The 272,744-nt window shown below is 42.2% G+C and overlaps 1 protein-coding gene and 1 long non-coding RNA gene across 2 annotated transcripts; both read left to right on the forward strand.

The window, feature by feature from the left end:
• Positions 1-22,967: 22,967 nt before the first annotated feature.
• Positions 22,968-29,808, forward strand: LOC146758284 (uncharacterized). The gene is made up of 3 exons (XR_014934960.1): positions 22,968-23,728; positions 28,350-28,434; positions 29,739-29,808. It is a non-coding gene; the product is annotated as an uncharacterized LOC146758284 (long non-coding RNA).
• Positions 29,809-29,938: 130 nt separating this feature from the next.
• Positions 29,939-200,816, forward strand: LOC146758285 (receptor-type tyrosine-protein phosphatase T-like). The gene is made up of 7 exons (XM_085517424.1): positions 29,939-29,959; positions 98,735-98,860; positions 156,051-156,322; positions 160,458-160,539; positions 163,457-163,572; positions 165,725-165,899; positions 200,007-200,816. Exons 2-7 carry the CDS (start codon positions 98,839-98,841, stop codon positions 200,360-200,362), a joined length of 1,023 nt encoding a protein of 340 aa, XP_085373550.1. The 5' UTR covers positions 29,939-29,959; positions 98,735-98,838; the 3' UTR covers positions 200,363-200,816.
• The last annotated feature ends 71,928 nt before the right edge of the window (positions 200,817-272,744 follow it).

The raw sequence follows: 272,744 nt of genomic DNA on the forward strand, positions 1-272,744 counted from the left end.
GCGATGTCAGCTGGAGCAGAATTTTGGGTATGGCTTCCCGTGCTCTGAAGACAGATTCGGTGGGCTGTTGCTGTTCTCTCTTTTCTGAAGCATCACCAGTTTTAGGTTCTGCGTTACTGTTTTGGCAATGATGCCAAGGAGATGGCACAAACACTTTGCCAGCCTACTTGGTGCTTTCCAAGCTGGCCAGATCTACAGCATGGGCATTGCTGGCACACCTTCTGGTTCAAAGTTTTTCTGCTATGGCAGCACTGGGATGCCAGTAGAGAAAGGCCAAGGCAACTCTTTCTCTCGCTGTGCCAGTCCCTGGAAACCACCTTGCCACCTCCTCCCAGCCTGCACACAAACCAATTGATTTGCTCCACTCTCTAAGCCTCCTGGCAGCCCACTGTGAGCTGACACAAAGGAAGACCCACAGATCAAAAGAAACCAGCACAGAGACAAGGGGAAAGCATTACAGGAAAGCAAAGTGCTGCAGTGAAGTTCTCTTAGCATCTTTTTCCATCTCTGTTTTTGTTACTGGGCGATTTCCTTTTCATTCCCAGTGTGATAGAAACTTTATCATCCCAGTAACATTAATTTGCTAGATCCACCCCTCTCTGAAAGACTCCTGACAAGAGGACTGCATGGCAAACTCCTGTGCTCTCTGCCTCCCCATCGAGTTTCTCAAATATTCTGATGTTGTCTCAGAAGTGCCTTTCTTCTGCTGTTTTTGTTTCTCAGCATGAATTTTATGGTCCCCAGAGGTAGATTCAGAGCTTAAAGGTAAGTGAAATGCAGTGTCACTGGGTGTGCTTCAGGCTCTTCCGCATGAAACGCAGAAACAACAATCTCTTCACCTCCTTCCAAGCATAACTAAAGCCCTATTTTCAGTAGGACAAACTCATGCAAAAATTCCATAAGGTTCTTAATAGAGCCAGCTGAGTTTGCTGCTCACCCTTTCAATCCGTGGGCATTTGACAATTGTGAGATGATGTTATTTTAGCGAGTATCTGACAAAGCATCTGGTAAATTTTGCCCCCCTATTTTTCAGGAAACCAAATTTCAAGGTAAGGTGATCTTAGAGGTTGCCTATTGCAGCCGTGCTTGACATTTTGGCTGCAGGCAAGACATGCAAGTGCACGGCTGTGCTGTGCCAAAAAGGTATTTCTCTTTTGTTCTTGGTGTGAAGTCTCATCTAACTCAAGTACAGGTGAAGAGGTTACCCAGTGTTAACAACAGTGGGCTTTCTCCGTGCTTGCTTGCAGGTATAGGTTCTACTAACAAACCATGGGAGACTCACATGTGGTAAGAAAAGCAACCTCCAATGAGCTTGCATAGTTTCTCTGTTCCTTACTATCCCGTTTTTTTCATGCACTTTTCATTACAGCTCCTTTTTTTGTACTTCACTGATCCCTCATCCTTTTTAGAAAGACTTTTTTTTTTTAAATAACTTTTAAAAATACAGCTTTCTTATAAGATGGGCTCCTCAGGCAGCACGCCTCCCTCGAGACAACAAAGTAGGCATCTCACACAGAGCCCTGAGAGGCTGTGGATGTCCTGCCCATCAGTTCACTGTTTGCTTTCCCATCACCCTGCTGAGGATTCTGCTACTTCAGTGATGCTACAGCAGCAAATAGACTTCGTCTGTTTTAGGCCTTCGCAAGGCAAGGGGTGACAGCTCCCAGCTGTCTGCACAGGGCTGCAGGAGGAGGCTCTTCATATGAGCAAGTGCTGCCCATGGATCAGCTGGTGCAGAAACATTGCTTCCACAGGTCCATGAGCTCTCTGTGCTGGCCAGTGTCTGTGTGGGCTGAGGAAAGGGGCCCAGGGGAGAGAGGCTGTAAGGTGGTTCAGTACCAGAATAGGAAGGGACGTCAGGGAGCATCATTTTGGCTGCACCTGGGGGCTCCTGTGTGGGCTGGTATAGGGCTGATACCACTTCACCACATGAAGGGGCTAGGCTGAGAGCCCCCACAGCAGATGTCTCTCCTTACATACACATTACAAGTTGCTGTAGATCCAGGAATGAGTTCCTAGTGCAATGTGTATGGTCTGGGAAGGAAGGTATCTGAGAGGTGGAAATGTAATCCTCCAGCAAGAGTGGAGGTAAAACATCAGTGTACCAAAGGGGTTTTGTACATCCCCATATATGCTGAAGCAATATTTAATTTGTGCTCTCACGAATGCACAGAGCTCATCAAAGCTGTAAATGCAATAAGCATTTGTAAAATGACTCACAAGAAAGGAGGAAAACTGGGGACCTGGGAACTGCTCTGGAGACTCGGCATATCATCTCGATAAACTGCCGTTACCATCAGTGCATCAGAGAGCCTAGAGCAGGGTCCTGTTGGCAGTGTTTCTCTATTGGCTATGGGATATCTAAGAGCTACAGCTAACTGATTCCTTGCTGTACCTCAGTGTATCTAGCATCTCCAGCATTAGCAGTATGTCTGCTAAAAGGCGTCTTGGAACAATCTGAAATACAATAAGTGCTGTTGTACAGAAAGCTGTTTTTGTGTCTGCAGTCCAGGCAAAATGGGTAAACACCTATACTGTCACAATGGGGTCATGTTGTTCCCTCAATAAAAAATAGGGTTTTCGCAGCATAGGTTGCTAAAATTTGCTAGTCACAGCATATTTGAAAAAGAGCCTCCAATTTCCCTGTTAGCTAGTGCTCTTTCTCTGCCATAAACAGTAATGCTCGATCAAACATCTTGATGCTGTTATAATGAGCTGTACCTAATACCTTAACGAAAACATCTGTGTAGGCTAAAAGGGAGAACAGACTTTCTGGCTCTCAGCAGATTTAGAGCTCTGTATCTGATGCAGTCCAGCCAGATAGTCTCTGTTCATATCTTTCCCTGTTGGCTTTCTTCTTTTCCTACATCTGCTCAGGTAGCACTGGGTGTCCACGACCAGTCACAAGTCACCAACCTATACAGATGTTCTGCTTAGGGCTGTGCCACCTGTGGAGAGGAAATCCAGCAGTGATGGGAGTTAGTGGTTTCTTTGCAAGCCCACCCCATGTGCCACGTTGTCCTGTTTTCCCCTTGAGTAGACCTTTGATTTCTCTTTTTTGCAGGCTGCTTTCAATATTCTGTTTCTCCAGATACTGGTGCCCTTCTCTTGCATTCTCTGTGTACCCCCATGCATGTAGTACCTCATGTAGTAGCACGTAATACCTCATTCATAAAATTTCCCAGGCACGCTTCTAGACCCAGATAGCAAGGGCATTTGTTAACTGAGACAGGATTTCAACCTGTGTGATGCAGTATCTGTGGAGTTGACAGAGCCTGCGGAAAGCTGACAAGAGATGATTTCATTCAACTGTGAAGCCTTGAACCATGAAGATCGCAGCGCTGCTCATCCTTTCAGAGCACTGTCATCATTTGATAGATTAATCAGGGTTACTTAGCAGGGATGCTTACCTGGCAAGGCAATTCCTTAGCTTTTGTACCCCTTGAGTAAAAAACTCAAGAGCAATGAGCAGCTGCATCTGGCTCCAGCAGCACTATTAAACTCCAATACCAATGGGGTATTCAGTGAAGGGTATGAGGGCTCCATGTCTTACAGTTGATTTTTTTCTCCCTTGAAGATACCTCTGTATTTTGTCTTCGGTGAGGTGAAAATTTCACTGTAACCCGCATTGTTGCATCTGATAATATTTACAGAGCTTTCTGCCTTAGTAGCCTTGAAGAAATTCCTGTCTCTGGTTTATATTTGCTATGAGCAGACCAGTGCACGTTACCATTGTTGTTTAAAGGATATTTGTGCTTCAAGACCTTTTGTGTAGCATCTCTTTCCAGCTTTGGAGTCAGACTTTCTGCTCCTCCCCTGCAGGTCTTCATGCTTCCTAAAGCGTGCCCGTGGGCACAAGATGAAGCACACACGTACCAGTGTCCTGAGGCTCAAATGCTTTCTGTCCTCAGGAAAGATCCTGAAAAGCCTTTTCCTAAGTGAAGCTCTGGCCCTTGTTTGGGTTGGCTATGAGCTGGCAGAGACAAGATCCTTAATGCTACCTGCATGCATGCTTAGATTGGATTTTATGGCTTGTGAGCCTTCCTGCAGCCCTCTGTGTGGCAGCCTGACATTTAGGCTTCTTTCTTCTTCCATCTTAAAGAGGGGTCAAAAGCAAGTTAGCTTTCTGCCTTCTTTCTTATCTGATCTGGTCTTTGTACCATGATCTGAGCTTTTGTCACCTGCGTGGACAGCTTATATTAACACTGATTTTAGTTTCCAGTCTTTGATCTGCTCTCTTCTAGCTATTAATCGTCTTATCTCGTTCATCAGTAAGACTGCTTTTCCCCTGAGGGGAGATATTCTCTTCCTCTGCCCCGTTTTCCTTTATATTACTGCTACAGCATGTTTGCAGTGCCTGAACTTGGCTCTGCATTGTATTTTCTCTAACTTCTTGCTTACAGATGCAGATTATCAAATAACATTCCATCTGCAAATGGACTCTTAAATTAAGCTTCATAGTATCTGAATATCACCACGCTGCAATCACATCAAGACTGAAGGGAGAAACACGTTTTGCAGAATGGCAGTGTTGTATTTCAGATTGGAGTCAGCCTCTTGTGAAAGCAGCCAACACTTTTGCTCCAACTGGAGCATACTGATGCTTCTCTTCTGTGACTCACTTGAGGCTGCAAATCTAGCTCAGTAACATCTTATTCTTGGTAACAGTGATCTTCAGAATCCCTCCAGTTTTGGAAGGCTTGTATCACATTTTTTTTTCCCCAAGGACTGAGCCATAGGTGGGCTATGGCTTCTAGGCTGCAGACCTTGTGTATGTTTTTATAAACCTAAAGGAAAGAACTAATATCTTTCCTAAACAACTTAGTACAAGCTGTGCTACGTTACTTGAATACCCTTTCCAATTAACATCTTCTGTGTACAATTCTTGAACGGCCACTAATTTGTGTTTGCTCCATTTTAGTGTAGCACTGTTTAAGACATCAGTTTATTCATTTAATTATTTTAGCCACAGCAGTGGCACTCCCAAATATACTTTTGTTCCACTGTCCAGGTAGCTTGTCAATGTGCATATTGTTAATGCTTTTGTTTTCTTCTTTGCTTTCCCTTCTTTTTTTTCCCTCCTGCAGTTCTGCTGCAGTCAGCCCTAGAAATATCTTGAAGCATAGATTTCTTCTCTGTGCTAATTCTTTAAATGCCAAAAAGTCTTCCTGCTTCCATATGGAGGCTTTTAAGCTTTTTCTTATGCAGAAAACAAACATTTTCTGACAGCTGCAGAGGAATTCAGCCTGCTCTGGCATTTCAATACAGACACCTTTTTGCTTGCTAGATAACCACTTTGGGATGAGAGGTAGTCTTAAAAGTAGAATTTTATCGAGTATTTCCTTCCTTTCTCATAACAAAATTCAAAGCCTTTGGTCTACAAATACATATGACTTGTACCTGCCTCACTGCTTCTGAGTGTTAGCAGCAGGGTGCAATGAAGCCCTGTTTTCCTGAGTTACAGAAGGTCTTCTCCACCTGCACAGAGGCTTTTTCACCTCCCGCTAGTGCTGTGCAGTGGGAATCAGGGCTCATTTGGAGCAAGTGTAGGTGACCTCTGGGTGCTCACAATGCAATGAAAATACAGTAACCCCAAATACAGAGCTTGCTGTACCTAACACATTTACTTTGCAGATCCCTTTGTTCAGATTCCTGTTGCACAGAGTGATATGCTTTATCCTGCATAAAGATGGGTCACGCTGCTCCTGGGAGTGCAGGCTGTACAACTTTCCACTCTCTTCTGAGAGCATCGTGCCTGACAAGTCTCTCTTCGATCTCGCTAGACCCTCAGTAGCTTCCAGATATCCAGACAAGAATAAATGCCAGGATGTTCTTTCATTCTTCATTGTCAGAAAGGATTGCAAGATCATTTTTTCTACAGACTGACTGAACTTGCTCTATCTATCCAAGCCTTTTCCATCTTCATATTAAATTACTTCCTCATATTTCTACATCGGGCTATGATGAGTACAGCATATGGGAAAGTTAATAATGAAAAAGCAAAGAAGTTAAAAGTAAATCTGGAGTTTTAAATTTATTCACGTTAAAAAGCCAAGTGCTACTTTAAAAATTATTTCCTATGTTTTCACAGTGTTATTTCAAAAAATATCTCCACTAAGAAAGCTAAAAATCAAATGTGAGTTGAAACTTTTTTAGTTTCATATGATGTTAATGAAGAATCTGGGCAAAACAACAAACTCTGAACCCAGATTGCAAAGTCTGTACAACCAAAGGAAACAAGGGGGGGTACCTACTGGGGGTGATGGCTGACAGGCAAACCGAGAAGAACGTGAACCCCAAGTACTTCAGCCAATAGGAAAAGGGGGAAGGGCTCACTACTGTTGGGGTATAATGATAAAATAGAGGCTGTGTCCCTCGGTACTTTGAGACATTCCACAGGGGAATGCCCCAGTGAATTCAAAATGAGAGAGCTGAAGATTCGCCTCTGTCTCTTTTTGGGATGATTGAATAAGCCTGCTGGAGCAGAAATTTTCCAAACAACTGGTTCAATGGTTCACCCACAGGTCTTAGGAGAATGGGAGGAAACTGGGGAGAGGCTTATGCATTTCTTTCTGCCTTTCTCTTGCCTGTGACACAGAGGTAGTACTGCAGCATGCAGAAAGGCTGCTCTGCTGAAGAGTGCTGAGCACACTGCCAGCTGCAAAAAATGTCATAGTGTGAGATTTAAACAAGAAAAAACAAATTAGTTCTCCTCACCCTATCTTGGAATTTTGAGGTGTCTGTGGGACTATTTTCTAAGGGCTGGAGGGCTGGAGGTTTGTGTTCTCTTCTCTCCTTTTGCTTTTTAAAAGATAGCTAAATTTCCTGTGGGATTATGTGGCTTAAAAAGCCGTAAGAGAGGGAAGTCTGAATCCTCGGGAGCAGTCATTGCCCTGCACAATGCAGAATGTGCAGGCAGGTGGGTAGGAAGGCTGTTAGTGTACAAAGATTTGTCTTCGTGCATTTTCATCCTGTGAGGACTGTTCAAAAGCTGCTCTTGTTTAAGGCAATTGCAGAGATTATCATTGATGAAGAGTGATTTAACAGTTCCTAGGTGCCATACATTCACTGTGCTGGCAATCCGGGCTCTCCAACAGCCTCCCCAAGGGCGGGCCTACAGCTGGTAAGGACATGCTTAGAGGCGGCATTTTTTCTGACTACTAACTTGAAAAAGTGGGCCAACTACTCCTTGGTGTGAGCAAAGGAGGGACATCAGAGAGTGAGGGTGGCTGCAAGACCCCTCCCAGTGCCACGCTGGCCCCTCTGCCCCAACAGCTGTGTGAGGCCTCACCTGTGGCCTTTACCCACCCCTGCCTAGGCCCTGTTTCAGCCCTTCTGAGGTCTGCACCAAAGGATAGCTGCTACAGATCATGCAGGTATGTGTATGTATGCTGTTTTGGTGGGTACCTAGCTCTGTTTAACACAAGTTTGGTTGGCAAAAGATGTCTGGGTGCCTCCTCTCTCCTGCTCCACCATGCAAGACTTGCGCTATGCAGGACACATGGCTGGAACTTGCCTGCTTGATGTGCTAAAGCTATCCAAGTCTCTGTTGTGTCAGCTTTATAAGTCAAGAGGAGCTCCACCTGAGGCTTTCTTTTCCTTTCTCTGGCCAAGATATCTCAGCCCTGGAGCTGCCAGCTGGGGTGTGGGTGGTAGCCGGTGTGCAGGACTCCACCAGAGCTCGCTGCTTGCTTTTCCCAATGTTAGCAGGGAGAGCTGAAGAGTTTGAAAGGAAAGAGGATAACTTCCTCAGTTGGAAACTAGGGGTGTTGATAACTCTGGGAGTCCTTTCTAGCCTTGTATTTTCCATCCCCTTCCCCTGTGGGAAACCTGAAGGAGCAGAAGTAATCTACTTCCCGCTGCTTAGCTGTATTTATTTTCCACTGCCTGCCTCTCTGCCTGCAGCACCACTAATGTTCCCAAAGCACCTGAAGTCATTTATTTTCTACCTCTGCCTATGGCAGTGGTATTGCACCCTAGAAGGTTTTTCTTGAAACCTTCTGGGCTTTGTTGGGTGCGCTCTAGGCATGTGAGAAAATAAATGGGCATAGAAGCAGTATGTGTTAAATCCACAGCGGGTGTCTAGACTGCCAAGGCTTGTATATGTTTTCACTTCTAATAAGTGTACATAGATATATTACTAAGTATCTAGTAGACAAACATACTCTAGATGCTGGAAACTTGCTGCTCCTATGGTCCTCACAGGAGCAGTTTGAACAGCATCACCTTCCCTTTATAAACACTGTAACATTTCTCTAAGAACTTAGATTACTTTTGATGCTCTCCATTTAATTAGGAAAATCTCTGCTTGTTTTACAAGCTTTTCTGGGTCATCCAAAGCCCTGTGTGAGAAAAGATGCTTGGATGTTGCTGGGGTTGTGCGGGTCTCCCTGCTCTGAACTGAGCTATGCATGCATAGACCAAGGTTCAGCATTTTGGTTAAGAGGAAAGGAGCCAGTCAGCTGCTTTTTCAAAGAATGATGAGGTTTAGAGTGATTAAATGTCTACAAGCTTCTAAGGTAACAAGGCTTCAATTCTTCTGTGATTATAAATGGCTGAGAGTCAAAATGGGACTATTTATTTCCATGAGTGACTGCGTAGGAAGTGCCTAGTTCATGCTGTGAATAACTTGTGTTTTTCCTCTTCTTCATTCCCTCGGCTTCTGATGGTCTCTTGCAGACGAACTTAGACACATTTCTATTAGCTGTCCCCAGCTGGTGTCACTGGCATCTCCTAGATCTACACCAGCAGTTTTTTGGCCTCAGTCATTAAAAAATACATGAGTAAAAATACAAGTCACTGGCTCCAAGGTGGACATAGTGAGCTAGGCTGCTTTCCCCAGTATCTAGCCAGTCTGCATCTAATGGTGAGCCTGCAACCAATAAAGTCCTGAGGAAGGCACATAAGATGTAAAGCCTTTCCCCTCTTATTTCCCTTGGACTGTTTTTCCCATCTTTCCTCATGTGTTTTGCTAGCAGAAGCACCTGTTGTTTGTCAGACAGCTACTTAAGACTTAGGCTGGAACAGGCACATGATACAGTCAAAACTTTTGTAATTTGAACTCCTATGTAACTTTCCTACTTACCACAGGGGAGATAAATCCTCTTACCCACCTGTCAGGTAGGCCCAACAGAGCAGCTGGAAAGAAGAAAACAAGCTGTGCATGACCATCCAATCCCTGCTGACCATTGCGGGTGTTGCTGGGAGCATGCTTTGCTTTCTCCTGTGTAGAAGATATTACCTGGAGCTTTACCTCTGGGGTCTTCCTAGGCACTGTGGTGCTGAAAAGTCCATTCTGCTCAGCAAAGTCATCAGAGGTGAAAAAAGCAGTTTGAGCAATTGATAGAGCTTAAAGTTACAGATGAAAAGGGAACTTCTCATCAAAGGCTTCAACTTTTTCTATAATGTTGCTGCCCCCAGGCTTGCTCTGCTGATGACTCTCTGTTGGCCTGTGCTCCTTGGGGTCATAGGAAAACTGCTTTGTCTGTTGAAGATGGGGGTGGAGGAGGAGAAAATAATAAGTTGGTCTTTCTTTTTTCTTATTTTTTTCCTCTCTGGAATTGAAAAACATGCAGTTTTAGAAGACATTATGTCAGTCTGTTCCTGCTACGGAGCAAGATTAGTGTTTTATACAAATGGAGATGTTAGGAGAAAAATGTAATGCAAAACAATGTCTTGTTCCCATGCAAGCTAGAGTGGCTGCATAATAAATACAAGGCATCCAGTCTGTGTTTAACATACTTTTTTGAAGCCATGAAAAAACCTTCAGTAAAAGTCTCCTAAAAAGCTATGAAATGAAAAAGTAGCAGCTGATTCTTACAAATGTTTCTTCCTGGAGGTTTATGTTTATCTTCAGTATTTTTGTTTAGGATTGTTTGACCCTCACACAGCCCTGTGCAGAGGGCATATATAAAATCAGAACAGCTCCATTTTGAAACACGTGGGGTGGCTTCTGAGCTCACTGGCTCTGCTGTAACTAACACTGCAGCACCTCTCTATCTCTCTCTTAAAACTGAGACATCAAAAATGTTTTCTCCAGCCTCCTCCTCCTGGCCACACTTCACCAACATGTACCTTGCAGAAGATGAGGGATAGCAATCCATGAACTTTACGGCTTCAGTGCTGGGGTTGTTCCTGGGCCAGCTGCTCCTCTGGGTCCTGCTGATGGTCAAGGTATGCATCTCTGGAAAAAGCTGGCTTCTGAAGCAAGAGGTATAGCATTGAGACCTATTTGAGATCAGTTCAAGTGCACTGATGAGCTGCAAAGCAATAAGGCATCTAGTAGGAACACGTAAGGTGGTATTTCAGCACTTGCCAAGGAAGGGCATTTATCTGCTATTAAGTCAGCACCCATCAGGATAACAACTAATTGAAACCAAAGGGACCGCTCACAGCGTAATATACCAGGCAACGTGAATAATGATAATACTATTTGGCCCTCAGTTAGTCATCTACAGTTTCCTTCTAGAGCTAGAGAGCTCTGGCTGTATCTCCTGCTGCTGCACGTGGGCTCTGTGTGGATTAATTTGTGCCTCTGAAGAGGGGTGACTGCTGCTCATGTCTGCAGGTGTTTGGCCCAATCTTACCCCTTCCATTTAAGAACTGAAAAATCAGTTATTTTTTTCTTCCTCCTTTACCACAAACTATCTGGGGTCTCTCAAGTGTCTCAAATAAATCTTTCTGATTTCTCTTTGTGCCTGCTAAATTATGGCATCTTTACTGCAGGATAACAAGCCTGGCTGCCTCCCAGCTGGTTTCTTTGCTGGTTGCCCAGCTGTTAGCCTGACCAGAAAGGTGACATGGATGTCTGTCACAACGCAGGGTTTGCCTTTTCTTTCACATTACTTATGTTGCTGTAAGTATACTTGATGAGGTTCAAACACATGAAGTCTGTGGGAATGAAAATTCCTTGTTATTGCCCATTAACATCTATGCAGGGAGACTGGTACTCAACAGTACCAGTGGATGGGGATTTTTTTTCTTACTGCTGGGCTTGTTTCTTTTTGTAATATATCTTCCTGGAAACTGATTTTGGTTCTCCCGTTGCTGTCTGTGAACTTTAACAAGTAGACAGACTACTGAGATGGCTGCTGCTGCTGAACAATATTGGATGAGCAGACAGGGTTAGTGCTAAGTTTTGGAACACACTCAGCATGTGCCCCTTGAAGTCTGGATTCTTTCCTGGGACTTGAGGTCCTTCTGTGGACTGCTGCTGTGGCATTGCCTCTGCTCATTAGATTTGATACTTCTGTAAGTATAGAAAGGTGGCTTACTGTTAATAAGCTTCTCTGTTAATCTCAAGCGTGTCCCCTTACTCTGTAAAAGCTCCTTGCAAACATAGACTCCGAATCTCATCTTGGCTGTGCTTCTTCATTTCTGTTTGTGCCATGCATTGCAGTAACGTATCATTTTCTGAATCCTGCCAGGAAGAATGTCTGCTATTCTTCATAGTCTTCTTTATAAGATGGCTTCTGTAGTGTTAGTCCTTGCCTGCTCTGGGAAACAAATACTTTGCTGACAGTGTTTTTCACTGATACATCTTGCTGTACTATTTTTGAAAGCTGGTCTCGTCTTTGCACTTGGGCAATTCTCCCTTTAGAAAATGTGACAATGAAACCCATGTGGCACCTTTTGTTTTCGCCATAGCTGCTGATGAGTCATTGGTAGGAGACGCTCTCAATGAATTTTAAGTTTGCGCAGCACCAAATGAAAGTACTTATTTGGACACTTCCAGTCGATGTTGTGCTCAAGCACAATAGCAGCAATTAACTTGAATGTGATTATTGTGAGGTCTGGTTTTGATCCCACCAAAGATGTCCTCAAACACATCCTGCACTGTGAGCTACCAGATCTGAGGGTGGGAGGGCAAAGCACAAGGATGTGTATTTTGGCCACTTCTGAAAACAGAAGCATCTGGATGTAGATTCTGTCTAAAGGTCTCACCCTGCAAAAATGTCAGCCATCATAGTACCAGATTAGATCTTCACTTAGCTCCAGTATGTTTATCAAACTGCAAGGTTTTGCTTCCCCCATTCCCCTGCTTCTGCAGTCTAAAGCTGCTGAGGAGTTTCATAAGAATATGTAGCTGTAGTTCCTGTAAATGGGTGAGAAAAATGAACTGCCAACAGTCGTATACTTTATCAATTAGCAGACTGGAGCTGGAAAAAAGAATTATGCCCACCTGTCCTCAACAGTTTCCTGTTTACTGGATTTATTAAGCCCATTCATCTTGACTGAAACATACATCTGGATATGCAGGACTGCTGCTTAATATGTGTGAAGCGGGGGATTTAAAAATCAATCATATTGAGGAGCAACTATTTTCAGTCCTTCACTCTTTCACATTTCTGCCTTTTCACTGTGTTCTCCAAGCTGTGAAAGCTTTTAATTTCAGTGTGTTTGACTGACACCCCAGAGGATGTGACTCATGAGTTAAGGGATGGACAGGAAGTGTTCAGTGGTTTCTCAGTAGGGATACATCTGTCCTGAGGCAATTCTCCTTTTTAAGTGGCAGGGGGCTTTAGTGGGAAGAAAGAAGGTTTTGACCAGGAATTATAAAGGGTATCTAGTAGAGGGTTCTAAGAAAAATGCTCACATAAATTCTTCTAATTCTGTGCTAACAGGGACTTGTCAGTGAGCATCCAAAGGTAAAGTTTGGCCAAGTTTGATCAGCACAGAGAGCAGAAAAGGATGTGGCAGCCCAGAGTGCCTTCTTTCCCCAAGTTTCTCTGGTTGGAAGAGCCACTTCTCTGGTCTTGACAAGAGGTCTAGAAAGAAAAAGACAGATTCTGCCTACACTAGAAATAAAGCTATGCAATATGCCTACGTTCTGACACAGAGCTCCATGGGCAGTTTTCTGTGGGCAATTTCTTATTCTTTCCTTGCTTCCTTATGCTGTTCTCTTTGTCATGGTGTCAAGATGTCCTGTGGATTTTATGACTTGAATTAGCTCATGCTAAGTAATTTACCTGAATGTTAACTATATAATAACACAGGGGAGGTTCAGGTTGGATATCAGGAAAAGGCTTCAGCCATGGGGAGGCTGGGCACTGGAACAGGCTCCCCAGGTCAGTGGTCATGGCTCCAGACTGCCAGAGTCTTAAAAAGGTCTATTGGTCAGTTTAATCCTACAGCCTAAGCTGACTAGAACAAGATATGTTGCAACTATAATGAGTCTATTTATTTCAGTGTATTCTTATTTATTTATCTTTCTGTTCCATGGGTTCAAACTCAGCTATAGCCCTAATCTATTTTATATGTGGTTTTCCCTGGCTTCAAAGTTTTGGTTCAGACCCCTAGGAAAGTGCAGAGAGTTTCTCCAGACAGAAATCCCTTCAGCTTTCTGATGTGTCATGGAAAGACTTTTTTTGGGTGCTCATATGTGGAGCCAGTGAAGCGTTTTGAAGCGTCCCTCACCTGCAGACCACTCTTCTGACTGCTTTGTGAGGGAGACGCTGGGTAAGGGATCTGTGAAAAGTAAAGCAGCTTGAAGCTTTTCTTGTGATCTTGCCAAGCGGGATAAATGGCTTCCCCATTTAAACAGGTCAGCCTCTAGGAGGTTTCTTTTCCAATTGGCTGCTGTGTTAGGGCACTCTGGGAAGACATTCTGTGATGTCTCGGAAAAGTTCAGAAAATGCATATAATGTTTCTCAGTGTTAAATTCTTTCATTACCATTGAAGGAACTTCTGGGATTTTGCTTTTTTATTAAAGAAGTCTACAGGTGTGTAGGAATCAAACTTCATAAGCTTATGAACTTGAAGCAAATGAACGCATTTCCTCCAGTTTCCTATGGCTCTAATCTCAATAGGCTTTGATAATATAAGAACAGGGAAAGGACAGCTTGTGGTAATGGACAGTTTAATCTCACCTGCCTGCTGTGAAATACACTGGTCGATCTAGAGAACTGCAAAGTATAAATTGCCTTTTTAATACTGATAAACAATAAAGGGGTAAACAAAAACTTAAGGAAATATTACATCCTAATTGTAGTTATCTGCTGGGATCAACAAATCTGGTTCATCCCACAGCTTCTGCTGTTTATTGAGTCTCTCAGCCCCACAGTAATTATTTCCTTAGCCCTTAGTTTGTTTGTGCTGTAACAATGGCTTGAGGATGAGAAATTCTGTCCATGTTTATTATGCAACCAAAGCAGCTGACCAGCTAAGTATCTGTCTGATTTTTTTTTATCAAGGAGTTTGTAAGCAAACTTATAATCTAAATGATGCCCTGATGTAATGTAAAGAAAGGGAGGTGATGGATAATCCTCTACCCCTCTCCATCCCATTCCTTACAAGTCAATAAGCTGCATTCCGTGCTACTTCAGGCTGTTTGCATGGAAAAGAGGTAAAGAGGGAATAGACTGAAATTATGTAACTTGTTTAATCGTAGAATTATAGGGCTGGCAGCAATGCTTCAAGTCTCCCTCACACCCAGCCTTTACTTGTGCCCTCGGAAGAAGCAGGATCCTTTCAGAAACTCCGAGCTGAGTCTCGCCTCTCTATCACAAGGCAGAGATGGATCTTACCAGATTTTCAGGCTGATCTGATGAAAGAGAGATGGAAAAATGCTACATCCTGTCAGTTTACAATCAGGCAGCCTCCAGGTGCCACAGCTTGGGAGTACAAACACCATGAAGAGCATCTGTTTGAGAAGATCTAACGCAGGGAAAGAGAATGAAATTGAGACTGGGCAGAATATCAGAGCAATGTTTCACAGCAGTGAGGACTACTGAGTATGACTGGGAAAACAGCAGAAATGATCTTAAGAGTGGGGTGATAACTATGAACCAACCCATGCACACTGCCCTGTAAAGGAGGAGGAGCTTGTTATCTGCCTGGTGGGGAAACTGTACATCAATTGGTTGTTTGCAGTCTAATGAAGGATCCAAGTGTGCTGCCCAAAGGTGGACATTTTCACTGATTTATGCCAGAGGAAGACTCCTGGTAGCACTTCAGCTCAGTCTGATTTCAGTGTGTTGCACTCATGTCTTATTCTAGTGAATTAGGCCAGAGTAGAGTCCTTTGTTAACATAGGGTGGTCAATTGTATTTTGCCTGTAAAGCTTTATTTTTTATGCCTTTTTCTCCTTTTGCTTCAGGATCCCAAGTCCCGAAGCATTTAGAAGAGCAGGCTCAGTTAGAAGCACTGTAAGGGCGGTGGAGATGTGTGGCTGCTTACAACTGTCATGGACAGATGTCATGGGAGCTCAGCATTTTGAACAAGAGACAGGCAGAGCTGTGCTGTCATGTCTAAGGAATATGATCCCCGTAAGAGGAATGATATCTGCTATCCTGTAGGGCATCATGTTGATGGGTGATGTTAGCCTCTGAACTGCTTTTCATGACACTTGAGTGGGTCACTGGTAGCTCCCCAAAGAATTAACTGCTGTGGTGAGGTGGGAAAAGATGTCTGACCTTGGATAGCTGGCCTTTGTGCCTCAAGCACAGCAGCTGGTGTCCTCCCTCTGCAATTGTTTTGTGGGAGTCTGGGAGGGCAGGCAGGCAGGCATGGAGACATCCCTTTCACAGAGCAGAAAGGGGCTTGTCTGGCTGTGCTTGTATGCTTGAAACGTGGAATGAACTTAAATATCCCCTTTAACTTTCTTAGAAGAAATCCCATTTGCATGTTACACCATTATTAGCAGAGGCAATGGGACAAACACTGGTATCCTGTTAATTATGGGCATGCTAATGATATATACTTCTGCAGTCAAATAGCTCTGTAATTCTATTTCCTGTCTTAATTTTGTGCTTTGCTGTTTGAAATGTTAATGAAGCCAGAATTCTCAAAGGTCATCCTCTGAATATATCGGCTTTTTTATTTTTTATTTTTTTATTTTTAATTTTGTTTCAGAACAATTTAAATGAGGTTTTGTTCTTAATGTTGCTAACAATGTTAACTTTTCTGTTTAATTAATGAAGGTGTAGGAATATGCCTTGGCCCTGGTCAGCGAGCTAAATGAGAACAGCTCTGTGTTCTTCTCTAAACCATTCCCTGCCATTTTCTGCCCTGATATGTGTCCTGTTGCCCTGTTTCCCCCAGCAGCCCCTGCCTCTTTCTCTTCAAAGATGACATGGAAGAATAGTTAAAGGAAAAAAGAAAAAGAAAAAACAAGAACAAAAAAAAAAACAACAGAAAAGTGCAAATTTAGCAGAACTGAGCATTGCATTTTCCACGAGGCCATTTATCATCCTCAGAAAGTTTAGGTTCTTCACAAATAATAAAGCAAAGAACTGGTAATTGCAGTTTTCGGCTAATTGGCAGAACTGTGTCATGCAAAAAGGAGAATTTCTACACTGCCTTTGCTGACGATACTTGAAGGTTGTTTTAAACTTTCTACTAAATTAAGTGATCGTCCCTTGTCCGGGTTCAATGTTAATCCAACAGGTGGGGTTTTCATTTGTTTTTAATACTCTTAGATGACGGGGAAGTGGCAAGTGTAAGAGGTTGTTTCCACCAACTCGATTTGTGTGATAAAGCTCTCCAGGTCTGTTGTATGCACCTTCATATTGTAAGCTAGGTTCTGCTTTCTTTTTCACTGGAAAGCAAATGGAAGCTCTGGGTTATTTGGTGCTTTTGTACATGACCATACAGCTTTTTGGTGCCTTAAATACCTCTCATGCAGCCAAAGCTTCTCAGTGGTTAGAAAATGCAGGAGCCGTTTGTCTGGCTTTTTTCAGTCTGAACTGCTGACAGTTTCCAGCTTTAGGAAGCTCTCACCTGGCTCCCAGTGTTTAAGTCTCTGATACAGTGGGGCTGAAAAGGAACTGGCCAGGGGGAGGATATGCAGGTATTTGTTTCTAATGAATTAATCGAAACTGGATCAGAAGAGAGTGGTGGAATTTTTAGCTAGCTAATCTATCAGCTGTACTTGCTTGTACCTACAAATCTGTGCATGAGAGGCAAGCCAAGAGCTTCTGCAGTAAACTTGCTATTTTTCACATATTTAGATAGCGTGATCATCCTGCATGTGGAGGGCAAATGTGTGAGTGGAATTTTACCTGCTTCTAATATAATCAACAGAGAGTTTGCTTACTTCTCTCATACAACGTGAAGGTGACTTTGGTCTACCTCTTACATTTCTCACTTTACAACTGAGATTGTCAGTGTCTTTTAGCTTCACTGCCTAGGGCTGGATAGTTCCTCAAATATTATTTTACAGCAAGTGTTTCCACCTACAGCGCTGAATTTGCATGTTAGAGCACTTCAAGGGCAGCTTCCCAGCCTACAGACCCTGCTGTTCAGGTAGATAGAGGACAGTTAATCAAGTGTCTGAATGGAGTTCAGCAAGCTTTGCACAGGTATTCCTGGTGTGTCTCAGTGTCAAAATGGGGCAGTATTTACCCTGTGGTGAACAACCCTGGATGCAGATATAACAGCTGCTTGGGGAGGAGTCTGTGGCATTTGTAGCTCAAGAACACCCACTAGCTTAAAACCAGGGTTGTGGCCACATAAACTTCTAATCTAACACAAATGGAGAGACTATAAGCCTCTTAAACCAGCTTTTCCTGGTTTGTGGACATCACTTGTCCATCAGCCATGGTAGTAGAACTGCCCCAAAACTGGGGAGGAGAACCATGCTACTGGTTAATGTCTCCTGCAACACTGCTGTTCTGGGGGGTGAGGCAGTTCGATTATCTGAATGCTTACTACACTGATATTGCCAACTTTTCTTTTTTTCCTCCACTATTATAGATCTAATCATAAAGTCCAGCTTGTACCCAAAGCACTAGCACATCCATCAAGACGCATTATGTTCTCTAGGGCTTTTTATTTTTATTTATTTTTTTTAAATAAAGACTGTATATTTGGCATTATATAAGAAATCAGTTTTGAGAGAAGATTGATGTTTTCAGCAGATTTTGGTATTTTATGATATTTACAAAGCCCAGAGAAGTGCAGAGGGAGAAAAATATGACTAACTTTTCTTGAGTACTCCAAATAGTTAAATTGAAGTGAAGCTCTTTGTTGTTCCCCAGCAAAACAAAAACAAAAGTCTCTTTTGTTTTGTGTGGTAATTATGGATTTTCATGAGCACTCCCTGGTAATCAGGTTTAATGACACCAAACCCAAATCACATTATAGTCATTTTCCAAGGCTGTGTTGGAGACATGCCACATTAACCCAAAAGAACAAAGCTTTAGACGACAAGAAGAGTAAAAAGACAAAGGGAAGCAGCAAAGAAGTAAGATTTTTCTTACCTGTGACTGTACCCTTTGCACAATGTGATGCTGCACTAGAGGAATAAGCACTGATAAAAATATTGGGGAAATAATGTTGTCCTTGGATATCTTGGGAATCTAAGGGATAAACTTGTGTAAGGATTTACTCTTAATTTTATCTTCTTTACTATCATGTCTATTTGATTAAGCTAATAAAAAAACCGTGCTGCAGGTTGCATTATGTTATTTTAATATGCTCTTTTTCTTCTTGCTTGCTAAGCCTGACTTAGCTCAGTTGTCGAGTGCCAAGGGTTATGGGTTAGACTGTTCTGTGAGCTCATGAGCTGCAGAAAAAGGTTGGGGCTTGGTGGGTTGGAGGAACTTTCTATAGGAAACTAATGGGGGAATCTCATGTCTGCTGTGATGAGTAATGCTTTAGCAGATGCGCATGAAATGATGGAAATAGATCAACTGTACCACCACATTGAGCACTGAAAATAATTTTGGAAAGCCTGTCTATCCAGGCTATCCAAATAAAAACTTGATAGGAATTTCATTGCTGAGCTGAGGAGGGGATGTGGTCAAGAAGTAGGTAACTTAAAATTCATACAGGGAGCATGCTTTAACATAAATGCATGTTTTGAGTTCTGGTAAGATATGAAGTGTGCACACTGGCACACTTGTATCCATTTTTCTATTATGTCATATGCACTTATTAGTGAAAACCTCCATGTAATTTTTAATATGTGCTGAGTGAGTAAGATAACTCTCAGTGTGAATTTTCCTGCACTATAACTTTTGCTTTCTGGCTTCCACAAAGCACCGTAAGGACTTCATCTGTAATTAGTGAGTTGTTCGCATTGCTGTAAAGTGGTAACCTGCTGTAGCTATTGTCTTCTTGGCTGTACACAACTTTCAAAAATATGGTCTAGGATGTCATTATTCTTTTCTTTGTGGTTCAGAAAAGGAATCCATTTTCTTTGATAAAAGACCCATTGATCTTTGTGATCTATAAATCATTCTTTCAAAAGAAGCCCTTTGAAATATCAATTCAAGGTATTCTCACAGAATATAACTTTATAGCTTTTTCTAGTGATGGAAGATAATCCTTGCGCCTATCAAAAAGGAAAATCCATACTATTTTTCATTGAATTTTGTGACTTTAGTTGAAGCTTTCTGAAGGCCCAACATTACCATCTCTAGCCTTGTATACCATATGAAGTCAAAGCCTTTGTGTCAAAACAGCATTTCCTTACCTCCAGCAGAGCTTGAGATAATTGAATTAAAAACAGGACTGTACAAAACAGCACTCCTTGCAGCACTGCAAAGGCTTAGCACCTTTCATAAGGAACACTTGTGCTGTGTGTGATTTCTTCCTATTTCTATTTTTATTTTATTTTATTTTATTTTATTTTATTTTATTTTATTTTATTTTATTTTATTTTATTTTATTTTATTTTATTTTATTTTATTTTATTTTATTTTATTGTCTTTTAAGGAACTGGTTTTCCATTACTGTAAACTGCTTTTAGGAGCCCTGATAAACTCTCTCCATAGGATGCGTTTCTTAGATGCCAGCTTGAAAGTGTCTTACATCCAGTGGAAATACCTGATCTTGCATAAACCTGTCCTGGACAAATCTGCCTCTACCAAGGCTACAGGCCAGGGTCTGCTAAGACTGTCGTATTTGGTGAAACAACTGGAGGGGAGGTGGTGAGTGAGTGGTGTCATCATGCTCTCACACCAGCTGTCAGTCCTGTAGCTATCAAGTTTTTTGGCATAAGGGTGCATTCATGTTTCTCCTTATGCAATAAAGGACTGAGACTTTTCTTTGTATAATCTGAAAACCATGGCCACATCTTCAAGGAAAGCACAATGTACGATAACAATGCTGGCTCTATTGCTAGTGGAGGCTAGAGAGCGGGCCTGGGGTGGCTGCCTTTCAGTGCTATAAGTAATGAGCAGTCCTTAAGTGAACAGTTTAGAATTCCTCAGAGACGTTCAGAAACCTGCTGCACAAACCAAGGAATAAACGCAATGCAGCTCTTTTACATAAATAATCCTTTCTGCTTCTAATCTTCTGATTTATTCCCGTGGTGGCATATTGTTTGTGGTGTTTATCTCAAGGGATTGCTATTGATCTCTATTGAAGTGCTGAGGAAATGCATTTATCTGCATGAACCTGTGTCACTGTAGAGGCGCTCTGTGTCTGAGTGTACAGTTCTCCTCTTCGTGGTGATCACGCCTTATCTTTATTTCTCTTTTCCCTCCTCAGTTTATCTTTTGGGTGGCTGGCGCAGAGCAGTGGAATGCTTGGTGTGGTTTGTGAAACTGATTTAGGAAGTCAGCAGTGCTTCTAGTCCAGATCTTACCTCTTCAGTCTGTGACCTGACTGTGGATATAATGTGATTTGGTTTGGTTTTATTTTAATAACTTTCTCACAGAGACATCTATACTTCAAGCATGTTCAGTGAAATTGGGGCACTCAGTAGAGGAGGGGAGAAGATGGTAGTGAGGAAATACTACCCAAACTGCATCCTTATTGAAGCTAAATAGGGTATTCCCAAAGGTTAAGAAAAGGACCAAGATCTGAAAGTAGCTGGAGTGCCATGCAGAAGGGGGAGGATTTTGTAGCAAATGTGTCCCTCTGTCTGTATTCTCCTCTGAGAATGTGAGGTCTGAAGGATTCTTCAAAGAGCAGAGCCTTCATCACAGGGTTGTCTCGTCTAAAACTGCAGAATAGAGTGAGAAACCTCTTAGGTCTGGTCCTCAAATGAGAAGATTAAAGAGAAAACCACACTTCTATTTTTGTTCATTTGTCCTTCAACATTAGAAACAAGGCAAATGTTAGATTTCTGTTAATTTTTTTTTTTTTTTCCTGTTATTTTTTTTTTTAACCTGGCTTGTATTATAGGAAATGTCAAGGTAACTGACCAAAGCTTTGGTATCATTCCTATGGGTTTTCCTGCCCCTTGAAAGAGGCAACTGAGCAGTTTTTGTGAGACCTAACATCCTGAAGGTCCAGATCCAGAGCAATCAGATATGTCTTTGCCCCATTGCACAGGCTGTCACAGCAGCTGGCTTCAGGGCCTTAGGCAAAAAAATCTCCTTGGTCTTCAGCAGGATGCTGTGGAAGGAGTCTGAACTCAGATGAGTTCCTTAAAATCACCTGTAGAGTTCTCCTTCACATTTCTGTAAGGAGTTCAGATGCCATTTCACTGTCTTCCTTGGGATAAGTCAGCTTTGCTGTGGAAATCAGTGAGGCAGGCCATATCCTTGCTAGTTGTTCTGCAGAACCAACCTGCTTGTTCCTGTTGGCTGGGTGAATGGGATTTTGGAAAGATGCTTTATGTCTTTGAAGTATTTTTCTGGTTAAATATTGTTAATCGTCAGAACTATTCAGTTCTTAAGGTAATTTGTGGGTTTCTTTTTTTCTTTCTTTTTTTATTTTTTATTTTCTTTAAATCCATTAAAGGCATGAAGTGGAAAAAATTCTTTGGTTCAAGATTATTCAATGTAATTAGAACAGTGTCACTCATCTTAGTAAAATCCTCTATAAAAGTGTTTGTTTTTTTTTCCCGCTCTCGTTAAAACTTAAATCCATGATACATAGGAAAAGATACAAGTTATTGTTCATTTACTCTGTACCTCGCCATATAATATATTCCTAGAAATAGGAGGCTCTTGGTTTTAGTTTTATAAGTTGAATGCAGCTACTGCTACTATAGGTTGCTGCATGTATGGGAGGCCTGGAAGTGCTTTCTGCTGGTATCGGATTAACTACCTCTGTAATGTATGAAATCCTCATGTAAAGGATGGCTGTGCAAGAAGTGTGGCTGGGATGTGAAATATGGATTCACTGGACACCATTAGGTAAGGCAAGCTGCAACGTTATTATCTGCTTGTAGATTGTCTTTAATACCGGAATACATGTTGAGCATCCTTCTGGCCATCAACCAGATGCTGATTGTGACTTGCTGATTTCTCGATTCAAGCTTCAGCCATGACATTCCAGGCTATGAGGAATAAGTTACTCTTACTACCAGTGCTCGGGATGATAAAGAAACTGTTATTGTTTTTCTTCTTCTCTGCTTTTGTCTTTAATTTGATTGCATAAAACCTTATTTTTCATTTTCTATTTTGTTCCTGTAGATCTCATGGTTCAGTGGAAAAGAAATCATGGGATGCTGCTTCCTTCTGCAAGCTCATCACTTTAAATTTTGATCATTCGAGTTAGTATTATTTCAAGGACTGTTCATTAATTAGGATTTGGATTGCCAAATGTGACATTGTGCCTTGTGTAATCATGTATCAACATATCAATGACTGTGCTGTTCAGCAAACTCTAATAGCCATTTTGGGCAGATAAAAATTGCAATAGAAATTAAAAGCAGATTTAAGTAGTTTTATGCTTATGCTTTATGCTTATGGCTGCATATATCTAAATTTTCCAAGGGTTTCATTTGATTATTCTGGACTCATCTATTATTATTGAAAGATTTTTTCCCCCCTTTTCTATGCTTCTCATGACTTTTTTTTTTTTTTTTTTTTAAGTATCACAATTTGTTCCTCTCTGTGTGTGATGAAGAGACCTCCTCCTAGTTTTCTTCACAAAAGTTTGGCTTGCTCTCCACTTGAATCCTAGGAATGAATTTCATTTGTACCCTGAAGATCCATAATCATTCTTTGTCTACATAGCTCACACCCTGTCAGAGGCTGCTGTTTCTTACAAATTGCTGAATACCTGCAGTGTTTTGCCTTCTTTCTGTTTGTAATGATTGTGTAACAGTTTCCACCATTCCCTAAGTGCTATTACTGTAGTCTGTTCTCAGTTTGCTGTGCTCAGTCTTGCACTTCAACAAGCCTTTGATATTTCCAGTTGTCCCATGTGAAGTCTCCAACAGGCCTGATTTTACCTACCAAATACCCATTTTCCTTGGCTTTGTGAGTTACCACTCATCTGACAGTCTCTTAGATGGAACTCTATCCCTGTTCCTTAGTGAGGTTGGTGCACCTGGCTGGATTGCCAAAGAAGTTTAAAATTAAACTATTATTTGGAGACATTTCTCCCCCTGTGCCATAAACTGAGGTTTCCCGTGAGCCCATGAGAGGTTATTAACAACAGGCAGTCATGGAAAAGTCTGTTTCGCAGGACACAAATAAGTTCTATGAAATATAGTCCAGTACATTATTATTACTGTGGAGCAAAGGAATCAGGTTTTATTTGTATGATCTGGAAGCTTTGGTTTTTGGCTGGATAGAATGACTGGAAGATACTGGGAGAAGCTAAATACCAGTAATAAACACTCTTCTTTAGTGCTTTGAGCTTGTATTATATTTTTCTGTATGTTTGTCTGTTTGATATGATTGTCATAACTCAAATCCATTTGTTCTTAGGTGTTTAGGAACTGCTGTGAGCAGCTACAAGTATCATCCATTTATTTGCTCTCCTACAGGAAGATGTGTAAGAATACGAAGTTGCCCGAAAGAGACCTTTCCTGAAGTACTGATTTTGGTTCTCACTCTACAATGTGACAAAGCCACCTTCCTAAGACCTTCATCTACAGGTAATATAACATCAGCTGAGTCCATGGTGCTGCTGTTAGATGCAGCCAAATTGAAAATGTATCATAACTAACAATGCACATTGTACATCAGCATACTGAATACATGCATATGACACAGTCTGTAGCTTGGGATCTCTGGATTCCACAGGTTGGAGTATTGGGCACCATCACAGGTTGTTTACTCACCTGTATGTAATGTATGCTCACTATTTAGCAAATATGATAAATCTGGTATCAAGTTCAATGATATGGTTGGTTGAGGGAATCAGGCTCAAAGAAGAAGAAATGGTATCAAAACCAGCTGTATTCTGAAGTGCTTTTGGGGTCCTACAGTTGATAGTTTCTGAAGTGCCCAAGCAGCAGGTTGTTTTTGTTTACTTTAAAGCTTGTTGCCTTCTGATTATTTTCTTTCTCTGGTCACTTTTTCTTAAAGGGAAATAATCTGAGTACCAGGTTTACCCACTGTATTTGTTTGTGCTTAGCTTCTTTGCCTTGTTCATGTCTTTGCTTGAGGGGAATGTTGTCTTTGGACTGACTAGGTACTTAGATATTTCTCCTATGTTAGACAAAATATTGTATCCTTTACAGGGTGGGGAGTGCTACCATTTAAGACGATGGAATCAGTCTGTTCCAAAACTGTTTTATGTGCATTAGGATCAAGTTAAAGAAGTTTTTTTTTCTGTTGCTATGACCAAACTGTTTCGGTAGCTTTGGACCATTTGCATCCTCATCTTTGTATATTGTCATTCTGAAGTCAGTGTTTTCTACTGCAACACTGGAGCTCTTACAGATTTTGTATTGAGAAACTCTTCCTCAGTCTGGGAACGTATTTCTTGTACAGTCCAAATTATATTCACAAATAACTTGCCTTTGTGCGAGCCCCTACCACCTCCGTGCCTCAGCATGCACCGTACTTTTACAGGATGAATACATTAAAATGCTTAGGCATTCACGGCTGACATTTGTTCTGTTTAATTGAAATAATTTCATCACCTTCTAAACTAAGCTTTTATGACACATCAAAACTTTGGAACATTCTCTTTTCAATTATTTATAAGCCTTACAATATATTTCTAAATTTCTAGTTTAGTTGTCTCAAATCATGTTTTTATGTTTTCTCATAACAGCCTGCTCTTCATCTTAAGAATGCTGTCTAACCACTAGCTTTCTAGAAAATGTGTCTCCTATGAGCTGTAGGATGAATACACAACACAATCCACTCCATTAAAATGCACACACCATATCAATGCTAAGCTTTTGATGCAGGAGTGCTTTCAAGAAACCCGTGTTTCTTTGTGCTATAACATGTCCATTGCTGAAAGTGGTCTAGTACCTAGAGCTGCCTAAATGAAGATTGTGTTGTAGCTCGACTATATTACAATGACAGTAAATGAAGGACATATTTTGTATTCACTTACCGTGTTTTTTTTTCCAATTTACTGAAATCATGGAAGTATTTATGGTTAGGTTACCTTAACTGAATGGTATATAAGCCCACTATATGGTGGTACATCTATTCTAAGAGTCTGTAATTGAATAAAGTAGGAAAACAGGGTAAGAGTTTATTGACAGAAGAGTGGTTCTGTGTTCACAGACTTCTGCACCATCTTGTCTTATTAACTGAAATGTTGTTTCCCTAGCATATAGCTGTTCTATGGTTGTCTTAATCATTTTGCTCTGTAGCCTCTAACAGCACCCTCAATGTGCTATTAGCAGCAGGGTCGTTCTGTAAATGAATAAGACAAAATATCTGTTTTTTTTCCTTTTTCCGGTGAAATTTCTCTGCCTACACAAGTTCTGTGTCCCTGGGAGCTGCAAGGAGTCAATCTTTGGTTCAGGTTGGGAGGAGTTTTATTTCTTTTTTTTTCTTCCTCCTTTTTAAATGTAGTTCAGCCAGCCACTTGGAAGGTGAAGATAAGATAGCACTGAGGTTGTCTGCAGACTCAAGTCACGAGGACTTGTAGGCTTCTCTCTCTGCTCACAATATAGTGTTGCAGTGGGCACTTCTTGGGATCCATGATGAAGGTGTATATTTGATTCTAGTTTCAGTGCTTTTCTCTTGGTTTCTGAAGCTGTGTTCTTGCTAAGCAGGAAGGTGTTTTTGTAGTGTTAGAATTAGCAATCAGTGTTGGAACTAATACCTTTGCTGTGAGCTGGGCAAGAGCGCTTCAGAAATAGCGCGTGGTTGTCATTAAATGCAGTGAAATGCGGCAGTGTCTTCTAAAAAAATTAACTTCCAGGATTTCCTGTGGAGCTGACTATTTTCTTGATCTTCATGTAAGTGCTCAGAATTAGTGCTCATAAAAAGATTTTAGTACTAATCCTCCTGTAGGTTCCTTTGAAATACAGTGTTAACTTTTTTTTTCTTTACTCCCGTAAAAGTTCTTAATGTGCCTCCTACGCTTCTTTCAGTGAACACACAGCCTCTGATTTATTAATGCACAACGTGTCCCAGAAATCAGTTTAACTGATTCCCATCCATCATTCAGTACCATTTCTTCTATTATGTTGCAGAGCGGGTGTCTTTGAAGCCCTATTTTGTATACACTGGGTGATAGTTCCGTCTAACTTTTCTGAAAAAGAGATAGAACTCACCAGTTTTATTATTTATGATTGAAGGGTGCATTAGTAAGAGCAGAGCCAGAAACCTACTTTCCATAAAAATGTTGAATACTGTTTTTCAGAAGCTGCCTTTCATTTACGCTTCTTAAGTTTTAGGAAATAAATTTAATGATCAAGAAAGGACTGACAGCACCAGTTCAAACAATGTTTAAGGCCAGGTCTGTGTACAAAAGCAAGGTCTGCAATCATACATTGTGCATTACGAATTAATCTAAACCGGAAATGTTATTTCTTGAAGGCCTGGAGCAAAGACGATATTTATTCCAGGCAAGTACCTTCTGTTCTGCCATGTTGTGTCTGTCCATTGCTCTTAGCTGCCTGTCATCTCTGCTGAATGCAAAATACATTGATTGTCACTTCTGCCCTCTGACATTATTGAAGCCTAAATAGAAGGATGTAGAGCTAGTATTTGTTATGCTACATCAGCCATAACATACTTCCTGTACCAAAACAGTCTCGTAGTCTCTGATGTTCAAAAGTAAGCAATGTCAGGGAAACAAAGACAAGCCCATCACTTGGGGACTTGTTTTATTAGCCTCCTCTAGCTAAATACTCCCTGACCTACATCTGGAGCTTGTCTGCAATTAGGAAATAACTATGTCTGCTGTGTTGAGCAAATCAGGAGAGAAGCTCTCAAAACAAGTGAGCAGTGGGTTATACCTAAGCTGGGGATATTTAAGGCAGAATCCTGAAGTTCACATTCAAGCACGGAAAGTGAGTGACGTGGTAACTTTCTGGTGCGCAATCCTACACCCTGGTCAGAAAGGTGACTGAAAGCAGCCCTCTGTGGGTTTGCTGATGGAAAAGCTGAGTTACCAGACTTTGATCCATAATCAGCACCATTATTCAATGAGACGGTTGGGATGGCCCATGTTAGAGTCAGGCAGTCTCTAATCTTTAAGTAGGAAGTTTGCAAAGCCTTGGATCAGTTACATTCTGAGTAGGAATAAGCTCTGTTTTTTTGTGGGGATTGAATATCAGTAAGACTCCAGCAGCAGGGCTCCCCTTTGCTCCCACAGTGAGGTGGTGTCCACAGCTCTGTACCTTTTCCCACATTTCATGGTGTCAATGTGGAGTTTTTAACAATCAGCAGCACTTAAGTTAGCTAAGAGGCAGGCAGTGTGTTGGCACTGCCAAGAATGTCAGCAAGCAGTTTGTGGCCACCCCACATAATTGACACATCAGTGCGTTATTCAGAGTTTGCTCCGTACAAACTGTTAAACAATGAGTTAGGATTGCCAGCAAGGATAGTCAGTTTGGGAGTATGAAAATGTGTGCATCAGCATCTCTAAAATAAGAGAAGAAGAAGCAGCTTTGAGTCTGGGAAAGATTTACAGGTAGGCAGCACCCACTTGCTTTAATTAAGACTGAAAGAGAAGAGCTGAAGGTGACCTGTAGGGGTATAAATGAAGCTGGTGTGTGTAGTAGCAGAATAGGGATTAAAAGACCTGAGGAAGGGAACTGACTATCAGTGTTTGCTAGTGAGGAAGAGGAACCTGCAGCTTTTGGATGAGTACAGAGCTCTTCACTATTCAGTAAGAACCCAAACAGATTGAATGCAGTTTCCTCCTTTCTGACTAAACAAAGACTGATGGAATATTACAATAAACTTCAGCCTTTTACTGCTTTAGTCAGTATAAAATTATAGAGAACAGGTCAGCCCTGTGAGTGCAGAGGAAATAGGTCAGGGGTAAAGCGTATGAACAATAGCATCTCCATTTTCATAAGATATATTATTCCTGTTTTGAGGCAGATTCTGGTCTTTGTGAAGTGCCAGAGGGCATCTGTTGTGAACTCTGGAACAGGTAGATGAATGGTGGCTGAATTTAACTAATATAAGGAAGCCTTCATTAACTAATGAACTGAATAAGTACAAAGAGAAACTGAGCTTGAATAACTCAGCTTCTCCTCTGAAAAGAACAATGGCATGGAAATCAAATAACATACTCCTTACGTGGGAATAAATTTCTGGCCAATCAGTCCTTGATTTGTTTTCCAGGTTGTACCCGTGCTGGCAAGCTTCATTTCTCATGATTTGCTGGTAGTTGCTGGCTCTGGGATTCGTGGGTGGTTTATGCCAGAAGGTGAGTCCCAGTCTTGGCATTTGAGCTCTGTGTTCCACATGCAATGTAGCTGTCAGCATTTGGGCTCATGACCTTATTCTGACTGACATATCCTGTCCTATGCCCTGGAAAACCCATATGTGCACAATCCACTGTCAAACAGAGTTCATAGAGAGGACACGTTATTCATATAAACCTTGTTTTGAAATCTTTGGTCTTTGCCCTTTACCTGTTTATCTGTAAGTTTATTTACAAGACTGCTCTGTGTCCATTTGTGTCTAGATGATAAGTGACAAAATCAGATCTCACTTAAGGCTTACACTTGTTTACTTCTAGAGGATGGTGTGATATAGGTGCTAGGAGAGGTGAATCTATTGCAAAACAAAACAAAAATATTTCATTCAAAATTGAGCTTAGATACTTTCTTCTTGTAGTTCAGACTCTTTTACAAGGAATACAAATATGCAATCAGGTAATAGTGCAATCAGTGTCCTAATCAAAGTCAGGGGTCACTTGCTAGATGATCTCTTCGTTTGACACAAGTAGTAGGTGGCCAGATAGATAGTAGAGGACAGACAATTGCTATAGATAAAGAAACAATACAACCAAAATCAATTCAAACTTTTTTACTCTTATGACAGCAATATGAGTCATGCTGAAAAAACCTTCACAGCACACCTTTGTTTTTTTTTTTTTCCCCTGGTAAATGTTTCAAAGGCTGAATATGAAATTTGGGTACAATTATTATTCCATTAAAAATAAAGATGTACTGCATCTGATTTCACTGTGTATCCAAACAGTTTTTAACTTTTTTTTTTTTTTTTTTTTTTTTCCAGAACAAAATTGCACTAAGTAAATTTGTGCTAGAAACTTGCACTTAACACAGGAAAGAAACATTATTTTCTGGGCTGAGTGTACAGATGCTGCTGCTTTGGTACACGTGAAGTTCTTTTGTGTTTTATAGTCAAGTGTGTGATTTTTTTTTTTCCACGTGGATGTACTTTTCTTTTGAAATGCCATAAAAATGTATTTTCTTCGCTTCCAAACAAAGATCAACAAGTATGTGATGCACTGACATGTCAGCAGTTACACAGGATAATTTTTCCATGAAAAGGATGCTAATTAAACTTGAATCAAAATGAATTTGAACTAGAACTTGCCTTCTGGTGGGTGAAGCATGTAACAAAAGTAATAGCCTATGAAAAAATGGGACACGTGTATGAAGGTTTTTCTTTTGTGGTGTGGCACTCAGGAAAATACTCTTCATGTTGTGGAATTTCACGGTGCAGTGGTTGGTAAGTTTCTCTCTATTTCATTCCCCATAGATACTCTTGAAGCAGAACTGCTGAGTCACAGCCTGCACCAGTGACGGAGCTCCTGGTGGGAAGGCAGGGCCAGCCCAGGGGAGCTTAAGTGCATGTAATGTGTCTGAGTGATTGGAAGGGCTGGAGCCAAGATCTACCCTTTCCAACACCTCATTTGAGGGTTGGTGGTGAAGGTGAGGATATCTTGTTGGAAATTCCTGTATACCTGAGGCCTTCTCAAAGTAAGTAGCTACTTTTCTTTATTTCTGTGTCTGCTGTGTTTGAGCAAATCCTCACTTGTTGCAGCCTGTGATCTTGCTCCTCTGCTGTTGTAGTTGTGCTTTCAGTTGTGTTACAGCCCTAAATTGTGCTCTTAGTCTGTGGTAGCTCTATGGGCTTTTTCCAGACCTTATTTAAAAACAAATGGAAAATGGGCAAAGTGGGTGTGAGAGTCAGACGAAAAAGTTTGGGTTTCACAGTGTCAACAACATGTATTGCCTCCTTTGGATTCCTTGACAGGTGACAAAAGATCAGAATTTCTATATTCTTCGCTGCACTATTTGTTACAAGGCTATACTACAAAAGGAGAACTGTGGTTTCTTTTTCCTATTTCCATTTCTTTTCTTCCTGTTCATTAAACTTCTCTTTGTAGAACATAGTTTATCAACTGGATGTATATGAAAGGATGCAGCCTTTTCAGCCAGAAATTTGACTCAAGCACTGCTGTTGAGAGGAGAATGCCAGTTGTGCTTGACAACTTAGTACTCTGTTGAGTGTGGAGTAGCTTTTGATTAGTTTTAGTTTTAATGTAGGCATTCTGCAGGTGAGAGGAGGTTCATGTAGAATCAAGGTAAATGTTTTTGAAAGGCTGTTTCATTTGCTCAAGCAGCAATAATAAACTTGCAATTGTTGCATATATATTTCTAGGCAAGTCAGTAATTTGCTTCCAAAGTGATTTGGTTATGTTTGGCCACTTGTAATGAAAAGCCTTATTCTGATTAATCTACAGCACATGTCAATTAATCTCTTGTGTAAGACTGAACTATAGTGCCTAATGTGGTTCTTCAAAGTGATAACCCTCTTATGCTTTGCTAAAAAAGTACTTGTCTTTGCAGTTCTGAAATAGATTAAATTAAATTTCACATTGTTGCTGTGAAGAGAGGAGGTAGGAAGAGCCCAGTCTCATAGAATCATAACTGGAAAGCAGTTTTGCTCTTCATGAACACTCTTGTAACCTCACTGTACTAACGTATGGGCAGAACCTAAAGGAAATGACATAAAATCCAATTTAACTTCAGACTCTTTCATTTTATAAGCAAGAAGAATTTGTGAATCTGCATAGATGCAATTGAACAAAATATGTAATGCAAGCCCTTTTTCATTGACTTAATTTAACCAATTTCAGCCACGTGTCAAATCACATGAGGGGGATGCTCTAGAAACTAGTAAAGTCACAAACCTCTTAACTAATCTTGCTGATGCTAATTTAAATTCTTGTAATAAATTTCTATTATAAAAATATCAGAGGGAAATAGGAAATGCTGGTACATAATGCTCAGGAGATATGAAAACTAGTCTGATTGGCTGGGAAACTTGTGCCTTTCAAAATTCCACACTTACGAGCAGTCCTATGAATGTTTTGGTCAGTTGCTGGCATTTAATGAAACCTGCAGAATTCATGGCATCTGTAAGAGTCCCACATTGCATTAGTTGATGATGGGGCTTGGGCCAACAGGCTCAGTGTCTCTGGATGATGGATCTCAGGTTGAAAATCACTGTGCTCGCTCACCCTTCTGATCATCCTGGACGTCAGATTCATGGGAAATCAAAGTTGCTTTGTTATGCTCATTTCTGAATGGAAACGCTTTGCACGCCTCTCATGTCTACATCTGGGCTTTGGGTCAGATGCTTTGCACACTCAAGATTTCATTCAGTAGCTGTGGCAGAGTGCATCATGTTAGGTTTTCATTCGTCAGTCCTGGGTGCTTGAAACTGTAAGGAAGAGCCATTCTCACAATATGAGTGAGAAACCTGAAGTTGTGGGGTCCTCAGCGCATCAGCTGCAGCTGACTAGCTAGTTAAAGATAATCTGGTCTTTCTAATTTAAAAATGTAGTGTAAGATGATAAGTTAAAGGGAACACTGTTACGGTTGTACATGACGCTAGAATAGATTTGTCCTCAGTGCTGTTACAAAACAAGTCTCCACAAACAAATTTTAGTGTCTCATTAAAGACTGCTTTATTGAGAGCATAGTGAACAATGGATATTTAAGGTTATTTTTTGAGAGCAGAAATTATTTACGTTTAAAGAAAACTTTGACTTTATTTCTTGACCATCTTAAGCTATAAATCTTAAGCTGTGTTTTACTTGCTCTGTTATTACCAGAAATGCAGTGTAGTAAAACATGAAGTACTCAAAAAAAACCCCGCAAACATTATTGAAGTCTTATATGGGCACTTAATGTTGAAACATCTTTACTACCAGTTTATAGACACTTAAAATATCATTGTCCTATAAGGTCAATTGCTCTTGCAACTTCACTAGTGGCAGTTACACTGCCTACCCTGTATTGCATTAAACCTTTGTGTACTTATTTAGAGTCATGTGCTTCTTCCACTTTCAATGCTCTTACATATGTTATAGGAATCAGAACTTTTAAAGCAGGCTTTTAAAAATCGGATGTAACTTTTAAATCATATGTGCCTTCCTTTTGTTTATTTCTAGAGCTGTTAGAGACACAAATGAAAATTCTTTTGTAATATAATTGATGTCTGACTATAACATGAATCTTGTCATATTCAACTTTTACCTCTGTTCTTGTACTTGTATCATTCTGCTCTTTTAGCAGAATTGAAGAGGATAGTGTCTGGTCTTGATAGCTTGGGTACAAAAAGGGATCTATGGCGAGTCCTAAATGAAATCATTTATCTGCTTTAAAACTATACTTCAAGGACTGTTATGCCTTCAGCAGAGATTTGCAGGGGAGGGGAAGAGATCAGAAGGAAAAACTGAAGCGATGGGTCATCATGACATACTTGCGTACAAGCATCAATAAATACACTTCTTAGGGGCAGTTGCTGGTACGTCTTCCTCCCAAATATGAGTACAGAGGTATGGTGTCTGCCAGCACCCACTGGGCAGCTCAACACACAGCTACATGCCACACACACTCAGGAGAATGCACAAAAGGTAATTTGTGTAGGCATAAATATATGTACCGAGAATATAATTCCTTAGGAGCAGGCAAGCTGATTGTTTGATTCAAATTGTTTCTTAATTGAAACACAAAACAGCTCCTCTTTAATCTTCAGAGTACTTGAAATCATGTCTAGCTGGGAATATATGAACAACAGTATATGTACTCCATCTTTGAGGAATGATGTCTCTACTTTTTTCCAGTAACAGATGCCATTTGGATTAACAAATAGGGATTCTCCTCACAGCAGCAGTATCTGATGGGGTTATCAAATTCTCTGAAACTAAAGAGAATGTGACAGTGACATCAATCAGATGTTATTGCTGCACATACAAATTCATTTGCTAGCCCAAGTGGTAGTTCATTTTTGTGCAGCTGGGAAATTCCTTTCAAGATTTGGTAATAGCTCAGCAGTGTGTATGAGTGGATTTGTATACATAAATGACATATATGGGTGCTGTGGCAGCAGTACAAAGCCATACAAATCTGGAGCTGTTTGTTCCTGATTTGAGGCTTTCCATCATCAGAGCTTTGTCTTTTTGGCCTGTGTTAAACATGGGGCGCATAACATCAAGTTGAAACTTGCCGTGGTAGATTCACAGATGTTTCACCTATGTATTTGTTAAATTAAATGTAGGTCTGTAGTGACAAATTTCAGTCTTGATTAAACCTACGTCGGATTATAGTCTGGTGCTGCAGTTTTCACGTTCATTTTGTAGTGGAGTAGGTATCAGGCTTAAAACCTTAACCATAATATTTAGAGGATGTTCAACACTAGACTTCTGTTATAACATTGCCTTTATGGTTTTAAATGGTAATTGCCCTAGTGGCTATTTTATGCACTCAAGTATAAGTGCTCTATATGTGTATAATACCTGGATTTAACAGTTGTCTTTGTTCAGAGCCATATCAGGCATAGCAACAGCTCCTGTGGGTCAAAAGCTTTTGCCTTTTGAATACCCTCCGTGCCTCTCTGAGTTGACCTTCTCTTAGGAAATAGGTTCACAATAGGGCTGAAACGTCCTGCATGCATTTCTCATTTCGTAGTGGAGCATTGCAACTGCTATGTCCTCTTGGGCTTTGAGCTTTGAAGAGCTCCTCTTCCTTATGGCTGCTTTTAGACAAGAAAAAATATGCCAGCAGACTCTATATCTGTGCGTTAGCACTCCATGTACTGCATTCCCTTTCTGGGCTGTTGCATTAATTTCACAGTGTTTTCCAATATCTAGTAGCTCTGAATCAAAAGAATCTTGGTCTTTTCTGTTTCTAGCAGTTCTGGATTTAGAACAGTCTAGAAATTAAACGATGTCCTAATCTTTCCTTAGTGGCAAATGAGGGAAGAGTACTTGTCTGTGTGGGCATGGCCAAATTGTGGCACTGGGACTTACAGTCCTGATGTTAATCCATGGAGAGAACATCCTCCTATCCACACTGTTATTGGGCCATGAGAAATTAGTTTATTATGAACAGGATTTAGGAAAAAAAATTAATGAAGTGTCATTAAAAAAAATATATATATATATATACACATATATATTTTTTCTTAAAGCACCCTGTAAAGTAAAAGCATGAATTCAGTTTGTTTGTGGAGTCAGAGGCATCTCGATATGTATTCGCACTTGTTAATGAAGGGGGACAGCTGCCTGGAGATGCAGAAATTGTAGTTGAAAGGAACTCTGAGAAACACTTATAAGTGTATGTCTATGTATTTTTATAGTCTTTTGTACAGATTTGTATCTATTCACTGTAAGAGAAACGCTATCCTTTTACAGTCTCCATTGAGTGGTATTGGCTTTGAAAGGTATATTCCACCCCTGCTTTGTTCACATATGCACATTATTTCTATTTTAAGGTTTGCTGTGAGTAAAAGCAATCACTGGGTAGGATTCATCTCCTTACAACTATGTCTCTTTAGAGTCAGTGGAGATCACATCAGGACAGTCAGTAGATTCTCGAGTGCAATTCCTGCTATCTTAAAGCAACACTTAAATAGGTCAGATTAATTGTGCCTGAGAGGTTTATTTCTTTCCACTGATTATGGAGGGAGAGTAGATGTTTGTATCACAGTCATCAGCTCTGAAGCTCAGTGATGTGCATCCCACCTGTGGTGTCAGCACAGAGTGGTTCCTGCAGTGAGGTGCTTCCCATCTACTGGCCTCCCGCTCTGCATTTCTGTGGTTCTGCTTTCCTGCACACCAGTATGATTTTTGCCTTGACATTAGAGTTCATAGATGTGAAAATGTAGTCTCCAGATGTTTTAATTCTGCCTGTCAGCACAAGAACCACATTCTAAAACACTTCATTTGACATAATGCATAGGAGAGAAGTGGAGGTGCTGTAGGAGACTTTGTCAAATGGGTCCTTTGCTGTTACAACTAGGGCAAGTTAGCCCTGTTTTGAGCATGGTTGGATTATGCAACCTCCAAAAGCCTCTTCCAGTCTGGTTAATTCTATGACTCTTCATCCAGAGTTTTTCAAATTCATGGTTATTAGTGGCAGGTTTTAAGTTGGGCAATCTGTCTTTTAACAGGTCATAACACAGCAGCCAGTCTTGGGCCTGTACCTTGCTATCTGACCTACTCCTGGGGCTGGATGAGGAGAGCTGCCTGGATTTTCTCCATGAAGTTAGGCGGGATCTTCTGTAGGTACTCAGCAGAGCATTGCTTGGCAAACTTTTTTTCCCCTTTCCTTCCTCTACAAAGAATAAGTATATAGAATAAAGTGAAAGAAGATATTTTTCTGTTCTGCTAAGGCAATTTTGTAAGACTTGGCGTGAGTATCCTGGGAGTCTAAGCTAAAGATGGTGAACATATGGGAAAGCCCAGGAGGAAGCACAGAGTTTTAGTTTTCAAACCTTACTCTTGGATTGCTACAGTAATGTAATGAAAGGACATTAAATGAGCTGAAGTTATTAAACCCTAAAGGTTACAGAGTCCTATTGGGGGCCACATTCAAAATGTAATTAAGCCAAGTCCAGATATTTTAATTTCTAGCTGGAGATTTACACAACATAAGTAGATTCTTCTTCCAATTCTAAACTTTATTGAAAATAAGCTTGTTAACTTGTTTATTTCTCTCTAGCAGTAACTGAATAGACATTGTTTAGAGCCACTTGGCTCTAGTAAAACAGTAGGTACCAGTATCAAAGAGTCATGGTTCAAATCAGATCATGTATCTGGGAAAACAGATGCTTGCACTCTGCTATTAAAGTCTCACTCCCCCAAAACCATGTAGTCTGCAAATGGTTATCCATTCTGATCCTCCAAGGCTCTCCCTGCCTGTTGTTCCAGATGGTCCATTGCTGGTATAATGCTCTCCATTACAGTGTGTGAGAGAACAATGGTCCTAGAACTGTTAATTCTGCTTATTAGGAATATAGGATTACACTTATAAGAGGTTGTTTCCATCTAAAACATTCCGATTTCATTGTAAAATGAACTTGAGTGAGTTTAACTCTTCAAGAACACTATCTTTAAAAAACAAAACACAAGAACAACAACAACAAAAAGTTCACCAAACATGAACACCACCGAGAAAAATCCTTAAAACAAGCCAAAATCCAAAACCAAGGACATATCTTTATGGATTTGACTTGGCTTCCTATTGCTGGATTGGCTCAGCTTTTAGTAGTCCCTTCTCTCCTTCTGTCTGACTAGCTGCTCTTCTCTGAAGGAGTCGGATTGGCTCTGCTATCTATTTTCCTCAGGGAGAAAGCTGGCATGTGGTTCAGGTGCCTTGTGTTGCAGTTTGCAGGTCTGTGCTGGAAAGCTGACTCTTGAGATGACCTGGGTGAAAAAGAAGACGTCACTCCCTCTGCCCCACATCAGTTTATTTCTTGGACTAATTCTGTGACCTGTTTCGGCATTGTGACTCCAAACAAGTTTATTCATGAAACACATCTTGAGTGTGTCCTGTGACTGCCTTGGAGCTGGGAAGATGATTTGAGGGGGCAAGAAGCCAGCAGTCTGCCTTGGTGAGTTGTGCGCACACTAACTAGGGTTTGAGTGATCTGGAATAATCAGGCACTGGCAAGGTATACCTGGGTGCTGTGAAAAGGTGTGGATTAGAATTCTTAAGGTGAGGGGAGACTCAGTCCTAAAACTCGCTCCTTGGTTGTTTGTCTTGACTGTTGGAGGCAACGGGCTGGCACTGAAAAAATGCTTAAGTTTTAAATTCAGAACAAAAACCTGCAGCAAGCCAAATCACCTTATTTAGAACTTACTAATTGCTTATAACTTTGCTACATCAGTGAAGACATTAGTTAGAAGCAATTGTGGGGCAAGGAGGAAGATAAGAACATGTTTTTAAGACTGTCTTAATATTCAGTCGTACTAAACAAGGTTGCTATGCTTGAGACAACAAGAGTAGAGGAGAACTGCTGAGAATTGCTCTCCTGCTGGAAGGTGTTTGTGTTTGGAAGTACAAGCACTCTGCCCAAGAGACAGCGGGCTGCAGGCTGGCGTAAAAGCTGCTTCAAGGACAGAATCCAGTGAGAATGGTTTGTATGCAGGTGGAGGAGAACATGAACCTTGGGCACCACTCTCCCTTTTTTGTTTTGTTTCTCTACTCTGATAGGGTTGTGTAGGGCTGGGCTTCTTAGAGGAGTAACTGTATTAAAGACAGCAATTCCTGAAAAGGTCAATTTAGGATACCTTCGTCTTGATCGGTAAACAGACAAAAAAATAGATGTGTGAGTTTTGCACTTGAATCTCGATGAGCAGGAGGCATGTGGTAATGTGTGAGAAGAGCCTCAATGTGCAGAGCAGCCCAGAGAGACCAGTTCAGCAGCAGATCGGGATGTGGGAGTCAGACAACGCTCCCACATTAATTAATGAGGTGAGGAAATAGAATCACATGTTTTCCAAGTTTGTTCTCCAGAGAAGATTTATCTGGAAAAGCTTCTGTGTTGATTTAATGGAGATGTGCACACTATGAGGTGTTTGTATGAACAGTTCTGAGCTATTTGGATGCATGTCCCAAAAGCAGAGTAGGGCAAGCGGTGAGAAACTTCTCCCCTGCTTTTTTATTTGCTTACCTTATTTCTCACTGAACGAAGGTGCATTGGGTCTGAGGGCAGTGTCTGAGCCAGTTATTCCTCTGTCCTTCCGGGGTACAGTGCCAGTCCCTGCCTGTTCCCTGCCGGGTGTTTCCTGAGGGAAAACTGAATGAGGAGTGGGGAGTGAAGAACCTGTTTCCCCCAGGAGAGCAGCTCAGGGATTTGTATTGAAACAGGCCAATGATTGAGCTTAGTCCTTAACCAAAGTGTTAATGCTGGCAGCTTGCCTGCACAGTATAAAAAAAGAAGTAAAAAAAAAGGTAGGGGGAAGGATGAGGGTGAAGATGTGGATGGAAAAGAAAACACAGCAGCCTGTACAACCCATGCAAAAGAGACAAAATGAATGTGCTACAAGGAAGGCAAGCTTCCTGGGTGAGGTCAGAATGGAGAGGGGAGCAGGTCACAGGCACAAGCTTGAGAAGATTAGCTTTGAAAAGCACTCCAATGGCTTTTTTCTGTGCTAGGGAGCAGCAGCTGTTGGTTGTGCCTCTGCTGAGATTGAATTTTGATCTACTTCAAGCTGCAGTAAAAAAGATGCAATATCCTCTGCAAAATGCCTGCTGAGCACAGAGCTGGGTTTGTAGGGATTGCATGGGTAGATCAATCTATTGGCTTATTAGCTAAAATGATCAGGAATTGCATCACAATGGACTATCGATGTCCCATAGCAGCTGATGGCTCTGAATTCTCATCTCTTCTCTTTGAATATCTATTTTATGTATGTATGTATATGTATATACATACATACATGTATATAAATATAAATTTAAGTTTCTTCATAAATTTTTAGGATACAGTGCACTCGTACCTTGTAACAATTGTATCTTCTGAGATAATTGTGCCCTTAATTTTTTCTGCTGGTTGTTTCTTCTAGGCTTGCCATCTGTGGGACTGGCAGTCCTCAGTGGCTTCAAACATCCCAGTGAAATCTGATCTGATCTTTCCTTTTTCTTTGTCTAAACAAGCATGGTCTAAACTAGTTGGTTCAGGGTGCGTGGCACACAGAGCATGCTTGACTGAGAGTTTCCAGGAAGGGTGAGGATCCTTATGAGGAAAATCCATTCTCTTCAGTGAAAGCTGCCTTCAGAGCCTGGGAGCCCTGGGACAACTGCAGCCGTGCCTTGCAGTAATCTGGTAAGCAAGAGAAAGATGAGGCTGATTGGAAAATAAACCGAAATGATACAATATTTGCAATGGATAGCTTTCCTCCTGTCTCTGCATATATTGAAAGTTTGTGCTATTTGATGATGCCTCTCCTTTCCCTACCAAATGTTTTACTGTTTTGCTGCTTGCTCTGAAGCTCTAGCAGAGACCTGCTGTGGTACGTAACTTCTAATCTGAGGGTCAGCAGGTTGGGCTCATTCAACAGCAAACTCTGTGGTCACTAAAGTGTCACTGATGCCATGTCCCGAGATACATCCCAGTAAGGTTTTCCAGAAGTGAAAAGATGACAGTTCTGACAAAGGCCGATGAAGTGGGAATTATCAAAGCAATGTAAAAGGGGAGTGTGTTCAATGAAGAAAAGAGAAGTTTCCTTTTGGGATTGGGGGAAAGGACTGAAATGAAATGAAGCTTTCTTGTAAATATTATAGAGAAACTCTTTGCTGGCTTGGCTGAAAGACAAAGTTAGCATGAAGTAAACCGGACAATGAATTGTACAGACAGTTGGATAGGCAGGCCTTGGATTTCTTCATAAAGACCATTTCCTGTGTGTTGTTAATCCTGTTGATTTAAAAACAAAACAACAACAAAAGGTTTCCTTAATTGTCCAGAAGTTTGCTGGACCCAAACCTTGATGGTTATTACGTATTTTCCACAGATTGCACAAATCTAAGTTTAGTTTGGATGTCATTCTAGCTGACTCTTTTTCAGCCATGCAGTGGAATTTGAATGTGGGTTATTATAGTGGGTCCCTTTTTCCTTTACTGACAATTTTCCCAGCGGTGTAATCAGTCTGTGATAAGTTTTGATTCTGCGTTAACTCTTGTGAGATTGTTTTTATGGATTCATAAGGAATCAGACCTTTGGAACCTGCGTTAGCAGAACAGAAAAACTTTTCCTCTTGTCCTCTGGATGCAGAAACGTCGTGTCACCTAGAAAAAGTGACACAGTAATCACAAGCTGAATGTGAATTTGCAGAAGAGGGCTGTTGTATGGTCCTTAGCTTAGAACTGCATGATGCTTCTTCAGAAGGGAGACCCTGAGGAGGCGTTCAAAATGGAGTACTTGATATGCTTCATGTAAAAACCAATGCCTTAGTGGAAATCATGTGTTGCATTTTAATATTTCTGGTTTTGCTAAGGGAGAGGAGAAAAAAATAATCCAGGTTGCTATTTCTAAATGAGTTCTAGCAGTGACCCATACAGTCCACCTTCTTCTTTTACACAGGCACACAAGGGATCTCTCACAGTAAAGAGTGCTAAGTTTGCATGCTTAAATTTAAAATCCTGCTTAAATAGAGTTTAACTAAGACCTTAACTCTCTTGACATTAGACCTAATAATTATTAGGCAAAGCAAGTACTGTCTTTTATTAAACTAATGGGTAGAGTTGGAAGGAAAAAAAAGACAAGCTCCTGGGTGTAAAAGAATTTGTCTTTTTTTTTTTTTTTTTTTCCCTCAACATCTCTTAGCGAGAGGTGGGGAGAATGAAGTATTTTCTCTTTCCATTCAGTGCTTTTCTTGCCCATGTCCTTGATTGACCATAACTCTGTTATATACTACATTATGAACTATTGCTGTTCTGTGGTTGTGTGATTAAAAATGAGAGAGGTCCTATTGGGGGAAGCTGCAGTCTGACTGGGACTAGACTCCATGGTGAGGTGCAGTAAGCAAAGGAGCAGCATCCGGAAGAGACAGTGAAAAAAGCATGTTTACAAAGGCCAGTTCTCCATGTGGTTTTGGTTTTGAAGACCAAGTACGTAATGCAGTAAGCTTCAGAAGCTATCAGCAGCTTCTCCTAGCTGACAATTCAGGTACTGGGGATAAAAGAAGTGATTTTGAAGGAACTGATGAAACTTGTGAGGTTACATGTTAACATCCAGTAGATGTGAGCTCCCAATTGCCAAGCTGGCCTCTGTGTTCTTTCATTTTTTGAGGCCTGTGGCAGATGTAGGAAAACATGAGGAATTCTGACCTGTGAATTAGGTTGGGATCTTTAATTAGGCAGGGAACACTTAGGAAAAAAATTGGCCTGAATGGGGATTTTTGAGCAATGAGCTGATTTGAGAGGTTCAGGTTTGATATCCTGCCAACTAAAGTTTTGCATTAATACTCAGGCCTCTCTTGCTGCGTGAAGTAGGATGGAATCTGTTTGGGTTTGCCCAGTTTAGCAACATTTTAACTGGTACAAAGCACATATAAACTGTCTGCAGGCTGCTCAGTGTCCCTGACTCATGCTGGATACAAGCAGCAGTTAAAGTTACAGCATCCCATTCTCCAGCTATGCCTGGTCTAACAGGGCAATATCTGCTTGAGACTAAGAATGGTGTGGGTCTTCCTGGCCAGTTGGAAGAAAGCTTTAGCACGCAAGCCTGGATGTGGAAACAGTCTCGTCTGCAAGAGTCTCATTTCCATTGTTCTTAGACCTCATTTTCTATAATGATGTGGAAACACTGCTAATGAATTTCAATTCATGTTCATCAGATCTCTTGGATTTGATCAAATATAGGCAGGTCTAGTATAAGACTCAGTTAAAGGGGATTTAGTTTCTCAATAGCAGGAGTTATGTTCTCTCTATTGCCCTGTATTATCCAGCATCAGAACTAAGCTTGGTAGAGCCTGTTGCAAAGGTGGAATGTGCTTAGCTTAAAAACTAGGTCAGGGTCTGAGTAGGCAGTGATTAATATCAGGGTTCAGACCATGTGTAACCCATTTCTGTGAAATATTTATATTCTCAAGAAGGATTTTATCATGGGAGGATTTCCCAGCAGTGTGGAGAGTGTTTATGCAGAATGGCTTCATGAGAAAGGACATGAAGAGATTCCTCTAGTTAAATTGTAAAAGAATGAATGTGATTAAAGACAAAGACGGTTTATCCTAGGGACGGTCACGGGCTAAGCAGCTGTGGGGAAATCAGTATGTGAAAAGACAGGGTATGTAGCTAAAGATGAAATATGTATCTAGAAGCAAGGACGGCCTAAGGGAAAAGCAAGATGTGTAGCAAGGTGTAGACAAAGCTGCAAAGAAAAAGTATCTATAAGACTAACCACAAAGGTCAGATGAAGTAATGTCTAATTCACCAATCCTGAGCTTAACTTTTGCAATATGCATGAACTTATTACTGATTGTATAAATGAGATGCTGTAACACCTAATAAACGAGGCTTGTTGACCATGATAGCATGAGACTTGTCTCCCGCGGTTACTTCCAACAAATGGTGACCCTCGACGTGATAAGGAAAAAAGGGTGCCACGGGTGAAGAACTGCGTTGGGTTCGGGTCCGGATTTCACAGCCCGACGGACGACGAAAGAGCTAAAATTGGAGCTCCGCGTCTCGAGTGACCACACAGGTGGGCTCGACCGACACGTGCTGCCGAAGCCTGGAGGGCTGCAACGGTACCGACGTGAGTAAAAATGGACAGGCAAGCAGCATATAATTTATTTTCCGCTTTTCTTAAGCGGAGACAGTTTAAGGGGGTAGACTTGGAAAAGGAACTCCCTAAGTTATTAGTGTATGGGTATGCTAAAGGGTTATTTCAGAATCCGCATTTAGTGCATGATCTTGCTGAATGGTGTAAATTTGGAGATGCAATTTTTCAGGGAATATTAGATGGGGAGAAAACAGCTAAAAAATGCGGGAAGTGGTGGCGTGTTGTTTATAATGATTTGTTGCAATATCAGGCAGAAAAGGAAGCGGTAGAGAAAGCTAGTGCTGCGCAGGGGAGGAATAAGAATTATAATGAATGGTCAGATTGCCCGGGGCCCCCTGCAGTGTCCACCGTAAAGTTGCCGCCGGCCGCCGAGCCTGCATTGCCAGTGGCTGCGGAGCCGAGTGCCCCGTCTCCGTCTCCCTGCACGTCTGTATCAGACGAGCCGCCTGCATCGACCATGGCGCTACAGCCGGCCCCCTCGACCCCCCTTTGCAATGAGCCGCTCCCTGGGGCACAGAGTGACCTGGCGGAGGCCGTCGCGCGGGAGCGGGGGGGGGCTTGGGCTGCGCTGGCGCGGGCTTGTTTAGAGACGGGAGACGGTGAGGGGTTGGAAGCGGTGCGACACATGGTGCTGTCGGTGGGGTATTCGCCTAATGCTGCAGGCGGGACACAGGCTGCTATCAGTGCTTTAGATTGGAAGTTGTTGTTACAATTGCGGTCTACGGTCAGTCAGTTTGGAGTAAAAAGTGAGCCAGCGAGACAGATACTGGATTATATCTGGAGTACTCAGGTTTTGTTGCCATCTGATTGTCAGGCTATAGCTAGGTTGATTTTTTCGCAGCACGAACAACTGCTATTTAATGCTTATTGGGAAGAGATGTGCCAACAGAGAGTTGTGATAGTTAGGCAGCCCAGAGATCCCTTGTATAATGTCACCGTTGAAGAACTTTTAGGGGTGGGTCCTTTCATCCGGACGGAGGCCCAGGCTTTATTAGGACCAGCTAAATGTAGAGAGTCAATGTATCTGGCCAGGCAGGCTGTGGATAAGATCAAGGCACCAGGTGGGTTGTCGTCTTATATGGGAATCCGGCAGGGAAGAAATGAGGATTTTGGAGCGTTTCTAGATAAGGTAGCTGGAGCCATAGAGAAGGCTGGAGTACCAGAGTGCATGAGGGAAATAATGCTAAAAAATTGTGCACTTCAGAATTGTAATGCTACAGCTCGTGGCATTCTAAGTACTTTGAGGAGTAACTGGACAATAGAGGAGGCGTTAGACAGACTATCGAGCGTGCCCACGGGGGCTCAGGCTTTCATAGTTGAGGCTATTAAAGAGCTAGGGGCAGGATTAAAGGCACAGGCTGAGGCTTCTCAGAATCAAGTGTCAGGAGCCCTTGCACCCCTCCAAGCTGCAGTCGCTACAAGCCCACGCTCGCAGATCAGCTCCCTCATGAAATGTTTCCGTTGTGAAAAAACTGGCCACATCCGTCACGAGTGCCAAGCCACTGGGATTTGGCGCAGCAAGTGTCAATCCAACACCCACAACGCTGCTGTATGCTATAGGAAGTCGGGAAACGTGAGAAGCAGCGCACGAAAGAACAGCGGCCGCGCTCCGATACAAGCTGCCGTTCCCAGCCAGCGGCCGCCTGCCCCTCCGCACACGTCGCTCGTCGCGTTGTCGGTCTCTACAGCACCCCCGCCCTCTGCTTCGCCCACGTCGTTCTCTGCACCGCGCCATGCCGCCCCTCCTTCGTCCTGCGCGGCTGTGTCTCTGCAGCCCGTGTGTAACGTGGTTAAAGACACGGATGGACTGAAACCAGGGGATTGTTGTGACCCAGGTCCAGTAGATCCAGAAAGAGAATCGGACGCATTTCTTCCTGATGATACTTTGAAGGAAGCAGGAATGACAAATTTCCCTACAGCGTACTGTGATGTCGTAGAGCAATGCAGAGAAGAAACAATATTAAGGGGTGATGCTGACACGTTGCAAACCTTTCCTAATCAGGTCCCCCATTTGGAATCCCTGCCTTATGAGGCAGTGAAGGAGCTAAGGGAGTCAGTGAGAACATACAGAGTTCAGTCAGCCTTTACATACAATCTTTTGGTTACAAACAGTGACACTTACGCTATGACCCCTCACGATTGGAAAACTGTGTTAGGAATGATCCTCTCTCCTATGCAATACACCGTGTTTGTGACTGAATATCAGCTACATAATTTGACTGATAGCTCTTTGCCTCAGACTCGGACAAATCCATGTGGCACAGCACCTCTTCAACTGTGTCAGACAAATGTCACTCACATTCCTGAATTTGGCCGTGTAAAATATGCACATGTAACAATAGATATTCATTCTTCTTACATATTTGCTACAGCACATACAGGTGAACTCAGTCATGACACCCGTAAACACTGGTTATCTGCTTATGCTGCTATGGGAATCCCACATACTACAAAAACAGATAATGGGCCTGCGTATACCTCTAAGGCCACTCAAACTTTCCTCCAAGAAGGGTGTGTTAGACATACTACAGCCATTGCTCATTCTCCCACTGAACAAGCTATCACTGATCACATTTATCAAACACTGAAATCCATTCTTATTATTAAACAAAAAAGGGGGAATATGGGAGGCACACTACAAGAAATATTATGTAAGGTTTTGCTTGTGCTTGTGATGAAGCTTTTGAATCATGTTCATAGAGATACAGCTTATGTGGATCGTCATTTTGAGGCTTCCCCGGTGCTAAAGGAACAGCCTATGGTTAATGTTTGGAATATGGCCACAGGACTTTGGGATTGTCCTCTACCACTGACAACTTGGGGTCGTGAATATGCTCATATTTCCACAGGGACTGGCCCTATGTGGGTTCCAGCATGATATCTTCGGTCTCATCTGAAGGCAGAAAATAGCATCCAGCCTTTATAGTAATTGTAATTGTGTGTTTCTTACTTAGTGGTATTGCTTTGTAACTTGCTGTGTTATAGATAATATTACTAATAGTTTGACGTAGTGTGTGATTTTCTGTTCTACCAATGCAGTCTCAAGATTTGGAGTTTAAGGCATTAGCTAGGATGTTGTGTGCTTCTTCTATTTTAATAATAGATCAGATGTGTATTAAACAGGATTTGATGTAATCAATGCTAGAATCTACAGGAATAGCTCTTTTAATGTTTTAGTACTGTTTGGTTATGATATTATTAGCCTATTAATTAGCTTTTCTTAATTTGCAAAGACAAAACCTGGAAAGGAAACCCAGACAAAGAGATGACCCTGTATCATAGAACGGATACCTCTTTTACATCCAATTAATTGGGATCTGAAAATATAACCATGCATCATTTTAGACAAAAGTGCACGCTAATAGAACTAAATTTGATAGTTTATTCTGTTTTCCAAGCAGGTGTTCCACTTGGGCTCTATATCACGCACTGGCCATGCGGATATGGTGTACAACTGGAAGAAATCCTTCAGACCCTGAATGCAGGAGAGAATCTGTGATGGGTGAGAGAGGAAATGTGCACCTTGAAGCAGGGGACGCCCTGCTGGCACTACCTGTCACATCCACCACCAACATGGCTTGCTGTTTCTCAAGGGTCAATAAGTATTAATGCCCCTAGTGATACTCTAGTACATTTGTCCTCTAAAATTGGTTCTATTTGACATGCTACTTCATAAATTGCACGTTCATTAATCAATTATTAGCCCAGATAACTCAGTTGGTAGAGCATGGTTATGAACATCTTAAAAGCATTTATTGCACAAATTTTAGTGGTCATTAAAATCAATATATCAGAGTATACAAAAATTGAAGACTTTTCCTGATCAGTTACAGATTAACACAATGGGACCCTCACGGATTTATTTTCAGGTTGCAGAAACTTAGGTTGCAGTACAAACATGTTTGTTCTTTTTAGTAGGTTTAACAGTAATGTTGTTATGTTGTATTTGACTTGTCTCTTTTTTCACTTTTAGAGTATTGTCAATCGAGGTCTTGATTGAGTTATAATAGTTATGTCATTAATATAAGTAGTGTTGTTATTCTATAGGCAGTATCTTGGAATTGTTGTAATACAAGAAGAATTTTATGGAGCAGCAGTCATGGATCGAGATGAGAAGTTCACAGAGCAGCAGCTATGGAGCAGGATAAAACTACATGAGAACTAATTGAACAATTGAACTGAACTGCTTGTTAAATATGATTAATCGGTCGTTGAACTGAGCCTTTTCATTTTAAAAGAAAACGGGGGAAATGTGGAGAGTGTTTATGCAGAATGGCTTCATGAGAAAGGACATGAAGAGATTCCTCTAGTTAAATTGTAAAAGAATGAATGTGATTAAAGACAAAGACGGTTTATCCTAGGGACGGTCACGGGCTAAGCAGCTGTGGGGAAATCAGTATGTGAAAAGACAGGGTATGTAGCTAAAGATGAAATATGTATCTAGAAGCAAGGACGGCCTAAGGGAAAAGCAAGATGTGTAGCAAGGTGTAGACAAAGCTGCAAAGAAAAAGTATCTATAAGACTAACCACAAAGGTCAGATGAAGTAATGTCTAATTCACCAATCCTGAGCTTAACTTTTGCAATATGCATGAACTTATTACTGATTGTATAAATGAGATGCTGTAACACCTAATAAACGAGGCTTGTTGACCATGATAGCATGAGACTTGTCTCCCGCGGTTACTTCCAACACAGCAGGTTAGGCATATACCAATGTAGCCTTCATTTTTCATGCTGTGATTTAACTGGGTCTATTCAAGAAATGAGTAATTGCTACATCATTGTGATTTTTTGCTTTATCTTAGAACTGCAAGTTTACCTGTTGCCTACAGGGTTCTAATATGAACCTGGTGAACCACGAACGAAATGCTGTTTTGGAATGTAGCTGAAATTAAATCTTGATGTGGATCCTTTGCATGATTTCTAGAATAATGTTCTGCAGGGTATCCCATAACACTGCTGTGATTCTAACACTTGCCTGTAAGAATGTTTCCAACAGCATCCCTAACAGCGACTGGGAATCACTGTATGTTTTCATCTGAGATGTGTACTGACAAAACTTTTAGAAGAGTGTTTTGAGAATGTGATCATTTTCTATCACTTCTATTTTCTTGGAGTGTTTGCTGCTAACTGTGATCATAAACATAATAATAAGAAAGCAAGAGGATGAAAACTGAGACACAGGCAAGATCCACGTACTCTACCTGGTGCTAGTATTGCCTCGCTATGAGAATCATTGTTCTCATCAGCCACAGAAAATGTAGTTTAGTTTTGTCTTCTCAAGCTTATCTACTTTACGCAAGCAGCTCTAAGACACCAGGCTCTGTCATGCCTGGTATGCCTGGTAGATAAGTCTACTTCATGCAGTCATTTAAATTACAGTGCTTATCCCTTTCATAGCATAACGAGTCGTTTTTTCATCTTTGAAGTGCTTTCAGACTGTTTGCTCTTAGTTCACCTAACACCTGAGAGACAGTGACTGAGAAACGGAGGTTAAGGGGCTTGCTTCAGGCACAGAAACAGTTGGTGTCTGGGCTAAATTCAGGTTTCTGTACACTTGATTCCCATTCCAGAATTAGGAGCCTCCATTTAAAAGCCAACTAAAGCTTATATCTCCTTTTTGTTTCTTTACTTTTTTAAAGGGTAAAAACTATTTTGTTGCTCCACTGCAGCAACGCTAATGCAAGTTTTAATGTGGTAGCTGTAAGAAGGTATTTGTTACAGGTGACAGCTTAGAGTTTCTCATAATGACAGCTCCACACAAATAATAATCCAGTAGTTCTGTGTTAGGGTTGTCCGATGGCAACAAAATTCTGAGAATCAAAGGTATGGATGTAATTAGGAATCTTGCTAATGATTCTGTGCGTTTTTGTTTTTTCCTTCTCAATGAAATGAGATTCACACAGATTAATTACTACCTGCTATAAATAAACCCTGAGAATGGCAATCTGCATCGCAGTGGCAGAGGGTAGCTGTCATTTAATATATCACAGCTTTCCACGCACCTGTTCACCCGGTACTGTTCCTATGGCAACTACACTGTCACGGTTTGAACTAAAAATCCACCTGCGTCCGTGACAGGGGCCGTGGGCCCCGGAGGGGCCCTAGGCCGAAAGGAAAAAGTTAATTAGGAAAAGAAAACAGCGGCAACGATCTAAGGAGGCACACTTATTTACTAAATACTATATCGAAATACAGGATAACACAATATAATACAATATAATTGAAAATTGAGCTAACGAATCAAGCGAAATAGGAGAGAGAATGAGTCCCGTAACCGAGAGGCCTACTGTGAATCTAGGCGAACGGCTGAAGGCTCCCACACACTGCCCTGAACGCCAGAACTCGAAAGACGTCAGTCTGTTCTGCGACTGAGTTAATATAGAGTCCAGGTCCCGTGACCCATCGTGTTGTTCCCTGGGAGATGTAGTCTTCTGTAAGTTGCAGATTCAGTAAAATTATTCATGCTTTATATGATGTTATGATGTGGAATACTGATAGCAAAAATTACAAAATTATTAAACCATGACATTCCACCCCTTATTCTACATCATTACATTATGTTTATACATACATACACACTCATATGTATAATTGTGAATAATCAGCAACCTTATTTTTCTCAACAATTTATATTTCTTCCATACAAATCCCTAAGTTGAGAACAAAACTCTATAACCTAACCTACTATTTATTAATTTTGAGAAAATGGCAAAACTGCCAGAAAAAGGAAAACATGTCAGCGGTAGAGGGGAAAGGCAGCGCTAGTAGGGCGTCCCCCACATCAAGGTGCACTCATCCTTTCCCAGCCACCACAGCAGATTTCCTTTTGACTTATACTTCTTTCCATGTGTGCTCTACACATGCATGGCCAGTGCAGGATATAGAGTCCAGATGGAAAACTTGCTTACAGAATGCCTAATTAAGGTATATAGAGAAAAAGTGTTTCCTTAACATTAATCCACTCTATCTTAAGTCCTATACCTAATTGAACTATTCTGTACCTAATTGAAATATTTTCTGAGACTCTACCTATATATCTACAGGAAAATCATTGGCTGCACTCCCCCAACATCAAATTCCCTTGTGGTACACATTGGACATTCCCATTTTTGTCCATCACCCACCACGTGCACCCAGGTCCCTGGGCAAAGACAGTACCCCGGAGAGGTTTGCCCTTTCCAGATGCTGGAAGGACCCAAACCGTCTTTCCCAACACGCTCTTTATGTGTACTACAGGAACCTTATCTCCCTCCACGGTACGTAGGGAGCTGGATTGGTTAGGACCATTGCGATTACTAGATCCTCGAGTGTTGACCAACCAGGTGGCTTCTGCTAAATGGTTCTCCCATTTTTATACGTTCCGCCACCCATTGCTTTCAACATAGTTTTCAACAACCCATTGAATCGTTCAATCTTACCAGAAGCTGGTGCATGATAGGGAATATGGTAAATCCACTCAATGCCATGATTTTTGGCCCAAGTGGTTACAAGGGAATTTTTAAAATGGGTCCCATTATCTGATTCAATTCTTTCTGGAGTGCCATGCCGCCATAGGATTTGCTTTTCCAACCCTAATATGGTGTTTCGGGCGGTAGCATGGGGTACTGCGTATGTTTCGAGCCACCCAGTGGTTGCCTCCACCATGGTGAGTACATACCGCTTACCATTGCGAGATCGTGGCAAGGTGATATAATCAACCTGCCATGCCTCTCCATATTTATACTTTTGCCATCGCCCTTCCCCCCAAAGAGGTTTCATCCTGTTGGCTTGTTTAATTATGGCGCATGTTTCACAATCATGAATAACCTGAGCAATAGCGTCCATAGTTAAGTCCACCCCTCGGTCTCTGGCCCACTTATATGTTGCATCCCTTCCTTGATGACCTGAAGTCTCATGGGCCCACCGAGCTAGGAATAATTCACCCTTGTTCTGCCAGTCCAAGTCTATTTGAGCCACCTCAATTTTGGCAGCTCGATCAACCTGATGGTTATTTTTATGTTCTTCAGTAGCCTTACTTTTAGGCACATGAGCATCTACATGGCGCACCTTTACAACAATGTTCCTTATTCGGGCAGCAATGTCTTTCCACAGTTCAGCAGCCCAAACAGGTTTACCCTTTCGTTGCCAATTATCATCTTCCCACTGTTGCAACCACCCCCATAAGGCATTTGCCACCATCCATGAATCAGTATAAAGATGAAGCATTGGCCACCTCTCCCGTTCAGCCACATCTAAAGCCAGCTGAACAGCCTTTACCTCTGCAAATTGACTTGATTCTCCTTTACCTTCAGTGGCCTCTGCAACTTGTCGTGTGGGGCTCCATACAGCAGCTTTCCATCTGCGATGCTTCCCTACAATACGACATGATCCGTCTGTGAATAGGGCAAATTTCTGTTCGTTTTCTGGTAGCTCATTGTATGGTGGTGCCTCTTTAGCACGTGATACCTCTTCTGTAGGTGGTGTTTCAATTTTTTTACTCTCAGGCCAGTCCATGATCACTTCTAGAATTCCAGGACGGCTGAGTTTTCCCATTCGAGCTCGTTGAGTAATTAATGAAATCCACTTACTCCAAGTGGCATCAGTAGCATGATGGGTGGAGGGAACCTGTCCTTTAAACATCCAGTTTATTACTGGCAAGCGAGGTGCTAGAAGAAGCTGAACCTCTGTCCCAACTACTTCAGAAGCAGCCCGAACCCCCTCATACACGGCTAAGATCTCCTTCTCAGTCGGAGTGTAGCGCTCCTCAGACCCTTTATATGCTCGACTCCAAAATCCTAGGGGTCGGCCTCGGGTCTCTCCTGAGGCTCTTTGCCACAAACTCCAGGTGGGACCTTTCTCTCCAGCAGCAGTGTAGAGGATGTTCTTCACATCCTGTCCCGTCCGTACTGGCCCCAAGGCCACGGCACGGGCTATTTCTTGTTTTATCTGCTCAAAAGCCTGCTGCTGCTCAGGACCCCATGAGAAATTATTCTTCTTCCGTGTTACCTGATAGAGAGGGCTCACTATGTGGCTGTAGTTTGGGACATGCATTCTCCAAAAGCCCACTACTCCCAGAAAAGATTGGGTCTCTGTTTTATTTGTGGGCGGAGACATAGCAGTGATTTTGTCAATCACATCTGCTGGGATGTGACGACGTCCATCTTGCCATTTTATGCCTAAGAACTGGATTTCCTGGGCAGGCCCCTTCACCTTGCTGCGCTTAATGGCAAAACCAGCTTTCAAAAGAATTTGGATTATCTGTTTCCCTTTCTTGGAAACCTCTGCTGCTGTATGGCCCCACACCACAATGTCATCAATATACTGCAAGTGCTCAGGAGCATTACCCTGTTCCAAAACAGCTTGGATCAATCCATGGCAAATTGTTGGGCTGTGCTTCCACCCCTGGGGTAAACGGTTCCAGGTATACTGAATACCTCTCCAGGTAAAAGCAAACTGTGGCCTACATTTTGCAGCCAATGGGATGGAAAAGAAGGCATTAGCAATATCAATGGTGGCATACCACCTAGCTTCTTTTGACTCCAATTCATACTGGAGTTCTAGCATGTCTGGTACAGCAGCACTTAATGGAGGTGTGACTTCATTCAGGCCACGGTAATCTACCGTCAGCCTCCATTCCCCACTGGTTTTACGCACTGGCCATATGGGGCTGTTAAAAGGCGAGTGCGTTTTGCTAATCACTCCCTGATTTTCTAATTGGCGAATTAGCTTTTGAATGGGGAGCAATGAGTCCCTATTGGTGCGGTACTGCCGTCTGTGAACCACTTTGGTGGCAATTGGTACCTCTTGGTCTTTTACCTGGAGCAACCCCACAGCAGAAGGATCATCTGACAGACCAGGTAAAGTTGACAGCTGCTTAACACCATTTGTGTTTACAGCAGCTATCCCAAAGGCCCATCGATACCCCTTGGGATCCTTGAAATATCCCATCCTAAGGTAATCGATTCCCAGTATACATGGAGCCTCTGGACCAGTCACAATAGGGTGTTTTTGCCAGTTTTTACCAGTGAGGCTTATTTCGGCCTCCAACATAGTCAATTCTTGAGAACCCCCAGTCACTCCATGGATATATATTGGTTGTGTCCCTTGGTGACTTGAGGGCATTAGGGTGCATTGTGCACCAGTGTCCACCAAGGCTTTATATTTCTGTGGTTGAGATGTGCCAGGCCACTTAATCCACACAGTCCAGTATACTCTGTTGTCCCTTTCCCCCCCCTGGCTGGGGGCAGGGCCCCTCTATTGTTTACCTCGTTGACTTGCAGCAACTGGAACTCTCCCCTTCTTGGAAGAGTTCACCTTGGTAGTTGTTTCACCTTGTAATTCTTTCACTCGTGCCTGAAGTGCAGAAGTGGATGAATTACACCACTTCTTCATGTCCTCCCCATGACTACAGAGGAAAAGCAACAAGGCAAGACGTGTAGTCTCATTGTTGATTCGAGGTGACTTATCATCGTCATTTGCTTGAATACGAGGACGTCTCTTTTTAATGGTTGAGATTTTCGATGATACAGGTCGAGAGGAACTCATGTTGTTTAGCTTCCTCAATAGGCGATTGTGGAAATCCTGGTTTCCATCATCTTGTACCACCGTGGATTCATCTACATCAGGCACATTAGCCAATTTGTCAATAATATCATTTTGTGTTCCCTCCACTTCGTTTAACCTTTCCACAATTTTGACAATGGCTGAAGTATACAGATTAACTTCTGTGGCGCTTATAAATAATTCAAGTTCCTGAAGTCTGCCAATTAGTTCATTCACAAAGGGTTTCCTGTCCCCTTTGCCATATACTAATGCAAGTGCACTGGCATGCTTTTCTGGAGCTGCTTTTGTAAAGTCACGCCACATTTGTCGTGGAACGCGGACTGCTTCAGGATCATGTAATTGGTCTGGATCATTACGATTGAACTCGCGGCTGTATAGCATTTCCACCAGAGCATTTTCTCTCAAAAATTGGATACCTTTCTCAATATCAGTCCATTTCTTTCTCTCAGGCTCCAAGTCCCGTTTAAAGGGGAATCTATCTCTTACCGCTATCAACATCCGCTTCCAGAGGGTGTAGGACCGATTTTGGCATGTGCCAATACCTCTGTCCACACGTGGGTCCCTGGAAATGCTACCCAGTTGGCGAGCTTCACTGCCATCGAGCCATGCACTGTTGGCACCATTGTCCCAGCAGCGAAGTAACCAAGTGACCATATTTTCTTTTGGCTGACGTGTGTAATCCTTTCTTAGATCTCGAATTTCACTCAGTTTAAAAGATCGATCAATAATGGTCGTAATACTTTGCTCACCTTTTGCTCTATCAAGAGTCCCAGGTGTTGATGGTGGCAACTGTGTTGATGAGGCTGCCCCATCTACAAGTTTGGACTTGAGAAATTCTCGTAAAGAAAAAGTAGCTTTTGGCTCCTCTTCTGACTCTGACCCTGACCCTGATGCTTGTGTTATTTCCTCCAGGTAACCCTCCTTCTTTTTCCTCTCTCCTAACTTTCTCTGCTCCTCTAACTTCTTCTGCTCCTCTATCATCTTCTGCTCCTCTATCATCTTCTGCTCCTCTATCATCTTCTTATGCCCCTCTAACATCCTCTGCTCCTCCAACTTCTTCTGGTCTTCTGACTCCCCCTGCTCTCCTGAGTCTCCTGAGTCCTGCTCTCCTAACTCCCTCCGCTCTTCTAACTCCTTCTGCATTTTCTCTAACTGAGTTGAAACTTGTTTTGTCTTTCGCCCTCTTACAGGGGCAACCAACATTGTATCTGGTGTCCCAGATGGTTGGTCCAATTGGACTACCTGTGCCCCCGGTGGCTGGTCAGATTGGACTACATGTGCCCCTGGTAGTTGGTTAAATACATTCAACTCACCCTGGAGGGCACATAGCTGGTCTCGGAGAGCGTTCCGCTCAAACTGGACAGCACCAAGCTCAGTCTGGAGGCTGTTGTAGTTGGACTGGAGAGTGTTGTACCCGAACCGGAGGACGTTATGCTCGGCCTGGAGGGCAGTGTGCTCAGTCTGGAGAGTGTTGAGCTTGGTCTGAAGAGCGTTATGCTCGGACTGGAGGGCATTATGCTCGGACTGAAGAGTGTTGTGCTCGGTCCGGAGGGCATTGTGCTCAGTCTGAAGAGCGTTATGCTTGGACCGGAGGGCATTATGCACAGACTGAAGAGTGTTGTGCTCGGACTGGAGGGTGTCGCAGTTGGATTGGAAGGCATCATGCTTGGCCTGGAGGGTGCCGCACTCAGACTGGACGGCGTCATACTTGGACTGGAGAGTGTTGTGCTCGGTCTGGAGGGCATTGTGCTCGGTCCGGAGGGCATCGCGCTCAGTCTGGAGAGTGTTGTACTCGGACCGGAGGGCGCTGTGCTCGGACTGGAGAGTGTCGTGCTCGGACCGGAGGGCGCTGTGCTCGGACTGGAGAGTGTCGTGCTCGGACCGGAGGGCGTTGTGCTCGGACTGGAGAGTGTCGTGCTCGGACCGGAGGGCATCGCGCTCAGTCTGGAGAGTGTCATGCTCGGACCGGAGGGCGCTGTGCTCGGACTGGAGAGTGTCGTGCTCGGACTGGAGGGCGCCGTGCTCGGACTGGAGAGTGTCGTGCTCGGACCGGAGGGCGCTGTGCTCGGACTGGAGAGTGTTGAGTTGGGATTGCAGGGAGCTTTTCTCATCCCAAAGTTTTTCTGCGTCAGCTCTAAGATTCTCTTTCTCGTACCAGATTGAGTCTCGTTGGTACAGGAGATTTTTTCTCTCAGCTTCAAAAACTTTTTCTCTCTCTACCTTCTCATCCCAAAGTTTTTCTGCGTCAGCTCTAAGACTCTCTTTCTCGTACCAGATTGAGTCTCGTTGGTACAGGAGATCTTTTCTCTCAGCTTCAAAAGCTTTTTCTCTCTCTACCTTCTCAGTCCAAAGTTTTTCTGCCTCAGCTCTAAGACTCTCCTTCTCGGCCCTGAGACTCTCTCTCTCAGCTTCAAAAACTTCCCTCTCAGGAATGGTATTGACTAAGGCCCGATAAGCATTAGCTAGGCCCAAAATCATTTGTGCCTCCTGAGATCTGCCTGAGCCACAACATTCCTGCCTCAAATATGCAATCAAACTCTCAGGATTCTTCAAGTGTTCAGGAGTGAAGCTCCATAACACTGAAGATGTCTGTCCTTTGAGAATCTCTTCAAAGCCTCTCCACACTCCCTGCCACTCAGTATTCTCTGGTTCTAGAGAAGACTTCCTCCGGATGTTATAAATCCAGATACTGAGTGAGATTATTACAATAATCAACAGTAAGATCAGGGAGATTGAGAGTGTGGCCCACTGATCATTCAAAAACTGCATAAAGGATTCATAGAAAGAAAGAGGAGCACGCTTAAAAATCACCATTTCTGTATAATTAGTTGCATTAGTTGCTCCTTCTGGAGCTGTATACAGATACGAAGTGAGCATTGCTAACCATGCTTTCAATCCATTATACAATTGTATAGCTCCATAAGAAAAAGTGGCTAGCTTAAACATGACCCAATATGTTCGGAGCGTCTCAAAAAAGGAACCAATGGCACACAGTCCCTGGTAAAACAAATTTAGTAGAGAAAACATTTTTTTTTCCTCCAATAGAGAGAAAAAAAAGTAAAAGAAAACAAAGCTCAGCAGTATTTATAAAATATACCGGAGTATTGGCAGTCCGCCTGGACTTTCAAGGTCAAGCTCGCAGGTGCAGAATCGCAAACACGAGATAGCTCCTTAACAGGGAAAAAACTCGTAGCTCTGTTAAAAGCTAAAAGAGCAACAGAAGAAAACACAGAAAAACAGCAACTCAATTTGCCCGCATTCTCCACCAAAATCTGTCACGGTTTGAACTAAAAATCCACCTGCGTCCGTGACAGGGGGCCGTGGGCCCCGGAGGGGCCCTAGGCCGAAAGGAAAAAGTTAATTAGGAAAAGAAAACAGCGGCAACGATCTAAGGAGGCACACTTATTTACTAAATACTATATCGAAATACAGGATAACACAATATAATACAATATAATTGAAAATTGAGCTAACGAATCAAGCAAAATAGGAGAGAGAATGAGTCCCGTAACCGAGAGGCCTACTGTGAATCTAGGCGAACGGCTGAAGGCTCCCACACACTGCCCTGAACGCCAGAACTCGAAAGACGTCAGTATGTTCTGCGACAGAGTTAATATAGAGTCCAAGTCCCGTGACCTATCGTGTTGTTCCCTGGGAGATGTAGTCTTCTTCTGTAAGTTGCAGATTCAGTAAAATTATTCATGCTTAATATGATGTTATGATGTGGAATACTGATAGCAAAAATTACAAAATTATTAAACCATGACAGCACTGTAGACAGCTGGACTGTGGACTGCACTAGAGTAAGTCCTCAATTCTCTTTAAAAATCAGTGGAGAGGAGCTGGTGGTTCTCAAGGGTGATTCCTCTCACCCAGACACATAGATGAGGGTGAGATGACGTGCAGAATACAAGTACTGTTGTCTCTTTACTGTCTTTGCAGCCAGCAGAGGTGGCGTAGATCTCTGCGTTACCAACACATTAAGAATTAAGTGGATCCTGGCTGACATGCTTTCTGTTCCTCCCTGGAGTTGGTGGGATTTCAAAGCATTCCGTTTGAAGTGAGGGCTGTACAACACTCACCAAACCCATCCCGAGCTGCCAGCGAGATGTGAAAGCCGTTCCGCATTTGTCCTAAACTTCAGTGGGCGGCGAATTGCATTGCTTCCACTTGTCAGGTGGAAAAGCCTCACTTCTGGGGGCTCTGACAGGAAGGAAGAAATATATGCATTCTTTTGATCTCTGTATAGAAATGCAGCGTGGAGATTTGGAACGAGCTGCTGTCCGGTGACATCCCCAGCTCAGTGTATCAGTTTAAATGCTGACTCCATCCAGATATCCGGATGTTTTTAAAGATCTTTGTTGTATTCATTTTTGAAGCTTTTCTAGGGCAAGATAGTTGGTTCTTCTTGCATTTTGCATGCAAAGCATCCAGTTTAAAATACAAATCAGTTTGAAAACAATCCTCTTTTTGCTTTTTTTTTTATATTAAAGAACTTCTAAAGCTTGGATTTAGCTTTTTAGGCTCATTAATATTCACAAACACTGCTTAGTTAAGCTTGCTTTAATTTCTCTGTGTGCTTTCTTAATAGGGATTATAGTGATGTTTGCATTTGCATGTGAGACTTTTACTATTGTGTAAATTATGGTCCTTATTATGGGAAAAAGAAAACTAAATCTACTTTGCTCCCTTCAGTTCTTTAACTCTTAATACCCCATGGGTGTGTTTCTTTTGTGCTTTCCTTATTTATCAGGTGGGTTTTTCAGTTCCCTTTGGGGTTCTAAGCCATCTTTCAGAGGATGAGGAGACTTCTGGTCTCCAGGGAGGCCTGTGACAGGGACCGAAGGATGTCTACCTCTAGAAATTACTGCTTGCTGTCAACCCTGCAAGAGCAAGAGAGCATGTATGGACACTGGGCTGCCTTGTGCTCAGCTCTGCCTTGCTGGAGATCCATGTGGATAGGAGTCAGTGAGTGCCCTGTCAGCAGGGCACGTGGTTGTTGAATTAGAAGCATTAATGTTGGAAAGACCACTAAGGTCATCTAGTCTACCCCCAAACTGTTCACTTAGCACTGGTTCCTGTCATATACCTGCAGGCCATAGGTGTTTGGTCCAGAAGCTGTCAGTGCACCAATGCAGTGCTAGTGCTGAGCAAACACTGCCTCTCAGCTGGGCTTCTCACCTTGGACTTGGTGCATGTGGCTCTTGGCAAGCAAGGAAGGTGGAAGAGAGAATAAGTGATCATCTCTGGGTAGGACCCAGACCACTGTCTGAGGATGCACAGGATGAGCAGCAGCAGCAGTTCAGTGCTTGGGATAACCCTAGGAAAGCTGCAGAACTCTTCTGAGGTGTACCAGCACTCTTTAAGCACTACTGTTGCTTATCTGAGTCTCTATAGCTAGAGCATGAAGAGAGTATTCTCTTTCCTTTCCTCCTTGAAAACCCCAAACTAACAAATCAGACACAGGGAACTTGTACACCTAGGAACGTTTCAAACAAAAAGAGCTTCATTTCCACTGGCTGTTGTGAATGGATGCACTTTGCATCTTCGCTTGGCATCTCTGACAACGTGTACTCTGTAATTTCATGCATCCCTGTAATTTATCACTCACGGTGTGGCTTGTGTAGCAAGAGATGCAACCATCTATAAATCAAATAAAATACCTTGCATAAGTAGTCCTTATATCTTTCTCATGTTATGTTTTCAGGAAAAAAGATGGCTTTTGGTTGGGTTTGCTGGGAATGGGGTTGTTCAGGTTTTTGGAGGGGGAAGCTGTTCTCTGGCAGTCACGTGTGACTTCTTTTTGCATTAGGAGTTGGCAGAAGTAACACATTAATTCACTAAGCAGTTCATAGCAGCAGGTTCAGCTTCCTTCTGCTGAGGGAGAGTTCTAGTGCAACTCCTTGGGATGTTTTCTTTCCTGCATCAGCTGGAATGGGCTGCATGCTCCAAGCTGCAGAGCATTGATAAGCCTTTCAACTTCAATAAATAAACCCTGTCTGATGGATTTGGGTTTTTACATCCTCCTCATCAATATCTCTTGTTCCATCAGTCACAGGATGCAGCTTGTGTTTGTTCTGACTTATTCCAGCTTAAGAAATCTTGGGAAATGGTGGGGAAGAAGGGGGGGGTAATGGTTTCTGTATATTTAGCATCATGGAGATCTTCATCTGAAGCATTATTAGACTGTGCTGTCCTACCTCTGAAGGCAGCCTTTGCTGATTAACTCAGCAAATAATTAAGCACACGCACCCCTTAAAACTTCAGTTGTATGAGAGTTCTGCACGTTTTGGGGCATTTTTCTGCCCTTATGGAAGAGTAGCACGAGTTTTTCTTCTGCCTGTTCAGATGCTTTATGAAGCCAATTTGTAATACATATTACTCTGGGGACACTTGTAAATTCGGGTAATGTCTGTCTGTATGAACAGAAATTGTAAGTTTAGGAAGTGCAGCTTAACAGTATTATCAGCTGATCTCTGCTAAACTCCCTTCCCTACCTCTGTTCCATAAAATAATAGATATCTGACAGAGGTTCTGATGCTGATTCATTCTGTTGTTTTTTTCCTTCTGGTTTGCTGTTTAAATAGGCTCCAGCATACAGTGCGTAAACAGCTGTGCTGGAAAAGGCAGATCACTCGATCCTGTCCAGTTAGCGTGTGCCTTGCTGCCTCAGATCAGAGTGCTTTAGACAACTAAGATGAATATCAATGTTGTTTGAAAGATTTGGAATCAAAAGTAGAGAATTTGCCATAGGTTACCCAAGGTGTCCCTGCCTATAGCAGGGGATTGGAGCTACATGATCTGAAAGGTCCTTTCCTACACAAACCATTCTGTCATTTGATGCTCCAAGGCAAAGTAAACCTGCCAGAAGGTACCAACATTCTGAGGCTTAGTGCTGAGGTTCTGAGGAAACGAGGCTTTCAGAATTGCCATGCCATACAACAGCAGAGAAATGAAAGTGATGGAAGAAGCAGAATTGCCACATCTTTGCCTCCTTGTCTCCCACCATGATTCTACAAATGCTGTCTGTAGACCACAGCTAAGCACAGATCAGTCCTGAAGCAATGGCTGTTTATTCTGGTTAGTGTTTCTCTAGGACCAGCACTCTGTTTTCACTGTCCTTGTGACAGTGGGATTTCAAGGGGAGAAAAAGAAAGTGTGGTCACAGTGTTAAGGGATTAATTACCTGACGTTTAATTACTATGAATTTCTGTAAGCGTGTAAATTGTGTTATGGCTTCCAGGTGTTAACTGTACCCACAGCATCTGAGCATGTGAATGACCATGAGGCACGTGAGATCTGCTGGTGCTTCTGTGGAACTAAACATAGCATCAGGGTCTGAGAATTCCTCTTGTATAGCTGACACGTTCATTTGTTATCGTGAAAGAAAAGAAGGGATGTAAGAAAGTGACTAACGATCTTATAAGAGCCATAAAAACATTCAGTTGCACAGATGTATAAGCTCTAAAGCTCAGTGCTGGTAAAGATGAGATTATTGTTTCTGAAAGCATGCTGAAATAATGCACTGTTTGCTTCTGAGGCTGTGCTAAGTCCCTTTGTGCCGTCTTGTTTTAAGAGATGAGAACTACTAAGCAACAGAATATTTTAGCTTTGTACTGGCAAGATTTTTCTGATTATGTAGGAAGGTAATCGCAAAATGGCTTTTTTGTTTTTGAAAGCAACAGCAGTAAAACATGTATCCAAAACAAAATCGTACATGGTTTGTTTTTTTTTCCTACATAGAATATAATTTTAAAGCACTCATTCAATGTGGAATAGTTGTCTTGAACAAGTCCTTTTTTTATGTAATATGCTCAGATCTGTGCTACTCTGTGGAAGGATCATTGGTCCCAAACATATTGCTCTGAGCACACTGCAGCTCTGTTTTGTGGGTTGGCCTGGTGAAGAGAACAACTGCCCAGGTTAGATATGTAACCTTTAGGGATGGGAGAACTGGACATGAGACTTCATTTGGGGTGGTGATGGAAGCAGGAGCTGTGAGATTGAAACAATGTGGTTTTATTTCGTCTTATAGTTAGGTGAAGTTCTTACAGCTCTGGACTTGTGTATGGAAGATTGAACAGATTAAGTGCTTTATTGAAATCCTCTTTGCATTCCCAATCATGCCATGGCAGTCACTTCTGCTAGAAACAGAAGAATAGTTCAAACTCAATCTAGGGCTTGTCATACCATAGGAAATGTTTGTTAAGAACAGTAGTGTTACGTTATCTAAAATGAGGCAATTTTAACATCATGTGTCTCTGTAGACTTGACTTCTCAAGCCATTTCCACAAAATTCTTCCTCACAAAACACAGAAGCTGGATAAAATGGGTCTTCAGTTCTCTGAGAAGCAAACTCCCTTTTGTGGCCCACTGAACCACATTAACATCCTAAGGGAGATCTTGTAAAACGCGTGATGCAACATGCTGTGTAAAACCTCTGAGGCCAATGGGTGTCAATCTAGCCTTTGCATATGATAATTGTGCTATTTTTGGTTTAGGGGAGGAAACCATTGCATATTTTCAGCTTTAATAGATCTGCTGGATTCCCTTCTCTTTTCCTTCCTTTCTCTGTACTCTTTGCCAACACTTGATTTTCCAGCTGGAAACCTTGACCATCCTCTAGAGATGGAGCATCATTTCTGTCAGATCACAATGTTTCTTCAAAGATCTTTTCTTGCTTTGCCTGTGATTGTTGCTACTCCAGTGGTACAGAGGAATTAATAGAAGAGTAACAATATTGGATGAATCAACAAGCATGCTCTTGTTGGTTTGTTTTCTTCTAGAAATAAATCCTGGCATGTGAACATATAAACAATATTAGTGTAGGTTTTGTCTATATTAATCTCAGCAATGGGTACACTTAATAGTCTGGTTGTTTTCATCAGCAACCTTATTAGAACTGTTTTATTAAGACTGCTTTTCAGCTTTTTGGGGGTCTCCCTTTCATGTGTTCCTCTAAATCAAGGAATGTAGTCATTTTCTGAAGGATTATTGATCTGTATCTTCTTGCTTCTCTTTGCTCTTCTGCTTGTTTATTAAATCTCATGGAGCTTCCTGCTTGAATGTTAAAGCTCTTCATCTAACCATCAGGTTTCAGTAAATACTTTCTCATATGAGTTTTCCTAAGCTCAGCCACTGCTCTGATTTTTATTGAAGCAGTCTATCCCAGGATGTTTGGCTTCCCGTTTTCCGCAACAGCAAATTTATTACCTTCCTCCTATTTGCAGTGTTGAAACCATGGGGCATTATGTGATGATTAAGGACCGAATCACCCAAGGATGCCGCTCAGCTTCAGCAGTTTCTTCTCGTCCTTTTAAGACACAAAGTTCAGAAGGCTGTAAAGTGAACCATGTACTGTAACCATCCCTATAACTTGTTGGTTCCCAGGAATGAGCTGTAGGAGAGGCCATCTGCTCCCACACCTCCTGACAGGCACTTCTGCTCCTTCTTTACTTATTTTCTCTCTCTTACAGCTTAGAAATGGACTGTGACTGTTATCAAACCGAACAGATTTTAGCTTGCGCGTGTCTTTAAGAGATTCATCTCAAACACAGAGATGCGGAGGATGCAGCTCTCCCCCATCGTGTTCTGCTACAGCGTTTAATCACCCTTACTGTTAAAAAATGTGTCCTTCTAATCTGAAATTTTCTGGAACAGCAGCTGTGCATCTGACAGAGCAGTGCTTCATGATCTTCCCCTAAAGTGATCTAATAGTGTTTAACATCTGTGGACCACTTGGGGTTGCCAAGGTTTTACACACCCGCTGTGAGAGTGTTTGCACACAAAGGATGCCCCGTTTCTCTGCTGCTCTCGTGCACATCATTCTGGCAACTTCTTAAAAACGAGCCAACATCGCGGTATCTGCACAGCTATGCAGCAGATTTACTGTGCTTTAGAGTACCAGTGTTGATACATGTTGGCAATACTACTCATTCTTCATCCTTGTATCCATTCTGACTCCATCCTCTGCACTGTAGCAGTGGGAAGTATGTAGGATTAGCTGGTGGCACCGTTTGGGCAGATGCTGAGGACTGTCAGTAGTAGAGAAGTGGAATCCACACACATTGTGTGTTCTGGCTGGTGCTTCAGCTCACAACTTTGGTGGGTTCTGTGTGCGTTTGTTTGGCTTTGTTTTCTTAAACAAAGATCTCTTGTTACTCTGAAACAGATTTGCTTCGTGGTTGTTTGTGCTGCTTTCTATTGCTTTTCATAGACGAGAGTTCTGTTGGTACTCTGAGCTTGTTATCCACGGAGAGCTGTGTGTGTTTGGAGGCAGAAGAGAGTCTGTGCCTGAAGGTTGTGTTGTGTCCCTATGGCTTTTTGCTGTGCTCCAAATGGACCCCAGGGCAAGGCTGCATGGGACAGCACTGCTCCTCCTGGGACAGCTATGGGGAAGGGGCATGAGGGATGTGGGTAACACTGACCTGGGGGACAAATCTGGGGCTGGAGGTGCCGGCTGTGTCTGTTTGGGAATGTGGGGTGCAAGGGGAGGGTGCTGTGCTCAGCGTGAGAACAAAAATAGTCTTGTTGGCCAAGCTGGGCTGATGTTCTCTATGGGCTGTGTGGGCCTGGCTGCTTGAAGTCTTGCTAATTACCTTTGTGTGGCTTTTGGGATAATGCTGCTTCTAGAAGCATGGCCTGTAGTCCTTTATACTAAAATTTCTCCCTTGGTTCTTGCATTCTGTGCAATCAAGAGCTGTGTGTGAGCGCACTTGATCACAAGCATCTCACTGCTCCTAACCTTTGGTTGCTTGGTTTCCACAGCAGCATCTGAAAGCTTCTCTTGTCTTTCATCTGAAAGTTCGGCTTTGTATGAAAACCTGGAGGTTTATATTCATGCTGCCCCTGGAGCAGTGGGCTACACACACAGATCTCTGGGGGAGAGGATGTTTCAGGGACTATAATGGACTTGGGGGACACTGTGAGGGGAGTGGATGCTTGAATTAATTTCATGTTGTTTCAGGATACTTACCAGCCCATGTTCTGCAATGCTGCAGTGCTTCAGTGGTTGTGGGAGGGATGAGATTAGAGGAGCAGAAATTCAGATTATCCTTTCCTCTTAATGCTGTTATTAATTCTGGTCTGTATCGGAGTGGTCACTGTAATTATCTCTATACGCTGAGATTGATTTCTCCTTGTGCTCCATGGAGTAGAAGCTGGGCTTTCATGTAAATACATTGCAAACGTCAGACAAACTCAATATTGGTTATGAGCTGAGAGGACCTTTCCTCAGGCGTTGGTGTAAGACTTTGTACTTTGTTTTTACTCAATCTATCTGCCTCTGGCCTTCAAGTGAAATATGCTTGTCCTTCCTGCTCTCCATCTCCTGTAATCGTTCTTCAAGTGGAATCAGTTTTTTCAGATTTAGAAGCACTGCTTTGTTGGATACCAGTCCAGAACGTATTTAACTTGAAATTATATTATATTAAAGTTTAGTGAAGCTGAATCTCTCTGTTTATTTCTCTGCCAGTCAAATCAATATCCTTCATCTATTTGCTGATGGGGAGGCAGCAAAAAAGGAATCGTTGTGTAGGTGGTAGCGACTTGATTGGCACATGGTAGAAACAAACAGGTGAGAGATGTTTTCTTCTTTTGTTTCCCCACTTTGGAACTTTCAAGGAAAGGAAACAAGTTTCCCAGTAGGGTTTGAAGTGGTTCTTGCAATGATGCAGTTCTATCCCATGGGATAGATGTGGGGCACGTGCTTGCCCAGCTGGTGCTACAGGAGGCTCTTCTGTAGTGCAAACACTCAGGAGGGCAGGATTCTGCCCTCCCCAAGTCATCCCAATCAGATACCATTCATTCCTTCAGTGGCATGTGGATGTATGTGGAAAAAGTAGTGAGTTAGCTTGGAAAGGGAAGCGTGAGTGCAATGGACTGCTTCAATCTATTCCTCCTCATAAGAAATGCTAAGAAAGCCACTTGAATTTTTAAAAATGGAGTTGTAGAATTTCATTATTGCTCTTTTTGAGTCAATTAAAGCTGAAATACCACAGGCTGTGGAGCAGGGAAGGAGCCAGGGTGGAACTGTAACGTGTGGTGACTGCAGTCACAGCACCCAGTGGAAATATTAGCAGAGGTTAAGATCTCAGAGTTGTGCTCGTGGTGCCCTAATTCTGCTTCCACAGAGGTCAGTGGTGAAAGGCTCTCTGGTGTAATTTAGAGCCAATGTAAGCTAATGAAGAACATTTTGACAAGTCCACGCTGCAGACGTTGGCCCCTGTAAGGCTGCAGTCAGCTCTGTAAGGCTGCCGTCTCTGAAGAGCTTGCACTCAACCAGCACGACAGTGGCTTGATCTTTTTTTGCATCTTAATTTAGCGTTTTAATTAGAGTTTGTAACGATGAGTGTGAGCTGGTGTGCTGGATGTGGCCTTGCTTTGCTTTCCCAGGTAAGAGCTGATTCTCGGTGGATGAGAGATCTGCATGCTGAGAAGGTTAATGCAGGGTTCGGCCCTTCATAGCTATGGCTGCAATGTAGATAGGAGCATTAATGGAGCAGGTTTATGCTCTATATGGGTTTTTTGGTTGTTTTCTATATGTTTCTGCCATTGGGTGAATCATGCAAGTCCTCTTCATTAAATTTAGTTATTACTTTTGTCTGTGAGTGTTTGGTGTTCAAATAACTGGGGGGAGGGGGAAGGTTACTTAAATATTTAGGCGCATAAAGCTGTCTTTAATATGCAGTCTACAGAACAAGAAAGCAAGCTTACAAAAGTATTTTACATTTACAATGGATTTATCTGTGTAATGTAATGGTGTTTATCTACTTCATGCAAACTCAGCTCTAACTGCATTCTATTGGAGAAGTCAGGCATTTAGCGGCAGCCGTATGGAAGCTGAACAGCAGCTCTGCACTGGGCTACTGCTTCCTAAGTCCATGTTTGTCTTAGCTGAAGTTGGTTTTGCTTCTGATCCACGTAAGTGCGGAGCCAGCAAACTTTGAAGTGAAAATCAATCCGTTAATGAGCTCAGTTCCTGGTCAGAAACAATTATTTGTTTCTATTTTGGAACAGACTAAAGCTTGCAACTGCCTTCCTGTATGTTTGAAGCGAAGTTGCTGAGGTGGATTATTTTGTACTTTGTGAACTTGCACCAAATGTGTTTAATGAAGTTATACCTGGCAGACACATCTGACAGTGGTTTTATGAAGTTGGTGTTCATATACTATTGAAAAAAATAGTATGGAAATGCCAGACGTGTTTTCCAGGCAGATTCAGACATGGCTATTGATTCATAGATGCAGATACCTTCAAGTTCTGAGATGAGCTTCTGGCATGGATAGAGCTGTGTTAGAGACAGAGCAGAGGAGTTTTGCCCTTTCATTGGCAAATACACAGCCGGTAACAGCTCAGGCTCACTTGTGGTCCAGAAATCAATTATCAGGCTTTTACTCAGCTCTTTTGTAACTTCCTTTTCCTTAATAAATGATGCAGCTGCCCTGATGCCAGGGTTCTCAATAAGGGTGAGCATCCCTCTGCAGCAGTGGCTGCTTTCCCCGTGCCCCCTTTTGTGGTAAAGCAATGCAAGTAAATCTTGGTGTGTGCAATGCCAAACATGTACCCTCTAGAAATATTTCCTTATTCATATAGACGTCCATTAGCTGCTGGTGGTACTTCAGGGCTACTATCAAGCTCAGGACTACAGTGAAAACTCCAGGGCTGCTGGTCCTGATGCTTTCACTAGTCAGAACAAAGCTGGTAAAGTTTCAATCTGGGCTCAGAACTGTTGTTTAATCAATTTCTTATGAAGTTTGAAGCTTGCACTGAGACTGTATGCTTGCATGCTTATGAAAGACTAAATTAATTATGCTTGGCTTTCTTAGGCTTTTCTTTCTTGTATGTCTGCACTCTGGGTCCCACCAATGGCTTTTTGGTATTCTGGCCATTGGAAACCGAGTTTAAGTTCGGTTACTGTGAAGAAGTTGTTTGTCAATGTAATTGCTGTTAGCAGCTGGAGAAGAGACTGAAGTATGGATTATAGCTGCAGAGAAAAATACAAAGCTGAGCTGTTCTACATTGCAAAATAACCAGCCAAACCTTCAAACCAGGGCTGCAAAACGGTGGCAGCTGCTGCACTGGCACTGTGCTGCAGAGTGGAGCCTGCATAGATGTTCCCATCACATCAGCTGAGGATGCAGCTCCACATTCAGCTCTTTGCTCCTGTGAACAGAAATGTTAAAGGCTGTGGGGTACCAGCTGCGTGGTGTTGGGGGCTGTAGGCACTAAGGGAGGGGATACCCATTAGATGCCTTGTTTTAAAAGAGAAAAACTTTAATTTAGTATGGTCATGGGAGGATCCTGGCTGGCAGCACTGCAGCCAAATCCTGTTCTGAAATGTGTTGGTACAGACATAGAGTCGCTGCTTAAAGAAATCTTGCCTTTAACCTTTGGGATTTGCAGACCTTGCAAAGAAGGTAGGCTGCTCTTGTTAGCTTCTTCTGGCTAACCTGTTTTACACTCAAGTCTTTGCTGTGCAGTGGAAGGATGCTGTGTGCCCATGGTATTGTTATAGCCTTGTAGTGTGTCTGCGCTCTAGTGCAGAGCTGCTCAAGTTCTTTGAGATCTGAACAGATCTTGAGCATAAAAGCGGTTTGTAAAGACCCATTCATAATACTGAGATGGAAGATGGCTTATCTTGAAACAACAGGGAACAGCAGCTGCCAGAGTCTCCATAGAGCACTCAATGGAAGGATTCAGCGATGTGTATTTTGTTGCTGTTTGCTTCTTTAAGAAGGCTTGAGCATCGTTCCTGCACACTCCATGACATTCCCCACCAGAACTGATACTAATTCTTCAGCAGATGAATTAAGCTCACTCTCAACTCAAATTCTCTCACCTGAAAGCAGAACTGTGCAGTTAAGATCTGGGAAAGACCTTGTATGTGCAGATAATTTACATCTACTTAAATGTGTGTTTAGGAACTGATGCCATATATCAGTGTCTAAAATCTCTGCTTTGTAGAGCATCTGGGCCTGGCCGTCTTATTTGTGAGCAAGTCAAATTGAATTAAACACATCTTTGTGCTCATGCAACCCTGGGCCATCAGCATCTGGGAAGGAACTGCTCCATTCTGCACATCCTAATGCAAACAGCCCCTCCTGCCCCATCAGCCAAAGGTAGGCTGGGGAGAAGCCATGACTAGGAGTGCTGCAGCTCCAGGCCATCCCCAGGGGGTGCACTGGGTTGTGCCCTCCTGTGTGTATTTGCTTCTCTGCTGTTTCAGGGCATGAGCAGAGAAACTAAGCAATTCCCAGGGGATCTGTCTGGTTTTCCTTTTAGCAGACAAAATGCTTAATTTTTTTTTTTCTCCTGAAACCCTGGGGCATTGCAGACTGTAATTTACAGAAATTAGTATCTTCAACCAGAATTGGTTTAAGTCCATGAATTTTGCAGAGCTCAAGGAAGCCATAATGCCTAAACAAACCAGTGCTGAGCTGAAAGGGGTTGAGGTTGGGATCAGTGGTGAGGTTTTCTGCAGTGTTGTTTGGGTTGGTCTCTTTCAAAAGGAACAATTTGATAGTGCGTGGTGCGTTTGTGTTCAAAGTGCCCTGCACACATCCCAAGTTAACCCTGCCAAAATCCTTTGCAGTGCTGTGGAATGAGGTCTTCTGAGGCTCTGAATGAGGGACCTGTAGTGCAGTGTCAGGCTGGAAGTTGTAAGGAACAGCTGTACTGGAGATGGAGTATTTGAAAACTCATGACTGTGTGCTGAAGCCACATCCAGCCCAAACAGACTGATTAATTTCCTTAATTTTTTTGACGTAATACTGCTGATATGGATGAATTTTGGATCCAGCCCCAGAAAATATCTGATGCATCTTACTGAGTTGTCATTGGTTTTGTTTTTCAGATTTATGTTTTTAGGGATGTGTCAGAGATGTACATCTGTCTACACAGCAGTTTCTAAATGCTGTGTCTTTTTGGAAATGACCTCAGGTAACATTAGGATTAAGAAACAGCTCAGCTTTGCCTCGCTGGTTTTGAAAGCTGCCTGTGTTTTCTTGCAGTTTTAAAAGCCCCGACAAACCTATCAATCCTCTTTATAAAGGAAAGAAAGATTGAAAATACAAATAAATTTTGTATGCCAGCTCTGGCGAAGTCGTAACAAGAAATGAATGTAGCTATAGGAAATGTCACTGTTTCTGATTTCTCTGATGTAGCCGTGGCTTGTAGATATAAATGTGTGCCCTTTGCTTGTTTATCACCTTTTATTCTGTAATCAGAAACAATGCCAAGCGTGTAACACAGCTGCTCTTTGCTGCTCAAGTGGCACGGGCTTTGGGAGAGGCACTGCTGCAGCACTCTGTTCCTTTGTGCCTGAAGGAGGAGCGATGGCAAATTATTGCAGATAGAGTGTTTTGCAAGTACAAGGAATCCCGTCTAATCCATAATTTAACCTTTGCAAGAAGATTGCTTCTGTGAGGATGCTACCTGGGCCCATCTCTGAGTTCTTCCCCTAAATGAAGTGGATGTTGCAGGAGCTTTAGTTGTAGCTTCAGTTTTTGAGGAGAATCTCCACTGATCTCTCATGGCTGCAAAGTTTTGGCCACTCCCTCTGCACTGTGTGCTCAACCAAAGCCACCTCCTGATTCTTACATTGATTTTGGGCAGCGGCTTCATTGAGGAAGTGAACTTCATCCTAAAGTAAGGGCCTGCTATGCATATAGGATATTGTTCAGCTTCTGTGTGCATAACATCCCTGGAAGGTGCACACAGCACAGCAATGGGAGATGAACCCTATGCTGAGTTCTGTGTGCCATCTGGGGGTCTGGTGGCCATGGCAGCCTTTCCCACTGTGTGGTCCCAATGCAGCAACCTGAGCACCAGCAAGGTCACAAGCTGAGCATGGAGGTGTTTGGCAGCAGCTGGCACAGACTGCTCCTCTGATCCTCATTGCTGTTCGTTTGCTGTTGCCTAAAACTGGGAAATGAACCAGGGGTTTTTGTACCTGTGCATCAGTGAGCTCTTTCAGCCTACAGAACAGTGACAGTATTGTGGCACGTTGAACCTCTTGTTTAACACTGACTCTGTAAACAAACTGAAGATTTCCAGTTGTGTGTATCAGATTGTTACACCCGTGTTGCTGTGGCCTGTTCTGCTACTCGTCACCTTTGCATCCTGTTCCCACTCTCAGGAAAGCAGCCTTCTCCTTGCATTGTCTTATGACCCAGCAGAAGTGTTTTCTGCTGTGTCTGGCTTCCTCTGGCACTGTAGCATCCCCACCTGCCTCCCCAGCCCCTCGTGCTGAACATGAGCTTAGTTCTCTTCTCCAAATTAGCTTTTGTCCTTATCTTTGCCATGCATTCCATTGATTAATCCAGAATGAAAATACAAATCACTGATGTTGGGCTTTTTTGTGTGTGCAACTCACTTAAAATGCATAAAAATCCATCAGAGGCAATGCAACATCTGTGCAGTTCTTTGTTAATGGCTATTTGCTGCTCTTGCAGTGCAGGAACAAATGGACATCCAAGGAGTTTGGAAGGTAGCACATTGTGCATTTAGAACTGATTGAAAAAGAGAAGTGCACATTTTACTTGTGCCGTTCTGTCTGGAGGCGTTTTTGGGGAAGTAACTTGGCTTGGCGAAAGATCAGACGCTTCCTTGAAAATCCATGGTTAAATTATGTAGGATGGAGTTGGGGAAGAGATACAAAGCCACTGCCCCAGGGCATCAGCCTGCGCTCTGCTGTGGGTCAGGAGTTGTGGAAGGGTCCTTGATGCATCTCCTTCCCCGCAGCACCAGGGCTGAGCACGGGGCAAGTTGCTCCGTTGCTTTCATCCGATGTGTTACTCTTGCTTTCGTTTACCTAAGTACACCAATTAATTGGTCATAAAGTTGTTCAGGCTTTTCATTAATAGGGAACGTGAGTGATTTACAGCCCCTGGGAATAATCCATCAGATGAGCCGTGGAGCTCAGGCTGGCTGTTTTCAGAGAGAGGCTACGCGGCGATGCTGCTTGCATAGCAAGGAGTCGTGCTGCAGCCATTGGTATTCAAGGAGTGCTGCCCAAAGGGAATTTTTTAAAGATAATTATGACGTTTTCTCCTTTCCTTCCCCTCTTCCTACTGCACTTTGCCGACACGATGTGATGGAGACATAGCGGCGTGGGCTCCCTCCCCTCAGTGTGCGTAGGGTTACTGTTCCCGCAGCACAGGGAGGCAGCCGCTGTGGAAGGGAAGAGCCTTCCTGGATCACAGCACTCATAAATATCAGATGGAACCAGCAGGAAGGAATTTAGGTTGGGAGTAAAATGACACAAAGCCCCGTGTTGGTTTTACGCAGGTGTGGGGAAGCCTGAACAATTATTCTTTCTGCGCTGACAGTTGAATATTTCTTCCCTTTGCCTTACTGTGGTATTTCAGTTTCCTTGGCAACCAGGGTGGGTTTTTTTTTTTTTTGCAGGCTGGCAAACCCTCCCAAGAGCAAATACAGGGAAGCAGGTGTTGGCCGTGGCTTTGCACATTGCTTGGGCTCCTCCAGCTGTGGTTCTATAGGATGCTCCTTGGGCCATGCCATGAGCTGAGTTCTGCGCGGCATCGCCGCGTGCCACCAATAGTGTTACCTGAAGGACTTAGGCTGCAGACTGTGCTGAAGTTATCAGCATTCCATTTTTCAGAGGGTGAGTTAAGTGTGCAGAAGGGCTGAGGAAATCACACCTTGGTTTTCTCGCAGAACGTGGTGCTGTAGTGATATTTTAGGAAGGTATTATTTCTTACCCGTTACCTGTGAGTCACCGTGGTTGCGAGCTCAGCCACCTCATTGCCTTGTGTCTTCCAGATCGTCTCATTGATCCCAATTGCTTCTAATGAGCTGCAGTAATAACCAGCACACCTTATCTTTGGATGCTAAGGAGTATAAAAACTAGCTAATTTAGATCTAACCAGCTTTAATTTAGATCTGTGCTTTGCCACTGGAATAAAAAGAATCTGGGCAACTACAGGCAGAGCTGTGCAGTTGGTTTTTAGCATGGATTCTGTTAGGAAAAGAACCACAAGCTTTTCTTCTTTTCTGCCTGCAGAGGCAAGGCTGAGGTGTCTTGATGCTTTGACCAAAGGGAGATAAAGCTCCTGCAAGCACCATGCTTGGTGCCATGTATATGCAAGGAACTCTATTGCATTTATGTGATTGCTGTGTTTGCACTCTGCGAGTTTCAGTAGGGAAGTGGGTTGTCTGGCCATGTCTCATTGACCACAACTAAAAAAAGCACAAGAGTAGTCACTAAAGAAGTTGATGCTTTGCTGCAAGGTGTAACGTCCCATTTTCTTGCTGATGAAAGGAGGTAAAACCAAACTGCCAGAGTTTAAAAAGGGATTCTTTTCCTCCTAGTACTATATTTGGTAGTAAGAAGACATGAACTGTAATGGAAATGTAATATGGCTTTATAAGCAACAGGTGAAATTAAGGAATTTCAGTTCTTAGTTAAGTGCTCACATTTCTTATGTTCCCCAGTTCCCTTCAGAGTTGAGCTAAAAGCATCCCTAGATAAGCAGCTTTCCAGACTATGGTGGGATGGGAAGTGCTCCAGATAACCCTACTTGGTGAAGTTGGATGTATCTGTTTCTGCTCCCAGGTGGATTCTGGTGGCGCAGAGGCCAGTGGGTGGGTGAGCTTTAAGGTGCTCAGATGTGAATGTTCTTCTCTGTTCATGCCTGATTGACAGAGCAAAATCTTAAAGGTCACACACTGCCCAAATGTAAATGTCTTCACTGACAAGCACATGTAAGTGGGGCCCGTACTCAGTCTCTTGTGCAATACTTTCATCTCTCGGTACGGTTGCTGTTTTGAGTAGTTGGTGTGTTCTGCAGGTCAGACTTCAGAGGAGTACCCAACTGTGAACGATTCCTTTAAATCAGTGCACCTGTCTGCACACCATGCTGCTGAAGCAGTATTTGTTTCTGCTACACCTGGAGGGCTCCTTCAGAGCCGGGAGCTGAGTCCTTTCCAGCAGTGATCATCTGAGTGTGATCCTTCTGGATGGTCTCACTCTGCTGTGCCACTGCAGCAGGAATGAGAGCTGAGGAGACAGTTGTAGTGCTCATCTGAACTGAGTCCACGTGCAAAACAAATCAGCAGGGCCCGTGGCTTCTCCCTACTGAACAGAAAAGAGATGGATTCAGGTACGGTGCCACTTACCCTCTTCTTCTTGAGAAGCATTCTGGTGCTCTCTCTACTCCTTCAGAGATTAAAGTGCCCCAAAATGAGCCCAGTCTGAGCACTCAGAACTGTGGGAGGATGCAGTGCTTGTTGTGCTGACAGAGAAACACTAATACAAACTGCTCCGTGTCTGGTTTGGCCACCTGCACAGAGAGCTGCTGTGGCTGTTCCTTATATGAGCATTTATAAAACCACTTTTGGGTGATGAGAAAATGAAAGCTGGGAGTTCAGCACAGCATTTGCTGTGTCCCTCTCCCATCACAGATTATTAATCCTCATAGGAGCAGCCTACTCTTTTAAAATAAAACCCAAAGAACAGCAACAATAAAGAACAGTGAGTCAAGCAGATGTTACAAGGAACAGGAAGAAGGGGAACATGCTGCCCTTCTCTAATTATTGGAGTAGTGCTTAATATCTCACTCTTCTGTGGGCGTATGTTAGGCAGTGAGCTAAGGAGTACTCAGGGCTTTGATTTTTACCTGGAAGATGAACGCCCTTATTCTCAAGAGCATCGCGTTGGTGTGACTGTGCAGGGGGGAGGATGCAGAAAACCTGGAGTCAATCAAAGGACCCCCCAGACATTGTTCTGCTGTCACCTCTGCATCCCATAATGGTTCTGGGATGCTCTCTGACCTGCTGGCACCAGGAATCTCTGCACACTCAGCTGACACACAGCTGGGATTACAGAAGTGCATTGCCTGACTGTGAGCAATAACGAACAGTGAGCTTAGGGAAAACCTGACTAATAAGAGACCTTAAGCACACGTGGGTTTTTAAAGCTCTGTTATGTACCTTTAATCTTCCTGAAGATTATAGGGTGACAGGATTTTCTAGAAACGGGCAGGATTGTTAAAACAGTGTGCGGAGATCAGCTGTGAAATGACTACTTTTATCATAACCTCTCAACGAGACCTCTCTTTATGCTGTTGGGAGATAAGCGTAGGTTGTACCTGGGAAGTTATAATAAATGCTAATTGAGTTTAAGAATCTGTTCTAAAACTGCTGCTTTTTCTATTTCTAAGGAGGGGGAAAGAAAAAAAGGAGGGGGAAGAGGGTAGAATTGTGACTCTTTTGAATGGTGACTGAGCTAATTGACAAAACACGTTATTAGACTGTGCGCTGGAATGCTTTTCTGTGCTCTGTAATGGATCCCCCTAGTTTACAGAAACATGCTTTGTTTAGAAACAACCATGGCTGCATGAGATCTGGATTCACCCACCCGTATGGTTGCAAACACAAATACGTGAGGAATGAGGAGAAAAATTGCTACTGCTCTGTTTTGTAGCTGGTTCCATAAAGCTCACCCTGCTTGCAGCGGACACCAAGCTGCAGCTGGATCCTGCTGTCACCCAGCAGCACCAGTTCTCCTGGCTCTGCAGTGCTGCTGAGATGTGATCTCACAATTGTCAGTATAAGGCTGCACCTTTCTCTGTTTCCTTGATTTTTTTTAATCTGGGTGATGGGCAACAACTCTGACTCTTCTACTGACCGGGTAAGCTGTGGTGGGTGGGTATGTAGGGTGTATAGATAGCCTTTATTTAAATAACAAACACCAACAAACCCCGTCTCCCCAAAAAATATCACTTCCAAGGAACTTTAAAGAATAAATCCTGGCTCACCCCTTGGCATAGGAGATCAAGGACTAAAAAAGTGGCCTAGACACAAATCCTACTTGTCTAAAAGCTTACCAGATGTAGCCCGGTGGGCTGACCTGGCTCAGCTTCTTTGATGCAGCCTGATGCCTTCAACTTGACTTTCTAATGCTGTCCCTTTGCTCCCCTGAGAGATGCTTGCTCTTCTTTTCATCTCGTTTTCAGCTGTGACAGAGTGCATCCTTACTTTGCTAGAGCCAAGGCAGGTTTGTCCCTCCTAATAAGCAACAGACTCTGTTGTCCTTCTGTCTGTTGAGGTGTTTTGTTTAAGGCATCATCTTTTCACACTCCTCTGCTTCCTGCAGCTTCTAATTAATTTTGATAATGAGATACTTATTGCCACAAGAGTATTCAAAATGTAGGTACAATTAACTATTGGGAAATTGGCCCTCCTCCTCCATGGAGGAATGGAATGGCATTGACTATTCCTGGCAGTGACTTCTGTTTTCCATCATGGATGGAGGTCATTGCCAGGAACTGCACAGCTTCTTCCCTTTGGGTTTTGTGGCTGTTTCTGGAGCAGGTCCTGCTCCTGTCTGCATTCTGCCCTGGCTAAAGTGAAAGGAGCTGTGCCAAAGCTGCTTCCTGATGAAAGGAGCAGCGACACATTCCCCTGTGGGCCCTTACAATAGGCAGGGGAAAAAGCACTTGTGAAGATTCAGTCTTGGCCGTGTGTATGTAACAGGCAGTGCTCCTGCTTCTGACCCTCCTTCAAGTCACCATGCCATCCAAAGAGCTCTAGTGAGGCTGAGATGGCACTGGAAGTGTGTCCTCAGGTTGTGGGCTCTTCTGCCAGCAGTGCCAATAGCAAAGGAGCATGCTGCCTGCTGAATTACCCGTTTGACAGCTTATATGCACGTAAGCTGGTACTGGTGATTTATTTATTTACTGTTGGCTCTCCATGACCCCTCTACTGCAAATGTTGTATGACTGCAGCCAAGCCCCTCTGTAGGTCCCCATGTCCCTAAGAGCTGTGTTGGCAGCTAAAGGTGAGAGCTGGTGCCTGCCCTTGACCTAATTCTGGAGCTTGTGTGTACAAATCCATCCCATAGTATTCATTCCCCCGGAGCAGACTTCAAGTAGAACGTCATTACGCATAAAACAGCAACTAGGGAAGGGAGAAAATATCAAAGGGCTGATGTTAATGCATGATGCAAAGTGCCATGTGCCACAGAAATTTAAGTACTCTGTGTAGCTATGGGGATTGAACTCGGTGCTTCAAGGCACAGCAGCATCCAGAAGCCAAGTTGGATGAGATCATCAACAGTAATGCATTCAAACCTCTGTAGGTTGAAAGCAGAAGGTGATGGTGTTTCAGGGGTTGCACGCTTCTGCTATCAGTAGGAGAAGCCCAAAGTGTGTTTTGTGGGGACATAGAAACCCTTAACCCACCTGCCTGACTGGCTGGAAATGGAATTGTGAAAGTCCAGGTCACTGCTCAGGGTGAAAAGAGCTGTTAAGGCTTAACATAGCCTGAAGTTGTACCTTCTGTGTTTGTGTCGGATAAAGGTGGGAAGAATCTGAAATCCTGTGCCAATTATTCATAGTGGTTATTAATCACCGATGAGGGTTGGGATCAGATGATCTTTAAGTTCCTTTCCAACCAAAGCTGTTGTATGATTCAAGCCATGCTATTGCCAGGCTGTGTGCATGAATGCAGTTTTGGTGGGGTCCTCCTTCACACAGTTTATACCTACAGATCATCAACTCTGTCATTTGTTAATTATTAACGTGATATCAAAAGCTTTTGTATTTTAAAAGCCACAGAAACCTTTGCTATTAAGCAGTACCTACCGCAACTTTGAAGTTCTTTGGTTCAGGGATTAACCATGCATAATCCTTTGGGTTTCTTTCTTTTGATGGTTAAAATGTACTAAGGACTGCTTCAAAGAGAAAGCAATGACGTGGCATGATAAAACAGCCACATTTAACTGTTTTTCCTGGTACAAACAGCAAAAACCTGCAGATTTGAGGTTGTTTGGAAGGTGTAATAAACACTCTCTGATGACATATGAGGCTAAAGGTTACTCAGCTTTCTTATGATGTTACATTAGGAATCCTGATGAGCCATTTCCACAGAGGGAAACTACTCATTACACAGAAGAAAGTGCAAATATGGGAGGTAATTTCTTGCATGTCTGTAGGGAAAGACAGGTGGTCTGCATTGAACAGAGGGGGAGGGCTGTCTAATGGAAGGATGAGTGGGGATGTCTGCCATTCAGAGCTTATCGGGTCAATGAAGGAAATACTTTCCTGTTTTCTTTCTTTTCTGTTCATGTGAAGAAAATAGCAATACAGAATTCTTCAGATGTAATACTAGGAGGGTGGATATGCTCACTGAGGTACAGGGCAGTGGAATCTATTTTTACCTTAAATTGCAAGTACCGGACCAGAAGCATAGTGCTTTTTCAAGCTTATAAGCTCTCTTACAGAACTGTTTGCCACAAAAGAAAATATGAGATCTGTAGGTAATTGTATTTTGGATGCAAGATGTAGAAATCATTTGCAATTTCACATTTTACATTTCCATATGTTTCAAATCACAAGACAATGAGAACCGTGTTTGTAACTTATAGCAACCGTGTGAGATCATATAGTTGCCTCCATTCTAGGACAGGCAGAACAATTGGGAACCTATGCGTTGCATGTTGGTACCTTTTCAGCTTTTATGGCATGTAAATCCAGACATCCTTAGCTGAATTTGGTAACTTCTGTAACCTAGTTCTTATCAATAAGTATAGGATCTTATATGTGTGAGTCTGTCTGTATGCCTGTAATCTATAGTCACAGCCTGAGATCCCTAAACTTCAGCCATCTCTACTAGTGTTGCTATATTCCTATTTTCCTGATAATTAGCAATTAGAAATAATTAGAAACTTCAGACAAATTCAAAATAGGAATTAGTCTCAAGTAAATTCTTAGCAGTGGAGAAGTAGGTAGGACTGAGATGCCCAGATGGGGGCTGCACTCAGTGCTTCTCTGTTCTGCTCGAGCTGGTTCAAGTTTCTGGGAGGGGACAGGGAAGTGCTGCAATGAAGTCGTGGGAATGTGAAGAGGTGCAAGGCCGCACGTTAGAAAGTTTACTTCTAAAACCTCAGACGTTTGACTTCAGACATAGTGAGGGCTTGAGCAGGGTGTACCCCCCATGCTCCAATTGCTCCAAAAAAAGTTTATTTTGGACAGAGCACTTCAGGCTTGAACTGCTGTTGTGAGTTTGTGCAAGCAGCAATATACAGATGAAGGGCTTTGGAAGACCTCCACCCCATCTCTAGCTTCTTGATGCAGGATTGCTCTGTTTTTGATGTATGATTCCTTATTTAAGGTCATTGAAGCTAATGCTGCAGTCAGGTCTTTCATGATGGATGTTTTTCTTAAGTCTATTTCACCCACCTGATTGCATGGCCTCAACCAAAGAGGAAATAAGGCAAATGAGGCAAGGAAGCTACTGGAGATGGTCCTTTGGGTTGTGCTGAGCCTTTGAGCTCCCATTTATAACCTGCTGAAGTCACATCGATACCACCTTCCACTACCAGTCCCTCCCCCCCAAAATCAAATGCCCACCTCTTTTCCTTTTGTCTCTCCACCAAAAATTAACAAAGAGTTAAGTGTTATTTGGAAGTTCTTCGTCTCAAAGTGTTCTCTTAGCCATTTGTCTGTATGTTTCCAGGGTATCTGTGGCTAGGGAGTTTTAAACGAGTAGAGAACAACTCTGGTTTGACAGCTGTGTGCTTTGAAACAAATCTAGTTGATTACTTCTGCTTTTTTTTTAGCTGAAGTTGACTACAGACATCAGTCCTTAGTGCTTTTACTTCAAAGTATATGTATTTATTTCAAAGCTCGTGCTTATTTGCAATCCCAGCTTTGTACACAGTTGATTATTTTCATATTATTTCCCACTTGAATGAAAATCATCTCAGGCAGTATTACAGATTCAATTTTCATTGCTAGTGCACATCTGTAAATATATTTTCAGTGAATATTTGTACACATAGTTGAATGTTTTCTTTCTGCAAAGTGTGTGCCAGGAATGACTGTATTTAAGAGTCGTACACCTGGTATCAGTGTGATTAGAGGTAAGATTGCTCCCCAGTTTTAGAAGGAATTTACACTGCTTGCTCACTTGTTGCCATGGTGCCACTGGTTTTGTTTCTGTAAATGTAGGACGTGCTTTCTTTGTAAAGGGCCTGTGAGTTCACTATTGGCTGCTTGGAGTGCAGATTGCTTTAATCCTCATAGTTTAAACAGGCAAGTGTGAGGATGTAAATAGAATAGGCAGAGAAACATCTAAGTGGCTTACCAGAAAGAATCCTATGGATGCATCCCCAAAAGTTTCAGTTGTTGGCTCCAATTTGTGTTCATTCTCACTGCTTTGCTTTCTTCAAACACACAAGGCTAACAAGGCAGGTCCTGAGCCTCTCAGAAGAGCAAGGAGCAGTGTGACTTACTCTGGATGAGTGGTAGGCATTAGAGAAAGCAAGAAAATACTTTTAACATTCTCTGTCATTGTTTCAGGGTCTGAATGATTTGGCTGAAACAAGGCATCTGTGTCATGGAGCAAATATTCATCTGGTTCTACTTGTTGTGGAGGTGATGGGGGCAACTGAGAAACAGTGGAATGCCAGCAGTGTGAAGCAAACCTTCAACTCTGTCTTATCCCCCTGACAGCACATTTAGGTGATCGTATTTGTGACAGTGGATGAGGAATGGTAGAGCCTGATTTGTGTACGTGCTCCAAATAAAGTGCTGATTTCAGCATCAGCTGAGATGTGTTAAAAGTAGTGGTATTTTTATTCCATCCTGCTTTAAGTCTGACCGTCAAGAGCACTTGGGTATTTTCTGCAGTGTTAGGAAAAACATTGTACTTTGTGCTACCTGCTGTCTGTGCTCCAGGGTCTATTAAGGGCTACCGAGCTCGAGGGCTTGAGGTTTGGTTTGCTGGTTGCAGAACAAAGTGAGAGAACAGCTGATGGTTCTGTGTGTGGTTGTTGCTCTGTGGCACAGAAAGGTTGGCACCTGTAATGAAGTATGGATGTCTAAACAGTACAGTGCACACAGTAAATAAACTTTGGTCATCTGAGGGTGAACTGACCAAAGCTCTGCAAAGCAGGAAAAAGTAGATTTGCTTTGGTTTTTTTTTTGTTTTTTGTTTTTTTTTTGTTCTTCTTTTGAACACACTATTGCATAATAGTTTGATTTGTGGGAAATGTTTGAGAAATAGAGAATCTTCCCTTTTCCAGGTACTTGTGGGCTGTCTGTGAGAAGCAGCAGCTATAGCACTCATGTCCTGTGGTGCAGAGCGGGCCCATATGTCTTCACCTCTGGGGGGAACTGATGCTGTTTACTGTGAAAGATAGTCTCTTGTTTTCCTCTAGAATAGTCAAATCCTCCTCTGAGGAATCCCTAAATTACAAGATCAAATCATTGCTTGGATGCACCGAGCGTGAGGATTCTGCTTGAGAAGCACAAGCTTCTTGAATTGCTGCATTGTGCAAAGGGAGAAGGAATCCTGGCTTTCTGAACTGTAGCTCAGGTAATAAGGGAAGATGATCCTGATGGCCACAGCTTTTCAGTGCACCTGGTGCAGGGAAGAGCACTGTGGGAGAAGAAGAGGAAGAAGGATCCAAATGCTTCAAATGGAGTAGGACAGGGAAAAAAGCACAGTTTTCTCAGTTTATGTTAGAATATTGCTGTATACCAGAAGCACCAATGTGTTAAAATGCCCAGGTATTGTGCAATGGTTGCAGAACGGGCTCAGATAAGGCCTGGTGCTTCTGGGTTCTGTTTCACAGCACTGGAGAGTTCATACTGCAGTATATATCTTGCTTGTTATTTACCAACCATCCTTTTTGCAGTCCTAGAAAATTTATCAAGTTAACTCCCCTCTCTCCCACACACAGTTTTAGTATGTCCACTTGTATGGGAGAGAAAATGCAATTAAACCCTTGCTTTTATCATGGTGTTATTAGGGTGAGAAAGTGCTGACAAGGCCTCTGCCTTCAAACTTGCTTCAATCTAATTGTTCTCCATTTGTGGTTCTATAGTTGACTTTTTAACTGAGCTTTTCCTCCCCTCAAATTCAACTTGAGCTGCATTTTTTCAACATAATAATGTTGCTTAAAAGGAAGGGGGGGGGGGGCACAAACATGGCTCTGTAATTTTGTCTTCATTTGAACTCTTTATGATGTTGTTGGCATTGGGAAAGAAGATGGAGGAGTGTGGAAGGGGTTGATGGAGGAGGTGAAAGTCAATGCAGCTACTCCTGTTGATAAAAGGTGGTAAAAGGTGGGCAGATCCAGGCTCTGGTCAGCTCAGCATAGCAGCAAGAGCTGGGGGGAGAAAATAATGGTTGTTGCAGTAGTAGATAACATCTTCAAGCAGTATTAATTCAATTGGAAGGTTGTAATAAAACCATTTATTTTCAAAAAATACCAGCAGAGGCCAGTTGTGTTTTCCTCATATGCAGAGCAGTTGTCAAAGGAGGTCATCAAAATGATGATTCCTCGTCTGCCCTGCTTCTTATGTCCTTGACTATTTTTATTCACTGTTTTCATAGCTAGCACATCCTGCTATGCAGAGTTCTCTGCAAATAAGCCCAAATTAAAAGTCTATAAATATTTATTTTTCTCCCCGTGAAGCAAAAAGATTTTGCGTTGCTTTTATTACAGCATTATCCTTGGTGTCAGGTAATCTATCTGAAAAGATATAAAAAGAGAGTCACACTTAGAAGGCTTTTTCACGTTCTTGAAACTGAAGGCAAATATTGACTCTGCTTTTCCCTCTAGAAGAGAAATCTGGTTGTTTTTGTATATAGGCTTCTTATCTAAGATTCAATTTGAAGGGGAAGTGACTTCGCTGCTTTTGTCAATTAGCAAGTCAGCAGTTTCAGAACTTACATGTGATTTTAACATAGTTACCCGAGGATGCATTTGAATTTGGTGTAGATACACTTATTCCACATTATGAAATTGTTTCTAACATCGTTTGCCTTTCAGAGAATTTCAAACCTAAATTGCAAGTGAAAGCTTTATAGTTACAGGCGCTGAAAGTTTGCTCACTCGTGAATGCAAACATGACGGCGGGGTGTGTGTGTGAATGCAATCTGATAGCAGAAAGCAAAGCATTGCATTCTGCAGTTGGACTCCGTTGTGTCAGAAGCGTGAACGGAGATGTGTGTTCCACCAAAGGGAGGACTTATGGTCTCTTTGCTAATCTGCAGAGCATTGAGTCCGCTTGGTGTGTCAGCTGCTGGGGAGTTCTGTTAGGAGTTCAGTGAAGGAAAAAAGAGGGAACACAGATGGATGGAAGTCTATGCTTGCTTCTATGTTGGAAATGCATCTGCCTAAAAAGAAAGTATATGAATGATACAGGATCATAGTGTTTATTTTGTTTCACATGCCCTGTGAAAAAGGGGAAACAATAACCCTTTCTTCGAAAGCAGTATTTATCTTGAAAGTGCCTGTTTGCTGTTGGACGGTGAGCATTTGAGGTCCCTAAAGAAGTTAAAGCATCCATTACTTTCTGGTTTTCCAAGAGTAGCTGCACAGAAAGTAGAACATTACTTTTATAACCTGTCTTCCTTTATAGATTGATGGATAATGGTGGTATTGTGAACTTTCAGTCAAGGTTTTGCTGAGCCTTTTGTGTTTTCCAGGTAAGGCAGATGTGCTGAGTGAGAACAATGTTACAAAGAAAAATTAAAATACTGAATGTCCTAAAATAGCTTAACAGGGAAAGATGATACACAAGTCTTAGGACTCTAAGTTACTTCTATCTCTATTCAAGGATTGTCAAACTCTCTACAGTCTGCATCCCTGAACTGTGAAATATTCAAGGGGGAAGTCACCAAAGCAGATACTTGGAGCCAGGTGTTTAGAAAGCTGGCACCGTCGTGAATGGCCCAATTCAAATTGGGTGTATAGATAACAACAGATTTTATTTTTACTATACTGTAGAAGCTAAACCATATTTTAGAAACTGAATTATGCCTGTAGTCCTTCAGTTCTCCCCCTTTAGCCTTCTTACAAGGGCTTTATTCAGTGACCCTACAGGAAACCAACATTTTAGTAGATAAATTAGTGTTATTCTAGCAACAAATCTCAGGCTGGTATTTGGATTCCTAATTCTCAGCCTCCCAGCGTACTACCAAACCTTGGTTATCTGGGGAACCCATTACTGATTCTTTAAAGCATGCAGTGTATTAAAAATTCCAAAGAAATGAAGAGGTTTAGCACAATAACATGAATTTGTTCAAATCCTGACCATCATTTAAGTCTCTGGGGTGCTCTGATAATACAAGTGCATAGAAAGTTGCATATTCAGCTGGGTATAGTTTTCATCTCTGGCAAAATGAAAAGGGTTTGGATATTCATTCCAGGAGACATTTTTGAAAAGGACTTGTGATTGATATCTTAGTCAAAAAGACTTAAGGCTCTTGGAAAACACTTTATACTTGTCCAGAAGACACTGGTGCTGAAAGGCAGCAATTTTAATAATTTAGAACATTAAGAACATAATCATTTATAATCCAGCAGTGTCTTTGTACATGTCTGTGTTCTGAGGGGTTTCAAGCAGATAATACTTATTTGAAAGTCATACAGAAAAGGAACATGACTTAAAAATCTTAAGAAGAGATAATGATTAGCTCTGTAATCTGTTTTGCATCTCTTTTGAAAACGTTTTCAGTGTATCATGCTAGACAGTGGTGTGTGTGTGTGTGTGTGTATAAAATAGCTTAAGAGTTCATGAAGGCTGCAAAGGTCATTAAAATCAGGTGAAGCTTTCTCCATCTGCTGTAGGAAATCGCATGTTAATGGGCAGAATTAGGTGACCTTTGCAGGAGCCTGGAGATACGTGAAGCTATTTGGAAATTCTACAGCGAATGAAACAAACAAGATCACCTGCTAGATGTATTTATTTCTCTGTGTGCAATCTCTCTTTCTGAGAAAATCTTGAATGACTAATAGTTGTTTAAAACTGGGTCTAGAGGAGCCTTATAGAAGGTTTTAAGCTCACTGGACTGATTGTCCTTGCACATAAATGTAAGTACATTGTGGACCATTAAAGTGAGTAATCATCAGATGTGTCTTATGCTTCTTATTGACACCATCACAGTTGGTAAGCAATGGAAGTCTTGCTTGCATTAACATAGGCAGATGATATGAAGAATCTTGCAGTATTTTTATTGTAACAGGAGGACTGTGCTCCTCAGCAGAAGGCTTCATTTCCATCACGGTTCCCCAATTCTCAGTCTTCTATCCTGGGGGTGTTAAGAATAACCATTTAACTTGGACGGCTCTGTAATGGAGGACTGTGGAAATGGAGAGGATGATGATAATGCATTCCATTGTGATTTAGTAAAACAGCCTTAAAAAAGGGCTTGAGTTTCTGTGATGTGGTTTTGTTTCTCTTATAGAACACCCCAGATGTTACCATAGTACCATGTTGTTGTGCTATAAAACAAGGTAGATATTTAATGTTTTCAACAGGGTTCTGTGGCTTGCTTCCTAACCAAGCACTCTCACTTGGTGTCTTCAGCCAGCCGCTCTTACATGAAAAACAGGTGATTAAACTGTTACTTAACAGATGATTTCTATTTTCAAAACAGAAAAACAATACTTATTATCAATCCACATATAAAAGACGGGGAGTGAACTTCCTGACTTTTACAGTTAGCAAAAACAGGGTGTTATGGGTATTCTTAACTATGTCTACACGTATTACATATACATATATATTATTATTTTATGTAAATGAACTTTTAAAGCCACTTTGAGAAATAACATGCTTTATAAACATAGTGCGTGTCAGCATTGTTGTAAAATTACACCCTAGTCTCCATGAATGAAGACCTAAGCTTGAAGTAGCTGATAATGTACTTATGAGTTACTAATTTCTAAGTCATTGATGTTTCATGTCAAAACAGTAACTTAAGATTTGAAAAAGTCAAATAGAAACTTGTTAAATGAAGGGTTTAGAGCAAGTATACTTGTTCCTTTGTTTCTCATTATTCCTTTCCTATCTATTAAATACTGCATCAATTTGACAGTACTGGAAATCAGAATCTATTAAATAATTACCCAGTTTTAGCAGTACCAGCGTGACAGTCCACTGACTTTATCTAAGAGATTAAATCAAGTAGTCAAAACCTTTACTGTCATAAACTCTGTGGGACTGGATGGGTGAAAGATTGGCTCAAGCTGGTACAAATTTTTTCAGTCACTACTGAATCGCGCAGTGTTGATTGCTACAGCCAGATAAAGATTTAATTTAGATCAGAAGTATTTGGAAACATTCATAAAGATCCTACAAGATAGAGTTTATGAGGGAACCAGTGCATGGGCATACTGTTAGACTGGATGTATCTTTAGAGAAGAAATATATTAAATGGCTGAGTCTGTGACTAACCTGAGTGTTGTTAACTTTGTGTATACCTTTCTTCTATATGAGGAGTTGGCTAAAGGAGTAAAGGATGATTCTTGAGATCTAACTTCTTTTCACTGATGCTCCTGATGTAAAAGCAATGGATGTGTAATCCATAAGCACTCACGGACGCGCAGTTGGAAGAGAGTAAATTAATCATACTGGAGGAACGAAAGCTTTGAAATGGGGTGAAATCGAAATTGGATGTAATTTAGTATTGCAGTGTGTAAGGTCATGCATGTCCGGATTAATTAGATTCTTACTTAAAGATAGAGAATCAGCTGAAAGTGACAAAAAACTGCTGGAGCATTAATAAAAGGAGATTGAGGTGAGTGAGAGATTTGTCCTAACGCAGGGAACGAATTCCTGTAAGGAAGGATGGTAAAATAAGAATGCTGTTATGCAGATAAAAAGTAACTTAATTTGGCATGTTCTGTACAACTTAGGTGCTCCTTTAGAGGAAGGATTAATTCAGAACATTACAGATGCAAAGAAGGGCTATGAGGATTATTGGTAAAACTGACAACTTTCCCTGTGAGAAGACCACAAGAGTGTGACTTTATTAATCCGGAAAGACAGTGGCTCCTCATGGAAATACACAGAAAGAAAGGAAAAATAACAGAATGCTCTAAACACTCCAGATTGCTCTATTTTTCTAATGGGCACCCCTTCACTGACCAGGTCACCAAGTTACACATCCAGAAGCATCGTGGTAGGATGGCTTAACATCTTGGTGCTTTCCTCTTGGTGAGGTAGCTCAGGTTTGCTTTCTCCCATCGTGTAGGTAAATGTAAACTTTGTTCTCACATCCCCATCTCTTGTGTTCAGGAGAGTGTAGCCTGTGCAAGTCTGAAGATACCATTCTCACAACAGTGTTTTTTGATGAGGTTTTTTTTTCTTGATGTGGAAGCCTCACTCTAGAGCAGTCTGAGAACTTTTACTGAAGTGAAACAGTGTTTTGTACAAACCCCTTGAGACTTAGAAGTATATTCTTTTCTACATCGTTTTGTCCTCCCTATGGTGCCCTCTGTCGAGCCATAAAAGGCCACGTCAAGATGATCTCTGGTGACAGCAGCAAGAAAAAGTGATGATACCAATGGATGCCATGCCATTGGCTGTAGTCCTCTTGAGAATGGCTTGATATTTTCTACCTCAATCAGTACAGGTAGAGATGATCAGGTAATTAAGCTGGATTTTCTGCTAATAGATGATGTAATTTTTATTCCTGGCACTTGACTCAAGCAATAATTGCTTAGTCCTTCATTAGTTGCTGCTGTCATGCATGCAGTATTCCCAGTGGCTACTGTCAACTCACTCTGAAGAAAGAAAAGGTCTCTACTTATTCTTGTTTTCAGTGTTGAGTGTAATCAAATTCACTCAGTGTTCGTGATGCCATCCAATCTGCAGAAGAAGCGTTACGTCAATTAGCTCTGTGTACAGCGTGAAGACTGTGTGATTCTGTGAGGAGTGGGATCGCTGAGGTTGGAGCAGTGTTTTTGGAAGTTGGTGACATAATTATAAGTCAGGTCAAATATATTCCATAAATCAATGTTCCCAGCTGTCCTGCACTTGAATGCAGATGATTTATGGATATAAAATCTCTCAGAGGAGGAGGGAAAAAAAAGAAGAAAGGGGAAAGATTTCATTAAAGTAAAACTTGAACTACTCAAAACGATTTGGTATGATCTTTACATTTGAAACCAAGCCCATCGCCTTGATTCTTTTTAGTCCTTATGCTAATAAAATGAGAACTGCTAGTTAAATATTGCTCTTCAAAGTCCATGTTAATTGTGGTAACAGTTCTGGGAAATTCTATTAGTTTCTGCCACAGATAAGTGTTTTCAGAGGTAGTTAAATAACATCTTTATTCCAGCTGGGACCTCATTGTCAGGTTTCTCTTCATTAGATAATCTTAAAATAGCCTTAAACTACTAGAACTGCTGCAATACAGTCAAGTATACCGATTCTTTTTCTCCCTGAGAGACAGTTCTTCACAAGGAGAGGGAAAAAAAAAAGTACTGTTGGCTGATAGCCTAGTGAGAAGTCTATCTTGTCCCAAAGTGCAGAATGTGATTTAAAACAGTTATGCCTCCTGGGTACAGCCCGACAAGCGCTGTCACTTACATGGGAAAACAATACGCTGTAATCCCTTTCTCATCACTAAAGTGTCAGTTCAGCACATGAGGTAAATGCCATCTCTGCAAAGACAGCGTCACTGTCCTGTGCTTGTATGGCTTTGCGTAAGGGCAAAAATCACCCCATCTCTAAGTATCCCCAGGAAAGTAGTAGCCAGCTGTCGGAGTGCGGTTCAGCTGTAGAAGCATCACAAACGTGAAGGTTCTGAAAATGGTTGGGTAGATTCATGGGGAAAGAACAACTGACTTGAGAGAGGCTTGTTTGGGGCTGGGAAGGAGTTTTGAAGAAGATCTGTTGTGTGCATGTCCTATTTCTGCATCTTTCCCAAGTGACGTCTAGCAGATGTCTGACCTTTGGTCTGACGTGCTGCTGTCACTCTTCTGTTTTGGAATCAGCATGAAGTGCTCTGCTGTCTTTTCCTTCTGCCAACCTCAGATATGTGCAGGTTCAGGCGATTATGATGGAACCCAGGGGCATCAACAAAGGTCTGATACGGTACCATGCTTGTTCTCTTAGGCTAGGAAGTGCATGAATAACAAATGGAGATACCTGACTAGCTTATTTTTGTCACTATTGTGCTTGATGTGATATGCTAAAACCTGCATCTGAAGCCTGAAAGATCTTAAGTTGCTTTTTCTTAAGAGAAGGACCATGGGGCAAACGCCAAGAAAGCATTACCTTCATTTCTTACATTTTTGGCAGTAGTGCCTTACGTGTTCTTGCTAACTGAAGTATCAATGGAGTTACAATGTGGTTCTAATTTAATGGGTATATTTAGTACCAATTCATTTGATCAGAAACTGAATCTAATTTCTGAGTTAATATTATCATTGTAATGTTTTGAAGCATTATCTATTTAATGAATCAGATTCTACACAATTACTTTAAAATTACAGTGTCTGGCATGAAAATATTATTGAAGAACACTGAGTTGATTTGAATTTTTACACTCAATTTTAACTGCATAGCTGAGATCTTTAGGATGGCGCTTTCATCTCTGCTTCTGAGTATCTGCACTTTCACCTGGGGACACTGGGAATGCATTACATGTTAATGAGGTTGCCTGTGTCATCTTGTAAAGCGAGTGCATGCAGTTGTGTGCATAAATACCCTTTCCTCTACCAAAATCAAGTGGGAGAGAAATTTTTTAGGGCTTGATGGTGTATGGATAGAACAATATCGTAGAGTAAGTGTTTGTCTAATTAACAGAGGCAGTGTTGTTAGACCTCTACTGTAAAGAGAAATTCTGTAAGCAAAGGGATTTATTTTCTTAGAGTGATGCAAAGACTTCTTCCAGAATTAGACTTCAGCAAATGAGCTTTTTGTGCATCTGAGTCGCACCTGTGAGCCAGAACTATTTCAATGTAGGAACAGTGATGAAATCTTTGACTGCAGAATTGTTTTGTATTGCACTCTATGTAGAAAACGTCACAAAATCCTTGTAGGTTACTCAAAGGAAATATTGATGTATTGTGACCTACTGTATGTTAAATGCTATTCAGACCAGGTTCTAAACTTGGATCTTTAGGTGCCTTTCCCTGGGCCATCTCAGCTGTACCAAGTATGTTTGCACTAGAGCATGAAGCACAGGTTAGACCTGTGTGCACTTGGGATAAGAAGCTCAGGGTACCTGGTTCGTGTCTCTCAACTCAATGACACAAGGTTTAAACCGTGACCAAATATGACAGCAAAAGGTTTCCTGCTAGAAATTGGCTGTTGAGTATCTTGAAAAGTAATTGTGTTGATGTTCTGCCTTTCATATCTTGGGAAGAGGTGCTTTAAACATATAATGCTTCATGGCATGGTTCAAACTGATGCTATTTTAAGAAGTAGGAACGGAGGAATTCAGAAAATCCTCCTTTAGAAATAGTTTCAATTTAAAACGTAGCATTCTAAGTTTCAGACTCAAAATGGAGAAGATCCATCCCAGAAATGGGAGGAAGGCTTTGGATGAGGGCATACTGTTTATTATTTTTCTGCTACCATTCAGGTTTTCTATAACAACAGCACAGCCGGAACCCATTTTGAAATGAAATGCGTAGTGAACTTAAAACATTACAAATGAGCCCATTTGTGCAGTTTGGAATTCCTCTAAAACCAAGGATCTGAGCGGATAGCATTGAACTGTTCTCAATCTTCTATTAGCAAATGATTTTCTGCATCAGAGGATGAAGGAGAAGCTGTTTTCTCCCTTAGTGGAACTGCCTTAGTATTACATGGCTGATGGTCATTATTTGAGATTACCTTTGCTTTGTCTCTGGTTGCAGCTGTTTCAGGACAACACTGTGCAGTGAGATGTGCTCTGGTGGCCTCCTTTTTAACGCAATATGAGCTGCTATTAGAGAGTTGCATTTGTGTTAATGCCTTTAATTTTTTCTCCTTTCCCCTGCTGTCCTTCTCTAATACACAGTTTAGGAGCCAACAGCTGTGTCTCTGCTAAATGCGTGTTCTGGGTCTGGCACTGCAAGTTGAAGATTCAAAGCTGTAATTAGAGGGGCACTTTAGCATTTCTGCTCACATACCTAAGTTGGATATTTGGTTAAGCAGAAAGGGAGCTCTATATATTTTCAGGGACTCGTTTGCTATCAGGCAGGGATCTAGTCTTTCCTGGCACCTATCTGTGTTTTGCTCTTTGGACAAAGATATTTGTGCTACAGGCTAAAAGTAAGCAAATCTTCCCATGATTCCCATGTTTGCAGTGTGCTGCAGAGGATAACAAGGCTCCTGGTGCTGTTTGCCCCCACTGTACTATGATTCTGGAAGGCATTTCTGTTATTACAGTGCAATTGGGGCACTCAAGAACGTCAAAATGTGTGAAAAATAGAAAATAAATGGACTTAAAAAAGAAAACAAAAATCAAGTAACAGATAATTAACTTTTGAGTCCAGCTGATTGTTGGTGCCTTGGCCATCACTCAGCTGACCAGACTTTGCAAGGTCTTTCGCGTAGTCCATCCAGCATTTGACATCCTGCCCCCAGCCTGACTGCAGGGCACCTGAGAACAGAGCAGCTGGCTCACTGCTGTTATTTCAAGGCCTGAGTCTCTCCTGACACATTAAATGAAGATCATGATGCAACTGAAAACAGTTTTAAAAACACATCTCCTACTATCCTTGAACCCTGCACTTTACATGTAAATTGAAACTGCTGGCAACAAATAAGAGAGTATTTTATGGACCTCAGTCTATGGAAGGTGCAAACTCATAGCTGCAAAAATTGATAGACCTCAATAAAATTTATTTATGCAGCCAAACACTCGGAGTAACTTCCAATAAGCACAGAATTAAATTTAACAAGATATGTCAATTGCAACACTCATTGCAAGTTATTATTATTGTGATATGAGCCAATGAGATTCTGTCTGAACAGGTTATATCCATTTTTCTAGGTAACTCTCTGGTATTTGACTGGTATGCAGTTGAGCTATTACATTTTATATACACCAGCTTAAATATCAAGAAGCAATCTTTGGAGATCTATGCCACGCTGGATGCTTAAATTGCACGAGTGCTTCAGAAGCAGTTTAACAAAAAAAAATCAGTATTGATCAGAAAGAATCAAACTAGGATGTGGCTCTGGGCATCCTGGTCTGGTGGCTGGCGACCCTGCACATAGCAGGGGGGTTGAAACCGGATGATCATTGTGGTCCTGTTTAACCCAGGCCATTCTATGAATCTATTCAGTGAACCTATGAAACTATTGGATTTAAGTTTCTAGAGGAAAACTTTGAAACAGGTATTTTTAAAATTACCTGTATGCGGGCACAATCTGTAATCAAAACATGACTACCTTGTCTTTATGCATGCTGTATGTAGCTTTCTATGAGTATAAAATGGAGGGGTGGTCTTTGGATCATGCTAGGTGTTAGTGGAGGTTGGCTCTGGAAATGTGGTGAAGGATCAGTGAATGTCAGATGCAGAGAGAATTAGAGAGGTCATTGCAGACTGAATGACAGCAACTACCACAGAGAAAAGGAGTTATTTATTTCACTTGGGAAAAGCACTGAGGTAATAAAATACCTTCTGAAAATCTCAGCTTAATTTTTTGCTCTCTAAAAGTGATAAAAATCTGTTTCAGTTACTTTTGATTGCAACCAGATTGCGTTTAACTGCTTTCCTTTTTCACTGTTGTGGCAGTTAACATGATTTCTGTTCCATTGCCAGAACTCACAAGGACAGTAGCTTAGAAGTCTTCAAAGAAAGCATCTCAGCTACAAGGAGATCCTCCTTGGGATTCCTGATAGTCCATCTTTTTGTTTTCATTCATCGCCATGCACAATATGAGTGAACCGATGACTGCTGCTTGTTTGAAGCTCTAACATACTAATTCTAGGCTTATTAAAAAAATTAAATAAAAAAGCTAGGGTTCATAATAGAATAAAGAAAATAAGTGCAAAAGAGCTACCTTCAGGCAGCTTTTCCGCTGCCTTAGTGGATGGGGAAAGTCATAGATATGTAATTTAAATGACTCTGCAGGCTGAATATCTAGCTATTCAATGTGACATTATAAAATGCTGAAATAAAGTCAGTCAGTAGAGCGTTCTGACTGATCCAAGAGCTCCAGTGGAATAGCTGATGTAGAATGTGGTTGTAATGCACCGTACACATAACATTAGATAACCCCATTCAGATTTACAGAGTTACCAGACCCAGCACTTTTCAGATGCTGGAAGGAAAGAAAAGCAACGTTACTGAATGTTGAATATTAATTTTGGAATATAAAACTGTATTAGGAGGAAAAAGGTGGCTGTGGAAATTAAAAAGCAGAAATTGGAGCCAAGTAAAACTTGGTTATATTTATGGTACAAAAATAAAGTCAAGTAAAGCGCTATGAATTTGCATTTTAAAAAAGGAATCTTAATTTTATCATACTGTGAATAGCACAGAAGCCTCCTACAGGAGTGGAAAGCTACCTGACTAATGAATTAAAAGGATATGATTAACTGGAAGTGTAACAAAAGCCATTGGGGAATGTCTATTTAAGAATGTTTCATGATTTTGAAAACCTGTGTTAATCTTGGAAGTTTAATTACATGAAGATAGGCCGGCCCGAAAACTTCCTGCAAGTTAATCCTGGTGTTTCAGCAGCCTGAAGCTAAGCTTCATTTGCAAAGCCTGGATTCATTGAGAGCCAGCTCATGTGCCATGCTGGGTGAACTGACTTGGTGCTGTAGCTTAAAACAACATTGGGTTTATAAACGTGTATATATTTAAAGCAATTCAACGTTACAATTGGAGAATAGATAAAACCTCCCTTGCATATGTCCAAACCAACTAATACTTTGTGTTGAAAGTAAGATGGAAAGGAAGTTAATGGATCTCCACTGTGGCAGATGAATCCACCCCATGACAGTGAGGACTGATATGGCAGCAGAGAACCAACAAGTCATTGTACTTGTAGGGGAAATGAATGTGTTTGAAGCACTGGAGAAATCATTGGTGTTTCCTCCTGAAGCCCAAAATTTCTGGATAGCTTGAGAAATGCAGCTCTGTCAACACAAGACTTTGAAGGGTAAATGTGGATTTGCATTTCACAGTTGTGTTATCTGAATTTCTGTTAGGTATGAGCTCAAGCAACTGACATAAGAAAATTATACCTTGTTTTATGCTGGGGAATCTGCTCCTTAATTTCTTCTGGTGTAGACCCTCAGGTGACTGAGGGACAAAACCTTACCAGAGCTTTCCCTGCAGTTTAAAGAGAAGCATCTTCCTCATATTCTGAATATATGCAGCGAACACGTGGTAGGTTTTGAGATGGTAAAGGCAACTTTTCTCTTTACAAAAGTCTTTTTCTTGAAAAAACAGGTAATATAGAAGTAATTCAGGAAAATAAGGAGGTATTGATTGAAATTAACCAGTTACAACAGTAGATTGATAAGATGGCAGAAGGATGATTTTCTGAGGAATGAGCCTTTCTGAAACTTCCTATCTTGTACTATGCAGAATCACAAAGCTTATCACTTCTAGGCTGTTACACATGAAACTAATGATGACTCAAGTGACAAGCACCCTCTGCCTTCTCTTTGGTATGATGCCTGTTGAGAGCTGAGGTCACTGGACAGTGCTCATCAGAAATAGGTCTGTCGAAGTTGGATCTGTTCAGCTTAGCATTTCTGGTTGCTTGTACGTGTATTTCTGATGACTTCTGTGTTAACCTTTCTGGATGGAGTAGAAGGTATATGAAGTTGTAGCTACCACCCCTGATGAAAGAAAACTCAATAGCCCTTGAAAAGATTTACCCTGTCTTAAATGAAGTGGCTCAACACAAAGTTGATTTGCACACCCTGTGCTACATGAAGTCTGCAATCTGAGAAATTTATTACAAATGGATTCTTGTAAGACAAATCGTGTGGAATAAATTGTTTTTCTAAGGAGCCAAATGCAGCTCTTTCAGTGAAGTATAGACAAAAATTATTGATCAGAGAGCGTTGTTTGGTTTTGTTTTAATTTCTGGAGTCTTACAATTCCCAAGCACTGTCTCATTCTATGACCATCTGTTTCTTCCTGAACTCTCTTCTTATTTTGTGAGGCTAAGAATGAAATGAATCAATTTCAACCCATTTTCAGAACAAGTATTCCAGGGAAAAAGCATTGGTTGGAATGGTGTGTGCTGTTATAATTTCTATCCCCAAAGCAAAGGCATGGAAGGTGACAAACGGCACTATTGAGGTTCTTGCTCTCTTACCCCCCTCCCCACACTGGGAATGTTGTAAATGCCTCATTGAACTGTCTGAGGGTGTGTTATTTTCAGTCTGTATCTAGAAATACAGGATAACCAACGAGGCTTCTCCCATTAGTATATTTCTTTATCCCTCTTTAGAAGTATTGTTTTTTATCTAGTGAGTCTGTGAGAGTTTGACATTGGATGACTTTATAAAACATTCTACTAATTGGATTTGTTAAAATAAATAAATCAAACACTAATTGGAATGTGCCCTGCCATTATTTTTGCTTACTGAATTAGATATAATGGCGTGAAGTCCTTTTTATCATATTTGTGCACTTATTTAAACACCCCCCTGGCGCACACTTCTGCAAATTCAATTATATATTCAAAGGAGGCACTCAATTTATGCAAGGCTGGTTTACATTTAATCCGGGGGCAAGACTCAGTAACTGATGATAGGTCTGTTCAAGATTAATTAGCATCACTCAGATGAGCAGTGGCATTGTTACAAGCCTGCAGTGTAAAACAAGGGATATTTAATCTGTCCTGTGTGAGCTGTTATTTGCTTCAATATGACCCTTTTCAGGAAGGGAACGACTTCATCCTTTTTTGGCTTTCATTTTGTGTGAAAAGAGATGGTCAACACCACATGCATTATCTTAACAGTATCAGAGTCATCTCAGTTTCCTTTCTTTTTTTGCCCTACTTAGCAATTGTATTTCTTCACTTAATTTTTAGCTGATTAATGGAAAGATTCTGGTTTGCATCCCGAAATCCTTAGCCCTGTTAATTATTAACGAAGACACCAAACCTTATTTTGGTTGGTGTGCAAGTGCTTTACTTTTCCTCTGAGCTGCTTTGTGACGCTGTGGGTAGAGCTGTGACGTGCAAACCTAGAATCTAAATTCACTTCATGATATCTTTTATAATGAATTATCTTCTCTCTGTTAATGAAAATCCCTGTTCTGCAGTCAAGCAGTTTTGTTTCAGCAGTGGCTGATTTTGTATTAAGATGGAACTTATCTATGTGGTTTTTCTTCTCTTGTTATGTTCCTGCAGAGCTGTAGCTTTTAGGTATCCATACAGGTGATGTCTTAGGAAATAGTAAATATTAAGCTTGTGCTGCTGCCAGTGAAAGGAACTCACCTGCAGGTTTCAGCCTACTATGCCATTTTGGAGTCGCTATCCCTACTTAAGTAGGCATTTAAAGTCCGTAATTACATTTTTTTGTTTAGACTGAAATTAATCAGTGGGGAGTAATTGAATTTCTAAGGACCTGGCAATGAGCTGCTCATGTAGCAGAGCGGATGGCTCCATCCCAGCAGGTTAGCACTTGTGCAAATGCCACGTGTGCCTTCACCTTGCTGCCTTGCCATCTTGCTTGGGAGCTTGTTCTCACGCACACACACTTGAACATAACAGCACACTCATCAGTTGGGTCAGCAGTATTCCCCAGAAGAGGCAAGATGCTGTGCTTCTCTTTAAACTCTCTCTTCTCCCCTTATGCACGGTTTGCTCTGCTCAGAGCCTGCTGCAGCCTGGACCAGGCTGTGGGCTCCATGGGCAGTGGGGTGCTGCTGGTTGCATGGATGGGGTGATCCTATTTGATCTGGTGGCCATATGCATGGATTAAAGCAGAGTTTGGTGCTCTAAATATCTGCAGTGGGTGTCTATGAGTGGGGGCTGGCAGCAGGGCACCTCTGGGAGGAGAAGGCAGGGCTGTGCTAGGCTGGGCATGACCACTTCCACAGGGCACAGATTGTTTGAGAAAGAGCTTTCTTGCTCACGGGTGATCATGGCTGTGTCCCAACTAGGTCCACTTTTAGTTCTTGTCCCTTTTGCCACTCTCTAGCACAAAGCCGACAGGTGCTTTCCTCTTCTTGATCACCAGGATTGAGCCGTTGTGTGCTCCCTGTGCAGCCACTCTGCTTATCCGAGCATTGAGAATCGACTCCAATGCTTTTTTTCCCCCCTGTCCTCATTTCCTGCAAATTCACCTCTCCAACTTCCAATTCTGCTTCCAGTAAATTAATCCATCTGGTTTATTGCCTTGTCACTTTGCATTTGGTGGTTCCTCCACTAACTTTTCTTTCTTCAGAAATGTAGATGTGTTTGCAGCTGCTTTTAAGGCTCTCCATGGTTTATCCTTTCTTATCCAATCTCACTACATGGGTTAGCCTTGAATTTCATTCAAGGCACTTTCAAGCTTCTTAAGGTGTTGTCTCTTATCAGTGGAAACTCCCAATTAATTTCCAGAAGCTCTCACTATCCTTGTTCAGCTTGCCCTCCAACTTCACCCGCCTCTGTGTACATAAAACAATCTATTTGGCTAATTGTATCTGTATATCAGCAATTAGGTTCCCTGTTAAATAAGGACTTCTACCCTGTATTTTGTTGTCGTCTCATTTTGCTTCTGAGACTATCAGCACCTGCGTAATTTTCTCTGTACGCGAGTCCTCGTACAATTGCATGTCTTGATCAGAGTATTTATTTGCAACTCCTTCAAAGGAAGAGCTGAGAGACAGCACCACTTACTGTACTGTAGCGTGCTTTAGAGAGGTGTTGTGTAAATGGAGTTTGTCTGAAGTCCTCCTATTAGAGTGAATCTATTAAAACTAGAATGCCCTGCGTGGAGACGGAGAGCAGAGTATTTGATATTGTCTCTTGTGCCTGCTCGCTATGGGAGAAGGTGATTTTTGGCTGCATTGCATGCTTCTCACAGACAATCCAGAGCACCTGTTTTTTCTGTCAGACATTTTAATAAGCACATTTAATATTTTAAACTTGAACTTTTTCACCTAAATTAAATTAAAACTTGAGGGAAACAGCTGAAGTGCGGTCCTGCTCATTTTGACAGCTCTGAAAGCCTCACAAGAACTGTAAATTTAAAGCAAAAACTACTTTTAAATGCTGTAGGAAATACATTTGCAAGGTCTCTGCTGGAGCAGGCAAGGCTGCAAGGGTCATAAAATCTGCTAAACTCAGAACTATTTATATTAAAATTACACAACATAACAATTTTTTTCTGTTACGACAAGCTTAATCTTTAAACTTGAACAACACCGACTACGGTCAGGTACTCTATCCAACAAATCCTTCAAGCGTGTGCTTAAATAGGAATAATTTGTGTGAATTTTGACATGAATTTTTAGAAAATCATTTGTGGTTGGAGTGCACTTTAAGTCCTTTAGCAGAATAAGGATTGTATGAGGAATTTTGATGTAACTGAGATGGGTTTGGTCTTCCTTGGGACACGTAGAGAAAAAAAACACATGTTAAAACTAAAGAATGCTTAAATGACCCACTGCTGGGTAACGGTTATTGAATTGAAACCAGAGATCACTTGTGTACTTGCTATTCATTGTGCATGTGTAGGGAATGCAGCCTGTGGGAAGGTAAAGAGCCGGGAACGTCTCTGTGCATATAACTCTGATTAGTGTCAGGAGCAATTGGCAGTTTGGCTGGCACAGCAAGATCGTGTAGCCCTGAGCAGTGCTCAGTCCCTGCAGCTCCAGAAGTGTTAGATATGTCCAGCTGACTTTGGAGTAACTGCCCAGAGATTTCTCCTTGCTTCTGTAAGAGAAAACAAAAGCAGAGCAGTGACACTGTTGTCATAATTAAGGTCAAAACCCAAACACCCAAATTACCTCATGTAATAGAGCCAGTACTACAATATGTTTGGCAAACCAAGATGGGGAGATGTGAGGAATGTACCTGAGGCAATGGAAGGGGAGGTTCAGCAGTGTAGTAATGATCCACTAGTACTAAATGGGGATAAAATAATTGAATTGGTTTGCCTGACACACGAGCATGTGTTGAAATATATATTTTTCCCCCACCGTCAATGCATTTATCTTGATTTGTAAGTGTTCAGGCAGCTGCCAGGTGGCAGTGAACCACATTCAAGTATTTCAGGAACCGGAGTAGGAAAGATCACTTAGTCAACAGTCTGGAAGGTGTGAATGCCAGTTTCTATCCACTTCTTGTTATTCTCCCATTGTAGAGAAATTAAAGGCTTACACTGTGAGGTCCAGTTCTGAAAGGCCTGGAGAAGTAGTCATGTGTCACATAGGACTTTGTGTTATTAAGCATAAGAGGTGGTTGCAAGGAAGGATGCAAGTTCTCAAAGTGCAACCCAACCCAGTGTAATTTGAATCTCAAGTGAAATCAAGCGTGTATTGCTGTAGTATAGGGATACTTTGCTTGTCTTTGCCATTTGGGTTCTTTCTTTCTCTTATTTCTTTAAAAAATCTGACCTGGAGGTTTCTGTAAATACCAGCACTGGGACCCAAATGCGTGTGCTTGTTATGTGCAATTGTCCGTGAAAATGTTCAGAAAATAGGTGGAAATAAAGGGAGCTGATGGAGGAGAAGAGCAGCAATGTGAGAAGAAAGACTTCTAAGGGATACAAAAAGGTTGAACGTTCAAAACTGTTTTCTGGATACCTTCTCTGCTCTCTGAAATATATTATACATGACTTGTTTGTTCCCCAAATTTCTCCCTCTGTAAACCTAGGTGTGAGAAATTAAATGATTTTAGTGTCATGATTATGTATAATATTAATGCAGGAATGTATGTGTTTTTCTTGCTTTTAGGTGGTTGTTCCTTTGATGAGCACTACAGTAATTGTGGTTATAGCGTGGCCTTGGGAACCAATGGATTTACCTGGGAGCAGATCAATACCTGGGAAAAGCCAACGATGGATCCTGCAGTCCCAACTGGTGAGTGAGAAGCCTCAGCAGCAGCAGAGGTGTTACTCTGTGAGGATCAGCTGTTAGCCCTGAACAGATTACTGACATATATTGTGAGCACATCATAACACCACTGTCTTTTCAGTATTCTCTGAAGAGTTCACAATAATGATAACTTCCAGTGGTTTTATTTCTTAATGGAAACTAACATTATATGTTGGTGTATATGGCATAAATCCCACAGAATGCTTTGTTGACCCTGAAGAAAAGCATATTTTAGGAGAAGGCGCTATATTTTTCTGAAAACCATAGTTTGTGCTTTTTTGGCAGTTGAAATAGCTGAAGTCCCTGCTCTAAAGCAATAGACACAATGGCAAACAGAACTGGCCAGCCAACTTGACTGCAGTCTTAAAGTATTTGTTCCAGTTAATTGATTGCACTCTGACAAGCATGAACTACTTGGCAGAATTAACATCTTGTGTTGTTGTTGTGGTATTTATATGACTGTAAATTATTGGGCTAAGAAGCCTGAAATTGCCAGGTGCCTGTTAAGGGAAGCACAGAGAGCTGATGTAACAATAGTTCCCTGCTGTAGCCGTGGAGAGGCAGGCTGGTGTTCATCCCTGTGTGTTAAAGCTATTAAAAGAAACAAAACAATAAGAAAACTTGTTTGTTTGTTTGTTTTAATTACAGCCTAGATTGGAAACTGTTAGTAACTGAATCTTTCATAGCATGTGACTTGTAGGACTATTTGTTTAGACTCTGGTATCCTAAAAGTTAATTCTGAAAGTTACGTCTCTGGTCTTGTCTGTAAGAATGCATTTCATTATTCTGAATGTGTTCTCAATGAGGGCAGTTTTATTTCTACATCTCCTCACCTTCAGCTCTTGTGTGTGTCACAGTCCCTGTTCATGGTAGACCTAACTAGGGAGAGATGGCAGTTATTTGAATTTACAGATCTCAGAATGATCTGAAGGAATAGGAACAGACATAGCTGTGATGCCATCTGGAAGGCAAGGAATTAATGGGAGGGCTTGTACTGGAAAAGTTCAGTACTTTGCTAACTCCAGATGTGAAGGAAAAATCTATCTTCCTGGCTTCCATCTGAAAGTGTTTTATCATCTGAAGATGCTGGGTCTGTGGAGAAATTGATAGGCAATCAACAGGCTGGGATGGCAAACAAACCCCAGAATAGTGCAGTGTGTTTCTTAACAAGGCCTTCAGAATTGATTTTCCCAATTAAGAAGTAGATAGAGATGTGTGTGGTTCTTTCTCTTAGTGCTGTGTTCCATATTATCAGGTAGCACTAATAGTTAGATCCATAAAAGTGTTAGAGCAACTGCAAATTAATGACAACGACAACAAAAAGCAACATAAAGAAATGCAGATATCTCAATTGTATGGAAATACAGAAGAGGGAAAGCTTCTAACAACTTATAGTGTGCTGATATTGAAACGCCATTTAAGTGAGCTTAAAGGATATGAGGGGCAATGACAAAGTGCTTCGCTTTACTAATTGTTTTCTCAGTACTAGTCATGCAGAGCAGAAAGTCAAATCAGTAGGTAGGAAAATAAGGTTGACCACAGCAAATGTGTACAGAACACATTTCTCCACTAACAAAAATATGTTTTCAAAAGCTGTCCAAATGATGCTAACGTCGAGGTAAATTATGGTGGTCAATTAAACTGCCTTAAGCTTGCAGAGATGCTAGCGCTATTACTGGGAGTCTGTATTGCTGGATGGAATCTTAATGCATATGTTGTTTGTATTGGTTACTTGTTTGAAAGTCTGTTTTGTGAGAATAAAGGATTACTTAAAAATCATCTAGTGGCAAAGCCAGCCAAATAAACTGATGAACAGCATGTTCCACTCCTACAATCAGAGACATCTTTAAAGCCAGAGTACCAGAACATTTGGTGATTGACTTTCTTTTTTGTTTAATTTATCCACAGCAGCTGAAAGCAGCAGGGTGGAAATCCATCGAGTTTGCAAGGGTGTCAAAGGTGGTAACAGTGGTTGGAATAAGCAACTGTGGCCAACTGGAGGCAGGAAATCTCTTTTAGCATGGGCAGGAGCAACAGGAGTGCAAGAATGCATAGAGTTGTGAGCAGTAATGTGTGTTTTCTTGATCAGGATGCTGTTTTAGGCACTATGCAGTTCTTGTGTGACTGGAAACAGCATAAAATACTGTATTGTGAAAGTGGTAAAGCATGAGTGAGCAGACATTAAATTGGTTCCACGATACTAAACAAGTCTGCAGCGCAACCTGCTGGGAGACGTTGGCAGAAAAGCGTGGCCTCACCCCATCCTGGTCAGCCCACATTAATGTTGCTCTCAGAGCTATTTCCTTGTTTAAAATGTCGGCTTTCATAAGCACCAGCTTATGAAAGCTGGTCCCTTTGAATTGAACTAAGTCACAGAATTCCATCCTCCTGAATACTAATGATAACATCTAGTGCTTTTTACAGTCCTTTTCATCGTTAGATCTCAGAGTGCTCTTCAGAGGAGGTCAGTATCATGAATGAGAGCCTGAGTCTGTTATACCATGTAATTCTCTGCTCAGACACTGCTGCAAAGGTCTCTGCTCAGGGATGACTTCCTATTTTTATTTATATTATTTTGAAATCCAAGTGTGCTCCTCAAAGGAGGGGGACAAAAAAAAGCACAATTAAACTGCTCTATTAGCCATGTAAAAGTTTGTAGGCAATTTGTTTTACACCACTGCTAGCAAATAAACTGTTTGTCGTGAATTCTGTGGTTAATTCCTTAGGGCTGGATACTGTGTTAATTGGAGGATTAAGAACCAGATGTTTGTTGTTTCAAATAAACGTTTCAGACAACCTGAAATAAATGAATTTGTAGGTATCTAGTCCCCAGACTTTGGTGCAACTCTTTCCACCTCCTTGCACAATAGCAGGAGCGATTATAACAGAATATTCCATAACAGATGGGTGTTTACTTAAGCTTGAATTTCCTCAGTGATGAGTATTCTACAGCCTCTGGGCTACTTGTTCCACTCTTTGAGTTATAAAGGTTCTCAGTACTCATCTTCCATTTTCCCTTTTATGGCTTAATCTCATTATTTTTTTCTCTATCTATGACTAGGAAGAATAATCAGTTGTTGCTCTCTTTTATTATCTCTGACGTAGCTGTGTGAGGTTAAGTCTTTGTTTCCCAGGACTAAGTATGACCCAGTGCTTTTAACCTCTTTTAATTCAGAATGTTTTGCTTCCTTCTCCCTATTTAATGCCTTCAGTCATTACCTTCTTATCTTTTTTGGGTATTTGCCTAAAGCTCTCTTATCAAGCTGGGGTTTGATACACTGTATAAGAGTCTTGGCAGGATGTGTGGCTGTAATTCTGTTCCAGAAGTTTAGACTACAGTACGTAGTTATATCCTGCTCCTTGTATTTGCTTGATGCAGTTTTTATTCTTTCTTTCCCCGCAAATAACTAGTCTTTATGTGCTTATGTATTAGATGATTTGAGATGAACATGGGGGTCTAGTCTGTGTTGAATGACAGAAGATGCTTCCTTGCTGATAAAAAGGCCTGAGCTGTTGTGTATATCAGAGGCAAAAGCTTGGTTCATGGAACAAGTTCTTGTGTTAAAACTAAGAAAAACACTGGCTTTACTTTGCATGTTATGACACTGCAGCATTCCAGGAACCCTGCACCTGCCTACCCTTGCAGCATTTGTGAGAATATATTAATAATGGAAGTATTTAACATTTAGCATTTGCATGTTCAAAGTATTTTACTGGCATTTACTAATTAACTCCAATGGAGACCTTGCTGGGCTGACTAGACTGGAGCAATTACTTTAATTGTGTTAAATACAGTCGTCCTCTGAATGCAAAGCTATGGTACAATGTGCCTTTGTGCATCAGTGTTAGGCTGGCTGTTAATCTGCTGGTTTGGCTGTGTGAAGTTTGGTGGAAAGCAATCAGCACACAGCAGTTTGAAGGTCTGGCCTCATCTTCCCAACTGCTGATTTCCTTTCATTTATACAAACTGGCACTTAGTGTAAGTGCTAGTTTACTTTGTATGTATGTGTGTGTGTATATCCATAGTTATCCTGTAAAGATGAGCAATATCGCTGCTGTTTTGGGCTGAATCAAGTAGACATTGTGTTTATCTAAGAAACAAATTTAGATGAGCTTAGAGCTGAATTAAAAGGTTAGAAGAAATCAGAGCATTCAGAATTAGCACTGTGGCATTAGTGTGTCACTTACCGAGTGCAGGCAGCTTACCTTTCCTCACACCACAAAAATCAACAAGACCCATTATCAGCCAGCAGTATTTTCATGCTAGAAATGGATGCATTGTTATCTAAGGGTTGAACTCACTTGAAATGTGTAACCGACAGTTTGGAAGCTGCAAATGTTTGTGGAAAATGCCACGAGTACATAATTTTGTGGGTTTTCTTGTGTGTATTTATGTTGTGCTTCTCAAATAGCTGCTAAGTAGCATTGCACCACAGATATGGAAGTGTGCATGTACTGCATTTGCACTCTTGCTGTTTACAGCTGAGCTAAAGCATTTGAACTGTTTCACAGTGCTTCAGAAGACAGAGTATGGTAGTACCAAGAGACTGCAAGCTGCCCTATTGGTTTAAACCCTAATGGCAAGTGCAACATTGAAATAAGAGGTTCACTCTTCAGAGATGGCAGTCAGCATTTGTCCTATAGTCTTCACATGAATATGGAGAAGGGTTCTGTGCTGACACCTTATAATTGTAGATGTTTTGAGATAATGGTAAGGTTAAGACACAAACATGTCCTGTGAACTTCCGTATGTGAGTTGGTATTGCATGACACAATGAAATGAACCTAACTTGAGAGGTGCTTGGTGTTTGAATTGCATTGCTTCTCTTGAACTTGTAGTGGATTTTTTCTTTTCTCTTGCAGCAGAGATAAGGGATGGGGACTCTTCTCTCATCTAATTGGGCGTGTACTTTTGTTCCAGTAGCTGGAGGGCTCACTAAGCTTCTCACTGAAAGAACAGAAGGGTTATCATCATTAGCATTGCTTCATGAAATAACCATTTAGCAAGTGAACATCATAGGCATGATGTATATCTGAATACCAGATGGCTAAATTCTACTTGGACTCCACTGAACTGAGTGAAGTTTTATGTTTCTCTAATAGGCCAAATGCTTTCCTGTGTCACCTTCTTCTTTGCAGCGAGTGGCACTGTGAAGTTAGTGTGAATGAATAATTGTGGAACAGCTTTCTTTGGGGAAGATGATAAACTTTCCATCTATGCCTACACAGAAGACTGACAGGATTGTTCAGTTTCATTCAGAGAGGAGTGATGTGCAGTCAGTGTTAGCCTACCCAAAGAACAGAGGACCTCTGTACACACATCAGGCATTTCTAGTTTTATTTCTTCAAGGCTAGAGTAAACACCAACGTGAGTTAGACTCAGCTTTTTTAAGTTTGAAAGGCAGTGCAGTAGAATTAACATTTTCCTGTGTCAGAGTGGATTAATACTTGCTTACAAGAAAATAAACAAACTTGTTAAAGGAATAAATTAAAACCCAATTGTGTCTATGATGAATCATGATCCAATTTTGTCTGAGAGGGGAGAAGGAAAATTGGCTCAGCTGTCTATGTATTGTTTCTCCAAAAAGTATTTTTTGTGGGGGAAAATTACTAAGAATGAGTGAAATATGTTTGTTCCCACTCTCTGACTTCCATAGGAGTAAATAGATTAGCCTGGGGACTGGGGACTGAACTCAAAGTAATTTCTCAGCTTTTAAGGTCTGAGCAAAAAGGGATCTGTGGAGACTTTTCACAGTGCATTTTAATTCTGCTCTTTACCATCTCACTTAGTGTCTGTATTTTGGGGTTGGCTTTTATAGTAACAATTGTAAATAATTCTTCTGAATTTTCATCACTAACTTAAACTGACTTGAGTCTGGGGGGATGATTTACATCTTTCCCCTGATTTTATTTTAGGTAAGTGTACCTAAGAATGCTTAGAATTGGGAAAATGAATGATTTTCATCCATACAGCTGTTTATCCATACAGCTTTGGGATGGACAGAACATTGTAAACAACTAGAGGGAACTTACTTTGAACTGCACCTTTTAAATTGCTCACACTTATGCTATCTATCGGGTCTCCCCAGAAGCTATTACTGCAGCTGATTCTTTAATAGCCGCTTGCAGCCCAGTGTTAGTATTTAGCTTTCCCTCAGAGGAATATATTGTCATCCATATTTTTTTTATTTTCTCTGGTCTAGGTTATCTGTAAGTAAATCATACCTGCATTACTATATAATTTGCTTTTCAGCCAAGGGAAACTAGCAGTGAAGACCATGAGCAATTACTTCTGTTGCACACAATTGTTTTCAGGAAGGCAAATCTAAGCAATTAGTCTTGAGGGTGATTCGTACCAAATATTAGATTTCTATCTGGTGTTCCTGTATTCTAACACCAAGTAGATTTCTTCTGTGGTTAGACCTACTGATTTTGGGTGGACCATAAATAGTAATGAATTAAAGTACGTGTGAAATTACAGACTTGTAAATTAACAATCTTGCGCTGAAAAATAATAAGCATAAGTCAGCCAACTACTCTGTGATGTTATATGCAGGAGAAGTTGATTTAATTAAGAACTCTTAGCTCTCCAGAGGCTCGCTTCTGAAGGAAGCTACATCCCGGTTATTAATGTTTTGTCAGTCCATTGTGAAATAGAATCTTTCCTTATGCGTCATTGTGAGAGGTCAGAAGAAGCTTCCATGTAGTTGGCACTTTGGTACTGTCATCTTGCTTAGCAAGGGAGCGTAGTTTGCTCTGAACATGCACATATCAAGATAAATCAAAGAGGGTGGAAAGAATGACTTCTAGGAAGGCCTTTTAATGACCGTGAAGGAAACATGTAGGGAATGCATGTAGTTACTGCAACTTGATGTGTTAAATGGTACGTTTGAACTGTTGTGAGTCTATTTCTGATCCTTTTCAGTGGAAAAAGTCAGAAGTGGGACTGTTTGTGAGTGCCAGGACCTTTCCATTATCACCATTAGAGAGACCATGACACTTAAAAAGCAATGCCATAACATCGTTCAGCATCATGCTAGGAGGAAGGACAAGAAATCCATTGTTATACATGTTTATCTTCCATAGTTCCAGGCATATTCATTTTTCTCAGAACCTGTTGGCTCTGTCAGGAACTGATGTTTTTCAGCATCTTAGATTAGGAACAATGCAGACTATGAGGGCGTGCTGTCCACGTGCCATGGGGTAGTTGTTTGAGAGCCAAGTTAAGGCGCTGTATAACCAAAGTAATGGAAAAACGTTTCTAATTTAAAACTTGAAAATGTTAGAGAGTTGGAAAGAAATGTTTCTTTTCATGTTAGGTTTCTTCCAAGTGGATAAATACGATCTAGTTTAAATGCCACAGAAGTTAATATAGTTGTGTTAAAATAAGGCTAGCGTAGAAAACGAGTTTACTTATCCTGTGACTAAGATCTTTTGTTTTAAGTAGTTAATTCTATAGCTTCCTATAACAAAGGGAAGATTGATAGTTTTATACTCCACTTGTTAGAAGGTTTGGAGCAAGAAAAGAAGTGCGCTATAGGAAGACGAGCAAGATGTGTGAGTAGGAAGAGGCTCGGAGAAGGTCTTTCTGGTGAAGCTAGTATAGTAAAACTGATAAATGTGAAAGTAGTGGCTACTAAGGAACAGAGGAAAAACAATGACTAAGGTCATCTAGAGAAGGTAGACCCAAAAAGGAATAAGTCTGAGAGAAGAATGACCTGAGCAGTCTGTATGGACAGATGGCCAAAGTCAAGATAGATTAGATATGAATAAGATATCTTTGGATAAGATTGTGAATGAGGAGCGAACGTTGAAAGATAAGGATTTACGAAAGGAAATGCTGAGGAAACAGTAGGCAAAATTACATCTCAGAAGTGATCAGAAAGCAACAGAGGAAAACCTTGGAGGCATTCAGAGCAGAGACTGAATGGAATACAGGAAAGGCAAAAGGTTTAGTCAAGGTCCAGTCCATCATCTGCTTTTATAGCAGAGTCTTGGGCAGTTCTCTATGGGTGTTCAGCTCCTCGCAGCTGCTTAACACCAAGTCAGTGGAATTTTCCTGAAGTCCTTTGAATTTAGTGGATACTGGATACAGTCACTGAAGGGTACTGTATGTTGTAATGATTGTCTGACTAATGCAGTACTTTTCCTGTTTTATTTCTTCCCAGTAAGCTCATCTTTCTACTTTTATTATTACTATTACTTCTCTCACAAAACCAGACTCAGCATCAGAGCACAAAGCTGTATTGCGGTATCTAAGATTCCAGTGTCATTAATTATTTAACTTTACCATAGGCCTAATTTGTTGTGTAGTGAAATAAGTGAAAGCCTTTCCACCAACCTCAAAATAAATGAGATGAGATTTCATAATAGGCAGAGTACATAGTCTAGGCTTTTAAATACTTCAGTCCTTAAAAGGATGCAGGTTGTTTGGATTGAATGGTAATAACCTCAGTTAAGTGATCCTGCTGAGAACTGTGACTACTAAGAGCCCTAAGTCATTTTTTGTTCTTAGGAAATACCAGCATTTCCCATTTCCAATAGTAAATCTTTAGTGCATGTAATTCAGCACATAAAAGGAAAAAAAAAAGAAAGGTCTGTTTTCCTGAAAGTCATTTGTGTGTGTACAAAAAGAAGCTGATAGCAACAGCTTTCGCATATTCTCATGAGAAAAAATAATGTATGCATCCCTTGCATTAGGCAATCCAATGCCTTCTATAGCATTCACCTCTTTCAGAAGGAGTGGGAACTGTTGCAGTTGTATTCCTTTGAGATGAAAGTTGTAATACTACAAATTATCGCTTGTTTTCAGTATGGACTAGAAAAATAAATGCAATTTATGCTTTTAAATGTGGAAAATTAAGCAAAATAAAGCAATTTTATATGTTTGAGGATCTTTTCAAATGAAAAGCTGTACTCAGTGAATTCTCATCAGTTCCTTTTCTCACTGTCGTGTTTCACGATGTGAACTCTGAATTGAATGAACAGCTGCAGTAAAATGGTACCAGTCAAGTCACAGGGAATTCACAGGGAGTTGAGACATTTCAGGCTGTGACACAGCCCTTTGGAGCTCTCATTTACCTTGAGAAATGGTTGACTTTTAGCATAATGTCTTCAGTACAGCTCACAAATAGAGAGGTGTCAAGCCCTTATTTGCAGTACTTATACTTAGTACTAAGAGTCAGCCTTGTACAAACAGAACAAAGACTCTTACTATCACTATTAGGGGTTTATATTTCTAATTGTGGAAACAGATTTTTTTTTCTCCTGGTCTTCCCCTTCAGTCTTACTTACAGTGCAAACATGAGAGTTAATATGAAGGAAATGGCAGAGTTGATCTTAAGGGTGCTTTAGGGAAAGCAGAATAGGAAATGAAAGACATGGCTCAGGTGTCTAAAAGCCTTCTTAGTTCACCTGAAATAAGGCTATTCTTCACATTAAAGATCTGACTGTATCCCTTTGATCCTTGAAAATGCCACCTACTGCAGCGTATGGATGTTGGCTGAGCCAGGATGCAGTTTCAGCTGATGTCTTGGTCCAGTCTCATGGCTGTGCCTCTGTGCACACAACAGAAGCAGTGGGCAGAAACATGCTGAAAGCACAAACAGAGGGGCAGTGAGTGGCCGGCACTCCTCAATATCCTGAAATAACAGACCTGATTAATTTGAAGATTTTTCAGAACAGATCTTCTTTTAATCTGTACAATTACAGTGGTGAAGGTTGAGCTGTGGGGAATCTGGGCAGTACAGCTGAGGTTGCCTTCTTGCTCACCCTGAGCCAAACTGATCAAGCTACAATAACTTAAATTAAGTTCTTGTTATACTTGATGCAGCGTAGGCTGATTGAGTGAAGATGCACCACAGCCTTCATTACGTGCTCTCATGGCCAGTCTGATTACTCCATCTGACCATAGCAGACAAATATCTTTCACCCTTTCCATTTTATAGGTTTAAGCTGTTTAGTAATAGAGGGAATATTAAAAAGAGGAATCATAACCAGATCGTATTTTAGCTTAGTTCTCATTAGCTGTTCATCTAGAACAGATTGCATAGGACAATCTTCTGGAGTGTGTCTAATTGCTGCAACATGGTAATTTAATGGGAACACATTTTTATAAGCTTGTTTAACCGCATCTGTGCCAACTGACCTCACAGCTTGGTGTGCAGTGATGCAATGCGAGCAACTAGCCTTTAAATGTAGGGTCTTATTTGTATGGCCCCTTTTGAACTTCATTCACTGTTGTGCCTTTTCTAATGTGGCATCTAGCATCACTGCAGTATCTGAATTCAAAGTGTTCATCCTCCATCCCACTCATCATCCACAAACGTTTGTTCTTCAAGATAACTTTTAGGTCCTTAGAGTCTTATCCCTTACATTTTTCCTTCTATTCTTTATACTGTGAGCGTTTCTTTTCCTAAAATGTTCTTTGTCATAATTTGTCTAGGAACCAAGTTTTCTTGTTGTCTGGAGTGTTTTTACATGGCAGCAAACAAAGCAGCTCTCAGAACTCTGTGGTCCTTCAGCCCATCCCAGGAAATACACCATTTCTGTGCATCTATCTCAAAACCTTGTGACTGTTTCTGTTTTTCCCTCGATTCCTTCTTCATTGACCTCAGGCTTCCCTGTTACTCACAGCCTCAAGTCCAGTGGGCCACACTTGATTCTTGTAGGCTGCCTAGAAAAAAAGGTATGTGCATTCTGTTGCAGCTTGGCTGAATTGGTACGGAAATCATCCCTCAGCCTTTTACCCTTTAAGTGAGAAACAGGGTTTTAAAAGCTAATTTGCTTGTTTTCATGGCACGATCTTAATTCTACAAGGGAGAATAGATGATCTAATCTAATTTAATTTTGCTCTTTGAGAAGGAGGGAGATCACTTGGCCAGCTGCTGCTCTGAGCAAACATGGAGCATGTAGGCTACAAGATAAGCTTTGAACTCTATCAAGTCTCTCGGCAGTATATGCTAATGTGCGCTGTTGGGAGATTTCTGAAACTTTCTCTTCTGATTGTATTAATTAGCGTGCCACTCCAAACCAACAAAGCAGTTGGAATGAGCTGTAACTCTGTAAAACAAGTGAGTGCTGTTACACATAGGGCTTCCTCTGTCCCTGATGCTTTAGTGTGTTGGCAGTGTGGACTATGAAGATATATATTTGGCCTGATTTATGGAGTATATCTATTTCATCTCTTTCTAGAACTTTAAGCGTATTTTAGCACTTTAATCTTTTCCATTCAAGCTGTTCATTTGTTAGAAAAGTGTACATGCCAATCTTGCATCTAAAGAGAAACCCTTTTCTTCGCAAATATTTAAACATTTAACATGAGGTAGGAAAGCATCTCTGAGTATCAATAGCAATACTAAATTTCTTTCTGCACTGTGACAAACCCCCTGAAAAACCAAGGCCTCTACAATTCAGGGCCTCAGAGTTCTTCAACTAATCTTCCCCAAGGTGGATTTGTTCTTTTTTGTAATCTGATGTTTGTCAGGGTGGAATAAGTTTATCAGTACTGGCTGTTGAATCTTTGTATGTAATAAGACACAGAGATGTTCCTGTATTCTTTTATCTTCCTCCATGCAGTAACGGTCCATGCAGTTGACAAAGACATGACTTTATTCCAAAAGACAGAGCAAACCAAGGCTTGGAATATAGGAGATAATTCCTATAACTTAAATGTATAGAAGTCCATGCTTGTGCCAGCAGAGGAGTTAGGGTTATAGCACTTGGGAGCTCATACTGCTTGCTGTGTATAGCAGCTTAAATAAGACATAAGATGAGAAGCAATAGTTTGTGAGATAATGTCAGGGAGTATCATAGTGTACAGTACATTAAAGCTGTATCCCCATTTGGGGAGTTTATTACTCTATGAAATTGTGAACTTTACCTGTTTCACTGTAGCCTTGTTTGTTTTTTTCCCCTTACATCATCTTTAAGATGTTATTTCACGTGTGCGGTCTAAATCAAGTCGTTACCTTTCTCATCTCATGTGAGGTCTTGACAAGTGTAGGTTCTGCCTATGGCTTCACCTCTAGCCTGTCCTATTGCTGAACTTGAAATAGCAAAGTCTGCAGGTTTTAACTTCTGTTTCATACCCATAAAGAAAGAGATGAAAACATTTAGCTAAAATCATTATATCATTGCTGTGTGAACTGGTTACAAACTGTTGTTTGGATCTAAGTACAGTTCTGGGAGAGCCTTCCCTGTACTATTGCTAAAGAATTCTTTAGGCTTTCGTATTCTATTCAGCTCCCTCTTTAGCTTTGTTTCCCCTTGTCTGATAAGTACTGATAAAAACTCACCAACAGCCTCCCTTTGAAACAGAGGTCATACCTCCCATAGTAAAAATAAAGCATTGCATCAGTTCCTTCACAAGGACTCTATTCAAGCTACTTCTGTATGGGGGAGAAAGAAGCTACTAACATTGTTATCAGAAATCAACTCTTTCCTCATGTTGAAATTAACCTAATGATTCTCCCATATTACTTCAGTTAAAAGAATATGATCAATGTTGGGCTTCCTTGGTCACACTTAAAGCTTTATTTTTTTCCTCAGAATCTCAGATATCAGATTTAATCCTCCTACCTGCACTTCTTGAATACTTTTTCGTTATTCCCAAAGTAAAAGCAATAAATAATTTCCTTTATGTTAAATATATTTAAAGCTGCCTTAAGCTCAGATAGGAAATCTAAGAAACATCTCTTGGTGCCATATACGTACAGTATGACAGCCCATCCAGAATTCATCTGGCTATGACAAATTATTTCCACAAGCATGAATGCAGTGTCTTTTATGCATGTACTCACATACTACTGCTTAACTTGAGAAAATGATAAAAGCATATCAACTTTAGAGCCTACTCAATACTTTACATAGTAGATATTTATAGGGCATCAGCTATGCTTTTTCATTCACTTAACCTACGCTTACTTCTGGAACTGTGTTGCCTATGTAGTTGCTTATTTGCTTGATTTAAGAGATGTCACCCTTTTCTTTTGTACCTTGCTCACAAGGCACAGCTGGACCACAGCTGAGCTTTCTTGTGCATCTATGATAGGAGTGTCATCCCGCTGTAGAATGATTACAGGGCTTGTAGAACATGTACCCAATTTGCAACTAAATGATTTTTGTCTGCTATCACATCGTGCTGCAGCTTGAGATCCAACCACCAGTCTACATTTTTCCTCCCTATTTACATCGTCATAAATTATAATACTTATTTTGCCAACCAATTCCGTTATCAAAAATACACACGTCATCTTTCTTGCCTTTGGATGTCTAACTGAAAGTTTGCTATGAAAACTGTTACCCTGGGCAGTGTGGTCATTTCTGCTATGTTTGTTTACTTTTGTTTCTATTGTTAAGGCAGTAAATCAGTAGTGTGGTGGCTGCTGTTATACTGCGAAATCCCCAAATCCTTAAACAGAAATGATGTAATCCCAACACAAGAAGTGCTAAGAAAAGAATGCGTAAGTGTGGGTAGGCACATTGGCTAATTAGCTCAAGTGCATAGGAGAATTCAGCTCACTTTTGAGTAGCTGGACATGTAGGGCTAACAGCGATTGGATGTTTTAGTGCAGAATCAAAATGCTTCATTGCAGAGTAAGCCATGTTTTCCATAGTCTTTTCACCACAACTTCAGGACACTTAATAGTTCAAAGCACTGGACTGTAAAAACTCTGTAAATGAGTCTTTAAAAAGTTAGAATGAAAACAGGGGGATGGTGGTACAACCACAACAGTAGTCAGTCAACATTGCAGTAGTGCAGCCTTACTGAATTGCTGCCAAGGAATGTAGATTAGGAGCCATTCTGTTTTAAAAGCTTCAGCTAAGATAATTAATTGCATTTATTTTCAAGGTGATGTCGTGCTTGTTTGTGGGAATGAGCAACAGAGAATTAGAAAAAAAAACATGGAAATTTCATCAGTGATTACCAAAGCGATAGTGATTTACTAATTGCCTTTTGCTGTTTCCTGACAGTTTGTATCTCTTATAAGCGAAACAATCTGCCTCCAGTCACTGAAAACATTTGTGTGTTGAGAGATTAGGATAAATATACCACAAGTAATTGTTTAGTTGTAAATTTGTTCTTTTCCCTTTGTGGGGAGTTGGATTTGCCTCCTGTCTTCTGTGGGAAGTGCAAATACTTACCCTGTAACCCTTAAAGTGTGCTCAGAAGACCCTAAGCAAGATTTTGGCAGAACAGAATGTAGCCAGGAGCAAAAATCTCCTTCCAGATGTGGTGGAACGGAGCCCTGGCAAATTCTTTGCTCTCCTGGTTTTGGCTCTGGGAAATTCTTGAGAGCTGCGGTTAGCATCAGTTAAACAAAGACTGCAGACTGATGCAGGTTCTGTATGTTGTCCCCATGTTGCTGCTGTTGCTTCTTAAAGGTCTTTCCCCTCCATAGCCCTGTGTGCTTCAGCTGGGAGTTGGAAGGCAGATGCAGCTACATGACTGTATTTGCACTGTGTGAGCGGGGGCTGATCTAGGGCAGTATTTTCTGCATTTTTCCTTCTCTATGCTCTGGTATTTCTTTGCCAGCAGTGTGTGGATAGCACATTAATCAATATAATGAGATTTATGTGGTTCTGTTGAGTTCTGTAGGAAAACATATTGAACGTAGATTGAATGATGGAAATGAAGGCTCAGACAAATGTCTGACATATGCGTTTCTTCAGGCATTTCAGAGTTTAATACGCAAATGGGAAAGGTGTTGATTTTGTGACCCTTTGTGAATTGGCAGATCTAGATCCACAGAGGCAGAGATCCTTCTGCTGCCATCAGTAACTCAGTTCCTGAGTGTTTAATAAAGTGCAACCGAAACCTCTGGATAAATAAATAAGTACCTCGTACTGCAAATCAGTAACTTCTATAGTAAAACCATATTCACAGGTTTTTGCTATGTGACTGTATCCTTTTTTTCCCCCCATCCTGAAATAGTTTTTTTCTAATTAAAACTAATGTAAAAGTGCAGACAAAAGTAGTGAAATGCCATATGAAGCTGCCCCATAACCATGGGCCAGGCCTATCTTTCTCACTGCTGTAAGAACAATACGGTTCTGTGTTTGTGCTGATCTTGAAATCATCCTGCAGTACTTTGCAGTCTGAAACAAATGAAAATCACCATACATTGTTGCATGGCAGATCCCATAAACAGCAGGTCTGAACGACAAGTGTGTAGTGTAATGGGATAGGAATAATTCAGTGAGAAAGCAAAAAGCCTCCTTTAAGGAATGCTTTTTGGAATATCAAAAAACCCAACCAACCAACCCTACCCACAGCCTTTGTGCACAGCGTGTGGTTACTTTCATGCACAGAGCTGGGCTGTGTGAGCAGGGAGATGACAATCCTGAGCCTGGATGGACAACCTGGACACAGTCTTCCACTTTGGATGCTGTATGTGAACTGAACCTGGTCTGCTAGAGATGTTAATTAAGTTGTAAACCTGTGGAATGGATTCCAAAAAAGCCAGACAGTTGGAGCATATAAACAGGAGGGGCAATGGCTAATTACAAGGGTGGACAGTGATAGGACAGGGAGGAATGGTTTTAAACTGAGACAAGAGAGGTTTAGGTTGGATATTAGGAGGAGGTTTTTCACCCAGAGGGTGGTGATGCACTGGAACAGGTTGCCCAAGGAGGCTGTGGATGCCCCATCCCTGCAGGCATTCAAGGCCAGGCTGGATGTGGCTCTGGGCAGCCTGGGCTGCTGGTTTGTGACCCTGCACATAACAGGGGGTTGAAACCAGATGATCATTGTGGTCCTTTTCAACCCAGGCCATTCTAAAATTCTATGATAAAAAGGGGTATATTGATGGAAGACGGCTGGTAGATTTGCTTCATTTTCCTATGGTTCCTCTGCTATTGTTCTTGAGGAGCAGAAGGGAGTGAAATGGAAGTAGTCCTCTGGTTCTTTATTACAAGCCTGTGTATTGTCTGTGTCACCTTAAGTGGTGGAAGAAATCTGTAACTACTCAGGACACCCCCTAAACTCTGTATTCAGCACTTACTTGTTTTAATCCCAGCAGTTGCTTAGTTGCATTTAAAGCCCCCGGGCCCCATTGAGTTAACTGTTGTGACTGTCACCAGGTTGTTTTTCTTTCCTGCCCAAATGAGATGTCTCCCCTGAAAATAACATGAGTCTCACATGCAGAAAGCACAGCTTTCAAATGTTAAACCAGATGGCAATTATCCTGAATTAGTCTCTCATTTGCAATGCTCTCATTTTTTTTGAGGTCTTCTTTTTTTTTTTCCTTTTCTTTTCTTTTCTTTTTTTTTTTTTTAAACTTAAAAACAAAACAACAACTAAAACAACAGCAAAAGCAACCCTTCAGCCATTTGTGATTATTCTTGTTTGGTATTTAAAGACTTGTTTACTTTTAATTGGTTGCCAAAGTCACGTACTGTTTTTGATACAATGGAAAGGCAATAGAATCTTTCTGGGGACAAGATTTGTACTATGACATTCAATGGCAAGGATGTACATGAGGGACATGGTTCTAATCTATATGGAACAGTAAACATCAAGTACTTAACTGGAGAATACATGCTTTTACATTTGGACCATCTACATTATTTCCCTCCAAATACTATGTTGGCTATATACCGTATTTCTCTGCTTTCAGAGCTTTTGTTTTCTAAATTACATTTAGAGCTATAAAACAGAATGCAAGCAGAAGGCAGGAGACTCCCTGTAAGCTTATTTAACTTACTGATGTGGACTGAAGATGGGTTTGTGGAGTTTCTAGCTCTGAAAATGGCCGTCAGAAAGCTTTGATCTCTCTCCCACCTTCAGTCAGGTCGTACTGTTCCAGGAGTAAATCTGAAGATACAAAGCAATTTCATTTTCATTTTGAAGTCATTTAAAACAGAATTGGGCCTTTTTTTTTTTTTTTTTTTTTGTGCAGTGAGATGAGTAATGTATAATTCTGAAATACAAATACTGATTTCTCATATGTGGGCTACTCCAAAAGTAATGCCTCCTATTTTATGATGCTGGCGTGCAACATCAGAGGTGTATGTTGGTGGGATGGCAGCAGAGGTTGAACCTTCCCACCAATATCCTGTTAAATTTTGTTGCTGTGTGACAGATGGCAGCAGAGGGTCAGTCTGACAGAACGGTGTTGACATGGGAGTATGTATGAAGCAGAGGTTTGGAACTGAATTCCTCCATGTGGAAGAAATGTTACCCATCAACATTCATTGACATTTGTTGAAAGTTTATGGAAATCAAACAGTGCATGTTGGCACAATGGGGTGGGGGGTAGAGCATATCAGCAGCATGGAAGACAAGCCTCATTCTGGACAGCTGTCACACCATGGAATGAAGAGTGTCTCCATCAGCTCATCTGCGTGAATGAGCAACTTGAGAACTGTGTACAGAGCTTAATATCATCTTCAGTGTGTTGGAAGTGATGGTGACTGTGTTAAAATATTGGAAAGCCTGTGCCAAGTGGGTCCCAGAAATGCGCACACAGGAACAGAAAGAGCACCATATGCAGGTTTGTCAGGACATATTGAACCACTGTGAGGATGAAGGTGACAGTTTTCTGGATCGCATCATTATCGGTGACAAGATGTGGCATCACTGCTACAAGCTAGAGTCAAAATGGCAGTCTGTGGAGGAGTGATGTGAATTCTGCATCGAAGAAAAAGCTCAAGATGCAGCAGCCCTCAGTGGGTAAAGAAACATACACTGTCCTTTGGAATAGGAAAGGGGAGGATCCTTCTGGAGTTCCTGGAAACTGGACAAACCATCAATTCTGACCATTACATCATATCTGAATAAGCTGAAAGCTTCAACTTCTGGACTCTGCCAGAGACAGTCTCAGTTTTACAAGATAACACAAAGCCACATACCTGTTTAGGGACCATGGAATATGTTGCCCATCTTGGTTGGACTATCCTACTGCACTCACCATATAGTCTGGATTTGGCTCCCTCTGACTTCCATCTGTGCAGGGTGATGAAAGATGGGCTAGGAAAGACAAGATTTTTCTAGCAGCAATGCCATCATAGCAGCTGGGAACCACTGGGCCATATCTGCTGGTGCAGATTTTGACATGCATGGCATGCAGGCTTTTTCTTGTCCATCACTGGTGAAATTGCACAGTGAATGACTATGTTGAAAACGAATGTTTTATAGGTGAGAATTTGCTCTAACGAATGGTGATATTATGCTCTTTGTATCTGTTGTTGTTTCTGTGGAAATAAATAGGAGGCATTACTTTTGGAACAATCTCTACATAAAAAGTCCCAGGTATCCATATAGTTTCTTTGCAACGAAGTAATCTCTTATGGATCAGATAAGAAGAAAGCTGCTCCTTCCACAAAATCATTCTGCCTTTGGTAGTTGCTGTGTGACCACTTAGGGGTTTGGAGTGCAAAGTGAAACATTCAAGGATTGCTTTATTCCAGTATGTTTAGGATTACTTTTTCCAGCATGTAAAAGACACAGATATTCCTGTGTACATTCTGAGCTCTTTAAAAAAAAAATACAACCATGTATTCCGATGCTGAATATGCAGAATATACTGAATAGCTTTAGTTGGTACTTGGAGGCAGTTAGAATTTTTTCTTTATCAGCTGAAAAATCTCATAGAAATCTGCAGAGTGTTCAAGGAATTCAGGTACTTCAATCCCACCCTCATATATATAACTCAGTGTTTTGAAATGTAAATCCTACTGGTATCTTAAATATACATATATATTAAGTACTTCAGAGAATGTTACCTATAAAGCATTTATTTGTAGCCATGGACTGTTTTAAGTATGTGCAATAAGATACCATGTACTGCTAACATAATTCCTAATCATATTGTAAGAGCCCGCAGACAGGTTTCTTATATCACAATCAGTGTGTTTTATAATGCATTGTTCCCCAGGGCTCGGTGCTGGGGATGCTTCTATTTAACATCTTTATTAATGATCTTGATGAGGGGGTTGAGTGCACCCTCAGTCTGCAGATGATGCCATGTTGGGAGGTAGTGTTGATCTGCCAGAGGGGAGAAAGGCACTACAGAGGGACCTGCATAGGCTGGATTGATGGGACAGGGTAAACTGTATGAGTTTCAATAGGGCCAAATGTCTGGTCCTGCATTCTGGTCTTAACAACCCCAGGCAACCCTGTGGGCTTTGGGAGGAATGGCTGGAAAGCTGCGTGATGGAAAGGGACCTTGGTGTGCTGATGGACAGTCAGCTGAATATGAACCAGCAGTGTGCACAGGTGGCCAAGAAGGCCAATGGCATCCTGGCTTGTATCAGGAGTGGTGTGATGAGCAGGACTAGGGAAGTCATCCTGCCCAGTACTCTGCACTGGTGAGGCCTCACCTCGAGTGCTGTATTCAGTTTTGGGAACCTCAGTAAAGAAAGGACACTCAGGTCCAAAGAAGGGCAACAAAGCTTGTGAGGGGTTTGGAGAACGTTGCCTACGAGGAGCAACTGAGGGAACTGGGGCTGTTTAGTCTGGGGGAAAGGAGGCTGAGGGGAGACCTTATTGTTCTCTTCCAATACCTGAAAGGTGACTTCCAATCTAGATGCAGAGGGAGATATTAAATGCAAGAAGAGAATAGTTGTTGAATTGAATCTTGAATCAGGACCGAGTAGGCAACATAAACAGTGTATTTAGTTCTGTATAAGGCTGGAGATAAAAGGATAATGACCGTAGGAGGAGGAAAGAGAATTGCATCAGCCTCTGGAATGAAGGTTCTTGTTTGTGTGCATTAAAGGAACTATTATTATTCCATAGAAATATCCATGGAGATCTGAAGTAACTATGTGAGCTGGGATTAAGTATATGTATTAGGTCTTCGTAGCATATGAAGTTGTCAAAATGATCAGTCCTAGAACTGGTCTATGGAATCTTCTGACATATGAAAATGTAGCAGGGTGCTGAAAATACAGACCCAGAGTGTTTAAAGAAAAGAAAAAATGGTATTTATAATCAAAAGAAGGAAAAAAGGATCAGAATTTGTTCCTGCCAAGAGATTAGGACAAGAATTGATTTGTGATTTCTGGACAAATGTAAGGAAATAAAACACAAAAAGCTGAAAAACAACAGTGTAAGTACAAGCACACAAAGGCAGTAATAGAAAAAAAGAAAGGGGATTATAAAGGATAAAGCTGATGCCTTTAATGCGCTGCTTGGCAGTATTAAAAGCACAATGAAAAGCAAACAAATTCTGCAGTGGATACACAGAAGTAGTGAAAAGCCTAAAGGTATCTTCATAGCTGCTGGATGACTGTACTTAGTGGAGCTTACCCCATTATAGAGAAGCTGTTAGAAGAGAGATGAGGATTCAGCAAAGGTCAAACTGAAGTGGTCTGGGGTCCTGAGGATCTGAAAGTATTATGAGAGAACAGGAAAATAATATTTTAATAGCATTTAGAAAACAGAGAAGGAAAGTGATCAACAGAGGGCCTTGTTGAATTATAAGAATGTGCTTGGAATAAAATGAGCAGATGCTACAAGAATACTTGAGCTGGTGATGCATTTAGGAACAAGGAGCTGTGAACTAAAAGTGAGAGGGGGCCATGCACATTAATTTAACCACATTTCCTTAAAGAGTAATGCATCAAATAGACTTTCAAGAAGAGTAGGGTAAATGCTCCAAGCAATTTTAAAACATTAGCTAAGTTTTAACTTTCAGAGTGTGGGGAGAAAAGTGGTTTTCCAGCAGCCCTTCAGTCCCCCATAAAAATTTTCCAGACTTGCTTTGAAAAAGAGCTTTATACATCTAACTCCTCCTAACATCACTGGAATGGAGTTAGAGAGTAGAGAGTAACTGACTACTGGGATTGTTCATGAAAGTCCAGGCTAAAGAGTGAAAGAAGAGGAGGATACTGAAGTTATGTGGAAAATGAGCATCCAGTTGACCTTGCTGTTTAGCTGCACCTTCCCCCAAAGTCTCTGTTGCTTGACAGTTTTACACATGAAATACTCTATTTCTTTTTTCTTAGTAGACGCTCTTCTGAAGACACAGACATCTCAGCCCAAAAACAGCTTCTGCAAATCGAAGTTAGTAAGCACTCTGGATTATTTGCACCTTGCTCAATATCTGCAGCAGTTAGACTTTTGGAACAAGAACACAGAATCTTCTCTAAAAAGCTAGAGATGAAGTCATTCTCCAGTGGAATAAAAGCTTCTAGTGAAACACGCTCATTTTAATTTAAGATGAATGAGATTGAAACTGTATTGCCTCAAGATAATTTCCGGCTGCACTGTTGGTCTGTCCTAGCTCTTTAGCACTTATAGCTTGGTTAACCCTTCTAGTTCTTCAGAGATTGCATTAATCCTGTTTTTTTACTCAGCCTTCCCCAGGCACAGAACTTTATTAGGGAAGAACAATATGTATTGCTGTGCTAGTGACTGAACAACGCACAGCAGAGCTGAAGGCAAAGGATCCAAACCACATTTCAGCTTTGTCCACATTTAGTTCAGTATGTAGAGCATCATACACAGTACTACTATTTTTTTCTGTTTTCTGCTATATTTTTAATTGATGACTTGCTCTAATTATACTACTAGGTGTCAATTTAAACTATACTCATCATCAAAACAAAGTTTGGTACGTTCTGTATTTGACAAGTCATGTTCTCGCTGAACAGTCGTATTTTGTGGATTTTTTTGGTGTTACTTTGACTAAAAAGCAGTCTGCTCATTAGCTTGCCTAGATACTTGCTGCTCTAACAGGTCAACATTTTCAACACCTTGGTTGTGCAGGTGATGTTTTTCAGACTCTAAAAACATTGCTCTGTCCTGAAGCAATGATTTTTGTCTTGGTCGAGTGAGAATTTCAGTAGTTCTCATGGTAAATAGAACTAAGTTATAAATATGGATTTTTGCATCTGAAAAAAAAAACCCAGTGTTGCCAAACGAATTCTTGCAGGCAAAACCTAAATACTTATTTTTATTCATGAAGCCATCAGTTTTTCCAAAAGGTATGCTGCAAATGCACATATTGAAATCTGTGGGAGGGTTCTATCAAGCATGCAATTACTACAGCGTGAAGTCAGTAATATTTGATAGAGACTGAAAACTGGTACCGTCAGTGACCCAGTTCTTTGGACAATGGCAATGGGAATATCTTCCATCTTCTGCACCCTTCCCATTGACGTGACTCTGGTGGTGGGTATTCTGTTGTTTCCCACAGGTGATGTTCACAGATTAAATTGATCTTGCTCTGAGGTGATATCCAATGTAAACGTTCTTTTCTGTTTCATCGTATCTCTTTGGAGGATTGGTTTACTGCAGGAAGAAATGTCAAAGTTCTTCTATCAATCAGGCAAACATCATCTCTTCTGACAGGAATTTGCTCAGTTTGGTCCTGTATATGGTGAACATAGAAGTGCACTTGTTTCTCCCTGGAATTTTTAGTTTTGGAAAGTCCTTCAGCAGGGAGTGCTGCTTAATCACTCAGTGTGACTTCGTCTCTTCTAGGTAGGCTTTTGGTGAAAGCCAGGATGAATGAATTGGTCCTCAGAATAATTTTTAAGGGAAAAATTGGATGTTTACCGCTACATGGCATGAACTTCATGGTGCCTCTTTGCCATATGATGTCTACCAATTGGCGTGAGGTTTTAATTCCCAATTAACTAGAAAAGAAATACACTTGAGAAGTGTTGAAGGTTTGTGCTTGCTTTGAGGCAAATGATCTTTGCAGATAATGAAGGCAGCATTGTATCCTTACAGCAAATTGAAGTGGAAATTTGTGGGCTTTTCTGATTGTGTGGTTTTGTTGCCATCATTTATTTCTTGGTTGTTTTTCTTTTCCCCTCTTAACCAATAGGCCAGATTTCCACATGGTGCTTTAGTTCTCTTGGAGCCTGGCTGGTTTTTATCAGTTGAGAATTTATGTCTTGAAGGGAGTGCCTCTATCAGATGTACTTGTTTTCCCAAGGAAAGAACTTCCCATTCTGCAACCTGCCTTCTCATTCCCAGTGCTTTTCAAACGTTGTAATATCTTAGCACTTTCTAAATGTTGCAAAGGATTTGAATAACTTCTACTTCAGCATATGGTATGTATCATCAGTGTAATCCACTACAGGTTCTGAGAGCTGATAGCAAACTGCATGAGAGAGTCTATGCGGAAAGTAAATGAGATGGGGAAGAACTTTAAATATGAAATTAGAGCAACAGTGAGATAAATCAATAAAACCCATTTAAAACATTAGGATAAAGTAATTTGCTTTGAATGCTCAGGAGAATTTACTATCTTGTGTTCAGTTTGTATCCCATGTTTACTTAATTTTGTCTTCTGCCTGTTTGTAATGGGTTTTTTCTGTGTTTTTTTAAAATTTTTTTTTGTTTTTTATAACTGCGCATATTTGAGGTAATTCAAGTAATGAGAGAAATTGATACTTGCAGTATAAAAATGACTGTCCAGGTGTCTTGGATGGCATTGAAACCAGTTCTGGAAGTAAACAAGTAACATTCAGGATGTTAGTTCTTCTTCACCTGCAACTTATTCTGCATATCTTGTAGAGAAACTGATGCTTCAATTTACTGTGCCACCTGGACTCTTTTACTTTGTGCCTTAAGCAGAAAGACTCTGTACTCTCTGGAGCTTTGTTATACCTCATGCTGTACTTTCTGATGCATCAGCTCATGGAGAGAAGATAATGGCACAGAGTTGTTGGATTTTTTTTTTTCCATTCCAGTGAAAATGCTTTCATTTAATTTGTGAATGTTTCTGTCACTCCACTTAAAGCAATGTTCGTGTATTTGTTTTTGCACAAAAGGTGGAAACGCTGCCTAGTTTCTCTTCACAACCTCAGTCCTTGACTTCAGCAAACCATCAGAGGCTGAATTCCTCTTACAGCAACAGCTGCAGGAATTAGGAATTTTAGAGGGTCACACTTTATCACATGCAAGTACAGTGTGTCTTGCTTCACTGGAGCTGGACTCTCGTAGATTTAATTGAACTATGTTGCCGTTGGGTTTTTTTTGGTTTTTTTTTTTTTTTTACTGCTGCTTGGTCTCACTTTATTGGATATCTTAGCCATAGCTGTTAAAAAGCAACATTAGAGCTGAGCAAAAAATAAAATTGCAGAAGAACAAAATGTTACAGGAGGCAGATATCCATGTGTGTTTTATAGAAATAGGACTTAGGTTGCCAGAGGCGTTGTTTGTGACTTTATAGCCAAGTTGAATGCTCTAAACCATGTACAAAACTAAAAAGTGACATGATATAATGCAAGATTTAAAGATGTAGACAAGCACAGAGTTGTTTGTCTTGTCCTGAAGTGTAGAAAGGACCTGTGGTGTTTGTGGAAGGAATCACCTTGGATGGACATATTTAACCCTTAACAGCTTAATCTTCTCATGCTTTCTCAGCTGTCTCTGTTGAGACATGGGCTACATGACAAGTTTAATGTTTTAAACAGCTATTTAGAAATGTATTAGAAATTACTTGAGAAACTATTATGTAGGTTTTAGAACAACACCAGCAATACATGCCAGCAGTTGTTTTCAAATGGCCATTAAGCAAAACTTCCACGCTTGATCGCTCTTTTTTTGAGCTGACATGGTGCTTTTGATGTTGCTATGAGATGATGATGGTAGAGATACTTGCAATGTAGACATGCTGCTGTCTAAAATCCCTAAGGATTAGAAGAGCAGTTGAGGCCAGTTTCTTACTGGGTCTCTGTAGCTTGCTTGAGGCCCACGGCTTAAAGAGTCCTTGAAGCAGATTTTGCATTGAGCACTAAATAAAACATTTTCTGTCACTGTTTCAGACAAGAAATTCCTTAAAATAAAAATACTTCTAAATAATTTACAGGTTATTGAGGATATATCTTCCAAATTCAGAATGTTTACGAGTAAAATAAAGCACTAATCATACTAATGTTTTTAAATTGAAATTCTTTGAAGGCAGAGCTGTCCGCATACATTGGGAATATGGTTGCTGTGCTTTTGTTACCTATGCATCAGTGGTTATATATTTTTTTTCAGTTTGAGTCTGCTATTATGATGAGGCTTCTGTCTGTTTTCTGCATCTAAAGGAAAGGATTGGTTCAGAATATTGAAATACAGAGGTTTTGTTTTTTTTTTCCTGCAAATCTCTCACAACTGGTACAGTCCAATCAAAATCAGCTTTCACGCTGTGTCTGGTGTTGCTGCCAAAGGCTGCCTGCCCTGGGCTGATGTTGATGTTTCTCTTCCACTTCTGAGAGTGTTTGTCATATTGTCTCAATCAGGCCAAATGAAATACAAACTGGAAGCAAGAGAAAGATTGGGAAATCAGTTGTGGTGTGAATGAATATGTTTGGGGGCTCTTGGGGGCTGAAGCTTGGAGACTGGGGCAAATGGGTGCTATTGAGAACTGCATTGCCTACCTGGAGGAAAAAAAGAGCTGTATGGTGTTTGCTATTTATGTTGGAAGCAGTTGTTCCTTGCTCATTAAAGGCTCAGTGATCTGATCCAGAAATAGACTTTGTTGCTTGGAGGCACGAGTTGTGATGAGTAGAAATGAACAGTGAGTAACCCATCAGCTGAAAAATGCCACAAACAGAATCAAAACTATTAGAAACCCCAAGAAAATTCATAGGTGTCAAGTTAGGTTTGTGAATAATTCATAAATAACAGTTTCCATGTTACAGAGTAAATCACTCAGGAAATTCTGCTCACCACCTTCTCATAGTAGTGACTTCTGAGCTAGTATAGTTGGTACGTTTATTATTTCTTTTGTTTGTTTCAAAACAATATCTTTATGATTAAGTTAGCTGAATAGCTGTGCCAGGATTGCAGCTGGCATCCATTCTGCTCTGCCAGCATTTCACAAGGAGCACCTCCATGACCTGTTGTTGAACAGGTGACCTAACAGGAAAAAGAATCTTATTAATGACATGATAGCCTTTGACATTGCTTCCTCAAAACCCCACTTGCATGTGTGCTGAAAGAGCAGTGCAAAGCATTTCCAATCGTATTACAAGGGTTTGCAGAGCAGAATGGTGTGGAAAGGTGATCCAGAATGGGGAGCTGGTAAAAAGGGCTGGGATTCTAATGCAATGTTTCAGCATTTTTTTTTTCTGTAGACTTGCTCCCCTCTTTGAAAGACATTTCATACTAGTAGAATGTCAGTGATTTTATTCATTCTACCAAGCATATGATCACCCTTGCAGAGATCAATGTTCCTCTGACTAACAGTTTCATCTTTGCTTTGTTTTTGTGTCACTGCTATAAGCAGAACATCTGGCCTTATGGGACAAGGAAGGCATCTGGCTTCTTGGAAGAGGCAGCAGAACAACTCAGATTTTGCTGCTCTGAAAGTAATGCCTCCTGTTTAGTTCCATGGCATCTGCAACAGTTCCTCGCTGCCTTCCATCCCCCCTTCTTGGCTTTCTGTGCCCAGCGCTGAGCACAGGCCGTGCCCGCAGCCTGCCCTGGGCTGCTGTGTGCCCAGGCTCCTACCCAGCACTGATACCTGGACTGGGCCCTCACCCTGCGGGGCAGAGCCATTCCCACTGGGGAGAGCAAGAGGGGACATGGGAGTCCCCAGGCAGACCCTCAAGTACCCACATGGAGAGGCACAGACTGTTTTTGCTTTTTTAAGAATTGCTCAGGTTTTTATTGTTATTACTTTGTGTTGTCCTTTTAAATCGGTTGTGGCCCAGTGTTGAAACAAAAGTCCCAATGGAGCAACTGCGGTGGACCTTCATGCTGCCCTTGAGCCCTTCTTCCTGTCCAAAGCCAAGTCCTCTGCTTCTCCAAAGGAACAGCCGCCTCTGTAGCTTCTGTGCCAGTGCCTGGAGGCCGCAGGGAGCTCGGGGCCGTCCGCTGGACTCCTCGTGCTGTGGTGGTGCAGCAGCTGAGAGGACGCCAGTCCCAGTCCTGCCCTCTTGTCAGGGCTCAGCTGGAGGCTGCAGGAAGCTGAAAGCCATCTGTTGGACTCCTTGTCTTGTCCCGGCGCAGCAGCTTCTAGGACAGCAGTGCCAGTCCTTCCCGTCTCCTCAGAGTTAGGGGAAGAAGAGGTGAGAGGTCTTGGGGAAGGCTGAGGATGGAGGGCAGGGAAGAAAGGGTGGCAGGGAGCAGCAGCTGGCGCAGGGGCTCTCTGGCGGATGGTGCCATTTCAACGCCAAGATGGAAATGGAGAGCCCCTGGTGCGCCGCCGATGGAGGTAGCAGCGTCGCCAGGCAGACACGATGTTGGGTGCCTGCCTCGATGGAGGTGGATCCACCTCCATGGGCTCTTCCTCCAGAGGGATGTCCACCTCCATGGGCTCGACGCTGCTCTCAGGTGGATCGACATCCATCGGCTCAGGTTTGCTGCTGCTCCCCTGAAGCCGCCGCTTCTTTGGTGGAGGAGGATCCATCCTCCTCCACAAGGGACAACACAAAAGGTGTGAAGGGACTTTATATGTTGCTCCTTGGGCCACAAGGGTGTCACCAAGTCGCGAGTCTACTAAGGACTGATGTTCTGTTGTCAGGGTCCCTGTATTTATAGCGGTTGTCAGGGAGGTGGTTTGTGACATCAGAAAGCCATGGCAGTGTGACCGTTAGAATGTCCCATGGTGACCAAAACATGGCTGTGTTGGGCGTGGGGAGGCAATGGCCTGAGAGCAGCCATAGCTTTCAATGGGGATGTAGGGTGCATATAATTTGAAAGATGAATAGAAATAAAACCAGCTCACAGTAATAAACAGACAAGCCAACAAACTTTGAGGCAGTGCATGCTATTGAGATCCTTCAGTCATTTGCTTGAGTTCTGGGTACAGTGAAGCACATTTGAAACATTTATACACCAGTGCACACAGCAGGTGGAAGTAGGTAGAGCAGCTGGAAGTCTTGGCACTGTCCCATAGCTGCAGTGTCATTGGCATTAGCAAAAGGTGTTGGGAAGAGCCCTGTGCCTGTTGTGTCATGATGGACGGTTACTGGCCCTTCATCAGCGACAGGCAGGGCAGTTGTGGGAGAGAAAGTGAAGTGTCATCTACCATAGGCCATGGTAGATGACAATTAGGAACGGTGCTTGTAGATTTGTTCCTTTTAAACATTGAAGTTGAAGTTTCAAATCCTTGGTGGTGGTTGGGAATTTGTCACAAAACTTCAACCCAGGATATCAGTACCACCAATATCTGCCTCTAATGTCCTGGGCCACATAATAAAATAGGAGGCCTTACTTTTGGAGCTGTTCTCATAGCTTGCATTGAATAGGATGAGCTTGGAGTGTGACCTTTGCTTCTGAAATCCTCTGCATCCTCTGGTAGCGTGTCAGAACTCAAGAGTAAGCTGGTGATTAGATTTTTAACAGATAGGAGTTTAAGTCCTTATTAAGCTGTGTGGAGGATGTAACATGGCTGTAAGCAGTGATATGACACGTAACCAGAATCAAGAGCATGGGGATCATTTTGTAACCTCTAATTCCTGAGGGAATCTCGAACACATCCTTCCAGCAAGCACAAGTCATGGCTGCTGTAAATACTAGGGTCTGCTTTGTACAAAGATTCAAGTAGTGCATAAAAGCATTCTGCAAATATATGTATTTTGTTACGTTAATCAGTGTGCAAGGTCGTTGTGTGTGTGTATGTTCCATGTGTTAACAAGATGAGGCAGAAGCCCCAAAGAAAATAGAAAATCAAGTCTATAAATTATCATTTTGAAATTAGACAGTGTCAGCCTTGAAAGTTCTTCTTGTAAATGTAAATAATGGGACTTGGTTATTGTTATCCCTAATGATTTATTCATCAGGTAGAAAAATACCTGTATTGACAGTGAAAGATAAATCCATGCTTCTTCACAAACCGGTGACCTAACAGGAAAAATAATTTAGTTAATGCCAGGATAGCCTTTGACATTGCTTCCTCAAAACCCCACTTGCATGTGTGCAGAAAGAGCAGTGCAAAGCATTTCCAATCGTATTACAAGGGTTTGCAGAGCAGAATGGTGTGGAAAGGTGATCCAGAACGGGGAGCTGGTAAAAAGGGCTGGGATTCTAATGCAATGCTTCAGCGTTATTTTTCTGTAGGTTTGCTCCCCTCTTTGAAAGACATTTCATACTATTAAAATGTCAGTGATTTTATTCATTCTACCAAGCATATGATCACCCTTGCTGAGATCGGTGTTCCAGTGACTAACAGTTTCATCTTTGCTTTGTTTTTGTGTCACTGCTATAAGCAGAACATCTGGCCTTATGGGACAAGGAAGGCATGTGGCTTCTGAGAAGAGGCAGCAGAACAACTCAGATTCTGCTGCTCTGAAAGTAATGCCTCCTGTTTAGTTCCATGGCATCTGCAACAGTTCCTTGCTGCCTTCCATCCCCCCTTCTTGGCTTTCTGTGCCCAGCGCTGAGCCCAGGCCGTGCCCGCAGCCTGCCCTGGGCTGCTGTGTGCCCAGGCTCCTACCCAGAGCTGAGGGCTGGGCTGTGCCCTCACCCTGTGGGGCACAGCTGTTCCCACTGGGGAGAGCAAGAGGGGACACGGGAGTCCCCAGGCAGACCCTCAAGTACCCACATGGAGAGGCACAGACTGTTTTTGCTTTTTTAAGAATTGCTCAGGTTTTTATTGTTATTATTTTGTGTTGTCCTTTTAAATTGGTTGTGGCCCAGTGTTGAAACAAAAGTCCCAATGGAGCAACTGCGGTGGACCTTCATGCTGCCCTTGAGCCCTTCTTCCCGTCCAAAGCCAAGTCCTCTGCTTCTCCAAAGGAACAGCCGCCTCTGTAGCTTCTGTGCCAGTGCCTGGAGGCCGCAGGGAGCTCGGGGCCGTCCGCTGGACTCCTCGTGCTGTGGTGGTGCAGCAGCTGAGAGGACGCCAGTCCCAGTCCTGCCCTCTTGTCAGGGCTCAGCTGGAGGCTGCAGGAAGCTGAAAGCCATCTGTTGGACTCCTTGTCTTGTCCCGGCGCAGCAGCTTCTAGGACAGCAGTGCCAGTCCTTCCCGTCTCCTCAGAGTTAGGGGAAGAAGAGGTGAGAGGTCTTGGGGAAGGCTGAGGATGGAGGGCAGGGAAGAAAGGGTGGCAGGGAGCAGCAGCTGGCGCAGGGGCTCTCTGGCGGATGGTGCCATTTCAACGCCAAGATGGAAATGGAGAGCCCCTGGTGCGCCGCCGATGGAGGTAGCAGCGTCGCCAGGCAGACACGATGTTGGGTGCCTGCCTCGATGGAGGTGGATCCACCTCCATGGGCTCTTCCTCCAGAGGGATGTCCACCTCCATGGGCTCGACGCTGCTCTCAGGTGGATCGACATCCATCGGCTCAGGTTTGCTGCTGCTCCCCTGAAGCCGCCGCTTCTTTGGTGGAGGAGGATCCATCCTCCTCCACAAGGGACAACACAAAAGGTGTGAAGGGACTTTATATGTTGCTCCTTGGGCCACAAGGGTGTCACCAAGTCGCGAGTCTACTAAGGACTGATGTTCTGTTGTCAGGGTCCCTGTATTTATAGCGGTTGTCAGGGAGGTGGTTTGTGACATCAGAAAGCCATGGCAGTGTGACCGTTAGAATGTCCCATGGTGACCAAAACATGGCTGTGTTGGGCGTGGGGAGGCAATGGCCTGAGAGCAGCCATAGCTTTCAATGGGGATGTAGGGTGCATATAATTTGAAAGATGAATAGAAATAAAACCAGCTCACAGTAATAAACAGACAAGCCAACAAACTTTGAGGCAGTGCATGCTATTGAGATCCTTCAGTCATTTGCTTGAGTTCTGGGTACAGTGAAGCACATTTGAAACATTTATACACCAGTGCACACAGCAGGTGGAAGTAGGTAGAGCAGCTGGAAGTCTTGGCACTGTCCCATAGCTGCAGTGTCATTGGCATTAGCAAAAGGTGTTGGGAAGAGCCCTGTGCCTGTTGTGTCATGATGGACGGTTACTGGCCCTTCATCAGCGACAGGCAGGGCAGTTGTGGGAGAGAAAGTGAAGTGTCATCTACCATAGGCCATGGTAGATGACAATTAGGAACGGTGCTTGTAGATTTGTTCCTTTTAAACATTGAAGTTGAAGTTTCAAATCCTTGGTGGTGGTTGGGAATTTGTCACAAAACTTCAACCCAGGATATCAGTACCACCAATATCTGCCTCTAATGTCCTGGGCCACATAATAAAATAGGAGGCCTTACTTTTGGAGCTGTTCTCATAGCTTGCATTGAATAGGATGAGCTTGGAGTGTGACCTTTGCTTCTGAAATCCTCTGCATCCTCTGGTAGCGTGTCAGAACTCAAGAGTAAGCTGGTGATTAGATTTTTAACAGATAGGAGTTTAAGTCCTTATTAAGCTGTGTGGAGGATGTAACATGGCTGTAAGCAGTGATATGACACGTAACCAGAATCAAGAGCATGGGGATCATTTTGTAACCTCTAATTCCTGAGGGAATCTCGAACACATCCTTCCAGCAAGCACAAGTCATGGCTGCTGTAAATACTAGGGTCTGCTTTGTACAAAGATTCAAGTAGTGCATAAAAGCATTCTGCAAATATATGTATTTTGTTACGTTAATCAGTGTGCAAGGTCGTTGTGTGTGTGTATGTTCCATGTGTTAACAAGATGAGGCAGAAGCCCCAAAGAAAATAGAAAATCAAGTCTATAAATTATCATTTTGAAATTAGACAGTGTCAGCCTTGAAAGTTCTTCTTGTAAATGTAAATAATGGGACTTGGTTATTGTTATCCCTAATGATTTATTCATCAGGTAGAAAAATACCTGTATTGACAGTGAAAGATAAATCCATGCTTCTTCACAAACCGGTGACCTAACAGGAAAAATAATTTAGTTAATGCCAGGATAGCCTTTGACATTGCTTCCTCAAAACCCCACTTGCATGTGTGCAGAAAGAGCAGTGCAAAGCATTTCCAATCGTATTACAAGGGTTTGCAGAGCAGAATGGTGTGGAAAGGTGATCCAGAACGGGGAGCTGGTAAAAAGGGCTGGGATTCTAATGCAATGCTTCAGCGTTATTTTTCTGTAGGTTTGCTCCCCTCTTTGAAAGACATTTCATACTATTAAAATGTCAGTGATTTTATTCATTCTACCAAGCATATGATCACCCTTGCTGAGATCGGTGTTCCAGTGACTAACAGTTTCATCTTTGCTTTGTTTTTGTGTCACTGCTATAAGCAGAACATCTGGCCTTATGGGACAAGGAAGGCATGTGGCTTCTGAGAAGAGGCAGCAGAACAACTCAGATTCTGCTGCTCTGAAAGTAATGCCTCCTGTTTAGTTCCATGGCATCTGCAACAGTTCCTTGCTGCCTTCCATCCCCCCTTCTTGGCTTTCTGTGCCCAGCGCTGAGCCCAGGCCGTGCCCGCAGCCTGCCCTGGGCTGCTGTGTGCCCAGGCTCCTACCCAGAGCTGAGGGCTGGGCTGTGCCCTCACCCTGTGGGGCACAGCTGTTCCCACTGGGGAGAGCAAGAGGGGACACGGGAGTCCCCAGGCAGACCCTCAAGTACCCACATGGAGAGGCACAGACTGTTTTTGCTTTTTTAAGAATTGCTCAGGTTTTTATTGTTATTATTTTGTGTTGTCCTTTTAAATCGGTTGTGGCCCAGTGTTGAAACAAAAGTCCCAATGGAGCAACTGCGGTGGACCTTCATGCTGCCCTTGAGCCCTTCTTCCCGTCCAAAGCCAAGTCCTCTGCTTCTCCAAAGGAACAGCCGCCTCTGTAGCTTCTGTGCCAGTGCCTGGAGGCCGCAGGGAGCTCGGGGCCGTCCGCTGGACTCCTCGTGCTGTGGTGGTGCAGCAGCTGAGAGGACGCCAGTCCCAGTCCTGCCCTCTTGTCAGGGCTCAGCTGGAGGCTGCAGGAAGCTGAAAGCCATCTGTTGGACTCCTTGTCTTGTCCCGGCGCAGCAGCTTCTAGGACAGCAGTGCCAGTCCTTCCCGTCTCCTCAGAGTTAGGGGAAGAAGAGGTGAGAGGTCTTGGGGAAGGCTGAGGATGGAGGGCAGGGAAGAAAGGGTGGCAGGGAGCAGCAGCTGGCGCAGGGGCTCTCTGGCGGATGGTGCCATTTCAACGCCAAGATGGAAATGGAGAGCCCCTGGTGCGCCGCCGATGGAGGTAGCAGCGTCGCCAGGCAGACACGATGTTGGGTGCCTGCCTCGATGGAGGTGGATCCACCTCCATGGGCTCTTCCTCCAGAGGGATGTCCACCTCCATGGGCTCGACGCTGCTCTCAGGTGGATCGACATCCATCGGCTCAGGTTTGCTGCTGCTCCCCTGAAGCCGCCGCTTCTTTGGTGGAGGAGGATCCATCCTCCTCCACAAGGGACAACACAAAAGGTGTGAAGGGACTTTATATGTTGCTCCTTGGGCCACAAGGGTGTCACCAAGTCGCGAGTCTACTAAGGACTGATGTTCTGTTGTCAGGGTCCCTGTATTTATAGCGGTTGTCAGGGAGGTGGTTTGTGACATCAGAAAGCCATGGCAGTGTGACCGTTAGAATGTCCCATGGTGACCAAAACATGGCTGTGTTGGGCGTGGGGAGGCAATGGCCTGAGAGCAGCCATAGCTTTCAATGGGGATGTAGGGTGCATATAATTTGAAAGATGAATAGAAATAAAACCAGCTCACAGTAATAAACAGACAAGCCAACAAACTTTGAGGCAGTGCATGCTATTGAGATCCTTCAGTCATTTGCTTGAGTTCTGGGTACAGTGAAGCACATTTGAAACATTTATACACCAGTGCACACAGCAGGTGGAAGTAGGTAGAGCAGCTGGAAGTCTTGGCACTGTCCCATAGCTGCAGTGTCATTGGCATTAGCAAAAGGTGTTGGGAAGAGCCCTGTGCCTGTTGTGTCATGATGGACGGTTACTGGCCCTTCATCAGCGACAGGCAGGGCAGTTGTGGGAGAGAAAGTGAAGTGTCATCTACCATAGGCCATGGTAGATGACAATTAGGAACGGTGCTTGTAGATTTGTTCCTTTTAAACATTGAAGTTGAAGTTTCAAATCCTTGGTGGTGGTTGGGAATTTGTCACAAAACTTCAACCCAGGATATCAGTACCACCAATATCTGCCTCTAATGTCCTGGGCCACATAATAAAATAGGAGGCCTTACTTTTGGAGCTGTTCTCATAGCTTGCATTGAATAGGATGAGCTTGGAGTGTGACCTTTGCTTCTGAAATCCTCTGCATCCTCTGGTAGCGTGTCAGAACTCAAGAGTAAGCTGGTGATTAGATTTTTAACAGATAGGAGTTTAAGTCCTTATTAAGCTGTGTGGAGGATGTAACATGGCTGTAAGCAGTGATATGACACGTAACCAGAATCAAGAGCATGGGGATCATTTTGTAACCTCTAATTCCTGAGGGAATCTCGAACACATCCTTCCAGCAAGCACAAGTCATGGCTGCTGTAAATACTAGGGTCTGCTTTGTACAAAGATTCAAGTAGTGCATAAAAGCATTCTGCAAATATATGTATTTTGTTACGTTAATCAGTGTGCAAGGTCGTTGTGTGTGTGTATGTTCCATGTGTTAACAAGATGAGGCAGAAGCCCCAAAGAAAATAGAAAATCAAGTCTATAAATTATCATTTTGAAATTAGACAGTGTCAGCCTTGAAAGTTCTTCTTGTAAATGTAAATAATGGGACTTGGTTATTGTTATCCCTAATGATTTATTCATCAGGTAGAAAAATACCTGTATTGACAGTGAAAGATAAATCCATGCTTCTTCACAAACCGGTGACCTAACAGGAAAAATAATTTAGTTAATGCCAGGATAGCCTTTGACATTGCTTCCTCAAAACCCCACTTGCATGTGTGCAGAAAGAGCAGTGCAAAGCATTTCCAATCGTATTACAAGGGTTTGCAGAGCAGAATGGTGTGGAAAGGTGATCCAGAACGGGGAGCTGGTAAAAAGGGCTGGGATTCTAATGCAATGCTTCAGCGTTATTTTTCTGTAGGTTTGCTCCCCTCTTTGAAAGACATTTCATACTATTAAAATGTCAGTGATTTTATTCATTCTACCAAGCATATGATCACCCTTGCTGAGATCGGTGTTCCAGTGACTAACAGTTTCATCTTTGCTTTGTTTTTGTGTCACTGCTATAAGCAGAACATCTGGCCTTATGGGACAAGGAAGGCATGTGGCTTCTGAGAAGAGGCAGCAGAACAACTCAGATTCTGCTGCTCTGAAAGTAATGCCTCCTGTTTAGTTCCATGGCATCTGCAACAGTTCCTTGCTGCCTTCCATCCCCCCTTCTTGGCTTTCTGTGCCCAGCGCTGAGCCCAGGCCGTGCCCGCAGCCTGCCCTGGGCTGCTGTGTGCCCAGGCTCCTACCCAGAGCTGAGGGCTGGGCTGTGCCCTCACCCTGTGGGGCACAGCTGTTCCCACTGGGGAGAGCAAGAGGGGACACGGGAGTCCCCAGGCAGACCCTCAAGTACCCACATGGAGAGGCACAGACTGTTTTTGCTTTTTTAAGAATTGCTCAGGTTTTTATTGTTATTATTTTGTGTTGTCCTTTTAAATCGGTTGTGGCCCAGTGTTGAAACAAAAGTCCCAATGGAGCAACTGCGGTGGACCTTCATGCTGCCCTTGAGCCCTTCTTCCCGTCCAAAGCCAAGTCCTCTGCTTCTCCAAAGGAACAGCCGCCTCTGTAGCTTCTGTGCCAGTGCCTGGAGGCCGCAGGGAGCTCGGGGCCGTCCGCTGGACTCCTCGTGCTGTGGTGGTGCAGCAGCTGAGAGGACGCCAGTCCCAGTCCTGCCCTCTTGTCAGGGCTCAGCTGGAGGCTGCAGGAAGCTGAAAGCCATCTGTTGGACTCCTTGTCTTGTCCCGGCGCAGCAGCTTCTAGGACAGCAGTGCCAGTCCTTCCCGTCTCCTCAGAGTTAGGGGAAGAAGAGGTGAGAGGTCTTGGGGAAGGCTGAGGATGGAGGGCGGGGAAGAAAGGGCGGCAGGGAGCAGCAGCTGGCGCAGGGGCTCTCTGGCGGATGGTGCCATTTCAACGCCAAGATGGAAATGGAGAGCCCCTGGTGCGCCGCCGATGGATGTAGCAGCGTCTCCAGGCAGACACGATGTTGGGGTGTCTGCCCTGCCTCGATGGAGGTGGATCCACCTCCATGGGCTCTTCCTCCAGAGGGATGTCCACCTCCAGCTCTGTGGTGGATCGACATCCATCGGCTCAGGTTTGCTGCTGCTCCCCTGAAGCCGCCGCTTCTTTGGTGGAGGAGGATCCATCCTCCTCCACGAGGGAAAACACAAAAGGTGTGAAGGGACTTTATATGTTGCTCCTTGGGCCACAAGGGTGTCACCAAGTCGCGAGTCGACTAAGGACTGAAGTTCTGTTGTCAGGGTCCCTGTATTTATAGCGGTTGTCAGGGAGGTGGTTTGTGACATCAGAAAGCCGTGGCAGTGTGACCGTTAGAATGTCCCATGGTGACCAAAACATGGCTGTGGTGGGCGTGGGGAGGCAGTGGCCTGAGAGCAGCCATAGTTTTCAATGGGGATGGAGGGTGCATATAATCTGAAAGATGAATAGAAATAAAACCAGCTCACAGTAATAAACAGACAAGCCAACAAACTTTGAGGCAGTGCATGCTATTGAGATCCTTCTGTCATTTGCATGAGTTCTGGGTACAGTGAAGCACATTTGAAACATTTATATACCAGTGCACAAGGCAGGTGGAAGTAGGTAGAGCAGCTGGAAGTCTTGGCACTGTCCCATAGCTGCAGTGTCATTGGCATTAGCAAAATGTGTTGGGAAGAGCTCTGTGCCTGTTGTGTCATGATGGACGGTTACTGGAACTTCATCAGAGACAGGCAGGGCAGTTGTGGGAGAGGAAGTGAAGTGTTGCCACCCTTCTGGGATGATGACACTGATGATGTATTCTTTAAGGACCTGAGAGGTACCTGTGCATCAGGTGCTCTTGTCCTTACAATGATTTCAACTTGCCAGATGTTAAGGGTGAATATGACACTGCTGGTATAAAACAAGTCCAGGAGAGTCCTAAAAATGGCTTGATGGTAATTTCTTGGTACAGGTTCTCTGGGAACCAATTAGGAACGGTGCTTGTAGATTTGTTCCTTTTAAACATTGAAGTTGAAGTTTCAAATCCTTGGTGGCTGGTGGGAATTTGTCACAAAACTTCAACCCAGGATATCAATACCACCAATATCTGCCTGTGATGTCCTGGGCCACATAATAAAATAGGAGGCCTTACTTTTGGAGCTGTTCTCATAGCTTGCATTGAATAGGATGAGCTTGGAGTGTGACCTTTGCTTCTGAAATCCTCTGCATCCTCTGGTAGCATGTCAGAACTCAAGAGTAAGCTGGTGATTAGATTTTTAACAGATAGGAGTTTAAGTCCTTATTGAGCTGTGTGGAAGATGTATGATGGCTGTAAGCAGTGATATGACATGTAACCAGAATCAAGAGCATGGGGATCATTTTCTAACCTCTAATTCCTTAGGGAATCCCTAACACATCCTTCCAGCAAGCACAAGTCATGGCTGCTGTAAATACTAGGGTCTGCTTTGTACAAAGATTCAAGTAGTGCATAAAAGCATTCTGCAAATATATGTATTTTGTTACGTTAATCAGTGTGGAAGGTCGTTGTGTGTGTGCATGTTCCATGTGTTAACAAGGTGAGGCAGAAGCCCCAAAGAAAATAGAAAATCAAGTCTATGAATTATCATTTTGAAATTAGACAGTGTCAGCCTTGAAAGTTCTTCTTGTAAATGTAAATAATGGGACTTGGTTATTGTTATCCCTAATGATTTATTCATCAAGTAGAAAAATACCTGTATTGACAGTGCAAGATAAATCCATGCTTCTTCACAAACCGGTGACCTAACAGGAAAAATAATTTAGTTAATGCCAGGATAGCCTTTGACATTGCTTCCTCAAAACCCCACTTGCATGTGTGCAGAAAGAGCAGTGCAAAGCATTTCCAATCGTATTACAAGGGTTTGCAGTGCAGAGTGGTGTGGAAAGGTGATCCAGAATGGGGAGCTGGTAAAAAGGGCTGGGATTCTAATGCAATGCTTCAGCATTTTTATTTTTTTTTTTCTGTAGACTTGCTCCCCACTTTGAAAGACATTTCATACTAGTAAAATGTCTGTGATTTTATTCATTCTTCCAAGCATATGATCACCCTTGCTGAGATTGGTGTTCCACTGACTAACAGTTTCATCTTTGCTTTGTTTTTGTGTTACTGCTATAAGCAGAACATCTGGCCTTATGGGACAAGGAAGGCATCTGGCTTCTGAGAAGAGGCAGCAGAACAGCTCAAATTCTGCTGCTCTGAAAGTAATGCCTCCTGTTTAGTTCCATGGCATCTGCAACAGTTCCTCACTGCCTTCCATCCCCCCTTCTTGGCTTTCTGTGCCCAGCGCTGAGCACAGGCCATGCCCGCAGCCTGCCCTGGGCTGCCATGTACCCAGGCTCCTACCCAGCACTGATACCTGGACTGGGCCCTCACCCTGCGGGGCAGAGCCATTCCCACTGGGGAGAGCAGAAGGGGACACGGGAGTCCCCAGGCAGACACTCAAGTACCCGCATGGTGAGGCACAGACTGTTTTTGCTTTTTTAAGAATTGCTTAAGTTTTTATTGTTATTATTTTGTGTTGACCTTTTAAATCGCTTGTGGCCCATTGTTGAATCAAAAGTCCCAGTGGAGCAACTGCAGTGCACCTTGGTGCTGCACCTGAGCCCTTCTTCCCATCCAAAGCCAAGTCCTCTGCTTCTCCAAAGGAACAGCCGCCTCTGTAGCTTCTGTGCCAGTGCCTGGAGGCCGCAGGGAGCTCGGGGCCGTCCGCTGGACTCCTCGTGCTGTGGTGGTGCAGCAGCTGAGAGGACACCAGTCCCAGTCCTGCCCTCTTGTCAGGGCTCAGCTGGAGGCTGCAGGAAGCTGAAAGCCATCTGTTGGACTCCTTGTCTTGTCCCGGCGCAGCAGCTTCTAGGACAGCAGTGCCAGTCCTTCCCGTCTCCTCAGAGTTAGGGGAAGAAGAGGTGAGAGGTCTTGGGGAAGGCTGAGGATGGAGGGCGGGGAAGAAAGGGCGGCAGGGAGCAGCAGCTGGCGCAGGGGCTCTCTGGCGGATGGTGCCATTTCAACGCCAAGATGGAAATGGAGAGCCCCTGGTGCGCCGCCGATGGAGGTAGCAGCGTCGCCAGGCAGACACGATGTTGGGGTGTCTGCCCTGCCTCGATGGAGGTGGATCCACCTCCATGGGTTCCTCCTGCAGAGGGATGTCCACCTCCATGGGCTCGACGCTGCTCTGTGGTGGATCGACATCCATCGGCTCAGGTTTGCTGCTGCTCACCTGAAGCCGCCGCTTCTTTGGTGGAGGAGGATCCATCCTCCTCCACGAGCGACAACACGGAAGGTGGGAAATGACTTTGAGTTGCTCCTCGGGCCACAAGTGTGTCACCAAGTCGCGAGTCGACTAAGGACTGATGTTCTGTTGTCAGGGTCCCTGTATTTATAGCGGTTGTCAGGGAGGTGGTTTGTGACATCAGAAAGCTGTGGCAGTGTGACCGTTAGAATGTCCCATGGTGACCAAAACATGGCTGTGTTGGGCGTGGGGAGGCAATGGCCTGAGAGCAGCCATAGTTTTCAATGGGGATGGAGGTTGCATATAATCTGAAAGTTGAATAGAAATAAAACCAGCTCACAGTAATAAACAGACAAGCCAACAAACTTTGAAGCAGTGCATGCTATTGAGATCCTTCAGTCATTTGCATGAGTTCTGGGTACAGTGAAGCGCATTTTAAACATTTATACACCAGTGCACACAGCAGGTGGAAGTAGGTAGAGCAGCTGGAAGTCTTGGCACTGTCCCATAGCTGCAGTGTCATTGGCATTAGCAAAATGTGTTGGGAAGAGCCCTGTGCCTGTTGTGTCATGATGGACGGTTACTGGAACTTCATCAGAGACAGGCAGGGCAGTTGTGGGAGAGGAAGTGAAGTGTTGCCACCCTTCTGGGATGATGACACTGATGATGTATTCTTTAAGGACCTGAGAGGTACCTGTGCATCAGGTGCTCTTGTCCTTATGATTACTTCAACTTGCCAGATGTTAAGGGTGAATACCACACAGCTGGTATAAAACAGGTCCAGGAGGGTCCTAAAAATAGCTTGATGGTAATTTCTTGGTACAGGTTCTAGGGGAACCAATGGGGAACGGTGTTTGTAGGTTTGTTGCTTTTAAACATTGAAGTTGAAGTTTCAAATCCTTGGTGGCTGGTGGGAATTTGTCACAAAACTTCAACCCAGGATATCAATACCACCAATATCTGCCTCTGATGTCCTGGGCCAACATAATAAAATAGGAGGCCTTACTTTTGGAGCTGTTCTCATAGCTTGCATTGAATAGGATGAGCTTGGAGTGTGACCTTTGCTTCTGAAATCCTCTGCATCCTCTGGTAGCATGTCAGAACTCAAGAGTAAGCTGGTGATTAGATTTTTAACAGATAGGAGTTTAAGTCCTTATTGAGCTGTGTGGAAGATGTATGATGGCTGTAAGCAGTGATATGACATGTAACCAGAATCAAGAGCATGGGGATCATTTTCTAACCTCTAATTCCTTAGGGAATCCCTAACACATCCTTCCAGCAAGCACAAGTCATGGCTGCTGTAAATACTAGGGTCTGCTTTGTACAAAGATTCAAGTAGTGCATAAAAGCATTCTGCAAATATATGTATTTTGTTACGTTACCTTGGCTATTTCATCATCCTGAGCAAAGTAAGTGTTTTGGCATAGATATTTGTTGACTCCAGTAATTAAACAGCTGTGGTATGAGGAGTGAATTCAAGAAATCCAAGCCCTGTCATTGCAGCCACCTTTGACCAAGGTGCCTTGGTTCTTTTGTCTCCCCCGAATAGAACAGAATGGTTCAGTTGGCAGGGACCTACTTAAAAAGCTTCTTGGCCTCTTTAGGGATGAAACAAATTTGTGAGGGCATTGGAGTGTCTCTTGAATACTGACATGCCCAGGGCGTCAGCATCTCTGTAGGAGGCTTGTTCTAATGTTTGGCCACCCTTGTCATAATGGAATCTTTCCTTGTATCAGCTTTGTGTACTGAAAACTGTGCATTGTAGGATATAGTTCAAGAAGTTATTAGGGATAGTCTGGACTACAGTAGCTGAGAATAGAAAAATACAACATCAAATGTGTAGCTTCAGTACTACTTATGGTTTATGGGAGAATGTTCACTGCAGGAGAGGCCTTTGCAAGCTGCCCTGGAGGCTGGGTGGCAAGGCCTGCCTTTCCTTGTCTTGACGTTCCCATGTCCTTCTGCATGTAATGCTCATCCACTATATGCTGAGGAAGGAAAACAATGTTTTAGAGAGTTATCTTTTCTATGAAAATCTGTTTTCGTGTTAGATATGGTTGGAAAATCAGCTCACTCTAATTCAGAAGGAGAGAAAAACTGTGTAATACATTTTCAATGGTCATGTTTGCATAATATATGCAATGCATAATCTTTCTTTCAGTTTTTTTCCTTAGGTCTTTGAGGTAAGCTTTTCTTCATGCTTTGGTGACTTCCATTGCTAAAAATGAGACAACACTTCTGGTAAAGGTTAAGAAAACCTTCAGAGCCTTATTAAGGCTTGTACCTTGACTGATCTGTAGAGCATCTTAGACGTCAAAGTAGTAAGAACATCTTCAAAAGATTGATGAGTAATTAAAATCCACGCCTTTTCAGAGCTGCAAATGCGTTGCTATACCAAAGGCTTTACATGCTACAAGCATGTCTACAATTGCCATACAACTGTGTAGTTGAATGCATGAAATCATGTCATGCAGCACATGTATGGGTTGAGAATGCAGAAATCAAGATGTACCAGGCTTTTGGAAATCATAATTGTTGTACTTCACGTGATTTAAAGGTATCTGGAGCTGTAGGCAGCGTGAATGCCGTATTTAAAGTGCTGTGCTTTCACTGACATTGTCAGAGTTTGGTACAAATCCTTAGTTGTGTGTACCCTTATGGCACTGGCACTATCTGGAATTTTAGATACTTCTGGATATTTTATTTCTAGCACCATTGCATATGACATAGAGTCATTTGGTAGTTTCCTAAATGGAAAGAAGTTAAAATCTACTATTGTATTGAGCCATATTGAAAATACTACGGAAAAAATAAGTGTGCTCATGGCCAAGAGAATTAGAGTAAGATGAGCAATATATACTCTTCAGCTCTTAACAAACTGTTTGATAGGCAAATTGTTGCATGCTGAGTCTAAGCGGTTCTGTGAGCAGGAGGAAATCATCCTCCACTGTTCTACCAAATTAGCACCCTGGATGGAGGCTGTGTGAATGCAAAATAGAAATGGAGCAAATGATCTCAGTTCTTGTTAATTCCTTTATGCCTTATTGTAAATAGAACAACTAAAATCTTGAACTGTTTAAAGTAAAAGCGTTCTGAATAGAATACGTTAGGAGGAAATTAAAACAGGATGGAATTCAGAAAGATCTCTTGGAGGAAAGTTTGCACTCAGCATACGGTATGTGTTTCACAGCGCTGTGAAATCAGACTTTCATCAAGTTATCTATGTTGAAAATGTAAACCTTCAGCCTGTTACCAGTTTTAGTGGAATATGCTGAGCCTTTGCCTTACTAGGGTGAAACATAATTGCGTGTCCTCAAAGCACAAGCTGCAAGTGGTACACATTCAAAATGGAAAGATGTGTTTTAAATGAACTGTCTGTAGGTTTGGAAATTGGATTCTTCCTTTACAGTATGAGGAGGCAAAATAGCAAAGGAAATTGTCAGGCAGCAGGACTGCTCAAATTCCATTCCTCTGGGGGCTCACATCATGGTGTTCTGAATACCAAAAGTAAGAGGAAAGACTAAACAAATGGAAAAGAGCTTGGGGTTTGTGTTTATTTATTTATTTGTTTTTAAATGTAGTTTTTATGTTTATATCACAAGCAGCAGTTGTCTGTTTTGGGTACTTTTCCTCCACAGCTGCTGAAAATGATACGGATACAGAGCCAATCTGAGCATGGACTGTGTTTTAAGCTGTTATCATTTTTACTGCTCTTCTAGACAATGTTTTTTTAATGTAGTATATTCTCTATTCCTTTCAGTTCAGAGCTGGGAAGGGAACAGCTCTGTGTGTGTAACAACACTGGGCTCTTGACGTTTGGTTGCAGTACCTCCATGTTGTTGTGTATCGCTGGCTCAAAGATGGTAAACTTCAGGCAGTATTCCACAGTCAGCTTTTGGGTACTGGGCTCTGCATTCCAGTGCGTCTCAGTGCTTTAACAAGTAACTACAGAAGACAGTTTAAATGCTCTTAAAAAATAAAACTAAAAACTGAGTAATCTTGATTGCTTGAGAAATGCATGTGCTATCCAAACACAATACCACTGCCTTGAAAAACTGATTAGCCCGATGATCCAATAGGCTACCTGTACGTACACTGACATTTAAAGGAAAATCTAATGGGTTTCATGAGGTTGCTCACCATGCTGCATTTTGTAGATCAGCGCTCCTTGTGAATGGCAGCTGTGAGCAAGCTAAGCAAGTTATTTCAATTGAGCATCCATAAAACCTCAAGAGTAGAAACACCGTTGCATGGCTGTCAGAAATGCTGAGCTTATTTTTACAATCGTTCCCCTGGGGTATGAACTTCCTAATTTATTCTGTAAGTCTTCACCTGTGGGTAGACTGCCATCCCAGTGCCTGTGGGCAGAATAATGCATGCTGACCCTGCTGTAGCACACATAGAGTTATGCTGCTTGCAGTCAAAGTGAAAGTGGCCTCTAGAAAGGGAAGAAGTCCTAAGATCCCTCTGATATTTTTACTATGTGTTTGCCTATGTAACTGCCTATGTTTTTGGATCATGTTATAAGCGTAAGTAATGCTAATAAATACAAGTTTAAAAGTGATACGTTTTATGTTGTACATGATCACCAGAGGAAAAAAAACTGACTTACGCATTTTGAGGCATTTTCTTATTTCTAAAATGGAGCAGAATGTGGATGCTAGAGAAATCTCCATCCCAAAATCTCTGCCAGGGTGTTGACTTGAGAGCTTCCTGCAGCTGCAATAATAGAGTTCAATATATTAAATCAGGAGGCATAGAAATAGGATTCCAGAGTACATTTCTGTAATAGAGATTAATGGGAAAACTGAAAGCCTGAAAGCTTAATTGTGTCCCCATGCTTGGAATGCTAGTTTGTTTGCATGAATTTGTGGAAATTCTAGTTAGCTCGGTGTAAGTCCTACAGAAATTGCTCATTTGTTTGCAAGGCCACGAGGAGCAATTATTTTTCAAAGATAGATAATCCTACTCAGAAAGATGCTTGTTAATCATTTGGCCCTGATCCTGATCGTGCTGAGTTCAGGAGGAGCTTTATTTGTCTGCTTCATTTAGAGCAGTATCAGAACCTGAGAAAACCGCTCAAGTATGTTTTGAGTTCTTTCTACCTAAAGTGTTTACAGCCTGTTTCAACAGCGTGCTCATGGAATGGTAAGGGGGAGCTTTGCCTATGGAAAAATCTGTTTCCTTTTGAACTCATGCCAGTACTGAAAACTTCCTTCATGTTCTAAAAATACAACTGAATTTTTCACTTTACCTCTTGGCCATCTTAAACGTTCTGCTGTAATTGCCCAGCCCTCCATTCAAGTCTCGATACTTATGTTGTTTCAAGGCTGTCTCGCACAGAGTTTTAGGTTTTTTTATCTTGCTGTTCCAATTGAAGAATTAAGAAGGGTTATGTGTAGGAAACCATGCTACTGTTTGTCCTTACACTGAAGTAAGTTTATTCAAGCGTTGCTACATTTGGTGGCATCTTTGAAGACTGAAAGTATGAACTAAGAGAGATTGTTAGGGCTGCCATGGAATAAAGCAAATAAGTCATAGAATCATAAAAGATGACTTGGTGTCATCTGCAAACTTACTGAGAGTGCACTCAATCCTCTCATCCAGGTCATCAATAAAGATCTTAAACAGGACAGACCACAGTACTGAACCCCTGGGGAGCACCACTAGTGCCTGGTCACCAGTTGGATTTAACTCTGTTCACCACCACTCTCTGGGCCTGGTGTTCAGCCAGTTCTTTACCCAGCAAAGAGGGTACTGATGCCAGCCATGGGCTGCCATTATCCTGAGTGGTCAGGTACCCATCTGCATCCAGTAAACGATGGAGATTCTCATTAGCCCTTCCCCAAGAATAGAGAACTCTACCATTGCGGGATTGCTCTGCATAAGACAGCTCCTGGCCTCCACATCTCCATCAGTTCTTCTGTTTGTGAACACCAGGTCTAGGAGTGCACCTCCCCTGGTAGGCACTCTTACCAGCTGTGAAGTTTGTCTTCCATAACTTCTAGAAGCCTCCTAGACTGTGGGTCTAGATTAATGTGCAGCGTTATATTTCCAGTATTTATCAGGGGAAGTTAAAGTCCTCAATGAGAACAAGGGCTGGCAATCATACAGCCTGTGCCAGCTGTTCACAGAAATGCCTTGTCTGTCTCTTCATCCCGATTAGGTTGTCTTTAACAGACCCCCACCTGGATGTTCGCCCTGTTGGTCTTCTCCTGGATCCTTACCCACTCAGATTCAATCTTATCATTGCTGTCCCTTTGAAGATAAAAATAACATTCCACTTTAAAAAATAATTAAATAATAAAAAGAGCCTATTAAGAATAACTTTGAGGTCTAGTACAGACACTTGAAATTGGGGTAGAAAGATAATTTCAGACTAAGGTAATAAGAGATTCTAAGTTTATTTAAATCTCCTGGCTGCGGGAATTGAGGACTGATGAGTCAGCTAGAATCAGAATATCAGTAATTGGGTTCTTTTTTAGGTACAGAAATCTACACTTCAGGTAACCTAACTGATTACTTTGCACTAGCATTATTTTTTTTTTTCTCTTGGGAGGTGTGGGGGGAGGTTTTTTTTCCTTCTTTGATTCTTGGTCAAACAACCACTTGTGGTTTTAGTAACAAACAAGAAAACTTCATAATTCTCTGAGGAATTTTTTAGGGGAAGGACTTGATTTGCTAATGTGCTTTTTCACAGCTGCTTAATTGGCTACTGAAGAGAAGAGCCAGGAGTCTCTTTCTTTAACATAAAGAGATGATCCTAGAAAGCTTGGAGGTAAAAACGATTAAAACAATAACAAATAGATGAATCCACTTAGGTGAATCCAGCATGACAGACTAACCAGCAGAGCACTATGACGTTCTAATTTACAGAAATTTCTTCAATGCCAGTGTAATAATGGATTAAAAACTGGATTTACCAGGGATTTCAAAGCTTTTGAAATACCTCCCGAGAGTTTATTAAATAAAGTAATCCTCATGGGAGGGTTAAAATTCTGTTTGGGATTTGAAGGCTACTGAAGATAGAAAATAGTCAAATGTGGCAGAAGGTTAACAAAGGATTGCCCAAATGACTTTCCTAATAGCATATTAAACTGCATTCTGTAAGAGGAAGCGAACAATTAAATAAGTAGCATGGCACTGACTGCAAAATTTGTTGAGAACTGTGAGGAACTTGAGCTGAAGGAAGAGCTGGCATACTTGGGTGTTTAGAGGCTCTGAGGATTTCTCAGCAAAGTTATGAACTATTTACGTCACATTCTGAACATCTCTGTTTGTGTACATTTAACCCTTCTGTCACTTCTAGCTCCATGTGTTTAACCAAAGTGCCAGGACTTGGTGCAGTGTTTGTTATGTGGTTGCTAAATAATGCTCTTCATTTAAGCGGGGTCCCGGTGGCGTCAATTCATGGCTACATTAACCAGTTATTTTGGTGTGGCTGGTACAACATTTGAGTTACCTTCTGGGGATAAAGGTGGATTTAGGTTATGTCAAAGAACTTAGCAGGTAAAATATTGGAAGTTTTCACCCAAAAAGTGGTATAAACTCAGTCTGTATCACCTGCGGAGCTTGGAATGGATGTTGCACAGCCATGTTTCTCAGCAGGGAAGAGCATGGCCAGAAAATGTGATTCAGTTAATGCTATTAATTTCTAATCAAAATCTAACATTGTGTGTATAACGCTATTAGGTTCTAAATGAACTGCAGTCCACAGGGCATAAATGTATACACACTTTTGGGCAATTTAGTAAAAATAAATAAATTCACACAGGCGTCCAACTGGGCTCCAAAAACCACATGTGAATAATAGCCTCTGTGGATGTTAATAATCTTGTTGCTGCTTACTATCAAAAAGACCATGAAGTGAGTCATGATCAACTATTGCAAACTATGCACATTGAGTGTGCTGAGCGTACTTGTTTGACTAAAGCACAGGGATGTGTCCTGTGGCTCAAAGGCAGCTTCTTTTAAGCTACTCAAAGAAAAGCTTTGTTATTGAGTACAGCTGTCAAGTTGAGTAAAAATGTTTGTCAATATTCAGTAACTATTGGGCTTTTACTTAGGCTTCTGTGTAGTGATTGATCCAGTTCAGTAATCGTTAATTGCAACTGCATGGTTTGGGACTTTTTATGAGCACAAATATTGCCTTGTGTTCTGAGCCAGCCACCTATTCATCCTGTTACTGAGAAATGTCTTCTGCTTGGATTAAACTAGTATTTTATTGTGGAGAGTTTAAACCTTCTCTGAATGGTAGTGTTAGTCAAGGCAGTATTTCATTTTCTCTTCCTGAGGCATAAATAATGTTCAGCTAGAAAATGACCACCCTAAGAGGATAACATGCTTGGAAATGAGGATGGTGACTCTTCTGCTTAGGTTGCTGTAATTGTACCAGGGGTTATGATAGGCAAACAAACATTGCCTGTTTAAAAGAAAAAATCTGGTTTAATTTAGTTCCCATGGGAATGAGCAAATCACAGTGATCACAGCTGGTAAAGGTGTGGGCTGAAATGACTGAGGCTCCTTTTTGCTGTGCCAATACGCCTCCACAGTGGCCTGCATGAACCTCTGCTTTTGCAGTTTAGAGCTGCTCCTTTTGAGAAATTCTTGCTCTGCCATACAGTGTGGTGACTTGTGAGATGGGCTTCATTATTTTCTGAATTCTCTCTGCCAAACTCCATCGTTGGCTGCACTGCAGTAAACCCAGAATAGCATCACTGACTTAACAGCAATTAACACTTTCTGTTAAAACCAAGCTCCGTGAAGTTGGGAGTTTGTTACAAAAATAACTCACCAGCCAACCTTTGTCATATTCTGAGTTGAGAGTTGTGGTGCTGATCTCTTAAGTGTGTAAATAAGTGACCATATGGTCAGAACTCTGTTACGTAAAAACAAACTCCTTAAGAAACAATTCCTCTTCAGACATTGTTTGCTGCAGTTGCCTTTTGGCATTGCATTTAATATGTGTTTTCTGTCACAAATACAGACGGTAATAATCTCTCCGCGGTTGCCTGGTGAATGTTACATAGACAGACATATGGAAGTTTTACACAAGTTGCAGAGGCCGTAAAAGTTGGCCAGCAATGGAGCTGCATGCCTGCTAATGAGGTATTTGGTTCTGGCTGGCGTACAACACACTTCTTATGCTTTGGAATGACATAATAAATTATTTAGCCATTTGTCTTTAATGATTAAGCAAAGATAGAATCCAGTGTATTGAAAATAAGACTGTGCTTGGATTACTTGGAATCTAGTACCTTCTAATAGACTAATAGTTTTGCTAAAATACTTCTGGTAGCCCTCATGCCAACTCCAAAGGTTATTCCAAAGTTCCTTTTGGAAAATACACAAGTGTTGAGGTCCAACTTGCATGGCCATTTAGAATTTTTATGAATTGCAACAGCAAGAAAGCCAGGAGTCTATGAACATGTGCTCCAGATGGCTGTCTTATGGGGCACTGGAAACAGGCAGTGGGTTTTGTCTGATGCAGAGTTAGGTGCTGTGGAGCATCTGAGAACCTTGAGCTCCAGCAGCAGGGTAAGTGTCTGGTGGTGTTCCATCTCAGTGGCCTTAGATGAGTGAAAGTAAAGTAAACTAAACCAAGCCGTTCTGTGAACCTTGAGCCATCCATCCGCGCATCTCTCAAATGAGGCTGCATCTAACAGATGTCTGCTGCATACTTGAAGAATGAGGCATAACGGAGTTTGCAGTCATCTTTTAGAACGTGTGTAGAGGAGAGAAAAAATGTGTTCAGAAGCAAACCAGAAATGAGAAACACTGTAAATACAAAGTAAAAGTAGAGAATAAAAGTGTATTCTAAAGAGGGGCTGTTGTTTTTGAATGACTTTGACTGGTCTGACATTGTATCTGAACAGTGCAGGATAGTTGCTCTGTGCGGGTAGTTACAAGTTGTTATATCATGTCTGTTGGCCGTTACTTGTATATGAAACATTCAGACAAAACAGCTTTCAAAGCCAGAAAGAAATTATGTTCCTGGTTTAGTGCATACTGTGTCTGTTCAGGCGTATCAAAGCCTGTTGCCATTGGCTGTCCCAGTCCAGAGGGGCAGCAGAGCTTCCCTTTGCCTTGCTGCCCTTCCTCCAATAAGAGCTGATGTAGCATTAGCTGTAATGTACTCATTTAATTCTTTAATGACTTGTAATCAACAACTGAAAACATGCTTTCCTTGAGCCTTGGTTGGAGAGACCTTTATTTTTAGCCATTGAGTTGTAATGAGATGGGGAATTTTATTTTTAAAGTAAGTTCCATATTTGTAAGCAAAGCTATGAGGTGCACGTTCTAAACAGCAATTACTTGTTCAGAAAAATCTGTACTGACTGCTACCTCTGAACTCATTTGTTGTTGGCATTTCCTCACGAGAGCGTTCTTTAGCATCTGTCTGTAAATTATGCTCATTACACAAGCATTTGCATGCCTGGAACCTAAATAAATGGTCAGTGTGTTTTCAGAGAGTGGGTCCGGGGGTTCTACACTGAAATGCTGCGTTTCCCATGAGTGAGAGAAGCACTTGGCAGCAGCCAGTTGGCCATGGGTTAAATCAGGTGAAGAAGATATTTAGTATTCTGCTGAACTCTGAGCCTTCTTGGAACTACATTTGCAAGAGGCTTTGAGGCTTACTAATGTCCCTACAACTCATTCCTGTGGGCCTCTCTTTCAAGGCTCAGCTGTAATAAAGCTCTTGAGTGCTGAGAACAAGATTTGCAATGTCTTTAAACATAGATATTATGCTGAGTTACGGCTATTCCCTCTATTTTGCTTATTTGCCCATTTAATAACCTATGCCTTATTAAGTGTTTAAATCAGTTCTCTACATTTTACCGAAGTGTTAAGGTAGTAATTGATAGGATGAATAGTAATCAAACTACTGGAACTGAAAATCAACAATAACTCCTCATGGTTTTAGTGTATATTTTCATGCGATTTAAAAAATGATGATGCAAACAAGAAGGTATAATTAAAATCAAAGAGACTTCTGATCTTTTGATTGTAGAGACACGTGTTTATTATTACAAGATTCATTTATCTGATAAACTGGGGTAACTTCATTGCTAATGGATCCTTTTTTTGCAGTACTGCAAAGCAATTCATACTGTATTTATAAATAATGGAATAAGGACAGTCTCAAAGCATGCTACAGCAGTGACCTTAGCAACAATGAATGAAGGCAGTGAATCCATTAAAAAGTTGTTCGCCATTGAGATTTATAGAATAGTTTGTGATTCCACAGCACTGTTTGCTTCTCAGGAACAGGCTGATGGCTGTGACAGTCACTCTTTCAATAAATAAACATTTACAAAACATGGAAAGACAATTCTGAAGATGACTGTGGAGCACTGCGGTACGCAAAGCATTTGTAAGGTACATGTAACACATGAGCGATGGCTTTCATCTGGGGTCTGATACCAAGGATTTTTGCTTTGTAAATTAAAATTTGAGGGAAAGAGGTGATTGGAGCACAGATGTTATTCCAGCAAACACCAGCTGCCGGTGTTCTTCCTCTGGTTGATGATGGAAGCAACTTGCTTGTGAGGCTTGAGTGGTAAGCAATAGCACTGGACAGCATTGTGCACCTTCAAGTGTGAAATTTTATCATGAGTCTTTGTGATAAATCATCCCTATTACAGACCAGGGCTGTTAGATGGCACTGCTTTCAGGATTCATCTGATGGAGGCTTAGATCGAGGTTCTTTGGTTATCAGAGTTGTAGTTAAGTATCACTACTGTGTTTGTGCTCCATACAGATGTTAGTTAACCTCTAAGTGCTGATCTTCCACTGCATCTAGCAGTAGTTTGGGTACAGGTATACCTGCATTGAGTGCATAGCTGCTTGGGACTGCTCTGGGCTGGTGGTGAGGCCACAAAGTCCCTCTGCTAATAAGAGACCCTGCTTCAGAAGGGTCAGTGAGGCGACAGTGCCACAATCTTCACATCCTTTCAATGAGTACAGCAAATATTTGTAGTCGCTGAAGCAATATGTAATCAGTCTTGTTTCCAGAGAAGATTTATCTTATAAAAACCCTCAGCAACATAATTCTTTTCACGACATAAATATCCAGAAGAAAACGTCTTTACAAATAAAGGCTGTCTCTTTAAAAAATATTTTCCTATTATCCAACAGTTTCCCAAGTGAATGAATTGTCCTCATGAATTATATGGGACTGAACTTGCAGTTTATATTCCTGTTTATCTGTGAATCAAGCTCTTTCTTATTCCATGGCAGATTAATTCAGTGTGGCCCACATTTGAGAGATAAAACCCACGGGTCTGATTTTGTCCTAATATTTGAAGAAGGGATAGCAGCTATGAGATACGCCTTGTTTAATTCTGAGTTTGTACAAGCGCTGCTCGCTGTGGTTCATCAGTCAGGAGAAGAGATTTCTGAGCCTTCTTCAGCTGTTATTACATGTAGCTGAGAAGGGCAGGGGTAGAAAAATGAGGAAAGTACAATGGTAACTTTTTGTGAAGAAGAACTGTGAATTTCATGGTTTTAACTTTAAGCAATTATATGGAAATACTTTCTTTCTTTTTTGGTTTTGTAAGATGTGAAGTTACCAGAGCTCTCTTGGTCCTGTAATTCAACTGCAGAAGAAGTGCTATGAAACTACGGAGACCAGAGTCAGGACAAAGCTTCATGTGTTTCCAGGTCAGGGTGTTGTTATGGTCTGGGCTGGTGGTGGTAGCTGTGGAGGTGTGCACTGGTTGGCTGGCAGTAATTGGTGGCATCTCTAGTTTGGCATCAAACTATGGGAACAGTTGATACAGTCAAGGGTAGGACCACCATCCAGAGGGGTAGAGGCAGGCTGGAAGAAATACTGTGAATGTGGACGTAGACTAGTCAGGTAGAGGGCAGCCTGAATATAAGTCATCAGCATGTTCTGACTGCTGATGCCATCCTGGGCTGTATTAACAGGGACCTAGCCAGCAGACAAATAGAAGTGGTCCTTCCTTGCTTGCCACTCATTAGATTGCCTTTAGCCTATTGTGTCCAATTTCGGGTGCCCCAACATCACAGACTCTGATGAAAGGGAGGGAGGAAAGTGAAGGCCACCGAGTGAGTGGTCAGGGCAGGAGCCAGCACCCTGGGACAAGAGGTTGAGGAGTGATGACATTGTTCAGGCTCGGGCAGGAAAGATTTGGGGGGGTCCTGGGAGCAACACCTCAGTGCCTCCAGGATGGGGTAGAGTCATTACTGCACTGAGTGGCTGGAGGGTGAGAGACAAGGGGTATGGGCTGAAATGAGAGGTTATAGGGGTGACAAAAAAACAACCTGAGGGCAGCCAAGTACTGGAGCAGGTTATCCAGAGGGACTGGACCATCTGGGAGGCTTTAGAGAGTCAGTGGGGAGAAGAGATGACCCTGCTCTAAGCACAGAAATGGACTAAATATGATGCCTTAGATATTACCTGAGGCCCCTTCTGACTGAAATTATTTCAGGTTGCTTCATTCCATGCTAACAGGGTCAGGTGTCAGGCCCTTCCTTTTTGAGGGTAGAGTTGTTCTTTGGTAACCAGAAGCACTGTGTCTGAAAAAAAAAAGTGCCTGTGCTGTGATGGAGCTGCTGGAAAAGCAGATTGATGTACTGGGAGAAAGAGTTTGCTGTTTCAAAGAAAGTTCTGTACTTTCTGATTTGGGTTCTCAGGGTTTCCGAAGGCTGTTTTTGCAGTTGAGCATTTTGACAGTTTTCTTTTCAAGTTTACATTCAGTCTTTAATGGTTGCTGTAATTTTACTTTTAAACAGCGCAGTTCTTCAAAGGCAGCAGTGAAAGAGCATCAGCTGAGGTCTGTCTGGTGATCATGAGGGGTTCTCAGTGGCTCATTTCTTCAGCTGTCATTTGTCAGAACACACTCATGTAATCTTAATGAACAATGTGCAAAGCCATTAAAAACTCAATTACGGCTTTCTTTTTTACTGCAGACGTGAGAAAATGCAATCATAAAGTGCTGATGTGTAAACACAATAGCCACCATCTGCTACAGAGCAGCATTTCAGCTCAAAAAGAGGGTATATGTTGCAGATGCATCAATAATAGGAAGCTTATCAAGGCATCATTATGCACCAAGCAGGGGAAAAATTGAAATTTATGGCCAGCTAGAGAGCTCTTCATGGTTTAATTCCCCAATTTTCGGTGGTATGTTTAATAACTATAAGAGAGTGCCTTTTTATGTTCACTGTCATTTGAATGGATTTTTAAAAATGAATTTATTTACCATCTTTCTTTTCTCCATGCTTTTGACTGATCTGAACGCAGCACATTTGGTTTTAGTTATTCAGGAAGGTGGCAAAGCCAGCAAAATATTAACTGATGTAACCTGTTGGTTCAAGAGCACTAAATTTAATTGACCTCATATTCAGCTCCTTTAATGAGCATTTACTTCTGTGTCCAATAGAAACAGAACAACCCAACAACTTTCACACAGCAGAGATCATTTCTTCTCTTCAAACTTTCCCATTTCAGTGTCTATTTGATGACATTTGAACTTTCCAGATGGAGGTAAACAAAAACAGCACTCAGTGTTTTTTTCTGCTCTCATTACTGTTCAAAGTCAGTCCAAATCAGAGTTTCTTCAAGGAATCTTTTGTTTTATACACATTCATGCCTGGAGAAATTTAAATAGGTTTTCAGTCATTCATTGATCAATAATTTCTGTTTGTGACACGTTAATGCATTCCCTAGTTCTTTATATGAGTGAGAAATGTGACAAATGGCTTGTTGGTGCCAGACCCGCTTGTACCTCTTTTATTTGCACATACAGGCCTATAAATTCAAAAGAAGTCCCATCAGCTTCAATTCTGCGCTCATGTTAAAGAAGTCTGTCAGGCTCTGAATCGCAATGTGTCAGTTTTTATTACAGCTAATAAGGCAAAACACGCTTGTCCTTAAAAGGCTGTTCTGAACTCTGTTTGTTTGTTTACTTATTGCTGATCTCAGAGCTACTGGTAAGCAATGCGTCCTGCCCAGAAAAGCTTTAGTGGCATGGACAGGTAGTCAGTGCATCCCAGCTGCTGGTCCAGGAGCACACAGAGCAACTTTTGGAAGGTCCTTGAGGGGAGGGGATGGGTTATGCATTCAGGTTCACAGTGCAAGAAGGGAAATGAGAATCACATACAGCTAGGTTTGTTTGGAGGGTAATTTGTGGTAGAGGGTATAAATTATTCACAGCAGTGAGATTTTGTGAGATAGCAACGTTCTATTACCCACTGTCAGTCATGGCATGGGTGAAGTTTAATAATATCCCCTCCTAAGGGCAGGCTTGGGGTGTTGAGCACCAACTTGACCTGGCAGGAAAAGACCTTCCTGAGGCAGCTGCTATTTGAGGTCTCTGTGGAAGTAAGAGCAGGTAGAGACACCAGATGGCACAGTTAAAGATGGGAGCAGCACCAGTAGTGGAATTTTTTTTTATCTTTTTCACAATCATGTAAAACAGTCTCTCCCCTCAGGACTTTACTGGAGACAGTTATGATCTTAGAGCCTTTTCTCTAGTATTTCTAGGCATGCTATGGGGTGTGGGTTTTTGTTTCTAAGGCATCCAGAAATGAGAACCAAGGCTGTGAATAACATGCAAATGGCAATGATTTTTTTTTTTTTTTTTTTTTTTTTTTGGTAAGGCTATTCTTCCCATAACGAAGGCTGATTATTTTATTAAGTGTTTTTTTGCTTGATGGATATTTCACTCACTCACGTTGTGTCAGTCTCTATGTACAGGCTCTATACTCCAGAGTTATTGTACAAAAGGCCATTGTCGTTCTGCAAATAGGGTATGATTCATTTTTGGTGGGTGTCAAAAACTAAAATTGTAATTATTGCTTTGAACTTTTACTAAAAGCTGATGTTTTTCTCCCAGAGGAATGCTCCTTATTTTCATACGTGAATCTGTAAAAGTGAAATCCTCCTTAAGTCTTTCTATCATTGAAACGCCTGCCTGACGTAGTACAGTTCAGGACCCTGTTGTGCTGGGCACTGTATAGCTTCAGAGTAGATCTTTAGGGCAGGGATCCATCTACTATCCAAATAGATAAGGATTTCTAAATAGGGAAAGGATGAGGAAGACACCCAGAAGTGAAATGATGTGTGCTAAGATCTGATCAAAGATGGAACAGAAATGAATGACCTCTTCTTTACTGAATGTTTGCTTTGGCTGTAGCATCACCCCTGTATCTTACCTGTTGGAAACTGTGCTTCCTGGTCATAAATTATCCCAGGTGATACAGTCTGAGCCCAAATCTCAGATTGCCACTATTTTAGTTTATTTGGGTGGATCAGAAGATTACTGCAGCACTCAGTGAGAAACTAACTGACGAAGGGGGTTTTGAGTTTGACTGAGAGCAGGAGTGAATCAACAGAGAATGTTTATCAGTCTCACCTTACAGACTTTGATTATTAGAGAAAAAATTGAAGGCTTGGATTCAGCTTTTCTGTTTCTTGAGCTCTTTACTGTGAATTTGGAATCTCTGGATTGGGGGCCATTGGGATTTTTAACCTATCCAAATGAAAGATCGGATCGCTAGAGAGCACCTTACTGTAGCTTTTTTGCTTGTACCGCCTCATCCCCAGCTGTGCCTGCACTGTGCTCGAGTTTTCCAAGGTCTCAGGAGCGTGTGTGATTTCTTGTGAAAGATGCACTTTCTTCTGCATCCGTGCTTTGCAGTCCTTTACAAAATGTATACACATATCACATAAACAGAAACAAACCAACAAACCACCAAAAGCAGTTTTGTGTGAGGAAGTGGCTGGTATCTGGTGGCTTAAAAGAAAATAAAATAGAATATGTATGGCTGTCCACTGGACAAAACTGATCAGAATGTTTATCTGGCTCATCTGAGTGTCTGTCAAACTGCTGTGGCACAGAATTGGGGAAGTCAATAGGTTAGAAGTGAGGCAAGGCTTTTCAAACACAGTGTGCTGTGAACTGCAAGAGGCCAGTAGAGAAATACATTTGTAGCATGACTTGGCAGCTGCAGCAGGACTCTGAATGTCAAGAAGGCTGCATTTGATTAAAAATTATTATGCCTAGCTGCTGACACATAGATTTTTTTTTCCCCCGGATCTTGGTATTTTCTTCAGCTTTTTCTGTGAGTGTCTGCACACACATAAAGCAGATCCCTTAAACAGAATTGAATCAAATAACTCTCATAATGTTTTTTCTTATTGCTAACATTTGTCACCTTGATGCATCTGTAAAGAGATGAGTTGAGACACAATGTGCTGTAAAATAACTGCTTGATGAATCAAAACATGAGTTCAACATCCAGTGCCATGCTTAATATGATGCAAGCTTCAGGGTTAACAAACTCATAAATTGCCTTAGTATAGATTTCTCTCCTAAAATTCAGCCGGTCCTTCCCTCCTAGAAGTGTAATTGTCCTTGTTGCTGTATTGCTAGTTGAGATGTTGCTCTTGTGCTAACAAGCCTAATTCATCTAGGCTCTGTACACTGGGTTTTCTTAACACCTTGCTGCTTTCCAAAGCTTGTACCACCAAGATACAGTGTTCCCGGGTACAGATTGGCACTAAGGTGGTAGAGACCATGCAGGCAAATGCCAGCTGAGAATGTGATCTTTTATAGCATTCTTTTGTGTTGAATGTGCCTTTGGGAAAGTAGGTATTTGGGGCTGTACGCTGTAGGAGAGCCCTGTGGCTTCTTGGAAGGTAAATATGACTTTGTTTAGGGTGACTCTTTTATTGCAGTGTTATAAAACAATAAAAGCAAAGTTGTATTTATAATTTCTAAGTTATCTAATTAAGGCGGTTATAGCTGGCCATGAATCTATTTGTATTTATACCCTGTAATTTAGATCTCCTTTCTTTTCTGTTACCTAACAACTAGCATAAAATAGCTAGTTTGAGTTCTTAGGAGGAACTGTTTTGTTTGCTGGCTTCTAAAGGAATCATTGACTTTTCTAGGGAATCTGCTTTAACTGAAAGAGCTCAGCAGATGTTTAGTATTCATTCTTTTTTCCCTTGTCTGTGTACAGGCTCCTTCATGATGGTGAACAGCTCTGGACGGGCATCCGGGCAGAAACCTCACTTACTTTTGCCCACGTTGAAGGAAAATGACACACATTGCATCGATTTCCATTATTACTTGTCCAGCAGAGATCGTTCGAGTCCTGGCTCTCTGAATGTCTACGTGAAAGTGAACGGAGGACCACAGGGCAATCCCATATGGAATGTCTCAGGGGTTGTAACAGAAGGATGGGTGAAGGCAGAGCTTGCCATCAGTACTTTCTGGCCGCATTTTTATCAGGTATGAGTTCACAGTATTTCTCTGTCTGTTTCCATTGAGTGTCTGGCTGGGTGTGAGCTATGAGCTGTTGTTAGCAATAAGTCTTCTGAAAATTAAATACAGCTTTTTTTCCCCGCATTTTTTTTTTTTGCATCAGATAGAGTTTTCATATGACAGTTTTATAGCAAGAGATGATAGAGACATCTTGACTTAATTCTTCTCACCCTTTTTCTTTATATATGTTCTCAGGTCACAGAGGAAAAGCTGGGCAGGTGAAGTAAATTATTGGAAAGTTAGAACCCACTTATGTATCATGAAATATGCATGTAAACGGACTTGGATTGGCACTTCCCATGCACACAATGGACTCATATACTCCTTGTTAAGCAGTGAAGACATGAGAACTCTTATCTTCTGATTTTTATCGTTTTACATTCAAGGGAAAAAAAACAGTGCCTGGGAGGTAATTGCACCCTACACCTTGCAGGAAAAGGAGAAATACATATTATAGTGTCAGAAAAAAGAGCATGAGTGAGATGGGAATTACAGTAAAAGAAACTATGAAAAGGCATTGAATGCTCTACGGATAGAAAACAGTAGGAAGAAAAGCTTTTTTTTTTTTTTTTTTAAATAACTGGGTAGTAGGTCTGTAAAATCTGAGCTAAAGTAGAACACTTTAATGTTCTGCCTCCAAAAAGGAGCCAAGGATTTCAGCAGAATAGATAAGAGCACACTGTACAGGGTGAAGGGGAATATGGGATAAAGAGATGCAAATGCACTGGAAGTGGTGTTTTAAGGGCTGTGCACAACTTGTCACTCGCTCTGAAATCATATTAAAGTGATCGATACTACTTTCATATTAACATCAACCAGAATCTGCTTCGTAGTAGGTGCTGTACAGAGAGAACAGAAATGATCTTTCACCCAGGTAATCAGTGCTTGAAAAACCTGGAAAAGACAGTCTGATCTCAAACTACGAGATCCAACTGTTAGATATACCAATACCAGACTTCCTGAACCTCATTACATCTTTTGCAAGTTTTTTTAGAGGTCAGGTTTGCTTTTCCCGAGGAAGAAAATCCTTTAAATCAAAGAAGAATTTTGCACCGCTGTGCAAAAACGAAGAGCCTAAAGGCAGCAGTGACTGCCTGGGAGTGGTTCCTGCCCAGAAAATGCAAATGTTCTCTCTCTTTTTCTCTCCCTCTCCTGAGCCTCACCTTTATGATGGATAAAGTTCTAATTTCCCTCTGCTAAAGTATGGCTCTTAAAATGTTGTCAGGGATCTGATAGTCTGCTCTGTCCTTGGTCCCTAATTTTGTCCATTGGTTTCTGCAATCTAGTGACTCTCTATGTTTAAGGAAAAAAAGAAAAAAAGAAAGAAAACTTTAAGCTCTCAAAAGTGGGGGGGAAATGCAATCATGGAATTTTATCAAAATTACTGTTGGTTACATCGTAACACTTGTGGCTGAAGGAGTCCAGAGGTGGCATGGTGATAAAAGCTTCTGTGTACCGATGCCTGGGGAACGTCTCATTGACACTCACAATCCAGATTATGCTGTGAGAGTGTTATTTGTCAACTTTAAATCAAAACTGCACGCCCGGAGAACAGTTTGTGCAGAAGAGGCCTGAATGGATATTCTGTATTTCAAAAGTACAAGGTAACACAGGGGGGAAAAAAGTATTTCTCCTAAATAATGAAATCTACGTCAAGAAAAATGTTTATTTTCTTAATACCCAACAATTACACCATCAGTAATTGCTGTGTGCATTGAGAAATCTGAAGCCAACTGCCCAGGATGCAAGGTATTGACAAGTGCCCAGAGCTTTGGAGGTGTGAGTAGCAGCAAACCAGTGCTAGGCCTATTGCCAGAGGGTCGTGGTTTGGGTCTGGCAATTCTGCACAAGGGTTGTATGAGTCACCTACATCCAGAAGCACTCTGCTGAGGTATTAATGTGATGGTGGTAGAGGTTTATCAGCTCTGCCCATGAGTTAGTTGTGCCTGGATTCCCAGTCTGCGAGCGTTTGTAGTGTAGTGAGAAAAATCTATAATAGCTCTAGGAGAAAGGTAAGACGTGTGCTCTTGAATTACTGCATGCCACGAGGATTAACTTAGTCCCAGAATGCACTGAGCACAGCACTACAGTCTGCCAGGAAGAGGTGTTTTGATGTACTGATCCTGTGTACTGTATTGATCCATGCCTGAAGAAGTCTGTCGTACCACGACAGATGAGCCACGCTACATCACTAACACAGACATTGCTGGTAGATAGCAGCAGTGAAATGTGGGTTTGTTTATGGGTAAGGAAACATGAAATGAATCTTGGTATTTGCAGTTCTCAGGAGCATTTAAGAATGTTGAAGAGCCAAACTTTGCATTTGCGAATTATATTAATTTCTGAGAACTTCCAAAAATGTTAAGTATTAAACACTTGTTCTTCAGCCCAGGTGCTTCTGCTCTGCCCACTCTGACAGGGCTGAAGTGGTGCAAAACTGTATAAAAGGGTGAGAACAGTGTGGAAATCTGAACTGAGAAATAAAGAGATCTGAGAGTAGAGTTAAAAAGGTAATAAAATAGCTGTCCAAACAAAGCAGTGTGAATTGAGACCCTCTGCTCTTGTCAGTGATTTTGGCAGCAATGTGAAGATTAAATCCATGGTCTTTTTAGAAGCTGACACAGCTGCTACCGACTCAAGGTTTAGGTTATTTTGTGCTCTATTAAAGACACTGAACTGTGTCACTAATTAACAGAGGTCAGTCCGCTATGTGTTTGTTTTTACCTCAAAGAAGCGGGGAATTATTCTTTCCAAGTTCTTGGCTTTCAGGAAATTGAGGTAGTAATTCAGCAAAGCTTGTAACTTCTCAGCTATAAGATAAGCAAAGTAAAGTTTGGTGGCTATGAAGGCGCAGTTTAATCCTAGTCTGAAGGGAGTCACAGTAATTGCTGTGTGACCTTAGCAGTAAGTGCCGTGTTTATCATGAATGAATTTTCATTTATCAAATAAATTGTCATTTCCATACTGAGGACATGCATTCTATTCCTTGTTTATACAGTCCTTAGAAAGTATTCTTGAACACAGGAAACATTTATTGATGGTTTGATCATCTTCCAGATATTTGCTACCTCCTCTTATCCTTCGGACAACCTATTTTTTGCCCACCTTCATCTGCTGCAGAACTCTGTTTATATTGCTAGCACCTGAGCTTTTCTTACTTTGTTTTTTCCCCTTTATTTCTTTATTCTACCTGTTTTTATCATGGCATTTTTCTAAAGGGCTTATTTCAGGAGTGCTCCCACTTGGAATGCTTTGAACTGAGGGAGTAGATCTTAAGATATCATGGGAATATAAGTAGAAACTAAATTATGGAAGCCCAAATGCAAAGCAAAATGATTAATGGCAACCTGATTATGAAGTACATGCTGCTCCACTTTTGTAGCTTGAGCTGTGGTGGTCGGCATTCAAAAAGCTGAATCTTTTGTTGAGTTACATCTTCCAATGGAGGAGATGAAGAAAAGGCTCAATAGTGACAGGCTAGGAATGCCAAATTTTATTTAAAGTGGGAATAGCAGTGTTGAAGACTGGCTTTTAGTAGTTAACAAACTTAATGGTGTTCCGGTAATGATTTTGATAGTCACGAATTATCCTGCAAAAACAGTGGCTGCTGCAGTAGTAGTAACTGTGCCAGCTGAACACATTAATTAGCTTTGTCCTTGTAAACTTTACAGCATTTAATACTGTTTTTTTCCTGAATTTTATTTTGCTTATTTGGCAATAGTTAATTAGTTTGAATTTTACCAGTCTCCCAGAGTCCCCTTGCCCTGCCCCAAACTCTTTGCACACAGTATTTGTATTGTACTTATAGAACACTTCAAATCAGATGTAATTGCACACGTGTGTAATTGGTTTCTTTGCTCTTCCAAATGGAAGCAGTACATAGTTCTCACTAATCCTAATTAATATTGCTCTTTTTGTTATCTGTGTCAAATTGATTTTCTGTCTTTGACATGTGTCTTCATGCTGTATTGCATAGGTACCCCTTTGTTATTAATGATAAAATGCTTTGAATGTATCAGACATTGGAATAGGAGTGGAATGTGGTGACTGGCCAAATGACTAGTGCAGTTCTTTCTAAGAAAACCTTTTCTTTGTATTTCAGGTGATATTTGAATCTGTCTCTTTGAAAGGACATCCAGGGTACATAGCTGTGGATGAAGTCAGAGTTCTTGCCCATCCATGCAGTGAGTATTCTTTGTTCTTCTAACCGTCTCAATGCGTTAAATACCAGGCTTTGCAGTCTATAATACTGGGCTTGGCAGTCTTAAGTTGTGACTTATCCAATAGTGCCAACTGTAAAATCTCTTCTGTTTTGGTATCCCCCAAAACAACTAAAGACAGCCAGCCTTGTGCAATTAAATAACTTGACAATTTGTGCAAAAGGCAAAGGTGCTCTGATTCGGTCACTTGTGCCAGGATGTTTGTGGAAGTTTCTCATTGTAGAAGAGTCACAAGAACATAAAACTCTGTTTTGTTGTTTCGGAATTGTTCTGCTGTAGGAAAAGATCTAAATGTTTCTGATAATGTCCTGCGTGGTTAACTTAAGGAAATAAGACAAATTGGTTCGATATATAAAGTAGTAAAATAAGAAAAGACATATCCTAAAGGTATCTCTCAAAAGAAAGGTTTTTGATTCTGCATGAGTTATTTAATAAATAAATCTCATTTAGACTTACACAGCAACGAAAACTAATGCAGGTTCATTACACTGTTCAGAAATATTTGTTCTGTTTCTCCTACCTTAGCTGTACTATGCCCAGCTTACATTTTTCCAGCATAGAGAGACATTAAGCCTCTACATTTGTGTGCGCACTTCTTTGGTTTCTCTGTGCATCTACTGAGAGGCTCAAGGACTTTTGTATCCCTACACTGTGTATGGAGCATACAGATTTTTAACAGCTTTCATGTTCATTGATGAGTTTAGACATATCTCTTTAAAATATAGTATTTTTAAAAAGTAATCCATAATAAATTAATGTCTTTTAGTGCTTGAATTATTAATTGTTATGTAGCAGATTAAATTGAATTTATGGGTGATACTTTGGCTTATTATATTTAGGTTTGTTTATAACTTTGATGCTGTAGTATTTCCAGGTGGCCTGATGTCCTTTGGGAAGGTAGCCCACCACCCCCATCAGGTTGGAGCTTTAACAGCCCCTTTCACTGGTTCTTAGTTTCAGTAAATGAGCAGCAGCTCTTCCAAACAAAATTCTGTGGGTGAGGTTCACCCATTTTATTTCAAAGAATAGCAACCATTCGCAATGTGAGGTACATGGCTCTGCTCAAGTTTAACAGGACATTTCTGATAACTGCAGTATGGTTAATTGCAGTTTAACTGAATTATATTTGTATTTACCATGTGCTTGTTCCTCGGGCCTTTGGGTGTATTTACTTCATTAAGAAATACTTACAATCTGTGTTGACCAGATGTTGCTGATAACTGGCAGCCTCCAAACAAATCCCCCAAATGATGTGTATGCATTCCAAAGCATGTTTGGTGGTGACTGATCCCTTTACTGGGAAAGAGGCCACAGAACCAACTGTGAGGCAAAGACAAGAAGGTTATGGGATTAAAAAATATATAGCAACCCCAAATCCTGCTTGGTGAATTATTAAAACTGATGTTTAAAACTCCATCTCCAAGTACATGCAGGTTCCTCTGGAAAATTAAATGCAATCTTGGTGACCCAAAGCTGGAATTACTCAGACTATATCCAGTGCATTTGAAATCAGTTGGCAACCTGCAGTGTGTGCAGGTCCCTACAAGCTATGAGTTCTCTGCAGTCTTTGCAAATACTTCTGTCTGATTCCCAGTGTTGTCTTTGCTGTTCAGTAGTGACACTGTACAGACTTACTTTGCCCCTCGGGTTCATTTTACAATTGTTAAAACTCAAAGCACAGGAATGAGGAAGCTTCTGATTGAGCCTGAATGGCACTTGAAATTATTGGTGTTATGTTTTAGTTTTGAGGCTGGTGTGGCTATATGTGCCTGATTTGGAGCTCACTCATACCTGAACATAGGCAGAAGTCACTCCTAAATAGCCTGCAAGCAGCACATAGTACTTGCTTTGCTGCCTGTCACCCAGAGGTGGTTTACCAGTTGGCTTTGACACGCTGCTCTGACCCCTAGAAAGCACGATAGTACAGAATCCCTGCACTTTGCTTGAGTTGTCAGCAAACTGGGCATATGGAGAATGTGGCACAGGAATTAGATAAAAACCTCTGACGTAGCATGCGGGCAAGGGTTTTCTGTTCATGTGCCTGTAGTAGACAACCATCTATTTGCCAGGCTTCCTGCACACACATGCCTACATCTTCTGAACCTATTTAATTCCAATAGAAAAATGTAGGTTAGTTTGTGCTCTGAAAATATGTAATTCCTTGGCTACTTATATCCAAAAGGTAAAGATGAAGTTGAAAAATGCTGACCCTTACTGTATTAGAAGGCTGTTGTGTGTCCTACTCTGAGAGTATTTGGTTGGTGCACAAACTTCCTTCTGAAGCCCAGCAAGCACAAAGCTAATCAGATGATCTTTTTCTGCTGTCACAAAATATGTTGGTGATATCAGCATTTGGATGTTGGTGGTTTAGTGTTGAACGAATACTGAATTTATTGTCATCAAAAAGCAGATATTGGCGTTATTAACCAGTGCAGCAATCCAACACTTATCAGTAATATCAATGTTTCATTTAATATCAGTGATTTTATATCAGCGGCATTGTTACTCCACAGTTACAGGATGTATTTGATAGTCAATACAATTGAAAGGAGAAAATTCTTTATACAAATTTGTTTTGGCCAGCCACACTTGACAACCTCAATTTCATTTCATTTTGCCCTTGGTAGAGCCACAGTTTCCTAAAGAGAAAAAATGTTCTCAGTTACTCTTAATAGAAGGGAGTAACAAATTGCTTTGGTGACCATGAAAGATCTGTAAGATCCCCTTGCTCTGCACCAAGTAGCTCAGTACTGAGGGACAGCTTTATTTTGCTAAATCTCTTTGTCAGGAGTAGGATGACTTGCTTTGTTCTGATATCTGTGTTGGTGTAACACAATCGCTGCCTTGCTCTACCCTTCCTATTCTTTGCATTTCTTGTTAGGAAAAGCACCTCATTTCTTACGGCTTCAGAATGTGGAGGTTAATGTGGGACAGAATGCGACATTCCAGTGCATTGCCAGGGGGAAGTGGTCCCAGCATGACAAACTCTGGCTTCAGGTAAAGTGATGCAATTTTTTCAAGTAAAATAAATAGACAGAGGACAGCAGGGTGGTGGGGCAAATGTTTATCATCAAAATCCTTTGAGAACTGCCTTGAGTTGTTTCCAGATCAGAATTCAAGATGATAAAATGCAGAACTTTGCTTCAGAAGATGGAAAAAGTGGCCAGCAAAATGTTAGTTCTAAACATACATCTTCAGACCTGTAAGCACTCCTTCATAAAAAAGAAAAGGCAGAACAGGTGCAATAATCCCTCCCTTCTGCTTAATTTTTGGTCTTCTTTCCTTTTGCCCTCCAAAAATATTGTTGACAAAGGCTGAGGGAAGTATGTTGAGATGAAAACATTCCTTAAGGTATGTTATAAAAGGACAAAGCCAGTTTGTACTCATTTTGTTTCTTCCTCCCAGTTTCCGTTGGCTTTTGCTCTGCATTGGCTCTATATTGATAGCAGAATGTTCCTCTGGTTGCTCACTAAATGACCAAAGAGTTCCTTCTCTTTGTGTCTATTTTCATTCTACTGGTTGGACTTCAAAAACTGTGTTGTGCTATTCACGTAGTGACAAACTTAAGTGATTTTCAGTTCTGGAGTTAGAAATGGAGCTTTTAGCAAACTGGAAGGGTGGAGTGCTGTTTGCCAGTGAAGGACAAAGTTATTACTTGTGCCCTTTGGAGTACTTGGCTCTGTGGAGTTCCAGCATTGCCATATTCTATACTAGAGTTCTTCTGGAGACTTTGAAGATAGTTGAGTTGAAAATTGTTTGAAATTGGTAATCACAGCCTGAACCTCTGATTAATCAGCTGAGGCAAATGTTAGGTCAGCTGTGGGAGCACAGGTGAGACTAATTTAGCTGTGGTCCCAGAAGGGGTGGAGCTTGACTCCACCTCCTCTAGACCTCATTTAAGGGCTGACCACCACTGAGGCAGCATCTCTTGGAGATTGCTCCCTGGTGGAGGTTGCTTCAGCATTTCCCAGCGAAGGCATCCATATTAGTGAGTTTTTCCTCATAAATAACCTTCTGAATATCTGTTACCATCTTTGTATCATTCCACCTTGCACTAGTCTAAATACTCAGGCAAGAATCAGTTTACTAATGGTGTAAACAAAAATTAATACCGGGAAAAAGATTGTGTTGGTGAGAAATGTGGTTGGCGTTCTGTAAAAATAACAGTCATTCTAACTGTACATTATTAAAGCTGTTATCTTAAAATATACCTTTTAGCCTGAAAATTATTGGCCTATGTTGTACTTTTAGCATTAACAGAAACATATTTTGGCTTATTCTATATCTTTTTTTGAATTATTTCTGTGAAATCTTTCCACGGAAAGATTATATGTGTGTGAAAAAACTTCTGATCTGAAGCACTGTGAACCTTTTTTCCAAAGAGAAGAAGGGATTTGGGAGGAAATCATCATTGGTAGGGGGATCCTGGTTTCCATTCTTTTAAACCGGAGGATTTAATGAAAACAGCCTTGGAAATACTTCCCAAAATTGATTACTGGAAACTGGCACAATGACTCTGTGTTTTCCATTGAGGTTTCTAATAAAATAGACCAACTGAGCAAGTTCAGGTGTTTATGCTGATTTCCAGTTAATTCATCATCTGTCACTTTTCCAGTTGGGAAAATGCTGCATGGCATTGGTGGAGAAAGATTTATTGAGGATTGCTGGACATATAAACATTGCTGTTCATCCAAGCAATGTATTTAAATTGTTCTGGAAACAAAGTTTTATGCCTGAAAATGACAGGTTTATAAAATCTGTTCACTTATAGTATTTTCACAGGAGTACAAAATGCATTCATTTGTAGTATTTTCATGTCCTGGATAAGCTTCTGGATATACCCAGTACAAATAGTCTTAGCTGTCACTCTCCAGGCTTTTCAGTATACATAACACATCAAACGCACAAAAATATGTCAGAATTTAAGTAGATACAAAAAACTTAAATATATAAGAACATTTAAGCCCACTACTTCATAAAACCCAGAAAGCCTGTAAATTTTTCAGGGACGTTACCAGCTGTCTTTTCCTGAATGAATTGTACTCGTACAAAATCTAACCTAGTGAAGGTCTGAGCAGTTTTAAGAGTAACGAAGAGTGAATAATTTGTGTGCCTTTGTGATGTGAGTTGTTTTCATCTGTCTCCACAGCAGTGGAATGGGAGGGACACAGCATTAATGGTTACTCGAGTCGTCAACCACAGGCGTTTCTCTGCTACCGTCAGCGTTGCTGACACTTCGCAGCGCAGCATCAGCAAATACCGGTGTGTCATTCGCTCAGATGGAGGATCTGGAGTTTCAAATTATGCAGAACTAATAGTGAAAGGTAAGTTGTATTAATACAGCAACTTGGTGTTAGTTGAGCGTTTCCTCCTGTGTCAACTGTGTGTAAAATTTGACGTCCTATTGGGCCTTTCTTTCTTTCAATCCTATTAGATTCAAGTAGGAAAAATGGGTAAAAGTGACATGAATTTCAATCATTTTCTTAAAACAAGTATTTGAATCAAAGCTTTATCTGAATACAGCCTTCTTCATGAGCTCTTGAAGTAATGTATGGTAGCTGTGGATAATTTTAATGCAGTCAGCAGAATAGTTTATCTGTCAGTCAGCTTCATCTGGCTTGCTTTACATTTCATCAGACACAAATAATCCTATGGTAGTGTTGCATGTCAGAAGAGTCTGTTAAAGACTGTTGGGTGCAGGTGATCTGGAATGATTCTGTTGATGTCCTGAAGCACACAGTACAGATATCAGTAGCTCTTAATGGAAGCTGGAGGTTTCAGCTCTCTTATTAACTGTGATTCAGGAGGTGATGCTGTGCCTGACACGTGCAAGGTGGTATTTGCTTAAGAACATCCATGATGCACGGAATGAAATGCTATTTACTGCGCTGCTTTATTAATGTTACCCAAGCTGCACCACAAGGATGCTCACTGTGTCTTAGGAGAACAAACCAGAAGGTGACAGTCTCCCCTTAGACTGCTTTAGTGTCTATTGAAGGCAATACTGATGTGGGTGGAAGGAATCTTCTCAGAGAATATAGTTTTATTGATCAAAACTTTTGTACGTTATGGAGATAGAGGACTGTTGGAGACATGAGATCACTTTGTTCTACTGTAGTACTTTTTTAGCAACTTTTTCTGTCACTTAGCACTAGCACCTTCACAATGTTTTAAATATCCAATGTTGTAGATATTCAGGCTACACTGATCATGAAGAGAATGTTCAGATTAGGTGCGAAATGCTTTTAATTCCCACCAAATTATCTACTATCTCACTTGTTAGAGGAGTTAACTTATGATTAAAATGAAATCGAGTTGCCAAAAGCAGCATATTGGTACTGTAAAATTGTTAAGTAGAGGGAAGGCAGTCTTCCAGAGCAACCAATATTAGAGTATGCAGAGTTGGGCATGTGCCTGACACTTTCATGTTTAACAGTATGAGGAGGAGAAAAATAGAAGAGTGAGTTGTAAATGTGAATGGCTGGACATCCAACATGATGGACATTGGTAGACTCACTGCTGAATTACCCAGGCAGACACCTAGGCAGAGAAACTTGAGGAGAGGAATATTGTTATGGGAAGGCACACTCCTCTGCTCTGTGCTGCTGTATTAGTAAGCAGGCAAAGTTAAGTGGTTCATTTGAGGTTAGCTTGATGCAGCACTGTGAAACACTGGGATTGCATGGATGAGTACTTCTAGTCTGGCTAATTTTAGCGTGGGTAATAGCAAATTCGCAACACATATATACAGACTGAAATGAAAGCAAATTGGAATTGTTTAATTCTGAAGAGATGTTTATTGAATTGCAGTAATGTACTTGGGTATACATTAAATTAGTCTGTAATTGAAGTTCTGCTCAATTGATAGTCCTGTCCCTAAACCTACTAAATCCAAGCTAATTCTTTGCCTCACATGCTTTTTCCCAGTTAGCTGAACATAAAATCATGTAGGATTTTTTCAACAAAGGTCAAGGTTGAAAAAACTATCTATATATCTTTCTCATGTGAAGATCTGTTTGCTTCCCTTAGCCGTAAGATATTTTATTACAGCAATGAGAAAGTGATTTACAGTTCTTGATGCTGCATAATTTAGTAGACACAGATTGAGGAATCTTTATTTGAAATACATTTACTACCTCAACACTTGAAATTGGAACCGTAGATACTTCTTTCAGCAAATAAACCAGTGATATTAAACACAAACCAGCCCCTTCGGTTGTCATACGTGACTATGTGGACATTATATTTCCAATACTGAGAATGCTAGAGAACTGCCACTGCAGAGCTGTTCACTGTCTGTGCAAATACCTTCTGTAAGTGGCAGTAAATCTATTCTTCTCTTTGCACTTCAGAATCGTAATCACAAAGCCTGCAAAACCCATCATTTCCATCTGCACACCTTACCATCCTTTGGTGCTCCTCTGGAAAATAGCTCTCCTCTATTTCTTAACTTTCACAGTCTCTCATACAGTAATTTTGTGTAGGGCAGGCTTCGAGTATCCTAGAGCTTCTACATCTTGCTGTACTGATCGCATGCAGATGGAATGCTCCTAGTCCGTAATTTTCTTTTAAGTAAAAGCTGCATGGCAGTTATCCATATTCTGAAATAAATGCATATTTTGCTTGTGTAAAGATTGTTTAAAATACTACAAAACTGTCCAGGATCAGAACACGTGAGATCTGTATTAATGATACAATTCGAGTGTCCTTCCAGAAAGCCTCTTACTTCATGTGGGAGTGTGAATAACATTTTAAACTGTGCGTGTGTTTGTATTGGCAAGTTGTTTGCGATTTATTTTTCTGATCCATTTCAGGTAGTTTGAGTGCCCAAATTAATGAGTGGTAGAAATTTGTAACTTCTTTTTTCTTGAACCTGTTTGTTTTTGCAGTCTTGGCTCACCAGCAGGTCTTTTGAGATCATTTTATTGCTACCTGATGATTTTTATGAGATCTGTTCTATGCTGCCACAACAGGAGTTGCAGTATGCGACAAAACCCCTTTACAGACCTCTCAGGATATGTTCTTTTTCCCTTCAGTTTTGCCTTTGTTGATTTTTATAGTGTTTGATTACTCAACACAGATGTAAGACAGTCTGTTCCTTAGCTGAGTGGCTTTCTGTCATCCATGTGATGTTTGGGACAGCTCATCTGTTTATCAGTCACTTTTTTCTTGAGGTTTTCAGACATGAAGCTGATACTTGCAATGATGCCAGAGGGAGAGGTGGGTTGTTGTTTTTTTCCCCAGTGTTGCTTACTGTTTTTTCTCTAATTCTTTTCTGGTCTGATGCCTGTCAAGACAACAAATAACAATAAATAATTATGCATTAAGACAAAATACCTATGTATGTGGTTAAGTTGCTTCAGTATTAAATATATAGAGATATACCTTGCAAATTCACTATTAAAAATTATGAAGTAGACAACCTCTACCTGCATTTTGACCAGTCTCAGTATGTACCATTGGAGTTGTATCCAGAGTAGTTTCAATTAATTATTAAGCTTCAGGAAGAACTATTAGGAAAAAGAACTTTCCAAAGCCTAAAAAAAATAAGAAATAAAGATATGTCTCGCACATCTGATCCAGGCTGGATCTGGCCATAGAGATGTTGCATCAGGCCCTCCATAGGTCTGCTTGGGTGAAACAAGTGGGAGTGTAGATATGAAAGTATATTATATGGCATTATGCATGTACTGCAGATTAGAGCTTGCATCTGGACTGAAAATACAATTGACTTCAATGTACTTCCTTAGGATGACATTGTTATGGGGGCCTGTAGTGACAGGATGAGCAGAAATTGCCCTCTTCCAGTTTAAAGCTGATTTAGATGTGATATCAGGGAGAAATTCCTTACTGCAAGGCTGGTGAGACACTGGCACAGGTTGCCCATTGAGGCTGTGGATGCCCCTTCCCTGCCGTCATTCAGGGCCAGGCTGGATGGGGCTGAGCAACCTGGGCTTAGAGGGAGGTGTCCCTGCCTACAGCAGGGGGTTGGAAGGAGGTGATCTTAAAGGTCCCTTCCAACCCATTCTTTGATTCTGTGACCATAAACTCCATAGTCTTTCACTTCATATTCATCCACAGTACATGTATAATTTTGTACCTTAGGATACTGGTATGAAAAGTACTCATTAAATGTATCATAATACCCTTGCCATCACAAGATAATATAGCAACTATTGCCATAACAGTACTCAGATCCCTGGGCTGGGGGTACTGATAAGAATAGTAGCAATGTTGCAGTCATCTTCTTTTGCCTGAGAGTAGCTGGAAGATCCTAACCTGGCCCCTCACTTGGAGCCATTTAGGTGAGAAACTCATCTATGGTCGGAAATAAATGCTTTTTAGATTTCACTGTTAAAATATTTTTTTATAGTGTGCAGAAATTCAGATAGGAATTTTCGTGCCTCACGGCTATTAATCGGGCTCATCCAGGTTGTGAAAGTTGCTGAGTAGATTTGAATTCATCTGCCTGAGTAATATGCATTAATCAAGGTCCTGCACGTTATCACTTTATGAACAGGGAAGCATCTCTCGTTGGCACTGTCAGCGGTATCAGGAAAGCTGTGATGGGGAGGGCTTTCCTCAGGCTTCATGCTCTCACACTCTCATGTTCTCTCTTTGCCTTTTTACACAACTGGATTGTCTGCAGAGTTAATGTGTGCAGCACCAGGAGAAGTTAAGTGTAGATTTGATCGGGTGTGTGTTAATGTTGCTCTTTTGGATTACCACAGAGTGTATGTGTGGATGTGAACCATTTGTGAAGGTTATGAAATTAGTGAACATGAGAAACTGACTTTGTGGTTGCGGGGTGCCTGAAGAAGCTGCTGCCATTCCTTTATTCCTCTGTAGTCACAGTGATGTAGGGAATGCAATGCTCCAAACCCTGGTGTTCAAATCTGGCTAATAATTACTCGAACTCTTCACTCTGTTTTAATCATCTAGTTTGGTGTTGTCCAATAGCTATTGCTTTAACTCAGATCTAATCATTGGATGTCTGTGTGCTGAGAAAAGGGGAGATGAGATTTTGAACACTCATTCCCTCTCACTGAGAGCTTTGCTTCCTCTCCTTTCACTCTGCCTTAATAGCTTTTGGAGGAGGGGAGAGCGCTGAGGACAAAGCCGTTGTTTCATAGAAATAGGCAGTTAGAAAGAATGATACGTGTTATTTCAAAAGAAAATATTTCCTTCTCCTTCTGTTTAACCTCCAAAATAGAACTGGAAATGAAGCCTTTCTTGGGAGCTGATTGATAGACATACATGATATTATAGACTGGATCCATTTTTCAGAGCTGCACTGTGCAATGTGGACTTGCAGTCGTGTTGCCATGTTTGTATTCCTTGTTTTCAGTGTTTACGTTAGCCAAGGATGTGTGAATTAGAATGGGTGTTTCCGGGAAGAATACAAAGCTACAGCTGTGATACAAGGACATTTCCTAAGCTAATTGTTGACAGTTCAGGTCTCCAATTTCTTTTCTTTCTGCCATAGCTCTTCAATTTCTAAGCTAAGCAAGCAGAGATTGCTGTATGAACTTTATCTTCATTGTAGGCACTTGGGAAATGAATACAACTTTCCTGTCACAGCACTGACTTGAGTTTCAGGAACTATCAGTGTTGTGCATATAGGAAAGAAATTGGAGATTGGGATGGGGGGAAGGCTGGGCGTTGGAGGGGGGGGGGTGGAGGTTGGTGGTGTTTGATTTGTTTGTTTTCCTCCTAGAGATGCATTAAGGAGTTATGTTTTAATCCTGACTGAGCATGGTAGACAAGTAGGCATGATTGAGTTCCTTAGGATTGTTCTTAATATGCATGTTTCTAAGCGTGATGCTCATGATGTATAAAGTTCTTAACTGAATACAAGATAAAAATGCAATAACAAGTAGAAAAAAAAAGAATACAAAACAATCTTTTTGAAGTGAAGGAGCTTGAGTAAATCCTTGTGCTTTCTGAGTGTGGTTACCTGCAGCCTCCCTGATGTATCTCAGGAACCGGTTGTGATGGTGCAGGGAGCAGACGGCTCATGTGAGCTGTGGTTCTGCTGGCTGAAAGCCATGGGGCAAGCAGTCCTCACCAGTCTTAGGCAGAGAGAGCTGTTACAGCTTTGTAGGAGCAAGGAGGCTTCTCCCAGGGTTATCATCTTCTCTCTCTCTAGAAGAGGACTCTAGAAATAGCTAGGAATGATTAACTTAGTAAAAGGCTTGTTTGTTTTTAGTTTTGTTTCTTTAAATCTTTCCTCTCAACTTGACCTGAGTAACTGCAAGATTTGTTGTGGGAAGAAGCCTTCTTGCTGCTTTTAAGTAAGATAATGTTATGAATGTATTGAATGTATGAAATAATTGTGCCCTGTCCTATACCCTCTTACCTGCCTCTACCAAACAGAGGAGAGGAAATCTCCAAAGAGCAAAAGTAATGAAAGGAAAAGCATTGCTGTGTGATAGACTTTGTCATCTCACTAGACTGCCCTGGCATTCCTTGACTTTTCCATCAGCTATTCATGTAGACCTGCATATTTCTATATAACCTTATTCTTCTACCTGCTGTTCTGAGAAGTGTCTCCCCACATCAGACAAATACAAAGGATAAAGTGGGAATTGAAGTAAATAAATGAGCTGTTTAATCATAACAATTTCAATCTTAGTATGTTAAAATTGCCAAAACAATTTACATAAGGTTTTGGTCTTCAGATAAAAGATGTGGTCCAAAAGTTGGTGGAAATAATATGTTGTTTTTTGGTTAGTGTTCCAGTAAACATCTACCTATTAGCTTCCTATTGTAGAGAAAGCTCCCAACAAACAGTTCAGCTGGTGGAAGGAGGGAAGCTTGCAAGAACAAATGAATGTGTTTCAGTCTGCCTAGGATTACACTCATGCTTGAAAAGTACAGACAAGGTAATTTCGTATATTTCATGCTGCCTTACATCGTGGAGGAAGATAGCAGTAATGCAATTTTCAAGTATCTATTGCTGCTGGGGCGTACAGCGTATTAACTTATGTTGAGGGACTTTCACTGCTGGAGGCTTCTGTTGTTCTGTAGTATTCATATGACAGTCTGTAGTCTTGCTAATACCAATTCTCATTTGTTTATTTTTAAAGGGATGGGAGGGGTAGCAGTTACTTGGCCAGTGTTGTTTATTGTCCCCATTAGCTTTCTTGCTTGGTGGCTAAAATATAGTCAAAATACAAAATTGTCCCTTTGTTAATTGTTCTGCAATCTATGCTGCTGTTTCTAGTAGGGTTTGATCCTGCTGGGTTATGCCTGTAGTTGATATTTGGCAGTCAGAACACACAGCCCTCTCCGTGCCCATTTAAAATCATCAGAAAAGTTGAAGGCAGCTGCAAAGAAATTAATTCAGGAGTGCTGCTATCGGAAGGAAAAAAAGCATCAAATGCTAAGGAGATATCTTAAAAGCCTTTGCTAGCTGGAAACGTTCTTGCAGTTAGGATAGCTTGGCAACTCAGACGATCAGATGTACACCATGCAAAATGTATCTGGAACTTTCCATTGTTCTTTGTTTCTTTCCAAGGTACGGTGTTTTCTAACAGCTGATTGCTTGTGATGCTCATATGATATTACAATTCAAAATGACGCCCCCCCACCCACCTTATGACTCAACTATGAAATTTAGCAGAAGGTTTGAGTCACATGCGTCGTTAACTGTCTCTCTTCCACTCATCTTTCTTCTTCCTCTTTAATTGTAGGGAAGTTATTAATGAACTTTCAAACCTCTTGGCAAATGGAACCTAGAACTATTCTTAATTTGCCCATGCTGTGGTTACAATCCTGTTAAGTGCTTTTAATTCAAGAGAAGGCACTTGAAGTCCCATCTGTCATTGTACTGGATATTGGTGAGGAGTCTGGTATGATTAGGAGACCTTTGACACTTGTTAGATATAATTGGTGGATATGAGCTGTTATCTCCGCAGGAAGGATATCCTTTCTACATCAAAATATCTTTTCTGTTGCAGGAGGGGGGAAAAAAAGCCCAAAATTGTAGTGCTATACTTAATATGAAATGTGGGCAAAGATTCATTAGATTTCTCAGTGTGCAATGGTCATTATTAATAAGAGAACCTGTCAGAGTAAACTGGCAAAACAGCACGGATTCCATTTATATGTGAGAAATGGTTGAATTTCAAATGAAGGGAGTAAACTCATTCTATTGGGATGCAGGTGCCTCAGATCATGATGACTGGAGATTGTAGGAAGTTTGTGGTGCTAGACACACAGAGTGTAAGGAAGCATAGTTACTGAGCTCTTTCAGGAATGCAGTAGTTACTGCAGCTAATAGGCTTGCTGCAAAAGTATTACATTTGCTACTGGACAACTGAATGAAGTCAGGTGTGCTGAATGGAGGCCCTTCAGCCAGCTTCTGTTAGATATTGAGGGAAACAGGGCTTTTAAAGTTCACACAGTATTTGCCTCTGAATGATGGAGCTGAACTGCTTTGCATTCAAAGCCGGCAGAACTGAACTCCAGGGAGAAGCTGGGTGTTGGTTACGTTAACATTCGCCCTATCCAAATGAAAAGATTAAAGAGCATTTTTCAGCGTTAGGGAAGGAATGCTCACTCTGCAGTCAGCTCCCACTCAGCTTCGAGATTATTGGAGGTAGGAAAATATCCGAAGTTGCAGTTTTGCATTTAGATTTTGCAGTCCCACTTCTTCCCCCCTGCTCCACTGAGGAATTTATCTGAGCCAATGATTTCCCAGCATCCATGGTAGCTGTCAGGTGAGGAAATGCAGATCCCAGATGATCACCAACAAACCCCAAAACCTGTTGTGATGCTTTTCAGCTTTGATCTGATGTGTTAATCTTCTGCCATGATAAATATCACCACTTGTTGCCCTCCTTTACTGGTGCTGGGATGCTTTGCTCACTTCACATCCTTCCTGTTACTTCTGCCCTGCTGTGACTTTGAGAGATGCCTTCAGATGTAGGGGCAGAAACCTGCTGAGCAGCAGTTAAGTAGTGTGATTGCAGCAAGCCCTGCCTCTATTGTAATCCTTAGCCTATGGATTTGAGGGCAGAAAAAAAAAACAAACATCAACATAATATGAAGTTTCTTGGCTTTGTACAGACTAGACCTATCTCTCTACAGGTGAGATTTCCCTCCCGAGCATCTCTCACTTCTCTTTCTCGGCAGGAAACTTTCTATCAGTGCACGTTTGTATGTGAGGAGGATGCAAATAGCTGCACGACTTAGGCTCTCTCTCTTTGGATCCTATAAATCAGTCTTTGCGTGTGCTTTACTGTCCTATTTATGAGCCTGCAGCTAATACTGAATCACATGGCAGACTACAACTTACAAACTGCTTGTTCCCTCAGCAGGATACAGACACAAATTAAAATGGAAAAGGGTTGAATTGCTTATTTCTTTAATTCTCTCTTTTGTTTCTGCTGTTTCTAAGTTTCTGACTGGCCCCTGTGAGCAGTGCTGAGAAGATCTTATTCCCTCTTACTTGGCATTATGGTATTATTCAGTCCTTTGTTCCAAACTCAGTATTTCTCAGTATTTTCCATGGTTTTGAGGCTGGAATTCTCAATATAAGCACTTTTGTGTTTCCTCTTGCATTTTCTTTTGCCATCACTCTACTACTTAGTCTTCCACATACCTTTGTCTACTTGTTGAGCCTTGCCAAATCACTTACTTCTGCTTCCTTGTGTGTGTTATGGATGAACTTCTCTCAAGTCTCAGCAAGGAACCTTAAGCATTGGTAGAGGCAAGCACTTGGGCAATGGAATTACTGCTTACCCCTGGGTAAGGGCTTCCACAGTGATGCTCCCAAGAACTACAGGAAGACACAAAAAGCATCAGCTGAGAACAGCATAAGAGCATGAAAAAGTAATTCTGAAGTTTAAAACTGTACAGTTGGTGATGTGTTCTGGGAGACAATTATTTCAAGTGGTTTGTGTACACTAAATCAGCAGCCTTCCGTATTTACTGCATTTACGGCTGTATGCTGTACGATCTGTTTATAAGTAAAAAAGTAAGGTGTCTATCCTTAGTGAATCCACTGCACATCTCTGTGTCAGTTCTTATGCTTTTATATGCACCTGCTGCTTCTCTTTCCTGTTAGCTGCTCTCAAGAGGAGCAACTCAAATGACAGGCCATAATGTTATCCACTCATTGACTTGTCTGTCCACATCAAAATGTTTTGCTGCAGACAAGGTGATAATTTCCCTTACATCAGTCAAACTTCTGTCAGTAAGATCAGACAAATGTCCCTCTGGTTGCTGCAAGGTATATTTATCCTGTTTCCAGTCTGAACAAAGAAAGGAGCAGTAGGTAATTCTGGTGGAACGGAATAGAGCAAATTACTGATAATTGACAAGTAAGACACTTGAGTTGCTAGTGTTACTCCAGAATAGGAGAGGTTTATGTATAATTACAACAGTTCAGTTCCTTGCGTGGGACTGCACTATTGATTCCCCTTGCTTTAGATATGTTTGTGAGAAAAGCAAAAGAGAAAAGCCAGTGTATTTCAAAACAAGTAGTGAGAGTGTTGTACACAAAATGTTCTTTCATTTTGGCTCCTCCATTAAACTGAAATTCCTTGGGCACTAAGCCCAAGAGTTCAGAGTGACATTTGTAAGGTTACGGTCTTCTATACGTTCTTTCTCTTGCCATTTGTGTCCAACAAGCCAAGAGTCCAGACAGTTACATCACAAATTGAGAGGAGAGTTCAGTTAGTAGTTGGATGTGTGAGGTGTTTATATCTTTGGGGACAAATGAGTCAACTTTTCTGATCAAACTATGATTTGATAGTGTTCTACATCAAAATGTGTAGAAAAAAATAAACAAAACCCAAATAACAGATTAGTAGAAAGCGTGAGAGAATCTAACTTAAAACATAACTATTGATTGTTCCATGTGTTCTTATTGTCCCATCTGCTGTTGCAGAATCTGTCATGATTTAATCATCTTAAAAGTTCATTTTTAGGATAGAGATGTCTTAGTCATATATATCTGTCAAGTCTTGACTATGTGGGCAATTCTGGGATTCACCAGTGACTCTCTTCAGTTGTTTTCTCTTGAATATTACATAGTGGTTATTTGAAAAAGATGTAATATCTGGAGACCTACACTGCTGTTTTTTTGTGTTCTTTTTAATTTTATGTTTTCTGATGCTTTATATATGTCTGGTCTGGGTGGCAGCTCTGTTTACTAATACTGCTTCCAAATTGATTCATGTCACCAGACGTGCACCACATTTCCTGTGCCTTTTGATGCTTGAAGGGAAAAACGTGTTCTACGTACACAGCAGTGAATCAGTTTGGGTATTTACTCTTGTAAATAGATGGAGACAGGAGACAAGCTTTCGCCAAACTCAAAGGCAGTGGATCTGGTGGTATTTATAATTCTAGGAAGCTTTCAAACAGGAATGTGATGGTTGGCTGACAATGGATGGCATCCAGTCTGCCAAAGCTGAGTTATCTGAACTTGAGCAGATCTTTCTCTCAATGGCTTCAAAGGCATCTGCCTTTCAGGGTGAACTGTGTAAGAGACTGAGGCACTTGTTCTCCAAGGCCATTTCATTAGATGACTGGAATTCATCCTCAGGATAGCTATACTTGTACAAGTTAATGTGCATATCATTTCGAAAGCGGCTGTAGCTTTAGGCACAGCAGGCTTAAAATAATCTCTGTAGTTAGGACAGTGGATGCCATCATACTGGAGTACAAGCACAAGTACAGATCTCACTCCACATTGTGTCACACGTGCAAAAGTAAGCATTTACCATATTGCAAATCTAAGCCTATATTTGTTAACATGCATGCAAAAATGAACCCAGGGGACTTTAAGATGATATCTAACTAAATGATTTTGCTTGGGGCCCTGAGGCTAATGGCATAAAATGTGGCAGTGCATTAAGATCACTTAGCTGAAATAGCACCTCAAACAATTTATATGTTAAATGAGTTGTCACATATCTTGCTGGGATCTGCAGCCCTCTTTTCATTATATGCATTAATATATTCCTGTTTGGAACCATCCTTTTTTTTAGGGGGGGGAGGGGGGGGGGGATGAGGTGGGGTGGAAAAAAGGGAGTATTCAATAAAACCCCACTGGGTTCAATTTTCAAGAAAATTAACAAATGCCAACTTAATTAGTGTAATAAAATTGTGAAGGATGGGGTGTGGTTAATATTGCATGAAATACGTATCCAAGAAGAAAAAGCAAATGGATTTTTGTAGGAATGCATGTTTGGATCCATCTGCAGTTTATAATAGATGTTTTGTTCAGATCTACACAACAGAAAGTTGAATTAGTGTAGCAGGTGTACGTTTTTTGTTTAAATACACTGATTGGCACCTGCTTGCCCCTGCATCCCCTCCTCTGCTCTTATTAATGATCAGTATCCTGTTAGAGTGAGAAAATTCACTTTTCATTCAGTTATATACAATTCATTTGCACTGACAATTGTTTTGAGATGGAACATACTTCAGCAGATTTGAGCAGCATTGCTAGTCAGTGCCCACAGTCTGTAGTTGTGGTGGTTGTCCTTAGCTCTGTGGGGCTTTATATGCACTTAAATCCATACTTTCTTCTCTTATTCTTCTGAATGTCTGCTACGACCACAGCATTCTGAGTTACTTATTGTCCTCCTCTATCTGTCCTCCATCACCTCATTTTTCTTATTTCACTCCTTCAGTCCTGTCCTTGCCTCCTAATCAGGAAAACACACCTTTAACCTGTTGCTAATGCCCTTAGAAAACAATGATGCTGTTTGGATCTTTGCATAGACATGCTATGGTCTGTATCAAGGGAAAAGAAGTTTTTCTCCTGTTCCCAGACACAACTTGGAAGGAAACGTACTTAAATCATCTCTGTCACACGTGTTTCTGTGAAGCAGGAGGGCAAAACATGATACTTTCTAGATTAATACTGCTGTTAGTCAAGGTCGTTGTATCATCCATCAAGAAGCTAATCCTGCTGGGTAGGAAGGTTTGAATTTTCCAAGTCTTTCCAAGTGAAAGGCAAGCAGACCATTAGCATAGTGCCTGGGATATCTCTGTTCACATCAGTTATAGGCAATTAGTGTTTTATTTTCCAACTGAATAAACAATTTCAAATATAATTAGTCAACAGAATGTCTTTCCTGTTCTTTAAATGCAGCCTTAGGGAGTGTTGGTTTCAAGCAGGTTAAAGTTCTTATTAGATCAGCTGGAATGTTGTAACAAGATTTATTTTGGTGCTGTATGGTAGAAAAGAAAAAAATCACTGAGAACAGCTTTTTCTTTGTGACTTTTTAGGAGAGAAAAAAAAGCCTACAGGAAATACTGCTGCCACTTGTTTCAGATAGGACTTTTAGGGACTTGAGATAGAACTTTTAGGGCTGTGAATGTCCTTGCAAGATCTGGGAAACCCATTCCAGAAATTATTTCACTCTCCAAGGAAGTGTTTGTTGATCCCTATTGTGGGCCACACAAATGGGAAGGAATGCCATGTACCCACTGAAATAAAATAATAACACTTTTACATTGGTTGTAAATTGCAGATATAATCATGCGTCCTTTTCCGTTATCTGGAAGCAGTGTGTTCCTTTAAAAGCTTACTAATTTTATTTTAGAAAGGGAACATAAGTATCTGACTCACTCTCTCATTCGTCTGCCGTAGAAAATGCCTTCTCTTCAGTATTCAAGGCATCTAACAATACTTATTCACGTGCCTCTTGTTTCTTTAATAACTAAATAAGCATTTCTGAATAAGTACCATTAAACCAATTAGCACAAACATCTATTGTATTGTTGTCGATAAAGGAATAGCCTGTATTTACTCTTTCTGATTCAACCCTTCCTCAATTAATAAATATCTTCTGAGGAGTCCGTGCTAGTAAATCTCCTTTGACCTCTCTCTTCTGCTGTACCAAGGCCATGTGTAAGCGCTTCCTTGGGAAAGGAGTTTAGTTCTTACTCTATGTAAGCTAAATAAGCATCACTGAGTTTGAGTTACCTCACAGCCTGTGGCTGTTTTCCTGTGCCCACTCCCAGGTTTGGGTGGCATATTGGCTCTGGTTTCTCATCTTCGTTTAGTGTGATGGAAGACCCCAAAGTCATCCATTGGACATGGCTGCTCATACTCTGCTCCCTGCGTGCTTGATGTCACCCACCTGTCTGACTACGTATTGCTCGTCATGCCCAATGAGTTTTATGAGTTTTTACATACATCCAGAAAGCCATCTTTTCCTATTAATGCAATTTATATCAATGTGTATGAAATAATAATATTTGGTATAATTTTGCTCACTTATAGTTACACCTAAGCATTGTTAGTTATTTTTCTGAGTGTATTAATAAGGAAAACATTGGTGTACAGAATAGTTTCCCTCAGTTATCCCAGTGGCAAGGCAATTAGTGCATCTCTGCTGGCCACTGACTTGAATCTTGCATGGTTGTAGTGCTTTTATTCACAAGCTGTCACTGTTATTCTCTAATCTATCTAGTTCACAGGGAAATAAAGTATGCCATCTTTCGGGATTGCGTTGGAAATGGAAATAACGAATAAAAGATATTTAGTTTAAAAAAAAAAAAAAAGTAATGCCTAAACTAAACTGTAGCCTGATTCTTCAGGGAGAAAATAAAATACCTGCTGACAGCTCTTACCATAGTGACGTTCTTGCTTCTGTCAAAATATCAGACGCCCCATCATTTCCATTGGCATTTGCAAGACTCTTTAAAGAGATGCATAGGAAAGCAGAATGTTTTGATGGGTGAATTTTTCAGTTGGAATCCCTTTCTGTAGCCACTGTTTCAATTGAAAAGAATTTTTTTTCTGTCTGCATGCACTCAGTTTGATTAGAGAAGGTTTGGGAGCAAGTGAAGTTGAAGGGCAGATAAGATATTAAAATTCAGCAAAGTGTAAGTTTTTCCACCTGTTGTGCAACTGGACAGTGAGAACTTCTGCTATTATTAGAGAAAAAGAGATATTTATAGTGCAGATGAACTGTGGGACCTGGGATGCGCTGCTCATCACTTGGGTATCTGTGTGTTATTTACAAGCGAGTGAAATTCCTCCTTTACAGAGGTGTAAGGCAGAGTGAAGGACATAGCAATGTCCACTTTGAGATAAAGATAATTGCTCAGCATTCAAGACCTCCTCCTTTCAGGTTCTGGTGCTTCTAAAGAAATATTAGTCTTATCTCCCTAGGATGTGTGTGCCTATTTCTGACGCTTGTGGAGAGCGGCCCACACTATCTGTGTTGTGGTTAATCTCATCTGATTAATAGAGGAGAAGTCAAACATCTGATGTAATTGGGACTGAGGCACTGAGCACAGGTGTGTGAGCTGTCATTGAAATAGGAAGATGGATGCCTATGGAGAAATAAGCCTTTAATGTGTCATTTAGTACTGCAGTGTTTTCTTGTCTGCTTAGCTTTTCTAGATATGGGGCAACCACAATCCTTCTAGTTACAAGAAAACAGCATCCTGTGATTTCGTAGCAAAGTGGTTGTTTGTGACTTTCTTTCCTTGGAGTATAGATTCCTTTACTGAGTTGGAAGAAGGCTCCCCTTCTTTTTTCCAGACATATTGCCTAAATAGGAGGGATGGTTATATATATATACTGTGCCAACAACTAACTGGTACTGGGGCAGGGTACACACTTGATAGCTGGACGTCCATGCTTAGTACCTGGTGCTGACAGAAAGGATGACAGACTCAAATACAGTGTATTAAGTAGTAATCTGCCTAACTTCATCTACTCTTTGTCAATAATAAACCCCATAGGACACCAATTTTTTTTTTGTCCGTGTCCACACACATGGCAGAGAGAGGATGAAACTATGGAGAAATAGGAGCGAAAGAGGCAAAAATGAGAAAGTAATTCCCTGTCCAATTACCCTTATCCACACCGCTGTTGTTTGCAGTCACTTTGTCTGGCTGTGTCGTGCTGATTGGCAAAGAGCTGCAGACAGGGTAAGAACAAGTCCATTGCAAATAGGTCTGCATGACTCCAATTCATTGGAAATTTTCATTTAATACTTACTAAGTATTAAACTTTCTTTGCTTCTTACTTCCTTGATGAGATGGACTGGAACATAAATGCAGTCAGCTCTGTGTTTATTGTAATGTGGCTTTTAAAGGAAATAACAGATCATGGGTAATTATATCCCTCCTTCCTCATCTCTGTTCTTCAGAAGCGATTTAGGCTGCCTCATTATAAGCCCTGTTTTCTTTACTCTGAGAGCTTCCTTAGGAGCTTTGCTTTCTGTTTGGCACCTCTGCAGTGTGGAAGTCACCTTTTTACTTCATGGATTTTTTTGTGTGTGTGTTTTTAACAAGAAAGGTCAATAGGGCTGGTATTTTAGAATGCATAGTCTTAGGTAATGAGTTTGGGAGACTCCTCTGTGCTTTTGAAAAAGGAAAACCATTTTAACGCTTTCCTTCACATTGCTGGCATAGTGCAGTTTTTGACAGCTGCTCCTTTACTGTGATTGCCAGATTTGCCTTTACTGTACTTACCAGATTTGGTGATGTATATTAAAGGCTAAACATTCTGATCTCTCAATCCAGCCGTTGGGAAAACCATTACTTAAAGAATGATGTGATGACAACAACTGCAGTAACAGGACCTGTCATTACATTTAAAGACTAAGAAGGAACCGTTGCTGCAATATCAAATGCATACTTTTGTACCTCACTGGTTCATCAATTGAATATGTGTTCAGTTTATTGTTCAGCTTATTAATGGAAGTAAACAACCCCCTAAACCTTCACACTGCATTATGAGAGGTACTGAGCTCTGGCAAACAACTGGAAAAGATAACCCATTAAACAAGCTGGCCTTAAAACTGCCTATAGCAGGCATGAATCCTGGAGCATACCTGGCAGTCCCAAGTTCCATGTGTTGAACGAATGAAAGAAGCCCAGTTCTTTGCACCTCTGTGGTTCTGTATGGGTGCACTCAAGGTTTGCACCAGGTCTTTTTTGTTTGGAAAGGTGTCTTGTCAGATGAACAAATCTCACCATATAATGGATGTGTAGGTGGTGATTATAGGATGAGAAACATCTAACTTGGGTGATAAAGTACGTGCCTCCAGCTGTGAAGTGACTGAGCAGGGAATATTTCAATGACTGAATCCTGAATGCTTTATGTTGGTAGGAACCATCTACTTCCTTGGGAAGAGGAGGAAGAAGAGTTCTTAGAGCCCCAAGAGTGAATCCCTGTTGTTTTTGTTAGCTTGGTATGACAAAAGGAATTCAGTGGTGTTTAATATAGGTGGGATTAATTATTTACTAAGGCTGGATCTATTTGGTTTTAATGTGGATGCGCTTATGTGGATTAACCAATAACTATAAAGACCAGGAAAGCAGGAATAGCACAAACCAGGTCTTCCTTGATGTACTTTTATTTTATTTTTAAGCTAAAGCACATCAAAAGATTTATGTCTGACAGAGTGAATTTTTGTGTGTTAGTGCACCATCCTGTCCTGTTGTTGGAAAAAGAAGAGACTGTAAATGTAAGTGTATTGCATATTCACTTTGCAATTCTTCTTAACTGTTCCCTGAGTGGCTTGTCGTTTGAGCAATCATAAATGATCTATGATCACATTTGCCACTGCTCCTTCCAACAAATGAAGCAATAGCAGTGTACCCTGTAAATCCCGCAATACAGATGATCTTAGAGTGGAGGTAATGAGAAGATATTTTTCCAAGTATGAACCGTATTGCTGCTTCTTTTTTTTAATCAGCATATACATCTGTATCTTGTCTAGCCGTGATTGTGTTCAACTGTTGAGTTCAAACATCACTTAATCAAGATTCTCAGTCCTTTATTGACATGACTTGTTAAGTTTGCTTTGAAATAGGCTTTGTATAGGAGAGTTGTGGTGTCTGTTTAAGTGCTTGGTTGAGTCACTGCATTTACCTTTTGTGTTAAATTACTCTATGGGTAGTTCTACTAATAATTTGTAGCAACATCCTGAAAGAAATACAAGGAACTCAGGTCTGCCAACTAATTCCTGCTCACATGCAGCTGCTAGGCATTTTTTCTTGTTTACATACAAGATAATAGTGCCTTAAGATTTATTTCATAACGGCTTCTGAGATGCATATGCTGTTATTATCTACATAAATTTCTTTCAGTGAGAGATCTCTTATACAAACAACTAATTTTAATGTCCAGGCACTTTCAACTGAGCAATGAAGAATGAAGTAATTCCTTTTAGCTGATATCACATTAGGACATCTTTCTTACTTTCTTAATTCCAGTGATTTGAAAACAAGATAGGCTGCCCAGAGGCAAATGAGCTGGTAGTGCTGCTGCTCTTCTACCTGAGCTCTATTGCAGGAGCTCATTGTCCTGCAGAGGTAATAGGTAGGTAGATTTTCATCGTTGTGTCTTTGAAGTATGGTTAATATGAATCATTAGGATCATCATAAATCTGTGCTGTGATTTCTGAAGAAAGGAATTGGGTGCAAGGCAGTGGTAAATTAACCTAGCCGAGTAATTAATTGTATCAGATGGAAATTTCAAATTCTCCACTTTCGTATACCTGTCCTCCTTTCATGTGGTTAACTGAGGTCTCCCGAAGGATTACACTGATTGAAGAGCCAGATAACTGCTGTTACCAGAAGTGTGAAGGAGGCATTGAACTCAATGAATCAAATAAATGAAGGGATTTGTAAGGCACAATTCAAGTAAAAAGCACTTCAAAGATACTTGAAAAGGCCACATGGGTCAAGTTAGCTAATTGTGGATCTTAACCTATGCGCTGCATTCTGGCCCAGATTTGTGCATACCTGTGGGGGTGGGCCATGGGAACAACGCGTGTGCTGCTTTCTTCATGGTCTGTTACGTTGCCTGCTGTCTTTATAAAATTAAAGCTTACTGAAAGCTTTTGCATACCATACACTGGTAAGGCTTGTCTTGTTGAGATTATTTTTCCCTTGTGTTAGCTAATATAAGATTTCTGTTTTTATTTTTATAACCTGAATGCTTTCAAGGAGCTGCAGGTCTTCTCTGTGTTTTTGCAAATTCCTTTTAGGAAGTACTGAGGTAGATCTGTCCAGTTACCCCTACAGCTCTCAAAATGCAGAGTGCTGGATTTCCTGGGGAAGGAGTTGCAATTTTCCATACTGGTGTGGCAGAATACGAGGCTGTCATGGCAGCTAATTAGATGGGAGAGGCAGTGCTGCTTTTTTCCCCTCATGCTCTTCCATGTTATGGTAATCTCTTATAAAGAAGCACCTTAAACTGTAGTGGTTAAATTTAATAACTGTCTGTAAAAGTCATTTAGCTGTAGAAATCCTTTGCTATGGAGCAGAGCTTATTTACAGCTTCCTGTGTGCTCGTTCCCTTTATAAAACAGTGGGCAATGTTCTGTTGTAAGTACACCTTTGTTTAGGAGAAGGTATGAAATATCAGGACTGTGATTTCCATGAGATAACAAGATTGTCTAAATATTAAGCAATGAATTGTGAGGACTAGAATCCAGAATTGGTACCACAGGCAGTTAAGAGTTGTAAGTGAAAATTGCGTTGGTTGTGTAATGGATTGGCAGCTAACACAGTACTTGAAATTCATTTGGCATTTACATGCACGGTAAATTCCAAACGAGCTCCTAAGAACCCTATAAAAAGAAAGAAGTGCATGTGTGGACTGCTAGTCCCTCCCTGTAATCCTCATAGTATCAGGTTATCATCTGTGCGTCATCGGGAGTTTTTTAATGCATGTGCAGAGATGAGTTACATTCCCAGTTATAATACATTTCCAACACCATCAGAGGAAGTAGACTGTTGTTATCTTCTCATCTGATGCTTGCACTTTCCACATGAATTTATCTCAGTTTTTCTGCCCTGCTGCTTTTATGCAGTGAATATTGGTAGATCCCAAGAAAATACAGCCACGAATTTTATTACCAATGAAGTGATTGCCCAGCAGATCGCATTCACACTGGCAGCTTGTGACAGATGTATATATAATGGTCCTAAATCATTGCATGGATTCACTGCGTTCTGTGTTTTACTTGAATAAGTTTCAATAACAGTTATCCAAATAAATTAAAATGCCGCTGTCAAGATCACCAGCAGGAGCTGAAGGCATGGACAAAACATATTAAATATCCAATTCCTTGTGGAAAACCTGTGAAATAAATTTTGCTGAATCTGAAAGCGGCAGATTCATCTCCGCTGTTCGTTTTTCTTCTCTCACTTTTATTAATCAAGTCAACTTGTAATTGAGCTTATTCCAGAAGGTTGCTTACAGTTCTGGGTCTGGTTCTGTATCTGTTCCATCAGTCCTGGTTTACTTTTTTTTCTGAATTATAACTAATTTTCCTGGAAGTTATATACTATAATACTTTATCTAGGGTTTCCAATACCTACAAATGAACATAGCTTCTCAGAAACTCCAGATAGATTTGACTGCCACAGTTATTTCCTTTTATAAAATTATTGCCTAGTTCTTAGAATTGGGGTTTTATGTGATCTTAAAACTAAAAATCTACTGACAACTCTATTTTAGACTCTCGTATTTTATCTTAGTGCCCCAGAGATGCCAGTTCTGGATGTTGTCAGTGCGTGCCTAGTGGTTTGAGTAGCTCCCCATCCACTTCCTTTGTCTCCAGTCACTTCTTATCCAGTTGGCAATGGCTTATTTTGACTCCAAGCTGCTGGCTCTGCTTCTCCCTGTGCTTGCTGGGGAGCTGAGCCAGACCCTCAGGGGCCGGCTTCACTCCACTGCCTTGCTTGCAACCACTGTCTCCAAGTAGCATCCTTTCCACCCTTTCCTGTCAAACTCTCTTATAATCTCCTATTTCCCAGCACCCCAGGACTTACTCATTAATTCATGCTGGAGCAAAAAGTAAAGGAAGCTGTGCAATGGCTTCTTTTCTCTTGACCTCACTTTCAACACTTGGTCATCACAGTTTCTGACAACCAGCGGGGTGCTCAACATTTATCTGTACTCACATTCATAGATCTGTTGGTGTTGAAACATTTCTAGAAAGCATCAACTCTTTCTACGTAGCTGACAGTGGTTTTCGTATCTCTCCAGGCTCATTATAGCCACCTGTTCAACAGACTAAGTTCATCAAATCATTTTTAATCATGTTTGTTGGGCTGTGGAGCTGTGCCAGGGTCCTACTAAGCAACAAATGGGTTCAGAGCAGGCACAGCACAGATACTGCTAGAAAATAGTTCCCTCTGGTGCTTATCTTCTTACCAGCTTGCCTATGAAGGGTAAGAATTTATCAATATTTCAGATTACTCGGGGACAAAAGAGCAGGAACTTGGCTTATTTACCTCACAGTGGTAACTCCATTTATTTTGCATTTGTACCAGAGTAAACTAGGGAAGAATTAGGCACAGAGCCAAGTCATCTTTGTGTTTCTTAAATAATCAGCCAATTCTGCAAGGAGTTATGCTGATGAATATTTAACGAGTGAGAGGATCAGATGCTATTCGTTAAAGCCAAATATTATACCATAATCCATATCTTCCTGTTCTCAACCAGGAGATGTTTTTAGGGGTATGCTTTGAAAAGAACTCTGAGGAATGCAATCTAACCGGTGCTTACAAAGCAGTAGATTTTGCTGTGCAAGTACTTTGGGTAAGATTTGACCTGTAGTGTTTTACTCTAGCTCCTCTAGGGTGCATGATTATCTGCAGCAATTCACTTGTGATTAGACACTAGTCTAAGAAATAGAGGGTTTTCTATTGCACTGGAGGGAGATCTCATCAGGTATTACCCGCAGTTTGTTTGGACACTAGGTTTCTGCTTGTGCAGATAGAAAGTAGGAAACTGAACTTTTAACTCAGTATAATCAGGTCTTATCCATTCATATAATAACAGGGCAGTTCTAAATGTTTTCTGTTGCTGCTCTTTGTTACAGTACCTGTGTTTCAGTGGCATAGTGCAATGCTGCTTCATGTTGAGAGGCATTAAGAATCTGAGAGTTTCAGCAGGTACATGGCAGGTATTACTGACAGTAATAAAAGTGAATTTTGACCCAGTGCCTCATAATTACATAATGAGAAAATTGCTGACTTTTTTAGCACAGATGTTCATGATTATGTAAATGACAGCTTATGGAGGACTTGTCTGCTTAAAGTTCTCCATTGATCTGCATCAGCAGGAGTTCCACACGTACAAAGTAATGGGCAAAAAGAAACCCCTTATGTACCCTAACTCAATTTTATGTACGTACCAAAGGCTGAAATAATCAACATATGGCCTTTGCTGTGTTGCTTCAATGTGAATGACAGCTTGAGAGTTCACAGCCTACCTTTCTAAATTCTGTGGCTTTTTTAATCAAACCTGTTTTTCCATCAGTGACTCAAATGGATCTAAATTAATGACTTCTCCACTGAGTTAAGAAGTACAGACCTTGTACAAAGTGATAAACGTCCCTTACTGAGGAAAACATATTTTTTTCCAGTCATCATTTTCATCTAAGCTAGGCATAACACTTTTTCATACTGAATAGTATGTTGGTCATTTTGCATTTTAGTTGCTGATTCTTCACATTCACAGGATGACACATTGTTCAGGCTGCTGCTAATTACGTATTAGCTATTAAGGTAATTGGCAGCTCTCAATTTAGCTGTTGTGATTACAAAGTACTTGGTAACAGGATGATGGTGCAAAAAGGTTCCAGCCAGTCTTCCTGCTGGGAGTCAGTGCTGCTCCTGTTCTCCTGTCTGTGTGTACAGGTATGAGCCTGGTGTAGAGTTTCATCTGTGCAGTGCTTATCACCATAACACAGATAGTATGGCAGTGCAAACGTGTGCAGGTGTGTAGTCATGTATACATGTGTAATCCACTCCTCTCTGTCAGCAGTGGTCTCAAATCACACTTTGGAATAATGTAGTGTTTAATCAGATCTTGTTTCGGCCAGAAGGCATGTGTGAACTGCTCTTTCTTGATGATTCTTGACCTGTTTGATGGCCATGCTTAGGGAGTGTTGCTATTAGAAGCTGACAGATTGTATATCAAAGCTTGTGTACCACAGCACATCATCTTGAAAGGATGAGTCGCTGTGACCTGAATCCTTTGAAGTGTTTTTGAGATTGTAGTTTTTGGTTGTTGTGGGTTTTTGTTTGTTTTCAAAGCTGTCTTTGCATGTCTTAACAGATTTTCCCTTCTGTTTTTAGACTTCGCTGAATGTTTGTCTGTAGGGAACTAAACTATTTGGGAAGCACTCAGCTCATTACATCAGTACATTCAGGTAGATTCTGAACCTACTCAGGATTGCCCAGGTTCAATTTGCATGGGTAGATGGAGTAATAATGTACTTTAAGCAGAAAACTCTGGACAGAAAAGTGTCCTTCAGTGAACAAACTACTAATAATCTGATGAGTCTTATATGCAGATGGTTCTCAGACACCTGCAGATTCTGTTTAGGTAAGATTTGTAGCAAAGTGAATATTCCATCCATTAGTTCCTCCATAAATCATTTTAGTCTATCATTTTATATCATTGGAACACACACTTTTATAATGGAGATTTTATTTGGAGGAAGTTGATTTGAGGTCATGCAGGAAGTGTGTGAAACTTGATGCGACGTGAATGAGAAATAGCATCTTCTCAAGAAGGACAGGGTTCTGTTGCATAAGCTCAAGTACAAGATCTTGTCTGTGGAGGACACAAGTTGTCTTAATACTAATTTTGCATTGACTTCTAGATACAGTACACTACATCAAAACCTGCTTTAGCTCTTCTACAGTTACAGTCTGTATTCCAGGAGCCATGACCAAATAAGCTTCCAGGTTTGTCTGGTTATAGGAGATCTTGTTTCAAACTAACTCCCTCAGTGACAACAGGACAAGCAGTGAACATGTACTTACTGAAAGAGTTTATTAACTAATTACAGACATCCTTGGGAATACTGGGAGACTGCTTGACAAAAAGCCAAAGCACACCCAAACCAGTAAAATGGCAGCACCTTTTTTGGGATCTTGGATTTCTGCTGGTCTTCAAGTCTAAAGGAAATATCCTACCAGCCTTCGCTTAGTTGGACTATTAGATTTATTGATGTGGTCTGGCCTCTTGGTTAGGGAGCTGCACTCTGTGTTTGGGACATTTTCTCCATTGTGCTGCAGCTGAGGAAATTACCAGCTCTTACTTCTCATCCCCTGTAATTTCTCTGCGATTGGCTGCTCACTCAGTTGGTAGCTCTAAGAATAGTTGGGTAGAAATGTCATTCATTGTTCACCACTGTAGATTGCTGTCTTAGACCTTCAATCTCTTTTCTTTAATGGCTACAAAATAGATTCTTTCATACACAAAAGAGATTTTGAAATGCCTCTTTTATACTTTTTCAGGGGGAAGTTTATGATACAGGGTGAGACTTTTTAAATAAAATGGGGATTTATCAGGCCTGAAAATCCCGGTGTCAACAGGTGCAGTTTCCCAAGTGCAGTGCTCTATTAGAGCTGTACACCTATGATAGGTTTCAGTGTTCATGGGTCCCCATGCCACAAACCAAGCCCTTCTGCAAGAAATTCTTTGTTTTATTCACATGATTAACGTAAGTAGCAGATACATAGAAAACAAATTGAGTGCAGTTTGTATCATCTCTGAAATAACGGGGCTTTTAGGGCTGTACGGATATTGTCAGGCACTTTTTGGACTGTAACATTTCAGCAAGGAGAAGGTCTTGGTCTGAAGCCCCATTTAACTTACATTAAGATTACTTGGACTAGACAGTGAAAGTGGTTTTTTGAAGAATTCCTTATCTTGTTGGAGTGTATTTGGGGTTAATAGGACCGACTCTCAGGTATTCTGTTAGGTACATTCAGAAGTAGAAAGTTTGTTCTTCATGGAAATAAAAACAACAACACCACACATTGGAAATCATAAGTACTAATACAAATAACCAGTTTGGGGAGTATTTCTTGGTGTAATAGGCAGATTTCTTTCTTTCTGGCTGGTATGAAGTATGTACAAGAGTCTGGCATATAAGCTAAGGGTGGAAAGAGATCCCTTTATGATCTGGATGTCAAAATGGAGCTTCATGGTGTGCTATTAGGACACACTTGGACTTTTTTACACTTTGCATGAGTATCTTTCACATACTTTTCAGAGGTGGCTGATGGTAAAGGGCAGTGGGATGTTTTAATTCCCCAATTTGCCTTAAACGAAATGAAAAAACCCTGCCTGAGGCTTTTCCTGCAAACCTAGCAGGTTGCTATGGATTAAACTACTTAATCAATCTGGACAAACTGTTCCATGCTGCTCATAGTAGTCAATACCACCAGTCACTTGCCATTTCAGCAGCTTAGAGACAGACAATCCTTCATTCTGCAGACAGAGATGTGCCAGAAAGCCAAAGTTGCTAAATAGCCTCTCTAGAAGAACCTATAAAGTCTTGTTGTCTCCATCCTTTCCCATCATCATAAGCTAGTAGCATAGCAACTGATGAAGCTGCTTGAACTTGAGTTGACCTGAAATTACATGTTTCACGGTTTATGTGTTTACTACTACTACTGCCTTTCTACTTTTTTGTGCTTGTTGAATTTACATTTGCAGTCCCTGTGGGAGATTAGCAGCTTGTTCATGCAGAAAGCTGAAATAGATTTAATAACACATGATATATGAGCTTAAGTAGCGCCCAGAGTTAGAAGCATGAGATAGAGCTAAAGCTGGCCCTGACTACTGGCTGTTGAGAATTCCTTGTTTTTGAATGGGATGTGGATGCAGTTTTCAGTATCTTTGTACAGAGTAGTTGCAGCCATAAGAAAGGAGACTTCATCTGTCTTGGATATGAAAGTTACCTTGAACATTGTCTGAAATTGTCCATTTCTCTCCATTGACTATAGAGGGAACTTGAGATGATTAGTACAAGCTTGAATATATAGAAGCTACACATTAAATTTTAGAGTATTGCCATCAGTTCATGGATATGTAAGTTCTTAACACATAGGAGTGTGTTGTGTTGAGTCTCTCGTGAAAGATGTCCGTAACAAGAATGGTATTCCATAATAGTGTCATTCCATAAGCAACAAGGAGCATGATGCTGTTTCTCTTGTCATGATGTCATTGTGTAGCTATTCTGTGGTTGAGAAGATCACACAAACATTAAAAATGAGTTAAATGGCCATTACTCGCAACCCTGGGGAGCTTGATGCTCGCATAGATTAGCTGGAGACTGCCTGTGCACTCCTATCTGTGTAAAGAAAGGTTGCCTTCTAGCACTCTGAGAGCACAATACTTATGAGTGTGTCTTGCTACAGTAGTGGAGGTTTTTGATTCTTTTGATACAGTTGTGTCTCGTCAATACTGAGCCATTAGGGAGCCTTGGGAGAGTCTACAATCACCTTCTTTTTTCCCTCTTTTACACTACAAATGATGACTCAAAGAGAAGCATTCAGTTCTAATCTATGTGGGTTCTTGTAATAAGCTTTACAATTAGAGCAGTCTTCCATCTAATTCACTTAATTTACGCTGGGAAATGAGATACTGTTCAACTAATCCGATGCTATTTTCTTCTTTATTAGAGAATGAAAGCATCCTTGGAGGCTCTGGTGGGATTCAGATTAAGCTTCTGAGAGACAAACAGTATGAAAGGCTAATGAAATAGCATGCTATGGTAATTCCCAATCAGTATCCATGCCCCACTCCTTTAACTTATAACAGAATTAGGAGAAGAGTTGGTAGGGGGTGATGGACTGTACCAACTCTTTCTGGTCTCAGGGTAAGTTCATAAATCTCTGTTTAATAGGATGACACTGATAAACTTTGTTAAGTAGGGTTTGTTCCACCTGTCTTATCTGGTGACTGCAGTGCTTTCAAAAAGGTTTCAAGAAGTTTTCTGAATTATCTTACCTCTTAACAAACTTCATTGCATTCCCCTCTTTAAACCCAGGCAGCTCTGTTGCTTAATTTAGAACAGACATATTCAAATCACTGAGGAGTATTTCCACTGCTTTTTAAGGGGGAAATGTATAGAGAGTGTGTTCCTCATTCTCATCAGGCTGCAAGTTCTTTAGAACAAAAGTACTACACCTACCCTGCTGTGAGATGTAAAGGATATAATTCCATACGTTTTGACTATTAGCTCTTTGGGAGTGTCAGAAGATGAGCATCTTGTCAAATATTGGTTATCTTGCTCCAATAGCTTCTTTTTTCTTTCTGTGATTACAGTTACTATCCCCAGAGATCTGCTCTGCTCTTGTTTTATTGCCATTGCGTTGAGTTTTTTGACCACTTTGTTTAGTTCTTTGACACCATTCTGGATCGCATATGTTTTCTCCCCTGCTTCTTCTACATATGGGCTTTGTTTTACTGCTTTTTATTCTCTGTATGATCTCCTGTACTTGTGCCTTTTCAGCTCTCACTTCTGTCCTTCTCAGCCAGATCGCTGTGATTGCTTTGCTGTCAACTTGCAATTCCATTTCTACACAAAACCTCCCACTTTCCACCTTTCCCACTGTAAATACCAACAACCTTTTGTTTCTTATGCTTTTGGAAACTAAAGCATTTCCTAGCTTAATCTGTCACATAGATCTGCACTGTATCTGCTCCTTCTGCTTCCCCATGACATTGATGCCAGTACTTTTGACCGAGTCTTCTACAACTTCAGTTTTTGGGAAGGAATTCCTGCCTCATGACGTGGTGAACATTGGCTAATATTTGTAGGTGACCTTTTTGTTGTAAGACAGGAGACAGTTGATCAAATCATGATGTTGTGTCCAGTCCCTTGCAGGCAGAGATATTAGCCGTGAAAGCAAAAGTGAGAAGCAGATGACATGCTATGACGTGTGGTCTGTATCATACCGTACTGAAGCTACTTACTGTGTGCTAGTAAATTCTGCATTGGAAGGAGTATCACATGGAAAGGACTGACATTAATTTGCTAATGCATTAAACAATATGGCAGCATCTAATTGCATCTCCCCAGTTACTACTCCAGTGTCCTGGATCTTTAGCTAAGTACCAGCCTGCCAAGTTCCCATTCTTTCTGTAAGTCTTTGATTGTTAAGCACATAAAAATCTTCTGATTGTTCCCAGGAATGGCTGCAGTGTTGATCTCAAGAGGGCCAACGAGACACCTGCACACCCGCTGGGCCTCTGCATGCAGTGCAGGAGTGCTTGTGAAGGATGAGAAGTGAAATGTTTGTAAGGGTGGTGATTGCAGGTTGGGACTGCTGTGTTGGGATACAAATGGGATAACGGGATACAAAACCAGCTTCTCGCAAGAAAGGCTTTTGCATCCTTAGGATGTATGAATCTTTGTTCTGTAGACTGTAGAAACCCGGCATTGTCTTCTCTCTCTTCCGTGGATTTTTGCTTTAATTAAATATTCAGAATTATTGATTTTAGAGCTGGTTCTGGGCACTTTTCTTTGAGAGTAGGCAGACTGGTGCAATTTACCCATGCAGGTGAATTAATGAATCACTTTATTAACGCCACTGGTACATTTCTTCCAACACAGTTGACATATGCCATTGCTGTCAGCCTATTGCATTACCGAGAGACTGATTTGAATGTCTCTCTTATAGACAAAAGAGCTATTAGTACCGTGTCTGTCAGTGCAGTGAAATGGTCTCATGCTAAATTTCGTCAAATCCTCATGCTGTTTCTTTGTGCAGTTAATGGAACTGGAAGTTCAGACAGTCACTGGAAAGCAAAATTCAATGGCTGCATTTATAACAGTAACGTGCTCTTAATAAGCAATATAAATACCATGATTCAGAGCTTAAAATGCGCATTACAGGGGTGTAAAAGTAGAAGGAGTCACACAGATGCTGTTCAGACATTTACATGACTGGCTCGAAGCTGTCATTACAAACAAGGTGTGCAACACAGCTGTGCTAAGGTGACAGATTTATCTTCAAGGACAGAGGTACGAAAAATCCCAACAGTGGCACTTCAATGTGTTGCCACTTCATTTCTTAAAACAGCTAGGTTTGCATTCTTAAATGTAAATTTAATTATGTACATTCTCAGTAGCCACTGTTTGTGGCTGTTGTGCCAAAAAACACACAATTATGTTCTGTTCTGCAGTTTTTGTTTTATTCGAAGAAAAAGGGTTCTAAGAAGCTTGACATTTGCCTTCTGGCCTCATCTTTACCCGTTTCACCTGCTCAGTGAGGATGCCGTGAGAAAATTGTGGTTACAGTTCCTATTAGTAGGGGAATAAGCAATATCAGGTTTGGAAACACAAATCCTGCTTGTCCAGCAAATAGCAGCTCCCCATCCCCAGCTCTTTAACCGCCAAAGAATGAAAAGCACTGTGTGTCTTTGAGCTTGTAGTTGGAGCCTGTGCTCTTGGCTGTGTGCATGTGGGTCTGGGCAGGCTGCAGCTGTCTTGCTGCTCTTTGGGATTTCTGGCTACAGACAGGACATGTACTACTGATGTTACAGGATATCAAGCACTGTGACAGGTATAGACTGGATGGCTCAGGCAGCCTTGTAACAATAGGGGTTCTTTTTTATCTTAAATCATCTCTTGGCCAACATGCAAATGCAGGGTTGATTTTTTTCTAATGCCTTTCTCTTATGAATTGTATCACAGTAGACAGTGAAAACAGTTCTGATGTTTCAGTATTCAATCGGCTATTGACATTTCTAAGCTGAGTTCTTGCATTTGGTGCATTTTTAAGTTCAGGTGGAGACTCTGGTCAGCTGGAGGTTTGTCCTGTGAAACTACTTGGGATGATACAGATACTGGGAGACTCTTTTAGGGAGCTTGGGAAGTCCTTACGTAGTACTATGTGCTGTAGAAAATCAACATGTAACTCTTCTGTTCTTATGCTTTGCTAGAAGTAGACTTGGAACTGGTTTTTGAGTGTGACAGACCTTTGGGCTGATCAGGTTGAGCTGATGTTGTGTTCCCATGTGTATGGCTGTCTATGGAAGCAGGGCAAGAAAAAGTATCCAGTATTAACTAACTCTCTGTAAAGCCATCAGCTACTTTCCCTTTTGTTTTACTCTCAGATCAGTCTCTTCTATCCCTGTTTAAAAAGCAGCAACACTCCATGGCTTCAGTTTTGCCAATTAATTTTCTTGAATCTTTTGTAATTGATCTAAGCTGTTCACATAATTCCCTTCTGTCATGAGATACTTGCATGAAGTCTCAAAACACCAAAAAGCAAAAAACAGCCATCTAATTGCAACAGCAACCCCAAAAAATAACATCAGCAGCGTGCCAATTTGGCATAGAACGTTTTTTACTTTATTATAGAAATCAGAAGCTCTGATTTAGAGCAAAGCAACAAACAAAAAAAACCCTCAACATTCTCCTGTTTTCACGTCTCAATTTGAGACAGCTTCTTTGGCAGTTCCTTTCTGGTGCCTGGGAGAACAATGGAGGTTTTCTAAAGGTCTCTTGGTAGAGTTTGCCCTTTTCCTCTGGACAGATCAGGGATGTCATGGTGATGGAACTTCAGCCTTCTTTCACAAGGATTGATATAGCAAGATCTCAGCTGTGCTCCTTTCCAGCTTCGTGCTCAGGTCTTTTTCTTAGTGAGGGGATTATTGCTTTCCATCTGGGATTGCAGTGGTTTAGAATAGGCAATAAGCAAGGGCTTGTTCAGGAATCACCTCTCTTTTTTCTTAAAGATGATACAAACTTTCAGACAGAATTAATGCAAGTGACATTCACTGCAACATTTAAATAGCTCATTGGTTGTCCTAGTGGGTATTACCTCTTCTATGATTATCTCCATATGGAATATAATCAACAGTTTCTGTTTGTATTTAGTAATGGATAATAAAATTAATGGCTTTAGCTCTGTTCCAGTTAGGCTGAGTGTGTTTCTTGCAACTGTATTTTCAAACATTTTTTGCCATGTCTGCTTCCTCCTATGCTTCTGCCAAAAGGGAGTTTTTCCCTCAGTTCTATTTGGCTTTTGAACAGGCTGCTTAGTTTTCAGCAATCTCATCTTGCTTTTTCACACAGGGGTTTTAGATGTGAGAGGTAAGTTGGGCTGAAGTTGGCAAAAAAGAGTTCAGAAAAAGCACTCTGTGAAATAATCTTAATGTACCTCTGGGTGCATTTCCGAGATGAAAGTCATTGCTGATTGGGGAGTATTTGTCACACTGCTGGGAGAACAACTACATGCCTTTTACTTGAATGATAGTCAATCTAGTACATTTTACAGTTGCTTACACATTGGTCATCTACTGATCTACTACTTAAAGGATTACCCAGCACCTCCTATGAAGATAACTGTAGTTTCTTTCACTGCAGCAATCAAAATCTGTAACATTTCATGTTTTCATTGGGAGCTCCATTAAAAGCTCCAGAACTGTTTAGACCTCTACCAAGGACTGATGGACCAGCTGCTTCCTGCCACGTTTCTAACAGACTTGTTGATTTTTTCCAACATAACATTTTCTTACATCATCTTTATGGGAGAGAAAAAAAGTAGCGTGTTGAAGGTGTCTCCAGCAAATAATTTGTCTTCTATAATACCGTTTTCCTTCGCGATTGATCTCAACGGACAGAGCTTAGCAGTCTTCTATTGACTTTCTCCATCTTTTGGTCCACTTTACAGTGTTTTACCACTGAACTATACAGATAACTGGAAAACTAAGTATAGAACATAAACTCTGTTCTCATTTCAAGCTTTTTCACCCATGCTGCATCCAGTGCTTTGTCACGGAGCACTCGGTTCATCCTCTTTTCTCTCCCTCATTTTGGAGCCTTTTGAGCTCAATTAAAGCAATTGCTTAGAATTGTCAGGTAGAGAAGTATTCCAGTAGAAGGGTAGAGATACCCAGAAGCGGTTGTCCAAGAGTAAAATGGGTGCTGTATGTGAAGTATTTCTCTTCTTATGGAGGGCAGAAGAGTACACCCTGAATTCCATCACTGACTGCATAATTGGAACTACTTTGTGTGCAGGGTAAAATCTATGCATGTTCAGTAACTATTTTGGGCTTGTACTATGTCTTTTCTTTTCTTGAACCCTCATTTTTGTGTCCATCCTGGGACTGGCATTCAGGCTAGATGCCGTCCCAGTTGCAGCAGCCCAGTTCCAGGTGTGCTCTTCCCTGCAGTGTCTGCAGGAAGAGGGATAAAGGCTGAAAGGGAGCAACATGGTGGACAAAGCTTGCTATATAAAATATGGGCTGGATGGATCAAATGATGCTTAAAATACTGCTGATTGCAATTACATGTGTACAGACCCAATCTGTTTCCCTGTTAATCGAGGTTGCAGAAAGGTTTTAATTACAAAAGGAAGCTGTTAGCATGAGGCTGGTCATCTGTAACTGACAAGTGGGTTTAGTTATAATGGCCAAAAAAAAGGTCCTGGTTTATGTTCTAGTTGTGCTAAATAGTGAATAACTAGTTAAGATCACTTGCAATAGTTTGGCAAAGAGTGATATTGAAAAGTAGCTTCCTGTCCAGTTGGTGCCAGTAGGAAAGAGCCCATTATGTGCAGTGAGGTGTTACTGAGTCTTGAAAAATTGCAATTACATCTGCTCATCTTTGCTCCTTCTGTTTGGAAAATGAGAACAACAGTTTCAACTCCTAATATTCCATTATTCTGCAACATCTCTTCCTCTAATGTTATTAGAGAGACAAAAATGAAGGGGTAGATGAAAATGGAAACCCTGTTTTGGCAGAGGTGGAGGGGAGGTGGTTTAGATCTGTCCTGAAGTAGGCAGGGAAGTAATGCTGGATGCCGTCTTAATTTAAATTGCTTTGGCAATATTAGTTTCTAAACTTGCTAGACAAGACTTTAATGTCTGGTTAGCAGGACAAACTGTTCTATTAATTAAACTCAGGCCCATAAATCTGTTCTAACTGGCAATCAAATCCCAGAGTAACCTGGATCATGCTGTTGTTGAAGCATCACCAGCCCAGGAGAATGATGCTTAATATTTCATTTGTCTTGTGCTCAGCTGTAATGTGACTTTGCAAGATGTCATTTTTTGCACTGGGAATAAAAATCAGTGAGTCCATCTTTTAATGCTCTTGCACCAAGAAAAAAGCAATAAACAATTTAAGATTTATAATGATGTGATTTTTAATGATAATGTATCAACATGCATTTCTTGAAAACTAATTATTTTATTTTTAGAGAAATAACTTTACTGCATAGCTGATTGTGATTAGATAGCCAGAGGAGGTGAATTAGGTAACGTTTTAGTTGGTACTTTTGTATTTACGCTGGTTTCTGTATATTTGTTTCTCTTCACTCAGCAGATGTTAACCTGCAAAACTTCTCCAGAGGGGAAAGTGCTCTGGTCCTCCATCCCGTGTTGCTCCATCTCCTTTCTTCCCCATTCCCGTGGTTCTGCCCTCTTGCTGTTTTCTGTGCTCAGTGAGGAATCAGCTGTGGGAGTTGCAGAGTAATTCCCATAGGGCTCTAAAATTAATGTCGTGATGTAACATTCATAGGTTTCTTTTTTTCTCAGAGAGAAATGTCCTTTTCGTTGCCTTGTTTTCACAAGAGAATAGGTTTTGTGTCCTCTGGGCTGAAGGCAAACTGCATTAGAGTGTGGCAGAGCAAAAGCTAAATGAAATTAATGAAATTGCTCATAATCTTGCACAGTTCAGCTCGGGTTTTCAAAACCACAAAGCATATGCTATTCATGTGGCTTCCAATACCCAGGTGTTATTTCCAACAGAGGGGGATGATCAGGCAGGCAGGGCTCAGGAGACCATCAGTGGCTTTTGTCACAGGGTGCTGCTGAGATATCAGTCCTTGTCTTTGCTTTTCTATCACAGAGGTTATATTCAGTGGCTGAGTTCCTCGTGATGCTTCTCAGACATCTGGGCACTCTTCCAAGTCTCACACAGACTTTATTTGGGTACTTCTGCTCATGAAATTAAGCAAGTTCACAGTCAATCCTTGGTGCCTTTGTTTTTTTTAGCTCTGAGCTATCAAAGCTCTCAGTCAGTTTTAGTGGTGCCTGGAGTGAAGGACCACTGAAAGATCCCCAGTGTTTGTAACTGCAGTACCTTCTCAGACAAATAGCCAGTGCTTTCACTGCAAATCTGTCCTATTTTTCATGTATGTTTGCCTCTATAAAACTTCAGAATGAACAAGTGATTTGAGTTTTCTGCTCTTTGCTAGTTGTGTCATTTTAAGCACTACACAGGTGTGCTCAATCTGTGTTATTTAAGACTTCTTTTCCTCCTCCTGTGTTCTATTGACTGCCAGTATGTGTATGCGTAAAGGAGGAAATAAGTACAAACCTTCTGTTCTTTTAAATGTATGACTGTTGTGCTTTATATTTTCAGCAGAAGTTGCTTTGTAAGCACTGTATTTTTTGAAGTGGTGTTTCTGCATTGGTAATGCTACCAGTTGCATTAATACAGCAGTGCAAGGGGCAATAACTTCAAAACAAATATAGTGCCTTTTTATTGTTTTATTTCTGTAAAGCAATAAATACTTTCATAAAAAGAATATTCCAAATGAAAGATTTGGTAAATAACAGGAAAAATTCAATAACTAACAATGGACTGGGGGCAGACTTGCTTTACAGGTACATAGTGGAAGGCCTCAGGCCTCTCATGATTTCTTTTTGTCTACAGAACCCCCAACTCCTATTGCTCCTCCTGAGCTGCTGGCTGTCAGAGCCACCTACCTGTGGATCAAACCCAACGCCAACTCCATCATCGGAGACGGGCCCATCATACTGAAAGAGGTGGAGTATCGGACGACCACTGGGAACTGGGCAGAAACCCACATTGTGGACTCTCCCAATTACAAACTGTGGCATCTGGATCCAGATGTGGAGTATGAGATCAGAGTGCTGCTGACTCGCCCTGGAGAAGGAGGCACGGGACCACCTGGACCACCACTCACAACAAGGACAAAATGTGCAGGTAGTGTTTCTGCTGCTTTCCAGTACTGCATGGATGTTTTGGTTTGCTTACTGATGCATTAACAGACAGGACTTTACCTGTCCTTCTTGTAGATGTGCTTCTTTGGAGATCTGAATGAACTTTATGGATTTTGATATGCTGTAGGTATATTTTGACTTTTTATCCATGGACAAGTGTTTGAGAGTGTTGTTTTTATTCATGCAGTGTGTTTGCTTGCAAGACTTTCTTCCACAGGGTATGTCTGCTTTCTGTTGAAACGGACAAGCAAACGAGAGCTTTTCAACTGATTCTCCAGTAGGCAAATAGATCTTAGGACTTGACTATTATCACATTTTCACCCTGCAAGTTTATAGCAAAATATGTGTTCTTCTTAAGTAGAAGCAGTTCAGTGTTGGCTATTCTGTGCAACAGGGATAAGCGGTAAGCATTGAATTGTTAGAATATATTTCTGTATTCTATTTGATTGTGCTGATTGTTCCTCTACCTTCTGACAAAGAAACCTATTTGAACACTGCACAGTGTCTTCCTTTTTGCTTTTCATATTGGAACAGATCAGTTTTGATCCAAGGTTATGAAAAATCTTTCTAAAGCATTTTGGACTTATCAGTTAAAATTAAAGGATCACATTCTTCATGTTTCAGGTATATTCATCCCATTTTCATAAATGGATCACTAATGGAAATCAAGAATAGTGCTCCTCACTGTCTCTCACAGCATAAGTATCCCTAGCATCATCCTCTTCCTTTGCCAAAGAAGCCTGGCAGGTTGAGAGTGCAGGGCAGAGCTGGGGGCACATCCCTACTGCCTTTGCTTTTTGTGTGGCTTATACAGCAGTGAACATCTGGAGTCTCTTTGAGAAGTTTTGATTGGTAAAAAAAATAGAAAGGAAACTTTAGCATAAGGATTTGGCAGTTGGGTGTTTGCTATATTCAGCACTTATACATTGGCAGAAGACAGATGTTTGGAGGCTTTACTTCAGTGGTATGGATGTTCTGCTGGCCTCTTTGGGAAATGGCATGTGCTGTGCTTCCAGCTGTCCTCATTCACTAGTGTTGTGGTCACGTCGGTGTCAAATTTTCTAACCTTCAGCAGAAATAACCTGGCACAGTGCATCTCCATGTGGAATTATGACATGCTGAGGTTGGGTTTCTTGCAGCTTTGCAGGCCAACTTTCTGCGACAGCCAAACTTGCAAGCCTGTCTGGTAATACTTTCTAGGTAATACAGGATTAAAAAAAAAAGTGGTTAACTTTGTGCATTATGACGGCTTGTACAGGAACCCAAATTGCTCAATTTCTTGCTCTGATTATCAACTGATGTCATAAAGGATGATGTAGATAATCTATTAAAATTGGCTAAGTGGTGCTACTTGCTGTTTTCCGTCCTAGTTTGCTAATGAAAATCTTACTGGAGAAGGTCATTCTGTTAATATATGTTGCAATTTAGAGCTTGTTAAGGCTGATGATGGTGGCATTTATGTTTTGTTTAGGGCACTGGGTGGGGGAACTTGTAGCGATCTTTATGGACTCGAAGGAAGAGACCTCCCTACTGTCTGAAGATGTATGCCTTCTAGAAAGGGCTAACTGAAATGATAGACAAGAAAACATGTGGTATTTCCTGATTTTCATATGTGGTGGCAGGACTACAAAATAACCTATTTCTGGTATAATTATACAAAATTTTCATAGTAAAGGCTTTCAGAAATGTACTGAATGAAGAAAGCAGCGCTACCTCCTTGGTTTTCCTTACAGCACCCAATGAATGACATCAATTGAAAGAGAGTTGTTGTTTTCTAAATAGTTCAGTGATGAGCAGTTCCACTTTTTTTTCAGCCCATTATTTTCTTTTGTCATTGTGTTTTCTTAGCAGGGAGGGAAGTACCAAACTCCCACACATTTGTATGTCATCAGTAAGTGGTGAAATGGTCCTGTTTTATGTTGTTTGTAACGAGTCTTGCTTTAAATAAACAGAAATAATACAAAGTTTTTATTAAACTAGATAATATCTTATTTTTTATAACTTATATATAATATATACAATGTATATAATTTTTTATAATTTCTTTTTTTATCCCACTGGTGGAGCTTTTGCTTTCACACAGGATGGTATTGCAGGACTTCATTTATATTTGATATTTAGAAATGATACTGAGAAGTAAGTCCTACCTTGCTTTCTTCCAGGAAAAAGCCAGATGCAGGGAAAGGGCAAACCCTGCCCTTGCAAATAAATGATTATTTTTGTTTGTAGTTTGTTTCCATAGGCTGTGATAGGTCCTGACTTGGGGTATGAGAAGGTTAAATGGTCTGGCAGTGCATTGGCAGTCACAGGGAAGAGACAAGAGAACAAGAGAAAGACTGTTGGAGGTTAAAACCAGACACAGGGTTGAGGAGCAGTTAGAGGAAAGGATGATATCAAATGTTAGGTTGTTTTCCCCCCAAAAATAATAGGGAAGGGATAATAGGGTCAAAATAATATGTCTGAACACAGCTCCCAGTAATGATCTGTTCAGCTCAGCACCATCTTCTGAGTGAACTGAGCAACCAAAGCATCTGTTCATGGTAAACACTGAGTTTTTACAGTTTCAAAAACATTTTGTATTTACCTTTAAGGTGATAACTCCCCTTAAATGGGAAACGTTACCTGTTGATGTTGGAAAATAACATTTGGGGTTACTTACTTATGTTTCTTGTCTGTTTTTATTGGTAAATGTTGTAAGGGACTTTCTATTCTTACTGCACTAGACAAGGCACAAGGCTCAGTGGCACATGTTCCGTTCGTGTTTGGTTTTTGCTATATTCCCCAAAAAAAAGGCTTGTATAGCACAATGAAATGAGTTGTTCTTCTCTTGATAGCTTCTGTTCCCAAGAGCCACAGAGCCCTGCAGGTGAGCTGCTGAGGATGGCACAATCTTACATCTGCGTTTTGATATGTGGATCCCACAAAGCCTGTGGGACTTGTACCTGTTTGAGCGACTCTGTCCGTGAGCTGCAGCGTTTTGTTGATGATTGAAACTCTGCTTTCATTCCACCTCAATAGCCTTTGGCATGGCAGCTGGAGAGATAAGAATAGACTTAGGAAATATGATATTCCTTTTTCTTGATCCCCAGTTGGTGCTTGGAAACAGTCTGATGGTGTTATTGAAAAATAGGGACTTCATCTTAATGGCTTATGTCCTTTTACGAGAGATGATGACTTTCTCTGTCTAATTGATTCAATAGATAACGCACGTTTCTTGGTTTCTCCTTTTTCCCTCCTCACTTCCTAATTTTTGGGGAGCAGAAGAACAGCATCTATCCTTTAAATAACAGCAAGAAAGGGCGTAGTGTTTCCTGATGACATGCATTTTGTGGCTGTCGACGTGCTGGAGTGGAGCAATTTCCTCATCTGTCAGGTTTTAATTTCTTGTAGCCCATAATAGGTACATTCAGACCTCCTGGACAGTGCAGACATGGTGTCAGTTTGAAGAGCTGAGTTCCATAGGAAGAAGTTGTTTCTGTTTTGTCTTTGTGCTGCTGGTGCCAGGGGTGTCCCAGGCAAAAGGTGTCTCTTGGAGGAGCTGCCAATACCAGGTTAGAGATGCACCAGCTGTGGAAGTGTGGTCAAAGCAAAGTGACACCTTTCAGAGAACAGAGGATTGATTGTATGTAACTAGGAGTTATGGACACTAGAAAGGAACTGAGGAAAATGCCATCAACCAACTGTGTTGTCTGAGCTGTAACAAGGTGATGACTTACAAGGAACAGAAAGAATCTGGGAGCAGGAAGGGGTGTAATTAAATGGTGAAATGAGAAGCAGGATGCTTCACAGTACAGGACTCTTGAAGAGCCAGATTGGAGTATGACAGGTTATGTGGATAGGCTTGAGAAGCCCAGCCAAAGTTCAGGCAGTACATTCAGTGCATTGGGAAATGATAGTGTGCAGAGGAGAAGCTGGGATTTACTGTGGGAGTTCATCAGCGTGGCACAGATCTAAGGCTTGCTTCTAGCAGCTCCCGAGCCTAGCAAAGCGTATCTCCTTTTGCCCTGAATCAGGACACATGTGGTGAGGAAATTTCTTTATCCTGATCCTGCAGGAGATCAGCTTTTGTCCCAAGGCGTGTGGATTGACTACCCTTATCTTAGTCTGCATAAATACTTTCATGAATGTAGAAGCAGTCATGATAGGGTTTTGGTCTGGAGGTTTTTTTCCAGTGGGATTTTGCTCATGATGGATTTAAATTCTAGGGATTTATTTCATTTTATCTGCAAAGGCAGTTTGTTATCCTGAAGTGGTTATTTTTATTTATTAGTCTGAAGTCTATTTATTCATTTCCACATCCCCCTGTTTCTGCTTGGTGCCGTTGGTGTTAAATCTAATGACTTTCTACAGTGGTGTTTGAATATAGCACTACAGAATGAATATAGCACCATATTCTGAGTGGGCTGGCTGGCCAGCCTTTCAGAAAGGCATGAGGCTTTCATGGTAAGAGGAGGAGATCTTGCTGGGGATGGGACAGCATCTCTTTCCCAAAGGAACAGAACCTACCTGGCACCTGTTTCCATGCCAGCTGTGTTGGGACACTCTTGATATTCCTTGTCTCTCAAGTCCCATCTGGGTTTCACCCTGAACTGACAGATCTGAAGAGGCGGAAATGCAGAGGGGGGAGATAATGGCTCGATTCTCCTTTTTAAGCTCACTTAAAGAAGGGAGAGCAACAAAACAAGCGGATATTTGGCGCGCTGATGGCTTCTTTCCGCTTTGCTTTCGCAGCTTCATTTTAGCATCCTCGATTTGAGGGTCTCTTCACCACACGATCCTAAAAGTGCCATTGCACAAAATGGTATTCAGGGGTTTGTGTGCAACCAGAACTGCTGTACCAACATCACCATTTTTACACCAGTTGAAAGTCGGGCCCATGATTTGCACAAAAAAAAAAGGGCCGGGAGTGGGGTTGTGGTTTTTTTTCCTGATTGTCACTCAGTCCCCTGCTAAAAGCAATTTATGGAAATTGCATGGTGTCTTTTAGTCTTCAGTTAAGTGCCATCTCTCGTAAAATTTCATCCCTTATTACCATATTATTACTGCTTCTCTGCCTTTTTGAGGGTGCGATGAGATGATCATTTCCAGATGTTGCTTTATACGAGAGTGAAAAGCCCAGTTAGTGGGAGGAAACTGGAACGGAGAACACTGTGTGTGTTCCTGCCGTGCCTGTGGGAAGCACTGAGCTTCCACTGGGGAGTGACCCAAGAGAGGAGGCTGTTTTTCCTCTCTATACAGTTCACATTGTGAAATGACAGACCCCACACTTGCAAAGCATTCATGAAGCTCTGTGTTTGTGTAGTCATGAACCTACCTTTGTCCTGGGACTAACGCTGCTTCCTGCTTACGCTTCTCTTTCTGCTTTTCTAAAGGCAGCTGAAAAATAAATGCCTTTTCATTTTGATGTACGCGAGTCTGCATGAAAAAGCACCCAAATAATAACAGATGCTTAGGGTTTGTATACCAAAAGTGCCCAATTTTAAACATTTCATAGAATAAAAGGCACTTTAATTGGCTTTTTTAGAAGCTCCAGCATGTAACACAAAAGCAAGGTAGGGGCTGAACTGAATAGAACACTGCATCTTTAGCCTCGCTTTACTCTTTTAACCCTGAAATATTTGTGAAACATTTAGAAAGTGTTTTGTTCCATACATTGTCAATTGTTTTACATTGCCGTGAATATTTTACCCTTTTACTTTTTCCCCACTGGATGTTGAAATATTAAGGTGAGTGTGGCTTCCTGCCCAGTGCTCTCCAGCTTACCCCTATCAGCTGGGATGGTGCACAGCTTATGAGAGAAGCGGGGAAAAAAGAAGTAGAAAACCCAAACTGAACATAGAAATACAACTGATCCCTACTGAGGAGAGCCAGCAGGTGGAGTATGAGAGTACAGAGCCTTTTATGTGCTGGTGTGTGAGTTCACCTTCATAAATACTTTTCATTTTCATTTGGATCTCACCCTGGTTGAGCTTGAAAGTTCGTTGTGGGTTTGTCTGTTTGCATGGGTTTTTAGCCCCTCTTTTGTTCGTGGATGCTTCTATGATCCATTACTTTATGGCATCTGAATATGACAAAGCCAGGAATGAGCTAGACTTGTCCTCCCTCCTCAGAGGGTGCCAGAATCCCTCTGTATCTCAGTTTGCATTTTGCAGGTGGAGAAGCAAAGACCCCGAGCTCCACAGTCTTTGGATTGTGGTGCAGTTTGTTTGCCATGGGATTGATAGGAGACGGAAGCTTTGCTGCCATCTTAATTCTTTGTTATTCCACTGAGCTCAAAGTAAGTGAAAGGAAATGCTTTCACCTCCTTTAAACTTAATCTATAAGCTTTTAGCTTATAAAAGCTTTTTATTGTGATTTAATAAAAGCTGTACTTCTAAAGCATGTTTAGTAGTAGACTGTTTTTTGACTCTAGACATTTTCATGTAGGCCATAGCTGTGACCATATCAAAGTATTCAGATGTTGCTGGAGAGGCGTACAGGCCTGAGCATCATAATCAGCCTGACAGTTGTTATTACAATGTACTTCATTCAACATCCACAAATCCTCCCCTTAGCTGCCAATAATCCTTCAAGTATTAAACTAAAATCTTGGTGCAGAAACCATTGGAAAGGGATTTACGTGGAGAACCACAAGTGCCAAAATAACAAACTCTGAAACCTTAACATAACAGATTTCTCCCTGTGGCACTTGGAAAATTTTTCCAGCATTTACTAGAAAATGAAGAATAATGCAGGAGGGAAGGAGTCCTTGAATATATCCAGATCTCCAGAAGCTGATTTGTGAGTAAAGGAAGGGTGAAGAAACATATTTGGTGAGCTTGAAAGATTATTTATCAAGGAAGGCTATTTATCGAGGAAGTCCATCACTTTGGAGATGAAGTCTTAGAGTGATCTATTTGTCCAACGTGGAATTTTTAAGGTACGTTTGGTTTAGCAATGCTTGTAATAGGTAAGTTGTTAGTACTGAGTTATTTTTAACAGAGAAGGGAGTGAGGCAAAGAAACAGGACATCAGCTACAAGGCAATGAACGCTGCACCAAAGGCAATCTCAGGTACCAAATACTGTATGTGCTGTGATCATTGTGAGCGTGGATACTCAGTCCTCCACAGGTTATTGTCTTCCTTCTAAATCACCCTAATTTCAATGAAGAGAACATGAAACACAGACATGAAAGCTGAATTTTGACCTGGCCTAAAACCCACAGAGTTAAACTCAGCCCTCTGTGCGCTGCCTGTGCTCCTGCTTGTTCCAAAGTGGTTTTCAGTCACTGCTGGTTTCAGTTTGTGCTGTGCATGTGTACTGCAAATACCTGCCTTCTTCCTACCTCCTCTCAAAGGTTTGTGCAATATATAGCTTTCCCTTGATCCAGCTGGCACAGCAGAGTAAATATTTACTTCTTTTCCCACAGAAGCAAATAACCTCAGTGTAAAAGAGCTGGAGTTGCATTCTGTGCAAACAGGTGAGCAAGCAGTACAGCATGTTACAGCCTATCAGGAGCTGAATCTCCCAAAGCTCCTGCACTGCTGCAGCACAGCAGGGGTGCAATCTCAGGCTGCAGGCAGTTCCTTGTATTGCAGGGCTGCACCTGGGGGCTGGGGGCATCAGCAGCATCACCCTGTTGTTGCTGCCTTTTCTTTGGGACACTGGGGGTCCCTTGGGAGTAGAACAAGGAGGTTTTAAAAGCAAGCACTTGTTGAAAGAGGGGAAGGCACTGCATTGTTTAGGTTGGATATCAGGAAAAACTTCTTTACAGAAAGAGCTGTTAAACACTGCAATAGGCTCCCCACGGAGGTGGTTGAGTCACCATCCCTGGATGTGTTTAAAAACCATTTGGATGTGGTACTCGGGGACATGATTTAGTGGAGGGTTGTTAAGATTTGGGATAGTACGGTTAGGTTATGGTTGGACTTGATAATCTTTAAGGTCTTTTCAACCTGAGCAATTCTACCATTCAATGATTGCTTAGATGTGTTAAGCAAAGGGTACGTTTCCAAAAGTGCAATGGAAGAACCTAAAATGAAAGCAGTGGGGGGATATTCTCACTGTACTGAAAAACACTCTAAAAATTGGTTTCAAATCACAGGCTGTTTTCTGGGGATGTGTGTGTTCTGAGCTGAATCACTTCAGTGCTGAGTTTCTTTGTGCAGGAAAAGGGTTGTTGTGGGTTTTTTTGATGTTGTTTCTCCTTCTGATTGGAGCCGTTTGCTACAAAATATTTACGTTCACCTGAAATTTTCTCAATCATTTCACTCAGAGACAGTAATTAAAAATGAAGAATGTTCTCCTCGCGTTCATCCTTAAGCCATGTGATCCTGAGATGAGACAAAATGAGGTTTCATCTGGTGCAGTCACTGGCAGTTTGAAGCGTTAACTGCTGTGGAAGAAGATTTGAAAGGCAATTTCCCTTCTCAATTTTCTCCTAAGTCATTAAAATTCATCTTTGGTTCTTGAAACATCCAGATTCTGTTCCGCCTTGTTATCTGGATTGGAGATCTTACGATTGTTCGCTGCATTGAATATCCCTTAAATATATAGCAAACTGTTTGACACCGTTTTACAAATCGTCTGTGATTCTACAGATTTATCTTTAGAAGTTTAATTTTTTCCCTGCCAAATGAACACTAATCTCGCAATGATCTGAGCTTAGTACTGCTGAAACCTGAAGCTTCCTCGTTGCTTTCATTACTTATTAGCATGATGCACTGCTGCGGCACTTTCTTGGAACTGTTCTTTCTTCAGGTTGGACCCACTCTTGACTCCTCAGCCCTTTCGTTTAATGTGTTTTGCTGTGATGCTGACGGCTATTGGCAATAAAATGAATGGAGAGAGGAAGCAGAGTGCACAGTTCACTCATCCATGCCTCAGAGCACCTATTTGGGAAGAGACCTGGAGGAAGTTTGTCTTAGAAGTGCAGAGGAGTATAAAAATAACTGTGTCACCATATTTGAATTTAAAATAACTTTTTTTTTTTTTAATTCAAAAAAGCTCATGGCAGGAGTTGTCAGGCTGTGGGTGTCAGAAGGGGATGAATTTGCGTGAGCGGAGGCTAGAAGAATACATAGGACTTCCTGCATATCTTTTCTTTAGGAAGCTAGTGGGAAGGGAATAGCCTTTTGTCATGCTCATGTCACATTTTATTTTAGCTTAAGACTGATGAGAGAGGAGAAGAATCTGGCTGTCAAGATCAGCCTGTCTCCTCTTGCCTGCTTTGTTCCTCCAATCCTCAGCTTCCACTCCTTGCAATGTGCAGCAGAAACAAAGCTCCAGCTAATCCAGGCATTCAGCTGGCGATGCTCACTGCCCTGCTCATGCTACTGGCTTTTAGTGAACGCGATGATGTGCCTTATTCTTGTCTTCTGAAGGTTACTCTAAACCATGTTTGTTTCTACTCGTTATGTTCAGCTCCGCAACTGTTTTAAGTATGGACATTCTAGGGTGCGCTGATTCGCCTGGGATTTGGGAGCTGGATTTTTTCTGTCTAGACAACAACCTTGACAAATGATCATTTCAAAAAGTTAAGGTTAATGACAACACACTTTTCAAGGTGCTCCAATAATAAATTACTACGAAGTGAAACATGGGCACACAGTATGTATTTATATCCCAGTTTTGACACCTCTCGGTCATAGAAGAGATTGGCAACTCTTCTGTTTGTCAAGTACAGCGGGAAAGAGAGGGGATGAAGAGATTCATCTTGTTCTCTGAAGTTACTTCTCGTTTCAAGGCAGACACCAAAAGAGAAGGTTAAATGAATGGCGAGAACCTCTCTTTTCCTTTCATTTCATTCTTCAGCTGTGCCTGTGATTGTGCGCCGCGCATCAAGTAGCCAAAGGCCCTTCTGAAAACTCTTTTCATGTGAGAATGATGCCAGACAGAGCGCTTGTGAAATAATTACAGAAAATGAGTGTTGATGCATGTTTTGACTGTGCTGCAGAAGTAATTCTGTCTTCTCTAGCTGAAGTAATTACATTTGTTTCTAAATAGAGGAAAAAAATGGTAATTGTAAAAAAAAAAAAAAAAAAAAAAAAAAGATAATAAAATTAATAATAATAATAGATCCAAATTCTACTTTATGTAGTGGCAGATAGTTGGGAAGCAAAAAAAGTAATTGTTATATTAGTGGAGTCGTTGTGTGTTATTCATTGAGTGAAGTACTGTTATTAATCACATCGAGTCATGAAGGATTTGTGGGTTTTACGGAATAGTTTGCCTGATGGTTGTTGCTTTCTGTAGCTTTATGGAGAATCAACGTTTTTACATTGTGCTTGGTTAATACTAGACAGCATAGAATGCTGCAGGAACTCGTTAGCTGCTATTACTTTTTAATCTTTTTAAAGGCAAAGATGATCTTCTGTAGTTTCAACTAGAGTTTTCACCAGGGGAGGAGCAAGATTGTCACTTGTAGTTCTATACCTGTGAAGTTTCTGCTCCATGCACATGGCCAGGGGAGAGGCTGTGCTGTCCTTCCTTTTGGACTGGGCTGGGACTGCCCTGTCAGCAGCACTGCTCTCAGCCCTCCAGCAGAACAAGCCTGCAAGTTCTGCCACTCAGTATCTATTTCACCATCTATCTTTTCAAAGAGATAAAAAGTGTGTGTGGTTCCTTGAGACTCGGCTCCCTGAGGTTTTGGTGCAAATCAAGTGATGTAGACCTTACAGCCTTCAGTAAGGACAGAGGTTTAGTGTGTGTTTGGGGTGGGCATTTCAGGAGCACTCCGGGGAGAATCCCAGGCTCTAGAAAACTGCTGAGACTTCTTGATGCTGTGTGCTGTTGGTTTTTCTGTCACAGATGTGGCCTTGCAAGCAGCACATGTATGCTGAGTCTGTTGGATGTACTAGAAATCTTGGTGGTTTCAGAAATGCAGATGACCCAGGTCTCAATGGGCTCAGCGTTGCTCACAGTTTAGTGTGATGGACACGTAATTCTTCATGCTTTGCTGGTGCGTGGTTTTCTTGATTTTATCTTCTGTCTTTCACATTCAGGGAAGGCTTGTTCTATTGACCTTAACTGGAAATTGGACTTCCACTGGAAATGGGGATTAAACCTTTTGAGATAAACTTTGGCTAGACTTTTGCCCAGCATACTAGAGTCCTGTTGGCACATATCTGAAAGCAGAGTTGGACATCTGTAATGCAGATTGCATGTTACTGTGAGTTGTTTAATGAGAGAATTTGAATTGTTGAGTGTATTGTTAAATTTAGAAGTTAGTGAAAGGAAATACAGTGGAACGTTGCTCTACATTCTTAATGAGGCACCTGATACTCTGTTCAATATTAGTTAATTTACTAGTTTCCTGAAGAGACTTCTTAATCTCTTCCTAATGCCTGTACTCAATCTGACAGCATTCATTTACATAGCTAGTGTTTGATTGCATGTATTTAACAGGTGCACATCACCGTAGAGTCATGGACTGAAATAGCCACACATCAGCAATGGATTTAACCGAACACTTTTGGTGCTTCTGAGATATGTGATGAAATTCTGCATCTCCCAGTCAGTCACAATCTGGAAAACCTGTCTGTGTAAAATCACATAACGTGGTTCCAGCATTAATGCTGTGGACTTGCTTTGTGTTTCAGTATTCTATCCATAGATTTGCCACCTGCTCTTTGCATGGTGAGCTGAGCAGCAAAGTAGGCATCAAGCCTTGATTCCACACTGCTAGCAAGGCAACTGAGATGTCAAATAAAGAATAAAGGCCACTGAAATTAACAGGGTTTAATGTCCTCCAGGGATGAATTCTATTTGCAAGGCGATTCTTTCCGTTTTTAAGGGAGAGCTGTCAAAAATGATGCGGGGACCCTACCTGCTTTTTGGAGAGCAGGGTAGAGTCACGGGAGCTTTGTTTTGGCGTAAAATCTTGATGAGTTAACCAAAAGCACTGTGCAGACTCGCACACAAATTGTCCCTTAGTGAGTCATGAAATTATACTCACTTTTCATTTCTATTTTTTTCTTGCTTGTGCTGGAAAGCTTTGGATGACACACGATGCTGTCAAGGCTGTCAAAACTTCATACAGTATATTTCAGCTAAAAGAAAAACCCACAAAACCAACATCTGGTGTGAATGGGAAGAAGGAGAACCTGGCAAGCTCTCTGACATCAAGGAATGAGAAGGGCGTTGAGAGATTTCTCCCTATCCAAGATCATAAGCAACATATGTTCAGTATGGTGATTTTTTTGCTATATATATTTTTTTTCTTTGATAGTAAAATACAACTACTCTCTTTTCACTACAATGTTTGATGCTTGTGAAATGAAGATCACTTATTTGTGCTAGTGTAGTTTTGATGGGGATGAACTGGCTGTGCGGCTGCTTTCAGGTCAATGGTGGTAACACAGAGCTGTGGACTGGCAGGACTTGAGGTATGAAGCCTGTTTGTGGGGTCTTGTGAAAGCCCACAGACCCTCTTGGAAGTACCATTCCCATGCTGAACTTCAATAACCCCAACATCTGCTGGGAGGGCAGCATGGCAGGATATGAACAGTCCGAGAAGCTTTTGGAGTGCAGCAAGAACAATTCTATGAAAAAGATTAGAACTTGAATCATTTGGTAGGTGATTGTTGGAACTGGATGCTCTTTGAGGTCCTTTCCAGCCCAGGCCTTTCTAGGAGAAGTTAAAATGAGTTTGTTCCACCTGAAAACGTGGGTCTGGAGGGGAATGGTGTCTGATTGCTGTAGCTGTTATGTGAACTGTAATAGAGAGAACACAGTGAAATCATCCTTTTGATGCACAGGGAGAGGATCAGAAGAATATATCTGTTGAATTTTGAAGTTGAATGTAACTTTGAAATTCTGTTTTGGATGTGGAGTTGTTGGACCAGATGACTTGCAAAGGTTTCCCCCAACCCAAATGACGTCAGGATTGGCTTTTTTCCCTCTTTGGCTTTTATCCCTCTTCATCACAACCCTTACTGGGTTATAGAACAGCTTCTCTTGTCCTTTAACTGACACTTTTCATTTACTGTTCCACTTATTCAACAAATTCTGCCTTCTGACCAGGAGTGTGTTACTCTTGATTTTTAATGTTGCTGCACCAGCTATTGGCTGGTGTTGGTGGTGGGGGGGGAAGGATGAGGAAGCTGCAAACTAAATCAAGGACCAGAGGACTTTTAGTCAAGGATTCAGGAGAACAGGGGAAAAAATGCGACTTTAAGGTCACCCTGTGAGGGGATTGTTGTTCTGCAAAAGCCAGCTGTTCTCCCATGGGTGCTATGAACAAAGGCCTTGCTGCATGCAGAACTGATGGAGAACTCTTTCTGCAAATACCTTCTTTGCGCTGTTCTTCATGTAACTTTATTGTGTTTTTAACTCTGAGGTAACAGCATTTTGTGTTAACTCTATTATGCCACGTTTATAAATTGCCAGAGCTCCCAGATGTATCACAAACTACCAAAAAGCAGCAGCATGAGAAGTGTAGTGATTTTACTCAGTGGGGAATTGCAGACACTGGACTTTGAAAGACTTCATTTAAGGGAAAAAGAGATCTTCAAAGCTGGCATTTCCCAAGTAAATAAGGCTTCATCTTTGATATGCCCGCTTCGTGCTGCCTCGTTGGTCTAGAGAAAGATGTACCTTAAATCAAAGTGGACAACTGAGAATGAAAGCTGATAAAAGATTATAATAACAGAAAGGAATCCCTGACAAAAGAAAAGACAAAAAAAGAAAGACATTGTGCTATCTGTTACAGCAAGCGTTTGTCGGGGTGGATAGCTCATGTACAGTCTAGACTGAGATTTCTTTGGGTGAACTTTTATCATGCGCTCAAAGCTCTGCAGGGTGATGTGAAAAATCATGGGGCAAGGGAAGTCCCCAGCCATAGGTTCTCTGTCACCTTGGAGACTCCATAATGTTACCATTATGAAAGAAAAATCACTGCTGGGCTGGTGATGGTTTTGCTGAGCAGGCAAGTACACAGTATGTATAAGCACATGGATGAGGATTCAATAGCCTCATATTTTATGACTGAAATCAGCATGATTAATATTTAGCAGAGCAATAGATCCCTGACCTTGAACAGCCCTGCACAGGCCATCATTACAGACTGGCCATGGAGGAGGCAATAGCACTTCACTAATGGAGAGCATTTGTCACTTTTAGGGAAGTTTGTTTGAGCTCCCAAACTTGGGCATTTCAAACTACTGAAAATTAAGATTAAACCAGTCTGGAGCTGAGTTCTTTCTCCAAGAGCTTGAAGTTGATGCTGGTTTGGGATAGGGAAGTGTTTCTTGTTTTAACATGTTTCCATGGCCATCTTGGCAGGACGGCACAGTCATTGGTGCAAGACTGAAGCACATGTTGTGTATTGGTGCAGTGCTGGGGCTCAGTGATGACACTCATAATCTCTTTTTCTCTTACAACCTCAGAACAGGGAGTGCAGAAGGGATTGCCAGATACATGGGGCAAAGAATCTGCCCTTCTAGGGGTACAGGATGTTGGTGGTGATGTGAGGTACAAGAGCAGGATGAACACAGGTATATCTAAATAGTCTTTTGGAAGCTTGCAGTGCGGGGAGGACCTCTCAGTTTGTTTTACCTGCCCTGGGACCACTGCCAAGTGCTATCTCTAATGGACTGAAGGGGCAGAAAGTGTCCTTGCTGTCTTTGTGACTTGGTTTCTTTGCCTGTAAGCACTGGATGTTTTGTAGGGTTGGTTCAGCTGGAAGGCTGAGTTGTTGGAAAGCCTGAAAGGACCTGGAAGTCACTGGGGAAATAAAGAGTTCATTTCATTTTCCCATCTGTAAAACAAGGATTAGCAATGCTGCTTTGCATAGTGTTTTTTTGTTTATTTTAGGTACTGCAATTGTAGGAGCCCTACGATATCTGTAGCACATTGCCATCCTCTCTTTGGTAAACAGCAACAAGATGTTACCCCAGTTATCCTGGTGCACTTAACAGTGTTTACAGTGTGCTTCAGCTGGGTGCTGCCTTCATGTTTGTTCCCTGCCTGATCTGTGTAGTAGTGTTGCACAAAGGATGCTGAGGCAGACTGAAGTGCAAAAAGATCTTCTAGTGGCATCTGTTGTTGCCATCAGGTCTTTCTGAGGGATAAAACTAGAGAAAGGACAGTGAGCCTTCCAGTGGCAGCTGGGAGGAGAAGTAGTTCAGTGCTTCCATGGTCATGGAAATGATGCAGTTTCCATCAGGATCTTCTTAAAGTCACCGCTGGTTGCAGCCAAGTGGGTTTGTGTTGGCTGGAGCACTTCAGGGGCAGGAGGTGCTGCCTACTGGGAGCTGCTAAGGGCAGGTCCGGTCCTAGCACTGCCTGGGTTAAGGCACTTGGGATGCTGTGTGCTGCTACATGTGTCTCAAGTGGGCTTTTGCCCCTCGTGCTGGGGGCATAGGCCTCTTGTCAATGAGGATTTTCCATAGCATCTGCTTTCCTTGCTGGGAATTCAACAGCAGAAGGTGGTGATATGAAATATCCCATCTTCCAGATAAACACGTTGATGACTTCACAAGTGAAACACGGTGCCAGGTTCTGAAGCAGGAGAGCACACGGTGCTGCAAAGAGTAGGATTTGGCAGACCCTCCGATAAATACTGTGACTTTGCATGTTGTAGGTAATGGCCCTGCAACAAATTATCTCTGATAAAGCAGGGCTGTAGTAGCATGGGTAGATTCCCACTACTGTCCTGCTGCTTGTAGACATCCTTGAAGAACCATTCTCACATCAAATACTTTCGGAGTCCTTTGTGCTGAACTGCAGCAGAACTGTGCTGTGCACGGTCCTGCGAGTGACATGATGGCTCATTTTGTCTTTACAGTCAATGCCAAATGAATAAATAATGTTCTGCCACTTACTATAAATAATGCCCTATTTCCACTATGAAACCACATGCATCCTGCAGAACTCTGACACACCAAGGCCACGGAGCTGCTTCTGCAGAGGTGCTTTGCTGGGCTGGCAGAAACGATGTGTGTGTGGCTTCAGGCATAGAGTCCGGTGGCCCTGCTCTATCTGACAGCCACTCAGTTCTTCTGGAAAAGAAACTGAAGATAGAAAGTCAAGCAGTGACAGAGTGAGCATTGGCTGGGGGCTGGAATTCACCAGCTGCTAAATGAACAGCGAGGAGCAGGACGGCTCCATTAGGGAGAAACATCACACAATATGCTGTGCTTAAAATGTGTCGTTTCATAGCAAATGTTACCGTTTCTGTGTGTCAGTCCTGTAATAGATTTACGTGAGCAGCCTTTGGCAGGTGCTGAGTTCTGTCCAAACCCATGGAGATCTTCAAGTCTGGTTTACATGATCAGATCTCACTAAGGATGCAAATCATCAAGGATGGCACTTGGCAAATTCTGGGGCACTGCATAAATAATCTCAAGGCAGAATATGTTACAGGTGACGCTCATTAATATGCTGCAAAGCTGGGGATTGAACCTACCTGACATGAGATGTCTTGGGAAATAATCTCTGGCTGCGTTGTTCCTGATCAGTCACATGTGGCTTGTTAAAGCAGTTGGAAAAAACACCAGACTGATATGTTCTGCAAGCAGAACAACTTGTGTGAGCAGCAAGTTTTTCACCCAGAGGGTGGAGATGCACTGGAACAGGTTGCCCAAGGAGGCTGTGGATGCCCCATCCCTGCAGACATTCAAGGCCAGGCTGGATGTGGCTCTGGGCAGCCTGGTCTGTTGGTTGACAGCCCTGCACACAGCAGGGGGTTGAAACCAGATGAGCATTGTGGCCCTTTTCAAGCCAGACCACTCTGTGGTTCTATAAGGGTTTCTATGGGGAGGGATGGTCTCCATGACCATTTAGGTGTGAGGAATGACCCAGCATTATTCTCAGCCTGCTAATGTTGTTAAACCAAAGTATGTGCACAGCTACAGTGTGCTGAGGAACATGGAGGTTGTAAATGTGTTTGTAAATGCTTTGCTTTAATTGTATAAATAATGTTTCGCAGGGAGAAGTAAAGAACCATAGGCTGAAGCAGCCCTAACAGTCATATTTCTCTTACAGGGAACTGACAAGTTTAAATGTCAGGGCCATTATAATAATTAATTTAAAATGCTTAATTATCATTTTGTAGCCAGTTTTCCTCTCTGTGCCACAATGCCAGGCATAAATTGCCTGCTGCTGAAATGTGGCTACCAGGAGAAGCCACGGCAGGCATTTTAATGTTGTTTGGGAACGTTATATACTAACCAGTAGCTTGAGGTATGAGGGGGGGGAGGCATCTCTTAACTCTCCATTTTAGTGCACATAAAGGCAGCACGCTGATGTATCCCCAGCTCCAGAGACTGACCTCCCCATGCTGGATGTTGCACTAGGGATAAGTTTTGGTGCTTACATGTGTTTACGAAGGCAGACAAATGCTTCAGTGCCCTGGGCTTTCTGCTGTGTGCTTTGAGTAAGAGAATTTGTCAGCAAACAGTGTGGCATACTCCAAGAGAGCAGGGAAAGCAATTATCTTCCCTGGCACCCTCAGTTCCAAGCCCAGCAATATTGAGGGGCAGGGAGCTAATTGCTCCATCTGTTGCTTTGGGTCTTTGGGAAGGAGCCGGGTCTGTCTGCCACACCCCATGGAAGCTCCAAGTGTCATTGGCTTCATTAGAGCCCACACGATTTTCATTGCATCGCTGCATTAGCCTGGGTTTTCTGTCAGACTGGGGTCGATGAGGTTTGTTTTCAATCACAACTTGTGTTGGATGCATTTTTTTCTGCCTGGTGGTTCAGTTGCAATCATAAACCAAAGTTCTTTGTGCCTGCAAACCGCTGTGCAGAGATGCATGTTGGTGTCTGTGCAAACTTTAGTGGCCCAATATCACAGCGGCATTTACAACAGGATGCTCAGTACCCGGGTTTGTACTTAGGGTCTGTTTTACTTAGTGGTAAAAAAGAAAATGGGCATTGGCTCTTCAGGTTCTGTATTGGTCCTGCAGTGCTTTCCTGTCCTCATTCATGTATATGATGCTCTGATACGCATTAGCATTGGTTTGTACATTTATGAACTGTTTTTGTACGCTGGGATGGCAGTCACATCAAGTATAGCAGAATAGCAGCCGTTACAGGTACAGCAGTACTGAAATAACCTGAGATGGAAGAGACCTGAGAGGACTGTGCTGCTTCTGATGGTGAGGTCTCAGTTGTGTAGAAAGCCGAGCTCTTCTGTGCTGTGCCCAGCTGAGCTTTAGTCTGCTGAAGGGGGGTGGGTTTGCCACGAGGCTCTTGTACAGATTGCTTTTTAGTTGCCTCTTGCTTTTTGTTGCTTACATTATGCATACCCCCAAACTGGAGGCAGTGCTGCTGATTAGCTCATCAGGCGCGCAAACTGTGCAGCACCGCACTTTGATCTTTGCTGTATTAGAGATTTAAATGATAAAGCAAGCCTGATTTTCTGTTGAGGAGTCAGAAATAAAAAGCACAAATTTAAAGAGCCCAGGAGTCTTCCCAGTAGGCTAACATTCTACTTAAAGATATTTTATATGGCAATATGTTCCCGCTAAATATCTCTCCAAATACCATCGTTAGCCTTCCATCCAGAGCCACGCTGACATGCTGCTTTCAATCAGACCCAGGCTGCAGAGGATGTCTGAACAGAAAGCAAACCTGAAGCTGAAAGTTGGAGCTTTCAACCCACCTGACTGGCCCAGAAGAGCCCAGGGAGCAGTTCCCTATGATCCACTTGGTTATGGGACAGCTGCACTGGGAGCCTCCAGAACAGCTCTTCTTTGCTATTCCACTGCTCTGCCCCTCTGTGATGGCAGCAGCAGCTCACAGAGTTTGCTTATCCCTGTCTTAGTATCATCACAGCTAGAGACAGAAAGCACCTTAACACAAGGAGCTGGTAGCACGGGTCCATGTCATACATCCTTATCTGCAGCATGCCCTGCAGGAGCCATGTCCATTACACAGGTGAAGGTGAAAAGGCTTATTCGACCTCAGTGACCTCTTCATTTTTTGTAGTTCATGAGGTTGAGAAAATAATGTTACATTGCTTATGTTACATTGCTTATCTTTATGATTAAGTTTTAGAAGTCGCAGCTTATCTCAGCCTGCTTTTTAGACAGATGCTGCTGTTTTCCACTGAAACTGTTAGGAGTGCAAAGATCAATGCTTTCGAGTTGGAGTAAAGGTGATTGAACATGCTACAGGAGAAAAACAAAACCAGGTTTGCATTCAAGGCTGCTGTTTGAAGAATTGTTAGCTGTAGTAAGTGATATTGATTCATTCTTGGAGATGCAAGTTTGGAAAGAGCTCTTTTCTTCTTGCACCTCTTGCAGAGGAGAACAGAGGGACATTCCCCTCTTCTCAGCACCCAGCTGCAGGAGTGAAGCTGAGCTGGCTCAGTGAGTGACACGACTGCTGCATCTTCATGGCTCTTGAGCAGCAGCTGCAACTTGTTCTGTTCCAAAGTTCCCAAGCAAGTCTGGGATGCAACATTTGTTTAAAGCTTAATGAATGTGTACGGTCTGTAGTACTAAAGAGCCTGGGAAAATCAGCATTAAAACAAAAAGCAAACAACAAAACAAAAAAAGGCCAGAAGATGAAATAATTACCTAAAAAGCAGCTTGTAGATGCTAGAAAAATATATCTCCCATTTTCTTCTATGTGAAATTTTGCAATCTCAATTCTGTTTCCTGAAGACCCATGTACTTATTGGGTGCTCCAGCAAGAAGCTCAGTGAGGAACATGAGGCTGAAATGCTGCTCCTTGCTGCCTGAGCTGCCCCTGAAGAAGGCTGAAGCATCCCAGACAAGTGTGCAGAGGTGAAGGAGGATTTCTTCCTGCTGTTGCTCATGGGCTTGTTTTGTTGCCAGCTTCCACAAGAGTCAGAACAGAATCCTCTCATTTCACTTCCAGAGGTCAACAGAAGCAAAAATCTGAGGCAGTAGCAGTCCTTGGTTGGATTTTTGTAGCTCAGCATGTAGCAAACGTGAGGAGGACGTGTTTGTTCCCCCCTTTTAAAAACAAATAAAGAAGTCTTAGGTGCTTTTGCATTGCATGAAGGTTTATTTCCCAGGTAAAAACCATACATCCTAGAGAACACTTTGGTGTACACCATGGCTTGCTGAAGAAATAGAATGGGAAGACAGAAGGCATATGCAGACAGGCATATGCGTGCATGCATGCATTCACGTGGACTATAACAGTTCATTTCATATACATGAAAATCAGTGACACATAGTAAATGTGACCTGACACACTGCAGATAACTGTGTGATTTGGTGGTGTTCCATGTTCTGAAACTTGGAACCATTGTTGTAAAGAGATTTTGGAATATGGATGATGTTGGCAGAGCACACCCTGGCTGTTTGATTGGCTCAGAGACCGTTGCCAACCAAGTGATAAGAGGAACTGCATCAAAAAGTTCAGTTCCTGCATGAAGCTTGAAAAATACAAAGGTGCAGATAATTCCACATTTATCTGCTTTAAATTTTGATTCATTTCCCTAGCTGTTCTGTTGATGGAAATCTGTGTAATCTGCATATAGGCCTGCAAAGAGAAACTCAATGATTTTACAGAGCTTTTGGGAGAGCTTAAGCATCAGGCCAGTAGGAGAAGCACAGGCAGCTCTGCTTCCTTGCATGTGGGATGAGGGCCCTGCCCCTTGTTTCACAGCACTCATGTGCTCCGTGAGTGGCATTAAAGACCCACATCAAGGCTTTTTTTGTTTTGCTTTGCCTTGCCCTCCCCATGGGTTATTTGAAGTCTGCTGGGACCAGGCATAGTATGAAGTGCCCCATGGCTGCTGAGGACTGTGTTCTGGTTGGGGGGAAAAGAATGTTCTGCTGCATGGCAGAAGGGGAAACAGCATCTTCAGGAGCACCCCTTGGTTTGGGTAGGATTGTTGTCCTGTGACCCCATTAATTACCTGCATGCAGCCACCCACCTTGACTTTATGAAGCCCCCGTGTGTATATAGCTTGAAGAATTAGGCTGTATTTGCATCTATGAGATGACAAGAAAACCAGAAAAATATAGAAATCCTTTTAAATGCAGTATTGGTAACCATTTTTTCAAAACAATTCATGGAGTTGTAGCTCATCCTCTATTTCTCAATAGGAAACCCCAAGTGATCCCAGGTTGGCAGCCCTGGATCTGTGAGCATTCCTTTTAGTTTCCAGAATGAAATTTAAATGGGAAATGAGCTTGGTGCTGGATGGTGTGGGGACAGATGGAAGAGGAAACGCTGGCAGAAGGAAAAAAATACCTTGACTATGTCAGTACAGGCGAATGTGCAGCACTGCAGCGCTCATACAGTGCAGTGATGGAGCCATCAGTAATGGGAATGCACAGAACAACAAGGCTGGGGAGCAGCAGATTTCTTTTTCGCTATTAAGCCTATAAACCTTTAGGCTACTTCCTATTAAGGCCATACAATAAAACATTCCCAGCTGTTTCCAGAACACATTTTGTGGCAGTGACCACAGCAATATAGTATGAGTATTGGCTGCATTTTATAGAGGCTTCTGGAAGTATGAGATACTTGAAAAATACACTGGAGTAATGCTTGAAAACACTTAGGATGTGCCCTCAGGCCACTGCTATAATGTTGGGACTGCTTGTTTCTTTCCTATATTGTTAATCTTTCCTTTTTCTGCGTGCTTGGTTCCACGCCAGTCCTGCAGGATAGGAAATCAAAGTGTCACCAATGACGGAGCTGTCTGAAGGTGAGTGTGCACTGCTGGGTGCTGAGCATCCCATCAGCACCTTCCTGGCTCTGGAACTAAAATGTAGGAGTGCATTTCCATAGCTCCAGCATAAGGTGGCTGAAGTCAGATGTGTTTTGATGAAGAAGCCCAATTGAATTGCATTGCCTTATTCTTCTCAAACGCTTTGGTTAGAGTGAGCAGGCATTTAATCGCCCTTGTGGGTCACTGCTTCACACTGTTTCCTTTCCCATCCATCCCTCGAAGTCACTGCTGAGTTTCAAACCAGGTTTTTCCTTTTCTCTGGTGTTACACGTTCAGCTACGCAGCCAATTGTGGTTTGTTTCCATATCTTGTTCTACATCTCTCCTAGTGGTTTCATTTCATGCTTTAATTAGAAGAAAGGAGCACATCAGTTATTTTCAAAGGAACCGTTGTTAGGTGGAAAAAGCATTTGCTGCAGGTTCATTGCTTCATAGTTTTGACCCTTATACGCTGTTTGATTTAAACAGTTATTCATCAGGGAAGATGACAGCTAGCTCCTGAGTGCTTGAGGGTGCTGCAGGTATTGCACTGCTGATCTCTGTGTGTCCTGCAAAACACCGTGAATGGTGTCTGAAGGATGAAACCAACAGGATCCTGCTTCTAAAAGCAGCAGAAATTAATAAAGAGCTGTTGGAGTGGGTCCAGAGGAGGGTCACTAAGATGATCAGGGGGCTGGAGCACCTCTCCTGTGAGGAAAGGTTGAGGGAACTGGGCTTGTTTAGCTTGGAGAAGAAAAGGCTCCAGGGAGACTTCATTGTGGCCTTCCAGTACTTGAAGGGAGTGTATAAACAGGAGGGGGAATGGCTTTTTGTGAGGGTGGGCAGCGATAAGACAAGGAGGAATGGTTTTAAACTGAGACAGGGGAGGTTTAGGTTGGATCTTAGGAGGAAGCTTTTCACCCAGAGGGTGGTGATGCACTGGAACAGGTTGCCCGAGGAGGCTGTGGATGCCCCATCCCTGCAGGCATTCAAGGCCAGGCTGGATGTGGCTCTGGGCAGTGGCGACCCTGTACATAGCAGGGGGGGTTGAAACCAGATGATCATTGTGGTCCTTTTCAACCCAGGCCATTCTGTGGTTCTATAATGTCTATTCCTAATGTGTTTTTTTAAGACTTTCCCACATAAAATTCTATAGCAGCGATAAAATATACAGTGATATGAAAACACTGAATATAGAGGGTAATAGAAAAATTAAATATTTTGTGAGGTCCTTCCCCATCAGGGATAACTAGACATCACTAGTCTGTCTGAACTTCTAATCAATATGAAATTCAATTTGGAAGTGGATAAAAGAGCTAACAACTTCTTTGCAAAGAGAAGATAATACATCTCAGTTCAGCGAACATACACCATTCTGAAGTACAGCAAAAATGTTTGGGCAGTAGAAAAAGATGGGAAAAGCATCCCTGAGTGGTGTTTGCATAACAGAAAGGCGCTGTTAGAGTCTTCCAGTGCTTCATGGGGAGTGAAGACCTCAATGAATACAGTATGTAGGATGAGGAAAGGCTGATCTCTGGCATTTGTGGTATCAAATAGAGATGAGGGTCTTATTTTTTACCTAAATAGCCTCAGTAATGTTACTGGTGTTCTAAATTCAGCTGCAGAACAGTGACTGGAGCTCCCCATGCTGCCCCATACAGACCCAGAGCCCAAACCAAACCACTGGGCACACCCAGACTGCAGAGGATAAAATGCATCATCAACACAGCGCTGTTTCTTGTGCACAGGGATATTGTTTGGATGCCATCTGAGGGCTGCTGGTCACAGAGTTTACTTGTTCAGGTCATCGGTTACATCTGTGAGATTTTATTTTGCCTTTCATTGTGTAAAACCCAGAAACTGGGTTATAAGTAAGTGACACCTGAGCTCATGATCTGTGATATGTTGGAGGAACTGCATTTGCGGAAATTCTTCCTCAGAAGATCCCCCAAACATTTGCCAACAGATGACTTTGTTCTCTTGGCTCTTCAGTGAGGTTTAAATGCTATCATGAGGCTCAAAGCCTCGATGGTTGTGAGGGCAGTTTGCATAGAGAGCATTAACAGGTAGCTAACCTTTCCCACTGCAGCTCATTATAGGTGCAATTAATGCTCAGGTTTCTTCATAGCTACGATATAAAAAATGTCAGTAGTGTGCAATAGCTGGTTCAGTGCTGTGGAAGAGGTGTGTGTGTAAGAAAGGAAAATGCATTGCTTGGAAAGGGAGCGCAACAGAAGTCAATGGGCAGCATTTCAAAGTAGAGAGTGGTATCATTTCAGGGGTTGTTGGATTTGGGGATTGGAATTAATTTCTGACCAAAAATGCTGTTTGTGGGTGGTTTTCTTTGGTTGTTTTTGTGTTTGCTTTTAAAATGTTTTGAGCAGTGAACTTTCCCAGTGTGAACTAGAAAAGGGACAAACAGAAAGCAATCTTAATATTGTTTAGGCTGTGATAGATGTGTAAATATTTTATAAAACCATGGCCAGCCAACAAGCAAATATTCTGTCTGCCCATTGTGACTAATTAGAAGATGGCTGAGCCTTCTAATGCCACAGTGCCTTCAAATACAATGCACAAGCAGAGTAGCAAAGCACCATCCGTTATTGACTCGTATTGTTTTATGCTTTTACCTTTGTGCTGTATTGCTGCAGATGAGATTAGACGTCAGTCTGCTCAAACAGAAATCTAATTGAACTTCTTGATTTAGTGCCTCGTTCTAATAACGTTGGAATAGATGGACTAAAACTTTGTTATTGCTCCCTATATATTTAAAATTAAACAAACAATAAAAAAGCAGGCAGAATCTGGATTTTATAGCTGTAGCCTTTGGCAAGAGCAGTGTATGCTTCTATAAATTCTGTTTGATATTGTTGGATCTCTTATGTGACAGCAGTGTTGAAATGAAAGAGTATTACTGCAGAGAACCCAGGCACGAATAACACACCAGCCCGGCGGTGCTCAGATACAGAGGGGCGGCTACAGCTTTGAAACCAAGGTGTTCATTTTGTTTTCCTTCCTGGAGGATGAGTACAAATGTGTTTGGATGCTGCTCATTTGCAGGCAGGAACTTGGTTGTTCACACCACCCCCACTGTCTGTTTTGTTCTGTTTCGTTTTTTCATTTCTCTATAAATGAATTGCTAGAGGGAAATTTGGCCAGAGAAAATGTTTTTAGATGCCTTTGAAGATGTAAAAACAGCAAACGGAACGTGCTGTGGCATAAACATCAAAGATCTGCCCAGGAGGAATCAAAGGATTTTTGTCAGTCTATCAGCTTGCCCATAAGCTGCAATGCTTCAACTGCTGTATGTTTCCTCATGCAGGGCACCTCGCTATTGATTTTGGTGCCACCCATGCATGAAAAGATGCATGGTACATTACAACTGCAAAATTCTACCTCTCATTTCTACACCAGCAGTTCTCCTAAGTGATGTCAGCTCTTCTTCCTTGGGTCCCACACTTCTAAGAGTTCGGGGATGCAGCTGGCAGCCCTCCTTTCTCTGAGCTGGGAATAAGGCAGCAGGTCTTGTCCCAGAGCTGCTCTTGGGTGTTGTTAGCAACCTTCGGCCCTAAGAGGGATTGGGGAGTTGCATTATTAGTGTTAATCTCGTAGTGCTACTGTATGTAGGCAGAAAATGCTTTATGCCAATATACTCGCATTTTATGTCTCTGTTTCTGTTCTGCATACTTGTGCTGCATCAGGGCAGTCAGGTATTAATAACAGTGCTAATGGGACACACACATTTTATTCCTTCCAGATTAGTATGAATACTTTTCCCTAAATGGCTTTTCAGATAGAGGAAAAGTTAACTCTGTGCAGATGAGCTGGTATTGGTTACTAATGTAGTTTCCTTCTGGTTTTGATGCAGTGACCTCCCAGGGCAAAGTGAGAGATTTTTCTCAGTGGAATGCAGAGTGAATTCCTTTGCATTGAACCTGAGGTGTTAACAGTGCAGGTTCAAATGTTCAAAGAACATTGAAATTCTGTCTCAGCAATCCCTAATGACTCTCTTTGGATGTGTTCTTAACTACTGGGTGTTAGAAGGGGTTGGTGCTTTTTGCTTTAATTATCTTCTGTGAGTTAAGGAGAAGTTATGCAATAGCCTCTTATTGCTATTTATGCCACTAGTTCCATTGTGATAAGATCCTGTTTTTGAAGAGTAGAGCAAAAACGAGGCATTTCTGGGTGAAGTCTTTCATTTGGAACCATGATTAGGACTTCTTGAGAGCCTCCCGGTTTGGTGCATCCATGTAAGGCCGTGGCTGCATCCCACAGCCAGCAGCAAATCCCTGCCATGGAGCACTGCAGAGTTTGGGCACCGATACCTCCTGGGGCAGAAGACAGAGTCCAGCCTGGCACTGTAGGAGAATGTCAGCCCAGAGCACAGTTTGGAAGGAAAAGCCAACTGCTTGAACATCATGTATTTTCTCTTCAGGTATTTTTTTTCCCTTTGGATAATTTTCAAATTGCCATAGTTAGTCTCTGTGCCGGTTGCTCAGGTTTCCATGCCTGCAGCGCCACATACGCAATGTCAGGGGAAGTTGTTGATGTTGAATTGATAAAAGAGTGAAAAGAAGAAAAAGAACAGCTTTGACAACCTGACAGTAAAATGCCAGTTTAATTGCTGTGCCCTCTAAACTGTGCTGCTGGCTCTAGTGTGGTGTCCCTGCCAGCTGGGCCTGCAGAAGCAATGAGTGGTTTGATCCACCGGTTCTGTTTCTTTTCTAAATGAGAAAATTTCTCTTATGTTTCCCCACATGCACCTTGCCCAGGAGCTGCTCTGTCCATTTAACACCTCTCCTTTGGCATTAATTGAGCTAGGAAGGTGTGATAAATGGAAAGCATAGTCTGTTTGCTTCCTTTCCGCTCTTGCAGTCATCCAAGACTGGCCCATTATAGTGATTCCCTTTGTCTGATGTTCATGTGAATGCTAACTGATGGTTAGGTGCTCTCTCTAGTTGCACTTCTAGCTACTGGAATTGAAGACCTTATTTCCTTTCCCTTGGATCACACCAGCAGCTTTTCTCTTGTCTTATGAATTCTTATTGCTTTCAGAGGTGGAGAAGTAATATCCTCGTCCACTAGGTGAGAAGTACATGGGAGTATTTACAAGTGGAAAGATAGAATGAGATTGGTTCCTTCTGTCAAGCTAGATTAGTAGGACGCATCTTCCCAACGGAGCTGGAGCACTGCAGGGTGTCCCTCTGCTGCCCAGTGCTGCACACAGGCTGTTTAACAAGTTTTCCATTGCTTTTCTGAGAATGATTAAAAAGATGGGAAGTTTTGCAGTCAGCTGGTGCTCCCGTAAGCAGGAGCTACACATTTATCTTCTCGTGTTGCGTTTTTCCGTGGGAGAACTGTAGATATATAACAAATCTGATGGACATCTGTATTTCACATTATGAAATACCTGATTTTAGAATGGTTTGCTAAAGACAGAAGAGCAATTCTGAACGTAGCAGGGCTGCTCAGACTGTTTGCGGAGAAGTATCAGTTTTAAAACTGGGTTCTGTTGCTGAGTTGGCATTGTATGTCAATTGTTTCTTCACTTCTTGTGAGATAGGAAGCCAATAGAGTATATAAAGTGAATGAGGGAAAGATCACCACTTCCTATGCTGTGCTTCGGTGGGGAAAAAAAGCACTTAGAATATTTTGTTCTGCTCTAAGAAATAAGACATAGAAATAGGAGGTCTCAAACACATGAATACCCACATGTGCAAGGTCATGTTGTGCACTGCTGTGCCTGTCCAGATGGACAGAAGTTGGTGTCAGGCTATGGGAGTGTAGCACTGCAATGACAAACTTTAGTACTTAATTGTAGGCTCTGCAACTCGGTGTGTTTGGGGAGTATATGTTTATTTCTAGGAGGAGGAAAAAAGGCTTAGTGCCTGTTGGTGTGAAATAGTCAGCAGTTTCTGTCTGTGAGAGGACTTCATAATAGCAAATGGGCTGCTTCTGGAATGGGGACTCAGTCGATTTCTTATTATTGGTTTTTAATTTTATGGTACATTCATGGATTTCCTCGTGCCCTGGAGGAGGCTGCTTATTGCCAGGACCTTCTTTTTACTCTTCTTTGACAGGCCAGAAAGGCGCTTTTATAAATCTAACTTCATTATCCAAACACAAGTGTAATTATTAACACGACAAAACTAAACTCAGAGAAAATGCAGCTCATTCAAGGACTGTTTCAAAGGATGCCCACTGGGTCAAACCCAACAGATCAAACATCCTGCAGCACTGTAAGGATTAGGTGTCAAACTGCAGGATATCAAACTTGCTGTCCTACGGTCCCGCATTGCAAAGTGAATTATCTTGAGCCGATCAAAGAACACCTCCCCCTCTCATGCTTACTGCAGTGCTTGGAATGAAAAGCTTCTTAAGAGTAGTTTCCCAAGGTTATGTTTCTTCACTGCTGTGTATTGAAGAGGGATGCATGTTGTGTGTTTGGGAAGAGTGGGGCAGTGGTAGGAAAGAGGCTGATAAGATAAAATGCAAACCCCACGTTGTTCAAGGAGTGTCACAGATAATGTTCATGTCTCAAAGATATCTGGAACTTTGGAGACTGAGAGCACAGGTGGCAGAGCATGCTGATGGTCGGTGGTGTTTCTGCTGTGTGTGTCTTTATGCAGCCTTTCTCATCTGCTTTTGCCATTAGTCTGCCATATCGGATGCTCAGAAAGATGCATGGGCTCCTGTGTGAGGCACAGGCAATACATTTGGTTTTAGGGACTGCTTCCAGTTCTAGCAGAAGTGTCATGTAAAACCAGGAACTCTTCTCTTGCATATGATTAATAAAATAGAAAACATTGATTGATTATATTTCCAGCACAAACATGAGAGCTTTTGATCCAGTTAGCCAAAAAAAACCCAACAACACCAAAACACCAAACAAACAAGCAAAGAAAAACCCCAAACTAAACAAAATCAAACACCAGAAAAATGCTTATCTGTAAATATTAGAGTTGCAGTGGCTGGTCTGAGGTAAGTTACTGCCTCCAAAGTAACAGCCCTATTTGTAGTATTGCATTTCAGCTTTCCAGAACTCTGAGAGTCACTGAATCGTTCAGGTGGAAGAGAACGTTAAGATCATTAAGCTGGTTCTAAATGTGGGTCTTAAAATAGTGCAGGAAGAGAAGAAAGATGTTAAAATATTCTTTTACGCTGTAACTCAGTTCATTTTGTCTGGATCTGAAAGCTTGATGTTGTAGATGGGGAAGATCGTTTCTAATAAGCTCCAGCTGGTCGCCTGGTTTGGGGATGGGATTCAAGGAAATGGGAGAGGAGAGGAGAATGATTCCCTCTCTCCTTAAGCCGCTCCTACATGGTCTGGCAGGTGGGAATGTGGCTCGTGGTTGTTTCCCCTCACTCATTACTATGAGATACTGGTTATCTTCCTCCCTATTTTATCAGCTTCCAAATGTGGCTGTGGAGTACATGAATTGTTCCATGCCTCAAAGTCTAAAATGATACATCTGATCTCTCAGGAGAGTGAGCTGTTATCTAGGAAGGAAGAAAACAAGCACAATGGACAAACCCCAAAAGCTCATCAACCAAGGGCGACATTTCTGGCAGCCTGTGTTTTATGGCAGGTTGCTTACAGCAAAGTTTTTGGGCTCTTGTAGTAGATTTCATCTCTTCTACCTCTATTGTTGGCTTGTGAAGTACCTGCAGCAAATCCTAAAGAGATCGCAGTACTCAGACTGCTTTTGCAAATGTAATGCAAAAAGGCTCCTATGAAGAAGTGGCCTGCAGGTGTTTGGGGAACAAGACAGCATTATTAAAAATGGAATAATTAATCTCCCAAGGCTTGTTGTATGTTGCTTTTACAGTCAGCTGTTGTTTCTAGGCAAGCTTCAGATGCTGCAATCAGTACTTGAAGTCTGTGGAAAACTTGCAGTACGGTGTGTATCTGTTCAAGTGTGTGTGGAATGGGCTGAAATGGTCTCTGCCACCCTTCTTACCCTATGAAAAAACGATGCCTGTTGTCCCAGAAGCAGGTCAGTCTGGACAGCCACATCTTTGCATGCTAACCCTGAATCTTTTAACCTCTGTCAGGGACAAACTTTGTTTTCCATCATAACTTTCAGCTGTTGAGCCGAGTTCCCCTTACCATTGTTATCTCTCAATTGTAATAAGGCATTAATAAGGCTGCAGCTGAAGAATCAAATCCAGTATTGGATGTTGCAAAGTAAGACCTGGAAAGCAATAGGAAGAGCCCAAGGGAAAGCATTAAGAACAATCAGAGGTCTGGAAGGCAAGATTAATCATTAGGGTGGTTTTGTCTGGAGAACAGCATGTAAAGCACATAGTGTTCTTCAAGAACATTAAAGGAAAGAAGAGAGTAATTTATTTCCCATGTCTATAGTGAGCATAGAGAGATGCAGTCAGGTTAAATGGCAGCTTTGCAGTTTGACCTAACATTAATGTCTATAAGCCAAAGCTTGGTATAGTTTCTGCTTCAAGATCCATTTGGCAAAGGTAACAGCTGTGCTCCGAAGTATAATTCGGTATCATGCAAGAATGGAACATCAACAACAAAAATAGAAATTATTTATCTAAGTAAACTTTTTTTGGTAGTAATGCTTAGAGTTGTGTGTTTATGATTAAATGCCTAATTAAATATGAGCATCTCACCTTGATAATTAAGCAATAAAGACACATCAAGCAGTGCATTTCAGGGTGATTATAGTCTGCCTTGGGTGTTACTATAAGGCATGAGGCCAAAGATTAAGTGGCTTAAACCACCTGAGAAATTCATTAATATCTAGTAATTTCCTGCTTGGAGTGTTTTGTTGCTATTGAGAACCAGATTCATACATAAGAGCAAGGAAAGCAGGTCTTAGAGGGGAAATTTAGGTAGTGTGGTTAGAAGTGGCTGAAAGCCATAAGGCTCTCAAAGCAGTAGGTACATGTGGTGTTAGCTTATATTCCTTATAAGAATAAAATGTACACAAATGCATATGTATCTTACCTGCTTTTTCTGTTTGACTTCTCTTAATATATTCTAAATCACTCAGTAGCCCCTATGACTTCATGGAGCTCTGTGCATGTCAGTGCATTAACCTTGACTGGATTCTCCAGGTACCACTTTGAGATAAACATTAGGCAATAAAGCATATTGTGGCTGGTATTAAGCAGAGAAGAGTGCTGAATGTTTAATAGGCTTGTGATTCCATGTGTTAGCTTCATAAAATAACCTACATCGGAGTCCTTCCCCTTGCATCCACCAGAGAGCTTATATTAGTGGGGTTATGCTGGCTTTACAGCACAGAATTATATATGTTGATGTTGTTATTTTTCCTTTTCATCATCCAGGCTTTATGTTCTTCACTTACCTTCTTCAAGCATGTTCTAATTTTGTTTTCTAATTACTCCAACCAAGTCCATTCCCTTGCCAGCACCAATACCTGCGTACAACTGGTTGTCAGTGGGGACTTGGTGAGAGCCTTCCAGCTGGTAGTTTGTGTGCCATCCAATCTGTGATGCCTGTTTATTTTTGCTTGGATGAAATATAATTGCTCCTCGGGTTGACATTGATAAATGGTGTTGACTGGAGTGTGTTCTGATTGCTTCAGTGAATGATGTGAACCATGTGCTGATTTTTGACTGTTAAACAAACATCTCCTTGGAAGACAATAGATTATTAACCTCTTGCAACGACGTGCTAATTAGCCACTATAAAAATGGGAGAAAACAGAGTCTTATGCTCATTGGTGTTCAGTGGGGATAAAGTTTCTTGAAGTTCTTGGTAAGATCAGCAGGAAACATGCAGCAGTCGGTTTGTGCTCCCAGAATAGGAGGCACCCTTAATTTTGATGCTGAATATTAGAGAAAGAAGTGAAACTAATTTATGTACCACGGGAACTTCTGAATTGAATCAAATGGATTCTGAATCCTGTATTTTGCTGCTTTCTAAAGCAAAACTGGCATATCTCAGCACAGATGTAATTGCTGTTTCAGAATTAGAACTGAGATTTGGGCTGCAGTAAATGTCTCCGGTTACATTTTGGCCCAAGTCCTTCATTTGAATAAACAAACTTTAGAAGGGTTTTGGGAAGTGATTGAAAGGGATAGATTAGAATTTCCCTGCCATTTCCAATCAGAAATACCTTCCAAGCTCTCTGTTTCTGTCCGCACTGTTTGAAATATCTGACCCTTTCTCTAGTGGTTCTGCAAACATTCTGCCCAGCTCTCATCCCATCTCCCCCCATGCCTGTTTGATAGATTTGTTTCCTCATCATTTATTTGTGACATTTGTCTATGCTTCCTCATTGTCCCCACATAATGCACAAACTTTGGCATTAAAATTCATTTTCAGATACTTCTTTTTCACAGTATTTTTGGATGCTGAGTTCAAAAGGAGGACAAAAAGAGGCAGGTAGCTGCCTGCTTCCCAGCATCAATGACTGCTGGACCTACCGACCTTAGGGGTCTTAGAGGCACATAGAATCTTACAACCATAGAATGGCCTGGGTTGAAAAGGACCACAATGACCATCTGGTTTCAATCCCCTGCTATCTGCAGGGTCACCAACCACCAGACCAGGCTGCCCAGAGCCACAACCAGCCTGGCCTTGAATGCCTCCAGGGATGGGGCATCCCATCTCATCTCATGTTCTGCTTGAAGCATGAAGAGATGCGAAGGGAAGAAGCTGCATTCATGAACACGCTGTTGTAATCCACAGGTATCTTCAAGATGCTGCAAAGTTGGAAGGATTAGAAATAATAGTACTCCAAATGCTCAGGGAACTGGAAAGAGACGTGGGTTGTGGAGAGGTAATTAGATGTACGTGTTGTGCCTCTATTGGCCAACATCTGGGCAGAGAGTGAAAATTAATAATTTACACATTTGTAAACATTGAGAGGGAAGAAGAATTTGGGATGACACCGAGAATATGGCTATGAATAGTTGAATGGAAATAAAGAAAGCAAAAGCAAAATAATAATTATAAACCTCAGTCCTGGGAAATGTATTAGAATTAGTAACCTCTGCCTGGGGCATTTAAGATTAGAACGGAAATTGCAGTGCCAGCTCATTTCCTACAGCATGCTTTACAGAGACAGAGGACATTATCTTAATGATCTGTGGTCCTGAGGCAGAGCTAATTTAAATTTCATGTTTGTGTAAGTGTAATGTTTTGGAAAAGAGGATCATTTATATTTTTCTGTCACTTTTTCTGATATCGGGTCTTAGATATGAACAAACGTGTGAGCGTTTGTGTTGATGGGTTAGAAGGATGCCAGTTCAAAACGTGTTGCTTCAGGAGGAGTGGTTGTCATACAGAACCTCTTGCATGGAAACAGAATGGATGTGGTGGATGATTGGAGCAGTGTGACAGCACATGTCTTGTTGTGCTTGTTCATTTTACAACAGGTTTTTAGTTAAAAGGCCTTGAGTAACAGGTGGCCAAAAAAAAAAAAAAAGTCTAAGGAAAAGCTGTATTTAAAAGGAAATCTGTTGTAAAATAGTTCGGGGACTTCTGATCACGATGTGATTGATCTCACTGGGACTTGCTCGAAGAATTTCAGTCTTTAATCCTCTCTGGTACTGACCACTCTATTGATCACACTCATTGAAGGCCAATCACAGGTCAGTAGCTGCTAATTTACAAATGTGCTTTCAGTCTCCAGACCTCATGAAACTCATTTGGATGCATTAGATAACGAGCAAATCCGAATGCCTTTAGTTTGACTGACAGAGAAATCTCCAAAGCATTGTACAGGGACCATAAAAAGCACCTGTGTCAGAATGCCAGTGCACGCTTTTTTACCCTCCTGTTTGCATGGACTGCTTAAGGCCCTTTTTGATGAAGAAATAATTAATGTATTGCTTCCTAACCCCGATTTCCTTCATCTCTTTGGTCGTGTTTCTGATGTAATGATCTCAGTACCATCTCCACAGCACCCATCCAAGCTACAGTGTTTTTCTGTTGCTTTGGGAGAAAGGCGAGGACTTGAGACCTGTTTCTTGTTTCAGTTGCTCAGTGTATCCCAGAACAGCCCCCATTTACATTCTTTAGTCTGTAGCATAATGTGCATACAAGTTCTTATAATCTGGATGCAAAGTAAACTGTGAAAGTAGATGGAAATAAATGTGTTCAGCTTGCATTCAAATGCAAAGCTATTCAAGACCAATACCATAGTACAAATTGCATACAAGCAAACCAATGCATTCCTGTTTAGTAAGGGAGATTTCAGTGCTATTCTAACACTGCCTACCATGGCAGGGCAATTACACAGCAACTAACCACCCTCCCCTGAGTGCCTGTTCTGTGAGCCTGAGCATGTAATTGAAAAAGCCACAAGTACATTGAAGAGCCACCTGTTTCCTCTTAGGATTATTTAAGGATGTAAATATCTCACTTCAGAAAATCTTAAGAACACATGCAACTATTTGCTGATTCACGAACAATTTATCTCCAAGGTTACCTACGCTAGGACAAAAAGAAAAGGATGTGCAGCAATTGTACTAAAACACAATCCAAAATGGTTTGAAAGCAGCAAGAAAACCTCATAACCATGACAGCGGTTCACACTGTAGGGCTCATCCTGTGCTCCTTCAGCACAGGCATTTCATTCCTTCCCTTCTCTTCCTTACGGCAAATTAAAGTCTATCAAGATTGAAGATGTGTTAAGAGCATGTTCCAATGAAGAGAAGCCAGTGGTGGCTGCTGGTGCCAGGGACGATCAACTTCCTCTTCTTCTTGAGCAGCTTAAAGCAAAATGGATGCCCTCTGCACTGAGATCAAAGTGTGTTTTCAGTGTTGGCAATGGAAACCCAAAGAGAGCAGCTGGTTTGAAAGGAGTTTGTCAGCAATTATATGCACCAGGTCTGTGCTAAAGGGCAAACGTACATTTCTGACAAATGGGACCATTCTACTTTTGAATAACACTTCTGGAAGTGCCTTTTGAAAAGCTTCCCATCTTTTATAACCATTTGAGATTCTAAATAGGTCAGTATAAGCATATCAGCTACGACTATCAGCTGACAAAAGCCTTGCCTGGAGTGGACAAAATGACATCCAGGTACAGAACTCAGTCCTTGCTATTGCAAGCATTGAGAATGAACTAAAGCAGAAGTTTGCTAAAAATTCAAAGATAGAAATGCTAAACTAAACAACTGCTGATACATTCATGGAAGGAATACCAAGGTTTGTTTTAGTGTTTAGAATTCAATGGCAAATTTAGAACTTGGAGCAGCAAGTGGGGGGCTGCTCCGCCAGGGCTGGGAGTGGGGAAGGCCCTGAGCCTCCAGCAAGACGCTGGCACAAACCAAGCATCACCTCTGCTTCCTATGCAGGTGTTCATTCATAAAAATACACCTTCTGAGACTGAAACACAACAGAGAAGCTCACAGCTCTGCTATCTTTAATGTGTAAGGGTTGCATCTACTTAGCTTCAGCTGTTTGCCATCAGCATGAGGTACTCATCAAAGAAAATCCTTTCTATTCCCATTTGATTAATACTGCAGTTCTGGACTGGGAAAAGGAAGTTTTGAGGTAGAAGCAGTCTGTCACTAATGAAAGAGAGCAATTTCCCTTTGTCTTTGCTTGGCTATAGATGATCTCTGTGAGCACTGATATTCAGATGTCAAATTGGATAAAGCCAGGCTTACTCTGTCATTCTGTGCTCCTGAACACAGCTGTTGTGGCACAAGTTCTTTCTCAGTGGTTCTTTTCTATATGAGGGGATAGACCATGCTTGTGGCTGTGTGGGCCTCACCTTAGTACCATTGACAAGCTGAACCTGGAGTCATTATTGGTATTCCAGTTGCTGAGGCAGAAATCCAACTCTTGAATAGCTCTGGGACTGGGGTGTTCTATTCCTGTTGCATCTGATCCAGCTGCGGGATGTTCCCAAACTGACTGACATTTTGCAAGAGATTCAAATGAAACAGAAATATCACATCACAGCAATCTTTGTGTCAGGGTAAGTTGGAAGCTTTCAAGTGTGAAGCAGAATGGCTGCCTCTTTATTGTATCCGTGGGCCAAAAATTTCTTTCCTGCTCAAGGATTTTTTTCCTACTGGATATAGGTAGAAATTGAAGGCCAGGACACGTGAGTGTTCCCTTTTCTCATGTCACGGCTATTGATGAGTAGCAGACCTAAGATGTTTTTAGTATTATCCTGTACTCCATTTAAAACTTAGGGGTTGGAAAAGTAGGAAAGAGATTTGTATGCACACTGTAAGCAGAGCAGCTTCCATCACACTGCTGCTTCAGATGTGGAATGATGGGATGTGAGCTCCTCTTCTCAGGTTGCCTGATTAGCAGACCAGGATTAACTGACAGGGCTGACTTTTTATCACAGTGACGTACAAGATTGGAAATGCCAAAGATGTATTCTTATGTAAAGGCTGGTATTTCAGCTCATGAGCTAAGTAAGACTGATTTATGGTTATTTCTACCTGGGTATTAATTTCTGCCTATAATAGAAGCACCAGATGTGTTCTGTCCACTGCTGCTGAATGCAGCTTTATTTCACTTCTCAAAGCCATCTCCTAGGAAGTTGGATTTGTCATATCTTGGATAGGAGGATTATTATCACAAGCACAATAACTCTGTGGCTGAACATTTCCTTTCCTCCGTTTCTAGTTCTTTCCTCAGTACTTGTTCTCTGATGGTTTGTTTGCATATTTACTGCATATCCATGTTTTTTACTGCTCTCTGGTGTTACTGTCTGTGGGTTTTGCGGTTATCCAAAGGTGATTTGTAAATGACCTGTTGGACACATAGCCCAGAAGAGCCTGGGATTCAGCAGCAGCTCAGAAACCAGCATTTACTGAGTTGGTACTTGCATTGCAGCATATGTGGCTACTGCAGCCTATTTCAATGGCTACACTGCTAAGGATGCTCAACCCATGAACTTCAAAGCTCAGCTGGATATATACATACATACATACATACACATATATATATGTATGTATGTATATATCCAGCTGACCTTTATATATATTATATATATATAAAGGAAGTAGTTAAGAGTGCTTAATGGGTGACAGACATGTTGCTTTGTCCTCTTATGTCTGAAGATCCAAATTTCCTTTGAGGAAGGAGAGAATGCAGGATGTTCTGTGCTTGTGTAGGGGGGTCTCAGTCCTATAGCAGAAATTGATAGTTTAGATTCTGGCTTAGGAAGTCAAACCCATCTGCTGTTCGTGGGTTGCTGTAATGAACAGGTCGTGTTAAGGAAAGAAACTACGGCATGGAGCACGTTTCTTTTAATTACTGTCCACTTTGAAACGTGTCAGCACGTGTTCAGCGCCTCAGCTGGGAGGAGCTGCGTCTGCCTCAAGGGCGGGGACACGGGTTGGGTGCAGCTCCCGCAGCGGTTCCTGCTGCTGCCGTCGGGCGCTGACAGAGCCGGGCAGCCCTGCAGCCCGAGGCCCGGCCGCACGTTGGGTGCGGAGCCGCGTCCGGGCGGCTGCGGCGGTTATTGAGGCTGCGGAGGCCGCGGCTCCGTGCCCGGTGGGGGCCGTGCCGGGAGATCATCACCGCCCTTGTCCCCCCTGGGCCTTCTGGGCCCAGCACCGAGCACAGGCCGTGCCTGGGCAGACCCTCAAGTACCCACATGGAGAGGCACAGACTGGTTTTGCTTTTTTAAGAATTGCTCAGGTTTTTATTCTTATTATTTTGTGTTGTCCTTTTAAATCGGTTGTGGCCCAGTGTTGAAACAAAAGTCCCAGTGGAGCAACTGCGGTGGACCTTCATGCTGCCCTTGAGCCCTTCTTCCCGTCCAAAGCCAAGTCCTCTGCTTCTCCAAAGGAACAGCCGCCTCTGTAGCTTCTGTGCCAGCGCCTGGAGGCCGCAGGGAGCTCGGGGCCGTCCGCTGGACTCCTCGTGCTGTGGTGGTGCAGCAGCTGAGAGGACACCAGTCCCAGTCCTGCCCTCTTGTCAGGGCTCAGCTGGAGGCTGCAGGAAGCTGAAAGCCATCTGTTGGACTCCTTGTCTTGTCCCGGCGCAGCAGCTTCTAGGACAGCAGTGCCAGTCCTTCCCGTCTCCTCAGAGTTAGGGGAAGAAGAGGTGAGAGGTCTTGGGGAAGGCTGAGGATGGAGGGCGGGGAAGAAAGGGCGGCAGGGAGCAGCAGCTGGCGCAGGGGCTCTCTGGCGGATGGTGCCATTTCAACGCCAAGATGGAAATGGAGAGCCCCTGGTGCGCCGCCGATGGATGTAGCAGCGTCGCCAGGCAGACACGATGTTGGGGTGTCTGCCCTGCCTCGATGGAGGTGGATCCACCTCCATGGGTTCCTCTTCCAGAGGGATGTCCACCTCCATGGGCTCGACGCTGCTCTCAGGTGGATCGACATCCATCGGCTCAGGTTTGCTGCTGCTCCCCTGAAGCCGCGGCTTCTTTGGTGGAGGAGGATCCATCCTCCTCCACGAGGGACAACACAAAAGGTGGGAAGGGACTTTTTGAATTGCTCCTTGGGCCACAAGCGTGCAACCAAGTTGCGAGTCTACTGAAGACTGATGTTCTGTTGTCAGGGTCCCTGTATTTATAGCGGTTGTCAGGGAGGTGGTTTGTGACATCAGAAAGCTGTGGCAGTTGTGACCGTTAGAATGTTCCATGGTGACCAAAACATGGCTGTGTTGGGCGTGGGGAGGCAATGGCGCTGGTTTTGAAGGAGGATGAAGGGTGCATATGATTTGAAGTGTGAAAAGAAATAAAACCAGGCTCACTGGTGATAAACCATGGGAGAAGTCTCCAGAATTTTAGGGATTGTGTGTTACTGAGATCCTTCCGACATTTCCATGAGTAATAGGGTACAGTGAAGCACACTTGAAATGTTTATACACCAATTCACAGTAGGTGGAAGTAGGTAGAGCAGCTGGAAGTCTTGGCTCTGTCCCATAGCTGCAGTGTCATTGGCATTAGCAAAATGTGTTGGGAAGAGCCCTGTGCCTGTTGTGTCCTGATGGACTGTTACTGACCATCAGTGACAGGCAGGGCAGTTGTGGGAGAGGAAGTGAAGTGTCATCTACCATAGGCCACCAGCCTGGGATGATGACACTGATGATGTATTCTTTAAGGACCTGAGAGGTACCTGTGGATCAGGCACTCTTGTCCTTATGGTGACTTCAACTTGCCAGACATTAAGTGTGAATACCACACAGCTGGTATAAAACAGGTCTAGAAGAGTCCAAAAATGGCTTGTTGGTAATTTCTTGGTACAGTTTCTAGGGGAACCAATGGGGAATGATGCTTGTAGGTTTGTTGCTTTTAGACATTGAGGTTTATGCCCTGTTCATCCCTGGAGATGTCCAAGGGGGTACGACTTATTTGGGGCTTGGCTTGTGCTTACCGTGCTCTATAGAACACTGTTCCGAAAAGAGAGAGTTTCCGAGCTGAGGTTCAAGCCAAAAAGTGAAATCCCCAAGTCAATTTTGATCAGTCACAGGAGGCACCAGTAACAATATCAGTTGCCCCTGTGGAAGGCAAGAAATGGAAATGGATGTCCTCACGTCTAGAACGGAAAAAAGAAGTGGAGGAGGAGTCAACAGAAGATCCAGGTGACAGGTTTGGATCAGCACCGAGAAAGGCAAAAGGAAAAGTGGCATGAAGAAGAGAGTGATGAGGAGGAAATCTCTATTACTGTTTGTCGACCCCTGAAGATGACTGAAATCCAAGGCGTAAGAAAGGAGTACACACAGCACCAGAATGAATCTCTTGTTACCTGGTTGCTTCGCTGTTGGGACAGCTGGGATGGTAGCTTGTTGTGATATGACAGTCCCTTCCCCATATTCTGGAAGAATCTTAGTGTAATACAGTGGGTGTAGACAAAAAGGCGTAGGTTATATAAGGATGTGTCTGTTTCAATAAATCGCCATTTTGCCACTTCATCTCCTTGGTGTCACTTGGTAATTGGCCTAGCTGCTGCTTCAGTTGAAGGCGAGAGATCGTAAAGAAATTAATGATCATAAAGCCTTCATGTGTATCATTAAAATTCTCAGCTATTAGACACAAACGCTTTCCAGATCGAGCAAGGAACAACAGTACAATTGCACCACGTGTTTCCTTGTGGTGTTACCTATGTGCCCACAGAGAAGACATGAGGAAGTGGCATGACCAGCCTACTCCTGTACTATGAGCACGGGTGAGGGAACTACAAAACAGTCCAACCACCAGTACGGCTGCTCCAGTTATCACAGGTAACCAATAGAGGGGCCCTGCCCTCAGTCAAGGGAGTGGAAGGGATAATAGAGTTTATTGGACTGTGTGGATTTGATGGCCTGGCACATCAGAACCACAAAAATATAAGGCACTGGTGGATACCGGTGCACAGTGCACCCTAATGCCCTCCAGTCATGAAGGGACAGAATCAATCCATATTTCTGGATATCTCTCAAGAATTGACTGTGTTGGAGGCTGAAATAAGCCTCACTGGTAAAGACTGGAAAAACCATCCTATGTGAGTGGCCCAGGGTTTCCGTTCATACTTGGTATTGATTACCTCAGAAGAGGGCATTTCAAGGATACTAAGGGGTATCACTGGGCCTTTGGAATCGCTGTTGTAGATACGGACAACATTAAGCAGCTGTCAGTTTTACCTGGCCTGTCAGAGGACCCGTCTGTTGTGAGGCTGCTACGAGTAAAAATAAAAGAGCAGCAGGTACTGATTGCTACAAAGACAGTGCACAGACGGCAGTATCGCACCAACAGGGATTCCTTGCTCCCCATTCATGATTTGATTCGCCAGTTGGAGAATCAGGGAGTGATCAGTAAAACTCACTCACCTTTTAACAGTCCCATATGGCCAGTGAGTAAAGCCAGTGGAGAATGGAGGCTGACAGTAGACTACCGTGGCCTGAATGAGGTCACACCCCCACTGAGTGCTGCTGTGCTGGAGAGCAAATAATTCAAATTCTTCTATGAGCCAGTTTTGCTATTAAGTGAAGCAAAGTAAAAGGGCCTGCCCAGGAAATTCAGTTCTTAGGTATAAAGTGGCAGGATGGATGTCATCACATCCCAACAGTGATTGACAAAATCACTGCCATGTCTCCACCAACTAGCAAGAAAGAGACACAATCTTTCCTGGGTGCAGTGGGCTTTTGGAGGATGCATATTCCAAACTACAGCCTCATTGTAAGCCCCCTTTATCAGGTGATGCAGAAGAAGAATGATTTTGCATAGGGCCCAGAGCATCAGCAGGCTTTTGAACAGATTAAACAGGAGATAGCCTGTGCCGTGGACCTGGGGCCAGTACGGACTGGACAGGATGTAAAGGACATCCTCTACACTGCTGCTGGAGAGAAAGGTCCCACTTGGAGTTTGTGGCAAAGAGCCTCAGGAGGGACCCAAGACCAACCCCCGGGACTTTGGAGCTGAGCGTACAAGGGGTCTGAAAAGTGCTACACTCCAACTGAGAAGGAGATCTTAGCCACGTATAAGGGGGCTCAGGCTGCTTCCGAAGTAGCTGGTACTGAAATGCAGCTCTTTCTGGCACCTCAACTGTCAATGATGAACCGGATGTTGAAAGGGGAGGTTCCCTCCACCCATCATGCTACCAATGCCACCTGGAGCAAGTGGATTGCACTGATTAGACAACAAGCGCGGATGGGGAACCTCAATCGTCCAGGAATTTTAGAAGTGATCATGAACTGGACTGAAGATAAAAAGTTTGGAACATCACCAGGAGAAGAGGTGTCATGTGCTAAAGCGGCCCCACCATACATCGAACTACCAGAAAATGAAAAGAAATATGCTCTTTTCACTGATGGATCATTTCATATTGTAGGGAAGCATCAGAGATGGAAAGCTGCTGTTTGGAGCCCCACACGACAGGTTGCAGAGGCCACTGAAGGTAAAGGAGAATCAAGTCAGTTTGCAGAGGTAAAAGCTGTCCAGCTGACCTTAGATGTGGCTGAACGGGAGAGGTGGCCAATGCTGTATCTTTATACTGACTCATGGATGGTGGCAAATGCCTTATGGGGGTTGTTACAGCAGTGGGAACAAAATAACTGGCAACAGATGTGTAAACCTATTTGGGCTGCTGAACTGTAGAAAAACATAACTGCTCAAAAAAAAAGATATGATTGTAAAGGTGTGTCACGTGGATGCACACTTGCCCAAGAGTTGGGCTATTGCAGAACAACAAAACAACCATCAGGTAGGTCGAGCTGCCAGAATTGAGGTGGCTCAAATAGACTTGGACTGGCAGAACAAGAGTGAATTATTTCAAGCTTGATGGTTCCATGAGACCTCAGGCCATCAAGGAATGGACATAACATATAACTGGGCTAGAGACTGAGGGGTGGACCTAACTATGGATGCTAATGCACTGGTTATTCATGACTGTGAATCATGTGCCATAATTAAACAAGCCAAGAATATGAAGCCTCTCTGGGGGGAAGGCCAAGGCAAAAGTATAAATATGGGGAGGAGTGACAGGTGAATGACGTCACCTTGCCAGGATCTCATAGTGATAAGTGTTTTGTGCTTACCATGGTGGAAGCAACCACTGGGTGGCTTGAAACATACGCAGTACCCCATGCTACTGCCAGAAACACAATATTGGGTTGTTAGAAACAAGTCCTATAGAGACATGACACCTCAGAAAGAACTGAGTCTCATAATGGGACACATTTCAAAAATTCCCTTAATAAATACTCGGGCCAAAGTTCATGGCATTGAGTGGATTTATCATATCCCCTACCATGCACCAGCTTCTGGTAAAATTAAAAGATACAATGGGGTGTTGAAAACTACGTTGAAAGCAATGGGTGGTGGAACACTGAAGCACTGGGAAAAGCATTTGCATGTGGTGCAAGGATGCTGTTAAAGTTCATATCCCACATGTGCCCTGTGTCTCATCACAGGATGTGGGGTGTGAGAAGGGCCCAGTCTGAACAAGCAGTCAATCCCAGTGAAACTTTGAACTTCAGATCTCTCAGTTCCATTGCCCTCCTGTGCACACTCTCCCATAGTTTGATGTTCTTTATGTTCTGCATTGCCCAGAAGTGCACCCAGTGCTCCAGGTGAGGCTGTAGCAGTGCAGAGCAAAGAGGGACAAACCTTTCTCCCACCCAGCTGGCAATAAATTGCTTGATGCACTTTAGGGGACTGTTGGCCTTCTTGGCTGGCTGGGCACACTGCTGACTCACTTAAAATTTTATGTTGAGCAGGACCCCCAATCCTTTTCAGTCAGACGTCTCTCATGTGTCCAATATACAGACAGTGTTTATGTCCAGGTATACCCAGGTGCACAATCAGGCACTTGTTCTTGTTATGCATTATGCACTTGGTGCTTAGTACCAACTGGTACCCAGTTCTCTGACTTGTCCACATCTCTCTGCAAGTCCTCTCCACCCTCAGTGGAGGCAACAGCACCTCCTCATCTGGTCTCATCAGCAAACTTGCTCAGAACATCTTCTAGTCCTGCATGCAAGTCATCTGCATAAACATGAAAGGAAAGTGGCCCCAAAATGGAACCCTGGGGAACTCTGGAAGTGACCATCTACCAGCCCGATGGAACCCACTGACTATAATCCTTTGGGACAGAACTACTGGCCAACTGCTCACTCACCACTGCTGGTGAACCTGAAAGGCAAAATGTCAGCATGCTGGGACAAACAGACAAACACCAGTATGGTTACATATAGCTGCGTCAATTTATTGCCCGAAAAGCCATGATTTTAAAGGAGACAGACAAGGGTGTCCAAAAATCACACACGCTAATTGGAGGAAAGCTACTGCAATAACAACCCTATAACCCCCCTTCAAAGCCATGAGCCATTCATTCTTTTCCTAGAGATGTCCTTGGTTCTCATGCTGTTTATCCTGCTCCGCAGCTGCTGCTCTGTGAACTCCTTATCTCAATCCATGGCTGCTGCTCTGTAAAATTCTTCTTGTATTACAACACACCACGTTCTGTTTCTGTCTAGCTGTATGCAGGAATTTCTGTCCAGAAGGGTGCTGGAGAAATAGTATCAAAAGCTCTACTGAAATCCTCAAGGATTACATCAACTGCCTTCCCTTGTTCAGCTCAATGGATAAAGGTGTCATAAAAAGACCTGAAATTAAATAGGACCTTCCCCTCTGTATCTTGTGTTGTCTGTGACCTGTCCTTCAGTTGTTTTTCCATAACTCCCACCATCATTTTCTCCATAATTTTATCAAGCACTGGTGTGAGACTGACAGGTCCATAGTTGCCCGTGTCATCTTTCTTGCTCTTCCTTACAATGTGACAACATTTGCCAGCTTCCTGTCAACTGGTATGACCCTAGATTTATTAGATGCCATTGAAATGCGAGCCCAGAGCATACTAAAGTGTCATCAGTGCAAGAACGTAGATGTGCCATAGCTTTGCAATGCCTTGAAATCCAGACTATGCCACAGATGGAGCAGAGAGGAAGATCTGCCTCTTCTGTTCTGAGCTCATCCTTTTGATAAGCTGAATATCACTACATACTCCATGGGGTCAGGTGCAAAAGACACAATGGGTGCCCTAAGCACGGGGCTGCAGTGGTATATAGGATGGCCAAGAATACCTCCCTTCTGGCCCTCAGCTGATGCTCCAGAAGGAGGTGTCTATCTCATAGATTTTCCGTCACAGTTTACAAGCACTAGCACAAAACTAGGATCACCCAAGGCATCTTGGGCTTCACTGAGAGACTGTGTACGAGCAGTGCAGTCCCTGTGGAATAAAAACCAAGGATTCAGATGAGGGACTCGCACACAGACACCTCACTGTGCACATCTGAACTCAGCTAGGTGAACTTGTAGCTCCTGTGGTTCTTTGAAAAACTGATCCCAATTCAGCCCCAGGGTTTCCATCTGAGGATGAGATGCCTAACGCTAGAATAAGGATGGGATGGTCTGTTGATAACAGGACAAATGGAAATGGATTTAAATTAAAAAGGGGAGACATAGGTTAGATGTGAGGAACCTATATTTTTACACAGCAACACTGGAAAATGTTCCTCTTAGAGGCTGAGCATGATGATGGATGGGATCCTGGTTTTACTCTGGGTTTACCCTCACGTCAATCCAGGTTTCTACTCATACTTTTCTCTAGGTGAACTCTCACTTTACTCAAGGTTTTACTCACAATTTACCATCAGGGTGTGTGATCTGGAGATGGGCTGGTGGAGTGACTTGCTGGCATCACCGAGGGAAGGCTGCCAGGCAGATACCCCCAGAAAAGTGGTTGACTCCCTGCCCTGTTACAGTCAGACAGACCTGACTGATGAGGAGGGTTGGAAGAGAGTCCCAACTCAACATCACAGGAGCCCCCCCATGCCTGCCTAGCCCTTGACCCCTGATCCATCTAAGGAACAGGTTTGACACTCTGAAATCTGAAGGAGATAAGAATAGGGAGGCAATGGAGGATCTGCCTAGGAGGGAGCCTATTGCAAGGCAGTCACTACCAAGCCTTGTGACTTCCTCTGCCATGAAAGAAAGAAGGGTGGCCGTGGTGGGTGACTCCCTTCTCAGAGGAATAGAGGGCCCCATTTGCAGACTGGACCCCAGTTGTCAGTAAGTCTGCTGCCTTCTTGGCTGCAGGTCAGGGACATTACGAGGAAACTCCCCATGCTGGTTAGGTCCACTGATTATTTTCCACTACTCATAGTTTAGGTGGGCAGTGATGAAATTTCTTAGATAAGACTACAAACTATAAAAAGAGATTTCAGGAATTTAGGCCATTTAGTTCACAGAGTGGGAGATCAAGTGATTTTTTGTTCTATACCTTCAGGGGCAGTGAGGGACACAGAGCAGGCTTGGAAAGCAAAGCAATGAACAATTGTCTCAGAGGTTGGTACTGAGCCAGAAACTTTGAGTTCTTTGATCACAGGACAGTTTACTTGGCCCATGGTCTGTTATCCATGAATGGAACCCAACTGTCTCAAAGGGGGAAGTGAATCCTAGCACAGACGGTAGCGGGGCTTATCGAAAGAGCTTTAAACTAGCTACGATGGGGGAGGGGACAAAACAGGGCTTACCAGAGAGAAGCCTAGGGAAATGCTGTTTGAGCTGGGAGAGAGGTAGATGCCTCAGCTGAAGTGCGTCTACACCAGCGCACGCAGCTTGGTCAACAAGCAGGAGGAGCTGGAAGCAACTCTGCATCTGACAAACCATAACCTAGTTGCTATTACTGACCCATGGTGGGACCACTGCCATGACTGGAGTGCTATGATGGATGGTTACAAGCTCTTCAGAAGGGATAGAGGAGGAAGGAAGGGTGGTGGTGTGGCCCCTTATATTAAAGAGAGTTTTGATGTTGAAGAGCTTGGGCTTCAGAATGAAGTGCATGTTTGTAAGGATCAGGGGAAAGGCCTGTAAGTGTGACATCTTGCTAAAGGTTTCTTATAGACCGCCTAATTGATGGGTGAGGCATTCTATGAGCAGCTTACTGAAGTCGCAAGATTGCCAGCACTCATTTTCTTGGGAGACTACAACTTCTCTGATATATGCTGGGAATATAATAAATAGCAGAGGAATCAGTCCAAGAGGTTTATAGATTGCATGCAAGACAGCTTCCTTACGCAGCTGGTATGAAGTCCTACCAGGGGTGGTTCCTTGCTAGACCTGCTCTTCACTAACAGTGAAGGACTGGTAGGAGTTGAGAAGGTTGGGGACTGTCTTGGGCAGAGTGGCCATGAAATGGTAGAAATCTCTATTCTTGGAGATGTCAGAAGGGTGACTAGCAAAACTACTATCCTGAACTTCTAGAGGGCGGACTTTGACCTGTTCAGGACACTTGTAGCACAGGTCCCTTGGGAGTCGCTCCTTATGGGTAAAGGGGTCCAGGAAGCCTGGACACTCCTCAAGATGGAAATCTTAAAGGCACAAGATCAGGCTGTCCCTAAATGCTATAAGGTGAGCCATAGGGGAAGAAGACCAGTGCAGATGAACTGGGAAAAACTATTGAGACTCAGGAAGAAAAAGAGAATCTACGCCCTCTGGAAGAAGGGACAGGATACTTGGGGAGATTACAAGGAAGTTGCTAAGGTATGAAGGGAGGAAGTTAGGAAGGCACATTACTTCCCTGTCCCTTAATCCATGCCCAGAGCTTCTCAGCCATGTCCCTGTCAACTGTAAGCTCCATGCAGAGGTCAAGTGGGACACAGAGGGCACAGCCTTCTGCTGTGTGGATGCAAGTGTTGGTGGAACCAGATGGGACAAAGCCCTCCCACCATGCCCTCCTGGGAAAATGGCCACCCCAAGAATGGCAGTCTGCCTCCTCCATGACCCCATCTGAAATGCTCCTGCACTGATTGATTATAGGGCTTTAAACCAGGTCCAAATGGGGAAGGGTGGGGAATTGGATGTGACAGAGAAGGGCTGAGGGATATTGTTGCTGTTGGAGATTGAATGGAAAGCCTCTGAGTTGTTCTATAGGATTGTGTGAGGATTCCTCAGAGAAAGTCTTGTTGCCAATACCCCGTCCTAAATCTTACTGTGTACCCTCTGGGGGTAACCCCAACCTACTGCTGCCCTAAAGTGCCTGTAGACCAGTGCGGGTAGCATGGGAAATAAACGGGACAAATCAAGAGAAAACCACAGAGCTTTTCCTTTCATGCAGGCTGCTGCTTCTGAGCAAGGCCCTGAACATCAGTACCACAGTGTAGATGCAAGACCCAGACAGGCTAAATCAAAGCATGCTTCTGGAAGGGGATGCTTTCTGAAGAATCCTTACACTAATGAGAGGACCACAAACATTCACTCAGCGAACTCCAAATCTCTGTGCCTTTGCAGGCCTAGGGTCTTGTTTGTCTCACAGAGACATGGTGGGATGGTTCCCACCTCTGAACTGTAGCAAAGTAGGTACAGACTCTTCATTACGATTAGGCAATGAAGATGAAGAAAGGCTGCTGCCATCTGTGAGAGTGCACTGAGCTCTGCCTGGGGATGGCAGAGGAGCCACCTGAATACTGATGGAAAGGTTTCAAAAAGAAGAGCAGCAGATTCTGTTCCTTGCTTCCTGATCAGGAAGAACAAGAGCAGGAGGACAGGCAGGAATCTGAGTTACAGCTCAGATGAATATTTTTCTTCAGACTGCCTGCTATGGTGCAGTGTTTTGGTTCTAGGAGAAAACCATTGATAACACTCTGATGTTTACAGCTGCTGCTAAGCAGTGTTGTACGGAGCCAAGTCCATGGTCAGTAAAGGGCACATGGAGCTGGGAGGGAACAGAGTGAGGACAGCTGACTGATAGTGGCCAAAGGGACGTTCTCTATCAGCTGACAGCAAGCAGAAATTGTATTGAAAGGGGTGGGAGTTCATCTCAGTCTCTTCACTGCTCAGGGCCCAGCTGAGCATCAGTCTGGTGGTGCTGAGCAAGTGCTTGTGCAGCAGTTGTTACATACGATTCTATATCAACGGATATATAGTGATAACTATTACTCCTCTCCTTTTATCTCTCTTAGTAAACTGTTTTGTTACAACCCAGAAGTTGTACTCTTTTTCCCAGTTCTCATCCCCATCCCACTGGGAATGGGGCAGTGCACAAAGCACTGTGAGCTGCTGAGCCACATGTTGGGTTCAACAACCACAGTCATTTTGGTGCCTGATGTGAGGCTCCAAGGGTTGTGGTAACAGCACATCTGTCCAGAGTGGACAGGGCTTTGTGGGAGTTGGAGATGTGCAGGCCATGGTGCTGATAGTTTCCCTATTTGTGAAGCTTGCTGAGTCTTCTCATGAAGCTGCATTTCACAGCTCCTTGCTTGCTGCTTGTTTTCCCTGCTGCATCATTTGTCAACTCTGGATGCTGGATTAGGGTATTTATTTTGCTATGCTGTTTGACCTTGGTTTGTACCACGATAAAATTGGCAAAGTGAAGTTTTGTGCACATTCAGCTCTTTGGACATCTTTGGGTTTTGGAAGTAATATTGTTGGTATGATTAGGAATTACACATTTTACACTGTCGTCTCTGGGAGACCAGGGGTATTCAAGGAGAGACTGGATATTGTGTTGAGGGACATGGTTAAGTGGGAGCTATTGGTAATAGGTGAACGGTTGGATTGGATGATCTTTCAGGCCTTTTCCAGCCTTGGTGATTCTATGATTCTAGGATTGAGGTTAAACAATTATTCAGGAATATCAGTGAGAGATCTGCCCCAAGGTGAGAAGGCTCTGCATGGCAGGGGGTGTGGGACAGTCTGGGCAGCTGCCTGGAGCGGTGGGCACCCCCAGGGCTTTGGAACTTCATCTCCGAGCAACTGCAGGATCCTGAGAAACTGGTAGAATATTGGAGACAGGTCTGCTGTGGCACTGGTAATCCTAAAAAGGCCCAAATGACTGCAGTGTGCCAGGGCCTGGCCCACACCTACTGAGCTGTGTTCAACACTATTCAGCATCTTCAAAGGGAAGAGAGCTGGATCTGCTGACATTGCTGCAGCCTCTGCAACTCCTGGCACAGTCCCTGCAATAGCTCCAAGTTTTTGCTACACATCCTGCAGTTGCTCCAAGCTCTGGACAGATCCCACTGTCACTCCACCCCTCATAAGGAGCTCTGCGGTCACTTATGCTACAGGTCCTGTAGCTGTTCCAAGTATTGAGATAAGAAAATTAAGCAAACCCCTGAGTGCTGCTGTAGAGACGACGGGACTGCTGTGAGACACACAAGACCTTCAGGCCTGTAGAAATGAGAGGACTCGAATCCTCTGTGCACTGTATCAGTGTAAAGAGAGGAGGAATGAAAAGAACTAGTTGTGCTTCTATCTGTGGCTGTACCTTCCCCAAATCCAGACAAAGTTGGATAAGAGAAGAGCTAAGGAAAAGCGTATTTTGAATGCTATTTATTTATCTCTTAACCTATTCGGGGAATCTGGTTCCATGTTTACATGAGCTCTTGGAGTGAGAAAATGGATAGTAGGTGTGAAAGAAGTGAAACAAATTTTTATTTATAAGTTCAATAACATTTTTTTGCACGTTGCTATATCTCACATAATCAATCAATCAAAGATGCATAAAAGATGAAGAACCATCACTGGGAATCATGCGATGAAGATGTGCACTTTATTGAAGCGGGAATAGTGAGTATTGCAACACCTTCCTGAGAGCGTGCTTGATCTCCCTGTTCCTCATGCTGTAGATAATAGGGTTCAGTGTTGGAGGAACCACTGAGTACAGAAGTGCCACTGTCAGATCCAGGAGTGGGGAGGGAATGGAGGGGGGCTTCAGGTAGGCAAAAGCACCAGTGCTGAGAAACAGGGAGACCACGGCCAGGTGAGGGAGGCACGTGGAGAAGGCTTTGCGCCGTCCCTGCTCAGAGGGCATCCTCAGCACAGCCACGAAGATCTGCACATAGGACACAACTATGAAAACATAGCAGCCTACGTCTAAACTGATAGTAAAAATGAGAAACACAACTTCCCTGAGATTTGATTCTGAGCAGGAGAGCTTGAGGATCTGTGGGATTTCACAGAAAAACTGGTTGACAACATTACCTTGGCAGAGAGGCAGTGAAAACGTACCGGCAGTATGCAGCAGGGAATTGAGAACCCCAGTGCCCCAGGCAGCTGCTGCCATGGTGGCACAAGCTCTGCTGTCCATCAAGGTCCCGTAGTGCAGGGGCTTGCAGATGGCAACATAGCGGTCATAGGACATGATGGTGAGAAGGGAATACTCTGCTGACATGAAGAAGGTAAAGAAAAAGAGCTGTGCAGCACATCCTGTGTAGGAGATGGCCCTGGTGTCCCAGAGGGCGTTGGCCATGGCTTTGGGGAGAGTGGTGGAGATGCTGCCCAGTTCGAGGAGGGCCAGGTTGAGGAGGAAGAAGTACATGGGGGTGTGCAGGCGGCGGTCGCAGGCTACGGCTGTGCTGATGAGGCCGTTGCCCAGGAGGGCAGCCAGGTAGATGCCCAGGAAGAGCCAGAAGTGCAGGAGCTGCAGCTGCCGCGTGTCTGCCAATGGCAGCAGGAGGAACTCACTGATGGAGCTGCTGTTGGGCATCTGCTGTTGTTGGGCTTGGAGTCCTGCTCAGAGTGCAGAAGATAATGACAAGTCCAGACCATTCTCAGAGGCACTACTCCTGCTATACTATGAAATGTTTTAATTCTCCTACAACAGTGTACATTTAGCACCATTACTTGCATTTAATTTCATGTAGATCAGCATTCCTTAAGCAGAAGCAGCATATGGAGCTCTAACCTTCCTCTTATTTTCTTATCCCTTCTCCCTGGATATTTTCATCTGTTTCAAGTCTCATATCTTTACCCCAAGTGCTCTTAGAGCCCCCTACCCGAGCTTCTGTGGCATTCAGTTTCAGTTAGAAAATGCTGCCTGTTTGTAGGATAAGTGAATTATTCATGCCTACAGAAAATGATGATAATTCCATCCTTTGAGAAAGGGGAGACTGAAAGCACATCATGTGTGACTGTTCACAAAACAAGCAATTGATTGACGAAAAATTCTCAGAACTCTTATTGCCCCTTTTAGATTTCTGACTCCAAACCTCTTTGCCTCAGAACAGGAAATGGAAACCACCTGCCTTGGCTCTCCTCTTGCAAAGTGCCCTCAGAAACATTCCGTTGTGCAGTGGAGCTGTGATCCCCTGCCCCAGGCAGCAGCTGTGGCAGCACAAACCCTGCCGGGGGCTCCTTCCCCCCACCCGTCTCCCCGCAGTGCCCTGGGCAGCTCCCCGGGCAGGCTGAGTGCTGAGCCTGGCAGGCGGCAGAGTCCCATACCCGGCACACAGCCCCTGGGGCACAGCAGGGACCCTGCTCTGCAGGACAGCCCTGGGCACCCGTCTCAGCTGGAGCAGAAAGCTTTTTCCACAGTAAAGAAACATGCAGTGCCTGCAGTCAGATCTGCTATGGGATGTCCCAGTTATAGTTACCCCTTAATTAAAAGCAGCTCATGGTCAGCTGTGAGACTTACCTTGTCATGGTCTGTGAGCAATGCTCCTGCAGTGAGTTCACAGCCCGCTCACACCACACACATCCTGCAAGCTCTCTCCAGTTTCTCTCCTCTCCTTCTGTCACCTGCAGGCTGTGCTGTGCACGAGATCTGCTCCTGGGCACAGCTGTCTCTCTGCAGCTCTGCCCACTTTTATGAGCTCCCTGTGTCCCAGGAACCTGGACAAGCAAGCAGCAGATTATGTCATTTTTATCCTTCCCACTCATTTCCCCTGGCATGTCCCTGGGTCCTCATGGCCAACAGCACCTGAAAGACAACAGCATCATGACTGTGCTTTGAAATCCGCTCAATTAACCACCACATGTCCAGTGGTCAGTGACTGATTGGAGACATATGGGGAGTGCTCCCAGAGATCGTTTGATGAAACAATAAGGGCAACCAGACAAGGAAGGCGAGGTTTGGACTTTCCCTGTGCAGGGCAGTGATCCAGCTGAGGCAGCGCAGGAGTCTCATCTGTTGACAGAAATCCTGGAGCTGAAATGGGATTCGGCTCCCCACAGAACCACAGGAGCTGGGATTTCTCTGGTTCAGTTCAGAAGTGCACAAGGAGTTGCCTGCATGTGAGCTCCTGCTCTGAGTCCTCGGTCCTTCAGCTGGGAGGCAGCTGCTCACACACAGACACTGGGTGATGCCCAAGGTGCCTGGGCTGCTCCTGATGTTTGCAAGTGCTTGTAAACCGTGTGGGAAATCCCTGAGATAGACACCTCCTTCCTGGGCATCAGCTGAGGGCCAGAGAGGGGATAGCACCGGCTGTCCGGTGAATTCACTCACAGCTACAAGAGCAGCACAGGGCCTTCAGGAAAGCCATGCCCATGGTGTGTCCGTGCTGCTACGTCACCTCCAAGACCCACGATCGGTCTAATGTTTGTGTGCCACCTTCTGCACACTGATACCATAGATGAGCTATCCAGTCAGGCAATGTCCAGTGATGCTTTTCAATTAGGATATTTACTTCTGTGCTTTTGCACTAATGCAAAAACCAACACACAAGAAGCTAGAAATCTTGGTAGAGCTGCAGGCCTGAGCTCCTGTTTGGACCATGGGGACACAGTTTAATGGTTTCCACAACTGCACTGTAGCACAAGGGGGATACCGAGTCTTTAGGATGGATGGGCGAGGAGACAAAGAAGGGCGACTGCCCTCTGTGAGAGTGCACTGAGCTCTGCCTGGGGATGGCAGAGCAGACAGGTCAGAGCTAATGGAAATGGCAAACAGAGGAGACCATCAGTGTCTTTTCCTGTCTTCCTGATCAGGGAGAGTAAATGGAAGGTGCCCTCTGCAGACAGATGGGAATCTGATGTTGTCTGTCCCTTGTCCCATTTGGTGGCCTTTGTCACTCCATTATCTGTGGCAGGGACAGCACAGCAGGGCATGTGGCATCCAGCAGATCCATGGAGAGCACAGATGGCAGCTTCTTGACCAAGCAGTGGAGGAACCAAAGAGGAGAGGTGCTCTGCTGGATCTCATACTCTCCGGCATGGAAGGACTTGTGGGAACTGTGAAGGTGAAAGGGGCATCAGGCCATGTGCAAGATGCAAATGTATCTCTTTTAATTTATTTATTTATTTTGAGGCTGTAAGCTTAATAGTTGATCATAAATGTTAATAAAACTGAAACAAATAATTGAAGACAAAGATGGAAATCAATGAAAATGTGTTAACCCTTCTCAACATGAAAAATTCTCATGAGTCTTGTTCCATTTTAAGTTGTAAATATGAATCTTTGAGGTGATTTGATGTCTTTTTTTTTCTTTTACTGAAACTTCAATGTTTTCCAGAACTGTGTTCGCTGGACACAAATGCCTTCAGGTTCAGAGACACAGACAGCGGTGCCAGTGCCAATGCCCTGTGACTGTAGCCTGGTGCCCAGCACTACTCTTCCCTGCTGCCTATTTGATGTGCCTCATCCTCCAAGTTTTTTCAGCTCTCCTAAAGAAATGGCCATGGTTAAGGGCATGTTTTCAGCAGGCCATTTGGGCACACACTACTCCCACTGCCCTCCAGATTTCTCCATCCCTTGCTCTTTGTTCAGTCAGATACCTCCCAATTATCTGTCTGATTTCTGATTTTCAGGGGGATTACTGGAATTTGTTCCATCTCCCCAAAGTCTGATGGAATGTGTTGTCAACTCCTTCACTGTGATTTGATCTATCCCTTCCTATCTATTCTTTTTCTTTTTCTTCTTATACTTTTTCTTTTTCTCAATCACTGTCTTTTTTTTATTAATGCACGAAGTCTGAAAGATGTTCATTAATGTCAGTAAAAGTGAAAAACAGAGTTGGAGACAAAGATATAAATCAATGAGAATGTGTTAACCCATCTCAATGTGTGAAATACTCACAAGTCCTGATCAATTTTAAGTTGATACCTCTCAACTACCTGGCTGATCTATCCCAGGAAGATTACTGGAATTTGCTCCATCTCTCAGAGTCTGATGGCCTCTGTTGTCAACTACTTCACTGTGATTCAATCTATCCTATCCTACCTCAGTATAAATCATTTCTTTTAAAAATATTCCATATGAAAGACAAACTTCAATAGATGCCGCTTGAACATTGCATGCAGTTGATCACTGTGTTTTACTGTTCATTCAATTGCATCACCTTTCTTTCCATTTGCTGGCCAGATAAAAAAGAGAAATCTTTCCTTTTCCATGTGTAGCTGGTTCTCTGAGGAAAGCCAGTGGGAGTTGGTGCAAAGCAGTTTTAACACTGAGCGGATGAATGCAGAGGAGAAGAGTGATGTGAAGAAAAGTGATGCAAGTCCCATAGGTCCATTGTGAGCAGAAATTGTGTGGGGAGGTTGAGAAGGACCTTTGTCAACACAGTAACAGTACAGAACTCATTCGGACATCCTGGATTGGTATCAGTTGCACAGTGCTGCTTTAATGTCTTCTTTAAACCCAACTATAAATAAATAGACAATAAATTTATACTGGATTCTTTAAGCTCTCTCCAGATATCCCTCCTTTTTGCTGAACAAGTTCTGATAACCTGAAGAAGATAACAAGATGGCATAAGGCACAGGAGATTCTTTAGGTTATAATGGGCCCCAGGGTGCATTTGATGCTGAGTTCATCAGCCTCTAGTGCAGAGAGAAGTTTGCACAAAGTGCTCAACAAGACAAAGTCAGAAGTAACAGTGAAGTTTCTTGGAGTATTAATGGGCCCACTGAGGAACATTACCAAGTAAGCTTCCCAAGGGACTTGTTAGAGAAGATAACTGGAAGCCATGACTACAGGCAGGCAAAGGCACTGGCATGCTAAGAAACCTCTCCTTTGCCTTACGAAGCAGACAGGTCAAGCCCTGATTGCAAGACCAGTGGTAGAGAGATCCTGTCTCTCATGTTGGCTCCTGGCATTTCCTGGGGCAATGGGTTGGAGGTCCGTATGATGTTAAATGAAAGACATGGGGACAGAAGATCCCAGGCTCTACATGTGGTGCAAGGACGCTGTGAGGTTCATGTCCCATATGAGACCTATGTTTCATTGCAGGATGTGAGAAGGGATGTGAGAAGGGCCCAGTCTGAACAAGCAGTCAATCCCTGTGAAACTCTGAACTTCAGATCTCTCAGTTCCAGTGCCCTCGTTTGCACATTCTCCCAGAGTTTTATGTCCTTTATGTTCTGCGGTGCACAATCAGGCACTTGTTCTTGTTATACGTTATGCACTTGGTGCTTAGTACCAACTGGTACCCACTTCTCTGACTTGTCCACATCTCTCTGCAAGTCCTCTCCACCCTCAGTGGAGGCAACAGCACCTCCTCATCTGGTCTCATCAGCAAACTTGCTCAGAACGTCTTCTAGTCCTGCATTCAAGTCATCTGCATAAACATGAAAGGAAAGTGGCCCCAAAATGGAACCCTGGGGACCCCGACAGTGACCATCTACCAGCCTGATGGAAAAAACTGACTATAATCCTTTGGGACTGACCTACTGGCCAACTGCTCACCCACCACATTGTGTTTCTGTCTAGCCATATGCAGAACATTCTGTCCAGAAGGTTGTTGTGAGAAACAGTGTCAAAATCTCCACTGAAATCCTCAAGGATTACATCAACTGGCTTCCCTTGGTCAACTAAACGGATAACTGTGTCACAGAATGAGCTTAAATTAAACAGGACCTTCGCCTCACAAACTTGTGTTGGCTGCAACCAATGACAGAATTGTCCTTCAGCTGTTTTTCCATAACTCCCACCATCATTTTCTCCATAATTTTACCAGGCTCTGGACTGACAGGTCCATAATTGCCCATGTCATCTTTCTTGCTCTTCCTTACAATGAGACAACATTTGCCAGCTTCCTGTCAGCTGGTATGACCCTAGACTTCTTTAGATGCAATTGAAATGACAGCCCAGAGCATACTAAGGCGTCATCATTGAAAGAAAGTAGATGTGCCATAGCTTTGCAATGTCTTGAACTCCAGAGTATGCCACAAATGGAGCAGAGGGGAAGATTTGCCTCTTCTGTAGTGAACTCATTCATTTGGTAAGCAGAATAACACTACCTGATACATGAGGACTGTGTCTCTGCTCTGCTCTGCTCAGCTCACAGGGCAGCGGTGCAGGGTGTTGCTCTCATGTCAGTGCAGGTAAACTCACTTTAACCTTTTTTCTTCTGTAAATGCTTCCTCTGTTTGTATGCTCAGATACACTTCCACATTCCCTCAAGTACACTTCCATATATCATTAACAATTACACTTTCTTATACCATCAAAACAGTTTGTCAAACAGTACAGTTCTTCAGTTCACATAAACTCCCTTAATACAGTCTGTATTCTTCAGTTATAAACACTGTGCCACAGAACCAGCACTGACTGAACCACCTCCCTCACACACTTCCTCGCAAGCAGTACATAGTATTACATAAATGGGTTGACACTCATTGGTCGGGTGGAATGTACACCTCTCCTCAGGACAATCTTACTAATCTACAGAGTACAAACTCCCGTCTTCTTACATACAAGCAGAAAGTACTTATGAGTGGACAGACAACACAGTCTTTCACTTTGTCCGTGTCTGGCCATTTCCCTCACAGGAGGAAGGAAACATGGATCGGGACTCGGCACTCACCCTGCAGCTGTTCTGTGTCTCACTCACACCACACTCACTCTGACATTTAGATCAAAAACCATGGTTTATTCATACTACACAATGCTGACAACGTTTTCTAGCTGGAATCTTAATAACACTCATACTCTGGTCGACCAGTTGCAAACGTTAATGTTTTTCCCAGAGTCGGCTTGACACACGGTACCAAACACTTAAAGCAGATGATAATATTGAACATACAACCTATAACCCCCGTGATTACAACTTGGAGAACCCAGGCTACCATTTGACAGGCTATCCACTATATCCCATACCCGTAGGAGACACCAACCTAGGTCCCTCCTATTGTCAACTACCTGGGAGAGAGTATTTGTTCTTGTTTCCATTCATATGACATACAGTTCCCTTTCATAGGAACTCACCCAAGGAGTCTTCCTACCCAGCTGGCAACCAAAGCCATGAGCTCACCTCCCTGGGAGCAGCACGTATGGCTGTAAACTGTGTAGGATGTCTCCTCAAGACATATGGGCTCCACTTACCATACACATACCTGGTCCACCTATGGGTGGTCCTTGTCTGTCCCTGCAGTGATCAGGTGAGGAAGGGAGTCCTTCAGAGAAATCTCAGGGTGCGCCAAAAGTGTCTCCCTCTCAGCTGGTCCTGCAGCGAACAGAGCTGGTCCCACCTGGGCCGCCAAATTGACTACAGGAATTGAACTCTATAACCTCTATAACTGATACAGTCTCCCATGACATACTTATACCAAAGCTGAGGAAGTATGGGATAGGTGATTGGACAGTGAAGTGGGTCGAGAACTGGCTGACTGGCAGAGTGCAGAGGGTTGTCGTTGGCGGTGCAGTGTCTGGCTGCAGGGCTGTAACTAGCGACGTCCCCCAGGGGTCTGTGCTGGGTCCGGTCTTGTTCAACATCTTCATCAACGACCTTGATGAGGGGATAGTGACCACCCTCAGCAAGTTTGCTGATGACACGAAGTTGGGAGGATTGGCTGACACGCCTGAAGGCTGTGCTGCCATTCAGCGAGACCTGGACAGGCTGGAGAGCTGGGCAGTAAGACACCGGATGAGGTTTAACAAAAGCAAGTGTAGAGTCTTGCACCTGGGTAGAAATAATTGCATGCACCAGTACAGGCTGGGGGAAGAGCTGCTGGAGAGGAGCTCTGCTGAGAGGGATCTGGGCGTCCTGGTGGACGACAGATTGACCATGAGCCAGCAGTGTGCCCTTGTAGCCAAAAAAGCCAATGGCATCCTGGGGTGCATTAAAAAGAGCGTGTCCAGCAGGTCAAAGGAGGTGATCCTCCCCCTCTACTCTGCCCTGGTGAGGCCTCATATGGAATATTGTATCCAGTTCTGGGCTCCCCAGTACAAAAAAGACAGGGATCTCTTGGAAAGAGTCCAGTGGAGGACCACAAAGATGGTGAAGGGCCTGGAGCATCTCCCCTATGAGGAGAGACTTAGGGAACTGGGTCTGTTTAGCCTTGAGAAAAGAAGGCTGAGAGGGGACCTGATCCAGGTCTATAAATATTTGAGGTGTGGGGGGCAAAGAGGTGAGGCCAGACTCTTTTCAGCAGTGTGTGGAGGAGGGACAAGGGGAAACAGACAGAAACTGGACCATAGGAAATTCTGCACTAATGTGTGCAATAACTTCTTTATGGTGAGAGTGACAGAGCACTGGAACAGGCTGCCCAGGGTGGTTGTGGAATCTCCTTCTCTGGAGATATTCAAGACCTGCCTGGATGCTGAGCTGTGCAACGTGGTGTAGGGAACCTGCTTTGGCAGGGGGACTGGACTCAGTGGTCTCTGGAGGTCCCTTCCAACCCCTACAATTCTGTGATTCTGTGAATATCATGGAGTTGTTTGGATGGGGAAAGACTACCCCTTTGAATGACCTTTTGTCAGGGCATGTCCTGGGATTCCTAGGATCCTCAAAATGCAGCACTGCTTCTGTCACTGAAAAATGGGGCCGTGTGTGGGACGGAGGGAGGGTCCATGAGTCCCTGGCCCACCTGACTGAGTATTTCCATGGTCTTAGCAAAGACATACTTACAACTTGAGAATGACAGTTAGCTGTGTTCATGGTGGCATGGCCACTTTTAATGGCCTTGAACTGTCTGAACATAACTGAAGAGGCTCAGGCTGATGCAAATCAGCTATTGAATGACAGTGTTGAAAAACTGGAAAGACAGGTGGCAGTTTTGATGGGAAAAAACCTAATTCAATCATTCTCCTATGGAAGATCAGTAACAACTGTCTGGAGGACCATGGGGGCCCTGTACAAGGGAATCTGTATAAAATGGACTCTGTAAATGAAGGCACTAAAAGGTCAGATTTTGAGGTTCCATTTGGACTAGATCTATTTGAGATCTGACTGATTGTAACCCAAAAATGAAAAAAAAAAAAAAAAAAAAATGCAGGATAGGCTGGTGGGAGTGCCCTGACCAGTGTCCACCCCCCAAACCCTGCTGCCCATAATACAGCAGCTGAACTGATGGATATAGTACAGTGGTTTAGACAGAAACCAAGAGAGCATGCCAGCATAGCTGCTCTGGTTATGGGACATGGAGGCAGAAAGTGCTATGGTGAATGGACTGGAAATTTCAAAACTGACATCCATTACTACTAACCCTGCCCTCAGGCAAAGACTTTATGCTCTTGTCTGGAGGGCTTATCACAATAAAGATTGGCGGATTTGCTGCGTAGACCGGTCAGAACTCAGATCTGCGTTGTGCTTCCTGCGGCACCAAACGCCCAACAGTGGCAGTTCCGTGTATTGGCCAGCAGGTGGCAGCAGAGACCACGGAAAGAACGTCTGCGGGACAGACCCTGGGGATCCGTTCTTTTGATTATAGGGGAAGAACACAAAGATGGAAGAGGAGGGAAGGGGGAAAAAAAAAAGAAAAAAAAAAAATCAAACCACAGCAAACAAATAAAAACTTCTCCAAACGTAGCAAACATGAATGTCTGTCAATAAATTAATGAGTAATTAAATTGATATCCCTTTCCCGCCCCCCCCCCCCCAACTTCTGAGATGAAAAAAAAACACTTCTTTTAGAAGAAAACAGAGTAGTAACAACTTCTGTACCTACATTCACCACTCTGAGATCCTGTCTGGGTCTCCCAAGGCTTGTAAATAACCACTGGGTCGGTTCTGATGTCGCGTGATTTGTTGTCAGTTCTCTCATGGTTCTCCGGTCAGTTCTCCGGTGCCAGGATCTGCCACAGGGCATTCTGACCACGGGCATCATGTTTCTACGCTGCCGCCTGCATTTAACAGGCAATGGGACTGCCCAGCATGTGCAAGGCAGCACCTCTTTCACACCACCAGAATGTTTAAGGCTGTTGGGATTGTTGTTAGCGTCCCATTAACACTGAGGCTAGAGATACCCTTAGGATTGACATTACTATTAGCATTACTTTGATGGTGCCCTATCTGGGTCATTTCCAGGGGATGTCAGGAGTAAGGCACAGTGTCAGGAGAAAAAGAACAGACTCTGTTACTTTATAAACGTGATAATAGAGAGAGTTCATTGGAAAAAATACAACTCTTAAATAATGCAAAGCATGCTTCTGATTGGATGCAGGCATCATCTGGGCTCTGATTAATATTACTCTTAAGGTAAAGATTATTGTTACCATAATGATTTTTTTTTTGGATTATGATCAGGGTTAAGGTTCCTTTTGCTACAAACTTCTAGCATCATTTTTGTTGTTGCATTTGGAGTTAGGGACGATTTTAGAATCAGGGTAAGGGTTAGGATTAGAGTTACATTGCTGGTTAATGCTGTTATCTTTACAGCTCCTGTGAGGGTTGGGGTCTGGGTCAGGTGTTTAAAAATGAAATGAAAAAAGAATTAAAAAAATATATTGAAAGCTTCAGATTTCCTTAATCTTTGTGGGAATCATATAATGTGCAACTCAGATCTACCTCTTCGTGCAGTGACTGCCTGTAAATTTGCTGGAGCCTAATATAATATGGCCTTGTGCTTTCCACTAACTCACCTTCATTTCATTTTCATTACATTTGCTTGGTAGTCAGATTTTGGTGTGTGGATATTTTAAAACAATCTAACTGACATTAGCAAAAAATTAAAAATAAAATTAAAAAAAATGCACAACAGCATCGTATCAATTTTTATAGATAAGATAAAGAAGAGCAGTTTCCCTTAGTTTTCTGTGCCTCTTTACTTTCTTACCCTCTCCCCTTGTGTGAGAAACTCTCAAAGTCAAAGATTTCTAGTTAGGCAAAGATGGCAGCGATAGCAGCAGTGCTTATTCATTATTGCAATACTGCGCGCACATCCCCTATTGGCAAGGGAGAAACTGCACACCAGTCAGTGAAATCAATTCTGTTCTGTGCCCTAAACCCACTGCAGGTGATGCTCTCATGGCTCTCATTGGTTGAGCATCTCAGGCTCACAGACTCCTCGAGACTGTTGCTAGGTTTCATTTCCATATAAGGTCAATTACCAACCTCTTGTTTTTAGGTCTGCCTTGTACTTTTCTGCAGAGAGAGAAGGGCAATGTTTCCAAAAGTCAGTACATTCATTCTGTCCTGTGCTGGGCTCTACCCACCCTGTGTATTTATCTTGTGCTTGTCTCAATTCTCCCCATGTCAGAATGCCCCCAGTCTGAACTTAACTCTGTTCAGCAACTTTCTTGGTGGAAAAACTACTTATACAGCTGTTTTACAAGAGGGTTATACATTCAGTTAGGGCCTACACTATGTACTGAAAATACTGGAAACTTCCACTGCAAAAACACAATCTACCTCTCCCATCTGTGCAGCCTTGCAGACCCAGAGCATGCCAGGTTATTTCTGCTTTCATAGCATTTGCATGCTGTAGGGTGAGCACAAGGTTCTGCTGCTTGATTCTTCTGCAAGAGCTGCCTACCGGCAAATGGTTGCAGGGATGGAGGATGTGACAGAAAGCATTTGTCTCCACAAGAGCAGAGTTACATTCAGTGCAGAGTGTGAGAGTCAGGTTGGTGTGGAAAAGCACTGACACGCTGGGGATGATGCAGTGCTCAAATGTCTAACACTCACAGACATTACTGTCAGAAGGATGGTGCTGTGTTGTGCTTCTACCTTTGGCAGCCCCTGGAGAAATGCTATGGCAGACAGAACACCTTTGTATTGCACTGACTGCTGCCATGCAGCATGGATTTCACACCAAATCCAGAGGAGCACGACTGCATCTAACTGCCCTGAGAAAAACTACTGTAGCTGAAGAGATGAGGAGGCAGCTGCTCATCTGCAGAACAAGCAGCACTGCCAGACACTGGGCCAGGTGAGCACCTCCTGCTGCAGCGTGATGATGACAGGGCTGGAGATGATCTGCAAAGCCAGCTTAAAAGTGGGAGACATGAGTCAACATGGCAGGAGGACAGAGGTGTTAGGGAGCAGCCAAGGCATCAAAGAGTATCAGAAGGCTTTGAAAAGTATCACAAAGTGACAGCCAGGAAGACTGGGATATATCATGAGCAGCAACCTGGATGCTAGAGATTATTTGCTCCCATACAAAATGGTAGAGATCTTGCTGCAGACATCCCAAAGCCAGGCAAAATGGGAACCCAGAGCTCTGCCTGCACGAACCCCACAGCCAGAGTGTTGCAAGCTGAGCTGCCTTGCTGTTTGTTGCATTCATCGCAATCACTGTGAATGAATACTCAGAATGCAGTCAAGGCGATAATTGAGCATGAGTGACTTTATTCAATAAAAGACAGGAGGGCTTGAGAGGTCAGGGGTGAAGATGGGACCCCTCTTGTCAAGATGAGAGTGGCTCAGAGCTGGTGCTGCTGCCTGGTGCCTGGGACTGGCAGCCTGACTCTAAGTCCCCATCTAAGATGCTCAGCTTCACCTCACTGATGCTGACCTGCTCCTGCATGGTGGTGCTGCTGCTGGGGCACTCGGGCTGTGCTTGGGATGGGCAGCACTGCAAAGGCACTGGGTCACAATCCAGGCAGGTGACTGCTGTGTCTGGCAGGCTCAGGTCAGCATCTTCAGCAGAGCCAGGAGATATGAGAGCATGAACGTGGATGAGCCCCTTGTGTCCATCACTATTACCATGTGGAAGGCTGTCATCCGAATTGCAGCAATTCGTGCTTAATAAGAACTCTCCATTGATGGAAACACACTGCACATCACTACTTGGTTTGGATCTTTGGGGTTGACAAGGGCTCGAATCACCTAGGAAGGCATAGAAACACAAGGGTTAGTTTCAAACATTTGCAAGTTGAATCATGAAAGGTTGTTGATACTTGGTAATAGAGTGGCGGCAGGAAGAAGCAAGTAGGCTTGAAGCAGCATAGCCACTGTCTTGAAAGTGATCCTCATTCAGGTCCAGCTCGTGTGTTGTTTCACTGTAATCTGCTTCTTTGGGTCTACCTAGTGGGCAGCAACACTCGAGTTGTTACTGATATCATTGAAAAGAACTTGAGACAATCGTTCTATTCCTAAGAGCTTCAAGGTGCCTAGAAGCACAAATAGAAACCAGCAGTATTTCATCACTTCACCAAAAGGAAGGTCAAACACCTGAGCTGTGAAGAGCAGTTACAGAACCTATGCATAAGATCACACCAGACATACTTTGTTCTAACAACAGTTATGGCACATAGTCCATTTCCTTCAATATTCCCAAAATGAAATGATGTGGAGCATTACAGGGAAAGAAACACTGCACACAGACACTATGACCCTGATTAGACTCAAGCAGCAGACTTAAAACAAGTCAGAGTTTTAGATTCCAGGATATTTCAGGACCTATCATGTGTGAAATTCAGTTACACAACAGTGCCTAGGTGCCTGCGTTTCAAGCAACTTTCAGATCACAGCCATGTAAAATAAAAACAAATTCAGTGCAGAAATAGCAATCCTGTACTATAATACTCATGAGATTATCCATTTTTTATAGCACTCTGACTAAGTTCTAAAACTTGCTCATCCCAGTTCACTTCAACAATTTCCACCAATTCAAGCAATGCAGTTCTGAGATCCTGTGTATGTCAGGCAGATAGAATTGAACAGTGCAGGAATAATCTCTGACAGCTTTAAGAGCTCCGTTCTGCTTACAAACTCTCAGTCCAAAACTATTCTCAGTTTTAAGGCAATGAACACCTGAAGCAGTTGGATCATCTGCCATTTGCCGCATTCTGCTTCTTGGCATCATGATTAGCACAAAGGGTTTTCTGCTGTCCTGCAGAGATGGACAAAGTCCTGCTTACAAATGGACCAAGTTTCAGTGTACAGCAGAGTTTGTACCAGACTAAAAAGCCACGTCATTCAATTCATGTGCTCAGGTTGTTATGCACTCCGAAAGGAAACAGAACTAACTGTTGGATTCTGAAGGCAATCTGTGGGGTCCTACATTACCTCCTGATTCTGGAAGAGGAAATTCTAATAGCAAATGCAGAACTTTGACCTTTGTAGACATGAGAAGAGCTGGCATTTAGGAACATTCATTTCAGGGAAATCAAATGATGTGTCTATATTTTTACTACAGATAGTATAGGGAGCAGCCAGTTGAAGAACCAGATACAAAAAAATCCAGCCCATTGGCAGGAAAATACTTCTCCTTAAATTCTGTATGCTATCATGGTATAGAATCAGGCTACAGTGCCACATAGGCCAACCAAGCGTAGAACCAAATCCACAAAATACTGGCAGACAAAGCAGCAAAAACAGGGACAATATTCAGCAGACAGGCCTTTCTACCCACAGCTCAGCATGTTCTGCCATCCGAAAAGCAAGGCCTCTTGTCAAGCTCAGCTATTTCCCTTCTCAGTGTATTCTAGCACCACTGATACCCACTGGTATCCTCCTGTAGAGTGCCATCATATTGTCATCATCCAAAGGGAAAACCCACACAGCAGAGCATACAGCACTACACCCATGCTCCAAATATCCACCTGAGAAACAAAAAGACAAGCTTACAAACCTGAAGCACCTCAAATGGCTTCCTGACAGACTGGATTGTCTGCCCTTGCCAAAGCCCACATATAGCCCATGAAAAGCTGGCTCTTTCCCTCAGGAAAAAAAAACCTTATCGTCCCAGAGAAAGCATATAACCCTCATTCAATTGCCCTTCCACTCAGCTTAGAGCACTACTAAAACCAGCATCTTCACCTTAGCTCATCACACTGCTGCAGTTCCTTTTACAAGGATTTCACTGGCAAAAATGAAATCAAAGCAGTCACAAGGGATTTAGCACAGTTACGTGTTACTGGCTACGAGAGCTGTCAGCACAGTCACCTGTCTGGCTTTGCTGCTGTTCTATTTATGTATAGGCACAACAAGGTTCAGACACCTCACAGTGCAATTCTCACTTTGACTGTAAAGAAAAAGGAGGCTTGAAAAGCAGCGTGTGGAAAACAAAGAAACAAGAATTAGAACAACAGTGGGGCCATGGCACTTGTAGGAATTGCTCCGCCTTTAACAGCAGAGCGATTCAAGAAGGATGAGGGCATCCCAAACCAGACCAGTTTGGACAGATTAACAACTGCAAGTAGTGGGTTCCAAAATTCCAGACATGAAATCAAAGCTGGAAAAACTCTTCACATTTTCATCTCTCAATTTTTAGTTCATTGTGCATTACAACGGAAACAATTCTTCACATACAACTTGGAAGCTAAAGACAAGTCTGACAAAACAGACTGCACAGAAATGATGGATAATTAACAGAGCAAATTGCTCTTTCAAACACTTAGTAATAGAAAGAGATCTCTGAAGTTGCTGTTCTGTAGAGCCCCAAAGCAGTCGCTTGAGGCAGTTCAGGATTAGCCTGAGACAAACCAGCCAGCTGTGTGAACTGAGACCAATTGCACTTCTTCTATTTTACTTTCATTCTATGTGACCTCACTAAGCAAATATTGTCTAAGACCATGAGTATCACATAAATGTGCAGATCTCAAGCTGCTCACTTATCTAGTACCCTTGGCATGATGCTTTATTTTCCTCAGCTATTCATCTAGATTGTGCCTGTTGATTGTGCAACAACAGCCTGTTGGTCTCGATTACCTGTAAGAGGCTTTAAATTTGGCCAGGAAAAATCATTTGAGGATCAGTAATTATCTGGGACTCAGTAAGGCAGTCTTCCCATGCTTTCATAACAGCCGAGATACACACACACACAAACTCATGGAACCCCACTGCTTTGCACAATCCTGTGCACACTCACATGTGTCATGCACTGATTTCCCAGCCAGTCCTCATGGGGTCTATTACTTAGGACAGGAGTGCAGGGGAGCAGCCAGAAGCTGTTTGCATTCCCTGCTGTCTGCTGGGCAGCTTTGCTGGAGATGCTTGGGTTGCTTTGTTTTTCCTTGGGAGGTGGGAAGGAGCTTTGGGTTGGAGGCACATCCCGTGCCAGAGCATCCCAATGGCACGTGTGGGGCACTGATCTGCAGCAGATGAAGGGGAGGAGGTCCCAGCACAGCTCTGCACCATGCTCTGCCACACTGGGCAGCTTGTTCCTGGCTCAGCAGCGCCATCAGACAAGGAGCAGGGAAGGAAATCAAGGATGGGGGGTACCATCAAACGCAGTTAGTGCATGCCTGTGCAAGACAAACAGACCCAGAGCTTGCGGGTTGTTCCTGCTTTTGTAGCATTTGTGTGCTGTAGCTGAGCAAAAGGTTCTGCTGCTTGAATCTTCTTCTGCAAGAGCCGCCTACCGGTAAATGTCTGCGGGGATGGAGGATGTGACAGAAAGCATTTGTCTCCATGACAGCGTAGTTACACTTGGTCTAGAGAGTGAGAGAGGCAGGCAGCACTGCCTGATGTTGGTCAGGGCGAGCTCCTCCTGCCGCATCACGATGATGGCAGGGCTGGAGATGATCTGCAGGGACAGCTCACAGGTGAGAGCCAGGAATGGACACGGTGGGAGGACAGAGGTGTTAGGGAGCAGCCACGGCAACAAAGAGCATCAAAAGGCCCTGAAAAGCATCACAGAGCCACAGCCAGGAAGCTTGGGGTTTTCATGAGCAGCATCCAGGATGCTAGAGACTATTTGCTGCCATACACAACGGCAGCAGAGCTCTTGCTGCAGGCATCCCAAAGTCAGGCAAAATGGGAACACACCCAGAGCTCGGCCGCACAAACCCCACAGCCAGAGTGTTGTAAGCTGAGCTGCCTTGATGTTTCTTGCACTCATCCCAATCTCTGCGAATGAAAACTCGGAATTCAGTCAAGGCATTGATTGAGCACGAGCGTGCCTTTATTCAATAGGAGAAAGGAGGGGGTGTGAGGTCTGGAGGAAAGATGGGACTCATCCTCTCTTGTAATCATGAGAGCTGCTCAGAGCCTGTGCTGTTGCCCGGAGCCTGGGACTCGTGTCCTGATTCTGTGCCCCCCTGCGAGATGCTCAGCTTCTCCTCGGTGATGCTGACCTGAGCCTGCATGGTGGTGCTGCTGTCGGGGCACTCGGGCTGTGCTTGGGCTGGGCTGCACTGCAGAGACATTGAGTCCAGGCTGGTGCCTGAGGTGTCTGGTGGGCTCAGGTCAGCAGCTTCAGTAGGGATGGGATGAATGAAGGCTTCAACCTGGAATTTATCTCCAATCTACTTTTAATACCTTCATTCGATCAAAATCTACTGTCAATACCTTCAAAGGAAAATGATGCTTTGGGAAACAGAACTTGCAGGCTGAGAGATAAAGCCAAGGTCTTTAGATAAAAATGAGAAAAGATTTTGCTTGTCATTTCGTAACTGTGATGAAATTCGTAATTTTTGTTTGAGCTACATTTTGATAGAATAATGTGGTCGTAATGTGCTTGACTACAAGCATGATTTCCACGTAAAGCTGACTCTTAGCAGGAACTCTGTTTCCTTTAGAAGCAGTGAACCCTGGTAGCGAACAGCTTTTCTTACTTCTAAAGACCCTGTCAACCCAGCACAGGACATGCAGTTTGCTAGCATTAAAGAACAAGTTTGTATTTTCCTTGTAAGCAATGTCGGAAGAGAAAGACAACACACATTTCAGAACCATTTTGGCCCCAGTAAAAGTGATGCCACGGAAGAGCTCCATCAAAACTTATGCAAAAACATAAGTTCAAGTGGGCAAGGCCTTATGAAAATCTTCCACACAACTCAATGGAGATTGGGGTGGGTGGGTTTATGAATAAGAATCCTTAAGAATTTTCTTCTAAGAGACTTAAGAACTGTCAATATATATATATAAAGAATATAAACACTAATTCTGTTACTACAAATAAATATATCCAAAGGGTTAGGAGACCAACCCGATCATATCACAAGCTCTTTGATGACTGTAAACGCAGTCATCAATACGCAGAAAAAGATTTAAATAGATTAATATGAATGAGTACAAATGTACAGAAAGAACAACTAGGAATAAAGGTGGAGAAATGAAGGCACAAAGTGAGACGAGTCTGGCAAAAATATCACACAGAAAAGGATGCAATTCTTTCAATTTATTAGTAGCAAAAAGCTGCATAATAAGTCCTAGTTTGCTCCTCATCAGAGAAGCAAATCCTATTGATAAGGTTGTGAGGAGAGATTTTGCATCAGTTTTCATAAAAAGGTCAACTGTGATGAATTAAGGTTGTTAAGAACTAACAAAGAAGTAAAAAAAAAAAAAAAGGCCTAGAATACAAAAGTAATAGGGTAGAGAAGATACATAGCTTAGATCTCTCCGAATGAGCTGAATCTGCTATATTCCTACTGCATTTCTAAGGGACTGACTCAATCAATCTCAAAGCTGTTAACGATTATGTTTTTAGAACTTAGGAAAGCCTGGTGATGAACCAGATAACTGATACAATGTACAGACTTCTTTTGAAGAGAGGAAAAAAAAAAGGGGGGGAGATGATGAAAAATGATAGACCTGTCAGCTTAACTCCAGGTCCTCAGAAGAAAGAAACAGTTTAGAACAACTTAGAAGAGATAGGTATCATTCAACACACCTTTGTCAGGAACAAATTACTATTAATGATTCTAATTTACCCCTGTGAGAAGGTGTCAGAGCAACACAGAGTGGACGAGATGCCAAGAGAGTTTCCAAAACTTTACTAAATTCTCAGGCCAGATAAGCAGCATGGTTTAGATGAGCTATAGAAGGATGAACATCTGTAGGTTGCTCCAAAAATAATGCCTCCTATTTATTTCCACGGACATCACAGTAGATACAAAGAGCACAATAACACTGCTTGATAGAGTAAATTCTCAGCTACTAAACACTATTTCTCAACTCAGATGCTAGCATTAGCTATGCATTTTCACCAGCAGTGAACAAGAGCCTGCAGGTCGCACTTAAAAAATCTGCATGGCCATCTGGAACACAGCTTGTCTTTCACATCACTGTCACCAGTGCTGAAATGTACCATTCACTGCCTCACTGTACTCACATCCACTGATTGGTCACTGTACATGTCCAGCAAACGTCAATGGATGCCATTTTTTCTGCACAGAGAAATTCAGTTCCATTCCTTTGCTTCATGTGCACTTCCATGACAGACGCTATTTTGCCTCTGCTGCCACTTATCACACAGCAACAAAACAGAAGGGGATCCTGGTGGGAAGGTTCAAACTCTACTGCCATACCACCAACATCTGCCTCTGACATCCTCAACCAACATAATAAAATAGGAGGCTTTACTTTCAGAGCAGCTCTTATAAAAATTGCTTAGAAAAAGTACTCTGAAAGTAGCTCTCAGTCTCGCTGTCAAAATGCATAGCTGTTCTAAATGATCTTCTGCAGGACCTGGTCACAGAATTGGTACAATCCAATATTTTTATTAAAGATTTAGATGAAATAGAAAGTATGTTAATTTGATTTGTGGATGAAACCAATGTAAGACAAGTTTGCATTGGAATTCAAAATCATTTTGACAAACTGGAAAAGCAGCCTGAAGTAAACAACTGCAATTCAATAGGGTCAACTACAAGCTACTACAGTCAGGCAGGAATAATCAATGCTACAGACACATGAACGAGGAGCAATGACAAGGTAGCATTTCTACTGGAAAACGACAACATTCTGCACTGCTGAAGACTGCAAGCTGCATGTGAGCCAGCCACTCATGTACCAAAGTGCAGATACAATTCTGGCTGGGTATTAAAAAAAACCTGTACGCTGGCAGGACACACAAATTAATCTGTTCTCTCTGCACTGTTAATCTCTCTGTTAGAATTCTGTTTCCAGACTCAGGAAGCAATTCACAGGGAGACTTGGCACAACTGAAAAAGGTCCAGAGGACATCACTGAAAAGCAAATAAGCTTCTTCCTATGGCTAGTCTAGGTAAGACAAAGAATATATATGGCAAGGACTTCCTATGGCAAGATAGGACTTAAGACAGACAGACAGTTCTAAACATGAGAGTTGTATGAGCTGGAACAGATTACTTACAGAGTCTGGTAATCCCAATATTAGAGATCTCTACAGAAAACTTAGACTAACCTATCAGAAATGATGCAGCTAAGTTGAAGAAAAAAGATGGCTGGTGGAGGTCACCGCCAGCCATTAGCTTCATTAATTTTATGCAACCACAACTAATATGTAGGAACAATAATTCCAACATTAACTGGCAGAGAAAAGGCAAAGGAGTAACAGGACATTTAGAGGACACTTCTGCTAGAACAGCACAGGACAACTTTGATTGGGAATGAGATGTGTTGGTAAGATACCCAAGACTGGAAAATCAATCGCTATTGGACACAGCAGTATTTAAAACCAAATCACTGTAAGGTCAGAAAACAAAAAGATGAGAAAGTATAATCCTGTATCAATATGCACCAATGGAATCAGGCAGTATAAAATAAAAGCTTGAATAAAACTTGCCTATGGTACTGTTAAACCTAGGAGGATTACAGGTCACTCCTTGCAACCTCACTCCTCCTCACAGAAACTCCAGAGAAGATCAAAATGAACAGAATTAGAATGAGCTTTCATTGATGAGCCGTTAGGAACAAATAGATTACTGAAAGCTGTGTACATTTTATCAGCAGCAACCAGGTTTGGCAGGGCTGTTATTGCTGGGTCTTAGTTTATAGAGGTATAGATGAAGGGGAGAGGCCATCTGGGCAGAGCTGCCAAGTGAATCATAACAGATCAGGAGCACAGGGCTTCCCTTCAGAAGGCTGAGCTGGGAACATCGTATTGGGAATTCTTTCTCTTACCAATTTCATCTGATCTCTTCTCCCTAAATCCCTTTTCTATTCCAGGCTTTGTTTCTCTGGGGCCACTTATAACACTCCTTTGTTGTGACTGAAGGAAGGAAACAAAAGAAGCAGGAAAGCATTTTGCTGTATTAAAAGCACAAAGATGGAATGTTTTGTTGACTGAATGTGCACTCTGCATTCTTAACTGTTCTGATCCAAAGCACAGTAAAGTCTTCAGTTGCCTTGGGTCACATTCACAGTACAAGTCAATATTTCATCAGTCTGGTATGGATTACAGAGGACTGAATTATCTCAGCATAAATTCTGGATTGCATTTTATATAGTCCATGGACCTGATATCTCCTTTCACTTTCCTACCTGCATTTTAGCAAAGGTTGCAGGTAGGTGTCATTCAGTAGGGTTTCAATAGACACGTTTCCAGGTCTCATACTGATAGGAAGGTTAGACTCTACAATACAAAGAACAGATTACAGCCATAAACTATGCCTTCTCTTCCACCCTCATCTCCACTCCCCAGTATGATACCTTATTTAACTTATAATTGCAGTACGATTTTTCTTTTGGGGTTGGGATTCTTATCAACTCCACCATTAAGCAAGTGGAATAAACTATATCAGGGCAAACTACAGGCAGGTAAAAATAACGTCTGCAATCTCTTTTCTAGAAATGAATTAGCTCTGGTGCTATAAAATCTCTAACAAGTTGGATTAAAAGACAGACTCCTCTTACATCTTTATTCCCAACAGAAATAGCACTGCTACTGCTGGGAGATTTATTCATGTCACAACCAAAGCACTTCACATTCCCAAGAAGACCAAGTCCTTTGGCTTATACCTCTTGTGACATCCTCAATACATTACCCTTTCCATCCACAGACCAGGGTATATTAGAGATTAATACAGCTCAGCAACTCAAAACACACAGATTGTCAGTCTCAGTAATCAGCCTGAAGAATTTAGAGGACAGTTGTTATTTACTGAAAGTGATAAGAGACCCAGCAGAACACTTAACTCTAAATAAACAATGTGGAAACTTCACTACCCAGAAAGTCCTAAGTGGCAAATACACAGCTCAGATGTTCCTGAATATGGTTTGATTGCATCCATGCTGTGAGGCAGCAAAAGCAAAGGGAGGGAAAGCTTAAGTCAGAAGGCAGGGGGCCCTTCTCACATGGATCTGCTCTCGGTGTTTAGCACTGGTTTGTTAGTTCATTAAGAGTGTGTTAGAAATCAGTCTCTCCATGCTTCTCACCAGCTCCATCGTGCAACAGCGTGGCATTTATTACAATGCACTACTCAGTAATGGGGCCTTCTGGCATGTGAGCAGCAAGGGGTCATACAGAGCCTGAAGGGAGCTGGCAGGGGCTTTGTGCAGCACAGAAGTAACTGCAGAGACAGTTCTTTGCTTCTCTCATAAGTTTCCCTGTAGAGAAGTGTCCCATTAGAACAGTAAGAAGACGGCAACCAAACCCCATCTCCTTAGAAACATGCAATGATTTACCTATTCTACCCTACCACAATGAAGTGCTTTAGCACTTTACCTATCTTAAGCTTGTATTGGTTTCTGCTCACCCTAACGCTGGAAATAAACCCATTCTCCAACAAGCTGTTGCTGCTCACACAAGGACTTGTGATGGAGCTCTAAAAATAGCCAAGTGGCACAACAGAGAGAGCTCCTGCATTCACGCCAACACCAGGATCCAGAGCCCAGGGAGCTGAAAGGGCTGATAATAGCCTCCATCGCTGGGCACTA

Source organism: Coturnix japonica, chromosome 16 (assembly GCF_054131305.1).
Source record: "Coturnix japonica strain WE chromosome 16, WE-NBRP24, whole genome shotgun sequence".
NCBI lineage: Eukaryota > Metazoa > Chordata > Aves > Galliformes > Phasianidae > Coturnix > Coturnix japonica.

Bases quoted from the DNA above. Each gene is read 5' to 3' on its own strand.
- LOC146758285 (XM_085517424.1), top strand. From the start codon at position 98,839: ATGGATCCTGCAGTCCCAACTG. The intron at 163,573-165,724 runs GTAAAGTGATGC...CTGTCTCCACAG, and splicing joins ATGACAAACTCTGGCTTCAG to CAGTGGAATGGGAGGGACAC. The intron at 165,900-200,006 runs GTAAGTTGTATT...TTTTGTCTACAG, and splicing joins TGCAGAACTAATAGTGAAAG to AACCCCCAACTCCTATTGCT.